The sequence below is a fragment of the Hermetia illucens genome, chromosome 4 (assembly GCF_905115235.1).
Source record: "Hermetia illucens chromosome 4, iHerIll2.2.curated.20191125, whole genome shotgun sequence".
NCBI classification, from domain to species: Eukaryota; Metazoa; Arthropoda; class Insecta; order Diptera; family Stratiomyidae; genus Hermetia; species Hermetia illucens.
The window spans coordinates 26,880,025-27,122,802 of NC_051852.1; the positions used below are offsets into that span (position 1 = coordinate 26,880,025).

Below are 242,778 nucleotides of genomic sequence, written 5' to 3' on the forward strand. Positions count from 1 at the left end.
AACCAGCTGGTGTGATGTGAAGGTAGTATTTATTCCCACCGATCAGTCTAACTTCCTTTCTGCTAAAATGACCGAAAAGACTAGTAGCTCGGTTCATAAGAGATACATACATCCCTAAATAGTCACTTCACTGTAAGCAACATGCCTACGAGAAAGGTAAATCCACGGAAACAGCACTCAATGGGCTAGCGACAAATATTGAGAACGTAATGCCCGATAAAGAATATATCATAGGTGCATTCGTGGGTATCGAAAGCGCCTTCAATTATGCCTCACCCGCGGCGATTTCTAACGCGGCAGGAAAGCATGGAGTCGAACCGTTGCTAATCAGTTGGATCCTTCACACTCTAGAGTGGAGAAAGGTCCACATATTGATTGGACAGAAGTCTATTGAGGCAGGGTGTCTTAGGGGTTCCCCATAGAGAGGGGTTTTCTCTCCTCTGTTATGGCTCCTGATAATGGACACCTTGCTATGACTCCTGGAGGACACAAAAGTCTTTGCACAAGCATTTGCGAGCGATCTAGCGCGATCATCTCCGTAATAATTATTGGTAAGTTTACGGGCACATCCACAGTTGGTGCCTCTATAATAGACTCATGGTGAACGCTAGGAAAACTGAACTAGTTATGTTCACCAGGAACGTCAACAAGGGCGGAAATCCACAAACAGTAAAATATTTAGGAGTACATCTCGACTCCAAATTAACGTCAAAACACCATATCCAGCAACAATAACAGAAATCCTGTAGGACTGCGATCGGTAACCTGAGGTGACCTGAGGACATTGGATGTATACATCAATAATAAAACCAACCAACCATAGCACTCGAAACTATGCTAAATCTACCCCCAATCCATTTGGAGGTGGAACAGAAAACACCTAACAACACATATAAACTTGATACTATCGGCGCTTGGAATGGCGCCCAATCATACGGTCATGTGCCCACCGATCATATGGTTTCAAACGGCGCAGCAACCGATATCCGGTCTAGGCCTGTCTTAATAAGGAACTCCGGACATCCCGGTTTTGCGCCGAGGTCCACCAATTCGATATCCCTAAAAGCTGTCTGGCGTCCTAACCTACGCCATCGCTCCACCTCAGGCAAGGTCTGCCTCGTCTTCTTTTTCTGCCATAGATATTGCCCTTATAGACTTTCCGGGTTGGATCATCCTCATCCATACGGATTAAGTGATCCACCCACCGCAACCTGTTGAGCCGGATTTTACCTCATAAATTTCTACTCTCGAACGTGACCAAGAGTTCGCAGTTTTTTTTTCCGAATAACCCAAGTCTCCGAGGAATACATAAGGACTGGCAAGATCATTGTCTTGTACAGTAAGAGCTTTGACCCTATGGTCGGACGTTTCCAGTGAAACAGTTTCTGTATGCTAAAATAGGTGCTGACGTTGCCACCATTTACTTCGTCTTGCCTTCATTGATGTACAGGCCGAGATCTCGCGCCGCCTGCTCGGTCTAGATGAAAGTAGACTGTACATCTCGGGTTGTTCTTCCCACGATGTCGATATCGTCAGCATAGGCCAGTAGTTGGCTGAACTTGAAGAGGATGGTGCCTCTTGCATTTACATCAGCATCGCAAATTACTTTCTCCAGGGCCAGGTTGAAGAGGACGCATGATAGGGCACCCCCTTATCGTAGATCGTTGTTGATGTTGAATGGTCTTGAGAGTGATCCTACTGCTTTTATCTGGCCTCGCACATTGGTCAGGGTCAGCCTAGTCAGTCTTATTAATTTCGTCGGAATACCGAATTCTCTCATGGCCCTGTACTGTTTTACCCTGGCTATGCTTTCATAGGCGGCTTTAAAGTCGATGAATAGATGGTGCAACTGTTGTCCATATTCCAACCGTTTTTCCATCGCTTGCCGCAGAGAGAAAATCTGCTCTGTTGCTGATTTGTCTGGAGCGAAGCCTCTTTGGTATGGGCCAATGATGTTCTGGGCGTATGGGGCTATCCGGCCCAGCAAGATAGCGGAGAATATCTTATAGATGGTACTCAGCAACGTGATACCTCTATAATTGCTGCACTGTGTGATATCTCCTTTTTTATGTATGAGACAGATAATGCCTCCTTGCCAATCATGAGGCATTGATTCGCTGTCCCATACCTTGAGCACAAGTTGATGAACCACTTGGTCTGACTGGTCGCCTCCATATTTAACCAATTCAGCTGTAATTCCACCGGCTCCTGGCGACTTATGATTTTTAAGCCAATGAATTGCACGGACTGTTTCTCCTAAACTTGGTGGTGGCAGTATTTGTCCGTCGTCTTCAGTTGGCGCGACCTCCAACTCGCCGATGTTCTGGTTGTTCAGTAGTTCATCAAAGTACTCAACCCATCGTTCCAATATGCCCATTCTGTCGGAAATCAGATTTCCCTCTTTGTCTCGGCAGGATGAGCATCGTTGTGTATAAGGATTCATCCCGCTGACTTGTTGTTAATACTTGCGCGGCTGGTGCGGTTGCTCCCTGTACTTTTCTAGTTCCAGACTTGTTGGTTCTCCCAGGCTTCCTTTTTCTGTCTGTGAAGTCGCTTCTCCGCTCGACGGAGTTCGTGATAAGTCTCTGCGCGTGCCCGCGTTCTTTGAGAATGCAACATTACTCGGTATGCGGCATTCTTCCATTCCGTTGCTAGCTTACATTCGTCAAACCAGCCGACTCCTTTTCCGGCTGGGGCCAAGTATCTTTGTGGCGGTATCAATGGTGGAAGATCATTTGCGGTTGCTTCATATCGAGGACATCTGTTAGCTGCGGTTATTGCGGCATTCATTTCTCTCTTATAGTTGTTACGGAGGGCTGTGTTGTGAATGGCTTCAGTATTCACTCTCACCTGACTGTCAGAGGGGATTGCAAGTCGTGTCGTAATTCGAGCCCGGAACACTATGCCAACCCTATATATTCTGACATTCATCGAGGCTGAGAGGTGGCGGCGTTCGATCAACACGTGGTCCGTTTGGTTGAAAGTGGTCCCGTCTGGAGAGGCCCACGTATGTTCTTGGACCGCTTTCTGCGCAAATCAGGTACTTTCAACAACTGTTTCATGCGATACTGCTAACTGAATAATCCGCAGTCCGTTATTATCGGTATCACTATGTAAGCTATGGGAGCCAACGTATCGCCTGAATACAGGCTCCGTCCCTACTTAACTGTTGAAATCTCCAAGTATTATTTTGATTTCATACTTGGGACAGGCTTCGAGGGTCCGTTCAACTGCCTCGTAGAAGGTATCCTTCTCCGACTCTGCAGTCTCCTCTGCAAGGGCGTGAACGTTTATGAGGCTTATATTTCTAAACTTGCCTCTCAAACGCAGAATGCATAGCCTTTCATTTGTATTTGCAAAGCCGATAACAACGGGTTTGATTTTTCGGCTAACTACGAAACCTACTTCGGGCACATGGTTTACTGGATGGCCGCTATAATATATGGTATAGTGGCTCTTCTTCAGGAAACCGGCTCCTTTTCATCGCATCTCTTGCAACGCTGTTACATCAGCCTTATATTGTGACAGGGTATCGACTAGCTGCTCAGCACCATTCAGTCTGTACAGGGAGCGCACGTTCCATGAACAAATGCGCAAATCGTTTATCCGTTGTCGTTGCTGGGTTCGTCGGTATAAAACCCATCCTGTCCGAGGCTCCTTCCATCGGTTTTCCGTGTAGGGTTGTCAGCCCTACCCAACCTCCAACGTGGAGGACCAGTTGGCGCAGTTTGCCCCGTTTTTAGGCGCGGGAGACTCACCTTCATCCTTCTCCGTCTGCAGTTTTTCATGAAGAAAGAACTCCCAGTGATCACCACATGGAGGTGGAGATAGGGTTTGGTAGTAGAGTTGTTGGTGTTGGTTCAGCAGGCATTTCCCAGGTTTTATGCTCCATCGTGTGTACCAATCCACGTTTCGCCCTAGGGCCTATACTACCCTTTGAACGCCAGATAAACGCTTGCAAATATTGGCGGCCCAAAGCACAGTCGACAATTACCTACGCCGCGCGTCGTCAGGTCTTGTCTCTTATACGTGGTGTCAGCACTAAACATTCTAGAAAATCAGAGGTAGCTTCTATCAAGCTGGACATCGGCTAAGTGCAGATAGATACTTTAGTCGATGAAATGAGCCACATGTATGAGAAGGAAGCAAATGACCGAATAAGGTGGCAAATGGCATGGGACGAAGAATAGTCGGTGGACAAACCTGTGTGTGACTATTCCTCCAAAATATAAGTTCTTGGATTATGGCTTGGCGAGTTATGATTTGACTCAGTCCTTGAGTGGACCTGTTGGATGCAGGAAAGGAAGAGGGCTCGGTTCGGATGAATCAGTTTGTTGTCCTACCTACGAAGGTGCAACCGAATATGAAGAACACGTTTTCTTCACCTCCCCAAGATTTGACAGCTCAAGAAGAAACCTCGAAACTGAGTTAAAATCCCGTTTAACGGTGGAAAACCTGGTAAACTACATGATGGAATTAGATACAGCATAGAACGCGATAGTTGCAAGATGAAACGGATGCACCAGCGATTGTAAGAAACAAAAGCTAAATCGGGTCATAAAAAGGAACCTACCGCAATTAATACCTCGAAAAGCAATAGGAGCAAACTCGGTAGTCCCACAAGGAGAGTGTTTAGAAAATATGGGAGATTGTAGTCGTCAAGAGCCCGGCATGCTCGTCCTCGTTTATAGAGGTATATCCATGATGGATTTTTCCCACCCCAAAAAAGAGAGACGGATAAATAGACAGACAATGAATCGATTTTAATAGACCTCAAGAAGCTATATTTCCAGGAGTTTTAAAAGGGTGATGCTGTACAAAAATGGGCGAAGAACCTATGGTGTCAAAATAATCGGTGGCCAACCCTGCATGGTAGGTTGATTGCAAACATCGGAAACTGTAAATTGAATGCTTGCGAGTTTTCTTTAACACTATCACAAGGAGGCAACACATAATTTCTGCTAACAACTTATAAGCTTTTCTTGCTTCAACATATAGATAGCAGATATAGAATATATTTTCATCTTAGACAGCATAATATTTCTCCACGCACGAGCCCCATACTATAAAATATTCAGAGACATGCATAAGATAAAATTATTCATAATAAGATACATATGTATGTATAAATAATCAAGATGCGCCCATAAAACGAACAACGAACGAGACGAGGTAAATTTATTACAACTTAAAATCGGAATAAGTTACGTCAAATATTGTCATCTACTTCTCCGCCACTTAATCGTTTTCTAAATGATAATCAACCGGAATCCATCCTATGCGTGAGCCTCAATTCAGATTCAATATTATGCATGGAATGAAGGTGCAGACACTATTTCTTTTCTTCAGTAAATCCATTTATATTCATCTAATCTACCTTTCTAATTTTTCAGATACAATTTGTATGCTCACAAGGTGCTATGCGTAGTATACTCACCTTTTCCTTTTCAGATTATTTTCTTTTCTCTGAACCGCTCGTACTATTGTGCGCAGTTTCTTGAACGCCCAAAAATGCTTTTTAATTAAAAATATCAATTTTTTTCCAATTGTCATCATTGATAAACTGTAATTGAATTAGAGGAGCGCCGGAATATCTTTCTTACATTGCTCAACGCGAATAGCAACTGCAATTGTGCTTTTTTACATTCCAACTTTAAAAAAATGCAATTAAAACTGCTTTTGCGTTAGTTCACTTGGATTTCAGGGAAAAGATTGAATGAGAATTTGGTAAGTACAAAGTTTGCGTAAAATTCCGTTGCTCATCTTCTTTCAAGCAGATCTAATCTAAGCAAAGTGTGGAATTTCTGGGCTGAAATGTTCACGTTATACAAACACACGCTTTGTGCCGTTCGTATCTACAGTAAGATAGTTACTCGATCTAATGAGATAAAAATATAAAATTAATGAAATGAAGTTCGTTAAAGGAAAACTGTAAAATATATCCTTTCGTCTGGTTGCAGTTTGCAGAGTATCTGAGGAATACAAGCAATTCATGTTATATCGTTGCAGTACGTAATGAACATCTTTTCTAAGGCATAAAAACAACAGGTCGGTGAATGAAAAGGAAACCTGTAAAGAACTGTTTGTTAGATACAATCTTCACCTCACGGTACCAAGCATGGTGCTGTGAGTACGCTGTAGACGGAACAACTGCAGATGGATGTCGGCCTTTTAGATAGAAGGGAAATAATATAGAGGAATCGAATGAAAGGAAGGAAGGATTCTTTTTCGATTAGGTTGTATTTTTTAACATTGAATAGGCAAATCACTCTTTCTCTTCGACTATACATCTCTAATACTATCTTTATATATAACCGAATCTGGTGGTAGGCTAGGACTGAAAAAGGTGTTAAAGATCGTAAAATTAAACGGAAATAGGTGCAATTGAAACTCTCCATTCGGAGACGGTTAATTAGACGAAAATGTTTATATGTAAGGCGTGTCCTCCAGGATATGTTTGCTGAAATAATCTTGGATAATTTCCCGAAATCAATAAATCGCGGGCGAAACAGCCTTCCCATTGTTCATCAAATTTTCGGAATGTTCCTTCAAGTGTTCATTAATATTTTTACGACAGCGTGTGCACGTCGTTATTTTTCAATTATTCTATTTAAGAATTATACCTTCCTTTGGAGGTCTAATGGTTTTTTCGCTTCAAATCTTCAAATCGTGACTTCTTCAGATTTTATTTCAGCACTATCGTTTAATTCTTTTATCAGCCTTGCGTCCAATGATATTTGAATTCCCTTGAAGAGCAACTAATAAAATTTATGAAAGCCAAAGGAGTTCTTCAATTTTATGGACGGTTTCTTCTACTCCTCTGCAAGCTCCTGGACTATTTTCTACTTCTGCTAATACAACTACTGCTACTAGTCTCATAATTTATCAGATTGTTTTCTTTCCTCTTCTAGTTAGTATAATTAGTAGAATAAGCACCTTAAACACATTAAAGAGTACGTGATCAGGAAACAATAAAAAGAATACTGGAAAACGCGCGAATATCACGCTAAAATGATACTCTAGGAAGCTTAATCCATTTATCTATCCACGGAGATAATGTTCTTTCCGTTGACCAAGCTAATTAGCTTGGTGAGCAGATACTGTAAGAGCCTCCTTTTTCTTGTTCAGCCTTTGTCTCGTTCAGCAGCGGGATCGGCTTGTCTTGATCGGTTGCACCATTTTGTTCTGTCAAAGGCCTGGTCTGGATACAGCCATGAGGGTTGCAAATCACTGTTCAGCACGTCAAGTCATCGTTGCTTCGGTTGACCTTTTGGTTGTTTTCAATCGACTTCGATGTTCAGACCAATTTTGGCAAATGAATTCTCATAACCAACGAAGACTTCTCTCCCGCAATTTATACAATACAAAACTATATCGATCATGACATGTTACGCCACGAGTCCAAACCAGCATCTTTGTTTCCATTACCGCGAGGCAGCGTTCATTATCTTTTATAGGTGACCAACACTCAGAACGATAAAAGGCAACAAGGCGTATGACACTTCCGTAAATTTTGGATTTGAGATGTTGGTGCCACTTCATCCAAGTTGCACTGATCCGTGAATCATCAATTTCATAACGCAGTTCACCATTGGTTGATAGCATTGACTCGAGATATTTAAACCGCTCAGCTCTGGACAGGTTGCTCCCACAGACAATTACAGTGCCCGTTTCATTAGGGTTGGTCGTCAAAAATTCAATTTTATCCAGATTTAATCTGAGACCGTGTTGCATCTTATTCTTTTTGTTTTTCTTTAGCCTTTGCTCCGTCCACAAGCCAGATCGTTTGCGTCATTTTGTTCTATCGAAAGTCTGATTTGGTTTTTGGTTTCTTACCCGATGTTCAGACCATTCTTGACGAGCAAGTTCTCGTTAGCACGTGGTCATACCATCTAAGACGCCTCTCGCAATTTTTTCAGGATCGGTGCAACTCTATATCGCTTGTGAATATCTGCAGTTCTGATGTGATCAGAATGTGTCACGCCACTAGTCCAACGCAGCATCTCCGCTTCCACTACCACAAGACACCGGTCATTATCTTTTATAGTCGGCCAACACTTAGAACCATAGAAGACAACAGGGTGGATGACATTGCGATAAATTCTCGATTTACGTTGGTACCTCAATCACACAGAATACCAGTTGTGGGACAAGATTTCATCCAGGTTGCGTTAATGCGTGAAGCAATTTCATAACGCAGTTCTCCATTAGCTAATAGCATTGACCCGATATATTTAAATTGGTCAGTTCTTGGCAGATCACTGCCACTGTGTTGAATGAGACGATCATTCCATTTCTGAACTAGTTGCTCGAAATTAGCTCTGCTATGGGATGCAAGGAAAACACCATCTGCATAGACCAGTGAATAGGGCGCTGGATGTTGGATGCCCCGTTTGAAAATGCCTATACTAAGAACAAAGAGGAGTGATGGGAGGCCGCTTGCTTGATGAACACGAAGAGAAACGGTTTTGATACACGCGCCAGACTTCGAACTTTACTTTTCGGATCGTGGCAGAGCAATTGAACTCAGCGCATGAGTTCTTCTGGCGTTAGGTGTTGTCGTAGAGTATACCAGATGAGTTCGTGTGGCACAAGGTCAAACGCTTTCTGCAGATCCAAAAATGCAATGTAAAGAGGGCGATGCTTCGCACGGTTTTGCGTGTATTGCGTCAGTAATTCTACAGTTCTTGACAAGCCCAACTTGATTCTCGATTGCCTGGCTGATGTCACGAATACGGTTGTCAAGAATGCGGTCAAAAATCTTCATGGTATGGGACAGTGGCTAAATCGAATGGCAATTTGAACATTCTGCTGGATTGCCCTTCCTTTTTCATATTGGAACTGTGATAATTTCTTAACAGTCAGATGGTGCTCTACATTCTTGAATAATCCAATTCAAAAATTCACTGAGCCACAGTGTTGGGTCCCAGCTCTTGGCTTTCTAGAGCTCAGATGCGATGTCGTCAAGTCTTGTTGCTTTCTCCGATTTTATTCCTTTTATTGCTTCGTCGATTTCCATGCCGTTGACAGATGGAATTGCTCCATATGTCACCAGTGTTTGTAGATGCGTAAGATGAACAACTTCAACAACAGCTTTGAAATCTATCGGAATATTCTCGCTATCTATCCGTCGGGGCTCGTCGGGTGCTAAGCAAAGTACCATTCTTGTCATTAACTCAACAGAAATGTTCGATATCCCGTGTGGGTTCATGTCGGCTCTTAACTAATCGATACAAAGCCAAGTATCCCGGTTCATGAACCGCTTACCTGGCTTGCTCACCACGAGGGTTGCGTAGGCCACTGTGTAGATCATGTCTTTAACTTGGTTCCACGTTCGCAGTGGTTTGAAATCGCGTGAGATAATTTTTAAGGTTTTCTATAAACCATAACCTTATTAAAATCGGTTTACTATCTGCCTGTCTGTCTACCTGTCTATCGTTTTTTTTTTGTCAGGAGGTGGAAATCTTCAAAAGACACTGGTCTCGACACACTAGTATTTGGTATGTTTTCCCACGAAAACCACCCCCGAATTCCCCCCTGTCCCGCGGAACCACAATAAGGTATTGCATCGCGGGGCGGAGTTAGCTCACTCTAGTTTGGTCACATTTTTTCTATGCGCGGCGTACATAACCGCGCTTTTCTCTCCCCCCCTGACTTTCGTAGTTTGATCTGGATAGATACAATCATGTAGTTGACCGCATCCTAATCCTCTTGACGTGCTACCATTCTCGGCACCAGATTTTCTGGTATCAGCACCTCTCCTAGAGCCCCCTCTAGATTCCTCCTTTCTTCCACTAATCTTGGACAGTGGAAGAATATATACTCTGGGTCCTCTCGGAATCCATTACAGTTTGTACAATCGGTTGAGGTGCCCAGTTTAAACCTGTGCAAGCACTGGCGATATTCTCCGTGTCCCGTGAAAAACTGGGTGAGATTATAATAAATCTCGGCTTAGAAGTGCCTTCTGCCGCTTCCATGCCCCTGGAAATATCCCCTCGGACATGCACGCTTCAAACAACTCAACGAATGTGTTCGTTCTGGATTTCATAGCAAGCTTAAGGACCTTATTCAGTACTTCGTCCAGGCTGGGACAGTATTGTCTCCTATCCCGCGGGTCATCTCTGGGGACTAGCGGCATTGCCGTCACATTCAGAGGGCGCTGGAATGTGCTGTTACCCTCCTCTTGCTGGAGGAATAACCCCTGGATGATTTTTAGTAAGAGGATAGGACACATGGCCGCGAACGGCGTCTGAATCGTCCCATCACGATTCTATAAGCACTCCTCCATGTGTTTACGTCCGCTCGTGAGCAGAGCTCCTTAAAACATTTCCTCTTACTTCGCTGGATGGCGAGCTTGCGAGTTTTGCGAGTTACCTTATAGGTGCACCCTTTTGGCCGTGATCGACTTTACCTATCGCCCTCTGAGCCGCTCTTCTGGCTCGGTGAAGGGTGATCGAAGCCTGGTCAGTTCACCATTCCACCAATAGTTTAGTCTTCAATTTAGGAATGGACGCATTGCATGCTTTGGCGATGCATTGGGGCACGTGGATACCTCCTTCCCTAGAGGCGCCTATTTTATCAGGTTGATCTAACCACACCTCTGAGGAGGTCTACTCATCCAAAGCTTTTGCAGACCAGCCTGGAATCTTTCTCGGTTTCGGGCATGATGGTTCTTTGCCCTGTGGTTGCACACATATTTCATACCAGAGTGCATGGTGATCGCTATGAGTGTAGCGTGTCTGCGGGATCCTGCACCGTGTCGTTTTTAGGGAATCCCCGCCGTGAGGAAGGGTGGAAATTCCTCCCACCGATTCATGATCTGATTTATGCTGTGTCCCAACCGACTGGGTACGCTGGTAAATTTCGTATACTAGAAATTTTGCACCCGATCCAGACCTGCGCTTCAACAGTTCTTCGAGCTGTTTATGGCTCGTCGAACTTCCTCTTCAGTATTATCCGCAAAATTCATGCCAGGCTTATTGGCATGGCGGATGCCTTCGACGGTGATCCACTCAGCATGCTCAGCATGCTGGCCGGGTAACCCCCCAAAAACCACCCCAATACTCTTTCGCTTCTGTTACCGAAAACTGTACTGTCTGGACGCTCTGTTGGGATTCGTTGAGAAATCTGAAAAAGCTCCGCTGGTTCTTCGCGTATGTCGCATTCTGAACACGTCTGGAACGATTTTCGCCATACCGTCGTAACCGACTGGATATGACTAAAATTGTCTGCTTTAGTGTGTCCAGAATTTAAACTACGGGTGGGGATAGCATAGTTTCTGTAAACCCTCTGCACTTTATTTCTCACCTATCTGCTGGCTTTGCCAGTGCTGATCTGGTCAGTTTAGCAATGTCCTGCCTAAGTGAGTCCCACCGACGTTCCAGATGAATTTTCCATGGTGGATCTCTTTGGTCACTCAGACCAATAACACGAAAGCTGACCGTGCAATCTGACAGCCGTAACTGCACCACAATACACAAGTGATTGTAGTTGCTGCAGCGACATATTAGCACACAGTCGAGATGCAACCTCATCATTAATTTGAAATAGAATTCCCGGAGTTGCTGGAGATGCATAGAGCCTGGGAATACCTGATCTAGGCAAAGGATCAATTTCCGAGAATTCTATGCACCCTCTTGGGAATTCGCCCCGGACCTCAGCAACGGACGGTAGCGAAGAGTGCTTCGGCTAGTAATGAAACTGTTGCCTGCGGTGCGGCGTGGTGTTGTTGATGCCGCCGCCTCTGCCCCCATTGAATCTCGATTACCGCGGTGACCTCAAGTCGAACACGCTCCCTGATAACGGTAGGGATTTCGTCGCTGCGAGTAATAAAGCAGTATTGGTCTACAACTCGCTGTACAGCCCACTTTTGCGGAACCCGCTCGACGAATCTCTGATGCAACAAGGTGCAGTAAGATGTTGTACCTACCCCCAAATGGATGAAAAAGAGGTTCATTTCCTAGGTCCATTTCATCTGCTGCCTACGCGAACCTGCTGAAGTGGTCGCCACAATCTTCAGAAACAGCAACAGCAGGCGGAGCCATATTCTTGGTCATCTAGGCGCTTAAACATGGAACCGCCCCATGATTTGCGGTTTCTACGCCGTGCTGCCCTTAACGACCAAGTCACCAAGTCAGACGACTCCCGTACCGGACCTTAAGTTCTTCCTTCTTCTCATTCTTGGAGTTGCATTTGATACCTAACTGCCAAATGTGGCGATAGCTGCTTCAGTGAGTAATCCGCAAGACTGCAAAGTTCCTACACTTTCTGCATCTATCCCCTGAGACGCTGTGGTGGCATACAGAAATTCACACTGAAGCTATCTATTCCTCCTCAATTCACAACCCGGTTTGGGACCGGCGACGACGGAGTTAATATTATATTATTATTAAGAGTGTATGCTTTCATATTTGTAGGAAAAATGTATATCATCGAATCATATGCTCGGTATTCGTCACATAATTTTGTCTGTTGGAAATTGTCATCACTCAAGGGTATACAGAAGAACTCAAAGGTATGTAGTCTGCGCTATCAGAAAGGTAGGATATTCTAGTTGCAAAGCTATAATCAGCTTACTAGTAAATCCTGAAACGCCACCAAAACTTCTCTATTCTCCAGCATAAGGATAATAATTCCAGCAGACCATAGATCCGTAGATTCATTACCATTTTTTGAAAGAAGAGAAGCTATCATATAACTATTCAGCTATCAGTACAATTACCCTGTAAGAATCCGCTCGCGTCCGAAAACCGATCCTAGACTTCCTTATGAAGAGGACGTACAAAATTCCTCCAATCTTACTGTCAAAGTTTACTTTACTTTTCGCTTTATAATTTAATTGCTCATGGGCAAATCGTTCAGCCTAGAATACGAGGTCTTTGGAAGCCATAGCACGTCTGACAAAAAGTTAGACTATTTCGTTAAATCTGCAAGCCCGCATCCAAATTTACTTAGTACACTTTCAATAACCATAAAAGTAACACTTGCGTGTTAAACTCCAAGCCATGCGTTTGAAACTAACGTTATTCGCGAAGTCTTCAATGACACTTGGCAAATTAATGGTTATTTGGACCTCGCAATGATCGCTGCAAGAGTTACGACTATTACCATCCACTTACATGCGTTGCATTTAAAATTGCTGGAAAAGACAAATATGAATTGTGAAACTAGGAAAAATGGTCATACAAAAACCGCCAGAGAAAGTAACAACACCTTGTAAGGATAACACTTGCGTGGAGTTGGAATAACAAGAAATGCCGGAGATCAATGCACTGGACGCACTACGGATGCACCTAGCCAACACCTGAGACACATGCTCATGTGCATATCATCAGCGATGGGCAATAATCATCGCCAATTTGTCATTAAATCTTCCGAAACACAAGAGCGGTCATTGCGAAAACTATTAATGTCCACTATATCATTAGTGGCGGTTCTACGGTTGTATCGATAATACCAATTAGCCGGAAGTTTTCTTACGCTTCTTGCGAAACCTTTTTCAGATGTATTGTATCCATGTTGAAAACATCTTTCCGTTCACCGTGGATGCGATGTCGGGTACGTTACAGGTCTGATGGGAATCGCTGAACCATTGCGAAACATCGACCAGGGAATATTTTACATCTGGGAGTGTTGTTGGCGTTAGGATTGGATGAAGATAGTTAGTGTGGGGTTATCTTGGTTACTTCGCAAAAAGTACCTAGGAATTAACTAGATAAATGGCAACGAATAACTACAATAGATTTATATTAACTTCGGGTAACATTTCTAGGTTGTTAAAAAATTAAAAGTAGTTATCGTTTTCCTAGAGACACCCAAAGTGGGGTTGAAAATATCCAAAAGAAAACAAAAAAACTGTTAATTTCCTCTCTTTAATCCTGTATCTGTCTGTCAATTGTAACCTATGCAATTGCTAACTATCTATCAAGTGGATAACCAAAAAGCTGACCGGGTGAAAAGATAATAGATGAAGCTAAAAGATTGGGCAGCTAACGTCATAGCGACAAATACTATTTAACGTGGACATTATTTTTCATTTTTCGCCGATAATAAGTGCTTGCTTCCTAGAAGTGTGGTGTGTTACGACCCCTTCGTCTTCACTATTGGCCTATGAAGATTTTAGAAAAACGCCAAGTCTGTGATTGTCCCCATCATACTAGAGAACCTATTTAAACCCTATTTAAACCTCTGCGCGTAGTAACAATCGACAGCCCTGCTGATACAGGGAATATACTATGTTATAGATACCTTGGATACTTGACCCGCATATCAGTGAAATAACTGTGCCCAAGTAACATATTTCAGGTGCTACTTCGATACAGATATAGGAAGCAGAATGAAATCATGGTGCCCGGGACACTTGGCCCCCTTTCGCTGACGCAACGGCGATAACGTTCCTTCCTTCTGCACATGAAAAAAGATTTCGTCAGGCATCTTCCACCACATCCTTCCAATAAATGTAATCGGGCTATTGTTGATTCCCGATTGTGTGCAGGTAAGAATGGAAAAATTTATAAGATGCATGCGCCATCTATCCCTACGATAGTAACAGCCTTCACTCAGTCCTTTCCTCCTCCTTCCCGGCGACATTCCAACGATGATAATAGCGAAAGTCAAACCAACTCCAATAGCAATAGCGCCATAAAAAAAGAATGGAAGACGCAAATCACGACTTGAGGGATTTCCCATCAAGCAAAACCATAGCTGATTTTTTGGGAAAGTCCGTCGGAATTCGCTGGGGTAGATATTACTAAGCAGTGGTATATTTTTCAAACTCAGGTTGAGGACTTCCTGCGAAGCATTCCGGAGTATCCTGCGGACGAAGGCAGTAGTTTCCTGCTTTGAAACCTACTTTTGAAATGAGAGATATGGAATGTCTTGTGCAGAAGGAAGAGGTATGGGACACCATTAGACAGAGGTGCCCAGATGTGACTAACTGCACAGAAGGAGTGATATCTACTAATTTTAAAAGGCAAAAACAGGCTATAATCACCATACCCGAAGAAGCAACTAATCAACTTCTTAATGGTTGGAAAGTAAAGATTAGGAGGACCATCAGCAGAATATAGAGTAGAGGGGTGCTGACCTGTTGTTTTTCCATTGCTTGCCGCAGAGAGAAAATCTGATGTTCTGGACGTGTGAGGCTTAGGAAGAAAGCGGATAATATCTTATGGATGGTACTCAACAACGTGATTCCTCTATAATTACTGCATCGCGCAACATCTCCATGTTTATTAAGGTTTTGTTTGGGGTCCCCATACATGTAAAAGGGAGGTGTAAAATGGTTTTTCACCAAATGTAGTCATGTGGGGTATCAAATGAAAGGTCTCGATTAGTACTTTTCGAAGCCGGTCTTAGTTTTGAGATTTGTTAAAAAGTCGGGGAGTGGGAGAGGTGGAAAGTGATGATTTCTTTAAGGGACCCATTCTCGGAAACTACCCAACCGAAAAATCTGAAAAAAAAATCATAAAGCTGCCTCTATAAGGTGCCCAAGCCGCAAAATACTCTCCATATCGATATCCATTCGCATTAAATTAATAATAGTATGTTACCATATTTTTAGGAAATTGAGTAAAACGCCCCTTAAGTTTATCCCAGAGTTATAAGTAGTTGGTAGTAGTATAAAATATAATATGAAGCAGATTATCCCCCATCGAATTGGTGGACCTCGGCGCAAAACCGGCATGTCTGGAGTTCCTTATTAAGGCAGGCCTAGACCGGATACCGGTTGTTGCGCCGTTGATCATGATGATATTATCCCCAAATTTGATCAAAATCATACTATTACTAACAAAGTTACAGTAGCTCGAAGTTGACTCTCCCCTGTAAATTTACTGCAACTAAATATCAGTATCACATTGAAGTGGGTAGTCAGACATGCTAAATGCAAATACATAACGGGCTACGTACAAGTGGAATAGTTCTACACTTAAATATACTCACAGAAGAAGCAAACAAAACCTTTCATACCTAAAGCGCCCAGCTTCCAGTTTCCTGACTTGTTATATATAAACCACTTGCGCGCCTGGTATGCTTGCACCTTGTACTTTTCGATTTCACAAACCTGTTGGTGCTCCTCGACTTCTATCTCGACGTCTGTGAAGTTGTTCCTCTGCTCGACGGAGGTCGTGATAAGTCTCCACGCGTGCCAGCGTTCTTTGAAAATGCAATATTGGTCCATAAGCAGCATTCTTCCGTCTCGTTGCTAACTTACATTCATCGTCGAACCAGCCGTTCCGACTTTTTTGCGACAGGGTCCAATTATTTTTGTGGCCATATCAATCATAATGATTCTTCAGCTGGTTGTGAAAATCATTTGTCGATGCTTCATCTTCCGGACCTTTGTTAACTGCAGTTATTGCATCATCCCCCCTCCCTCCTTCGGATATTGTCGATGGTTTTTCAGTGTTAACTATCACCTGATTGCCAGCAGGGTTTCTAGGCATTGTTATTATTCCATGCCCAGAGCACTATGCCAATGAGATAGTGATCCATGTATGTATTGCCCCCCCCCCCCCCTTATATGTTCTCACATTCATCAAGACTGAAACTTCCATCAACCATTCGGCGATATTGCTAATGGAATAGTCTGCAGTCCATTATCATTGGTATTCTTATGTAAATTATAGGAGCCAATGTATCACGTGAATACGGACTTCGTTCCTACATGGCTGTTAAAACCTCCAAGTAAGTAAGTAGGATGGTCACCGTGTCGAATGCATATCTCGTAACGCTGTTACATTACCCTTATATTGGGACAGGGTATTGGCTAGCTGCTGGACAACATTCGATCTATACAGGGAGCGCACTTTCCATGAGAAAATTCGCAACTCATTGTTCCGTTTTCGATGCCAGGTTCGTCGCAGTCAAATCCAACCAGTTCAAGGCTGTTTTTGTGGCGTGGTAACAAGTTGTTTGCCATGTAAGGTCGTCTCAGCCCTCCCCAACCACCAACCTGGAGGACCGGTTGGGGGGGGGAGATTCGCCTTCATCTTTCTCCGTTTGCAGCTTTTCGTGAAATTTGTATAGACACCAGTACATCGATGGAAGATACTGGAGAATTACACAGCCAGCCACCACTATACATTTCTTGTCCTCTCGTCAAGCGAATACCTATTAGTTGAGAAAATTGTTGTAGGTAAATTTTCCGCGGCTGCCTCGAACTGAGTAAAGTGTCAAAAATCGGACGCAAATAAAAGAGCAGGCACTAATTTACTAGTGGACGTAACAATGAGCTTTATCACAGGAGCTTATGTTGTCATAGTGCATGAAGAAGATTCCACCTCGAAAAGTCCGTCGTGTATTAGGCCACGGAGCTCACCTCTTTTCATGGGGGCAGCCAAGACAAAGGACATCATGCAAGTAGTTTTTTTCATTTCTGCTCCCTTTCAGACGACACTATCGACGAGTAGGGGCGTACTGCAGGCTGCCCATTTTTCATTGCAGAAAAGCTGAATAAGCGGTCTTGTTCGTGGAGGAAAAAAAGCACCGGCTATCCCCCCTCCCCCAATCCTGAAGCTTATATTCACGTATAACCCCTTGATACGCAAAGACAAAACATACCTTAACTTGCCAGCAGAGTACCGCCACCATTGAGCATAGCGAGGAAGCTGCTCAAGAAACTCATTAAAGCAAAACTGGCTGACACGATTCATGCTGCGTGGAACATGCGCCATAACTGTATAATTTTAATTAATAGATAAAGGAGTAACTACCCAAACTTGTTCTGCGTATATATATATCGTGATCGCTCTCAAGGAGTGGTGACCCTCGTAACACTAGTCATAAAGAAGAATAATCTTTGCGGAATATACCAATATGCTTTAAGCATTGCAAGCTGAACTTCGACTCCAGGCTCGCTTTTGCGGGTATTGAAAGACTACCTCAGGGCCATACCCTTCTCTAGGACACGTGAAAACAAGAAATCAGAATAAAGATGACATCGGGGGATACATCTTTTGCCTTTCCGGTTGGCCTTATATGATATTGTGACGAAACGACGTCGGATACAAAGATGATGTTGCACTGTTAGTTGCTGAAAGGTCGAACCACCAAGCCCAGAGTACACTGCCAGTGATCAGCAGGTGACTGATTGACCACGCATTCTCCTAGTTTTGGAGAAGAACGAATCAGTGGTCCTGACCAAAGGGAAGATTCCCAGTTCTTCTTCCTCGAGTTAACTTACAAATCTTGTGAGGAATAGATTTTCTCCTGGCAAGACCATCTCAAAGTCCATTGATGTCAAAGGGTCGCAGCTCCATGAAAACAAGGTTTTCTTGTTTCGATCATCTGAGCTGATCATCATCGAGTTGAAGAGACACAAAGTTGAATGTAGCGACATTTAGCTCCTTAAATTTATGATGAGCTTAATGAGATCAAATCGTCGCTCTTCATTGTTCGGGCTGAGGTAAGGGCTGCTACCAAACTGCGGACGGTGCGGGGAGTACTAATTGGTTAGGTTTCGATTTTAAGCGATGAACACCCTATTGGGCGAAGAAGTGTCACATCTGTGTTACTATTTCCTCATGACATGTGTAGTTTGACCAACCTTCCTTTTAAAGAGCTTTCCTTTGTATGCTGAGCATGCAAGAATAGTTAAGTGTCCAGCTTGATTACGTCTTCGGCAAGTCTTGGTTTTTATCGTAGCTCTTGGGCACTTCACATATGGACTACTTTTGGGATGGACTATATGCCCAAGCTTCTTAATTTATAACACTACACTTGTTCCATGCCCCTCACTTGGAGAAAGGGAAACTTGTTCTCTATGGATTGCTGAGAAGTTGATCACCTTTATTCTCGTTAAAAGTAGATGGTTTGACACGATAAGCTTAAGCGTGTTTTGTTCTCCTTCCTGAGTTCAACGACCCCCTGGATAACACCAGAAGAGACGAGCTTATTATTAAGTTATGTTTCGATGTCATATTCCACTCCGCTACCATGCCATCTTCTTGGACATCATCGAAGAATAGGATGTCACCATCGCTCAAGTCGTTACTTGTTTTGTTGGACTTAAGACCACAAACCGAAATGCTTTTTTTGAGGTAGGAAAAGCCAGATAAAAAATGTTAATATATATAAAAAACGCGGGGTGAGCACATGCGTCAGACGACAGATTGACGTGGCAGATTTCTGAACAGTTAAACCGTTAAAATTTTAAAATTTGTTTCTAGAAAAAACAACGTCATTGCAGATGCTGAAGCGTAGAAAGACGACGCAGAGCTTCAGACCCTGAAAGGAAACTCCAAATACAAGTTCAAGGAGTTTCCTATCTTCAGCTCAAACTCCTGCTTACTCTGCGTGACCTCAGACCTAAGGGACTTAAACCATTCATTCCGGTCCATTTTCGCAAAGTAGTAATTTACGCAGCACTCGATCTTACGCACCCAGACATTAGGACGGCGAACCGGTTAGTCACTACTTCTGGGCGTCCTTGAACAAGGACGTAAACGTTTGGGCTAGACAGTGCATCGCGTGCCTCAAGTACAAAATCAACAAGCACATATGAAAAGAAGTCGACCAAGCGCTTCCACCCCATCCATCTCGACATCATTGCAATGCAGTTTGAGTGTACTCTTTTCTCGGAGTTAAGCAAGCTTCTTGCTTTCATACATCACAGGACTACTGCATGCTATCCGCAGTCCAATGGGGTGCGGGAACGTTGGCACCGGACACTAAAGGCCACCTTGATGGCACGCGACGCTCCGTCATGGTCACAGTCCTTGTCTTTCGTCCTCCTCGGCCTTCGCACAGCTCATTGAGAGATATTCACGGCCAGCCCCGCGGAGATGTTGTACGAGGAGAGTATGCGACTCCTCGCAGACCCTGTGCTGGATATCAGAGCAAGGTTAAATAACTCCAGCATGCTGCCTGCTCAAGGACGCAGTTTTGAAACTGCGGCCTACTCTGCCTTAAAGACGCCGGAGGTCGACACCCTCAGGGACCTCGAAACATGCTCACGGGTACTCATTACGGTGGACGCTTCTCGGAGGCCGCTGCATTCACTATAGGAGGACCCCTTTAAAGTCCTAAAGCCAAGACAAATCCATCTTTTTCCAGGATCTATTTCTTACATTAGAGTCTATTTTTTTATCAGCTAAAAAATTTTCGACATCAGCAAAGTTTATCCTAACAACATTTTATTAAAAAAATCCCTTCATCTGGATTTTCAAATACAGGTCATCAGTATAGAACGCTCAGATGTTTACTCCAAGGGAAACCCTATTTAATTATAGGCTTTAATCCTTTTCACCTAGGAAGTGGAATTCACTGCCATTTTACAAGTTAAAGGCTTAAATAATAAGCTAGAACTAAGCATCTACTCCATCGATAAAATGAGTTTCCCCTCTTTACTGTACCATATTACGCGACGCATCTTCGATACTATACTATATTAGACAATCTCTGCAACATTGCCTCTTGGTCGATCTAGCCAAGCTTGCATACACCATTAAACGCTCAACGCAGACCCTGCGCAATCTTACAACACTTGCACCTTTCCTTAAGATTTTCTTTCGGAGTCTTAGGTTCGTATGTACCATTCCAGCCACCGCTACATGGAGCGGTATCGCGCTTGCTTCAGCTCAACTTGGTTCAGTTACCATCGACTTCTTCGTCGTCGACTGAATGGCGAAAACCGTCTCCAAGACTCCAAATCTCCCACAGTAAAAGCGCGAGAAATCAGTCTGTTGGAAACCTCGTTCAGGTGAGCAACGGCGGACGGAATTGGCGTTGAAAAGGTGCACCCGGGACCTCGTATTCGTGTCACAGTTCGATAGCCCGTGACATTGTTTCTGCAGCCCACGAAAGCCGTGTCGAATGTTTAGTAAATGGACGTCGTCTGTTTTTCAGCATTTATAATTTGTGGAGAACAATAACTAATTGGAAATTAGAAAACAGGTGTTGTTTGTGCGTAAATATTCGCCACAGGTGACGGTAGTTTGTGTAAAGTTCTACTTCCACTAGTCTGGATTGAGAATTGAAGGCTCCCTAGTGCGCGGACAAGGTACTCTTTCAGCAAGCCCCCGAAGGGAGAGAGAGCCTTACCCTTGAAGGATACTTCTCTAGATTCTGCAAGGATTTAACTTACATTCTAAACCGAAGTGCATATATCCCACTAGCATATTTCATTGCGGATTACACTACTTTCTGCCCTCCATATACACCTACCTTGGAAGTGTCTGAATCGAAGATTGTGCTTAAGTGCTTCGTGTCGTGATATCTTGTACAGGTATCTTCTTCGCAGTTGATTTTCGCGCGCATGTGTTTGTGCTGATGCCATTATATTTCCATTGGATTTTACGTACCCACAACTACTGTTTCTGCTGCTACGGTCACTACACTACGACCATTTATCTTGCGGACATCGAACGAAAGCTGAGTTTTTAGCATTTCACGTATACACACAGGACAGGTAGGTTTTAATAGTAGATACAAGATTATCTGATCAGGGTCGGATTTTCTAAGTTTGCAGAGGGTAATGTTTTGAAACAGGATGTTCTTACTGCTGGCGTTATGGTAGACTGAGTCGCCCACGAAGGATATCAAGTACTGATATGCACTCAAGGGATAAGAACATGCAATATGTATAGGTGAAGCCCTTTCGTAATATGTACAAGTGCATCAGCGCTAAATCCTTTAAGCCTTTGAGTAATGGTTTCACTTTTAGTATCAAATTTCTTCTTCACTGCATTCTTTTGCGAAAAGATTTAGTTCTATCTCGAAAAAATCTCAAGCTCACATGTAGTTGCACCTCTGGGAAGTCCTTCTTCTGAAGTTAGAGAAACCACGGACCGGATGTGTTGAACTTGATACTTGTCCTTCGATGAGCAGTTACAACTCCAACTAAATGGAGTTTCACATGTTTTAATTCTGCAGCCAAGTAGCTACAGAATTGACCTTTCCATCTGTATAAATGATGGTAACACATTTACATATGTCCCGGCTAATATCATTAGTGATTTTGTCGGTTTTTTTCTTAATGAGAGTGGGCTCGTAACTTGCACAATAACTGGAGGATTATCTCATTTATTCAGGCCTAGAAATGAAGGATTAGGCCTGGCTCACGAAATTTCGGGTCCTTGTTAAAAAACATTTCTAAAAATAAAACTTCAAATCCCCGCCCGGTAATCGTTGCAAGCAGGCAAATGTTCTTGACCCTATCCTTGCATTAATAGCAGAATAGTCAATGGCCATCAATGCACTACTTTTGGAAGCAACCAAAAACTATTCTTAGCCTACTGACGTATGCATCTGAAACATTGAAAAGATCAACATAGGCAGATTTATCGAAACCTTTCCATGCAAAAAGACTGTCGCATACGCCAAAGGGTTTCTAATACTTTTGTCCAAAGTTGCGGCTATTAAAGGAGTAACTCTCCTAAACCATTAGTTTTCTCAGAGTAGCTGGGAATAGTGTTTTTCGCTGAAGTGGATTGAGTTTGAAAATGAAGTTTTCCCTTACGACCCTTCGTAAGAATTGCCACATATTTCGGCAAATCTCATTAGACATAAAATGTCAAAGTGAAATGAAACTGTTGAGTCAGTGGAACATGAAGGAACCAAAAAAAAAACTAACTTGTAATCAATCAAGAAACGCTGTTAGCCCCCTAAAAACTCAAAGATTACCTGCTTATCCAGACGCTTCATCTTCTCCGATCTTCCAGTTCACTTACCTGAGAATACCATTGGAGATAGCTCAAACATTTCTACTGAGAGCCTTCGATTTCATCGATAAATAGGAACAAACAAATGGCCCTCTCTTTGTCTTAATTGGACGGAGAGCATAGGGTCAGAATTTTATCTTCTGGATCTGCTGAATCCTCAGTATACGCGTGGCAATGTATATCCTCGCCTCTGACTGTAAAATCGCACACCTTGGGCCAACTAGCTCCTGACAACTGCAACTTAAAGTCTAGTGTTTCGTTATAATATTGGATCGATTCCCAGGTAGAAGAACAAACAAATTATTGATCGAAACATTTCTAAAAGAGATCGTTTAGTTATATCCATTATAAATATGGCACCCTGACGAACCTTAATGAAGTTATTCTGGAAAGCTTTGTACCCTTTGTACCCTCAGATGCGAAATGAAATTCTTGGAGGTTTTACAAAGGTTGGATTATATTTGATTGACCACATCCTTACTGTACAGAATAAAAAAATGAACCTTAATAGTTTGGAATGTTAAGTGATCGTAAAGGGAAAATATTCTACTCCAAGAACCGAAAGAAGTCATGCCTAATTGCATAACAGACATAGAAACATGTGGCAATCAAGAAATTAGATCGGGAGTCTGAAGCTCAAGCAAATCGGCCATCGCACTATCCAATTGCTTGAAGTAGGGCAACTTTATCACCAACCAGAATAATTTTCATAATTAGCGGCGGATTGACCAATTCTCTTGTACCCAAAGATAATTTTAAATTTGTCTGGCGGCTTGACAGCATGGATTTAGGAAATTTCCGAGTGGAGTAAGTATTTACATATATGACATATACAGGATGGTACAAAAGTCTTTTCAAATGGTTCAAAAGTCCCTTCACATCAAAATAAAACGCTGAAGATGACTGAAAGATCGATATATTAAGGAAAAGCGAGAACAAAACGTTTCTTAGGGTCTATCATAAGTGTTCGAATTCTTGTCCCTCACAACACCCCAAAAATATAAATACATGGGGGTCAGGTTAGGGGAACGAGCAGGCTGTTCGATGGCCCCACGCCGACCGATAACACGTCCCTGGAATACGTCATCTAGGTAGCAACGGAGCATGACTGCGGTGGCGTACCATCTTGCTGGCACTACAGGTCATCAAAATTGAGAAGTTGCTTTATTCCTGGGAGGAAGTAAACTTGCAGCATCTCCCGAATGCTATGACCATTGACATTGCCGTCAAAAAGTAAGGGGCGTAAACACCCCAAGCAATCAATCCTGGCTGGTTTAGCTACTATTCCAACGTGAGATGCGGATTTGTGAAGTCTCAATGCAGGGAGTTATGACGATTCACGTATCCCGATAACATAAACTAAGCCTCGTTGGGCCAGAGGATACTCGAGAGTGTCTCGTCGAAAGCCTTAGTAGTAATCCTTCTAGAGGCACGAATGTTGCCTGAGATTTCTTTGCAAAAGGTTTTTGTTAGCCAACACCTAATCAAATTACCCCACTATGCTGGGTCAATCTTTGCAGCCTAACCCTTAACAAGCCTTAACAATATGTGGTAAGATATCGCTGGTCTGATGGAATTGGATGCTGCTTAGGAAGTAAAAAATTCATTTGCAGAAAACGGTCTGTACTCCGTTTTTCCAACAACCTGTTGGCTAGAATGGTAGGCTTTTCTCCACTGGAGTTTTTGTCAATGGTATCAACACCTTTTTTGACCACATAGTGTACAATCATTCATGCTAAAAGATTATTTCTTTTCTGTAGAATTCTTAATCAAGGCTTTTAACGTACTTCATTTGTCCCTTTTTTAAGGTTTTATGCAAAATTGGTTTACTGTCTGTCTGCCTTTTTTTTATGGATGGAAGTAGAAATCTTAGAAAGACACTGCCGCGTCAGGTTGTAGCAGTGTGTGATTCTCACCCACTAAAACCAAGCCCGCTTTCTCCTTTTTCCTTTCCCGCGGAGGCGTGCAAAGCATCACTTCACGAGCAGGACTATGCTATAAGTGACGAAACCTTCCGTTTCTCGCGTCCTCCTTACGCCCTCCGTTTTTCCAAGTTCCTTCTTTCCCTCCGATGTCCTCCCTCCTGAGTAAAATCGCGGGCAGTGGAATATAATATGCCCAGAGTCCTTAGGCGTGCAACCACATCCGGGACAAAAGGGAGAATCATCCTAAAAATGATGCAGATACTTTCTGTAATCACTCTGCCCTGACAAGAATTGCGTTAGATGGTAGTTAATCTCGCCGTGTCACCGTTGCATCCTCCTCCTCAATGCAGGAAATCAAAGTGTGGGGCCAGCGATCCCTCTGCGAGTCATTCCACTATTGCTGCCACTTTTCCAGCGATTCTCGTCTTGTCGCTTTTCGGTATTCTGTAACCTTTTTAGGTGGATTCAATCTCCTTTGCTCGCACAAGCAGCGTGCCTCACTTGCCAGAATCTCCATTACGCCGCCTAGCTAGCAGACGCTGCACACCCTTAGCGCCACTAAGCGATAAGTTTACCCTCCTTCGATTACTCTCATATGTTAGTGCTTTCTCCCAAACTTCTGCACGTGTAACACTATGGAGCAAACCACTTCGGTCACAAATAATCTGCGACTGTATCTTGGACCTCCATTGTTAGGCATCATCCGCGCTAATAATAGCTAGTATTTGCGGCTTTCTCACAGACATAGTGCAGGTGTCCCTTAAAATTGATTTTAGCGTCAACCACGACCCCTAAGTATTTGATAATACGGTTATTTTTCTTCCTACTGTTGGTAATCAAGACCGCCCCCATCTTTTGTTCCGCAACGTCAAGTTGAACCACCTCCAGCCACGCTTTTATTGGATTAATGGTTTCGTTAGCAAACACTTCAACGTCTTTAGGTTATTTCGCGAGTACAATCTCAGCTAGATCATCTGGGAAACCGATTATCTTGGCCTCCTTTGGCACGGGAGGGACAAGAACTCCATTGTATATCATTGTTCCACAGGAGAGGACCCAGCACTGAACCCTGTGGTACTTGCGGTGACATTGTACTGTTTGGATCCCTCATCCGTATTGTACCAAAGTGTCCTTTCCGAGAGCAGCTTTGTCAAATAACTAGGGACACCCGTTTTAGCCAGTGAGTTTTTACCCACTCCCAACTGAATGAATGATGAATGAATGAATGAATGAAACTCTGAGGATGAAAAATCCAAAATGTAAATTGAAGTATAAACTAGTCGCTATAGCTGGTACCGGACTCAAGAATTATGGGTGAAAAAATACCTAATTGTGGCATTTAATACGGCGAAAAAATTGCACGTTTTAAAAAAAAACTTTCCAGATGCAGATAGTGCCAATCGAATAATATTTCCCGAAATTTCTGTTGCAAACAATTTAAAATTGAACGAGTGACAGTGCTTTTACTCGTAATGGTTACTGGAAAATTGAAATATGTAATCGAATAACTATATATAATATCTATAACAAATATCAGCATTCATAGTAGTGGATTTGCCTTCGTCAACCTTGATTTGCTTCTTGTCATCGGAGTACTCGAGTAACATCGATACAAGACTTGTGGACTTGTTGGTTAAATGGCAGAAGTGGCAGTAGGTAGGTCGCTTAATAATGAAGATTAACACCTTCACTGCATTGGAATCAACTGTCCAAAAATTGTCGACGAAAAGCATGGAAAAGAAACACATTTCAGCAAACTGTGAATGACCAAAAGGTCGGCCGAAACATCGGTGGCTTGATATGCTGGATGGTGATCTGAAAGCCTCGCAATTGTATCTGCAGGCTTTTGATAGAACCAAATGGCGAAACCGATCACGACGAGCCGACTCCGCTTGTGAACGGGACAAAGGCTGAAGGAAAAGAAGAAGATAGGCTTGAAGCGAAATTATCTTGAAACCTCAGCAAGGGAACAAACTGCAGAAAAAAGAATTAAATGTAAATATTCGGCATGGTCAAAAGCCGGTCAAGACCTTCACCAACAGACGTGATAAAGGTACATAATACATATAAATAATTTGCGATGAACCTTTGTGGCAAAGATAATGCTCAGGAGTGACAATCCCCCTCAACCCAGCCAAAGGCCACCTTTCCTCATAAGATTCATTGAAAATAAACTGGAGCGAATCCAGCCTATTTTGCCGGTTATCCTGCATATAGGAATCCTAAGCTGGACTTTTAAATTGGGCTTTTCCCGTGTAAAAAACCTTTAATAATGTTAGCTCAACTCTGTACTATTTTTCAAGCCTCTTTCAACACAGCATATATATCTTTAGTATGTCTTATGTTTGTGTAACACTCCTTCTTTAAAAAGTATATTACAATATGGCGGCCAAATTGTCCAAATAGAGGTCACGAGAACCAAATCAAGACCATGTGATCACGATTAAATTCTCATTCTTAAAAAAACACTCCCAAATGTCATTGAGCGCCTTTTAAGGTTTTGTGTGTCCGTCGCACGCATTTTTCTCAGAGACGGTTTTAGCGATTGTGTGAACGCTCAGGCATACAATAAGTTACATAATTCAAATTTATAATTTAAGGGGGGCCCCCATACATACAAAAGGGGGGAGTACATCTTTTTTTATCAAATATAGCCATGTGGGGTAACAAATTAAAGGTCTCGGTTAGTACTTTCCGAAGCTGGTCTTGGTTTTGACATTTGTTGGAAAGGTGGGGAGTTTGGGGGTCGAAAGTGATAATTTATTTAACGGGGTAATTCTCAAAAACTCCCAAACTGAAAAATCTGAAAAAAAAAAGATGCTGCCAATGTATAGTGGCTAGGCTCCGAAATACCTTCCATGCCAATATCCCTTCAAATAAAGTTAATAATAGTATATTACTATAATTTTCAGTAATTGGCTGCATTACCCCTCTTAAATTCACCCTAGCAACACGAAATGTAGCAATGCAGGCTATAATATAGAGTTTACTCCTACCAAATTTGATGGAAATCGCACTATTACTAACAAAGTTATAAAAGTCAAAGTTGCCACTTCAATATCACCCGAAAGTGGATATTCTCACATAATATATGCGTATATTACGTATTACGTACTAATGGGAGAAAATCATACTTAAATGTCTTTATAAAAGAAATACACAAAACCTTTCATACCTGAAGCGTCCAGCTTCCGGTTTCCCGACTTGTTTTTCTTCATAAAACTTCACCATCATGATCTTGTTCAAGAATGGCTCAGAGGTAAAATTTTGGCAGGCTTAATTCAATTTAAAAATAGTAGGGCATACCCTTCCTCCTAGAAGCTGTTGATGAAAGAGGTAGAATCAGGAGCTAATATATTCTAAGTGAACGAAACGAATTCAGATCTTAGTCCTCTGGCTTTGTAGTGTCACCGTTCTTAGTTACTTAGACTGCCGTTATTCCTTGTCCCTCGAGTTCATGTTCCTTTGTCATCCGACATTGACTGCTTGTTTATTATAGGTGAATATTTACTTTGATAAGCGTTTACATCAAGGGAAATAAAGGTTCCCATTCAACAGCTATAAGCCCTACCACAACCAGCTTTTTCTTGAAGAAAGAATATTTCTCCACTCCTTTTACACCAGCCTTGATGCCTTTGTTGAAAATAAGGCAGCGAAACCCAAAATGGTCCTAAGTTTCATAACAAGCAACAAACAATTTGTCGGTTTTGGTACATTTCAGTCAATATTCAGGAAAATTAAGATATAATGAAGTCTCATTGTCCTAATCATCCTGACTTACTCAATGTCGAATTGGTTACTCACGACCTCATATTGTCGGTTCATTTCCTCTTGAGTTCTTACATGTATATTTATCCTTATTAGCCTCCTTATATATTCTATATCACTTATATCTTAACAAATCAGTATGGAATTCAGATACACAGATATCGTAAAAGACATCCTAAATCCATCCCTGAAACATAAATACCATACTTCAACCTACTAGACCCAACATGGTGCTACTGCTAAACCTCAAAGTTAGCCCATGCTTCTTGAAGAAAACCAAACTAGAGGAACTATTGGACCTACTCAATATCTGCCGCATTGGAAGCACATTCATATGCATATGTATATACATACCTACGTGTTTATATTTATAACGTGTGATGAATAGTAGAGATAGATTCGCGCTAGATGTTTGCCAGACAAGTTCTCGACAGGTTTTTCGTTTAGAAATGTTAAAATGAAAAAAGCATAAGTCATGGCAAACAAGTTCCGACTTCTTCGCCTATATCAATTTCAGATACGCACATACTCATATAACAATTCCTCCTCTGGTTATATACACACATGGAGGTATGACAGTAGGCTGCAGAGGGAACCAAAGTTAAACCAACCGAAGCGTAAGCAGCCTCTGGCCACATTATCCGTAAATGGCCGGAGCAGCAGCTAATTTCTTTTTCATTTATATATTCATTCAGTTTCCTATACTGAATGCATGCTTTTCCGCGATATATGTTACATGTTTTGTGATGGTTTCGGTTATATTTCAACTTCCCTCTGTGTGGCTTGCATGGAGTAAACGATGAAATAGTGCACAGAAAGATACTTTAAAAACAGCGCATTCAGCAGAGAAGAAAAGCTGATTGTACGGTTCAGAATGTTCGCTCTTTGACCAAAATATTAGCACTCTACTATCGTAGTACAATGGTGTATATGTCACAGATCGATGAACCCTTATCTCAAGCCGTGGTGCTTGCGAAAATTTACACTATCTCTTTGGAAACAAACAATTCCCCATTAGCCGCCAAACCAGAGGCCATACAGCCGGCAACCATGAATAGATACACTCGCAGTTGGACGTGGTTCTTTATTTTGGTGAAAGACTTTCTACTAGCGTCTACTACGAACTTTCAAAAGATACTCACGACACGAGCAAATTAGCTGCATTATGTATGTGTAGCTGTGCCGTCAACACAGACCAAGCACTCAACAACCTGACTAGAAATAGAAGTATGGTCGCAACCAAAGTATCAAGTATCTTATCATCTAGTAAACCAAGACAGGAAACACTAGTTGACCAGATATGGAAGCGAACATTATGCCCGCAAACTGGAGTATTTAACTATTTACCTCAAAACCTCAATAATATTTATATAGTGTGCCATCTAAGCATGTACCTGTTCGGGAAGAAATAGACAACTTTTAATGAATTCCTTTTCATGTAATTTGAAGAGAGTTAATTTACATAATTTCAGTGGAAATGTTTATACAATTTCATTGGAAGAAAGCTCTCTATTTATAGTTGATGATATTTCTGAGTAAAAAGATGTTGTCTAGATTCTCATCAAAGACCAGAATATTGCTCAATAGTAGAACAAGTTTTTGCATTCTGGGCCAAGACAGATTTACAAGTTTGTTTTGGTGGTTAAGATACATATGTATCTTATGCAAATATCTAAATAATCATACATATAAGCAGTTGATAGGATAGATTTGTTCTAACTTTCCCTGGATGTTTTTATAAACTGGCTGGCATTTTTCAGATAGCAACCACTGAAATCTACATATTCCGCAACTTATTTGCTAAATTTCTATATTTTTGGCGAAAGAAGAATGTCGCTTGTTTGTGACTTTTGAGAATTCATAATTTCCAGTATCTAATACTAAAGGGATACCTTTTTATGTTTTTGTAACCAGGTTGAACTCACAGTGGAAGATTACCTCTGTAATTTAGAAGGTTCAAATCCGTTAATCGATCTGGTTAGTCTAAGTATATTTACCATTGTTTTAAAGGTTTTTAACCATGATAGAAACGCTTAAGGAAGAAAATTCGCCCCAGACAGTGAAAGCAAAGGTGCAAGGTTTCCTAATTTCCTCTGCAATCTCGGCGGCGTGCATTATATAAAGATACTCAGCTTTAATAAGTTGTCTATGCAAGGTTCGTTCTATAAGGTTCAGCTTTCTAATTCTCCCTTAGAAATCACACACTCCCATACACAAAAGCGAAGAGCGTAGGGTTCGTCCTGCTCGATTGATGTCAGAATTTTTAGAGGCAATCATGCTAAGACAATTCTGTTCCTAGAACCTCGTTGCGGTTAACTTAAAATATCAGATTACGTTCTGATGCGAACATTCAGCACGTTTGTTGGGGCAGCAGCGAATGCATATCTAGAGGAGTGAAGCTGTTTGATCTTGTCACTTCAACTGGTCTGATGCCCGCGAACGGAGGGTAGGCCCCTACTTTTCCTAAAACCTTTTCAACACGAAGCTGTTGTAAGAGGAACTGGGACACTGCGAAAGCAGTCGTTGCCAATGAAAAGGCGAGAGCTACTATACTATCCTTTGAACACTTCGATGCTCCTGGTATGGATGATATCTACCCAGCGTTGCTAAAGGAGGGTATAGAACTTCTGAGAAATATTTTTCGAGGATATCTCGCCTTGGGCTACCTACATATCTCTTGACAGAAGTTTTAGGTAGTCTTCATACCTAAGCCCAACTTTACTTAATTGGATTTTTACTATGGTAACGCTGAGAATGTTATATGCTGATGTAGGTGTTGATCGCTACCTAATAACGGAACTTCTATGGAGTATGTTGATCTACTCGCTACTATGGGAGCTGCAAAATTTGTCAATACCGCTCAAGCTTATGCAGATGACGTGGCTGTGCTAATCGTTCACCGAGATGCTGGAATGGTGATTTGATTGATAGTTGGTACCTCAGGCGTGGACTTTCAATAAATCCAAATAAAACCACAGAGATGAGGGTTACAACCCTCCAACTCTCCGATTGAGTGAAACATCTGGGAGTTATTCTAGACAAGAAGCTTCTTTGGAACAAGCATGTTGGGGTAAAGACAAAGCGCGCTGTTACAGCTGATGGGCTATGTAGGCGGACCTCTGCTTAGAGACGGGGATTTAGGCGGATATATGTTGCTATCATTAGGCCGGTGCTCACCAATGCATCCGTAGTGTGGTGGATTAAGGTGAAACAAGAGAGGTTCCCCTGCAAAGAACTGTGTGTCTGGGTATTATCGGTGCCATGAGCACGACATCTGGCGCAGCTCTAAATGCATTATTCAATTTGTAGCCTTTGGATTTGTCTATTCAGAGTACTGCAATGATAGCAGCTTATAGAATAATTCGATTAGATCTGTGGGGAAACAATGAACATAAGGGTCACAACGCATTGGGAAAATTGAATCCAGTTTTCGTAATGCCTTCTGATTCTCGGATCGCCCTACGTCTGTTTGGTAGAAGATATTTTCAAATGAAAAGAAAACTGGGACAAACGAGAAAAATGAATGTATTCTGATGTCCTCTTCACCAATGGCTCAAAACAAAACAGGATTCTAAAACAGGAATCTACCTCTCAAATAAGAACGAGAAGTGGGCAGTCCCCTTGGAACAATATGCACCGTTCTTTCAGGTTAAAATATATGCGATCCTAAGGGCGGCATCATGGATGATTGGCGAGCGTTTGAAGGGCAGGCGCATAATAATCTGTAGTGATAGTCAAGCTGAGTAGCCTGGGCTAATGCTGCTATCAAAAACTGGGTACAAGCTTCCTATAATGGCAGGTGGCAGAGCCTTAGTCCTGTTAAATACACTAAACTTTTCCTAGTTGTTGAGTTTGTATGCAGAATCTTTTGTTGTATCATTACTTTTAGCGACACATGATTAAAAGATATACACCGATAAGTCATCCTTGGAATACGTGGTCTATTGTTCCATGCTTTTAACGATATTGCTAGCTCAATATTCTAAGACGAAATTTAACTCCGCAATCTCTACATTATTTGCAATCAGCACCACTTGCGAATATCTTTTGCCCACCACTCTGACGTGCTCCGGAGAATAAGGATTCCAAAATATTTTTTCCTGTTTAAGATTTTTGTTTGATTTTTAGATCATCACAATCCTGTCAATGTTTTAAATTTTGCCCATACTACAACTATAACGTCATTGAGTATCAGATATTTTTATCACTTCATAGTCCTTGGGAACATCTTTAGCGTTTCCTTCTTGTCACCATCAGAGTCTTATTAGTTCGTTTGCTTATTGACATTATATTTAAGGATAAGGGAGTATAGTGTTTCTGATACAGGACTTCTAGCGGATCTACCTTTCTTTACTCCACTCTGTTGAAGTCTGTTAACCTTCTTGTTATGAATTTTGGATCAGACTCATTTGAAAGGAAGCGATTATCTCATTAAATTTCTTCTAACTTGAAAGCTTTATCCCGAATATACTCATCTGGAATTCCCTATTATTTCTTAAAAAAGTCACCATTTTCGGAAAGAATAATGTTTTCAAAATAGCCATGAAAGGCATCCCAGATGAGCTGTCATATGGACCTATTTTGTCAGGACAGCTTAATCAATTTGGTTTTTAATTTTATCATTCAAAATTCAACGATTACAACGGTCATGGTACGATTTGTCTTTAGCTTCAAAATTGGCATCAGTTTCGGTGGTTACCTCTTTATAGGCGCTAAATTTCTTTCCAACGAGCATTCTCTTGACGTGTGAGAACAGGAAAAAGTCGCTGGAAGCCAGATCTGGAGAATACGGTGGATGCACTTTGGTTCACCACGTGCAGTCTACTCAAATGACCATCGTTTTGATTTTGTTGTGAAATAATGGAACCATGTTTCGTCCATTTTCACATATCAACGCATAAATTCGAGTTTTTTATGGAGGAAGAGCCTCAAACACTGCTCAGAATCGTCAATTCGTTAATGTTTTTGGTCGATTGTGAGCTCGCGCGGCAACCACTTTGAACAGAGCTTTCGCAGACCCAAACATTCCTGCACGATATGTCGAACACAGTCCAAATAATTTTTATCAAGCCAAGCCTTGGCTTCAACAGTATTTTCTTTTTTCCTTTTTATATATTTTCTTCAAACTAACAAAAGTTACTTCACTCAAAATGCTCTACCCCACAAAGTAATAGTTTGACAGCTGTCAAATTTATACACGCGTCTTTTGGAGGTGGTGATATGGATTTAATACTAGTAGCGCCATCTGTGTATTAGCCTCCGAACTTTTCAGCCCAACTGTTGTACTCCACAGTGATAAGAGCCAATTCCTATGCTTGTTGATGGGATGACAGCAGTTTTAGACAGACCGTTTCTGAGTAAATTGGATTACTTACAACCGTTTTCTCAATACCCTAACACCAATCCAAAACCATTGATACCTAGTCTACTCTAAACTCAGTAGACCTTTGAAATTTTAACATAATCCCGTAAATAATGAGAAGACTGCAGACGTCGTCAAGGGCTTAAAAAATAGTAAAAATAGATCGGTAAAATAAATGCCAAAACAGACATACTCGTAGAACTAGAAACAACTTCCATTTTTTAAAAAACTACCATTATCTTCTTATAAACTTACCGTTACGGCACTCTTCGTAATTCTAGCCAAATCCAAAATAAACTTTATCTTTGATCAGTACCATTCAAGAAAAACTACACATCTTGCAAAAGATACATTCTCGTTCTGCTCTGAATTCAAGCATGTACTATTTGTCAAACACGTTAACATGTGAAATAGATTGTAAGTCATATCACGAACTTGAACCGTTCACTCAAGAATTATTCAGTGATTTCTATTATTCTACCGTTTCAAATATAATGCCTTTTATCTGAATTCGGTTAGCTACCGGTAAGCACAGTCTAGCGGACAAGGAACTAATTTACTCAATACCAGGGAGACCAAATAAAAAAGATTTCAATTCTTATATGACAAGTTCTCCAAAATAACATTTAAATATCAATTGAAATTCTACGATGAATCTTTTTATTGAGTGGCACCGAAATCAATAGTATCTAAACAACTGTTTTTCCCACCTGAAAAAAAGATTTTTTGGACATGCACTATGGCGAATTGCTCACTGCAGGAAATTATTATAAAACCATTATTAATGCTAATCTGGGCATGGAAACCGCTCCAACAATATGACTCAAAACTCACCGGGCCACCTCAGAGCGCAACCTTGGCAAATAAAGTTCACCTGGTGAAGTGTCTTTGGCATTTTTCCCTCAAAAGCGTTCACTCCACCGAATGAAATGCCAACTCTATTATAAAAGTTGCAGCTGGATGTGCGGTTGGTACTAATTAAGCGGATTTATTTTTGGTAGGTGCCTAATAGGTGCACGGTGTTCGATAGATCTTACCTGGGCGCATTCGTATCTTTTTGGAATGAGACAAAGTTTGTCTGCTAATTTGGAGGCTTGCATTGTCTGGTGTGTGCTTTAATAGCCAGGAACACATTCAAACCGACGCAACCAGTTTGAGTAGTTCATTCTTCGGCTGGAGCTAAAACCAAAAGTAGAATGTTCGGTATTTGGCCGCTACACAACAACATTCAAATTACCTTGAGTGTGCACGGTAAGAATTCCAATTCCCAACCGGGTGATCGTGAGAGCATAAAAAAGCGTGAACTTACTTACATTTTGATATGTTTAATATGTTCCACTATGGTTTAAGAGCCGCAGCTATCATAGTTAACCCTTCATGGGCTTAACGAGCCAGAAGTTGGTAACTTGTGTTGTTGGTATGTGAAATATTTTAAGCTTCCATATTTTATATGATGTACCCTTTCTCATAGTTGGAATTTGAAGGATATTTATTAGGCACACTGATGAAGGGGATAGTTGGTTCCCGAAATTTTGTGTTTATGTTTACTTCCATAAAAAGTATTTAACCAAATTCAGAATTTCCATTCAGTATTTTTTTTTTCAATATGTTTTCAATTTTACCTTCCTTCAAATATTTCTGTAGATCATGACATGTTCAACGCGTATAAAATCTGCCTTCACTCTCGTATTTGGACCAGTTGTACAATACTTATCTATCATGTAAGATAAAATTTTAGCTCCACTCCAGGAAGAATCTAATTTGACACCTAGCACTGAAGATATACAATTCTATATATTTTGCATACCTCAGATATGACAGTTAAATCCTGGTGATTTCACGTGCATACCTGTCTTGTCAACTATACCCAATCAAAACCCCGCTGGAACAAAGACAACGCATGGTTGCATGGCTCAATATTCATACTGGCGGATGCAAGACCTGCCTAAAACTCTACCGGAGTACGGTACGGGAACCCCCATGAAACTCTCACTATGGGGCCAATCTCTACAATTAGGCTGAAAGTACATGAACCTGGTATTCTACTGGAACATGTAAATTCAAAGTGCTATCCCGGTTCCCATGGCGAAGTGTCGTGGCCGAAGCCACTTCAGATGAGTTGCAGTGCAATTAAACCCGTCGTCCCACCGCCTACTATAACAAAAGTCTAGAAGCATGCTACTTTCCCTTTCTCGGGAAAGGAGTCTTTATCACCCCTATCTTCAAGAGCGGAGACCTTTCTCTTGCTGTGACCTGCTTCTCCACCTCTCTTTCTCCTATTGCTCCAAAATCCTCGACTGTCTCATTGTCAAAGGGCAGCATAGTTTCGTGAAACGTTGATCTATGACTTCAAACCTTCTGGTCTTTACCAACTTCGTTGCTAAATGCGACAGGAGGTGCATGCTGTTTATACTGATTTCCCCAAAGCCTTTGATACCGTTGATCATAATATTCTCCTCTTCAACCTCTGTCTACTCAGCTTCCCTCCGTCAATCAGCTCCTGGCTTTCTTCCTATCCCTCACATCGTTCCTGGAAAGTTTGTTTTCATGATTGCTCACCTCGTTCCTCCTCCCCTTCCTCTTGGTGTCCCCCAAGGCTCTATACTTGGTTTTCCTTTTCCTGTTTTTTATGATACAAATTACCTCTCTTCCACCATCACCTGCCTGTGTTCGCTTTATGCAGATGACCTTAAATTATTTGCCTCTGTTTCGTCTTCGCTTTTTCTTTACCAAGTGCCGATACGTAATGAAGGACATGATACCAGATAGGCCTGAAAACCATTGGTATAAAGAAAAGGCCAGTTTACGAGCCGTTGCCGGTGTAACATCTTAGAGACATGTTTGAAGTTCGAGTGTTCAAACTGAGAGGTCCTTTCTAAGGATTAGGGGCTCTAGGATTTTTCACGATGCAAGAAACTTGTCGGGAGAACGGGCAATATCATAGAAAGAGTAAACTAGAATTATTGGACCCATATTTCGACAATGAAGGAGCGGTGAGGTGTAATGAGAATGGAAGACCGTTTAAAATATAGTAAGTCGTTAAACGACAAAACATCCAGTTATTCTGTAGATGATTACCGTCGTATCAAGTTTCTCATTTCATAAGCAGTCCGCATGCATGGAAGTCCTCAAATAAAGTTAGACTACCCTTTCATATATCCCCCTTTGCACCATCTCATGTTCAGTGTTTATTTAGTCTACAAAAGCGCTAAACTTTCCCAGCATTCTAGAATACTGGCAGATTTGTTGTATTCCTGAAGCCACCAGAGAAGGATAGGAGTAATCATCAGTCATTCATGGCTATCTTTCTATTCTCGGCCTTAACAAGAGAGAGAATTATAATTCAGGGAATGGAGATGAAAACATCCCATTTGATGTCGGACATACAATACAGCTTCCGATTAGGCAAATCTACCAACGACACCTTCTTTATTCTTCAGCCTTTGTCCCGTTCACAAGCGGGGTCGGCTCGTCGTGATCGGTTTTGCCATTTGGCTCTATCGAATGCCTGATCTGGGTGCAATCTCGAGGCTTTCAAATCCCCCTGCCAAGCAAATACATCCTTGAAATCTTTATAGATTTCGAAAGTACATTTTGTCGGTCTAATTTGATTGTTTGTGTTATTGAAACTTTATAACTGTTGCTAGCAGGAGTTAGCTGTTTGACCAAAGTGTCAACGAGCATATGTGAGTGAACGTTGAATGCAGCTGCCTCCAGAGATCCATTACAGGTCCATTTAAATGAATTCTAATGATAGATAAACTATTGGGCTAGGTTAACTCGATGCTTGACTGCGTTCCATCCTTGGATGACCTCCTTATCCTTGCTGAGCGAACATAGAACTTGAGCTTGACCAAAGAGAGGTCCCCCAAAGCAGTAGTCCTGAAACCCGTCAGTGACTTCAAAACTAAAGAGTCTCTTACTATTACAGGAAAATGAGTTTAAACAAGTTAAAGTCCCAACCTCGGCACTATTTCATCATACGATTGCATCGACTGGAACTTTGTATGTCCTATTTCTCCACATTTTGGGAAATGTTTGAAAGCCGAAGTATAGTTAGAAATAGGAACTCTACAATGGCGGACTAGGAAGTAGCAACAGCATCTCACCCAATCTAAGCCTTATTGAACACTGTACCACTTTATACGTTGACAAGTGACTCAACAAATTTGAGCCCTCTAACGCCAATATATTTCACAATAACTACAGCTTTTTGATGACGACTGAACCTTTGATATTGCAATCCAAACAACATTCTTAGGTTCGAGATCATGCTGATCCAAAACACTTCAATGATTTGTCACAAACGTCTGCAAGCACTCTCGAATGACAGTGGTGGTCACTTTCCATGGATTGCTCCCATATAGCAACATCATCCAATAGCACTGGCATCTAGGATCACAAATCGCAGCTGAAAACACAACAAAATTTGCACACGATTATTGGCAGACTACAGAGCCTACTTCAGTTTAGAAAACTCTGTCATTCGAAATGTCTCCTCATAATGAGCATACTGCAGAAATAGCCAGTCCTTATATTGTATATACCTTGACTTTTAGTAAGTAAAATTGGAAGCTCTAAGCCGTGCCGAAGAAAAGAATGGTAGGTAGGAAGGTACCAGTGGTCGCTCCGGGGAGCTCAATTAGCGCTGTGGTGCGCCGTTTTGATACCACAAACTGGTAAGACCGTGACTGCTGTTATGGGAGCAGGGAGGCAGAGTCTAGCCGGCTCGGAGAAAAGAATACTCCGTCAAATTTTTGGTCCTCTACAGGAGGAAGTCTATCCTGTAGCCTACAGGGCGATATCTCCGTACGATATCGCATCCATTTGGTTATAAATAAAATCCGGCTCAATGGACTGCGTTGAGTCATCAAATCTGTATGGGCAAAGATGATCTACCCCGAAAGTCTATAAGAGAATATCTATGGTAGGAAAACAAGACATGACGCTAGCTTAGATGGAATGATGGAGTAGGCCAACCTCGGCGTAAAGCTGAGATGTTTGGAATTTCTTACCAATGCAACATGAGACACCGTTTTACTTTGTTTGGTCTCCAAACTTTTCTTTTTGATCGAAGCACCCACTTTTTTAAGGTAGTGTTCGAAGTAAAACCTTATTAAAATTGGTTAACTGGCTGCCTTTCTGTCTGTCTGTCACATGCGCTTTTCTCAGAAACGGTTACACCTATTGACTCGAAATTCGATGAACAGTAAAAGAGGGAGAACTCCCTCTCAAGTTGGAAAAAGCAAGTATTCTGACGACCGTCGTTACCATTGTCGAGAAGCGTGCGCATATCGCAGAAACCAATCACAGGCCGTTTTGATAGCCACAGGTCGTAGCCGTGAAGTTGTGTTGTTGACATTTCGGTAGCAATAAAGTTGCTGCTTAGCTTAAAAATATCTACACCTTTTAGTCGCCTTTTATGATAGGCAGGGACGGCTTTGAGTGTATTTTTGAACCCAACTCACAGGACAACGACCACGCTGATGACAACTGTTTGCCTTCTCACTGGGTCATTCACATTAGCCAGTTGGTTTTGGATTTGGAAAAGGAGGCAAGAAGTGCTGGACTGAAGATAAACGTCAACAAAACCAAGGTTCTTAGTCTAATGGGTCATTGCACTCTCCCTATCTGCACCAATGGGTAGAGCATCGAATGCGTCGATCAAGCGTGGTTTCTGCCGAGGGGGGCGCCGAACTCAATGTCGCCCAACGCAGTAACAATACAAAATCCGCTTTCGCTGCCCTGTCTAAAATTTGGAAATGCAGTTATCTCAACACGAAGATCAAGTTGACATTGTTCTGTGTTAATGTTCCTTCTGTGCTGCTATATGCGATTAGCACACTCCACACAAACTCCACTGTTTGCCGAAAGCTACAAGCTTTCGGTGTCATTCATTAGAGTATGTTGGCCTGGTACTATCTCAAACGAAGATATATACTGAATATAATCTGGCAAATTTACCGACATTGACGGGTGATGATTCGTGCGGAAGTCCCTTTCAAGCCCTGGGGTGTGGGGGGATAGCGTGGTAGCGACTTATACGACATAGCATAGTCTTTAGGCAGCTATACAAGTATCTTAGCTGCATTCTCTTTAACTGACTGCTGCCATTGGAGGACTAAACATTTTTATGAACTCGAGAGCTTGGAGGTGATGTGGAGATTAACCTGAGTTGAGTTTTTCTACCAAGTTGGCAAATATGCACGTAGTTCAAGCGAAAAACGCCTATCCATATGAAAAATGTACTGGTAAAGATTTGGAGGTGAAATTTAGAGAATGTGCTCGATGGCTTAGTGGAGAACAGCCGTAATAGTCCTGTTGCCTGTTCATCATGGATGTTGGTATTCGTTTTCGTCCTCCCCCGTCATTGTTGGTTTACCACTTGTACAACATTAAGATTAATGATACTGAAACTCCTGTCGGGGAAACAGCAGAGGGCAACCAGAGCTACGGGGATAAAAACTTCGATACACGTAATGAGAATGGTAAGCATATTGTCGACTTGCTCGGCACTCATGGTCTTTTTCTTCTTCTTTAGGTTTTTGTCCATTTGATGCGGGATGATGAGTTACCTCTGCCGTGGTGCGAAACCGTAGCCGTCTTCGTTCCTCTTTTAATTTTTGAACCTTGGGTGTGAAACTGAAAAAAAGAGTCCGTGGACCATAAAGGGTGGGAGCAAGTTGCTCTCCATTTGGTCCGGTCCGGCATCAAGTTAATGTGGACTTAGGATTCCCCAATCCCTAAAAAAAGTTCTGTGAAAAGTTTGCAGCTATGAACCCCCATGCATACGGGGAATTACATTGTTCCACGTTGAACTCGAGGGAGAGTCCCTACCCTACCTAAAAAAGGGATGCAATTTTTTTTCACAAAATATAGCCATGTGGGGTATCAAATGAAAGGTCCCGGTGAATACTCTCCGAAGCAAGTATTACTTTTAATATTTGTTCCAAAAGGGAGGATTGTGTGGTTCTGAAGATAGACCAGATTTTCCCCACAATGACACGACGCAGACTAATATGAGTCTTTTATTCAGTGTCAACTTACACAAAATGAAATTAGAGGAAGCTGCTTGGAAACGAGGAGGTAGTATTTCTACCTACTCTCTACCATCATTTCCTGCTATTTGGTACCGATCTTAGGAGTAGTTATATGATTCCATTCTTTACTATGTTTACTGATTTGTTCACAACTCTTTATAATATGGACAATATTGCTCCTTACATCCTGGATTTTTCCCCAGGCATCCTACAGTCCGTTGTAGCTTTTTCTTAGTTTGCCCTACCTATCTCCTCCCGGCATGGAAACCATTCCAATTAAAAAGGGATGCAAACTAAATATTTCAGATACAGAAGTGGCGTTCCACAACTGGTGTTCTTTGTGATCGACGTATCAACGAACGTTTCAAATCTAAAATTTACCGCAATGTCGTCCGTACAGTCGCTCTCTATGGTTCTGAGTGTTGGCCGACTATAAAAGACAATGAACGGCGTCTTGCGGTAATGCAGACGAAGATGCTACGTTGGACTAGTGGCGTTACACGTTTAGATCACATCCAAAATGAGGATATCCGCGATCGTTATGGGGTTGCACCGATCGTGGAAAAGTTGCGCGAGAGGCGTCTTCGATGGTATGGTCACGCAATTCGTGCAAACGAGAATTCACTTGCCAAGATTTGTCTGAACATCGAAGTTGATGGTAAACGACCAAAAGGCAGACCTAAACAACGGTGGCTTGATACGCTGGATGGGGATTTGAAAGCCTCGAGATTGCACCCAGATCAGGCATTCGATAGAGCCAAATGGCGAAACCGATCACGACGAGCCGACCCCGCTTGTGAACGACACAAAGGCTGGAGAAAAAGAAGAAGAAGATAAGTTGCTACTGATTTAGTCGTCCTTTACGGAGAAGCAACGAGCAAGGCAAGAGTAATCTTGGCTTCCAAATTACTTCGAAACTACTATTCTTGCAGCTTATCTGTTTGTTTTCTATCACATATAGTATTATTACATAAATACGACACTTTTTGGACTTGCTACTCTCAAACTTAACGCAAACCGATGTCAAGTTGTCGTTACAGCACAACAAACCTCCACTTAAGGGCTAAAGTAAACTAGCGAAAAAATCAAATTGCGGTATGCACTGCAAGAAATACCATCTGTGAATACCTAGCCTACATAAGAAGACAGCAACACCACTAACCGCCATAGCACTGTTGTAATTGCAATTCGAACGTAAAGAAAGAACAAAGAAAAAAAACCGTGCACTGAGCTCTTCAGTTTGGCCCTGTTAATTTTTTTCTTTTTCTTCTTCGCGAAGAAATTTGAAAAAAAAAATGATCTTGAAATAATAATGGAAGATAACGAAGCATAAAATGCATTTATATTGTACGAGGCGCCATTTTAGTCTAGGCCTAGAGTGCACAGTGGAGCTGCACAAAGTTTATAACTTATGCATTTTCCGACCCGGAGGCTATTGAGCTTATGCTAATGTATCTAGATATCAACATTTATATCCATAAATGCTCATATGGTATGCTGAGTGCAACGTATCTATCCATCTATATCTATAGCTACTTTTTCAGGTGACTACAAGATTGTGTACCTGATGCAATTATAACTTTCGCGCTCATATCGAAAACCAGGAAACTATCTTACTTGATTTACCATTTTTCCTTCCCCCAATCTTTTATATTTTTAACGTTTTTCCGCGTACAAATATCGCATATAATTAATTTTATATACATTGAGATTGAATTGAAGCTGAAAAGTGTTAATAAACTGGATTGTTGCATGGTTTAATATATGCATAGTTTAATGTATGCACATATGGTTAGGTGAATGTAGGTAAGAAAGCGCAGATTGAGAGCTCCGCAGTGCACCAGTAGATATTTGAGCGTAATTTATGGATCGTGAAGTATAAAGAAAGGAAATCTGACTATCTTTTGACGGGGATGTATGCTACTAGCCAAGTGTAGAATGGAAGATAATAGAAGAAATATTATTAGACAGCCGCATAATGGTTTTGTATTAGTTCGAAGCAATTATCTTTGATTAGAAGGAGATTTATCTGACAGTGGTTTACAGGAATGTGAGGGTCACTCAAGCATTCAAATTGTTGTTCAATCATAATAAAGAGATAATTGCAGTGAATGTAGCAAACCCTTCAAATGGAATTTTGTCAGATATTACAAGCTTACAGCCAATTATGAAGCAATTAACATATTTGAAACAATACAGGAATTTACCGACATCCCCTAAAAGCCTGAACATTTTCCCAAACTAATCGCAATTGTTCTTCAATTTGAAATGCACCTACAAAAAGCCATAAAAGTGAAACTTCTGTTTCCAGGAAAGATGCAATAATCTGAAAGTCAAGTCGCCAATCCGTCTCACAACATTAAGGATGACAAAAAACCCAAATGTTCAGATGTTTGTAGCGGTGAAAAACAGGCAGCTAATACGTAAAATGTTCACCAGAGACCCTACTGGAGGCTAAAATTACTCCCAATAAAAAGCTTACATTTGATACTGAATTATAAATTAGATACAGTCCTACAATAAGTGGAAACCTTGTGACCAAACCTAAAGATGGCATTGAGATGGAACTAACTAATTCAGGCAATTAAGATATTAAAAGCGAACTAAGATTGGGAAATCACTGCTTACTTAATGAATATTTAGTTCAAAGTTTGTTTAGCGGTTGTGATCTGTTGAATGAATAAAAGTTAAATTTTAATTTTTTATTGATGGGTTTCCAATGAATTTCTGACCTAGGTGGTATTTGATGTCTTGATTGTCTTTTTTTTCTCTTAATTTATGTGTAAACCTCAGCAGTTATAAGCAAATCATGCAAAAAAGTGAACTTATGGAAGTTAACCGAATGAAGAGACAGAAAATCTACTCGCTCAGTTGGATTCTGGAGCCCAATATTTGGAGCTTTTAAGACGATTTTATCTGCCTGCAGCATGGACTCGACTCGTCGTGCTTAGAAGCTTGTCCTCCTCCTTAACTGCTCTGCACTATACACTTCTAGGACATACTCAATAATGAAATTGTCGCCTTTCCTTAAAATGTGGCATATCCACCATCACCTTTGTAATCTGATCCACACATATTCCAGCACCTGCCCCTTACTCTGATGTAGTTCTTTGTTACAAATTGTGAAGGGTTAGAGTACACCAACTGCGCGGCAAGTGCTGGCGAAAGTTTGGAGTATTCAAATAGCAGTGGAGATCACCTTCTATCTGCTGTTCTCATTTAGCACACAGACGTGTCTATATTTCCAGATTTTACATGAAACAATGAAGGCATATCTAGCGCTGGTAATGCATCGGGTACAAACCTGACGAGAGGGGGTGGAAAAGGGGAGGTTCCGCCCGATTCTGGAGTATTCTGGGAGTTTCGAACTATAGATTTCAATGAAAAAAAGAATAATAGACGAATTTCCCCCTGAGAACCGTGTAATTCTCCCCCGGACCACATTTTCCGCATAATTTTCACCCCGGACCTGGATATGCTCTATACGGCCCTGGACCAGTAACATCGAGTTCGTTATCACGATCATCAGAAACAAGGCTACCGAGGTAGACAAATTGATCCTCGCCGTCAATACTCTGCCCATTAATAGAAATGGGAAGAAATCGATGACCTGTCCGACTGAGAACCTTGGGGTGTTGGTGTTTATCTTTATTCCATTGACTTATTTAGACAGCCAACCAATGCCATCACCATAATAGGGGTGTTTAGGGAAAGATCTCCGCTGACCAGTTGTTTCCGGACACTCGGGGGAATTGGAAACCAATTCCAAGGAACTTTTCCCCCCAAAGACATCATCTCTACACAGAAACCCCTAAATTATTGCCAGCCATGCGGGCATAGCTTACAAAGTGGCGGACCTATCAATTCCGCATCCACCGAAGCGACAACCGAACCACGCTCTTATACCATTATACTAGCAAGTTTGTGAAAGCCTTAGAGTTCTTTCTCATACACCATTTAACACAACATCACCAGTCTTATACTCGGTACGTCGAAATTCATATCAATTTGTCGCAAATATAAAACGGGTTGACCGAAAAGGAAGGCGAAAAGGAAAAAATTAAGTAGCTCGACCTTTCCTTACCTGAATAGCATAATCAATACGAGGGCAAACTCAATGGATGGCTTCTCTAGATCGACATTATAATAGAGATGTTACTTAGATATCGAAAAGGGGGTTAAGTAGAGGTGCAGTATGTCCCTCAAATTCTCTTTTATTACGAATGGCGCCCAACGTGGGATCGAAAACAATAAATTTCACGAATGAGAAACTTTTTGAAAAAATTCTACTCTGGCTCCAAACTGCACTTTGTCGGATAGAGATGACATTAATCTCTCGAACTTGGGTCCAGGTTAAGCTCTGCAGAAACTTGCTCTGACCTTTTTAGAGTAATAGCCGTAAACAGTACTAACTTCTCGGCCTGCTTTTTGGCTGGAGTTTATGTATCTTCAAGGTTCGTCACGTTTGGGCGATATTGGTGTACTATGGACTTGTAGGGCATAACTTCTCGATCTGCGTTTTACTGTCATCATTCTAGTAAGATTAGAAAAGGCATTGACGAACCATATATTGACAAGTACAAGACGAAGATGTTCCATTCGGCCAGAATCATAACTCCCAAAACTGGGACATTCGTGATCGATATGGCATTACACCAACCATGGAGAAGTTACAGGAGACCCGTCTTCGATTATATGATCAGGTCATCCTTACTAAAAATGGGAAACGACACAAAGCACACTGAAAAAGCGTTTGGCTTGTACCCTTGATAATAATTTGAGACCCTCTCGACTCTACCACCAGAAATTGTGAACACAATCCAATCCAGCTCCCCCATCAAACTGACAAAAAGCTAAAGAAGAAAAAGACCATGAGTGTCGACCAAATCGACAATATGCTTACCATTCTCATTACGTGTACCGAAGTGTTTATCCCCGTAGCTCTGGTGGCCCTCTGCTGTTTCACCGATAGGAGTTTCAATATCATCAATCTTAATGTTGTGCAAATGATAAACCAACAGTGGCGGGGGAGCACGAAAACGAATACCAACATCCATGATGAACAGGCAACAGGAATATTATGGCGGTCCTCCACTAAGCCACCAAGCACATTCTCTAAATTTCACCTTCGAATCTTTACTAGTACGTTTTTCATATGGATGGGCTATCCACCTCAGAATTCTTTTAAGTAGCAGTTTCTCGTTTGGGCTACGTGCCTATTTGCCTGCATGGTAGCAAAACTCAACTCAGGTTAATCTCCGTGTCACCTCCAAGAACTCGAGTTCATAAAAATTTCTGGTATTCCAATGGCATTACGCAGTCTAACGTATTAGCAGTCAGTTAAAGAGAATCAGCTGAGAGGCTGATATAACTGTCCAAAAACTATGCTATGTCATATTAGTCGCCACCACGCTGTCCATCCACACTAAAGGCTTGAAAGGGACTTCCTCACGTCAATGTTGATCAATTCGCCAGATTACTAGCTTCAGTATATATCCGCCTACACCCTAAATATATATGATTGCCATTCAGCCCTTGGTGGGGTATAGCCCGTGTACCACACATACGTGGCATCGTTCGTGGCTACCTGCAATGCCCTTCAGCACCTCCCAGGACTTGCCGATAGGCTCGCACTAGTCCTAAACTGCTTTGCGCCAAATACCCTTGGAAGAGTTGATTTCATTCCACGACGTAACCAGCAATGTAATTGTCCTTAGTATGCGACCTAACCACTGCCACTTCCGTCATATCACTGTGCGTACGAGTGCCAGTCTTCTGCGCAGACCAAAGCTTTCGGGTAACAATGGAGTTTGTGTGGAGTGTGCTAATCCCAACACAGAAGGGACAGTAACACAGAACAATCTCAACTTGATCTTGGTGTTGAGATGACTGTATTTCCCAATTTTAGACAAGGCAGCGAAAACGGATTTTGTACTGCGTTGTAATGCGTTGGGCGATATCGATTTCGATGCCCCCATCTATAGAATCCATACTTCCTACATATACAAATTGATCGACGCATTCGATGCTCTGTTCATTGATGCAGATAGGAAGAGAGCAATGACTCATCAGACTAAAAACCTTGCTTTTGTTTGTGTTTATCTTCAGTTCAACTCTCCTTGCCTATCTTTGGAAATCCAGAGCCATTTGACTAAGGTAGATGACCCAGTGAGATAGCAAAAAGATAGCATCAGCGTGGTCGTTGTCCTTTGAGAACTTCAGTATACCCTCAAAAAGCCTTCTCTGCTTGTCGTGAGAGGCGACTAACAGGAATACAAAATTTGTGGTCTAGCAATCTGCATTTGAAACTTTATTGCTACCGAAATGTCAAAAACGCCTCAGATAGGGACTGAATTCATGGCAACGACCTTTGGCTTTCGAAAAGGACTATGATTGGTATCTGGAATGTGGGCACACTCCTCGACAACAGTAGCGAGGGTCCTGAGAATGCTCGCTTTCCCCAACTTGAGCAGGAATTCCAGCGATATAAGCTAGACATTCTGGGCCTAAGCAAAGTAAGATGATGGGGCTCTAGAGAGTACCCCTCCCCCTCTTCTCAGACAATGTGTGCTTTTGTATTCTGGAAAACCAGGTGGTAGCAGACGTGAATCAGGTGTCGAGTTGCTTATGACTTCTTGACCTGGGAGCCAGTTACTGACAAACTTCTATATCTTCTTTTTGCATATCATTTATGCCGTCACATCACACCATTTTGGCATAAACAGCAATGTCCGATATGCATCGACATAACTTCCTGGACTCAAACAAGATTTACATTAAAACTTCTATGCAATCTATTTCGTTATTCTGCCTTAAACTTTATTTCCACCTGCTCCTCGGAAGGGACGTATTTTCCTGGAATCATTGCTTCAGCTCTTATAAACTTGCGACTATAGTCTTCAATCAATAGAAGTAACGGCTCAATATGATTCTAGAAGCAATATGATTCTAAGGACACTGTTTCCTCTCTCCCTCTCATATTCTCTCTCTCTATTTCTCTCTGAAGAACTAAAAAATTAATTGCCATTAAGTGCGAAAAATTAAAAAAAAAAGCTTATGCAAAAGTGCGGATGTTGGGCAATGAAGCCCTACACAGTAACATCCTAGACGAAGGACCTCAGGGTCTCTGGGTATTCCCCAGGGACTGCGTGACACGCAAGCTAAACTTCAGGAGAAACTTTGCTGTGGGCACCGTGGCGTGCTACAAGGCTATGACTCAGTATTCTTTACCGACGGATCAAAGATGGAGTAATCGTGGATGTTTTCGAGGATACACATAGCGTAGCCGAGTCGCGCAACTCTAAGGATTTACCAGTGTATTTCAAGCGGAATACTGGCGATACTGGCTGGGGCATGTTCTGAGCCCCAAGCACAACATAGCTATTCTGATAGACCGCCAAGCGGCCACATCCTGCATGCTAGTGGGGCAGGACAGAAAAGTGACGAACTGTCTGGACGGCACCCTTAAAGTCACTCTCTGGTTCCCGGTGATAGGAAGGGAGCGGACTGAGCAGACTGGCCAGGCGAGGGGAAGGTAGTGACTGGGCTGGCGGCCGCAAGCTCATTCTGTGCCAGATGCATGCAAATGTATACAAGTTTGTAGCGGTCTGCACAAGGCATTGGCCTATAGGGGACCATGCTGCGAGACTCGGCATTACCTACAATTCGCGTTGGCGAAGCTACTCAGAAGGGAAAGAAACCCTCAGGCACTTCCTTTGCTATGACCCTGTTCTAACTAGTACCCGGATGCTAAGTAAACCAGTCTTTGAGGACGTCAGAGAGATCTCTAGCTGCAGGATGGGGAAGCTGTTTTCCCTCGTGTATGCTTCAGGCTGGTTCTGAAAATCTGAGCCGACTGGCCTTACTCCACTCGACGACTGCTACTCCTGAAACTATTCTACAACGTAAAGCACAAAGATCTAAGATAAGATCAGGTTTCGATTTCAGGGTCATTACCTCTCACCATCTAGAGTCCACTTGAAGAAGTTACTCTTAATTGGGCGTTTATATCAGTATCACTTGGGCGAAACCGTACTCATGGGATCTTCGGGTCTCCCATAATCGTTACGCAGGCAAACTTCCTTCTCTTCCAGCTAACTGGATATTTCTGTCGAAGATATAAGAATTGATGATTCATCTGTCAATTCATATGTATTTGAGCAGATTGATTTGCTCAACATAAACCTGCAATTAATCTTAATCAATAGAATTTGTAGGCCCCTGCAATGACCATCTTACCACGAAATCTTCTCTAGGCAATATAGCGATAGTGACCATTTCTTGGAGAATGAAGAGCTGAAGTGACCCCATTATATCTAATTTCTGAAACTGCTAGAAAGATTTATTCAAAAGTCTTTATCTATTAGCAAATGAATTCATAATTATCTAATCAAATTTTCATCCGTATAGGATTTACGTATGCATAAGCAGCGTCGGATTTTTCAGATTTTATAATCCAATTTCTAAGAAAACCATCTTCATCTAAACATACCAAAGCTCCAAGCCACTTGAATCAACTATACATATTTAATTATCAAAACTTCAATTTTTCCATTTGCCCACTTTAAAGAGGATATGCATAAATCTCTCAACGACCAAACATAAAATGTCAACGCCCATTAAACGCAACACTTTCTTTATATTATCTAATCACATTCATCTGAAGCATCTTCTTCTCAAAATTTCTGCACCATGTCGTGTTTAATTATTTGAAAATTATCAGTGATGAATTGTCGTTGAAAATTTTAATTCAAAATTATCTCAACGCATTAACTCAATATTGAAGCTAATATAAAAGTTAAGTGAAAGTTGACGAAATAACGCCGTCGATTTAGACCTGCCGCAGTATTAGATAAAACTAAATGTGGGTTTACGAGAGTTTTGTCTCACGTTTAGATTCATTTCATTACTTAGAGCAGGAAATGCGTCCAGGCAAATTTTTGCGTTTGGAATCTTGTTTTACTAATATCTACATGCAATCTTTCCGCTGCCGAATTAAATCTTTTTTTATGTTAAACAAATGGCTTGAGCTCAGGTATCTGATCTTGATATGTTGGTGACATAATTTGGTGGACAATTCAAATCATTGAATACGATATGTATATGAGAAAATCTGAAATTTGAATCTCAAATATGCGTTCAGTTACGAGATGCATTTCTTCTTATAAAATTATCGATTAGTGAAAGTGGTGACAGTAATTCAGTGGCTTTCGGTATTCAGTACTAGCTCTATTAATCAAGTAATGGAACTACTTTAAAACCTACGTATTGCGTCTAGTTTTTTCTTAAATATATAAAGTATGAGAAAAAAATAGGCCTAATTGTTTGAACTAGGCTTTGAGAGTGCGACAACGAAATTTTCGATTGTCTTCTGAAAATAACAAAACCGACTCACACACATATCAATTTTCTTTTAATTTCATGAATGCAGATTAATATGGGCGTTCAGTTTTCGTGAAGAAAATGAAGATAAGAGCAGTTTCTCGTCTAGTCTGAGTTGCATCCCACATGAATTGGGAACAAGTGCGTTGTTGATTTCAATTTTTACAATTTTCGCAAATGTACTGCTACCCACGTACTCATACTTTGTCGAGACATTGTAACAAGAAATACTTCATTTTTCTGTGTGGAAATTTTGATTAGATAAAACATCCTTCGCATGAGTAACGAAATGGAACACCCCAGAATATACATAATATATATTGCAAGAAATCTGGAAAAGACTTGTTTCCTGGACAAGGGAAAATCATTCGGGGGAATCGAAAGAGTTAAGCGAGCAACCTGCGCTTTGCATAAACTTACATATTGCTACATTCTTCTGCATGACGCAGCATGATTACGGTGAATTTGAAATTACGTGCTTATACAGTTATTAGCAATAGTTTTACGAAATTTTAAGACTGTTAATGCATTCAACTAAGTTCAAGCCATTTAGTTCATCCTTTGAAAAATCGAAAGACTTAAGCCAGAAACCTGATTTTTATTTTTGTCTGATCTACCAAGAAAGTCGTAACATTTTCGATACAAAAGTAATAACGCGGTATCCAAGGGATCACTGCCGTTATATAATATTTGCAAATTTGTATTTTTTACAATCTTTGTATGATTTTATTTCCTGCTTAGTTTCATTATCGCTAGATTCAGGATTCTATAGAAAACCACATTCAAAATATTATATTTATATAAACGAACGAAATGAATGAAATTTCAAAGGATATGGTCATCACCTCCAATGAGCAAATGGAGTAACATCTCTACCATAAACAGACAGATAAATGACTGCCATTGCAATTTCCAATGATTGCACTGAAACCTTCCTCACCTACAGACGTTTCAAAAATCAGTACCATTTGCAAAAATGTCACCAATTTCTAAGTTGAGTAAGAAACATGTTGTATGTGCAGTACTCCCTGCCGTTCCCTTACTAACCATAATGATTATCTGAACCCAGTGGCTTTCTTGACATCAGTGATGCCGTTGAGTGTTTTTCATATGATAACCGCCTTCAGCGGACGATAACACTTGTTAACCATACTTTCGGTGAGGCGAGGCATTTGAATCATTATCACCATCAACGGCGCAACAACCGGTATCCGGTCCAGGCCTGTCTTAATAAGAAACTCCAGGTATCCCAGTTTTACGCCGAGGTCCACCAATTCGATATCCCTAAAAACTGTCTGGCGTCCTGACCTACGCCATCACTCCATCTCAGGCAAGGTCTGCCTCGTTTTCTTTTTCTACCATAGATATTGCCCTTATAGACTTTTCGGGTGGGATCATCCTCATCCATACGGATTAAATGACCCGCCCATCGTAACCTATTGAGCCGGATTTTATCCACACCCTGACGGTTATGATATCGCTCATAGATTTCGTCGTTATGTAGGCTACCGAATCGTTCATCCTCATGTAAAGGGCCCAAAATTCTTCGGAGAATTCTTCTCTCGAACGTGGCCAAGAGCTCACAATTTTTCTTGCTGAGAACCAAAGTCTTCGAGGAATACATGAGGACTGGCAGTAAGAGCTTTGAGCTACGGGCGAAATAGTTTTGGTAAGCTCAAATAGACGCTGTTGGTTGCGCGGATTTCGTCATCGTAGCTGTTATCGGTTGTGACTTCTGACCCTACATAGGAGAAATTATCAACGGTCTCAAAGTTGTAGTCTTCCCGTTTGACCAGTGCGGTTTGATGTTGTTGGTTGGTTGGTTTTTGGTGCTGACGTTGGCACCATATACTCTGTCTTCCCTTTATTAATGTGATCTTTTACCCTGGCTATGCTATCAAAGGCGGCTTTAAAGTCGATGAATAGATGGTGCCACTGATGTTCATATTCCAACAGTTTTTCCATCGCTTGCCGCAGAGAGAAAATCAGATCTGTTGCTGATTTGCCTGGAGTGAAGCCTTTTTGGTATGGACCAATGATGTTCTGGGCGTATGGAGCTATCCGGCCTAGTAAGATAGCGGAGAATAACTTCTAGATGGTACTCAGCAACGTGATACCTCTATAATTGCTACACTGTGTGATATCTCCCTTTTTATGTATGAGACAGATAATGCCTCTTTACCAGTCGTCAGGTATTGATTCGCTATCCCATACGTTGAGCACAAGTTGATGAACCACTTGGTGTAATTGGTCGCCTCCATATTTAACCAATTCGGCTGTAGTTGCATTGGCTCCTAGCGACTTATGATTTTTGAGCCAATTCTCCTATATTTGGTGGTGGCAGTATTTGTCCGTCGTCTTCAGTTGGCGGGACCTCCAACTCGCCGATGTTCTGGTTGTTCAGTAGTTCATCAAAGTACTCAACCCATTGCTCCAATATGCCCATTCTGTCGGAAATTAAATTATGGGTGTGTGTGTGTATGGCTTCATCCCGCTGATTTATTGGTAAAACTTCCGCGCCTGGTGCGGTTGCTCCCTGCGCTTTTCGAATTCACAGACCTGTTGGTTCTCCCAGGCTTCCTTTTTCCGTCTGTGAAGTCCGCGCGTGCCCGCGTCCTTTGAGAATGCAACTTTACTCGGTATGCAGCATTCTTCCGTTCCGTTGATAGCTCACATTCATCGTCAAACCAGCCGTTCCGACTCCTTTTTGCGACTGGGGCCAAGTATGTTTGTGACCGTATTTATGATAACGTTCTTCAGGTGATTGTGAAGATCATTTGTTGATGCTTCGTCTACAGTACGTGGTCAATTTAGTTGAAAGTAGACCCATTTAGAGAGGCCCACCTATGTTTATGGACCGCTTTCCGCGCAAACCAGGTACTTCCAACAACCATTTGGTGTGACACTGCTAATTGTATAACCCGCAGACCGTTATCATTTGTATTTTGGTGTAAGCTATGGGAGCCAACGTATCGCCTGAATACGGGCTCCGTCCCTACTTGGCTGTTAAAAACCCCAAGTATGATTTTGATATCATATCTGGGACAGGCTTCGAGGGTTGAAGGTATCAATTTGTCGGAATCTTATAGCCTCTTGTAGGACAGAGCTTGGAAGTCAGAACCTTCGGCTGTGAATCTTTTATTACAATTTGGCATATCCAAAAACCGGGGACTGCCGTTACCTTCACGGGTAGACCCTTAGTGCTAATGTCGCTAATCAGATATCCTAAAAGCTTTGCCCGCTTCATTGTTTGCACAGAGATGTTATTTAAGTGATCGAGTGTTGACGGCATAAAGATAACATTGAAATAGATTTTTTTTGCTAACGAGATTTGACATTCATTCATGGATATTTAATACATAGCTCTTCTCGCGCAGTAATGCCGACAAAACTTTCAATATTCGCATTATGAAGTGATCATTTGGAAGAATTATATGAATTTAGTTAGAGGTGTTAGGGTTTACCGTCTGGCCCAGTGATATCTAAATTGCGACCCACAGAATGTACCACCTTCAATTACTTTGATGGTGAATATCTCCTGTCGCCAACCAAGTTATTGAATTGATGAGTCGTTGATTCCTCACCGCCAGAAGTAAAAGTGCAAGTGTGACAAAATGTAAGCCAAAAATAACCTTTGATACATCCGAGATGTCAGATTACGACGTTCGATTTTGGCGTTGCTCAAAATTTGGCTTGAACGAAGGCGCATTGGTCATATCTGTATCTTGCAATGATGCCAGTAAACTCTACTGACTTGATATTGATTTCTTGATGTGGTTCTTCACAAGATTAATTATGAATATTACCTCGGCGGTTATTTAGTAGAACTACCTTCTATCGGCATAATATTTCAATCATTGAAATTGAGATGCGGGGGCATACATCAACTATCTTGCAAATGAACCCGGCAATTCCTGATATAAACTCCTAATCCTTGTGCCATTTCAGAGTTTCCTATGTAAAAAATGAAAGGAAGGGACTCCGAGACAGTTGTGCCAATCAGCTCTTTCAGAACCGTGGATTGATATGCATAGAAATTATACTAAAGCAGGGGCCCCGGCAATAAGAAGTTTAGTGGACATTTTGATTAGCACATTATTTACAGTGGAAACATACATTAAGATTGGTTCCATTTTCGGGGGTCTTTGATAGTATCCCCAACTGGTTCGCACAAATCCCAAACTCAAAGCTACAATCGGGAACCTACGATCCAAAATTTTTTTAAAGAATCGAGGGATTCCTAAGTCTACCATTCACCCAATGACGGACCGGACCAGTTGGAAAGCAACAGGCCTTCACAGTTGTGGTCCACGAAACCCTCATCCTTGGGCAAGCACCCAATTTGCAAAATTTATGACTTGCGGTTTCGTCCAGGGCAGAGGCAACTCATCTGACGCTGCCTCACCTCTGCTGTGGGGGATGGCGGACTTAGGAATCCCTCGATTCTTAAACAAAATTTTAGTTTAGCCTCATACACATGACGTGTTTTTAAATTGATATAAGGGAGTAGATGCCACCTTGTAGCCAAACCGGTCACGTTGCTTCCAGGGAAGAGGGTGAGGCAGCGTCTGATGAGTTGCCTTCATTTGGATTTGCACGGCGATGGATCTCAAAAACTTCGAGATGAGGAGCCTTCTCCTACTCTTAAGTTAAAAAACCCCTTTTTCGGCCACAAAGGGCAGTAAGATTCTGAAGGCGAGAGGATAATAACCGAAGGTATATTTGCGTGCTTCCTGCTTTCGCGAAAATACTAACTAAAATCATCTTTGAATGCATCAAGCAACATTTCGTAAACTCGATCGACAAAGAGCAGATCGGTTTCCGTTACGGATCGTCCTGTAACGACCACATTAGCACTCCTCGGATCATTATGGGACAGTGTGCCGAGTTTGGATGATCGCTCCTTCTACTCTTTATCAGTTTCGAGGAAGCTTTCAACGGCGAGAACAAGGACTGCATTTAGAATGCCCTACGCAGAAGAGTCGACGCTACAACATTTAACAGCGACACATGACGACGATAGTGCAAATTGTCACGTACTGCGTCGAGGTAAAATCTCAGCGGAATTTAAAGTTCAAAGCGGAGTCTGGTAGGGTTGCATCAATGGATCCAACATCAGCGACATCAAGTTGGTGTAAATAACGCAAACTAATCGAAATTGTTCGCCTATCAGTAAAAAAAAGGTACCCGACTTATTGACGAATATGTCACTGAACTACCGAATCTAGGACAAAGTTCTCTTGATAGGTCAGATTGAACCACCAATTGATCACTTCCTTTAGTAAAAAACTCCAAACATCTCATTGTTGATCCCTTTCTTTTTAATTTCTCTTGTCTCCGAGGGCCAGCGAGTATGGTGGTGTCAATTTCTCAAGAAGGCAGAAACATAACAAAGCTCAGTGCTCTCATTATCTTATTTTATCCAAAACGGGATCCTCAGATCCTGCATAGAACTGTAGAGATTGCACTGTGTTCGGAGGAACTCCTGGGCCCATCTTCCTTCTTAGGACAGACTAAGAAAATTGCTCTGTCTCTAGGATACTCCTTGCATAGACGAGATGCTTCTGTGGTTTGTTCGACGCCATACAGAATTTCCCCATTACAATTGGTGTGTTTTTGTATATTAGCTAATCGCCGATTTTTTATTCCCTATTAAAGAGTTTTCGAGCTTCGCTTTCACTCTGGGAACGTCCTTTGACAAGGTGACTGACTTAATCGCAGAGCTAACCTCGTTGGTTGTGACTCTGGTTTATGTGTGTATTACATTTTAATTATCAAAGCCAACGGTGGTAGACCTTTGCCAACCACTTACACAGGCTTTTTTATGGGTGGAGGTGGAAATCTTAGAAAGAAGCTGCTTTGGCTTGACCCACTAAAACCGCCCCCACTTCTCCGCTCATATCTCCGCGGGACCACCTTGAAGTATTATACCGCGAGGAGGGCTCTGGTTTACACCAACACAACTAAGTCATGCGTCCGTCGCGCTTTCCGAGTTCATTCCAGTGCCTGCAGCTTTTCCTGTATCGCAGTTACTGTTGCATTTATCGTACTCCAATTTGCTGCGAACCTCAGCATCTCATCCACGAAATTATTTGGTTCGATAACTGCGTTGAGGACGTCCTTTAACTTCCGTCTTTCATTCGCGAATTTTGGACACTGGAAAATAACATGCTCCGGGTCTTCGGGTGTAGCGACGCATTCGGGACAGGCTGGGGACTCATCCAATCCAAAGCGATGCAAATACTTTCTATATCCACCGTGTCTCGTAAGGTACTGCATTGGGTGGTAATTTAATTATCCATATTTGCACTCGACCCATCTCTCAAAACGCGGGATCGGTGTATGGGTCCAGCGGCCTTTTTCGGAATTATCCCACAGTTCCTTCCTAGTGGCCTTTCGGAAACCCGGATTCGCCCTCCCTCTCCGATGGAGACAGTGAGCCTCATTCATTAAAAGATCTATGAGAATTATCCCCGCGATGACACACAGTGCCTCATCATATACCGTCCTATATGCACTGCACATCCTCAGAACGATTGGCCGGTATGCCGAATTTACCCTTCCCTGGTTCACTGTGTTAAGCAGGAGCCGCGTATAGCAAGGTGTACTTCACCACCCCGGCGATTTGCGGCCGGCGACTAGATTTTGGTCCTCCAATATTAGGCATCATCCTTCCTAGAGATAAGTTAGCCGGTGCTGCCTTTCCGCGGGCATAGTCCAGGCGCCCCTCGTAGCTCAACTTGGCATGGATCATTACCCCCAGGTATCTAATGATCGATTTTGAAACGACCTCGTGATTACCAACCCGGATCTTGACAGTGGTGTTTTTCCTGCGATTGGTAATAAGTTGCGTCTCCGTCTTATCTTCCCCCAGGTCCAATTTCACCATTTGGAGCCATTCTTTGATAGCATGATTGGTTTCGCTTGCATAAAGTTCTACGTCCTGGTGATGTTCCGCATCTACTACCACTGCCAGGTCCCCTGCAAAACCAATCAATGTTGCCCCCTTTGGCACGCGAAGGCCGAGCACTCCGTCATACATTATGTTCCACAGTAGGGGTCCCAGTACAGAGCCTTGGGGAACACTTGCTTTGGCCCATCGTCCGTCTCGTACCAAAGAAGACTCTCCGGAAGGTAACTCTTGATTATCAGAGCTAAGTAAAAAGGGACAGCTAGTGTAGCCAGAGTGCCCTTAATCCAACCCCAGTTAGCTGAGTTTAAGGCATTCCTGACATCCAGTGTCACCACCGCGCAGTACTTACCAGCGGCCGATGACCCAGGTCTACCAACGTTGCAATGGCATCGACTGTGAACCCGTACTGCCGCTCCGGTAGACCACCCGCTAGCTTGACGAACGGAAGCAACCTATTGTTTATGACCCTCTTCAACGGTGCCTAAAAGACAGATAAGGCGATATGAAGAGGGTGCGTCAGGTGGCTTTTAGGACTTCGGTAGCAGAACCAACTTCTGCCTTTTCTACTGCGTGGAAACACTCCTTATACCTTCAAATGCATTCATGAACCATGTAGGCCTAATTTTAGCAGTCAACTTCAGGGCTTTGTTCGGAATGCCATTATTATCCCCAATTCGTCCACAGATCTCCCGTAGTTTCTCCTCGACAACCCCTGGGATTGTGAGGTTGTCGTTGTGTGGTTGAGGTCCTTCCTGCTGTGGAAAAGGATAACAACTATAAAAAATAAATAAATATTTTCGTTTAGAGTGGTAGTAAACAGGAAAAATTTTTAATATAATTTAATCCTTTCTAGTGGTGTAGGGAAAACGGGGGAAAATATGGTAAACTGGAAATTGAAATTTAAACTGGAAATTGTATAAGAATAAAGAGAAAATGCGATGGTGTATGGAAAGAGAAACGGATCCACTAGGTAAACGGATTTGTCACCCACAACCGGAGCACTCCGAGAAAATGATCCAAGCAATGAATGCAGCTTTGTTTCAACTGACCTCCACCAAAAGCTCCACTGCACCATGAAATCAATTTGTTTGCTATACTCCTATTTTTCCAGCTTCAAATCTAGTTACCATGGGCAACCTACTTCGCAAAATGACTAATAAAGTTGTTGGTATTTCTTCAAGTTTTGTCCTTTCCAGTCAAAATTTTTGAGGTCCAACCCTTGAATCTCGAAGCGCTTCATATGCCGCTAAGTCGCTAGTCTTACACAGCAGGTCCCTGAATGGTATTTTTTGTTTTCGATTATAATATTATTAAAGCGTGGTCATGTCAATTTCATTATCTTCACAACCGATGCTATGTAAGTAATGAGGTTATTGCAGTCGATCCAAATCAAAACCAAGTCAAAACTATTATAATTTCAACTATCCCATGGTAACCAATTGCAAATTATAATCATTTCCTCAAACAACAATCAAACAGCGAAAGAGTTGTTTTTTTCCGGGGTTAAGTGGAGCAACCAATAGTTCTTGCAGAACTCGCCAAAGTATAATTTTCAATGTTGAACTAGAAAAAAAAATCAACAAATTGTTCGAATGTTGCTATAAATGTTGTTTGCTTATTTTATGGCACTATTGAAACTATTTGTGCAGACACAAGTGAAACCAAACGATTGGCAAAGGAACTCACAAGGGAAGGTCAAGCCTCCGGTCCGGTTCAAGTTAATGCCAAAAAGAGGTTTTTTCACTTCTCGATCAAATGATAGGAGCCAATTAAATAATTTAACTTTTTCCATCGAGGGCTGTAAAACTGCTGAGATGGTAGAAGCGTTCGCAAAAGTGTTACCAAGTTGTTATCTGGTACACCTGTTGGGGTCTTCGGGGTCTTACTCGTTGTAAGGGTGGTAGAAAGAGAGACATCACTGTCTGGATTAATCCGACAGAAGCGATTTGGGACAACTATCTTATAAGACGTAGAGGAGAGACGAAATTCAGAAGAAATCTTAGAATGTATCTGCATAATCATAAGACAATTTTTTGCGATCTTTTAACCGTTTAAAGTGAATAGAACTGGAACTCAAACAAATTGGTAACTCGCCGCACCGGACTCCCATTGACGGGCAGACATCATAATTAGAAAGTCAGTAGTATATTTGATAGCGCAAGTATCGACGAAATCTTTTGGGAAATCACCTCAAGACCTGAACGTACTACGCATAAAGACATTCCACTAGATAAATATGGTCGTCACGATCAGTGTTGGTTGCTCAAAAACCTTTTTGCAAAGAAGGCGAAATTGCTGGTTATAAGTATGCCGATACAAGGTCAACGATCACCATACAATTTTCGCTGACTTGGTCTTTGGTCGAACAATTAAACTTCCGACGATGATAATCTTGATGTGATGAACAAGTGAAACCTGAAAAGGTAGTTTAGATAGTTGACCAAAAGCAAAAAAGAGCGAAAAACGAAATGGATTTAAGCTTAAAAACGACGCAGACATTATCTTGGCAGCACATCATTAAAGCTCCATGGCGACCTGACTATGATGGACACATCAGCAGAAAAGCAACATTTCCAACAGTGAAAAGACATAACTTGTTGTACGTTATTTGCTCGAATGTTGAATGGAATGCTGCCACGGATTTCTATAGAATGTCGGGATGAGGTGGACGCACATTAAGGAAAAGTTCATAATAAACCATGATTTTGAAGAATCGAAGGAAAACGTTGTTGGCAAAATGATGAAAAGTGCAGCGGTGTCAGCATTATTGACTGCGGACATGAAATCGGGGGCCCAGTCACTTTGGAAAAGTCTTTACTTTTCCCGAAAACTTTCTTTTCATTGTGCCCAAATGTTGCTCATGGGCTGCAATCAACAAATATCTGGTTTGATTACATTCACTTGTGTTTAATTGCTTTTTTCGATAATGGCAATAATTTGTTGCAATCAATCGTAGGCATTGCAAAAGTTATCCCCGGGGTAGGAATTTCTTTCATCTGGAGTTTTCACGATGCTTGATTTAATGTACCACACATTTTTTGTTACATATGCCTCCCAAACGTAGTCAGATTAATACAACGCTGTAGGTGTAGCTCCATTGTGGTGGCTGCGTAAATTAAAAAGGGATTTAGTTACCTAAAAGGGCCCCGGGGGTTTATTTTATATTGCATGACTCGGTCTGAAGAAATAATCCATATTTGTGGGTAATCAAAATCGTATTTCACCGTTGAGGTTGAGGTTGTAATTTGGGTGAGGTTTACCAAATTGAATACTTACTCATTACAGGACTGAAATACAGACTAACGCACTAGACTCGACTTATTTGGCGCCGCAGTCTCAATAAAAAGTTTCTAATACAAATTGCACATTTTATTTTTATATTAAACATTTTTTTATTGCGAGACCACACATTCATACATCAACTCAACCAACATGTTTTGGGCGTAGGCTAGATAATAGTCGATTGCCCCTATTTGAAACCATAAACTGAATTTAGCCAAGCAGTTAAGAGAGGTTTGCTAAACAACATCTAATCCAACCTTTCAAATTTAAGACAGTGCGATGGTCAAGCCGGTCAAATGTTAACCTCCAGACCTCGTTATCCCCGATTAAAAGCACAGTTCTCTTTTGGATGGGACATGGATATTTATGTTTAGCATTGGCAATCACCCAATGAAGAACAAGCCCTTGAAAATTAAGTGTTAATTCAGGAACCTGACCAGAATGAGAACAGACGCACGAAAACTCTTCAACCGGGCAAAACAAACCGGGGGCTGGCAGAGGTACAAAAATGCACTGACTGCGTATATCAACGTAATGAGGGAATCAAAACGGAACAGCTTTAGGGAATTTTGTGAAGGGATCGAAAAGATCACAGAAGCAACCAGGCTGTACAAGGATGTAGAAAAACCCGGGGGAATATCCTCCGTCTGTTTGAAGAAGCAAAATCGGACATTTACCGAGAATGAGAAGTGCAGGGTACACCTGCCTCTCAGAACTCATTTCCCGGGGTCCTACCCCACGACAACAGGCGACAACATTTTGCCTGACACCCCAACAACGAATAAAAGGGGAAGAAAGGAGAACTGGAAACTAGCAAAACTGGTCAGAAGCTAGGCTAAGGTGGGCAGTGGGAACTTTTAAACCAATAAAATCTCCCGGAGTAGATGGACTTTTCCCAGCACTAATCCAGAGAGGCCTAGGAATTACCTTAGAGTCTCTTCTGCGGGTGGTAAGGATAGCATAGCACTGGGATACATACCAAGGGCATGGAGACGGGCAAAAGTGGTCTTTATTCCGAAAGCGGGTAAAAAGGATCCTTTTCAACCTAAATCTTTCAGACCAATTTGCCTAACATCGTTCGTACTCAAAACGGTGGAGATGGTCATAGACAACTATATTGGAACTAACGTTCTAAAGCGTAATCCCCTACATCACTGTCAACACGCTTACCGGGCAGGACGGTCAACTGAAACTGCTCTGTATTAGCTGACAGAGGTACTACGGGATGCCATAGAAACAAAAGAAATTGCACTGTGCGCGTTTTTGGTTATCGAAGGAGCATTCGACAACACATCACCCAAGATGCCCTGAGCCGCGAGGAAGTGGGAAACACTCTGGCATTTTGGATGGGAAAAATGCTAGAAAGCAGGCAAATAGAAGTACCGACAGGTACAAATTCTATTGTCGTGAACACCACTCAAGGCTGTCCACAGGGTGGGGTACTATCGCCGCGAATGTGGAGTATGGTAGTGGATGAACTCCTAGACGTGTTAACAAATACTGGAATACAAGTCTAGGGTTACGCGGACGATATTGTTTTAATCTGTAGAGGCAAGTATGAAGATACCCTATGTGATAGAATTCAAACTGGACTAAGGGATACTAGTGCCTGGTGCAGAAATGTGGAACTGCGGATCAACCCAGCCAAAACACCATAGTACCATTCACTAGGAGGCGTAAGCTTGATCACCTGAGAGCCATGACATTACATGATATGGAGGTGAAACGAGAAACAGAGGTCAAATATTTGCGAATTACGCTAGACCTCAAATTACTCTGGAAGACACATCTCGGAATCACTTGCCGAGTATCAGTGGGGCAAAGAGGACATACCCAACGGCATCCCTAGATGTACTTCTGGGATTAACCCCTCTCTAGCTGCACTTTCAGGATGGCCGGTAGTATGAGTGAGGCGGGGATCTGCTTAAATCGAAAGAAGATTGATATTCTTGATGTTCTTCTGATACCAAAGGATAACATGACAACGAGTTTTCCCTTCGATAAGAACGAGGCAAACTGGGAGAGCGTGGCTGCGACATACGGCTTAAACAAGCAACTGATTACTTGGTACACTGACGGGTCCCTCACAGCAGAGGGAGCAGGTGTCGGTGTCATTGGTCAAAGGAAAATAGGTAGGTACGCTAGCATATTCCAGGTGGAAATATACGCCATACGCCTCCTTTAATCTGCAAAGGAACTGCAGGGGGCAGAACATAGCTCACCGATAGCCAAGCAGCGATCAAGGCACTTAGGTCCAACCAGGTGAACTCTAAACTGATGTGGAAATGCCTTGAGAGACTGAATACACTCGGCTCGTCCAACAAGGTCTGGATACTTTGGGTTGCAGGCCATGCTGGGTTGGAAGGCAACGAGGCAGCGGACGAACTAGCCAAGAAGGGAGCAGGAACGCCTTTACACGGGCCAGAACCCTTCTGTGGAATAGGAAACAGTTTGACAGCTATGACTCTAAGAAATGAAGAAGAACGGTTCAGGGAACTATACTGGGCCTACCAGGGATGGAGCAGTCCAGGGCGTTTATTGGGGGATACAAACCCATACGCACAAAGGATTGCTTAAACCTCATCAAAAAGAACCTGCGAACCATAGTGGGAATTCTCACTTTTCATTGTCGACGGCAATATTATCTAGAGAAACTAGGGATACCTACGGACACTGCCTGCAGGTTTTATGAGGAGTATGACGAAACCTCTTCACTCATCCAGGGTCAGTGTCCGGCACTTGTGTAGAATAGGTCGAGGCATCTGGGAGAACACTTGATACCAGATCCAAAGCTGAAAGATCTGGAAGTAGGGAACATACTAAAGTTCCTGACGGTTATAGGCCTGCTTGAAATACTATGATCAATAGGTACACTATAACCAGTAAAAGAGGCACACTAGTTCTTTAAGGAGACGGTGCCCGATGTGCCCTTAACAATATAATAAAAGGTGTTAACTCACAAAATATAAAAGATATTTGGATCTTATCAAAATCACTCGTTCTGGCGATTTCCCTTTTATTCATCTCTTTATAACTCCGGCTGAGATTTTCAGCGCATCATACTTTTTTGCAAATAATCTTCAAACTATTGCATCTTTTTGGGCAAATTCGTTTGGATCTGAATTTCTACTATGATTTCATCCCATTTCGCCAAATGAAAAATCCATCTCATGATTACTTTCTTCTAACGACAAACCGGTTATTAAAACTGGCAGAAGTGTTAGATAAAATATGCCTTGCATCTACCTATATGAAGGTCTTTCATTCACATAGAATTCACCCTCAAGTGAAAGATAATTGATGGACACCTCGGTTTCCCTATTTTATGTATTTTAAGTAATGAAAGAGCCCCCAATCAAATCCGTCTCTCTCTATAGCTTACTACGCACGACGAGAAATATCCCTTTTCTATAATTTCAAAATTTCTGGTACTCTTGTCTTCAAATAAAAGAGTGGTGACCAATACCTTCTTTTCCTATTTTTCATCCGCCTATAACCTGTTGAATCTATTGCTTATAGAGAAAAAAATGAAGAGAAGCTGGAGCAGAGTGTGGCAGTAACCTAAAGCTTAAATTAGCAACTGATTGCCTGTAACACTAGCCAGTCCTTCATAACCGAGAGAGTATGCGCAACGGCATAAGTCCAAGGAAACCCTCCTTTGAACAAATGGGGGGGGGGGGGATATACGCTACAGATAGGTATGTCTCCTTCAACTTTCAAAGGAACTGTAGGAGGCAGAAAACTGTGATGCCAAGCATTAACCAAGTCACTTAGATCCAACCAGGTGAACTCTAAACTGACATGGAAACGCACTGATAAATTGACATTATTTTTTCGAGAAATGTAAATCGACAAATCACTTCCGGAGACAATTCACGTTCGACTTCATTCGTCAAGACGCTCTTGGTTTGACTTCACCCCACTGGAAGGAGGCTGAGTCAGCCTACAAACTGCCGTTCAAACAGCCGTTTGCAATAAGTCGAATTGGCGGTGATGTGCCGTAACACTAACCACGCTGCTGCCTCCGATATCACGAGGTAGATTCATCGGCTCCACGACAGTGTTTAGATACATTCGGACTTGGACGGATTTGGACATAGCAGTCCGTATCCTCCGCTCGACGTTTTCCAAATTTGGAAGTCACCGATTCGCTTGGATTCAGCACTTGTTTGAATCCGAATACCACGGCTAAACATGTCGCAACAGACTTCAGTACCAACATACACCTTGATTTCATCTAAGCCACATATGATTTCAAAACCATGTCCTCTACTATCATTCAGTGGCCATGAAAGAGGGTTCACTATCACGCGAAGCCAAACAGGGCTCAATAAATGGAAGATGCCCCTCTGTAGGGCTCTGATGGGCTCTGAAATGTTAGTACTCTGTGACAAGGTACGTCACCCTTTCATGATTGTTGTCAAAAAATTTATTAATTTGGGATCAATTGATACAGATGTAGGACATCGATTCGGTGTACAGGACTCTGTCAAAAACTCTTCCGACATATTCAGTTCGCTCTTGCAGCTTCCTTAGATTCATCGGTGACAATGTCTACTTAGTCTTTGAGTACTGTTTTAATGCTTCGGTTATTCTTTATTCCAGCGAAATCCCTCAGTACTTGTTGCGAAAGACTTTATCTTTCTTGTATACAATTTAAATTGTTGAGCTATTCCGCCGGTATCAGTTCACCTGTTCAAGATTTTTTTACAGCAGACAGGGTCGGTATACCACCGGTTCGAGGTACCTTATTTACTTGCAAAGCACATCACAGGTAACACAATCAAAAAGTGATTTCCTGAGACACATCTCGCACTTCTGAAAATTGTAAACACCGTAGGAATGTGGAGATGAAAAAGAACCTGTTCCCTAATCCGACCGAAAACTACAATAAATCAGCGTTTAGTTCTGGATTTTTTCATATTTATTGAACGCTTCTGCGTTTTCTAGGTCACATTCTTTCTGATATAAACTTCCAAGTGGAAAATCTACAATCAACGCCCTACGTTGACTTCAACAGACCTGAATTCCTGTCAAAACGATCTGGGGAGATTCAGATGTAAATAGATGGATTGTTTCTCCTGTATAGTACAATATATAGTCGATTTCTATTTGGCTTGCTTGTAAAAACCATTCACCATTCTTCATTGATTCAACTTCAAAACAAAAACAAAACTTTTAGGAAATCCATTAAAAGAAGAACAGATTTGAAGACAAAAAAATCTAACAGAACTTTTGCGAACAATAAACACGTGCCTTTCAATTCTCACTGTTCATCATCAAACCAAGTTCATGCTCAAGTTTTTTTTTAAAATCTTGTATCTTTTATATATCCATCACATTTCACTGGTAACAACACTTCAATTAATAGTCGACTAGCGTTCTTTTTAGAACACGATAAAAATAATTACATCCATTGTTTGCTGGTCATGGGCCTTAAAACACTACATCAACAATGAAGCCAGCATTCCAGCATACTTCGTTCTTCGAATCATTAATTTATTCAACGTAGTCTTTGGAACATCCAAACTCGTATCTGCATCGCTATCGTCTTCATCACTTTTGTTGGATTTATCTCTGACATAATTACATGCACGCTTCAATTGATTGAACCTGATAAATGGCAGTGGGTACAGCGAACGCGTTCTTTAATGCGGCGCTACTTTAGCCCAGAACGAAAGTACTCGCATAATACCTGTACTTACCGAAACGCTTCTTCTGGGGGATTAGCTGATGGATAAAATGAGATTAATGGCTTATGATGGATGTACAATTGGAAACTTATTGTGTTCAAAATCAGTGACTTACATTCTGATTTAGTTGTTGTAAGATACTCGTACGCATCCTTAATTTATTGCTGTACCACCCACAGCAAGCAGGTTTAAATTGGATGAAGATATTTCAACCATTCATTTCACTTCAAAAGGTACAAAGAAAAGTTTATCTAAATATCTATGTCAGAAGATTGAACTACAAAACCAAATTTTTAATGTCATTTTATTAACAAAATATTTTTCTTTCATTGCAGGTAAACCTTCCAAATCTTTCAAATTAGATACCGTAAGTAAATTTAATTATAAGATTCACAACTGGAGCAAATAAATGAATAATAAGGGTTAAATGTTACATTCGATTAGCAACTTGGAAAAAGCCTTAAATTACATGTATAATATAGTGTTGTTGAAAATCATCTATAAACGATTGTAGAGGACTATGACCTGAGGGACTTTCCTTTTGTCCTTCTTTAAAAACGAGCCCTTAGATATGGATGGCGCTTTCGACAAAGTTTTAAAGTTGGCAGTAAACGCTAAGCTCTATTTATTTCCACATATACCAAGTTCAATTTTCGTAAGGCGAACTTCGAAGCTCTGAACTCAGCCCTGGCGTCAATCAACTGGGTCCCCCTCCTCTCTCCACTTACGTGTGACCAAGCACTCAACACTTTTTCTACCATTTTATCTGATCTTCTTCCTTGTTACGTTCCCTCCTCTCCTATGTGCTTACGCTCTACGTCAAAAAGAGACTGCGAGGAAGAAGTTCCTTCTAGTGCTGACTTAGTTTATTTCAAATCTCTACGTTCCTCGGTAAAATCCTCAATAAGTAACTCCAGAAATGAATATTTGACTAGTGTGGAAGACTCACTCAAGCGCGGAAACCTGAAACCTTTCTGGTCCCACATTTGCAACTCCCGCTGCCCTGCCCAGTTATCCGCTCCGTCCATTAAATTCTCTGGCTCCTCAGCTAACTCCCCCCTGCTATCTTCTGATTTACTCTGCCGGTACTTTACGTCAGTCCCCCTCCTTCCTCCGAATCCCTCCCGATAGTGAATGTAGCCTGCCCCGCATCGCCTACCATTATCCTTCTTACCCCTATCCTTGTCGAGTACCTCATTGGCAAACTTGATGGCAATGTCGGACCTGGCTACGGTGGTCTTGCAAACCTCTTTTTGCTCAAAACGGGTAAATCCATCTCCCTTCCCCTATCTCTTATTTTCAACAAAAGCCTCGAAGAGATTCATTTTCCCGGCTTGTGGAAAGAGGCTCTCATCATCCCCATACACTAAAGTGGCGATCGTACGCTTGCTGAAAATTACCGTCCCATTTCCCGCCTCTCCTCCTGTTCCAAAATCCTGGAAAGATATGTCAGCGATTGGTTGTCCGCCCACTTTGACCAACGCATAGTGAAAGAGCAACACGGCTTTGTTAAACGTAGGTCCACTGCCTCCAACCTGCTTGACTTTACCAACTTTGTCGCTAAATGTCTAAATTCACGGCAAGAAATGCATACCATTTACATTGACTTCGCTAAAGCCTTCGACACTGTAAATCACAAGATACTCCTATCCAAACTCTAAACGTTCCCATACCACTTGTTTTATGACTTGCCTCTTGCCTTTCCAACCGATCCTGCCGCGTCTCTTTGTTACTACTTTGTTATTTTTATTTTTTAATAACGACCTTCCTCTCCTCCTTGCTTGTCCCTGTTTGCTCTATGCAGACGACCTTAGGCTGCGTTTCCCTACAATCTAACCTAGACACTCTACTTCGTTGGTGATCGACTAATGGTTTAGCGCTATACGTCAGAAAGTGTTACTCTATTTGCTACTCCCTAAAATCCTCACCCACTTCTTTCTCCTACTCTCTTAACGGGCATTCCTTATCCTGCTTAAATTCCACACAAGACCTCAGAGCCACTTTGGACAATAAGCTCCGCTTTGACACCCATTGCCTTGATGTCATCAATCGAGCAGCAAAATTGTCAGGCTTTATACTTCGTGCCTCCTCTGATTTTGACTCCATCCAACCCTCCTTAGCTCACTGACGACATCACCTGCCGTCCTGCGTCTTATAACACACGTAGCGCAGACAACGTACTCTTCGCAGAGCTCGAAGTCTACTTTCATTCCCCGATTCCTAGGCTTTGCCGAAATTACAACGCAGAACAGCTTGGTCCTTTTAACTTCTCTACTATAAAGAGTTTTAAACGTAGGATAAGATTTTTGTTTTCTCCTCCTCCTGAGGACAATAATTATTTGGAGTTTACTGTTTATTGTCCGTTAAATTAAATAAATAAATAAATATCTTTCAGGCATATCTGGAAAAACAAACATTCCCCGAAAAGTAGAAAAATAGAAATGGATACGGCTCTGTAGAAACCTAACTCGGAGCGACAGAATGGGTCTCGGTGCAGTTGTTTTTGAATTAGTACGATTAGAAAGTGCTGTTTTATGTGGCGAACAATGGGGCCAGAAAGTACATCAAGGCGTATGGGATGTATGCAAAGGGTAAAAACCATCGGTTGGCCATAATGACTATCCAGTCAGAATAAGTCAACCACGAGTCCTAAAACCTAAAAACGAGTGATGAAGTTGACCATGTAGGTCCACCAGGTCCTAAGCGCAGGTCCATTCAAGTCCCCTTCTGGGCTAGTCATGCTAAGAAAAGTGGTGCAGGGGTTCTTTTTGACACTTGAATTCCCGTCTCATAGTTGGTCAAAATTTCAAAAGTCTTTAATCCGATGCGTGAAACTACACCAGAGCCTGAAATACCACAAACTGTAAAATTTACCGGGAAGGTACACGGAGCTAAAATTGGAAACAAAAAAAGATGCCGGAAGCAGGAAAATGCATAAACCGTGTACCACAATCGACGAGAGAAGAGCCACCACGTATCCTCCTATAATATTTATCCTGCCTCAGTTGTTATTAAGGTCCTTTAGGAGCCCCTTCTTACCTAGCTTTCCAGCCTGAAGCGGAAGACAGCAATGTTTGTGGTTACAAACTGGTCTGCCTCGTGTTCTTTTTCTACCATAGATTTGCCCTTATAGAATTTCCGGGCGGGATCATCCTCATCCATGCGGATTAAGTGACCCACCCACCGTAACCTATTGAGCCGAATTTTATTCACAACTTGACGGTCATGGTATCGCTCATAGATTTCGTCGTTATGTAGGCTACGGAATGTGGTATGTCCTGATCATATTTTGGACCTATGAAACTATCGGGCCTAGCAGGCTAGCGGAGAATATGTCTTAAATGATACCTCTTGAGGATACCATATCTATTATGCTAGTTGACGATAGCATCTGTTATCATCATTCGGTGAAATCTCCAACTCACCGGTTTTCTGATTGCTCGGCAATTCATTGAAATACTCAGCCCATCGCCCCAATAGACCCACACGGTTGGAAATTAGATTTCCGTCAATATCTCTTTTCCATAGAAACAGCATCTTCATTCTCCTGACGTGCTGGTGAAACTCGAGCGCCTAGTGCGATTACTTCGTGCACTTCTTGAATTTCCAGACCTGTCGGTTTTCCTGGGCTCCTTTTTTTGTATGTCGCTTCTCTGCTCGATGGAACTCTCCTTCCTTGAAGTTGCGGAATGGTCCAGTATAATTAGGGCCAAATATACTTTAGCCGCACCAATGATAATATTCTTCCGGTGATTGTGAAGGATAACTATCGAGGGTCCATCTTCAGACTAATGCGTTATTAATTGCCCCCTTGTAGTTGTAACGGTGCGTTTTGTTATGTTATTTATGTTTACTCTCATCTGATTTTGAGACAGACATTGATGTAGTGTTATTGTTCAAACACGGAAGACTATGCCATCGAGATAGTGTTCCGAGTATCTAATGGGCCCCCCTTAGGTTCTGATATTTATCAAAGCTGGGAGCTAACGAAGTTAGATTAATACTTGGCCAATTTGGTTGGAGGTAATCCCGTTTGGAGCGATCGAGTCGGTCGAGTCAGTCAACAGTGAGAAAGCGTGAGCACTGGGCTGCAATCAAAAGCGTGCTTTTCTCTAACGATGTCAAGTTGTGACCACACCCCGAAAAAGCGCCTTAACATCCGTCTGGCAACCGAAACTTGGAAACAGATTGACGCTGCGTGTGGGTCGAACGTATTGCGCTTGACTCCGGTACCACCGTTAATCTTGGGAAATACCGCGTAGTGTATACCGAGACAAAAGAGTATCATTCCGCTTACCAGGAAACGAGAAGCATTTACAATCAATAAAGTTTTCACTATCGTATGCAAAAGACCTAACAACCAGTTGCATGTCTTTTGGGGGTCCAGCGATGAACGTTAGTGGCCTGTTGTCCATCCACGATGATAAGCAGCTTAAAAGAAGGAGCACTTCCTCACAATTCTGAATCGAATAACATCCGGTGAAGTTCCACTTCTTGCTTGTGATATGGCAGGACACCACACTATGTGGATACGGAGTGCTCTTCCAAATAGAAATAAAGCAATTTTAGTCATCAATGCACTAAAGCAAGGAAACCGCCATTTTGACGGTCAAATCGCATCGCTGCTCGTTGGAGCCTCTACTATTTCCATTCATTCAAAAATCATGAGAATCTGAATCTTCCCCAAGGAATGAAAAAAGGGCGGTGGGTGGTCGTCAGGATTCCGAAAAGAATACCCGTCTGGAGGGCAACAATTGGAAAACTTCGAAAGCTTAAGAGCAGACTGATTTCTGCTCTGAATCCTCCCGCACTGATCATATCAACACATTGTTGATCATTGTTTGGCAGTGTGGCGCGTTTAGGTCTTCGCTTCACCTGTTCTTGTTCGATTTAGATAAAAGTGTCAATAGCGTGAACTAGGAGTTTACATAGAATAACCTGCGCAGAAGAGTACTCTGGAGAAACTAAATAACCATGTAACACGACAACGACGTAATGTAAGGTAAAATTTCGGAGAGAAGTCTAAAATGGAGTCCGAGAGGACTGCATTCTATTGCTGGTACTATTCCTTTTCGCCATCAGTGGAGTGCCTCCATCTTTGCGTGCTTATTCTCATACCCAACCCTGGACTGAGGTCGATTTAGAGAAACAGGGGAGACTGAAGATAAACACCACCAAAATCAGGGTTCTTTCTCTGACTTGTCAACGCAGTCTTCCTATTAGCATTAACGGGTAGACTATTCAAGGTGTCAGTCGATTTGTCTATTTTGGTAGTGTTGTTTCTGCTGACAGTAGCACAGAACTCAATGTTACTTCTCCATTGCTGGCTATGTCATGCACTGAAATCCAAATTGACCAACGACGATGCCCTACAAACACACGCCGCAAAACAGTTGAGATGAAGTGCAAGCTCTTCGGGAAGACCTAGAGGAACCTGCCTTGTCTCATGGATAACGAATGGATGCCGACGTATCGCCTGAATGCAGCCCCCCCCCCCCCCCATACTTCACGAGCTTGGTGGGTTCATTATACTGAGGGTGATATTTTGATATCTGGCTATCAAGACACATTGTCAAGGTTTTGGTTTCTTCTTCTCCCTTGTGACGTTACAGTCCGATATCGGTTCTTGCCTTCGCCAAGTTCCCGTCTCCATTTTTCTCGATGGAGCATGTAACTTGTATTCTCCGCTGAGTCCCCCCATATGTTACGCGGTTATCTAGGGCGTCGTCTACCTTCAACCTTACCTTTAAGTGAAGTTCGGTCACGTTGCTCCGAAGGCAGAGGTGAGGCAGCATCTGACGATTTGCCTCTGCCCTGGTAAGAAACCGTAAAGCCATCATCGCCTGCCATTTTTTTTGTTCCAGAACATTGCAATATCGAACCTGATAGTTAAAAACAGGTGACGGGCTGCGGAGCTTCCATGCCTAGTTGGGCGTCGAAACGTGCCAAGCCTTCTATCTATGTATCTATGTATTGGTGGACGGCGGAAATTGCAGACCTTCGGAAGGAGTTTCAAAAACTCCGCCACTTGATATAACGTTTAAACGACCGGGAGAAGATATGTACCACAATGACAGCGCGCAGATCAGCCAAAAGGGGACTCCGCAGCGCAATAAACAGGAACAAAGTTCTCCGCTGACAGGACCTTGACAAGATAATCCCCTTGGTATCCCGAAAAATCGGAGTAATGCGGAAACCCTGTTCACTTAGGGCCGAGCAGATGGACTTCATTGTACGGAAACTATTCGCGAGGGATGCAGGGAGGGACGTATGGGATGATGACAGTAGCGTGGACGGCACCAAGACTGCCCATTTTTCTCTATAAAGGAGTTGGAAGAAGCAATCTCCTCTATGAGAAACAAGAAAGCATCAGGAACCGATGGTATCCCGGCAGAGGTGTACAAACTGGTGCTTCAGTATCGGCCAGACCTATTGCTCGGCGCATTCAACACTTGCCTATCGGAAGGCATTTTCTCTTCTGGTTGGCGGCGGCTAGCACTGATTAGCAAAAGGAAAGGCGACACAGAGCTGGCGTCTTCATACCGACCACTTTGTATGCTTGACATTATCGGGAAAGTGATAGAAAACTCATCAGAAGTAGACTCGCTGAAGCGATACATGGTGCCGGAGACTTTCGAGCACTGAGATCCACAGTTGATGCTGTCATGCAAGTTGTGGATGCCATTCATCGGACGGAAGCACAAAGCCGCTGTGCTCGACGGTTGGTGCTCCTCGTAACGCTGGAAAGACACTCTAGGCATACTAGACAATGCTTTCCACATGCCGAACTGTCTCTTACGGATATTGAGGAATTATTTGAGGAGCGGTGATGGAGGACTTGTAGTCACGTTGGGGGTAGCGCAGGAATCCACCCTAGGGCTAGCCCTCTGGAACGCTTCATATGATAGTCTACTTAAATTGGACATGGCAGACGAGTCGCGCCTGGGCTGTTATGCAGGTGATGTTGTTGAATGCACTGTCGATCAGGCGCAAAGCTGAGTTTGCATATTGATGCGACGTGTAAGCGGATCGATCAGTGTTCATGGTTTCAACCTTGCGCTGCAAAACACTGAAGTAGTGATCCTCACTGAAAAGCGAATTTCGGCCTTGCCTCCATATCGATCGATAATTTAGTCAAAACCAAGGGTTAAGTACTTTAGACGCTTGATTCAAAGATGAGCTTTTTCGAGTAAATCAATGCAGCAGCGGACAAGGCTACAGTTGGAGTTTCGACCCTAAGTTGGCTACGTCTAGCAGGTGGCGTCTCCGGATGAATTGAACGCAGCCAGTTCTGCTCTATGGCGCAGAGGTATAACCTAGTAGGCTGATGCTTTTGGCAAAGAAGTATATCATGAACACATTTCGCAAGTACAGAGATAGGGAGCTTTGCAGCTGCCGTCTACATATCCCACTGTCTCTGATGGTAATCGTGGGAGTGTGGGAGCTCTTTCCGCTAAGCAGCATAAAGCCAAAAGAAGTGATTGCTCGTGAAAAACGGCAACGTACACTAAATGAGTGGCAACTCGCTTGGCAAAATGAAGCAAAAGACAGATGGACTGCGCGGCTCATTGGCAACTTAGTTGTGTGGCTTAATTGGAAGCATAGTAGCATAGATTGTGGAAAGTGGGATTGGATACGCTACCAATTTTATTTAAATACATGGGTTCTCCCTTCAAACATCATTGTCGAGGAGATGCCGAAGAGCCATATTTCGCATTACGGGATATTCTCGTTGCAGAGAAGATAAAGAAAGGGTGGAGAGATGAGAGAGATGGAGGCAGGGGTTCCTTGAACCAGCAATTTCCTTCCTCCTTCCCCCTCCCGTTGGTGAAAGAAATTCCGTGATTTGAAGGTTCCCCAAGCCCTAAAGTAATGTGGCATTTACAATAAATCTTTAAAGTTGACCGTAAAACTAGGCTTGATTTATTTGGCTATATCTTTTAGGCATATCTGAAAAAAAGGAATATTCCATAAAAGTGGAAGATAAGAAATTGATTTTGGGGTGACAGAATGGATCTCCCTGCAACTGTTTCAGGTAGATGGTATTAGTGCTATTATAGATCAGTCATTAAAGCTTTCAACCTCCGAATTCTTTCAATCAAGACCGACTGACATGGAATTTGGGGTGGGAATAGAGGGTAACATAAGAAAGAAAAATTATATAGTGCCGATGTGGGAATAACCCCTGAAAAACACGATTAAACTCATTACAGTTTGCTTCTCAATGGCGAGTATTGAGCACCCGATTGCATGCTAGCATGCGAGAAAGCATAGCATTGCTATCCTAAACATATAAAGAAAAACGGAAAAATTTGGAAAATTAAAAATGGGAGAATGGAAAATGGAAAAGGAGAACATACTGCGTAGCTACAAGCGCGTTTCCCCAGCGTCTTGGCGCTAGGAAATAAACAAATAAAAAAATTGGCATTTCCTGAAATCGCGGATGTTACTCCCATGTTTTCATGGAGAGGCTATGGTTATTTCCGCAAAAAAACGGGAAGTTGGTGGGGGAAAGAGGGCAACGGAGTGAAGCAGCAAGTGTTCATGGTTACAGACTGCGAAAGAATTTTCACTACCAAAACGTGGATCGGTAGGCGTATAATTATCAGGAACCAATTGGATACTTGCGGATAATTTTTGACTTTAATTTATGTTTCAGAAAACACCTATGATATTCTTATGAAAAGATCTCTAGTATTTAACTACTTTAGGGCCAGGTTTTAAAAAGGATGCAGTGTACTCTATAGTGTTCGTTGTTGGCGGAAGACCATCCATAGTCCAACAGTTTTCCGGTAAATAAAAGAGATAAACGGATAAAATCTGATCTGTTGCAGCTGGTACGTACTGATGCTATTTTGGGCGTATGGATCTATCGGGCCTAGTAGGTTAGTGGAGAACACCTCATAAATGATACCTCTTGATGACACTACTATATATCTGTCATGCTTGGTAGCGATAGCATTTATCCATTGTCATAAGTGAGGAAAACCTTAAACCCACGGATGTTCTGATTGCTCAACAATCATCGCCCGATCCGATTGCTCCCAATAGACCTGCTGATTTCTTCAGGTTTACTTTTCCTGCTTGTAAGATAATTTCTTTGCTTGCCGGAATTTGTGCTAAGTCTCTGTGCACGGCGCCTTCTTTGAGCTTACTGCAATGCGCAACATGAACCTTTCTTTCATTTCCAAACAGTTTTTTCAACTTTTTTGCGGCTGAGTCGAATTATATTTAAAAACGTACTAATATAATTTTCTACAGGTTGTTATGAAGGGTCCACCTTCAGTACAGCCAAAGTTGCGGTGAGAAATTGAAGGTTCCTATTGCGGCTGCAGATGGGTGGATGGGTATCTGCCATGAGAAAAGAATTCTATTATTGCGCTTGTCAGGGAGGCATAAATTCTTGCAAATAATAACGATTTTTGCTGTCATATTGCATTAGGGCAAAACTTGTAGGTCATCGTAAGTCTTTCGAAGGTCCGATCAGGGATGTTAACCGTACTTTGCTTAATCTAGGCGGAGAGGTGATACGTTTCTACACGGTCTTTAATCGTATATAGTCGCAGGTATTGACTGCTCCTTCAAACAAAAGCGATACCATTTCGGCTATCAACTCTTTTAAACGGGCCAAAATCGTTGGTCTTCATGGCATTGTTCATTGCAGCTCCTACAGTCTTTGCAGAGCTGCGACACTATTCACTTCCTAGGAATCCTTCTGGTCACCAGAAGTTCTAAAAAGAGGACCCATGCTCAATAATTGGTGTGATTTTTGCGTGCTCCCTAATTTCGCAAGGACAACAACCAAAATTATCCTAGAACATATAAAAAAAATATCACGAAGTCTTGATCGACAAACGGATTTCTGATTTGGATCGGGGCGTATCGAGCTTTTAAGACTTTAAGTCCAAAGCCGTGCCCAACATTCTGTCGCCGATACTATTCCTACTAAAAATCAGTGACGACCCTCATATTGCCTTATTTTGAGAATGTGGGAGGGTTCAATAGACCATGATAACTTCTTTCAATCATCTCTACTACTCTGGTGACATATGCTTAACTAAATAGCTCTGTATTTGGAGGAGAAAGTAATTCCAGTCGAACTGATGAAACCAAGGTTCGCATTGTGACATTTCGGTGAAGCGACAGCGATGCAGCGTAGGTGTAATTGTCCCGTTACATAGATGGCACAATCATATGTGGGGCGACATATCTCTTGCACAAGAGTTCACGCAGTACTTTGCTATTGATATCCCCAAGTATGATTTTTACATCATACCTCAGAGCAGGATTCACGAAGCCCACCCCATAGATATGATTCTCCGACCCTGAAGTCTCCTCTACAGAGGAGACATGTGTGAACTTTTATAAGGCCGATCTTGTGTTGTGCTGTGAATTGGATACCGATTAGCTTATATTTTTAAAGTCGGTATCAACAGAATTCTTAATTTTTTTCGACGGTTTCACATAAACTCATCGGATGCTGCCGCACCCCTACCCCGAAGCAACATAATTAACAGCAGTTGTAGGCGTTGTTAGCTCCGAATATATTAATTCAAAAACCCGACATGAAATTATAACGACCGAAAACCGTTGGTTCCAAACCTTAGCACAAGCAAAGGTGGTCCGTGCCCTGTAATTCATTTGTTGGCCTAACCATATATTCACTAGATGGCTTCATCAGAACTGGTTTTTCCTGGTAAGCCCGGCTCTACACAAACCCCAAACCGAAGGACCAAGTGCACAGTTTTTCACGTTTTTAAACCCAATAGACTACCCCTCACCGCTCTCCGTCTACAATTTTTCGTCAAGAAACTGCTTTTAGAAAGTACTGCTGTAGATAGAGTTTGTTGGAGGTGATGATAGGCTAAGTGATCCGCCCACCGTAACTTATTAAGCCGGATTTTATCCACAACTTGACGGTCATGGTGTTGCTCTTAGATTTCGTCGTTATGTGGGCTACGAAATCGTCCATCCTCATGTAGAGGGCCAAAAATTCTTCGGTGGATTCATCTCTCGAACGCGGCCAAGAGTTCCCAATTTTTCTTCCTAAGAACCCAAGTCTCCGAGGAATACATGAGGACTGGCAAGATCATTGTCTTGTACAGGAAGAGCTTTGACCCTATGGTGAGACGTTTCAAGCGGAACAGTTTTTGTAAGCTGAAATAGGCTCTGTTGGCTGCCAACAACCGTTCGCGGATTTCACCGTCGTAGCTGTTATCGGTTGTGATTTCCGACCCTAGTTAGGAGAAATTGTCAACGATCTCAAAATTGTAGTCTCCTATCTTCACTATTTTCGTTTGGCCAGTGCGATTCGATGTTGTTCTTTCTTTTAGTTTTGGTTTTTGCGCTGACGTTGCTACCATGTACTTCGTCTTGCCTTCATTAATGTGCTGCTCGATGTGGATAAAGGTAGACTGTACATCTCGGGTTGTTCTTCCAATAATGTCGACATCGTCAGCGTAGGCCAGTAGTTGGGTGGACTTGAAGAGGATCAACCTTGCACTGCAAAAAAAAACAGAATTAGTCATCCTGACTGAAAAGCGAATTTCGACCTTGCGTCCCAGTTCGATCGGCGAATCCATAATTGAGTCAAAACCAAGGGTTAAGTACATTGGACACTTGATTCGAAAATGAGCTTTTTCGAGCAAATCAATGCAACAACGGACAAGACTACAGCCGGAGTTTCGACCCTAAGTTGGCTAGTGGCGAACATTGGGCGTTGTAAGTCTAGCAGGTGGAGTCTCCGGATAAGTTCAACGCAGTCAGTTCTGCTCCATGGCGCAGAGGTATAGCCTCACAGGCTGATGCTCTTGGCAAAGAAGTATATCATAAACGCATTTCGCAAGTACAGAGATGGGGAGATTTTCGGCTACCGTCTACATATCCCATGTCTCTTATGGTGATCGTGGAATTGTGGGAGCTCTTTCCGCTAAGCAGCATAAAGCCAAAAGAAGTAGTTGCTCGTGAAGAACGGCAACGTACACTAAATGAGTGGCAACTCTCTTAGCAATATGAAGCAAAAGACAGATGGACTGTGCGGCTCATTGGCAACTAAGGTGTGTGGCTTAATTGGAAACAGGTAAGACTGACTACTTCCATGGCCAGTTCCTAAGTGACGTGAAGGTTTTCAGTCTTTGCGCAAGATTGTGGAAGGTGGGATGGGATACGCCACCAATTTTATTTAAACACATGGGATCTCTCTTCAGACATCATTGTCGAAGAGATGCTGAAGAGCGCTGAAAAGTGGAGCCATATTTTGCATTACGCTCGGGTTCTTCTCGTTGCAGAGAAAATAAAGAAAGTGTGGAGGGATGGGATGGCAGGGGTTCCTTGAACCAGCATTTTCCTTCCTCCTTTCCCCTCCCGTTGGTGAAAGAAATTCCTTGATTTCAAGGCTCCCCAAGGCCCAAAGTAATGTGACAAATGGTTCCAGGCTAGCTCTCTGACGATGTGGAGGTGTTGAGCTGATAGTCCGAGGGCGTACCGATACGGGAGTCCAACACTCTGTGCGTAAACATATCTACGTACCCTATCCAAAAAACACGTTGCAGTGAGGGAAAGAAGTCAATGTAATTTCCATGTTTCTACTCCAGGGGAACACTATGAGCCTGCTTTCGTTCTAGTTATTTGTATCGTGGGCTAGCTCTTTTGCGATCTTTATATTGAAGTCGCTGGTGTCACGTATCGCCACGTCGTTTGAGGGCACTGAATAAAATACTAACTTTGGGCGACTACAGAATTAGCCATCCTTGTCTTCTATTAGCATAGGTTGATTAGCCAAACGTTAAAGAATTCTATTTTTCACACGAAATGGATCAATTCATTCATTTATTAATCTGAAGCCTGTGATGTTGTGAGCGAAATTCCTGTAGGCGACAAATACCATGCCGCATTCTCACGTTTCTGACTCCACTGCCTGATAATTTCGTTTCCTAAACTTACAAGACATCTATCTTGTACTTTTCGACCTGTTCCATAAGTGGTCTAAGAGTGTTACTTCTGAACAGGATGGCACATTCTCCAGGTTCCAAACTCGTAATCCTTTGTTTATTGCCGCAGTTCGCTTCGATTCCCAGTTTCAGGTTCAAAGACAACATTGTACTGTAAACAGGTTGGCAGCTTGTAGCACAGTCCCGACCTAGAAGACCTGTTGGCTCTCTCATCTCTGTTTTACGTCGAAAAGAACTAGCCGCTCACTCTCCCTCCTCGGCTGCTTTACATTGTACAAAGATTGCCAGCTTGGAGGTAAGTGGGGAATTTCCTAGTAAGGCTGTAGCTTTTAAATCTGTGTGCATTATCCAGGTATTTCTTGAGGATTGCATTGTAACTTGAGAACTCCCTTCAGACACATACTTCACCTTCAACCCCTAAATGGTACTTATGTCAAATATTCGGCTGCACTTATGTACATCCGCATCTTTATCCTTGACTACTTTGACTTTTTAGTATCTTTTGTTATCTTACATTTTCCATCAAACTTTTTTTGGGCCACCGTTATTGAAATTTTGCTATAACAAGCCTTATAGAATGGAATCTCAATGTTTTTTCTTAACTATTATAGATGTTTCATTGAACTTCAGGTAGAGCTACGAGAAAAAGCTAACACCAAAACATTACACCGTACTAAATTCATACTCGCATCTTTAGATGTTCCCATTTGATCGAATGCCGGATTATAGTGTCGAACTTCCCTCTTGCCTTAACCTTGACTACTATCGGATTATATCATTGTTACTTGGATTCCATGAACATTTTTACCATTTTTAGGTAATTCGGATTTAATTTTCACTAATCCTACTTAAAGATCTTCAAAGCGAGCAAACAATATAAAGCGTTGTAGCAGCATAATACCATGCTCTCCTTAAACTGATGTAATAAAGGCGTAATCACCTTTGTATCGTAATTACCTAATTTCAGATTTTCGTCTACCATAAACAACAACAATTACTGGGTCCATGGGGAGTTATTAAAGTTCATTGCCGCTTACTCCGTCTTGGCATTTTTCTCCTTGGCTGAACGTTATTCCGAAGAAATTTCCGCGGTTTTCTAGCATTCCAGCATGTTCCCCTTTGTAAACTTACAACCAAAAGTGTTCTGTCTGAAGTTTTACATTCCGAGGTTCTGATGATTGTGGTAAACTCTCTACTCTTGATAGATTGGTAATGATCGCAATGATGGCCTCAAAAAAGATCTTAGAACCACCCAAGATGAACGCTCGAAACCTCATGAGTTTTCTAATGTCTGGTAACTTTCCAAATCCGTCCACATACTGAACGCTGCAGGGTAGAACTCGGAACCGATTTTCGAATGCTTGTGTATCTATTATCTTGCTACCTTAGGCTAACGCCTACACCGCCTGGAATGAAGATGATTTTTGAAAACCTACTTTATTGGTCAGCTATGATTTTTCAAGGACTGTAATGATTTAGGTGGTTCAGTTAACTGGCTTACTAACTTCTTTCTGAAGTGGTTATTAGAAAGTCCAAATTGGTTGTGATCGTTTCAAGAAATGCACCGCGGCAAATATAATAGAATTCATTACGTTGCAAAATAGATGCTGATGTTCTTGCAGCATTCTTTGGGTTCCTCTTAGATTTCGATCACAGTATTGAGGTTCCGGTAACGTGGATGCGCCTTACAAACATAGAGACCCCAGCAATCCGCTAGTCTTCAATACACACTGCCTTTTGTATATGAAAATGCTATTGGTGCTGTACCTATTTCCTTTCTTTTTCAAATTCTCTTCAATGAATTGGGAATTCTACTTCGAAGCTGTGACTTTTTTTTTGTGAAAAATAAAACTAATTTTGAGCCCATTCTCAAATCATATTCATGCTATCTAAGCGGTAACGTTTCATTTAGTCTCACACTATGCACTGTTCACTAGGCAAATTGATGTCCGTATTAATATAAAGGTTCTCTACAAAGTATCTCTAACTCTGCGCTGGGTGAAGATATTTCACTATAAGATCCCCGAGAACTATGTTACATCAATCATCATTAAGGTCACAATGAATAATTTGTACTGAGGATTAGCAAGCCTCATAGTAATTTGAATTTGGGTCGGCAAGTAGCTCATTAGCTAAGTAACGTCGGACGCATAGCATTTAAATGGTTATTAAGAATGAGCTCTTTCAAATATAGTGGGCTTGTGGGCATATAGTGGATTTCAGTTGCTAATTACAAAATTGGTTCCACTTGACATTTCTTATGATCAGAGGAAAGCCTTCAACAATTTTCTTTTGAAGTGGAGATTGAAAGGAAGAGAAAACTCTTGAAGAACATCAAAACAAGTCGGAGAACCAGAAGCATAACGCAGTTCTCCAGGTTACTGCCTTTGCCAGAACTAAGCGATTTAAATATCTCGAGTCAATGCTATCAGCCAATGGAGAACTGCGTAATGACCAGATACAACCGGTATCCGGTCTAGGCCTGCCTTAAAAGGGAACTCCAGACATCCCAGTTTTGCGCCAAGGTCCACCAATTCGATGTCCCTAAAAGCTGTCTGGCATCCTGACCTATACCATCACTCCATCTTAGGCAGGGTCTGCCCCGTCTTCCTTTTCTACCATAGATGCCCTTATAGACTTTCCGGGTGGGATCATGCTCATCCATACAGATTAAGTGACCCGCCCACCGTAACCTATTGAGCCGGATTTTATGCACAACCTGACGGTCATGATATCGCTCATAGATTTCGTCGTTATGTAGACTACGGAATCATTCATCCTCATATAGGGGGCCAAAAATTCTTCAGAGGATGCATGAAGCAATTTCATTACTCCGTCGAGTGAAGAATGGACTTCCCAGACGGAAAAAGGAAGCCTGGGAGAACCAACAAATCTGTGAACTCGAAAAGTACAGGGAGCAACCGCACCAGGCGCGCAAGTTTTACCAACAAGTCAGCAGGATGAAGCCTTATGCACCTCGATGCTCATCTTGCCGACACAAAGAGAGAAATCTGATTTGCGACAGAATGGGCATATTGGAGCGATGGGTTGAGTACTTTGATGGGCTCCCGCCAAATGAAGACGACGGACAAATACTGCCACCACCAAGTTTAGGAGAAACAGCCCGTGCAATTCATCGGCTAAAAAATCATAAGTCGCCAGGAGCCGATGGAATTACAGCCGAATTGGTTAAGTATGGAGGCGACCATTTACACCAAGTGGTCCATCAACTTGTGCTCAAGATATGGGACAGCGAATCAATCCCTGACGATTGGTAACGAGGCATTATCTGCCTCATACATAAAAAGGGAGATATCACACAGTGCAACAATTATAGAGGTATCAGGTATCATACATATTCTCCGCTATCTTGCTAGGCCGGATAGCCCCATACTCTCAGAACATCATTGGCCCATACCAAAGAGACTTCACTCCACGCAAATCAGCAACAGATCAGATTTTTTCTCTGCGGCAAACAATGGAAAAACTGTTGGAATATGGACAACAGTTGCACCATCTATTCATCGACTTTAAAGCCGCCTATGATAGCATAGCCAGGGTAAAACTGTACACGGCCGTGAGAGAATTCGGTATCCCGACGAAACTAATAAGACTGACTAGGCTGACCCTGACCAATGTGCGAGGCCAGATAAAAGCAGCAGAATCACTCTCAAGACCATTCGCCGTCAACAACGGTCTACGACAAGGGGATGCCCTGTCATGCGTGCTCTTTAACCTGGCCCTCGAGAAGGTGGTCCGTGATGCTGAGGTAAATGCAAGAGGTACGATCCTCTTTAAGCCGACTGGCCTATGCTGACGATATCAATATCATGAGAAGAACCACCCGAGACGTACAAACTGCCTTCATCCAGATCGAGCAGGCAGCGCGCGATCTTGAGCTGCACAATAATGAAGGCAAAACAAAATATATGGTGGCAACGTCAGCACCGAAGACGAATCAACCAACAACATCAAACCGCACTGGCCAAACACGAAGAAGAATAAGGATAGGAGAATACAACTTTGAGACCATTGACAATTTCTCCTATCTAGGGTCGAAAATCACAACCGATAACAGCTACGATGATGAAATCCGCGCACGGTTGTTGTCAGCCAACAGAGCCTATTTCAGCTTACAAAAACTGTTCCGCTCGAAACGTCTCACCATAGGGTCAAAGCTCTTACTGTACCAGAAAATGATCTTGCCAGTCCTCATGTATTCCTCGGAGATTTGGGTTCTTAGCAAGAAGAATTGCGCATTAACGCAACCAATGAAGTGGCATTCCACAAATGGTATCAGCGCACATCTCAAATCTAAAATTTACTGCAATTTCGTCGGTCTGCCGCTTTCTATAGTTCTGAGGGTTGGCCAACTATAAAAGATAATGAACGGCGTCTTGCGGTAATGGAGACGAAGATGTTGCATTGCACTGGTGGCGTGACACGTTTTGATCACGTCTGAAATGAGTATATCCGCGATCCATATGGGTTTGAACCGATCGTAGAAAAACTGCGAGTGAGGCGTTCTCTATGGTGTGGTCACGTAATTCACGCTAACGAGAATTCACATACCAATATTGGTCTGAACATCGAAGTCAATCGCAAGCAACCCAAACGCCGTCTGAAGCAACGGTAGCTTGATACGCTGGATGGGGATTTAAAGATCTCCTAATCACATCACATACATCCTAATCAAGCATTTGATAAAATAAAATGACAACCGATCACGACGAGCCGACCCCGGTTGTGAACGGGGCAAAGGCTGAAGAAAAAGAAAACGATGGGAGGAGCGACGAGTGCACGGCAGCACCGTGTCACATAGCTACAAATTCCATTTCCCTCTATTTTTTAGAAAGCGATTTAAATAAATCATTTGATGGAATGGTAGGATGAACTTAAGGGGAATTTTGCAGCGAAATACTAGCAATTATAGTAATATACTATTATTAACTTTATTTGAACAGATATCGATTAGGAAGGTATTTCGGAGCCCAGGCACCATATAGTGGCAACCTCCTGATTTTTTTCTGATTTTTCGGTTCGGCAGTATCTGAGAATGACCCCCTTAAAGATATGATCACTTTAAACCCCCCGCACTCCCCACCTTTCCAACAAATGTCAAAACGGCTTCGAAAAGTACTAATTGAGGCCTTTAATTTGATACCCCACATGACTATATTTGATGAAAAAAATTCTACACCCCACTTTTGCATGTATTGGAACCCCCCTTAAATTCAATGTAGAAGGATGTAACTCACTGTATGTATGAGCGTTCACAGTTCCTACCTTTCTACCAAATTTGGTGTCAATCGCTATAACCGTCTCCGAGAAAAATGCGTGTGACGGACAGACAGACAGACAAACAGACAGACTGACAGCTCATCAATTTTAAGATGGCCTCCAATACCAAAGCCGGCAAAAAAGAAAATATAAGGGAGCTCAGCAATTAAAAAAGGCGAAGGAGTCAGTAAAAGGAGTAAGCTGGCCAAGACCCACCGAAAACAGAGCCGTGACCCAGACGAACTACCTTTTATGCAGCTTGGGTCTAAGATAGTTGAGCTGTCCGAATTCATCAAGGACAAGCACAACGTGCACCAAGCCATTAAGAACATGGTGAGAGCCATCAGAGTGCTTTACAATAGGTCCCAGGAAGAAGTAAGAAAGCCTAAGGAAAAGCCGGACATCCCAGCCCCAACAGTGTCACGGACGACCCAAGTGACACGAAAGCACAAGGTTATCGAACTTTTTTCAAGTAAGCGAGTGTGAGACAAAGAGGATGAAACTTTGGGGAATCAACGGGCAACAAAAAGGAAACAAGTCGGGAAACCGGAAGCTGGACGCTTCAGGTACGAAAGGTTTTGTGCATTTCTTAGTACATAGCACGTAATATATGCATATACAATATTATGTGAGAATATCCACTTTCGGATGATATTGACATTTATAGCCTTGAATTTGCAAAGAAGCGACAACTTTGACGTATTATAACTTTGTTAGCAATAGTGCGATTTCCACCAAACTTGGTAACGTCATGCTATATGTTACACCCTATATTGTTGCGAAATTTCGTCGTCCTAGCATGAACTTAAGGGGGGTTTTGCAGCGAATTACTAAAAATTATAGTAATATACTATTTTTAACTTTATTTGTGCAGATATCAGTGTGGAAGGTATTTCGGAGCCTAGGCACCATATAGTGGCAGCATCCTGATTTTTTTCAGATTTTTCGGTTGGGTAGTTTCTGAGAATGGCCCCCGTAAAGGAATGGTCACTTTCAACCCCCCACACTCCCCACCTTTCCAACAAATGTCAAAACTAAGACCGTTTTCGAAAAGTACTAACTGAGACCTTTAATTTGATACCCCACATGACTATATTTGATGAAAAAAAAAATTACACCCCCCTTTTGCATGTATGGGGACCCCCCCTTAAATTCGACGTAAGAGGATGTAACTCACTGTATGCGTGGGCGTTCACAGTTCCCACCTTTTTACCAAATTTGGTGTCAATCGCTGTAACCGTTTCCGAGAAAAATGCGTGTGACGGACAGACAGACAGACAGACAGACGGACAGACAGACAGACAGACAGACGGTAAACCGATTTTAATAAGGTTTTGTGTTTACACAAAACCTTAAAAAGGAGTCTCGACCAGTCCAACAAACCGAACTAAAAGTTCAGAAGCGCCCGAAATGCCCAAAGTAGGAATTTCGGCTAGCGAAGCGAACTCGAAAGAAAATAAGAGCGGTGGTTGGACTAAGGTCGTGAACAAGAAAAGAGACAAGAAGCCAAAGATGCAAATTCGTCCGGAGGCAATTGTAATCTCCGGCAGAGGACATCTAACGTATGCGGAGATACTGAAGAAGGTGAAATCTGACCCTGACCTAAAAGACCTAGGCGGAAATGTCAGCAAAATCCGGAGGACCCAGAAAGGGGATCTCATGTTGGAGCTGAAAAAATCCAGCTTAGGGAAAACTGACGGCTTTCGTAATCAAGTTTTAAACTCACTTGGGGGAGAATGTCGCGGTTCGTTCCCAAAAACATGAGATCTATATCCAGTGCAAGGATCTCGATGAGGTAACATCCAGAGAAGAGCGAAGGATCTATCGTGAGCCTAAGAAAAGCTTATGGTGGTACTCAAACGGCCACAATGCGACTGCCAGTGGAGTCAGCGCAGAAGTTGTTGGCCGTGAGGAAGGTTCGAATTGGATGGGTTGTCTCCCGGCTAAGGGAACAGATCTCTTTAAAGAGGTGTTTCAAATGCCTAATGTTTGGACACTTCGCGAAGGCATGTACAAGCGGGATCGATCAGTCCGATCGATGTCGGAGGTGTGGGGAAAAAGGAGTGCAACAGAGAACCCAAATGCATTTTATGCGAAGGAAAGGAAGGACGGGATATTGCCGGAAGTGGTGAATGCCCGGAATTTACGAAGGCGTTGACTGCAGTGAAAAATGAAAAAAATCATTGCAGGTTCACACAAGATTTGCTTGCGCAGACCACTTACGAATCCGCGATGGAGGTTGCTATCATTAGTGAACCATACAGAAATCTCTACGGAGGTTCACAGATTCGACTGGTCGAGCGGCGATATGGACGTGCGGTCGTCAAGCCATACAAAATAGCATGCGTCAGGCGGCTAGTGGCTTTGTGTGGGTAAAAATAAAAGATATATTCGTATACAGCTTCTACGCTCCACCGAGCCTCAAACTTCCTGAGTTTGAAGAACTGTTAGACGATCTTGTTCACGACGCAAGGGGACGAGGTCCAAAGGTGATAGCCGGTGACTTTAATGCATGGGCTATCAAGTGGGGCAGCAAAGAGACTAACGCAAGGGGCGGTGCTTATTAGAAGCATTTGCCCAGTCAGATGTAGTTCTGGCCAACGAAGGCGATGTAAACACTTATCGGAAAAGTGGAACTGGTTCAATTGTAGATTGACGCAAGTTAGCGAGGACTTCACGTACAGCGACCACCAAGCTATCACCTTTGAACTAAGGACGGAGCCATAAGGCAGGATACCCGCACCCAGGAAGCCGAAATGCAAAAGAACACCAGGATGGTCTGCAAAAGCGATCGATGAGCAAACATTCATGGAAGTGTGGCTAAACCTGCCTAGCAAAGCAGGCACCTCCATGGATAGAACTCTCCATGTTACACAAAGTATCTCTAAGGCATGTGAGGCGTCGATGCCTAGGAGATGCTCATTCACCACTAGAAGACCCAATTATTGGTGGAACAGTGAACTTGCCAGCCTTCGGTCGATTTGCCACAGCGCCAGACGAACGGCTCAGGGGGCAATAGGTAGGATCGATCAAGGGCAAAAGGAGCATGCCTATAGGGAAGCTCGCAAGAACCTCAAGCTCGCCATCCAGCGGAGTAAGAGGGAACGTTTAAGGAGCTCTATTTGGAAGCGGACAGGACGATTCAGAGGCCGATCATCTCCGCAGATCACGTGCCCTACACTCTTGTTGAAAATAACCCAGGGGTTATTTTCCCAATAAGAGGGGGGTACTGACACTTTCCAGCGTGCCCTGAATGTGACGCCGATTCCACCAGTCACGAGCTGCTGGAGATCTGCAGTCCAATAGGCGACAGCAAAGCCCCGGGTCTTGACGGCATACTGAACAAGGTCCTCAAACTTGCCGTAGGCCGGATATGTTCGCGGAGTTGTTCGAAACGTGCATGTCCGAGGGTATCTTCAAGTCATAACTGCAATGTTCTTCTCTCCTACTGCATGCATTCTCATCTTTACTGGATTTTTCTAAAAATAATTTTCCACATAAACGGCGCATTATCACGCTCTGATTTTTCAATTCGTCACACTTAAATCATAAATAATTTTAATTGTACATTTTCAACCAATAGACCGTTCGATATAAACTTTTCCATCTACAATTTTCCTGCCACAAATCCAAGGGAATATCTGTAGATACATGCACGTGATACTGCTCACCATATAGTAACTGTAATATGATTATAGATTGATTCACCCATAATAACTTCCCACTGTTCAGCACCAGTAAATGAAGGTAGGTTACTCGCCTGTGGATAAATAGGTGTACGACTCATAAAGCAGGCGGTTTACAATCGAATAACGAAAGGTCCAAATAGTGAATCGTGATAAGTTAAGCAATTCCCGCTTTGTAGTATGATTGCGTAAAAATTAAAGTTTAGGTAATGATTTCGTAGAGGTAACAGTAAGTAATTGATCTCTAAGAAGCAACGGCAGTAACTGAAGAAGATGAAACAGATTTAGATGAAGATAAAACAATCGTAGAATAAATGAGATCGGCAGACAACGCAGGGGGATATTGCGGGAACTTGTAGATACTGAACGTTTCTTTGGTGTTACGTGGCTTGACAATGATATTCGTTTCTAAGTTTTACTAATAAATTTGAAAGGAATATACGATTCAAATGGCGGTCGTCAGTTCATGGGAAGATATTATCAGCGCCGTTCAGACAATTTATTTAGGCGCCAACATTGACCAACGTAAACAGTGAGAACTTTTCTGCTTTTAGTTGTTCGCTATTATAATGCTCATTAATGCGTACCCCTACAATTGGATGTGCGTTTAAAAATTCAAAGTAAAAGACTAACATCAACGGCATCAGTCTTTGTTGAGAAAAGTGCTTCGATGCTTGGTAAAGATTGAATTTTGAAACCCCTTGCCAGAAGAGATGAAAAGGGAGGTCCCCACTCTTCAAACCCGATTAAAACTCGTGGCGGTCACCTCCCCTTAAGGAGTTATGGACCCGCGTTTTTTTATATCATCTTGGAAAATTTTGAATTTTCAGCTCTACTTGGTTAAGGGCAGAGGATAGATAGGGTATGCAAGAGAGGGTAGATAGGGTAGAAGGTCCTTTCTTTCTAACCCCATTAAAAAAGTACTGCATCGATTCCACCATAAAAAGTAACGACGCCGCAAAGTAAAGAAAGGAGAAGCGGGAAGCCATCTCTCTCAAACCCCGTAGAGAAATCAGGGCAGCGAACCTCCTTCAAAAGTTATGGCGCCGCAAAACGGAAGTATTTTGATATCATCATGGCAAAGTTTGATTTGTCAACTCAGCCCCCGGAAGGGGAGAGACTAAAGAGAGCATGTAAGAGAAAGACGAGGATTGCCCTACCAATAAGTTTTCTAATGATACGGGAGTAATCTCTTTTCTGGATGCCATAACCTTTCAACCGGGTACGATCACACTCTCCTTATCCCGTCCCTCTCTAAGGGCGGGGCTGACAAATCAAACTTTACCATATAATATCAAAATGCTCCCATTTGAAGCGCCATAACTTTTAAGGGGGGCCGACGCCATTATCTCTCAACGGACTTTGAAAGAGAGGGCCTCCTGCTTTTCCCTTTATACCCTTCTTAACCACTGTGCGTATGGATTTCGAAGTTCAACCCTATCATTCGACATGGGGTGCCATTACCTTTTATAAAAACATAGCCGCCCCCAATTTTTAACGGTTAGCGATTTAAATATTTACAATTAATTATTTTAAAGCGACATAAATATCAATGTCATACCGTTGGTAAGCTTTCCGTGTCTTCGCTTGACCCATTGCCTAAGATGACCTAAAGACAGGTTTGTGTGCCCATCAACATTCATCGGCTCATCCTGACTGACTGGCAGCGCAGGACGATTTCACCACTGCCTCTTACTTTCTACATTTGGAACAAAATCAAAGCAAAAGCAGAAGGGATGTTTATCAATTGTTATCATGCTTTCTATAGCTAACGCTGGTAGTTTGATATTGCCATCGTTCGGTTCTGTGATTTTGCCACCATCTCGGCCGACGCAATATCCCAGTTACAAGTGACCGCCTGCTATGGTCTGGGCTAGGCTGCCGCAGGAGACTCATCAAATTGAAAGCCATACAGATATTTCCTATAACCATCAGGTTTTATGAAAACTATATCCGGCGGTAATTCAATTAACCATGTTTTGGCCTAGCCCAATTTTCAATGCACGGGATCAGTGCATAAGTCCAGAGACTCTTTTCCGGATTATCGCACCATTGCTACCACCTCCTGTACAGCTTTTTCTTTATGGTTTTTCGAAAGTCCGAAGTTACTTTGTAGAGATTCACCCTCCTTCTCTAGTAGCAATAGTACACCTCATCTACTAGGAGATCTGAAAAAATCATTGCCATAATGAGACACAATGCCCCACCCAACATTATGTGTTTGAGGTGGGGAGAGGCAAAGCGTCTGAGCACTCAGACTCTAATAGTCCACTGTGCCCTATGTTATGTTAAATGCGCTATGCACTCGCAGCGCAATTTTACCACCCATATGATAAGCAGCTTGCGACTATATTTCTCCTCCATTCCCCATTGATATTAGGCATCATTAGAGGTGAAGAAACCTTCTAACCTTTGCTGCTTTCTGTCGCGCATAGTAGATGCGTCCCTTCGCACTCACCTTGGCATTGATCATCAACCCTATCTAATTTAAGACGACCTCGTGATCAAGAAAATGGAGACTAACAGTATTATATTCTGGCGATTGTCCGTTAATTTGAATATTAATATCCATAATTTTGTGGAACGAATGATTTCACTTTCATATTGTCCCACTTCGCAATACCAACCATCTGAAAAACCAGTCAACCATCGAACATAATGTTTCATAATAGAGGTCCCAATACAAAACTTTGTGAAACACTTTTGTTGCAATATATCATTTCATCATCCATCTCGAACTAGAAAAGTCTCTCCGCGAGGTAGCCCTCGATGAATCGCACTAAGTAGCCAGGAACATCCCATTCAACCAAATGCTCTTAAACCAACTGCAACTGGTATTCCTAACATCTAACGTCACAACTCGGCAGCATTGTTATCATTTCAACCGTAGAATGAGCTAGCACCCATACTATCGATCAACAAGAGCAACCTATTGTTTAGTACTCTCTCTAACATCTTCTTCTCTTCTCTCTAAAAGACAGAAAGGCGATATAAGGAACGTTAGAGCTTAAGTCAAAGTCACCTTCAATCGCAGAGCCATTTTTTCCCAATACGTCCGCAGATCTGTAATAGTTTCTCCATGCTAATCTCAGCGATCCTCCCCAACATCGTTTTCCTACTCTCTTGGTCGACAACCCGTATTATTCTGAGTTCCTTTCAAGAACTTCCACAATTGTGACTGCCGCGCTCTTGAATCTCTATAGGGCATATTTGCCCGTTCCCTCCTTTCTAAAAAGAACTTTCTCCATGTAAAGTAACCTTTCCGGGTGTGCACTCCTCGCAGGAACTTGACAGTGGATGGCTGGATGCAAAAAACTAGTTCTGGCCCCAACATCATGGATCCAGACTCTTGGCGAGTCAGTCTATCATGCACCGCATTACCAGCGATGTTTGAGTACCCTGACACCGACATCAGGAATGTTTCGTTCAGTCGGCCAAGTTTCATCAGCACCTGATGATAACTCCACATCAACTGGTTTCAAATGTGGGTGCGACCCCTCCATTTTTATCGCAGACATTCTTTTCCTGCCAATGAAATGGCGTATATTTCCGCCTGTTCATCATTTTTCCATGGAGTCAGGCCAGTTCCATAATTACCCGAGAACATCCCTGCGCCCGATCCATCTTTCAAAACGGGTAGCATATAGCTGCCCCACCTCACGTTCCTAGTGAACATAACTGATCCAGTCTTCCTAGCGTTGACCGTGAGTCCATTGCGAAGGCATCAACTGTAGATTTCTTCACATACATTGTCCACAAACCAGCCGGTAGTTATTACGGCTAGATCGTCCGCAAATACCTGCGCCAAGACTTTTTTGCCTTCCAGGAGTCATAGCAAGGTATCCACTACCTGGGAAATGCCCTTCAAGCAAATGTTTTGCTGTTTCTTCATTGTTTTCTGTGTTCCTTCTGCTCTGTAAATACCCCAACCTCTTGCTATGTTCTTTAACAAGGATCCGCTTCCGCTTTGAGGTTGCCTCAACAGAAATAGTCTCTTCGCAAAATCGTCTCTATGATGATCGTTTAGTCGATCTTATGCTTTTCTTTAGAGGCTTCGGTTAGTCGATGCTATGCTCTTCTTTCGAGCTTTATGCATTTCTTTATACCTATTTCAGGTAGCGACTGAATTAGCTTTCACAGCACAGTTGAGGAAGACCCTAGTCGTTCTCTTCTGTTTTACCAAATCCGAGTTCCACCATGGTGTTTTACCCTTCTTTGGCGTCTTAAGTGGAACTTCGAGAGTTGCTTTCTCAATTCCAGCAATGGATTTGATTCAGTTCCCAGGGATCACGATTCGGACGCTCAATTTTATTTTACACGTCGCCAATCTGTCTTCCGCGGATTCTGAAATGGAGTGGCCGGAGATGAGAGCGGGGTCGATCACTTCAATTGGCATACAACAGGTCAGCATGTTGAAAGTTTAGGCCCCTGACTACCCCTCCCCCTTTCTCCTCAACAACCCATGGTTCTTGAATGAGGTATATAAATGTCTTGCAGTTATTGATCCAATGATATAAGTACAGCCGCCGCTCACAATGTTGAAAATTTATTTGGGAAATATGGCACCTTTTCTATGCTTCAGATGCCGACACTTGTAACGCCACGGTCGCTAACCCCTAGTAGAGCTGGCAACCCGTTTGTTTCCGAACCCTTTTACTGTCTTGTTCGGGAACGCCGATAGTAAGGATACTTCCCGGGCTATCGACTCTCTCTCTCCTGTTTTGCTACCTAACAGCACCGAGGTGGAGGTTTTGAGGTTTTTCTGGACTTCAAGTTCCAAAACACTCAACACCATTACGTTCTTCTTTTGGAAGCCAGTTGGAGCACTTTTTGAACGATACCATATAAGAGGCCCTTTTCAGGGTCAGGTGCATACCCTCCCACACATCGTTGACGGAATACTGCCTGAACTATTCGTTCGTGTTTTCGTCGGCAAAGTTTAATCGTAACATTATACGGTATACACCTACCAACTCAAAGCGAAGCTTAATGCCTTGCAGGGATGCAATCCTTACAGCTAGGAGAAATTTCCTACTAAGCTGTTCGCACAGTTCAGGAGGGGTTGGTGTCGCCATACGAAACCCATCCATCGACTTAAATAGCCTTGGCGGCTAATAAGGGCTTAGCCGTTGCCTCTTTGCTGTCTTTGCTGCCTTTTGTGTCGAAGAGTTGTTATCATCCGTCGACCGCTGCCGCTTCGGCTTTACCTTAACTGCAGGTGCCCCGAACGCTTCTTTCTCCTCAACCTTACCACAGCCCATGAGTTATGATTTCCCCGGAGGTGATTTACCCGAAGGCGGTTTGCTGGCCGACGACAGATGTGTGTGTGTGTGTGGTGGGGAGGAGCTATAGCTTCTGAGTAGTCAGGCCGTATTGGCCCATTGTACTCGCCACCCCCATCTAACGAAATATTCCGGATTCGTTTACGTATCGCAGGATTTCCGTTGGTGAATGAGATGCTACCCGTCGCATCTGGAGAACATCGGCTGCAAACATCTGATGCCTGATGCGTCCATAGCCGGGGCATTCACGTGGATTCCACTTTCTCATTGCAGGAGGGACACATATCATCTTGAATAATTCCTATTCAGAACATATGCCCAGCTAGTAAATTATGGTCTGTCAGAATACTCCCAATACTCCTGCAAACCCTCCTGCTTTTCTACGCTTTAAGCTAACTTCATATCTTCTACCAAACAGATGTATGGGGGCACGAAAACCGGAAGGCATTTCAAGAATTGGATTCAGTACTCCCAGTAACTCCCGAGGACAGATGCTAACTCATGGGCAGGACTAGCGCCTCAGCAAGTGGTGCCGATTGAAGCCCGGGATCTGGAGTCTAGCAGAAGAGGCTTGCTTCAGCTCGTCCGTTAAGGACTGGGTCTAGCATCAGGTTCTCCATCGATGAGCTTCACGCGGGGTTGGATCGTCACGATCAAGATTTAAGTTTTGTTTTTTAAAAGGTTTTTAAGGTTTCATGTAAAACAAAACCTTACTAAAATCGATTCTCTATCTGTCGGTCGGCTAAACCGATCCGAACGAAATTTGGTGGATAGATGGGAACAATAAAATCCCACGCATACAGCGAGTGACATAAATTTAGGTGGAGTTTAAAGAGGGGCCCCCCATATATGGAAAGGGGGGATTTAAAAAAAATTTCACCGGATATAGTCGTGCAGGGTATCAAATGAAAGGTCTCGCTTAGCACTTTCCGACATTAGTTTTGGCGTGAATTGCAAAGTGCTCGAGTAAGGAGCAAAATGAACGCACTTAAAGTGGAACAGGACTCATTTTGAAAAACTACCCAACCCAAAAATCCGAAAAAACCTCGGGATGGTGCAATTAGATGAAATCTAGGCCTCAAAATATGTCCCATTCCGATATCTGCTCAAATAAACTTACTTACAGTATATTACCAACTTTTGGAAATTGACTGAAAAACCCCCCTTAAGTTCATCCTAGGAGTACTAGATTTTGCACCGACATAGAGGACTGCCTCGTGCATACACATGCCACATTTTATGGAAATCCGACCATTAGTGTTAAAGTTCTAGCAGTTCAAACTTATCAATTTCCTACGAATTTTCTGCATTCTAGGCCATACAAATAAGATGCTGACGTCATAATTAACGAGAATAATTGATATTCGAATGAAATATTAACATGTCATTCATGAAGAATCTACTCCTCTCTAGCCATTTTTTATATCTGTTATGGATTAAAAATCCGAAAAAATCGCTTTCTAAAAATTGGAGGGCAATGGAATTTTTAACTATGCGATACAGACCTGTCATGCACTCGTCGCTCCTCACATCATTTTTTTTCTTCAGCCTTTGTCCCGTTCACAAGCAGGGTCGGTTTTGGATGCAATTTCCAGGCTTTTAAATGCCCATCGTTCTCGTTGCCGTTAACGCGAATTACGTGGCCATACTATCGAAGACGCCTTCTTCGGAGTTTCTCCATGATCGATGCAACCCCATATCGATGTAATCAAAACGTGTCACGCCACCAGTCCAATGCAACATCTCCATTACCGCAAGACGCCGTTCATTGTCTCTTATGGTCGGCCAACACTCAAAACTATAGAGAGCGGCAGACGCGTGAAACAATTTTATTACGCAATTCTCCATTGGCAGATAGCATTGACCCGAGATATTTAATTCGCTCAGTTCTGGGCAGGTTACTGCAGCTGACACCACTGAGCAATTTAAATATCTCGAGTAAATGCTATCAGCCAATGAAGAACTGCGGTATGCTTCTCACAAAGGGGAACACAAAACCTTTTATACCTGAAGAGTCAAGCTTTCGGTTTCCCGACTTGTTTGGTTTTTAGTTTTTTAAAATTGGCTGCCATAATTCGGTTTTAAGTGAGTAAGTCGATATCGGAAGAGCCCGTTTTCCCCGAGACAAGGCCAGTTGAAACTGCGGATCGCCTGGTACCCAAAGTTCACCGCTCACGGTCACATCTTCACCCGTGTGACCATTTAGCCCTCGGCACGGTACCCACACCTTGGCTTGTAGTTTTGACTACCGCTTGGCTTCAGGTGTCATCTCTTGTTTCCTAGAGAATCTTCCTTACTGAGCTCCCCCAGAACGACAGGGTAGGTAACCGTCGAGAGAGCATTTAACAAGTAATTAGCACATAAACAATTAGTCTCACAACCTCTATACAAAGAAGAATGGAGGAGAATTATCGTGGTTCAAGAAATAAAGACCATGACATAGGAAAACAGCGACAAGTCGCACCAATGGTTGCATATGTGCTACCATGAGACGGTACCTGAAAATATTGTAACTCATCAGAAATTAAAAAAAATTAAGGAAATGCCTTTATGCACTTCGTCATTAACGTTAAAAGAAAATATGTTGTGACTTATATCTGATATTTAAACGAATCTACCGAAAGCCACTTCTGTAACCAAAAGATTATATAACAATCTTCACATTTATGACACATCAACTACTGGTCCATAAAGTTCAAAACCAACCAGCTCACTCCATGCTTCACGAACTCCCCTAATTGCATGTAGCAATTGCGATAGTATCTGCACCTAGACAGCACCTGGTCTACCTACATCTATTTCATAATAATTACTCGGTGATTATAAATTAAGTGAATGTCGCAAAGTAAACAGACGAGCGTAAGCGTACGCAATAGAGCTTCGCAAATGTAATTATGCGAATCGCATCAGCTGAAAGTGTAGTTCGAATAAAACCACTCAAAACAATGTATCTTTTTCAAAGGCCATTGTTGTTACTGCAATAAATCCACAAGTGCCACCGCGGTGTTGAAAACGCAAGAGTAACTATAATACCTCAATTTATTGATGTGTGTACGTACGAGTACGCTAGAAAGATTGTCAAAAATTAGTATCAGGAACCGGCGGCCAAGTCATAACATTCTATTATACAATGACTCGCATGATTATCGTTATTAATAGTGCGGTTGGAGTATTTTGGCACGCACAAGGTTAATTCTTTTATAATGCGCTGCATGAACCAGAGTGGTTTCCATGGGGGCGAGAGGAGTTACAAATCACAGAAAATACAATGGAAATCAAATAATTACTGCCTTTCTTGACCGCCGGTAAGATAATTTCCAATCATAATTGTGTCACTATTGTTTGTAATTTGTATGGAAGGTAACGCCTGCCTTTAGGCCGGCAGCACTTTTTCGGCATTGTAATTGCTTTAGTTTGATGGATCTTGAGATTGCGGGATCCTGCTCGAGAGATGCATTAAGTCCACTCTTAGTCTTGAACAATAGATGGATAAAGTACATACACAAAGCTGAATAGAATAAGCAGTTAAATTCCATTTTCGCTTTCATTTTCAAGTATTTTGCAATCCTGACTTTATATCGACAATTAGTATCTTACGAGTATGAAAAGTAATTTCTCTTGATGTACTTTTTTTAGTTACTTCATCTCTCCAGCGTCCATTATACTCGCAATTCATCCTTAAATATCTAAAAACCTACCTAAAAACGTATTACATATTTTTTTATGTAACATGCTTTTAGCGCCTTTAGGCCGTCAAATTATCTTTTCGATACGAAAAACTCCTCCGAAACCTCTAAGAGAAATACAATTATATTGTGTTAATATTATTTTTGGCACAACGCTTTCAGCACTGTCCATTTTTTCATAGCCAAACTCATTATAAGATATATATAAAATAGCCTCGGAGACTTTGCACATTGAAACTTTGCACGCACCATTTTAGATACAAAAAATATTAGATCATAATAATATCTTTTTTTGCATTAAAACCAATTGTTGGTGAATTCATTTGGTATTTACTATTCTCCCTGGACAAGATTGCTTTTTTGGTGGTTCCTGGTAAATTTTTATGTTTGAAATAGAAATTACCTCCCATTCAAAGACTTTAATGCCCAGTTAACCTTAGGTAAGATAGTAAGGGGCCATTCTGAATTGTTGTTGTTTGAATGGTTTTGGATTTGTATGCCCTTGATTTTTTGCACTGTGAGTATAATGCCGGAATCAATTGACATTGTGTTGATCAGACTATTCACAGAAATTAGATTTAGAATGGGAAATTCATTGAATTTTATTTTGCGTGAGGACGCGTTATGTTAAACATGAAGTTAATATCTAGATTACTAATACGTTGTATTTACGAATTGGTAAGAATTTCGATTAGATAACGCTGAAAGGCTTGAATAAGTTTTTTAATAAGCTTAAGGGAATAGGAGGATCAGACGATCATCGATATTCAGATATCCGGACTTCACTCTCCGGTCGCTCGCAAGCCTACCAAGTTCAACTTTCGTAAGGCTAAATTCGAAGGTCAGAACTTAGCCCTGGTGTTCCCCCTCCTCTCTCCACTTACGTGTGACCAAGCACTCAACACTTTCTATACCTTTTTATCTGATCTTCTTCCTTATTACATTCCCTCCTCTCCTAAGTGCTTACGCTCTTACCCCGTCTGGTTCACCACTGAAGTTCACAAAAAACTACGTCAAAAAGAGACTGCGAGGAAGAAGTTCCTGCCTTCTAGAAACGATGCTGACTTAGTTTTTTTCAAATCTCTACGTTTCTCGGTCAAATCCTCAATACGTAAGTCCAGAAACGAATATTTCACCAGTGTGGAAGACTCACTCAAGCGCGGAAACCTGAGACTTTTCTGGTCCCACATTCGCAACCCCCGCTGCCCTGCCAAGTTATCCCCTCCGTCCATTAAATTTTCTGGCTTCTCAGCAAACTCCCTCCAACTATCTTGCCGCTATTTTTCGTCAGTCTATGTTCCCCTCCTTCCTCCGAATCCCTCCCGATAGTAGATGTAGCCTACCCCGGATCGGATACCGTACCCCTTCTTACCCCTATCCTTGTCAAGTACCTCATTGGCAAACTTGATGCCAATGTCAGACCTGGCTACGATAGTCTTCCAAATCTTTTTTTCTCAAAACTGGTAAGTCAATCTCCCTTCCCCTGTCTCTTATTTTCAACAAAAGCCTCGAAGAGAATCATTTTCCCGGCTTGTAGAAAGAGGCTCTCATCATCCCCATACACAAGAGTGGCGTTCGTACGCTTGCCGAGAATTACCGTCCCATTTCCCTCCTCTCCTCCTGTTCCAAAATCCTGGAAAGATATGTCAGCGACTGGTTGTCCGCCCACTTTGGCCAACACATAGTGAAGGAACGTAGGTCCACTTCCTCCAACCTGCTTGACTTTACCAACTTTGTAGCCAAATGTCTAAATTCACGGCAAGAAGTGCATACCATTTACACTGACTTCGCCAAAGTCTTCGACACTGTAAATCACAAGATACTTCCATCCAAACTCTCGTCTCTAAACGTTCCCATACCACCTGTTTTATGGCTTGCGGCTGCACTTCCCGCTCCTTCTCCCCCTCCTCTGGCGTCCCACAGGGTTCTATTCTGGGTCCCTTGTTATTTTTATTTTTTATTAACGACCTTCCTCCCCTGCTTACTTGTCCCTGTTTGTTCTATGCAGACGACCTTAAGCTGTTTTCCGCTATATCGTCGCCGATGGACTGTGTTTCCCTTCAATCTAACCTGGACACTCTGGTTCGTTGGTGCTCGACTAATGGTTTAGCGCTAAACGTCAGAAAGTGTCACTCTATGTGTTTCTCTCTAAAATCCTCAACCACTTCTTTCTCCTACTCTCTTAACGGGCATTCCTTATCCTGCTTAAATTCCACTCAAGACCTCGGAGTCACTTTCGACAATAAGCTCCGCCTTGACACCCACTGCCTCGATGGCATCAATCGCGCAGCAAAATTGTCAGGTTTTATTCTTCGCTCCTCCTCTGATTTTGACTCCATCCAACCCTCCTTAGCTCTCTTTAATTCCCTCGTGAGGAATACCCTCGAGTATTGCTCCGTGATCTGGTCTCCCTCCCGTAACTGTGGTTGCCCTTGAAAATGTCCAACGTAAATTCACCCGTTGCCTCTTCTTTAAGAAAAGCTTCCCCCGTGAGGACTACCCCTCTCGCTTCCGCTTTCTGAATCTTCCCTTCCTACAACAGCGTAGATCCTATCTGGATCTATGCGCATTTTTTAAACTTTCCTCGGGTCTGGTGGACTGCTCCGCCGATGACGACATCATCTCCCCTTTTGTCACCCGCCAGTCCAGCTGTTCTGCTCGAGAACCGCTCCCCATGCCGCTACGTTTGCTTTGAACTCTGTTGAGTTCATGTTGCAACAACATGCGCGTGCGCCTACGGATGCGGCAAATCATTCCCCTCTCTCAAGATTAATTCGCACGAATGCATTCAACAATGTCCAATCTGCGGCGAACATTAGGGTAATTGCACATTATGAAATGCATTATTTGAGCAAATTAATTCAGTAAGAGGCGAATGAGATTCCGCACCCGTCGCGAAGCCGCGGTCTCTACAGTTTGGTTTAATTGATATACTTAGAAATAGCAGACTATATTTATTTTTAATGCATAAAGAAATCAAAAAGGGTCTTCAATAGATACTATTCAAAGATAAAGATCATTATCTTTAAATTTATTAAAGGTAGGTGAAATATCCCAGTAATCTAAGTGATCGAAACCTGTCATTTGAATTTTATGAACTGAAAAAGCCGGAAACAAACACAAGGAATATTGAAAGCCGCAGCATTTCATAAGGCCACCAGTATTCAAGAACCAGCTCAGGCATAACATGTATAGATAGGTTTTTGCACGATCCTACTGCCCAGACTAAAACAACTACGGAAAAGACACCTGGAATGCTTAACCAATGTAGAGAAGAGGAGGAAGCAGCTTACAGTGCAAACATTCTCTAGTACTAATGGCTTTTAAGGATAAGGAAACGGACCTCGATCATCGATATTTTTAATTATAGTACGAGGATGAATAATTTAGACATCATGGCATTTAACGCTAGAGGTGGAACTATTCAAGAAATTAACCTCTTCATGCGGGGACCATGAGATCATCATCACTAGACGCACAAGGAAGAATCTACAGGACCATAGGTTGCCAAAGAAAATGATGTTGAGAACTACTTTTTAAGGACAAGCCTAAAGAAATCTAAAGGAGATTGATGGCATTTTTAAACCTCTCAGCCAATGCTTTGATCCATAATGTACAAATACACATTTACCTTAAAGTAATACTTTGGACTCTGACAGTACCCACATGAAAGGCAATAAAGGAGATTGACCTGTTTACACAGGGCTCCAGCTGTCAAAAGCTAAGTTACTAAAAAGAAACCCAACTCCCAAAAGAATCCAATAATTTTTGGAGTAGGGTAGATGAATGCACTCACGCACAGTGTTGGAGTCTCACAACGGTACGTCGTCAGATTACCAACTAAACACCTAACCATCGTCAGAGAGCTAGAGGAGCCGTTTGTCACATTACTTCAGACTAGGACCCGAACTCTCCCGCCTTGCGGAGGCTTCAAATCACGCAGCATGGCTCTACCTGTTAGCGCTACTCAGCATCTCCTCGACAATGTTGTCTTTAGAGAGATCCCCTGTATTTAAGTAGAGCTGGTAACCAATCCCATTCCACCTTGACAAGAATGAAAGATGTGATAGGCTTAGGTCTACAACTCTATTACAAAACACACAAGACTGAGAACCTCCATGTCCACTAAAGAACTGGGTAAGTTGGTTCAGAGACAGCACAGTACGTAGACGCCACCCGCAAAACGTCCCGCCTCCGTACTTGCGCGAGACGCTTACGATATACCTCCTTGCCAAGAGCGTCAGCCCATACCTCTTCGCCGCAGAACAGGAGAAACTGCGTTAAACTCATCCAGAGACGTGGCCTGCTAGACGTAGAACTACCAATATTTGCAGGCCGAAACTCCAGCTGCAGCGTTGTTCGCTACTGCTTTAATATGCTCAAAAAAAACTCATCTTTAAGTCAAGAGTCAGTCCTAGGAACTTTATCGTTGGTTTTGACTGGATTATCGACTCGCCGATATGGGATGCAGGATCGGAATTCCCTTTTTAGTCAGGATAACTACTTTTTCCAGTGCAAGGTTGAAACCATACCCGTCGCACCAATATGCTAAGTCTGCTTTGTACCTGTTCAACAATGCGTTCAGCAACAAGCGCCACGGCATCATTTGCGTAACCAACCAGGCGCGACTCTTCTGGCATGTCAACTTTGAGTACACTGTCATAAGAAGCGTTCCAGAGCGGTTCCTATGATAGTCCCTCAATATCCGTAAGAGATACTTCGGCACATGGAAAGTATTGAAATGTCTTTCCATCTTACGGATTAAAAAACGTTTTTGACGTCAAGCATTACGAGTAGCACCACCCGTTGAACTCGGCGGCTATGTGCCTTCGCTCGACGACTGGCATCCACGATTTGCATGACAGCATCAACTATGGATCTCCCTGCTCTAAAACTGAACTGCCATGGGGATTAGTCTGCGGCTCGCACCTTCGAACGAGAATGGAAAATATCCTCTTTCAGGCAAACGTTGAATGCGCCGAGCGGTAGATCTAGCCCATCTTGGAACATCAGTTTGTATACCTCTACTGGGATATCATCAGGTCCTGTCGCCTTCTTGTTTTTCATTGAGAGACCTGCCTATTCCAACTCTTTTATAGAGAAAAGTGAGCAGTCCTCCGCGCTCTCCGGCCCGACTTTCTTATTCCGAAGGGGGTTCACAGGGAGCAGTGCCCTACAATGTGTTCCATCTACTCAGTCTTAAGTGAACAGGGTGGCCGCAAAGCCTCGATTTTTCTGGTTACCACTTTGTAACCGAGTTCCCACGGGTCCCCATTCATCTCATCGACCAGACCCTGCCAGCAGCAAGCTTTACTCCTATTTGTTGCGCTGCGGGGTCTCTTTTTAGCTGATCTGTACTCTTTCATTATGGTACATGGCTCCTTCCGGTCGTTTAGACGTTGTATCAAGCAGCATAGTCTGTGACACTCCTTCCGGAGCCCTGAAATTTCCGCTGTCCACCAATACATAGAAGGTTTGCCATGTCTCGATGCCATCCTGGGCATGGAAGCTCCGTAGGCTGTCGTTATCAGATACATTTTACTTACAATTTACGACAGTGTCAGCTGCAGCGTCTCCGCCCCTGGAAAACTCTCCAGCCCGGCCTCACCTGTTCCAAGAGTTTCAACAAACTTCCTGGTGTTCACCTTCCCATCGGAGTGGCACACACCGTGAGTTTCTTTCAACCATTTCGAAGAACTCTTCCAGAACTTGCCATCCGTCCACCAGCGACACCAGTGAATGTGGCGCGGGGGTTACTTCTGGAATGCATCCCTCCCGCCATTTCAAAAATTCGGTTCCCTCTGGAGTCCAGGTTAGGTATGTCCCATTTAAATGCCCTGACATTGAAGTCACCCCCGACCAGGATCCGCCCCTCTGTATCCAGAGCATCAACCCTGCGTCCAAAGTCCGGCATCGTCTCTTTTGGTGTTAAATAGGCACTGAAAAACATTACCCCTAAACATCGACTCCAAACAAAGCTGCCCCATTGGCCTTGAGCAAAAACCATAAGGTAGGGGCCGTCCCGAACCCAGTTGGCAGCGATACCTGATGTGTCTGGATGCCTTGATGATGCTTGGTCCTTGTTTCGGAATTGCCTACTGTTGATCACTAAACCAGCGAACTATGCTAGCAACTCATAGGCGATTGCATTCCGGTGCATATTGATTTGTTGGATGCGAATTATGTTGACCGCGTCGTAGCTCCTTCCGATTCTGCCCGTAGTGTACGTAACGTTCTCATCAGAAGCACCACGGCCCGTACATAGGACGCAACTCTCACCACAGCGAGTTTTTGGCTTCGGGAGTACGCAAAAGTAATACCAATCCGGACATTGGTTACGTCCGCACATTCGCGGAACAATATGAATCGGATGAATATAGAAAATTGTTCCATACCTTAGACATACCGAACGTAACAAGATAGCTGAAGAAACCATAAACAGGACGAAGTATACATAGCCGAGAGAAACTGGCTTTTCTTGTTCGAATACCCTATGTCCTTCCTGTAACTAGAATAAAAGGAATATAGAATACTGACTTATATCTCCAGCTCAAAGAGACTGGAAGGCATTGGACCTACAAATTCAAGTTAAAAGGGTACTGTGCCAAAAGGTAAGGTAAAGGTAAGGGAATGCAGATTTAGGACCACGCAATCCTCAAAAAAAATATGTTTAGCTCTGGCCAAGCTTTGGTCCATAGTACGGGCGGATTTACGCTCAATATAATTCGTAATTTGCGAATTATATAAAGGAGCACTTAACATCTGCGAGCCGCTTCGGTCACGCTGCTCCCAGGGCAGAGGTGAGGCGGCGTCTAAAGATTTGCTTCTGCTCTGGTTAGAAACCGTAAAGTCGTCTTCGTCTTATATTTTGTTACTTATGAATTGTTGTTCTAGATGAGACGAACGACAATTCGGGGGCCTTCGGTACAACTTGCTCATATTCCAGTTCTGGTGCATTTTCATTGTAGTGAGAACATCCGCGTATATCTAAGGCTTTATACTAAATTTTATAGGAATATTAAAATTTGTAAGTTACTTGTTTCTTCCAATCACCGTAAAATTTTAACCCGCAATGGATGTGAAAAACGAAGCTATTGAATGGAATTAGACTCCCAATGTCAGCAGTTACTTACACCAGGTTCCCACTTCTGCAGATACCAAGACCTTTTTCGGTCCTTCAATTTATATCAAATAGTAATTAGAAAATTAACAATTTAACAACAATATCTTTTTTACCAATCGTAACTACGCTCTCCGTTTAGATACCCTTTGGTTCAAGTTTAACCACTTTTCTTCTCATGACCTCTCATATTTAAATGGTATCTACAGCGAGCACCAGCAGACACAAAAGAGAATATAATTCCAGGAAATCGCCGATTAGCAGATTTCGATCAGTTCGAATGATGTGATTGTATTAAACGAAACATTTCGATTTCATAAGGAACCCCATGTCCATGAATATAAAAACAACCATTTAAAGAAAAAACATTTTCAATCTATTGTGATTCAAACCTGAAAGGCAACTGGGCACCTTCTACAAAGTAATTATTTATACTTAAAACCACTTCATTTAGTATTAACACTTCCTGATATCATTTTATAATAGTCTTAGCGGTGGAATGGATACCGAAATCCAAATGATAGCCTACGGGCATCACATGTTTACTTTCACAATGCATATACTCACGACTTTATAAATAGGTCGCGGATTTTCAAGAAAAACTATCTTTATTGTTTTATACGAACTAAATCCACTCCCGAATAGCATTTACATTTACGCTGAATAGGATCATTTCATCAATCATAATTTCAACATCTTTCTTTACTGGAAACTGATAAAAAATATCTGGAACGCTTTCTTTTTCAATATGACCCATGAGATGAATCTTTAAATCGTGGCAAATAACCGACCATAAAAGTTCAGATGGTGGAATATAAAATTTAAAAAAAAAATTACTTTGATATTCACCTAATAAACAATCGAATCTTCAAGTTTTAGATTTTAAAGTTGCATCAAAAATGGTAAAACAGCATGAAAAAAGCTGTTAAATGCATTCATGCATCATTTTGAAAAAAATCTATAATAATAGCAGTTTTGCGAATGACGTTGAATCGAGTAGATATCGGTAAAAGATACATTCATTACTAATTTAAATGCCTGATCGAGGCCGTTCGCACAATATAGTAAATTATCGACTAATCAGGAATAAACTAACCAGCATTAATTACAAATTGCCAAAACTTGAATAAACTTTACGCCAATTGCCAGACACACCATATTTCTGTTGGTACAAAAAAAAGAGCCCGGTCATGGATATCAACATTTTTCCATCTATTCAGCGGCGGCTACTGATTGAATCTCTTTTTCGGTAACATTTTAAATATATTTAAAACATGGGGAGTCAGATTTCTGCCAACTCATAAAGTCTCCAATGGTTTTTGGTCGACACTAAATCCAAGAGAATGGTGTCAGTGAGGTGAAGGCTAAATAAACAGGGCGACAACAATCATATTGGAAATTAATTGAATATGAAAATTGAATTAATCATTGTTTTGTGTCCATATCAATGAAATATTGTTGAAATTGTTTTCAAGTGACATTCACATATTTGTTGTGGCATTGGATGTGTAAGACTGCACTAACGTATTTCTCCCTTCGCCCACTTTCGTTCCAGGTTAACAAGAAAACAACGCCAACAACCTTCAATTGAATTTCACTCAGGTAAGGAGATATCTTAAGAAAATGAACTTGAACTTTTATTCAAAATTTTGTAGGGAATTCGGTTTACCAATGCCCTAAAGATTGCTGTATTCAATGATAAACATGTATAAAACCGTGAAAATTATTACTAAATTATTTATGACTGACTTGCTCGCTTATTTATGTTAACTAGTAAGGACAGATAATGAAATTTCGACTAACAATTCTACGGTCTAGCGTAATGAATGCACGCATAAAACCATGCTGAGCCTAAATATCAATGTTAATCTCTCGCAATTAGTTCCTCATTAATTTTAGCTACTTTCCCTTTTCTGTTATTCATCTTCATCAACGGCCAACAACCGATATCCGGTCTAGACCTGCCTTATTAAGGAACTCCAGACATCCCGGTTTTTCGCTGAGGTCCATCAATCCGATATCCCTAAAAACTGTCTGGCGTCCTGACCTACGCCATCGCTCCATCTGAGGCAGGGTCTACCACGTCTTCTTTTTCTACTATAGATATTGATGGGCTTCTCAAGTAGCTGCCCCGCTGTGTCTAACAAACTAAGCGGACGGAACCAATGGAGAAGCACACTAGCATATTCTAGGCGGAAATATACGCCACACATAAATGCGCCTCCTTCTATTGTTAATTCTAGCTGACTGTCAAATGACTATCAAGGCACTTAGGTCCAACCGGGTGGACCCCAAAACTCTATGAGAATGTCTTAATAAATTGATAATTGAATCAGGCCTGGATTGTCAGGGTTCTAGGCCAGTTAAGTCCTTGATGGTTTTACGTGAGCACCTGTCTGGAAGACTTAATTCTACGCTCTTCTTAGGACACGGATTGATTTTGTGACCACAATCAAAGCCCCGCTGAGACAAGCAACAACGGTACCAGTCTATACCAAGTGCTTGGCTCAGCATTCATACTGGTGGATGCAAGACCTACCTAAATCTCTACCGAACTAAGGAGTACGGCACCCGTGTTTAAACGCAACACCACGCTGCGACCCGGAGGTCCCTGTTCACTTGAACGCAACCACAACCCCCATGAGGCTTCCACTAGGGGGCCAACCGCAAATAACCGAGCTGAACGCACATACAACAGAAATTCTCCTGAAGTATGTGAGTCCAGGGGCTATCCCGGTTCTCATGGTACCAGTATACCTCTGATAACGTTTCGTGACTATTGCCACTTCAAATGAGTCCCCGTGCACACTCGGGTTTAATCGCCCTAATTAGGCCTTTGGAGCATTCGCCTACTGAATCACGGCCGACAAACCAATGCGCTACAACGTCTCCCGGTGCACCACTATGGAGGTTCTCCTCGGCCACTTGGTTTTGATTCAGCCGACAGGGTTACCGCCGCGTCTTCTTCTCCGTCACCTCTGAGCACCTGGGTTCTAGGCCATGAAAGTTCTGGGAGTTTAACATGAGTACCTGCCGTGTAGGCATAGTCCCACGGTCCTCTTCGGACACGGATTGATTTTGGGACCACAATCAGAACCCCGCCATGACTAGCACAGCGGTACTGGTTTATACTGAGCATTCAAACCAGTGGATGCGAGGCCTATCTAACACCTCTGCCGCAACTAAAGGATGCGGCACCCGAGTTGTACAGCGGAACTCCACACTTGAGCTCCGAGAAGCTCTGCCCGCGATGTAGGCATAACCACAACCACCATGAAACTCCCATTAGGGGGCCAACCGCAAATAACCGGGCCGAGAACACATCCTGCAGGAATTCTCCTGCAGCATATGCTCTCAGAGGGCCATCCCGGTTCCAATGGTACCAGATAACTTCCAGTGGGGCTTCGTGGTAAAGACACTTCAAATGAGTCCCTTGCAGACTCGGGTCTGATCGCCGTCCTCGAGTACGTGGGGACGGAACTCCCCAACGGGTTAATTGGAGGGTTCTAGGCCAGGATAGAATCCTTTGGTGGAATCGGAAGAGGTCCATGCCCATGAAACTAAGGAATTAGGACAGATGGTTGAGGGAAATATGCTGGGCCATTTTACCAGAAATAGAATAGTCCGGTCTGCTTATGAGCATAAACCCAAGCACTTGAAGGATCGTTTAAATCTTACAACAAGAGCCTTAAGATGGTAATGCTAATACTCACAAAACACCTGGGCAAGCTAGCCAGTTGAACCTTATAAGAAGAGGCTTAGGACCAAAGTGGTTGCACTCACTGGTCATTCCAGACTAAATAAACACCTGAAGAAGCTAGGGATATCTCCGGATACTGTCTGGAGATTCTGCGGGGAGCGTGATGGAATCTCTATACATATTCTGAGACGATTTCCTGCACTTATGCAAGGTACATTAAGGCACTTAGTAGAATACTTAATGCCTGGTACTAAGCAGGCACATAGAAGTGGGAAGCAACTCGGCTTGATCGGCATACCATAGTTAAAAGGTGCATAGGTACACAATAACCATTAAAGGAGCGCAATAGTTTTTCTTAAGACTTCTTTAGTTCCCTAAATACATACAATCCCCATTATTACTGCTTCTATCAGCACTGAGGACACATGTGATGTCTTTCATTGCACTCTGGGATAGACTTCTAACGTGAAATTGAATATTCTAAACAGACTAAGTTTTATCAAATTCAAAAGCTGGGTTATGATTACATGGTTGTGCCATCTAACATACAAAGCAACCGCACAACAACCGGTATCCGGTCTAGGCCTGCCTCAGTAAGGAACACCAGACATCCCAGTTTTGCGCCGAAGTCCACTAATTCTATATCCCTAAAAACTGTCTGACGTTCTGACATACACCATCGTTCCATCTCAGGCAGGATCTGCCTCGTCTTCTTTTTCCATCATAGATATTGCCCTTATAGACTTTCCGGGCTGAAACATTCTCATCCATGCAGATTAAATGGCCCACCCATTGCAACCTGTGGCCCACCCAGGCAACGAAATCGTCGTCGAAAATTTTTCGGAGAATTCTTCTCTCGAACGCGGCCAAGAGTTCGCAGTTTTTCTTGCTAAGAATTCAGGTCTCCGAGGAATACATAAGAATTGGCAAGATCATTGTCTTGTACAGTAAGAGCTTTGGTCCCGATTTTTCGGGTTACCAGTTTGTAATCGAGTCTCCACGGGTCGCCATTCACCTCGTCGACCAAATTCTGTCAGTAGTTAGCTTTGGTCTTGTTTATTGCGCTGCGGAGTCTCCTTTTGACAGATTTATACTCCGTCACTATGGTACATGCCTCTTCCCGCCACTTCTCGATGCCCTCCTGGGTATGGAGACTCCGCAGGCCGTCGTTATCAGGTTCATAACTGAGTTTATGACAGTGTTGGTTGCAGTGCCACCACCCCCAGAAGTACCCTCCAGCGTGGCCCTACCTGTTCCAAGAGTTTCAACAAACCCCAGGTGTTCGCTTTCGCGACGTTCCATGTACAGAAGGAGCGCCGGGGTGGCGCACACCGAGAGTTTGTATTCACCACTTCGAAGACAATGTATCGATGGTCCCTTGCGGAGAAGTCTTCCAGAACTCGTCACCCGTCCACCAGCGACACCAGTGATTCCGATGCGAATGTTACGTCTGGAATACTTCCTTCCCAGCCCAGGCGTCGGAACGTTGAAGTGGATCCGGTGATTACAACTACCAGTCCTGTTCTCGCCGCCATTTCCAAAATTCGTTTCCCTCTGGAGTCTGTGTGAGGCATGCCCCATTCAAGTGCCCTAACATTGAAGTCACCCTCGACCAGGATCCGCCCATCTATGCCTAAGATAGCGTCCTCAAAAGCATCAGGTCTGCGTCGAGAGTCCGGCATCGTCTCATTCGGCGTAAGGTAGACACTAAATAACGTTATCCCTGAATACCGAATCCAGACAAAGCCGTCCCCTCGACCAGGAATGAGAACCGTAAAGAGGGCGCCATCCCGAACATAGATGGCAGCGGTACTTTATATGTCAGGGTGCCATGAAACTGGGTCTTTGTTTTGGTACTGCTCACTGATGAGTACTAAATCAAGTTTGGTCTACCCAGCGAACTGCGCTAACAACCCGCGAGCGGTTGCACTTCGGTGCATACTAATTTGTAGGATGGGAATCCTGTTGAGCGCGTCCTAGCTCTTTCCAATTCTGCTCTGAAGACTGGACACCACTCCGAGCCCGCAGTGTACGCAACTTTTTCAGCAGTCGCGACACGGTCCCTGCATAGGACGCAGCTTTCCTTTTCATTGCAGGTGTTTCGCTTTATGGCCTGCCTGACCGCATTTACGGCATGTTGCCCTGCTGTCAGGTCCCCAACAGGTTGCAGATATGTGCCCATAATTCAAACATCTCTAACATTTGGTTGGGATGGTCCGAATTCGTATCCTACACCTACCCAACCAATTCTTATTTTCCCACTGTTTAGAAGCTTCCTTGCGAATTGCTCGGCAACTTCCACCATAGAGATTTTTTGGCCCCGGGACATTCGCATTTGATGGCTTCTTCTACCTCGTTCTTTTCTGTGAGGCATTCAAAGTCTCGGATTTTCAGAGAACACGTAGGTTCCAGGCTGAAAACTAAAACTTTTTTCTCTTAAGATGTCGAAGAAAGGCACCCATCTAAAGTGGGATAAACGAATTGGTATTTAAGTACTTTCGCTCTTGATCCTTGGTTTCCGCTCTTGATCCTCCTACGCTGAATAACAATCTTCGTATCATTGTTGAGCAGTGTGCGGAGTTAAGACCATCTGTTCTTTTCGTTTTCAAAAAAGCTTTTGACAGCGTGAAAAGGAATTTTATCTGGAATGCGCTACGCCGGAGAGACAGAGATAGAAAAACTAATAGCTATTACCAAAGCGACATATGATGACGCAAAATGTCACGTGCTTAAGGTAGAATTTCAGAGGAATTTGAAATCCAATACGAAGTTCATCAGGTTTGGATTCTGTTACCGGTACTTCTAGCTTTTGGCTTTTGTCATTGGGATACCTTTCGAAATCGTTTTTATTTAACCCCATTGGACCCTGTTCCGGACCGCAACTGCAAGCGTTACAGGACGCGGAACTAACGTGATTTTCATCCTCTTTTGGCCCTCTAATGTCTCATAGAGCAAAGAGCGGTCTTTCAGATAATCTCTCAATATCCGCAAGAGATAGTTTGGCACGTGAAATGAGTTTTCTAATGTGCCTAGCATATCTGTCCATCTTACAGAATTGAAGGCATTTCTTACATCAAGCGTTATGAGGAGCACTATCATTCGAGATCGGCGGCTGTGTGCCTCGGCTCGATGAACCGCATCTACGACCTCCACAACAGCATCCACTGTAGGTCTCCCTATTCTGAACCCCCGGATAAGTCCACGGCAGGGCCGATCGCTTCACCGAGTCTACTCCTGATGAGCTTCTCGAGCACTTTTCCGGCCGTGTGAAGCATACAAAGCGGTTGGTATGCAGACGGGAGCTCCAGGTCTCCTTTACCCTTACTGATCAACGCGAGTCTGGCCACTTTCCAGCTACAAGGAAAAATGCCCTCCTCCAAGCAAGAGTTGAACACTTCAAGCAGCAATTCTGGCCGTTGGTGGAACACCAGTTTGTAAACTTCCGCCGAGATGCGATCAAAGCCTGGCGCCTTCTTGTTTTTCATAGTGAGAACCGCGTCTTCGAGCTCTCTCATTGTAAAAAGGGGGCAATCCTCGACGCTTTCCGCGCTATTTACATCAGTCTATAGAGGGTGTCTAGGGAACAATGCCCACACAGTGCGATCCGTCTGATCGGTACTTAGTATGCAGGGTCTCCTTATTCACCTCGTTAACAAAGTTGTGCCAGCCGCAAGCTTTGCTTTTATTTGTAGCGCTGCGGAGTCTCCTTTTTGCTGATATATACTGTGCCGTTGGCGTGCAAACGTTGTGCTAAATGGCGGAGCTTATGACACTCGCTCCATAGGTCGACAATTTCCGCCGTCCACCAGTACATAGAAGGCTTGTCTGGGGCCCCTCCGGGGAATGGCAGCCTTACACGCCGTCGTTATCAGGTTCATCACAGAACTTACGACGGTATCAGCTGCGACACTACCACCCCCGGAGCGCCCTCCAGTGCAGCCCTTCCTATTCCAGGAGCTTCGACGAGCTTCCCGATGTTCACCCTCGCGACATTCTCCCGGCAGGGGGAGCGTCACGTTGATGCTCGCCGGCAAGTAGCGAGAATACATGGTCGTTATAATAATCTCAACCGTTTCCGAATAAATCGTGTGTGGCAGACAGACAGACAGACATTGAATCGATTCTAATTAGGTTTTGTTTCACATAAAACTGTCAAAATGGATGAGGTTGGTCAGAAGAACATCCTACACTATCCACTGCTCTTTTTCGCGAGAACATTTCGATGTTGACTCCTCCGTATCTAATTCTGATGTTAATTTAAAACTACATTTAGAATTAAATAATCTTTCCACTCAGAGTGTGATTGTTGCTGATGTGATGACTGAACTGTACCTGGGTGCCAAAAATGCCAAAAATAAGTTTCATATTCCATTCAAGAACCTAAGCTTTTCTTGATAATCACAAGGCTCATGCTTGCTAACAAAGTCACAATCAAAAAACGATCTTGTTTTATTTGATTGAAAATATTATCATCATAAAACGAAAGAAAACTACGCACAAAACAATTCTGGCCACACCTTGAAAAGGTTACAAAACCTAACTTCAAACTGGTAAATGACAGTGACTTGGACCACAATTGAAGTTTGTTTTCAGATATGAGTATAAATCGAGATGATATCTATCTTTGGCTTTTTAAACCTGCTTGCTCTGAGTCAGAGCTATTTTCGCAAAAAAACACATATTGTCTGACGAAATATCATAGCCTTCTAGTCATGAAAAAAAAAAATTAATTTATTTAGCGTGTTCATATCTTGTGCGAGTGAAAATCTTCCACATAATAAACTGAAATATTAACAATAAATTCGTATCTTCTTTTCCATACTTGACGCTCAATCATTCATTCCAACCACATCATCGACCTCATCAACCTTACATCAATATCACCATACGCCACTCGAACCAGGTTGACTGCCTTTGGCCAATACCTACTTAAGATGGCCATCAAGTGGCTTTTGTTAATATTTAATTAAACAAGATACTCGTATCTTCTGAATGAACGCTCCTCGTTACTGCCTACACTTGTTTATAATTGTTAATTTAAGGAGGCTCATTGAAATTCTTCACTTGACTCTTTCCCATCAAATTCATTCCATCCACATAACATACATATGTGATTGCACTTACTGAGATCACTATCGATAATGGTAATTTCGTACTTAATCTTATGCAGTCTATAAAATAACTTTCACTTTTCATGCCTTTTCAAATGTAAAACTAATTTGTGAAAAAGTTTATTTAGTTTTTCTCTATTTCTTCTGTTGCGAGGACATGTGTTGTGCATGCACGACCGTAGAGTCAATAGTATGAGTATGTTGACCTGTTCGTCAATTGATACTTCTTGAATGCAATTACAACTTTTGTTAGGAAGACGTTGTGCGTTGTTTTGATGAGATTGTTGAGCGATGATGCTTATGCGGCGGGCAATGCTTGAATATGACAAATGCCTTCAAACCAGCTTTCACATGAAGAATTTATGAGTGAGGAGCACTGAAATTGTATTGATACAGTAACTTAGAGGATGTAATGTGCTTATATTTTACCGGTTTAATATTTGTCCAAAATTTAAATTTCAGCAAAATAGATTAACCCTAAAAAATGTTTGGTTCAGAATGGATGTTGAAATAATTTAGATTTTGCCGGACTGACGTAGGAAATAGTTTGCACCCGCGCTAGTATATGCTTTCTAGTTAGTTAGAATATGTATCATAATTAGATCAACATTAACTGGATGTTAATTTGCACCAATTTACCGTAAAAATGTCTACACAACCGGAACTATTGAGTACTAGCTAAAACGAAAATGAGGTTACTCGCTCAAGTCTTTCGTTTCTGCTTCCCTGAGACGAAACCAATTCCAAGCGTTTAAAAGCCACAAGTATGTATTTAAATTACCTGTCTCGCTTTTCTCTACCTGCAATTTCATTCAATTGATCATAATTTATTACTCAATCATCTGCATGAATAAACATCAATTGTATCTACCTCAAAATATGCAAGAACCAAGCCCGAAGCATTTTCAGCTCCACCACAATTAGGTGACAATAATGTGTCGGCTGAAAGTGAATGCCACCGCTCTTTCTGTAATTGACTATGAGCTATGTACATTGGAATTTTTTAATGGCAAACAGGTTTACATGATCAAAAGAATTACCCAAGCAGCCAAAGTAAAAGATCATCAACAGCTGATTAAAGAAATTTGCAAAGAAGTATGAATTTTATATCCAGATGTTGACATCACTCCATCTATCCGGTGTTCGGCTGCTTGAGACAACAATTCAGACACGCCAGCTAGAGCAATATGCTAATGAACTACAGTTATACAATTGTTGTAGTCTTCCCACTTTTAATTGTTGGGAATATTTCAAAATATCTCGCTGTAGAGGTTTGCTGGTTCTGTCTTTTTTTGTCATTGGAAACAGGTGCGACTAGGAGCGGTAAGAGAAGAAATAGATTTATAGATGTTGAACTTTTGATATTTGCAAATACTTTTGTGATTGACTAGGCGGAGAATGAGGACAAGCCTTCGTTTGGGAACAAGAAATGGAGGTTGGTTTTTGTGGGATTATGATGTCAGAAACAAACTCTTTACAATGGATGAACTAAGAAGTTTTTTTACTGCAATTATTTTGCTTTTTGTTTAGATTTATTATGATAATCTATTGCTTAGAGCAAAATTTTTAGGAATATTATCCATCTAGTGGTAACCCTGACAAATTCCTTCCTTTCTTTAAGCCTGACATCAACCTAACAAGCGCAAACAGCACTCTAGAAGTGAACTGGCATTATTGAAGCAATCTAACAGGATGGAATTGCCTATACCTTCAAACTGTAAAGTGGAATACAGAAGCTGTGATTGTACCCAGATGACTTGGGACGGGCTTAGTGGCAATCGACCGTTCAGCAGTCTCTTTGGCCCACTGCATTGAGCTAAAGACTACTGGCTAGGCAGTGCTAAAGGGAACACTTCAGCAACAGTCAGTCACTTATACAATCCAAGAGGGCGCCTTAGGAATCAGGCCTTAAATACCTGTAAAAAACGCAAGAATCTTTATCTAATAATCATGAAAGGACCTAAAAGAAGCAATTCGCAGTACAATCAAATATTGAACTTTCCGATTATGAAACCGAACTCGCGATATACTTTTTCGTAATCCCCGTGCCGGCATATACCAATGACTAAAGCCATTCACCCACCCTTCCACAAATGTCATGCTATTCCGCGCACAATCCCTCGTTACTCAGGCTTTTGATGGGAATTGTTACATCCAAGTATCATTGCTCCATCTACCTAACTCATCGGACGCTTTTACGGTTGCTAGAAACAAGAGCGTGATTGTTGTAGGATTAAGTCAGACATGCATTAAAACAATTTTGGGGGATTGTGTTCAAGTGATCTACAAATATACTGAATCCGGAGATCGGAATTAAACCGTTTTTATCATATTTGGGTCCTTCTTATGAACTCCAGCTTAGTAAAATTCAGGATTTCTTCTGATTATTCGGGAAGTGTCCTATTGGTGATCTTTGCACAATGCCTAGTGTTCTTAATTTATATCCTTAAAATTGTTACATCTTCCGAATATGTGAGCTATTTCCTTTCAATGGAGCTGTCACTCGTGAGAGCCCGATGCTTTCAGATTTTAGTCGACTATTTTCCCGCAATAGCCCATGTTTCTTACATTGCACCGTCAAAGTTCTTCTTCAAAGCTCTCCTCTGCACCATTTTTTTAAATCAAGATGCACAGTCACGAAATGCCTCTATATAAATAGCTCATTAACAAAATCACCTATTGCTGCAAAACCGGCCATGTTTCCTTGCTTTCAGATGCGATACAGCTAGTTCATAGACCGCCTCTGACCTTGTACGCTTTTCAGTGCGTCGTTGAGGCTTCTTCCTTGGTATTGCAGCCTCTTGGTGTCCCTCTGTCTGCGGCATCAACTATTTCAATTGCTACTACTACTAGTACTCAAAGGTAACGAGGAGGCAGAGAGGGAAACAACCCGTCTGCTGAGTCAACAACAAAATGACCAAAAGGGAATCTCCATTGGATGGCACCGGAAAGCGCAGTATTGACATAAACTTACTTTTCGAAGATATAGTAGACGGATGCTCTGAGACCTAACACATCGGCTAATATCTGATTGAAATTATGCGGTGTTTCCAATGATTAATTATCTGAAATAATAAAAAACTTGTTGTTTCTTTTTCGTTGGTGTGTATATTTATTCTTGCATATACCGATATTTCGGGAACCACTTGTTCCCTCCATCAGTGCTAACAAGTTTAGCCGATATTTCGGGAACCACTTGTTCCCTTCATCAGTACTTGCAATGGTTCCCGAAATATCGGTAATAAGTTTAGCACTGATGAAGGGATTTTAGGGTTTAGCACTAATGAAGAGAGCAAGTGGTTCCCGAAATATCGGTATTTGCAAGAATAATTATACACACCAACGAAAAAGAAACAACAAGTTTTTTATTATTTCAGATTGACTAATAACAGCCCGCCATAAGACTGTTGAGACTGCCAGCATGTTAGATAATAAGACTATTAAACTATATTGGGTTAGTGTTCTATGAGCACAAATAAAGCCATCGTAAAAACATGCTGTACCATGAACGCTATTTAAATTAAAGGGAGCTCGAAGTGCGATCTGTTCTTGTATACGTAATGCACAAGGTGCACAAATTGTTCCTCGGAGCAATTTTTCTATCTTTTGACGATGGGTTTTGACAAGTCTTGAATATTGCAACTGTGTAACCACCAATCCGCGCGGGGTATGCAAACATGTCATAACCACCTCCGGTCCTTTGATTTGAGGACGGTTCAACGGTTTACCGTTGAACGGCATAAGCGATTGGAGCTTGGAGTGAATCCAACAACATTCTTAAACAAATTTAACGGAGGATTGCACCAGCTCTAAGGCGATGCATACCTCGAACACATACCTCGGGTTTGAGCAAAGGTCCAGACATGCTTCGGTATGTACTCAATAGTGGTGTTGGCTTAGGGGTAGTTATGGTGTTAAATAAGTCAACCTGCTAGAATTGCATCCCCGATAAGTGACTCGTGAGGGCACACTCGTCGAGAAATATTCCACCTGTTTTACCAGAAAAATGACAAAGACACAAAGCATTCTGCTACTACTACTTCAGCTGTTTCATCATTTCCTTCTGATAACGCCGTCTTAACTGATTCCAGCAAGTTAACATACTCATCAAATACCCTGGAGAAAATAAATCATAGAACTGGTGCAGGGCCCCGAATAATCCGTGGTTACCTACGTGTACCCTGTGGCATAGCAATTAATTACATGTTACAGTGGGTATAGAAAATGCGCCTCCTGCTATTCTTAACAGTTTTGCTTTAACTTCTTCTTGGGCGTTAATACAAAGGTCAAAAGATTAGTTGCCTGCGAACAGCTCCAAGTATGTACTCCATTCCGGAGGTATCATCTGCAATGTCTTCCTATATCAGGGTTTTTTTCAATTGGCTCTACAGCACCCTTTCAGCGACCCATATGCGACGACTTACAGATTGCAAGATGAAATCTACAACAACCTAACATACTGGTTACTGGTATCATGTGAAAGTTGAATCTAACATAATTTAGGCCTCTTAGCATCTTCGTCAAGAATTTCAATCTCCCGAGAGCACTGCAAATTTCCAAAGAAATGGCCGCTCTAAGCGACGTACTTATTACATATTATATTATCAGCATGTAAGAAGCTTCAGGACCAAGTGGCTAGATTTTCGTTTATCCGTGGCTTCAGCAATACTCTAATATGCGCAATAGAAAACTACTACTGGTCATACGGTTTTCCGGTACAATCGTGATTTTCAGACATCAATAAACTATCGAGAAGTGGTGTCTTTATTGCCGTTCAACAGAATATTCTTGTTCTGACTGTTAGCTCCTTATGTCCCCGTTCTGATTGTTCATATTGCTCCACCAAATTGCCTCTCTTTCATAGCGGCCTGTGTGTGCTTTTTTCGCTCTTTCATAGAGGCCTCTGTGTACTTTTTTCTGTCTAATACTGAATGAATGGCTTAGTTCTCTGGATCTTCCAATTCACCCTAAATATTTATTCCCTCATACGTAGCTATCTTAGCGTTTATGAACTCCTGCTGCGCATCCCAATACAACATCCATCGCAATCAGAACAACCGCGTTTCCTTGTGGCTCGATTCATGCCCACAATCCGCCTCTTTAATTTGATTTCCAAGTTGAACATTCAGCCTTACAACGGCATAGCAAAGTGCCCAAGTTAAATTTCCATGATAAGGATTTCGTAGCCTTGAATAACTTCTCTTCCAACAACTTACTGGAGGAAAACTTCTTCCTTCATGTGTTCCTCTTCGCGTAAAAATTTCCTGTTTAGTTTACCACTGATATCCATTATCCGCTGCATGCAAAACACCAGTCTCAGTTGCTATTCCGTTGTTTAGGTGGCTCCGAAGATCCAACCAAGTTTCTAGCCTAAAGCCCGTCCAAAAAAATACTTATAAAGAAAACGCACTCGCAGTATTTAGCAAGGATTTAAAGCTCATTTGAGCGTAGGAAATTCAGGCTCTTCTTGTCATATGTCCGCATTTCTTGTTCCTAGCCCTCTCCTCCCGGTGGTCCTACAAAACTTTCCGATTTCACTGCCAATTCTCCCGAATCATATAAGCCGCGAGAGTACATCCCTTCAATTTATACTCCAGCCAATACATCTTCCATTCCTCTACTAAATCTTTCCATTGTCGAATTACTTATCGATAGCTCCGATGTTTACAACGGCTGTGATCCTGAGAGCCTCTAAAATTTTTTCTTAGAAAAATGTAAGCCTCACATCTCCGTTCCTCTTTCTATCATATTTTACAAGAGTAGGAAGCTTTCCAGATAAATGGAAGGAGGTTTGCACTTGCCGAAAACGACCGTCCAATATATATCCTTTTCTTGATCTCCAAGATTCGAGAAAGGTAAATATGCTTGTTGATATCGTGAAGGACCGCCACGGATTTCCATCGAAGCGTTAAGTTGTCATTAATTTGCTAGAGTTTGTCGCAAATTCTCTGAACGGTAAAAAGGAGACCTTTACTGACTTCTTCAAAGCCTTTAATTCCATTGACCATTCTCTACTTCTCAAGAAACTCCGATCGTAAGGCTTTCCATCAACCGCTCACATGTACACATATGTACAGTCTTCTTCAATGGCTCTTTGTAAACTTCTTTCATTCTTCCATACCGGTCCCCCAAGAGCTCCATTGATAACAACCTACATTTTAACCTTCATTATGACGGCATCCTCAGATATCCATTTCCCGGTCATCCTTTTTAATGCTTTGGCCGCAATATTCTCTGATATGGTCCCCCTATCATACTTGTGACTGCCATATAATAGAGTCATTTCAAAGGAAATTTACTCGTTCTCTCTTCTTTAGAAAGAACCTTCTCTACTCATCTTATCTTAATCGCCTAGTATTCCTTAATGTGGCACCTGCGCAATACCCTGACAGACGGTGCTATTCTGTGCAAGCATCCTAATAGCCTGATGGACTGTTCAATAGCCTCCGAAACATGTGGCCGTGAATCAAGTTATTTCGTTCGCACCCTTAGTGTTTTTCGAGGAGCTCTTGTGTTACTTTTATTCCCATGTGCCTAGAAGGCTTTACGATTATAATCGCTTGCAGCTCGGTCTTGTGACTTCATTTTTTGGATTCACTAAGGCCCTTGCCAAGAAAAATCGAGTCCTTAACAGCCTCGCTACTTAACAAAAGTCTTGTACTCACTAAGTCCACACCTCAACATATAATCTTTGCTCTAGCCACGGAGTCGGATCCTCAGTTCAGACAGACGTTTCTACAATCCTGAATGGCGCAAATTCAAAACACAGGGGAGGGGGGACCGGCGAAGAGGCTATGTGAACGAATTAATAGGACAGTGAACTGCCAACACACAAAAAGGCTCCACTTCCGTGAAAATGGAGCAGGTGATGATTCACGTAGTCGCATTTCAGAAGAAAAGGAGCGGAGCTCAGAAAGAGGATGTGGAAACAGAGAGCAGAGGAAAATACGAATGGAGGTTATCATGATCTCCAAAGGAGGGGAAGAGTAATACGCAGACATCCTCAGGAGAATAAAGACAGACCCACAACTCACCAATTTTGGAGATAATGTTAGCTACATTAAATGGTCCCGGAAAGAAGAACTTAGTTTGAAGCTCCAAAATATGAAGATATAACTGGGGACAAATTCTTAAATCAAATTCGAAAATCCTTAGGGAAGGAAACGGATTTAAGAGCTAACAGACCGGAGATCTCTATATTCTTCAAGGATGTAGATCAGGTCAGCACGAAGGAGGAGGTTCACGTGGCCTTGGAAAGGCAGCTAGACCTCATCGGACTGGAAGAGTCGTCAATAAAAATGAAAGGAAAAGTTTAAGCTGACACTGAAACAGTGTTTCAGAGTGCCTAAGCTTCAGTTAGTTCGAGAAGGTATGGATCAGGATAAGTCGAAATAATGCCGGAGATACAAGCAATGAGTGTGAAGCTGACCCAAATCGCACACAACGCAAAGGGAGTGATCATGAAGGAACCATTGGCACGTTGCAGGGAGCAACTACAAATCAACGTTAACCACTGCCTGCGGCGCAGGACTAACTTTCGCAACTCATTAGCGAGAAAGATATGATCGTGGCTATAATTCGTGAGCCTCGTGATCTCTGGACTTCAAGATAACAAACGTTCCAGAAAATAAAGGAGCGCTCGGACCAGGAATTCATCAAACTGAAAGGGAAGTGAATCCACATATTCCGAGGAAGAGCCCTGAGGTCTGTAATGAATGACATACGTTGCTTGGCAAGTTAATGAGGACTGCACTCACGGCGACCACTAGGCAATTTGCGTGGGAATCAAGGGCGAATCGGGCTCAAAAAAAGCTCTTGCACACTAGCGCCTGGGCAGGTTCTTTGCGGTGCTCCAGCCCGATATATCCCTGTATGGTACTGACATAGAAAAAGTGACACCGATCACCCAATGGGTTGCGGAAACATGCAGTACTACTATGCCCAGAAGCCGACTGCTCCACAGTAGGCAGCCCAAACCGCAAGTTTATCAGCGTATGTATGCGGGCAAGGTGGCTTCACCAGATGGTAAAGGTTTCCTCTAAGCGGTAACGATGATCCACAGTTAAGTACTGGTGGTTTAACGGGAGTACTTGTCTTGTGGACTTACTTCCACGGTAATAATAATCGTTGGGACTACAATCCAATTGGATCAGGGCCTTGAAGTGTGTTAGAGTACTCCATTCAAGACCAGCACTGCAGGATTATAGTACCTTATAGAAGGCAATGTGGTCAGGACTCATCTCGGCCGAAAATATTACCCTGATTTGGCTCAGGTACTCATTCACAGCTGAGTCGACTGATATCCGACGTTCCATATGGCAACCTTGCACTTTAACCACTCAACTATTCAGACACGGAGTACGGTATCCAACTTAAAACGCAACTCCACATGTAAGGCCTAAAGGTCTCTTGTCCGCTTGAACGTCAATCACAACCCCCATCAAACTGCCACTAGGATGCCAACCGCTACAACCGAGCTGAAAGTACATGAACCAGAAATACTCATAAGACATGTAAATTCACAGGTTCCCATGATACCCCTGGTAAGGTTTCGTGGCTGATGCTACTTCAAATGAGCCTCCGCGCATGCTCCGTTTTGATCGCCTATATAGGCCTTGGAGTATTCGCCTAGCGCATCACGTCGAACAATTTAAAGTGAGTACATCATTTTTCGGTACCACCTTGTGGAAGTTCTTCGTTTAGCTTTGGTTTGACCTCAGAGCACCAACGACGATCGACAGTTAACGTCCTGGCAGTTTTCTTCTTAAGACACGGATTGATTTTGTGATCAGAAACAAAGCCCCGCTGAAGCAAGCACAGCGATGTTAGTTTATACTGAGGCTCAGTTCATTCATACTGGTGGATGCAGGAACTACCGAATCTCTTCCGAACTAAGGAGTACGGCATCCATGTTGCAACACAACATCACGTTTGAGGCCCAAAGTTCTCTGTCTGTTTGGACGCAATCACAGCCCTCATGAAACTCCTATGCTGAACGCACATGAAGCAAGAATTCTCCCGAAACATGTGAATTCAAGGGCTATTCCGATTCCAATGGTACCAACATACCCCTGGGAAGTTCCCTTGACCTATTCCCACTTCAGATGAGTCCCCATGTAGACTCGTGTCTGATCGCCCTGATTAAGCCTTGGACGAGATTGGGGCCATTATTTTTATATACTCCTTGAAAATGACTCCTTTTCTTGGTGTATCTTTCGTTCTCGGAGTATCTAATGTTGAAAAGTGTTCCATCGAGACTTTTTAATATTCTAATGAACCAAGCATCGTCCTTTAATGAGCGTCGATCCTTGTTCTCATTTTATTGTACCTTACTACAAATCGATGAGATTTTCACGAGATATCAGTTCAGTTTTCAAATTCTTCAATAATCGATCCATCTTACATATTTCTTACCACTTTACTCGGGATATGCAACATATAATCAACCATTCTTCGTTGCACCATGAAATAGGCTAAAATTCCAATTTGACCTCTGTGTGGCATCTAACCTAGAAATTATGGTTGGAACTGATTTACTATCTTTTGGACTTACAAGTCTATGAGCATGTGCACATCAGCGAATCTCATTCATATTCTGCCACAACCCAGAGTCAAGAAAAAGGTTACGCTCGGCCACAGAAGTCTGAATACTTTACAGATTTCAAATTGCACCTGACTAGGCCTGCCTTCAGCAACAGCGAATCTGGTAGAAAGTTTTAATATCTTTTCTGTAGTGAATGCATCTCGAAGTCATCAGTTTATGTGTGTATCTAAAGCTTGAACAACAAACCATCCACCACATAAACATTAGAGGAGAAAGACACACGATACATAGTGTATATCATGAAAATTACCAGTTTCAATGAAAAATTGCTTTACAGGTTTATTATCTTGATCTTCTTGTACTACACACCTGTTGAATACTGAGAAATTGAGAAATTACTACCAGAAACGTGTGACTTCTGTCTATTAAGCTCATGCATATGTTATGGCGGCCTAGCATCTCCGCAGAGCAAGTGCAAGAGAAGATTATGACCGAAGACTTTGTAATTAATGGATTAGAAAATTTAATTCACTTCGACATCTAATGGTGTACCTACAGCAGTCAGATTTGTCATTATTATGAGGATTATGGCTTTGTGCTCGAGGATATGTGAGAGTAGTTCGCTGGTATGTAGGCAGGGTGGTAGCAATTATTTTAATTTTCTTGGATTTGAAAGTTTTAAAGAGGTATCTCCAGACCAGACCAGAAATATCATAGATACTACATATAATGCAGCTCGCAATCAAGTAAATATTAATCTCATCCCAATAAATTTATAAAGATTGAGGCCCAACGAACTAGTTTGCTTAACAGGCTCCGTCCTCAAAACATCTGCTTGCATACTTGCTAACAAAATTTAATTTCTCTTCTATATCAACTAGCACAGCAGCCTCTCATACTTATCAACTTGATATTCATTTAATTTTTGAATTCACCTCATTCGAACTGCAGTGAGACTCAGGTGGAACACTATAATTAACCAGCTAATGATCGGTGTAGGAGATGTTGGCATATAATTTGAATGTCTGCCACTTAAAACTTGAAATTTATTCATTTTGATGAGGAAAGTTCCAGATTTTGATATGATGCAAATTCAGCCGAATAAAATTGAAATTTTATGTAGAGAAAATAAAAATATCTGAAAGTGTTTAGAAAACAAAAGAGTTCAATCAATTTATCAAGCTTAATTCTATAAGGTTTCTCGCTTGAATCTTTCGTGTGTACACTCTTCAAATGGAAGCAATGATAACATAGTCGAAGACGTTCCCATGAAGCAACACTTTCACCACATTCGATTGATGAAAAGAAAAGAAATCGATGTTCTAAATGATAATTAATTTGATTTCTATGCTGATTATCACAATGGACGGAAGCTGACGGATTTAACCACTACCTTCCAATTCAAAGTTGAGAAACAATACAGCTCTCCAATTCACAACACGCTCTCCTACAATGCCGAAAAGAAGGTCAACAGCGGGTCTTACTCATTGTATGGCAAAAAACGTCTCAATGGACTATTTCAAAATACACCACACTTCAAACACAGCCTTTCCTCCTTGAATGAGCTAAAACATTTTTTTTTTTTTTTTTTTTTTTTTTTTTTTTTTGGGTAGGGTAGGTGAATGCATTTACGCACACAGTGTTGGACTCCCGATTCGGTACGTTGTCAGACTACCAACTAAACACCTCCCCATCGTCAGAGAGCTAGCCTGGAACCGTTTGTCACATTACTTCGGGCCAGCCCCCGAACTCTCCCGCCTTGCGGAGCCTTCAAATCAGGGAATTCCTTTCACCAACGGGAGGGGAGAGGAGGAAGGGAACTGTCAGTTCAAGGAACCCCCTGTCATCCGGCTCCTCCACCGGTCGAGTTCTATCTTCTTAGCAACGAGAAGGGCCCGAACGTAATGGGCAACACGGTTCCACCTGTCAGCAGTCCTCAGCATCTCTTCCACAATGTTGTCTGGAGAGAGATCCCCTGTGTTTAAATAGAGCTGCTGACGAACCCCATCCCACCTTCCACAAGAAAAAAAAGTGTGGTGGGCATCGTCTACAACTCCATTGCAAAACACACAATGCGGAGAACGCGCCTTTCCAATCTTGTGCAGGTAAGACTGAAAATTTCCATGCCCACTTAAAAATTGGGTAAGGAAATAGTCAGTCTCACCATGCTTCCGATTCAGCCACGCACCTAAGTTGCCGATGAGCCGCGCAGTCCATCTGCCTCTAGTTTCATTTTGCCAAGAGAGCTGCCACTCGTCTAGAGTGTGTTGCCGTTCTTCGCGAGCAACCACCTCCCTTGGCTCATCTCCCTTGCGCTTGTATATGGCCTGACGCTCCCTAGCAAGAAGGGCAACGGGGATAACTCCCGCGATCACCATCACGGCCGGTTCAGAGACTGTGCGGTACGCAGACGCCACCCGTAAAGCTCCCCGTCTCTGTACTTGCGCGAGGCGTCTACGATATACCTCCTTGTCAAGAGCGCCAGCCCATACCTCTGCGCCGTAGAGCAGGGCAGACTGCGTTGAGCTCATCAGGAGACGTCGCCTACTAGACGTAGGACCCCCAATGTTTGTCATTAGCCTACTTAACGCCGAAACTCCAGCCGCAGCCTTGTTCGCTGCTGCTTGGATTTGCTCAGAAAAGCTCATCTTTGAGTCAAGAGTCAACCCGAGGTACTTTACCGCTGATTTTGACTCGATTATCGACTCGCCGAACGATATGGGACGCAGGGTCGGAATTCTCTTCTTAGTCAGGATGACTACTTCGGTTTTTTCCAGTGCAAGGTTGAAACCATGAGTAGTCATCCATCCGCTTACCCGTCGCATCAATATGCCGAGTCTGCTTTGCGCCTGTTCGACAGTGCGTCCAGCAACAAGCGCCGCGACATCATCTGCGTAGCCGACCAGGCGCGACTCTTCTGGCATGTCGAGTTTAAGCAGACTGTCATAGGTAGCGTTCCAGAGGTCCGGCCCTAGGATGGATCCCTGTGCTACCCCCGACGTGACCTCCATCCACCTTTGACCCTCTAGTGTCTCATAGAGCAGGGAGCGGTTCCTCAGATAGTCCCTCAAAATCCGTAAGAGATAGTTCGGCACGTTGAAGGTATTGTCTAGTGTGCCTAGAATGTCTTTCCATCTTACGGAATTGAAGGCGTTTCTGACGTCAAGCGTTACGAGGAGCACCACCCGTCGAGTTCGGCGGCTATGTGCCTCTGCTCGTCGAACGGCGTCCACGACCTGCATGACAGCATCAATTGTCGATCTCCCTGCTCTAAAACCAAACTGCCGGGGAGATAAATCTCCGGCAGCGCGTATCGCTTCAGCGAGTCTACTTCTGATGAGCTTTTCGAGCACTTTCCCAGCAGTATCAAGTATACAGAGCGGGCGGTATGAAGACGGCAGTTCGGGATCGCCTTTCCCTTTAGGGATCAGCGCAAGCCTCGCAACTTTCCAACGAGCAGGGAAAATGCCCTCTTTCAGGCAAGCGTTGAATGCGCCGAGCAGTAGGTCTGGCTGGTGTTGGAATACCAGTTTGTACACCTCTACTGGAATACCATCGGGTCCTGGCGCCTTCTTGTTTTTCATAGAGAGGACTGCCTGTTCCAACTCTTTTACAGAGAAAAGTGGACAGTCCTCTGCGCTCTCCGCGCCGACGTCACCATCCCATACGGGGTGTGCAGGGAAGAGTGCCCTCACAATGCGGTCCATCTGCTCGGCCTTAAGTGAACAGGGTTTCCGCAGAGCCCCGATTTTTCGGGTTACAAGTTTGTAACCGAGTCCCCACGGGTCCCCATTCACCTCATCGATCAGATCTTGCCAGCAGCGAGCTTTGCTCTTGTTTATTGCGCTGCGGAGTCTCCTTTTGGCTGATTTGTACTCCATCATTATGGTACATGCCTCCTCCCGGTCGCCTAGACGTTGTGTTAAGCGGCGGAGCCTGTGACATTCCTTCCGGAGCTCTGCGATTTCCACTGTCCACCAATACATGGAAGGTTTGCCGCGCCTCGATGTCTTCCTGGGCATGGAGGCTCCGCAGACCGTCGTTATCAGGTTCATAACTGAATTTACGACAGTGTCAGCAGCGGCGCCACCGCCCCCAGGAGTACCCTTCAGCGTGGCCCCACCTCTTCCCAGAGTTTCGACAAACTTCCCGGTGTTCACTTTCGCGACGTTCCATACACAGAAAGATCGCTGGGGTGGCGCACACCGAGAGTTTGTGTCCACCACTTCGAATGCAATGTATTGGTGGTCACTTGCCGAAAAGTCTTCCAGAACTCGCCACCCGTCCACTAGCGACACCAGTGATTCCGATGCGAAGGTTACGTCTGGAATGCTTCCTTCGCAGCCCGGGCGCCGGAACGTTGGGGTGGATCCGGTGTTTAGAACTACCAGTCCTGTTCTCGCCGCCATTTCCAGAATTCGTTTCCCTCTGGAATCTGTGTGAGGCATGCCCCATTCAAGTGCCCTAGCATTGAAGTCACCCCCGACCAGGATCCGCCCATCCGTGCTTAAGATAGCGTCCTCCAAAGCCTCAAGCCTCCGACGAAAGTCCGGCATCATCTCATTCGGCGTAAGATAGACACTAAAAAACGTTATCCCTGAACACTGAATCCAGACAAAGCCGTCCCCTCGGCCTTGGGCAAGAACCCCCAGGAAGGTGCCGTCCCGAACCCAAATGGCAGCGGTACCTGATATGTCTGGGTGCCATGAAACTGGGCCCTTGTTTCGGTACTGCTCACTGATGAGTACTAAATCAGCTTTGGTCTCCGCAGCGAACTGCGCTAGCAACTCGTGGGCGGTTGCACTCCGGTGCATATTGATTTGTAGGATGCGAATCATGTTGACCGTATCCTAGCTCTTTCCAGTTCTGCTCTGAAAACTGGACAACGCCCCGATCCCGCAGTGTGCGCAATGCTCTCATCAGTCGCACCACGGTCCCTGCATAGGACGCAGCTTTCCTTTTCATTGCAGCTGTTCGCTTTATGGCCTGCCTGGCCGCATTTACGGCATGTTGCCCTTCTGTCAGGTCCCCGACAGTTTGCAGATGTGTGCCCATAATCCAAACATCTGTAACATTTAGTTGGGGCGGCCCGAATTCGTATCCTACACACTACCCAACCAATTCTTATTTTCCCGCTGTTTAGAAGCTTCCTCGCGTATTGCTCGGCAACTTCCACCACAGCAAGTTTTTGGCCTCTTGAGTTTGCGGAGGTGATACCAATCCGGACATTGGTTACCTCCGGGCATTCGCGTTTGATGGCCTCTTCTACCTCGTTCTTTTCCGTGAGACAGTCAAGGTCTCGTATTTCTAAAGCACACGTGGGTTCCAGACTAGAAACCAAAGCTTTCTCTCCTAGAAGCCCCTTGACTGCTTCACAGAACGTGACTTTATTTATAGTCTTCGGGCCTAGTTCGACTAAGACTCCACCACCCTTCGTTTTACGTATGGAAGACACCTCCGCTCCGTTGTCTTCGGGTTTGATTTTGTAACGGATTTCGCTGAGGACTTCCGCAAAAGTCTTGCCTCCCGTCGGCTTAATAAGCAAAGCTGGCGGTCTAGTCCTCCTTCGTCTCCCCACCTTTTCTTTTGGCACTCCGTCCTTCGTGTCCGCCTTAGTTTTAGGCAGAGGTTTTTCTGATGGCGCGACGTGTTGTTGTCTTTTGATCCTCTTCGCCTTCTTCTTTTCAGCCCTGGAGAGTACCTGAGTGAAGTCTCCTTCAGATGTCCCTTCCTCCTTTCGTTTTTTACCAAGTTCGCTCTGCAATGGGCTGTCAGCGATCCGTTTGGTACTCGTGGTGTTCCCCTCGGGAAGCGCGGTTGCTTCTGCTTCCTGCGGATTTTGTCTTACTTTCCATGTTCGTCTATAGTATGAAATCCTGTCCAGGAGCTCTTCCAGTTCCATTAGCCCGTTTTTCACCCCTTTACCGACGTTTTTCTGAAGGAACGTCGAAGATCGCATGTGCTTCACAACCGCCGTGCATTTTTTAATAAGCCTTTCCTCTTCCGCTTGCGCCAGAGTAATCGACAGTCCTCCCACTCGGCTTATATTCGAAACCATTTTATTAGCTTCGGCAGTTTCCACTGTGCCTCTTTCCCCAATTACAGCACTGTGCTGTATGATCTGGGTTCCTATCTGTGTTGCAGGTGCCGCATCACTTTCTGAGTCTTTCTCTCCGTCTGCGCGTCCCGATGTCTCGTCGGGTATTTCAGCCCTTGTTGCGTCCTTCGCTGGGCGCTGGGGCGAACGGCGCATTTTCGTGCTGCGAATAAACGCAGCCAGCTCACTCTCCATTTCCACTATCTCCTCGTTTCGTTCGTTTTTATTCTCCATTTGAGTTGTTTACCAGCGCATCGTGTGCAAGGGAGCGGGCCGCAATAGTCAGGGACGGGTATACCCTCGGGGACACAACCCCTACCCCAGTTCCCTGAGGCCTGACCTACGCTTAGCTGATCCCGGAATTCACGGACGGATCAGCGCTCGCTCGGGGCAACGCGGTCTACTAACACCGGTTCAATGCACACTACCCGACCAGGGTCCCGAAGGGGCTGGCTCCTGATACACGCCACAACTACCACCTTGGCAGAGCTAGGCTCACATCACCCCATCGACGTCGACAGGGAGTTGTCGACGGCTCCGGGGACTCCCAGTGTGTCCCGGCGTGTATCGGTCATTAGCAGTTCGCTCTTCACCGAGACACTTTCTCGAGGCTACTACCTAGGACGCAAGTATTATGCCAGCTAGGGGGTCAGAACTACTTGCTCGGGCACCTCGGGGACGCCACTCCCCGTATCGTAAACGACCCATGAAGGATCGTTGACGATCCCTGAGGAAATGAGCTAAAACATGGAACTATATCAAATGAGCATATTTTTTGTAATTTTTTTTGGAGTAGGGTAGGTGGGACTCCCGCAACAGCACGCTGTCGGACTACCAACTAGCCAGGAACCGTTTTTTTTTTTTTTTTTTTTTTAGAGTAGGGTAGGTGAATGCGTTTACGCACAGAGTGTTGGACTCCCGCGCATGTCAGGGAATTCCTTTCACCAACGAAAGGGAGTTGTTGTTAGTTCAGGGAAGCCCTTACCGCCCGATCCCCCCGCCGGTCGAGTTCAATCTTCTTCGCAATAAGAAGAGCCCGAACGTAATGCGCAATACGATTCCAGCTACCAGCGCTCTTCAACATCTCTCTGACAATGTCTGGAGAGAGCTTTCCTGTGTCTGCATAAAGCTGCTGACGAAAGCCGTCCCACCTCTCGCAAAAGAAAAAGGTGTGTTCAACGTCGTCCCCCACTCCATTGCAGAACACACAATCAGGAGATGGCGTCTTCCCAATCCTGTGTAGGTAAGACTGAAAACCTCCATGCCCACTTAGAAGTTGTGTAAGGAAGTAATCAATCTCACCGTGCGTTCTGTTCAACCACGGCTCTAATTTGTCGGTGAGCCGCGCAGTCCATCTGCCCCGTGGCTCATTTTGCCAAGAAAGTTGCCAATCGGTAAGGGTGCGTTGACATTCTTCACGGGCAACCAGCTCTCTTAAGTTTTCGCCCTTACGGCGGTATATAGCTTTGCGCTCCTTAGGAAGGAGGGCAATGGGGATCACTCCGGCGATCACCATCACAGGCGGTTCGGAGACAGTGCGATAAACAGACGCCACTCGCAAAGCTCCTCACCTCTGCACTTGAGCGAGGCGTTTACGATGCACCTCCTTGTCAAGGGCATCAGCCTCCCGACCACAGAGAAGAACCGACTGCGTTGCTCCCATAAGGAAACGTCTCCTAGTTGATATAGGGTCCCCGACATTCGCCATTAGCCGACTCAAGGCCGCGACTCCAGCTGCAGCCCTGTCCACTGCTGCTTTGATTTGCTTGAAGAAGCTCATCTTCGAGTCGAGGATTAACCCAAGGTATTTAACCGCTGGTTTTGACTCTATAGTCAACTCGCTGATCGATATGGGACGCAGCGTCGGGATTCTCCTTCTGGTCATTATAACTATTTTGGTTTTTTCCAGCGCAAGGTTGAAACTGTGAGCAGTCATCCATGCACTTACCCGTCGCATCAATATGCCAAGTCTGCTTTGCGCCTGTTAAACAGTGCGTCCGGAAACAAGTGCCGCAACGTCGTCTGCATAACTGACCAGGTGCGACTCTTCGGGTATATCGAGTTTCAGCAGACTATCGTAAGAAGCTTTCCAGAAGTCCGGCCCTAGGATGGATCCCTGTGCTACCCCCGACGTGATTTCCATCCTCCTCTGGCCCTCTAGCGACTCATAGAACAGGGAGCGGTATTTCACATAATCCCTCAATATTCGCAGGAGATAGCTTGGCACGTGAAAGGAGTTTCCTTTTGTGCCTAGCATATCTGTCCTTCTTACAGAATTGAAGGCATTTCTGACATGAAGCCTTATGAGAAGCACTATCCGTCGAGATCGATAAATCGCATCTACGACCTCCATAACAGCATCCACTGTAGATTTCCCTGTTCTGAACCCGAACTGCCTTGGGGATAAGTCCCCGGCAGCACGGATCGCTTCAGCGAGTCTACCCCTGATGAGCTTCTCAAGCACTTTTCCGGCCGTGTCAAGAATACACAGCGATCGGTATGCAGACGGGAGCTCCAGGTCTCCTTTACCCTTACTGATTAACGTGAGTCTGGCCACTTTCTAGCGACAAGGAAAAATTCCCTCCTTCAAGCAGACTTTGAACACTTCAAGCAACAATTCTGGCCGTTGGCGGAACACCAGTTTGTAAACTTCCGCCTGTTTTTCATAGTGAGAACCGCTTCTTCAAACTCTCTCATTGTGAAATGGGGGCTTCCGCAGAGCCCCCGATTTTCCGGGTGACAAGCTTATAGCCAAGTCCCCACGGGTCCTCATTCACCTCGTTAACAAGGTTCTGCCAACCGCGAGCTTTGATTTTATTTATAGCGCTGCGGAGTACATAGAAGGCTTATCGCGGCTGGGGCCCCTCCGGGGCATGAAAGCCTCACACGCCGTCGTTATCAGGTTCATCACTGAATTTACGACGGTGGCAGCTGTGACACTACCACCCCCCGGAGTGCCCCCCCAGCGCGGCCCTACCTGCTCCAAGAGCTTCGACGAACTTCTCGGTGTTCAGCCTCGCGGCATTCCACACGCAGGGGGAGTGTCGCGTTGGTGCTCGCCGGCAAGTAGCGTCAACCACTTCGAACGCTATGTACTGATGATCACTTGCCGAGAAGTCTTCAAGGACTCGCCACCCGTCCACCGATGATGCCAGAGATTCCGATACGAAAGTGATATCAGGAATGCTTCCTTCACAGCCTGGGCGGCGAAACGTTGGCGTGGATCCGGTGTTTAAAACTACGAGCGCGGTTCTCGCTGCCATTTCCAGAATCTGTTTCTCTCTGGAATCTGACTGAGGCATGCTCCATTCAAGAGCCCTGGCATTAAAATCACCGCCAACCAGGATTCGTCCCTCCGTGCTCGAAACGGCGTCCTCCAGAGCATCAAGCCGGCGCCGAAAGTCTGGCATCGTCTCATTCGGTGTCAGGTAAACGCTAAAAAACGTTATCCGTAAACACCGAATCCAGACAAACCCGTTTCCCCGGCCTTCAGCAAGAACACGAAGTCGAACGTCGTCCCCAACCCAAGTCCTTGTTCCGGTATTGCTCGCTAATCAGCACTATATCAGCATTTACTGCCGCAGCGAACTGAGCTAGCAACTGGTGAGCGATTGCACTCCGATGCATGTTAATTTGCAAAATGCGGATCATGCATTTCGTTCGCACCGTAGCCCTCTCCAATTCCGCCCTGAAGATCGGACAGCGTCCCGAGCCTACAGTATGGCCGACGCTTTCACCAGACGCGCCACGATGCTTGCAGAGAACGCAACTCTCGCTTTCCTTGCGGGTCTCCGCTTGATGATCCACTTGGCCGCATCTCCAGCATGCTATCCTCCTTTCCGGATCCTTGCAAGCTGCTGACATGTGTCCATAGTCGAGACACCTTTAGCACTTGGTGGGAGCTATTCGCATTCGCACCCTACATACTACCCATCCGATTTTGATTCTTCCGCTGCTAAGGAGTTTCCTCACATATTGCTCGGGGACTTCGACCACGGCGAGCTTTTCGCCTCGAGCATTTACAGAGGTGATACCTACCTCTGGACATTCACGCTTTAGCGCCTCCTCTACTTCGACCTTTTCTGTAAGGCAGCCAAGATCCCGGATTGCTAGAGAGCACATGGGCTCTAGGCTGGAAACAAGGGCCTTCTCCTCCAATAGCCCCTTGATCGCTTGACAGAACGTATTCTTGTTGGTCGTCTTTGGGCCCAGCTCGACGAGAACTCTTTGTTTTTTGACAGACGTGTCTCTAGCGGTGGAGTCATTTGTTTCTTTTTTTCCTTTTTCACTTTCTTTTTTTGCGCCCTGGAAACTACTTCGATAAAGTCTCCTTCGGGCACGTCGTCCTCTTTCCGCTTTTTCCCCAGTTCGCTTTGCCGAGGTTATCTGCGGTCCGTTTGACGCAAACAGCATTCTCAGCGGGGGTACGGCTGTTTCTGCTTTTCAATCGTCTTCCGCTGCTCTCCACGTGCGCCTATATTGGGAGATGCGGTCCAGTAGTTCCTCCAGTTCCATCAGCCCGTTTTTGACGCCTTCGCTGACGTTCCTCTGGAGGAACGTTGCCGACCGCATACGCTTCACCACTGCTGCGCACTTCCTGATGAGCCTTTCCTCTTCAGCTCTAACGAGGACGGTCGACTGCCCTTCCACTCGGTTTGTGTCCATATCCATCTGCTTAGCAGTTGCGATTCTGACTGAGCTTACTTCCGGAACAGGGGCACTGCAAGGTATTGAAGTTGCCATCTCCGTACGGTCAGTCGCGCCATTTGATGAGGCTTCCTTTTATTTGGGCGCCCCGGTGTCACATCGGGTATGTCAGTCCTGTTGTTTCGTCGATTTTTTTATAAGTTTATGTATATTCTCCATGAAAAAGTGACCAGTTCCCTGAGGCCTGACCTACGCTTAGCTGATCCCGGAATTCACGGACGGAGCAGCGCTCGCTCGGGGCAATGCGGTCTACTAATACCGGTTTAATGCACAGTCCCGAAGGGGCTGGCTCCTGATACACGTCACAACTACCACCTTGGCAGAGCTACGCTAACATCACCCCGTCGCCACCGACAGAGAGTTGTCGACGACTCCGGAGACTCCCAGTGTGTCCCGACATGTACCGGTCATTCACGGTTCGCTCTTCACCGAGAAGTTTTCTCGAGGCTGCTACCTAGGACGCAGGTATGCTGCCAGCTAGGGGGTCAGAGCTACTAACTCGGGCACCTCGGGGACGTCACACCCCGTATCGTTAGCCACCCATTAAAAGTCACTAACGACCCCTGAAGGAAACGACCCCTGAGGGATTCGATTGATGAAAAGAAAAGAAATCGATGTTCTAAATGATAATTAATTTGATTGCTATGCTGATTATCACAATGGACGCATGCTGACGGATTTAATCACTACCTTCCAATTCAAAGTTGAGAAACAATACAACTCTCCAATTCACAACACGCTCTCCTACAATGACGAAAAGAAGGTCAACAGCGGGTCTTACTCATTGCATGGCAAAGAACATCTCAATGGACTATTTCAAAATACGCCGCACTCCAAACACAGCCTTTCCTCCTTGAATGAGCCAAGACATGGAACTATATCAAATGAGCATATTTTGATTTCCGTGTGATATTCATACAAAGACCATACCCTCGAGGTAATGCTGGGAAAACACTACCATCTCAGATATCTTACTTTTAACAGAACAATAGCGATGCAAAGTAGAGGTTGCTTAGCATGGCCACAAGCTCTAGCCCCGTACAATGCATACTCATTGGGCAAGCATGGAAAAAATCCAGAAAATTTCTCATAGTTGCACCGCTCCGACGCCATTTGTTAAAGAAGTTTTCCTCAAGTTTCTTACACATGTATGCGATAGGTGTACCGAGAGTCGTTAGCAATCAAATTAGAAATTGTTTCTCATGTTTTTTGAATGAAATTATGCACTCAGGGAAAATTGGTACAAATGCGAGACATTGCAATTATGAAAATCGATAGGAAGTTGTGCGACTACGATGTCTTGGAAAAGATCACTCCGATGACCTCATTTTCAATGACCTTCTTAGGAAAATTGTTTTGAAATGATAATAACAGACACCGCGATACTAAGTAGTAATTTTCATGACGAATTCTTTGATTATGCTTGCGATTTTCATATTCAATTTTATCATGGCTTGAAACAGGTGATATTTTGATTTCTTGCAAGTCACAGCCTCCGTTGATGGATAGATGAAAAACGAAAGTGAAATTGCTAATTTATTTCTGAGAAAAAAAAGAAACATTTGCAATTTCTTAGAAAATGTTTCTTAAATTTATCTGAACTTCAGTTTTTCATGAGCTGATTATTGATTATCTACGGTGCATCGCCAACCATGCACTCTACACAGAAAGATAACAAATTGCCATAATTCACTTTTATCTTTAATCTTTAGATTAGACACTTTAAGAAAAATTACAAGCGAAAACCACAATTACAGTCATAATTTAATTATTTAAGAAATCGAAGAAAATTGGGTAGATCAACACCATTAGGGAGTTTTCTCACTTTCAAGGTGAAATTGAACAATATTTTCCAGAGTCATCGGGCACTTGCTTGAATTAGGTTTAGCTGGTTTTGCGTTTTTCATGACAGGGTTCATGTCTTATCGACACGTTAGATACCTGTCGGTTCTGCAGTGTAATTCCGGAAGTATAAATGATGCTTTAGTCTTACAAACCTAGAAGCTGCCCACAAGTCATCTTAGGTCACTCGTACATCACCTTTCCTACCACTGAGCAATCGAGGAAAATTGCACATTTCTGCAAAGTGGAACAGTGGCAAGATATGATACCATGAAATATGATATTAAGTTTCGAATGGACTAATCATCACAAAATGGTGTTAGGTGATGTGCTCAATTGTTATTGTACCTTTTGCTCTTTTTGTGAATGTACGAAAAGCAATTTGGAGCGATTTTGAAAACAAATTTTAACAATACACTGGCTTTGTTTTCAGAAATACCGCATTAAAGATGGACGTTTTTTTCGAAATAAATGGGTGATCGATCAATTAATTGTGGTTACAGTTATTAGTGCCTCACACGGCAGCAACATGTCTAGACTACGAATTTCCAATACATCTTTGATCAGTGTATCGGGAAAAAAACTGCCTGCTCCAATATGAGAAAAACCGCATGCACTTTTCCGGTGACTATTGAAGGTCGGGAGTCCACCGGTGCACAAGTAGACAGTACAGCACAACTAAGTTTTCGGGGACCGTGGGAGCAAAAACGATTGAATACCAAAATGCTGACTTGGCCTCCAAGTTTTTCACGTGTATATCACCCAAATTATGGTCGTCTATATCTTTCCTTGCACATTGAATGACTCCAACTCTTCCCTTAACTATTGCATTTAACAACTTCTATTTTATCTTGACTTTGTGACGCTTTGCTGCTCTGTTTGACATCTTCTTCAACCTTTGTTCCATACAAAAGCGGGTTAGGCTCGTCTTCATCATTTGCGTCATTTTGCTTAATTATAGGCCTGATCTGCATGGAGCCGCGAAGTTCTAAAGTCTCCAAGTGTCGTTTCCCATCGAGCATGTTCAGACGTGTCTTAAAAAGATAGTTCTAGCCTTATAGTCCATATCATCGAGGACCCTTACCTCTCACAATTTTTCTAAGATCAGTGCAACCCTGCAAACTCGCGGCATGTTACCTCACTGGCCAAATACAACATCATCGTCCCCATTACCGCAAGGCGCCGTTCATTGCATTTGGTAGTCGCCGAGCACACAGAAGAGGGCGATAAGCAGACGGCTTTGCAGTACACTCTGAATTTGAGACTTTTGTTGATGAGCATTTGTTGTGGACCACCACTTCATCCAAGTTCACCAGTGTTAGCCCCTGTTTCATTAGAATCGTTCGTCAAAAATTCGCAAAATCGACGATACTCTCGCCATCCTCACCGCATGCTCCAAACCTCTTTCGTTTATGGCACTTTGTTGTCGTCTTGGACTTTTCACCCACATGAAGATTGCAATCATCCGCAATGACAATGTAGCTATTGGCAGCCACGTTACATGCCTCTATGCCAACTAATTCTCGCTTCCGTGCTTGTACTACCACTTTCGCATAATACTATATTTCGCAGCTTTTAGTACCGTACCACTGAGCTTCTTCTAGAGTACGAATTTCAATTTTTATTTATTTGTTTAGCTTCGGCTAATTTACGTCCTGATGCCGTCCATACGACAGGAACCGTTGCTCATTCCTCGAGAGGGCCGAGCGAGTCCTGCCGCAAGGTCTGCGATTAACGACTACCGACTAAAACGCCTCCTTGAGCATTTCTAACCCAAAACCGTTTGGCACATTACGTCAGGCCAAGCCTATTCAGTATAGGGGCAAAAAAACCATCTGCCTCCGCTCAGTAGGAATAACTCCCGCTATCACCATTAGGCGGACGCAACTCCCAGAGCCCCTTGTCTTTGTACTTGCGCTCCGTAAATGCGGACGAACTGAACTGCACTCATCAGCAAGCGACGCCTGCTGGATAATGGACCTTCGACTTTGGACCCCAGCTGAGAAATCGAAAACGTTCTAGCCGCAGCCTTGCCTGCGGTCTGCTCGAAGAAGTTCGTCTTCGTGTCTATCATGATGCCCAGGAATTTCACCACCGGCTTCAACCAAACCATGGTCTTACCAACCTGAATAGGGTGGACCGTGAGAATCCTCTCCTTGGTCAGCAGAGCGATTTCAGTTTTCTCCAGAGCTAGGGAAAATCCATGCACAACCATTATCCATTACTCACCGCATCACCATTCCCAGTGTGCGCTGAGCGTGCTCCACCGTGCGTGTGAAAAACAGTGTGACAACATCGTACGCATATCCGACCAGATGCGATTCATCAGGCATCTCGGGTTGTAGAAGGCTATCGTAATAGACGTTCCAAAGGTGCGGACCAAAGATTGATCCCTGAGCCGCCCTCGATGTTCCCTTCATTCTGCGCTGTCCTTCCCGGGTCTCGTAGAGCGGGGCACGGTCCTTTAAATAATCCCTCAAAATCTGCAGTAGGTAGCCTGGAGTACGCAAACGATGTTCCAGTGGCTCAAGCATGTCACACCACCTCGCAGAATTAAAGACGTTTCCTACGTCGAGGTTCACAAGGAGCACCACTCACCGGCAGTGGCAATTGTGTGCCTCAGCCAGTTTTACCGCTTCGACCACTCGCTCAATGGCATCAACTGGTGATCGCCCCGCTCTAAAACCATATTGTGTTGATGAGTATTCGCCCGCAACAGATATTGCATCAGTCAATCGTGGCTTGACGCGGCTTCCCCGCAGTATCCAATATACTGAGCGAACGATACGCCGACGGCGCCTGTGGGTCGCCTTTGTCCTTGCGTATTAGCACAGATCTCGCAACCTTCGAGCGGGAGGAAAAAATACCTGCTGTCAAACATGCGTTGAATGCGCTGAATAGTATCCAGCCAGTCAGTCTTTCTCGTGAAATTCGGCTTGCGTGTGGTATAATTCGTGGAGAAGAGAGTTCTTGAGGTACTTCGTCTAGGATGTTATTATGGGCCTAGGATTTCACTGATAAACATCCGGACTCACGTAGTCTAACAGCATTGCACGTTGTACTGTTTTCAATGTGGAGGTCTAAAGGGTAGAGATGCAGGAGTACATTGAAGGCATCTGGCGGGCAGGACTGCAGAGCCCCGGTGGCACTTCCGCACGCGGTTCTTTCAATCCTCTTAAGATTCGGTCTATTGTACTAGTGCCTACCAGCACACAATAGAAGCGTACGTTAGGATGGGACGCATAACGGCTGCGTACATACAGAGAATTATCCTCGGCCAGAGACCCCATTTCCTTGCAAAGGTCTTCTTGCAGACGTAGAAGATGGAATTTTGGATTGATTTTGCCGCGGGAGATGGAATGCGGGTACCCTTGTCTTGGTGGTGAAACAGTTCGGTGCTGAGTTCGCATCCTTCATGATATCATTCATATTAGAGGAAAACATCTCTAACACCAATATCACTAAGTCCTCCAGTGCCTTAATGTAAAACAATTTGTCTTCTGGTGACTCAAGAAATTTTCCTCCACAACTTATTGTCCCTTTTTAAAAGGTTCACGTAGATGTATTCTGGCTCCTCCATCCAATTCCCCAAGAAGCTCGCCGGCAATAATCTCCCGATTGAAATACGCCTCTCGGTAACTTGCCTCACATATTCGCAAACTCTGGTATTGACATACTTAATTCAGCATAACAATTGCAGATATATATAATATTAGGTACGAAGCTCGCATTATGACTTTTCCGGTTGTCTCAGTTTCCCAAATGCTGTGATGGAAATTTTTGTATGTTCACAGATGATAGCGTTATCAACTTCCTTTTCGTAAACCATCTTCAATAGCAGGTCCTAAGTTGCATAACCTCATTTGCACTACATACTTAGGACCATCCTTCTACCAGGGATGGAGCAGTCCAGGGTGCTTATTGGGGGATACGAACCCATGCGCACAAAGGATTGCTTAAACCTCACCAAAAAGAACCTCCGAATCATAGTGGGAATTCTCGCTGGTCATTGTCGGCTGAACTACCACCTGGGGAAGCTAGGGATATCTACGGACACTGCCTGCAGGTTCTGTGAGGAGGAGGACGAAACCTCTATGCACGTCCTGGGACAGTGTCCAGCACTTGTGCAAAGTAGGTCGATACATCTGGGAGAACACTTAATACCAGATGCAAAGCTGAAACTTCTGGAATTGGGGAACATACTAAAGTTCCTAACGGTTACTGGCCTGCTTGAGATACTATGATCAACAGGTACACTATAACCAGTAAAAGGGGCACAATAGTTCTTCAAGGACGCGGTGCGACTTTCCCTTAACAGAATAATAATAGGACCATCCTTAGGACTGGACCCCCGGTAATGTCCATTAAATGATTGCAACGGTGAACATTGGCTATTCTGTATGAAAAACAGTGGAATCCTTATTACAGTCGTTAGCTAGATAGATTTTCATTCTGCATTTCAGGGACAGTTTGTGAGAATTAGTGCATTTTGCACGTCATGGCCGAATCCAAAGCATTTAAAACAGAGTTTCATAGATATTTGGTCTCCCAAACTTTACGCGCTTAGAACACTTTGCTTGCTACTGTCATAGAGATTGTAATTATGTTGCGCTTTTTCTAAGCCTCTTACGTCTGACGTTCTCCCTTGCTTGCTCTAGTCTAGATCCTTGCATTCTATTCCCGCTGTTATGTGACATATGCAGCCGGGGGGATTCAATTCTCAATTCAATTTTATACATCACCCAATCTGCCTTCCGCGGATTCCGAAATGGAGTGGGTGGAGGTAGATCCATGGCCATTACGAAATTAATGCGTCTGTGATCCGAGAGTGTGATGTCGTTTGATACTCTCCAGTCTCCGACCAGAGCCGCGATTTCAGGAGATGCCACCGTGATGTCGATGACCTCTCACCTGGCCACGTTGAGTGGGTTTTTGACCCAAATTAAGGATCTGCAAATCGGTTCCTACTGATACTCCAGTAGTCTCGATCCTCTTGCATTGATGTTCGGACATCCCCAGCATATTAGCGTTGACATCATATTCCGCTATTACCCCACTGGGAACGTCTTCTGCGTCATAGGGAAAATATGCAGAGCACCATAGTATCTCTTTATCTCCCTATTGACTTTTTAGGATTAGCTTAGCCGTTGTGGTGTCGCCATCACATAGATCGTTAACCAAATTAGCCTGGAAGTCTTTTGAGACTACCATGCAGGAGCAGGGTCGATCGCTTACATTGGCATACAACAGGCCAGCATGTTGGAAGTTTAGGCCGCGACTACCCCCCCAACAACACACGATTTTTGTATGAAGTATATAAATGTCTTGGAGCTATTGATCCGACGAATGATAAGTGGATTCGCCGCTTTACAATGCTGCAAATTTATTTGGAAAATATGGCACCTCATCTACGTTTCAGGTGAAGATGCCGAGGACTGCACGTCCCCTTCAATGGTTTTAGGAACCGACACTTGTAACGTGATGGTCCCTAGCCCATAGTAAAGCCGGCAGACCGATTTTTCCCGAACCTTCTTAACATCGGATTCGGGAACGCCGACAGTGAGAAAAGTTCCCGGCATAGCAGCTCTCTCTCCTGGTGGAAGTGGAAGTGTTGAGGTTGTTCTGCACACCAAGTTTTTCCAGAACCCCAGCACCAATCCGCTGTTCTTCTAAAAGCTAGAGGAAGCACTTTTGAACGATGGAAGCTCAGAGACCCTTTTCAAGGTTGGTCGCGCACCCTCCCACACATCGTTGAGGGAGGAACAGTACTGCCTGAGCCACTCATTCGTGTCTTCGTCGTGATATCATGTGTTCTTCACCTTTCCTGACTTCCAAAATAGGTTTTGTTCTAAGTTCTTCTAGCGCTCAAGTTAGCCAAATTAACCGGTATCTATTGTAGCTCCTAGACCGGACGAAGTTTCAAGACGATAATACGATAATTTACTCGCCTATTTTCTTCTCTCATGTGTATTCGTAGTAACTACATATTGAAGGTGAAACCCCTTTCACAGCGGGCCATGATCACGACACTGTTTTCAGAAGTACATACATATAAGGGGTTTTCAATGGCCGACTTCATGCTCCGAATCATTGGAAACAGCTTAAGATCAAAGTTTGCCATAAATTCACCTGGGACACTTAATGGAACTTTCCCCTAAGAATACTTGGTAAATCTTAGTGATAATCACAATCCAGACTAGACAAAAGTACTTATGTTTGCAATTGTTATGCCCACCTCCATCTTCAGCGTCTATAAATCATTACTCTCCATGCATAACCTCCCCGTCTGACTTTGGGAAAAACTACAACTTGATCCCCGACAACAGGTCATCCGACAGAAACATTTATGTTAACCACCGTAAAACATTTAATTTCTCTCTTCTGCAGTCAATTTTCATTCAACATTTTCCACCTTTACAAGATGTGATTTGGTGAAATTTTCGAATCGCTGAATTCCAACCGTAAAGTGGACCACAAGCAATCAGGTAAGTTGCCATCATCAGAAGCTAGTCGGGTTGTGGTGCGTAGCCGAAGGTGGTCAACTGAAGAATTTCATTTCGTTTTTCCTTCACCTGGTGCTTTTTTCGCGATTTTCTTGTCTTGCACGGCTACATTGTGATGCTGTGATCGAAAGTAATTTTTTGATGGCGATGCGTACGAAAACGTGCACTAAATTTATGGGCGTAAAATTGTAGAAAATAATTCGTCATGCTGTGGTTCGGTGATAATTCTCATCCACGGGCAGCAAGTGTCTGAGTAGACATGAGAAGAAAATTTTAGGAATGTTTCAGTTTTCGTGGGAATTGGGTTCAACAAGAGTTTCTTCTTGTCTTTGCCCAAGTGTGAATTTTGAAAATTTTGTTGATAATTATGAGAATGTTGCACGCATTTTTGAGTAGCACTTAAGAGTCAAAGACACTTCAACTTTTCTATTTATTTCAAGGTTTCGCATTTTCAAACAATGTAACTTTTAGAGGTAGTTATTCCTAAAGCAAACTTAACTCTCTCATTTCATTTAAAAAGCACCGCTTTACCAGATTGAAGTTCTGGCTTAGCTATCTCAGAAGTAAATTGGATATACATATTCTTGGCGTAATCAATAATAACTTTTATATCATTACCAATCGCACAGTTACCTAAATCAGTAACCCTCACTGATGCGATAAGTCCTGATACATAATTAACTAAAGAGGAAGAATGAAGAATATCCAATGCAATAGAGGTACTGACCCTGAAATTCATCGAGCAACTTCAAAACGCATGGTCTTCACCTGCCACTCCAATGGTGACGTTATTCGCTTACTGAACACCCTAATCTTGAAAGATGGAACCTTTTTCGAAGATTAGGCAGCTAATAATCTAGACCTAACCAATTCGCAATACATATAATTTACACCCCAATTTTTTGTACAACCCCGGCAAGATACAAACAATGTAATAGTTATCTTTTGCTTGTATCTTTTGCGTTTCCCATTTACATCCCAAAGGGAGGATTTTCACCCTGGACTTGACGTTTCATTCCTACAAGAAACGAAACGAAAATAAAAGCATAACAAAGGACTACATGATGCATGATTCCACAACTGACGAAAGGGTTTCGAAGCTTCCTTCAACAGCCGAAAAAGATGGTATTCACTTCAAAGTCACGCAACAAAGCCGGACTTTATGGTGGATGTTCGAAATCCGGACGTTATGTTGAATGTTCTGGGTAATCCAAGTAAATCTTATCCAACTTAATCTAAGTTAAACGCTTCATTTGCGGCCAGATAATATCGTTAAAAAGGATAATATATCTAATTAGAGAACTCTGTCTTTTGTTCCAATATGCAACTTTTGTAACTAACCAGAGTTCATTGGGTTCATTCATCGTCAAAAAAGGAAGACCCAAGAGCTATACCTCCATACAATCATGTTTTGCCCCTTTTCGATATAGTTCGTATGCTCTTGTTTCCTCCTTTTTTTTCAATAATGCGACAGTCCAGCTCAAGCTTTGGTCTCCTGAATACAACTGTCCCAGTCAACTTGATGTTTTAACCACGTCCTCTAGTCGCGAATATTCACCAGATATGGAAGTGTCGTTAAGTCTTCCACATTAGCGGTGTATACGTCAATTGTTTTTGGGAAATTGCGTTCCCCAATCTTTTTGTTTCTGATTTCCCAGAGATATTCAATGGGATTCAAATATGGGGTTTGCACTGGATATTGAAGGACGTTTACATGGTTGTCGGCTAGCCAACCCTTTATCATTTGAGCCAAACGCTTCAGATTGTTGCCGTGTATAAAAATCCAATTATTGCCAAATTTGTCGCGAGAATGAGATAGCATAGATCGATAATAAATTACAGTATTTGGCTACAGTCTTAGACCCACGATCTTAAACATTGGGCTCCATCTCGAGTAAAAATTACACCGTGCCATCCGTCTCCATGTTTGACTGCCGGCGCTTAGTATTTGACGTCCTAACGTTTTCCAAAAAGTAGGTAATCATGACGAATCCCTTCGGCAGCCTCTTGATTGTTTTCATGATCACGTTCGTCCCCCGCACTCCCCACATTTCCAACAAATGTCAAAACTAAGACCGGCTTCGGAAAGTACTAACCGAGACCTTTCATTTGGTACCCCACATGACTATATTTAGTGAAAAAAAATGTACACTCCCCCTTTTGCTTGTATGGGGACCTCGGTTTAAGTTCGAGGTGTATGCGTGAGCGTTCACAGTTCCCACCTTTTCACCAAATTTGATGTCAATCGCTGCAACAGTCTTCGAGAAAAATGCGTGTGAAGGACTGACAGACAGTCTGTCTGTCTGTGTGATAGGCTGACAGACGGCGAAAGATTCTGGCGAAAGAAATACAAAGACTTTACGATCGAACGTACTTCACCGGAGAATCTCCTGCCCGTCGGCGACAGTTCGCACGAGCTGAAACTGTCGCGGAATGGCAAGAGAAGTGGGACGAGTCAGAAAAAGGCCGTTGGACTCACAAAATCATATGGGATATCCGGAAATGGATCGAGCGACCTCACGGCGAAGTAGGTTTCGACCTAATTCAATTCTTTAGCGGATACGGGGGCTATCGAGCATATCTGTATCGATTTCGGCGTGATGATTCGCCATATTGCCCACAGTGTGCAAACATTCCAGAGGACGCAGAACACGTCTTTTTTCACTGCCCCAGATTCGAAACCCAAAGGGCTACATTAGTAGCTACAACAGGGGAGCACTTTACACCCGAAAATATCATGGAGCTTATGGTGAAAGCCAAGAGAATATGGACCGAAGTTGAAAAAGTGATTACAGCCATCGGAAAGAAGCTTAGGCAGGAGGAAGTCATCCGGAAGAATGAACGCGAGAGGAACACGAATGTTGACATGAGTGCAGAATAAATTCTGATCCAGCTCCGCGACGTAATACCAAATGGAAGTCCCGCGGGGAGAGTGGAAGAAGAAGGAGGTGGTTTTAGTGGGTAAGAGTCCCACATAACCGTGTGTCAGGAGGCTGCGGTAGCTTTTGAAGCTTTCCACCTTCCATCGGGGGAAACAAAAAAGACTGACAGACGGCCAGATAGACAGACAGTTAGTTTTGAGTAAACCATTTACGAATATGGATCGTTTATCGAACGCTCAGCACATTAAAATAGTACAGCTGTACTCGAGACATAGCAATTCTATAGTGACTGCATACCGAAATTTAAGGTCAGATTATCGTCATCATCAACGGCACAACAACCGATACCCGGTCTAGGCCTGCCTTAATAAGGAACTCCAGAAACCTCGGTTTTGCGCCGAAGTCCACGAATTCGATATCCCTAAAAGCTGTCTGGCGTCCTGACCTACGCCATAGCTTCACCTTCGGCAGGGTCTGCCCCGTCTTCTTTTTCTACCATAGATATTGCCCTTATAGACTTTCCGAACTGGGTCATCCTCATCCATACGGATTAAGTGACCCACCCACCGCAATCTGTTGAGCCGCATTTCTACGGAGGATTCTTCTCTCGAACACGGCCAAGAGTTCGCAGTTTTTTTTGCTAAGAACCCAAGTCTCCGAGGAATACATAAGGACTGTCAAGATCATAGTCTTGTACAGTAAGTGCTTTGATCCAATGGTGAGACGTTTTGATCGACACAGTTTTTGTAAGCTGAAATAGGCTCTGTTGGCTGCCAACAAGCGTGCGGGAATTTCATCATCATAGCTGCTATCGGTTTTGCTTTTCGACCCTAGATAGGAGAAATTTTCAACGGTCTCAAAGTTCCAATCTCCTATCTTCATTGTTTTCTTTTGACCAGTGCGATTCGATGTTGTTCGTTCTTTTGCTTTTGGTTTTGGTGCTGATGTTGCCACCATGTACTTCGTCTTGCCTTCTTTAATGTGCATACCAAGATCTCGCGCCGCCTACTCAATTTGGGTGAAGGTAGACTATACATCTCGGGTTGTTCTTCCCATGATGCCGATATCATCAGTGTAGGCCAGTAGTTGGGTGGACTTGAAGAGGATGGTGCGTCTTGCATTTCAATCGCAAATCACTTTCTTCAGGGCCAGGTTAAAGAGGACGTATGATAGACGGTTGTTGACGTCGAATGATCTCTAGATTGATCCTGCTGCTTTTATCTGGCCTCGCACATTGGTTTATCCAGCCTAGCAAAATAGAGGAGAATATCTTATAGATTCAGTAACGTGATACCTCTATAATTGCTGCACTCCGTGATATCCCCCTTTTTATGTATGAGACAGATAATGCCTCGTTGCCAGTCGTCAAGCATTGGTTCGCTGTCCCATACTTTGAGCATCAGTTGATGAACCGCTTGGTCTAATTGGTCGCCTCCATATTTAACCAATTCGACTGTAATTCCATCGGCTCCTGGCGACTTATGGTTTTTAAGCTGATGAATTCCACGGACTGTTTCTTCTATGCTTGGTGGTGGCAGCATTTGCCTGTCGTCTCCAGTTGGCAGGACCTCCATATTTTGGATGTTGAGCAGTTCATTAAAATACTCAACCCATCGTTTTCCCTCTTTCTCTCGCCAGGATGTATAAGACTTCATCCTGCTGACTTATTGGTGAAACTTCCGCGACTGGTGCGGTTGCTCCCTGCACTTTTCTAGCTCACAGACTTGTTCATTCTCCGAGGCTTCCTTTTTCCGTCTGTGAAGTTGCTTTTCCGCTCGCCGGAGTTCGTGATGTCTCTGTGCGTGCCCGCGTTCTTTGAGAATGCACCATTACTCGGTATGCAGCATTATTCCGTTACGTAGCTAGCTTACACTCATCGTCAAACCAGCCGTTCCGACTTTTCTTGCTGGGGCCAAGTATCTTTGTGGTCGTATCAATGATAACGTTCTTCAGGTGGTTGTGAAGATATTTGTTTATGCTTCATCTTCAGGATCTCTGTTGACTGCGGTTATTGCGGCATCCCTCTTATAGGTGTCGCGGAAGGCTGTGTTGTGGATGGCTTCAGTGTTCACTCTCACCTGATTGTCAGAGGGGATTCTAGGTGGTATTGTTATTCGAGCTCGGAGCACCATGCCAACGAGATAGTGATCCGAGTCTATATTGGCCCCCTATATGTTCTGACATTCATCAAGGCTGAGAGGTGGCGGCGTTCGATCAACACGTGATCAATTTGGTTGAAAGTGGTCCCGTCTGGAGAGGCCCACGTATGTTTGTGGACCGCTTTCCGCGCAAACCAGGTACTTCCAACAAACATTTCGGACGATACTGCTAACTGAATAATTCGCAGTCCGTTATCATTGGTATCCCTATGTAAGCCATGGGAGCCAACGTATCCCCTGAATATGGGCTCCGTTCTCATTTGACTGTTGAAATCTCCTGGTATGATTTGGACGTCACACTTGGGACAAGCTTCGAGGGTCCGCTCAACTGCCTCGTAGAAGGTATCCTTCTCCGAATCTGCAGTCTCCTCTGTAGGGACGTGAACGTTTATGAGGCTTATATTTCTAAACATGCCTCGCAAACGCAGAGTACATAGGCGCGTGCATTAGGCGCAGGAGACTCATCTTCATCCTTCTCCGTCTGCAATTTTTCGATAAGAAAGAGCTGGCAGCGGTCACGACGTGGAGGTGCAGATAGGGTTTGGTAGTAGAGCTGCTGGTGTTGGTTCAGCAGGAGTTTCCCAGAATTTATGCTCCATCGTGGGTACCCTGGGACCTATACTACCCTTTAAGCACCCATCTCTTTACATTTACTAAAAAATTTCCCTAGACTTCATGTTCGGAGGTGCAACATTTTACGCAAATATAAGTCTAAGTATACGAGGGGAAAATGTTCTTGCTAATGGTATACATTAATCTAAATGAACCGGAATGAACCCCTTTTTCGATCATAAGTGCTTCGATGAGTGACCCCCTGAGTTTAGTTCCGATTTTAGTTTTCATTCTTTAAAAATTAATTTATTAAATAGAATCAAAATTAAAATGCTTTCATGTAATTTTTGTACTAGAAAAGGATCACTTAGGCGTTGTTAGATGCTGCATAAGATTAATATTAGGGGCAAAAATCGTTGCTTATTTAACCACCAAAGATAAGCGTTTGTAGAAATGATTGTCACTTAGATGGGAGACGACTTGAGGACGCCAAATATGGTCAAAGAAAAGAACTGATTCATATTTATTTTAATACTGCCTCTCTGAATGTTTACTAAATAATAATAACTTCCCTAATTTATAGCTTTTTGTTTATTGAAAATGGACTTAGAATTCTGGGTATACAGTGAATTCTTGCTAAGGGCTCATTAAATGCGTTTTAAAGCGAAACGATATCCTATGAGACCGTGGGTAGCACGGCCGCAGTCCGCTGATTGATTGCTCTCAAAATAGGAAAAAACGCTGTGAAGTGAAGGAGGATGGATACTCTAGGATGGTATCCATGATACTGTCTAACAACTCAAAATCTACCTGGAAGCTGGCACTAAAATGCTGCTTTGTCAGACTCCGCTATTAATTCGAAACTTTTCGCAAATTTATTTCAGTACAGTACAGGATATTTCCTACCGATGCATATCTGGAATAACGATCGTGATAATCTTGGAGGGACCTTCCCCGGAATGTACTTGGATAAGCTAACCCACTATTCAAGCTTCCTTGATTGTGAGAAGTGGTCCACTTGTGACAAGCATTTTGACACTAACTAAAATCTAAGAACATTAATCTAAATGATCTATGCTTGATTTCTAGATAAATAAACTGCGACTATGTTTTGTTACAAATACATATCTATACACCTCCATGAAAATTTGCCCAAGACCCGTAGAAATCATCATAAAAGGTGAAAAAGTCGAGACTTGTTTATGGAATTTCGCTTAAAAGTCCACACCTGTATCCAAGATTGTGCTGCGTATGCACATCTCATTCACCTTTACATTACGAGGCGAAACTTCTCAAGAAACTCACCTGAGATCTGTAGACGGTAATGCAACGAGCGACAACGAGGCAATGATGACAGGTACAAGCAAACTGGGCGACCTCGATAAATATTTTGTCGTGGTCGGACCGGTATGCATTTTATGGGTCCCGCCACCGTAGAACATTAATCATATGCGAAGAAGACCTCAGATAAAAGTCTTCTTTTATTCAGGTGAAAATCGGAATTTTAAGATGTATGAGCACTTTATCATTCAGTTGGATGTGAAAAGGTGTCGTAGTAAACATAAAACTGTGTGTGGAATTATTGCAGTTCTGCCGATTAAAAAATGAGGACAGAATGTAGTAAAAGTGGAGATTGGTACTTCCTACTGTCGTAAAAAACCATAAATATTTTATGTAAAATGCTTGATGTGTTATCTATATCTACCTTTATTTTAAATATAAATTTATTCAAGGTTTTAATATTTTTTTATTTTTTTTTTTCATTGCAGGTAGGTCGAATTGAGATTTAATCAAATTGGAGTAAGTACATCTATGGAGTTAGACGGATATAGCCGGCGAATATTACCTAGTTAATTTTAGTTCCATACAACATAAATACAATAAGTTTATACGCTTTCTATTCACACCTTTTGTAGAGGGTGGGGCATCCACATGTATTTTTATCCTACTTGGTTTTCAACCACTTCAGTTTCATTATCATGATATTTAATTCTGTGCCAGTGATAAACCTACAGCAGCGAAATAGCACAAAGACGAACAGAAACATCTATGACCAAGCGGGATTCGCTTCGGGATTCAAGAAAAAAGAAGAATCTAAACATAAAGCTGCCACTAGCTCTAAGAAAGAATTCATTAATTTCATAGTGCCCAAACCAAGTAGTCATACCCAATACGCCATTCGTACCCGGATAGCTCAGTGGTTAAAGCGCAAGGCTACCGTAGGGAAGGTCGCGGTTCAGATCTCACTGAAGCCGGATGCCACTCAACTCAGCTATGCATGAGTGCCTGAGTCAAATCAGGGTAATAATCACTAGGGGCGCGATGCCATGATGCCCTCTTTCTTTCGAGACTCCAGTAACACCTGAAAATAGTACATAGCAACCTCTATGTGGATAGATCATGAAAGTCCCTTAATATACAACCTATGGAAACCATTCGTGGAATCAAATCATAGTAGCGAATGGTAAAACTAGACGTGCTGAATGAAAAGTCGAAGGCGCTCCTCATTACCAAGCGCAAAAAAAATCCTACTGTTAGCATCCGGATTGCTAATCATCCTATCGGAGGGCCAACATATAGTTGCCAGTTCCTTATCGCAGGTGTGTTTAAATCTGTGCTGATTTACGCGACCCCTTTCTGGGCGAGAACATTGGACAATACTGTGAGCCGAGGAAAGGTAAATTGAGCATATCGGTCAATCACGCTGCGGGTATGCAGGGCAGTATCACATGAGGTAGTGGGTCTCATCGCTTTGGATCTTCCAACGAATGAGACGCACTATCTCAAGAAGAGTAAACCCATCCGAGGGGACTGCAGACTCCCAAAGGAACAGGAATTTTATAGCAGATGGTGGCAATAATGGGGTGATTACGAAAAGGGTCACTGATACCAACATTGATACCATGAATGGAGAAACGGGCCGGGTGAAGGCACGGAGTTTTAAATTGCCACCTGACACGATATCTTACGGGCCACGATGGTTATACTAAGTATTTGCATCATTTGGAATTGGACGAATATCTCGATTGTACAAAATGTGCCGCTACAGCCGAGCATATTATGTTTAATTGTGCAGGGTTTATGAAGGATACAAGAAGGCTGAACGACCCTCTCAAAGTAAACACAACCGGAACGCGCAACCTTATAGAGAAGATGTTAAGTTTAGAAGCGAATCGGATCGGGATGGATGCCGTAAGGATTTGATAATATGCTGATGTAGACTTATTGCAAAGTAGTACTACATGGTATTCCTGCGAAAATATGAGTGGAAGAGTGAAGTGATTTTAGTAGTTGGACTGTTGCAACCCCATCCATAGGAAACACTTCTCAATTCGCCAACCAAATAAATGTGTTACCCTCTTGCAATGCAGCGATTTATGTCAAGCAGACTTACTTAAAACATGCTCTCACTTGACTCCTTTTTCTGTTTAAAGATGTGTATGTTCTTTAAATGTTTTACAAGATTACAGCTGATAATGTAGATAATCCACCCTAAGATATTTCCCACAGCCGTAATGTCCGGTCAGCAACTATATCAGGACTCACTCGCTCCGAACTACACTAGACGGTACGTTAAGTTCATCTTACTTCAAGTACCCTCACTCATGAACGCTTCCTTCTACACCATCGTCGCTAGTAAAAGCATAGAGCGAACTGTTCCGACCACGAGCTGTCTATAACAGTACCTTATACTTTCGATATTAGATATTTCCTGGCGATTATCATCCCCTCGTATTTGATAACCAATGTTGAAGTGATGATGTGGCGCTCATTCTGATTACTTCTTCCTCAAGACTCCCTCTGTGTTTTAGTCGGTTAGTCAAGCTCAACTATCGCCAGCCACTTTTCTTTACGTTTTAGGGTAGATGAATACACTAACGCACAGAGTGTTGAACTCCCGCAACTGGACTACACTGGACTTGGACTACACACTAAACACCTCCCTGTCATCAAAAAATTAGCCTGGAACCGTTTGACACATTACTTAGGGCTAGCCCTCCCACTCTCCCGGCTTTGGGAACCTTGAAGTCAGGGAATTTGTTTCACCAACGTGAGAGGACAGGGAGAGGGAGGGAGTTGTTAATTCAAGGAACCTCTTGCCACCCGGTCCCTCCGCCGGTCGAGCTGAATCTTCTTCGCGATAAGAAGAACCCGAACATTATTCGCACCACGACTTCATCTTCCAGTACTCCTCAGCACCTCTGACAAGAGAGAACTCCGCTGTGTCTGCATAACGCTGCTGATCAAAGCCGTGCCACCTTTCACAGGAGAAAAAGGTGTATTCTACATCGTCCGCCACTCCATTGCAGAGCACTCAATCAAAAGATGGCGCCTTCCCAGTCTTATGCAGGTAAGACTGAAAACCTCCCTGCCCACTTAGAAGTTGGGTAGGGAAGTAATCAATCTCACCGTGCGCAGTCCATCGGCCTCTTGGCTCATTATGCCATGAGAGTTCCCACTCGGTTAGGATGCGTTGATGTTCTTCACGGGCAATCACCTCTCTTAAGTTTTTGGCCTTGCGGCTGTAGATAGTTTGACGTTTCTTAGCAAAGAGGGCACGGCCGGTTCTGAGACAGTGCCATAAACAAACGCCACTCGCAAAGTTCCCCTACTCTGTACTTGAGCAAGGTGCTTCCGATGCACCTCTTTGTCAAGAGCATCAACCCATACCTCCGCGCTATTGAGCAGAACGGACTGCGTTACTCCCATAAGAAGACGTATCCTAGTAGGTACAGGGTCCCCAACATTCGCCATTAGCCGACTCAAGGGCGAGACTCCAGCGACAGTCCTGCCCACTGCTGCTTTGATTTGCTCGAGTCAAGCATTAAACAAAGATATTGACCAGCTGTTTTTGATTCTATAGTCAACTCGTCGATCGATATGGGACCCTTGACTACTTCCGTTTTTTCCAGCGCAAGGCTGAAGCCGTGAGCAGTCATCCGTCCGATTACCCGTGGCACATTGACCAACAATGCGCCCGGCAACAAATGCTGCAACGGCGTCTGCATAGCCGACCAGGCGCTATTCTTTTGGCATATCGAGTCTCAGCAGACTATCGTGGGAAGCGATCAAAGGTCCGGCCCTAAGATGAATCCCTATGCTACTCCCGACGTAATCTCCATCTGCTTTTCATAACGTTGGCAATCTCATAAGCGTTCGCTTCAATCACTACCAAGTCATCGGTAAATCACATTTCTCAGAAGAGCGTTGGATCATATAGGACTCCTGCTGTGATGTTATATCCTTTCCTCATTCGCATCTAACTCCTCCGGGAAGGTTACTCTCGATTAGGTGGTCAGTGATCGTATGTTATATACCTAAGTTCCTTAGCGAATTCGGTCATCCCACCGTCAATCTGCTAGGGACACCTGTTTTAACCGCTAAATACTTAAACGTTGAACGCATTTTTGACATCCAGAGTAACCAAAGTGCAACATTTATTGAAGGAGATCCCTTGTCAATAATACTCTTATGGCATCGCCAATAGGACCGTCTTAGCAAAAACCAACTTGTCGCTCTGACAGGCCAACTCTGTATTTTATAAAAGAGGAAAGTCTACCACAAATTGCTACCTTTTCCTTAATGCCTATGAGATAGATCGTGAAGTATGGTAATGAAGCTCTCGCTCGTTGTTGGCCTTGTTAAATCTGCTTTAAAGTTCTTTATGCGCTTCCTGTTTCTCGCAAAAGTCAGCTCTACCTATGGCTCACCCGCAGAGCTCTCTTGCTCGCTTGTATAGTCTTCTGATCTAACAGCATGCAGCCGGTAACTCTACGTTTTCGTCGTTCTACCAATAGATTGGCAACGTATAGAATAGCGTTTTACTATTTGTACTGTGTTTTCTGGAGACATCGTGTCGTGCGAGTACATGCGAAGGCATTCCCTTAAAAATATTGCCCCTGATCAAGCGATCATTCCCTCCGTTGTTTAGGCCACTTTCGATCTGAAGGAAAATTGCCTATTGGTCACTGTGGGTGTAATACATCAGATTATCATCCTCAATGTTGTTATATTTTTAAATGCCAAGTCTTCTATAAAGTCTAAGGTTGTAAGAAAAGAGGATGCGGTTTCAGTGTTTGCAGGTAGCAGATTTAGTTCTAATAAAACTTTGACTTCAGAATTTAATTTCTGGAATTTGTAATTTGACTGCCCCATTCCATGGATCTAGGATAAGAAAGCTAGACCTTTACCATCTCATATAACACCACCGTCGTACAAGGAAAGACATAGTGGCTACGGATGGAGAACAGTTATTTCTACTTTACTCTCTCCTTGATTTTTCGTGTAACTGAGTTTCTACATGCGCCATTAGTAGTTTCGACCTGATTATGGCAACTTCATAGTTACTCTCATAAAAAGTGAATTTATGACGACCGATCCCCATGAAACAGGTACAATCATTGTCAGCGGCAGTGATCTGCCCAGAACTGAGCGATTTAAATACCTCGGGTCAACGCTATCAGCCAATGGGGAACTGCGTTATGAAATTTCCTCACGCATTAACGCAACCTCGATGAAGTGGCGTTCCACAACTGGTGTTCTTTGTGATCGACGTATCAACGAAAGGTCTCAAATCTAAAATTTACCGCAATGTCGTCCGTCCAGTCGCTCTCTATGGTTGTGAGTGTTAGCCGACTATAAAAGACAATGAACGGCATCTTGCGGTTGTTACGTTGGACTAGTGGCATCACTCGTTTAGATCACATCCGAAATGAGGATATCCGCGATCGTTATGGGATTGTACCGATCGTGGAAAAGTTGCGAGAGAGGCGTCTTCGATGGTATGGTCACGTAATTCGTGCCAATGAGAATTCACTTGCCAAGATTGGTCTGTACATCGAAGTCGATGGTAAACGACCAAAAAGCAGACCTAAACACCATGGCTTGATACGCTAGATGGGGATTTGAAAGCCTCGAGATTGCACTTAGATCAGGCATTCGATAGAACCAAATGGCGAAGCCGATCACGATGAGCGGCCCCGCTTGTGAACGGGACAAAGGCTGAAGAAAAAGAAGAAGATAGTTCCTCTCATAGGCTAACTCCCAATGATTTATTCAAGTTAACCATATATCTGTGATAGGATAGAATACGTATTATGCCTATATTAATCTTACGCAAAAGATGCTTCATACTTTTCAGGAACTCCCACAGCAGAACCTCTTTCAAATCACTAATTTAAGCATGAGTTCTTAATAAAATTTCTAGATACCTATCTGAAATCTACCTCGGCCGTAACTTACACATAAAGGCTCCGAGGGCCCTGCTTGTCATGTCGCTCATTATACACTTTACAAATCGCTGGATTTGAAAAATAATACAAAGAAAACAACCCAAAATACGCAACCAACAGAGCCAATCCTTTGGCCTATAAGCAACAGACTTCTAAAGTAATAACTCGTACCAGCATGTCATAAATCTGTTTTATCAGCTCACACTAAAGAGACAGATCCAATATGATTACAAAACCATGCTCTCTGGGTTCATGGAACACCTTACAAAACTAAGAATCTCTGAATCTCTGAATCTTGATTGACTCTATGCATGTAGTTTCCCTAAGGTGAGCGTGGTTGTATTCGACCCTTTCATGACAATTGGCAGAAACTTTATTAGAATTAGGCGTATGGGATACGATAAAATTTCTTTACCTCTGCAGCCTATGCATTCAATATGGTAATGTCGTTGTCATCTCTGAAGAGGTCCTCATCATCTGGATATAACGCCTAATCGGAAAATATATAAATTCGCTTTTTTCTAACCGAGTAGCCCATTACAAAGCTATGTATTTTCGATCAATTTGGTCCTCCTAAAAGAGTTCTGTATCGACTTGTGAAAAGTCGACACCAACACACTTCCGGCACCCTACTTACCACTCTATGCAGATGATGTTTTCTAAGCGTCTTACAACAAAGCTGATCTCATGGAACTTGCTCAAAAGTTGAATTATCACCTCACGCAGCAGATAAAACAGAGTTTTTGCCGAGTGATCCCCATGAAACAAAAACTAATACTGTCGATCACATCAACCTGCCGAAAACTAAATAATTTAAGCGAAGATCAATGCTACCAGCCAACGATAAACTGGGCTCCATGTTACCGCAGCGTAAATGGAGTGGTGTTCTACAACTACCGTTCTTTGTGATCACTGCATCAACGAACATCCCAAATCCCAAATCTACCGTAGAGTCGTCCGGCATGTCGCTTTCTGACCGGCTACAAAAAGCAATGAACGCCACACCGCGTTAATAGAGACGAAGAAGTTAAGTGGGATCAGTGGCGCACAACCCATGATCACATGCTATATGAAGATATCCGCGATCCATATAAGACGAATCGTGAAAAAAATTAGGAAAGAAGCGCCTTCGATGGTAATTTGTGTTGACAAAAACTCACTAGCCTAGATTGGCTTGAACATCGAAGTCGGAGGGAAAGGATCAAGAGGTCGTCTGAAACAATGATAGTTTGATATGCTAGATAGTGGTTTGGGAGCCTCTCTATCCAAAACTCTCGTGAACCAAAGAAGTGTGAGTAAGCTGCTCTCGATTTGGTCCGGTCCGACGTCAAGTAGATGTGGACTTAGGATCCCTCATATCCCAAACAAAAGACCTATGACCGAGAAAAATGGATGGAGTAAGATTTTGAATTTGCATTTTATATCACTTTTTTAGTGGCGTTTCTACATATATTACAACAATTTTGAGCGAGTCACACCTATAATAGGCATTACTAATGCACATTCCTCAAATACGATCAAAGAGGATTTCCTTATAAATTGCGAATTATAAATTCATAAGCGGCCATCCTCAATGTAAGTAAACATCCACACCTGTTCCATTCATTAAACTATGAAAATATTGCCTAAAATTTTTCCCCATGGAAACAAACAAAATGCCGACACATCCAAAAAGGAAAATCAGTTTCAATAACAATCAATATTTACCTGTCCCTATCATCATCGCGATCATACTCACCATCGTCATGATCACGGTGATATTCACTATTAACCCATACTTAAGGTGAAAATCAAGCGTGGAATGGATTGGAATTCGATGGCGATGACCTAGTTACAAGTTAAATATTTATTTTCTTACAAATTAGCGTTAACAGACTGACCCAAGGCAAATGTGTAGAAGACGAGGAAACAATGTCAACTACAAAAATATTATACTCCGACACTGTAGCGTATCTATCACTCTCAGATATTCATTCTACAGGTTGTTAGTTGGGTAACAGTACATTTGTTAACACTCTTAAGATGTCTTCGAGGAAGCCGGAAAGGGGGATACATTCCCTTGGAGAAATTAATATATGCGCGCATGCATGTATCAACGGTTTTCATTCATAAAGGTTCATCAAATCTGGGCATTTTACAGCAACTTTTGGTGTTTGATTTATTTGCTTCAATTACAATTTGATTTCACTTTCACGAAATCAAAATATTATCTGCGCCATAAATCGTGATTTATTAAAAAATGCCAATGAGTTCGTTGACCAAAATGTAAATCATTGAGATTTATGAATGATATTTATCAGTCGAGTCATATGATGAGTTCACACAATAGATAAAATTTCTTTGAAGATCTTTTATTTATTTAAAATCAATCTTTCATTGGTGTGAAATTGAAACTTATCATCCATTTCTAGCTGCCCAGCTGTGAACAACTGTGAATGTTTGTATAATTTTTTGGCTCTTAAATGAATAGTTATCTGTTATTTACGTTTTAGGGCAAAAAAAAGTCATATGAGCAAAAAACAACCCCAAGCTCGGTTAACTCTACTCAGTGAAAAAACTCTCTTTTTTGAATGGCAAAGAAACATTTAAACGTGTCAAGGTGTGAGGCGAATAGAAGTTTAAAGGCACCTATGATAAATAAATAAACTTCACATCATCATCAATTAATGAAACAAAAAAGTCACCAGAATACTCCTCCACATCTGTGGGGTCAGGAATTTGACTAGAACGTTTTGATTCAAGCTGTACTTTTAAGTACATTAATAACTACCTCGCAATGTACAAAACGCGTCTTAATCATATCTCACTCCAGCCCCTCAGATGTCCCTTGTTTAAGGAATGACAGGTGGAGAACCGAATTCTAAAAAGCACCTTCCTCAGATATACATACGTTGCGCTGAAAAGTTCGTACGCCAACACACAGATGACGCTGCTGGTATTAAATCCATATGATTTTGGTCAACCCTTCAAACCCTTCAAAAGACACATTTACAAATTTGACAGCCCTCGGACTATTAGTTTGTGGGATAGAGCGTTTTGAGTGAAGCAACTTTCGTTAGTTTGAAGAAGGAAATTTCGTAAAAGATTGCTGTTGAAGCCAAAACTTGACTTGATAAACATGATTCGGACTTTCCACCAGGAAAATCAACCGTTGAGAACTGATTAGTCGCTTGCTAAGTTATAACGAGGCGAAATGAGCACGCTTTGGGCGCCCCAAATAGGCTGTTAGCGAAGAAAACATAAAAAAATCCACAAAATAGTTTTGGATGACCGCAAAGTGAAAAGAAATGAAATAACTGAGACTCTGAAGGTATCAAAGGAACGTGTGTGACATATCATGCATGGATGTTTGGGTATGCGAAATCTCTGTTCAAAGTGGGTGTCACGCGAGCACACCATCGACCAAAAACAACAACGAGTTGCCCATTCTGAGTAGTGTTTGAAGCTCTTCCTCCATAAAGACTCGAATTTATGCGTCGATATGTAACAACGGCCGACACATAGCTCCATTATTTACACCAGTCACTTGAATGGACTGCACGTGGTTAACTGATTCCAAAGTGTGTAAAAAACGCAACCGTCGGCTGGCAATGCTATGGCATCAATAATTTGGCATGCGTATGGTATAATATTCATCGACTATCTTGAGAAAGGAAAAACCATCAACAGCGACTATTACATAGTGTTACTGGAGCGTTTGAAGGATGAAATCTCGGAAAAACGGCCCCATTTGAAGAAAAAGAAAATGTTGTTTCATCAGAACAATCACCGTGTCACAAATCAATGATAACGACAGCAAATTTGCATGAATTGGGTTCGAATTGCTTCCAAATCCACCCTATTCTCCAGATCTGGCTTCCAACGGGTTTTTCCTCAGAAGAATGCTTCCTGGAAAGAAATGTGGCACCGAAACTGAGGCTAAAGACAAATCGCACTATAAAAATGACATCGAAAAATTGTGTGACCGCTATAATTGCCCTCGAAGGATAATAAAATCAAATTTTATCAAAAAAAATTGTTTTCTATGCTAGCCTACGAACTTTTCACTGTTATAGTCAACATAGAATTATATTATTATTAATGGTATTATTATTATTAATGGCCCTTTGCATGAGCGCAAAGAGATATTTACCAACTTTAGCTATCGAACAGTGTATTTACCCCCACGTCACCTAATGGCAGGTCTTTTTGAAATCGAGCGTCCCCGGCTCAAATCTTTCTGGAGGGTAGTACTTCATGAACAAATTTTATTACAACCCCTATGACGTCGACCGTCGGAAAGATTTACCAAAATCTAAACTTTCACTCCAATAGGACATCCTTGTGATAGAAAAAAGTCCATGGTGTATTACCTCCTCTAATATCTTCCTTATTATGTGTTCTAGGTAAATCCACACTCATGATGAACTCCCCAATTATTGTTGCCCTTCTCCAAATATCTTTCTATGACTCCCCTTTCTTACTAAAGTCCGGTCTCACTGTAACTCGCTTGCCGAATCTTCTTACTCAAAACATGCAACGTATAACTTTGTACTATCGTCATTGCGTCATTAGATTAACCGCCTATAGAAGAATTCTCGCCATCGCAAAGTATAACATTATATACCTCCGCTATGCATCTTATTATTTATAATATCTTTTTCGTTCTCACCACATTGTTATCACAGCCGCCTAATAGGAAATCCGCAAACGCATTTATCCCGTGGAATGGTACACTGTCCACCATCCAACCGTACTCCCTAAATTATTACATTCATCGCATTTAACTTAACACTACGTACATGAATTTTGCTCCATTTACCAAGAACTTCAATTTAGATTCGGATTTTACCAGCATTCCAAATAATCACTTCTTTCTACATCTTGATGACTTATCTTAAAATTGATGGCCACTATCCAGTCGACTCAACATATATACAACCAATGGAAGCGTTTCAACTTCCTTTTGTCCCTTTCCTTGCTTTCATTTTTCATAAATGAACCTTCCTTCTTATTTACTTGTCTATATCTTCTGCATGATTCGCCTACCTACCACCTTGGTTGAAAGTCTTTAAAAGCAATAATACGAGTATCTTATGAGGATCTCGGTGTGATATTTGACACCAACCTTTGATTTGATTATGTCGACGTCTTCATTCCGCGTACTAATTCATGAATATACATTTCTAGGTCATCCTTTATAAGTCACCGCGCTATACCCAATCTCCCAAATCCCTTCATCTCAACCACAATTGCCACCCTACAAAATAGGAGGGCAAGGGGGATCACTCCCGCGATCACCATCACGGCCAGTTCTGAGACAGTACAATAAGCAGACGCCACTCGCAAAGCTCCCCGTCTCTGCAATTGAGCAAGGCGCTTGCAATGCACCTCCTTGTCAAGGGCATCAGTCCATACATCCGCGCCATACAGCAGAACCTCATTATTGGCAGCACCACAAAGGACATAATACGCAGTGAGGCACGCCGAAACAATTATCCTTAATAGAAAAATAAGGATAAATTCGAGTCCTATCTTTAAGAAACCATACTTCTTCCAACTCCACAGTCAATCTGTTAATTTACCTTAATATCACGGTTACCTCGAATCTATCCCCCATATTAACATACCTTCTGATCGCTGTACCCTATTCTTCACCCTAACAACCAGATCGGTCCTCCATGAAACCTCTAAAACCCCACGCATGAGAGCTGTTCTGGCTAGATTTGCGGTGATTTTTTTTAAGCGTCAGTTACACTCTATGTTCCCCTAGTTGCGGAGTGTGGAGGGATTGATATCAACGGGAAAAATTTGTCAAGAAGTACTGACGCAATACCCGCTACACGGTTACTAACGGAGAAACAACTTGAGAGACATCGTCCTCTTTGGATTACATTTCTGGATCTAGAGAAGGCGTTTTGTTTGTTCCTGATAAGGAGAATGTCATTCAGTTCAACAGCTTGCGTTGGGCGGGTCACTTAATCCGTATGGGTGAGGATAATCCAGCGCGGAAAGTCTATAAGGGATAATATCTATGATGGAGCGATCGCAAAACAACTTTTAGGGGTATCGAATTGATGGACCTCGGCGTAAACCCGGAATGTCTGGAGTTCCTTATTAAGGCAGGCCTAGACCGGATATCGGTTGTTGCGCCATTGATGATAATGATAATGGACAATGTCACACGGGATATCCAACGTATAACGCTCTATACATTGCTCTCATGTCAAAACTGATCAAGAACAACTTGTCCAAAAATGGAATGATAACCCCATACAGCACAGAGATCAGGATATCCACGATCACTGGGTTGGATGGGGTTGCACCGATCCAGAGAGGCTTGTGCGTTGGTGTGGTCACGTAATTCGCGCTAGCGAGAATTCACTTGCAAAGATTGCTCTAAATATCAAAGTGGATGGTAACACAAGCGACCAAAAAACCAGCCGAAACAATGGTGACTTGATACTCTGGATGGGAATTTGAAATTTTCGCGACTGCATCCAGATCAGGAAAATGACAAGCAAACAAAATGGCACAACCGATAGCGATACGACCCGCTTGTGAACGGGACAAAGGCTAAAGGAAAAGAAGAAGCTGCCCTCTTAGACATTAGCTGAACTGAACTGAAATTTCTCAAAACTCCGTGGGAAAGTTACCACTTTACTGTATGGATGTCCTATACTCCACTAAAGAGCAAATAGGAAACATTATCTTTTCGGTTTCATCTTCTGAGCTGACACCTCTTCTCTTCAGATGGAAAAGCTGAATTCCAAAGAAAAACACATCCTCTGCCACTCAAAACACACAAAAACGATGATGGTACAAGGTACATATGCAACCAGATCCTCTACGGAACTTCTGAAACATTACGCATTGATGCCGTTCTGGCGGAATACGCTTGAAAACCAACAGTTGCACTCTAAGTTACTTTAATTACCAACTGTATGGGGATTGATATCAGCGAAAAAAATCTGCCTCGCTCGAAGCGGTTCCCGCAAATCCCCATTTCCTTCAGAAATGATAACCGTCTTTTCGACACAGAAGGTACAATGTTCGCTCCTCCCATGCCCAATATGTTGTATACAATCGCTTATTGCCAATGATTTCAATGCATGAATCAAACGATGGCCTAATGCGCTAGATGATGATTGGAGAACCTCCTGTTTCCACTCACAGTCTATGACCGAGAAGAGAGACCGGACGAGCTGACCCCGGTACCGAACCGGGCAAAGATTAAAGAAGGATATGTATCCTGATTTTTTCGCGCGTTACAATGAATTCTCGCCGAAAAGGAGGATTCGATTTCATTCGAGAGCCAACTTTTGGTAGTCCTATGCTAGCTCACAAGGTATCCTAGTACATCAGCAAATATTATATGCACAAAAATTATTAGGCAATCTCCGATTAAAAATACAAGCACCTGCACATAGAAAAATAAGGAATACATCGGAGTGATCTACGAAAACGCTGATGGAAGTTTAGCTGCACCAGAGAAATTGTAGCACCGTACCACACGATTGGCTGGGAAAGTAGTAAATAGGTTCCACTAAGAGGTGAAAGAACTTACTAACTAAGAAACTGAAGAAACTTGCAAAAACATAAAGCTAACAATGCAACGTAGCCAAGACTGAACTTTGCTAAGAGAAGGAAGCTGGTAACGCAGATTCAGAGGCTTGGTTGCCTAAGTATCACTGCAGCAATGAGTACTACGCCGACTGTGGCACTTGAAGCTATCCTAAATTTACCCCCTATTCATTTGGAGGTGAAACCGAAAGCAGCCAATGACGCATATGGACTCGACATCATTGGGGCGTGGAAAGGCGGCCAGTCGCACGGTTATGTGTCCATCTGGAAATTCCTTGGCAAACATCCGGTAGTCCTGATGCCGACCGATCATATGGTTTCCAGACTCGCCTTTGGAAAGACATACACTGTCGTAATCACCGAAAGAGAAGAATGGTTGACAAATGGCCATGAGTCTTTTCTGATTACAGACTTAATAATCTTCAACGACGGGTCAGTCATGGAGGGCGGATCGGAAGCAGGGGTGTTCTCCGGGAATCCGATTATAGAACTGGCCCGACTCCTCGAAAAAATGACGACCATATTCCAGGCGGCGATATATGCCATTTCATTGGCAGCAGAAGAATGTCTGCGATAAAAATGGAGGGGTCGCACCATTCGAATCTGTTCCGACAGTCAGGCGGCGCTATCAGCACTAAATAGCAACGACATATCAAGCCAGTTGGTGTGGAGTTGTCATCGGGTGCTGCTGAAGCTTGATCGAAACTGCCGACTGCCGACTGATCGAAACATTCCTGATGTGGGTACCGGGGCACTCTAATATCGCTGGTAATGAGGAGGGTGATAGACTGGCTCGGTGAGGGTCTGGATCCACAATGGTGGGGCCAGAACCAGCTCTTGGAATCCGACCATCTACCGTCAAGTCTACTCTGGAGGGCGAAATTGCAAGGATTCACGCAGCCGAGTGGAGAAATTTGGACTCTTGCCGGCAGGAGAAAATCCTTGTGAAAGAGCGTAGTGTCACTCGAACGACATTTTTTTTGTCACATTGACATTTTTGTTGTCCCTTAAGAAATGGGACATGAAAACCCTACTAGCCCTGTACTTTTTATGCAGCTGCCCGGCATCCTCAGATCTCAGATGCGGCTCCCCCAGTAAACTAAACTAACTAAGGTCAGAAAACCCCAGCAAAAATCAAAACGGGTAGTAAATCATCGGCGGTAATAATGGATGGCCGTGATTAATATATTATACCCCATCTAAGAATCACAGGAAAAAATAGTGAAAACTATGTATGTATATTAAAAATGATATTTCCACAATTTTGGTTTACAACCCGCAAAAAAACTATTTAGCTGCCCACAAATTAACAATCTTTACTTTCGTTTCAAGTTTCGATTTCTAAATTAAATGTTATTTGTTGAATTTATGTTGACCGTTAATTCTAACATTTTGGAAAGGTGAGAAACGTTATTAATGTTTTGTGTAGGAAAGTAAATTTTGAGAAATTCAACCTCCCGCGCAATTCGCTCCCACGAATATGTATAAATTTGTATATTCGCCACACCCCAGCAACTTCTTGATTCTATCTCGACTGACTTCACACGGGATCCCAATTATTATATCATTCTTCGGATAATCTTTACTAATCCGAAATGCGATAGGCCATGCTTAAAATTCCAGCTCCATGTAGTACCGCTTTTAAGCAAATTTCGTGGGCGGGACCGTAAAAACCATCTCATTACCAACCGATTAAAGTCAATCAATTGGAAGTTGATTGATTCATCGGAACGACCCTGCGAAAATAGCATTGGAAAATGGAACCAACATCATTTCAAGGTTACCATTGGAATGTTAAATTTTCTGACCTTGCAGTGACTCACTGGATTATTCCATCTTAAATTTTTTTACGTCTTCTGTATAATTAGTTTAGAAATTGACTAGCGGAAAATACATATATTTAAGGCTAAATAATTTACAAAGCGAAAGTTTTGCCGGCATTGCGAATTGGTCATTTATCAAAGTGTGGACGTTTACTCGACGCCAGTGTTCCTTCTTCACACCTGTAAAAAACAAATGGCGCTATGAGGCGATTGCTATCTTCTGCTTGCAAAAAGAAAGTGTTTAACCGTCTACTTTTTGTCAAAACACTCAACTATTATGTTATTTCCATAATTTTACAATTTTACAAACAATGAAACCCAAAGCAGTGGGAATGCTCCATTGCCATTTTACGCTGGGTTCAGCCAACACAATAAAAAGATAATAAAACGAAAATAATAAAAAAATGCTTAACAGAAATAAGAACAATGAATGGGCGGATAAGAAAATGAAATTTACGCTACCACAGAGACATTTTTGGTGCGTTTCGATTTCACTTACTCCGCTAAGTAACCATAAAGAATAGTAATTTATGGATAATAGTAAGTATGTACGTTGGAGTGAATGTACACACGTCTGTTGGGCAGAAGGTGTAATATGTGGCTGTCCCCGATGCCAGAATGAAATTAACTTCATAAACAAGTGTAATTGGCCGAGAAGTTGTTTACAATGATCACTTTCGTTATCAGTGCTACGTCTAACTGAAGCTTGAAGCTGCTACTCAGATCAGTCAAGTGTAATTAATTGAGGGAGAAAGGTACAGATCCCTTCGAATAAGTAGCTTCATTTACTTTCAGATACGAATCGTTGATTAACATTTTATCGATGAATGGGACTGGGAGACGGTTGTCAGACTGGAAAAGTTGGCTTAACTTTTCTATTTTTCGTCTTTTATGACTCTTTTGTCTGAGCATACTCAACATTAGTTTATGTGACCTGAACATGACTCAAGAATGGATTGCATCCACCAATTTGAAAATCTAATCGGTATTTAACATCCACTGATAATTAACACCTTCTGCTCATTCTAAATTTTTCCACTGTCTTTTTCTTTAAGTAGAAATTCGTCCCATCCTTTGTACATATGTTTTTCCTAACTTCTGTATCCTTAGGCTATTCTAGAATTTGGAGGTTAAGGGTAAAACGCACTATTTCACAGAGCCCAAGAAATCTAGACTAATAGCCTTACTTTAAACCTCTTGGTACAGTCTCCTAATGTTGGGATTTGGCAGGCTCTCGGTTCTTGTGTGTGGATGTGATGCTACCGCCTGCAGTTGGAGCACATCAATACCAAAAATCTTATGTCTGATGCGTCCATAGGCGGGGCACTCACATAGAAAACACTCCGTGGATTCCGTTTCCACTTCCTCATTACAGGATGGACACGTATCTTAGATAATTCCTATTCTGAATATTGCCCAGGTAGTGACTTATGGACAGTCAGAATGCAAGTCTTTCTGCTTTTCAACAGGATAAATTTTCCAGCATGTTTATTTGGTTCTGACAGGAAAAGTTTGGCCTGTCTAACAGCATTAAGGCTTCGCCACCTGTCATTATGGGAAGCTTGTTTCCAGTTCTTGATTGCAGCATCAGCCAATGCTACCAACACTCCAATTTCTGGTTTCGGTCCGGGCAGGAGGCAAGTTGAAGCGTCTTTTGCTAACGCATTCGAGATTTCATTTCCCTCTACACCACAATGACCAGGTACCCAGAGTAAATCCACCATCTAGAAACAGAGGTCAATCGGTTTCTACATTCCTGAACGATTTTTGAGGTGACCAAAATACTACTCAACGCCCTCAATGCGGTTTGACTATCGCTACTGATTGCGATGCGCAGGTCCTTCAACCGCTCGTCAATCATCCAAGTTGCCGCCCTTAGGATCGCATTCACTTCAGCCTGAAAGACCATTGTGTATTATCCCAAACGAAAGGTCCCCTTCTCGTTTTTATTCGAGAGGAAGACGCCTGCTCCAGAACCATTTTCTATCTTTGAGCCATCGGTGTAAAAGACGTCAGTATATCCTGATACGCATTCTTCTGGTTCATCCCAATTTTATCTCCGTTTCAAGATAACATCATATCTTCTACAAACAGATTTATGGGGATCTGCAAATCGAAAGGAATTGCGAAAACTAGATTCAGTTCTCCCAATGACTCTTCCAATACTCTGTCCCCACCACGTCCATTGTTTTCCCACAGATCTAATCGAATTAGTCTATGAGCTGCTCTCATTACAGTGCTCTCAATAAACAAATCCAAGGGCTGCAAATTGAGTAATGCATTCAGAGCTGCACCGGATGTGGTGCTCATGTCACAGGTGATTCCCAGGCAAACGTTTCTTTGTAGTGTGGCTAGTTTACGGCGAAAACTCTTTTGTTTCACCCTAACCCACCACACTACGGATGCATAAGCGAACCTCTACCTAATGATAGCAACATATATCCACATTACTACCTACGGCCTAAGTCGCCATGTCGAGGCAAAGGTCCGCCTACACAGCCCATAAGCTTTGAGAGCTCGTTTCACCTTTATCTCTACATGTTTGTTCCAAAAAAGCTTCTTGTCTAGAATAACTCCCAGATATTTCACTTCTTCGAAGAGTTGAAGGATTGTACTCCTCATCTCTGGAAGGCAAAGACCATTCAGTGTTCTCCTTTTTGTAAATAATCCCATTGTGGTTTTATTTGGATTTACTGAAAGTCCATGCCTAAAACACCAACTGTCAATCAAATAAACGGCGTGTTGTGTATTTCTATACACCATTCCGAAATCTCGACCAACAGCCAGCACAGCCACGTCATTCGCATAGTACTGAGTTGATCAGCATACTCCACAGAAGTGGCAATAGCACACCTCTTTGAGTACAGCCTTTTGTTACTTCCGTTGTTAGGTAGCGATCAACGCCCACTTCAGCACACAAAAATCTCTGCGCTTTATTAGAGTTTCGTCAACACCATGCTCTCTGGCGGCATCACAGAGCTTTTGGAAGGGCGCGTAGTCAAACGCCCCCTCTACCTCGAACAAAGAATGGGCAGCCTTAGCGCCTTCTCGCCAATGTGACGCTCAACTAGTCTTTCCAGACATTTCAGCGAAAATGATGTTAAGCTGATTTGCCTGAAGTTCTTTGGATTTGAATAGTCATCTTTGCCAAGCTTTGGTATAAAGACTACCTTCACCATCTGCCAAGAGGAAGGCTGGTAGCCGAGAATAAGACATCCTCGAAAAATATTTTTTAGAAGTTGCTCTAAGTACTCTATACCCTCCTTTAGCATCGCATCGGGTAGATGCCATCCATGCCAGCTGCTTTGAAATGTTCAAATGATAGTGGAGTAGCTTTCGCCTTTTTATTGGTAACAACCGCTCTCGCAGTGTCCCAATGGTCGGACATGGATGGACGGTGATGTCCTACTGGATTTCATCTGAAAACTTTGTTGGGTTTCGTCAGACATCAGAAAGTAGTCGAGGATAAACTGCCTATTCCGTCTTGTCGGTGTATCTGACAAAACTATCTCAATATTGATGAACAAAAAAAGGGTCGCGAATCCGTTTTAGCAGGGTTCCCTCATTTATATTGATTTCGAAGGTAATCTTTTGATGAAAGGTATACTTCACCTTGAAAACTTCACTTAGTTCCTGGGAGTGCTCAAAGTTGGCTATAAAAAGACCAGATTGAGATTCGATAGCAAGCAGTTGATTCTCCCTGTGGGGAGCCTTATCTTGTTTGGTCAGAAAAGCGAACTTTCAGATGTGAGTACTTTGAAGTGAGTTCGGCCTTAATTTCTTCAGGGTCAGTTTCCCCGTGGAGACCGCGAATGATTATGGACTGAGCTCTAAGGGATAAAGGGGTTCTTGTAGTTGCTTGTTGCTTTTTGGGTTTTTCCGCCGGCAGACGAAAGTGAAAGGGTCTTCTTGTTGCTCCTCATCGATGAATTCAAGGCACATCTTTTCTTCTTCAGGTCCTTGCTTTAGCTCATTTGCGGGCTCCTTCCGCGTTGGATGAAATGACGAATTCTCTGCTTGACGTGGTTAACGCAGTGGAGGATAGTCAGCTAGTACTTACGTTCATAGCGGGAAAAACTGTCACCAGTATAGATTGCAGGGATTTCATTGTATCTCTAATTTCGCGAATCGTTTTCGTCTCCAGCTCGATTTGAGTACGCTGATTCTCATATTGCCGCAGAACATCATCGTGCTTAGCTCGCATTTCGTCAAGCTCGCTGGCCTCCGTAGGCATTCGTTGCATTTTTTCGAAGTCATTGTCATCAAATGACATGGGTACCTCCAGGCCCACGTCATCCTCGGAAACGTCGTTAATACCCTGAACATCGTTGGTGGTTGTGCGGGACAGAGGGCCGCTTTTCTCCGAACTCATTACCTGAAATTGCTCAAATCTATTTTTAAAAAGCGTTTTCTTAGTTTATGAAAGAAGAGGAAACTTAATTTTGAAAATTGGTCGGCACAGAGTGCTTAAAACTTTGTTGACGAATCGCAACATCGGGCGACAGTCTGGGAGCAATATAAATCTCTGCTTCTAAAAGCTGACAGTTGATAGAGGCGGTGAGAATTTTTTGTGGGTAGGCACAGATGCAGGTTAGTGGCAGTCCATTTTCTTTTAGTCTAAAAAAGGCATCTGCTGTCCATGGCAGTCAGGAACGTTGAGCTGCCACTCAATAAATTTCGCAAGTACTTTCACATTTCAAGCGTCACTGCAGCTGGGCTCTGCATTCTTAATTAAGACGAAATTGCGAGATTTGTGCGTACCGATTAGCGCAGTTATATCCTGAATCATATTTGGCTCAGAATTATTATCTATTAATTTTCCGAGGATCAATCAACACTCATGCAATTGCATGTTAGGCATATGAGATCAGGGACGCTGAGGTAAATGTGATATTTAACTGAAAATTGAAAATTAATTTACATAATTTCCGAAAATTGACGTTGTTTGTTAGGGAGGGCTTCAACCATTTCAAGGAATGCGTTTGATAGGGAACTGAAAGCGGATTAAACCGCTAGTTGCCCTGCCGACTTGAGCGTATAATACGCATGAACTTTTGACAATTGTGCGACTGTACGATTGATCTTATATGATTTGACAGCCTCCTTTTTGGTTATCATATCCTTGTAAGCTGGCCACCTGCATAAACGTCTAGGTGGCCACAGTTTGCAACAGCGCGTCACTTCATTTGCGGGTCAAAGATATTACCTGCATGGCGAGGGACTTTTTATGCACTTCACACGCTTGTACATATTGAAGCACTACACATCTATTTTCAAAGGTCCTTTGGTAAAGCATGTGCTTCACCTAACCTCATTGAGCTCTTGACAAAGCTGCGTTTCTATGATCCTAGGATTTAATCGGTAGCCCAGGACTCTTTTTCTGAAGAGTTTTCTCTTCAAAGTAATTTGAGATGTGGGTACTCCAATTTGGCTATAGATCAACAAAACGATCCTATTAGAACTAAGAGTGATTTAGCTTAACATTATTTTCAAACAATCTCAATCTAAAAGATATTTTTTTTTTCAATTGCAGGTAACACCTCGATTGATTTTTTACAATATTTGGTTTACAAGGTTTACAGGTAAGTACACTGACTATTGACTGTCAACCCACATTTCTATTACAATACGACTGGTGAATTGAAATTGAAGCGGACGATCTTTACAAGGTGTTAATTTTGGTACGGAGGATTGTAGGAATACCCGGAATATTGTAGTAATATCCGGTCGCCTGGGTTGACAATTTAATCGTAATGTAAAAATCTTCATAACTTTGAATAGCGGCCGAATTTTTCTTCATTCCGCATGTCTGCGACTCTTATCCACCAAAGATATATCTTTTTCTTCTCAATTTCGCCACGGACTACCATACGGTACTATGTCGGGGGGCTGAATTAAGATTTATCTGATTATCATGGTCAAATTCGTATTATTCTCTAGTTCCTTCTTCCTGCCCAAACTTCTTATGGATGACTATGATCACCTTTGCGACTTCGTTTTATATACCCTTCGACTTTGACATATTCCCCGTGATGTTTTTCGGATATAAGGCTTTTACATCGAATGATACAAGACAGCCGCTTTCCTCCAGGTTTTTGTGTGTATCAAGTTTGTCTACTAGCTTCATGCTATTTTTTACTGAAGTAGTAAGTACAAACCCTAACAGACAACTGAGGACTAAGCTACCAACCAAAGACAAATTGAAACAAGTCGGGAAACCGGAAGCTGGACGCTTCAGGTACGAAAGGTTTTGTGTATTTCTTAGTACGTAGCACGTAATATATCCATATACTATGTGAGAGTATCCACTTTCGGGTGATATTGACATTCATAGTCTTCAATTTTCAAAGAAGCAACAAATTTGAGGTACTATAACTTTGTTAGTAATAGTGCGATTTCCACCAAACTTGGTAAGATCATGCTCTATATTATAGCCTATATCACTGCAAAATTTCATGGTACTAGGATAAACTTAAGGGGGGTTTCTAACCAATTACAAAAAATTGTAGCAATATACTATTATTAACTTTATTTAAACAGTTATCGGTATGGAAGGTATTTCGGAGCCCAGGCACCATATAGTGGCAGCCTCTTGATTTTTTTCAAATTTTTCGGTTTGGTAGTTTCTGAGAATGGCCCCCTTAAAGAAGTGATCACTTTCAACCCCCCGCGCTCCCCACCCTTCCAACGAATTTCAAAACTAAGATCGGCTTTGAAAAGTACTAATCGAGACCTTTAATTTGATACCCCACATGACTATATTTGATGAAAACAAATTTTACACCCCCCTTTTGCATGTATGGGGACCCCCCCTTAAATTCGATGTAAAAGGATGTAATTCACTGTATGCGTGAGCGTTCACAGTTCCCACCTTTCTACCAAATTTGGTCTCAATCGCTATAACCGTCTCCGAGAAAAATGCGTGTGACGGACAGACAGACAGACAGACAGACAGACAGACAGACAGACAGACAGACGGACAGACAGACAGACAGACAGACAGACAGACAGACAGACAGACAGTAAACCGATTTTAATAAGGTTTTGTGTTTACACAAAACCTTAAAAAGGATAGATGAGTGGAATTTACAAGGTTAGCTACCCAGAATATGAAAAAGTGTATATTGGTCAGACTAAAAAGCTAGTGACCACAAGATTCGAGGAACACATAAGAGAGTACACCAAACGAAAAAGCGACGACCTTCGGAACATCAAGTCAATGGTAGCAAGGCATATGGTGGAAGAGAAGCATACCGTAACAATGGACAATGTGGATGTCATAAAGCGGGTGCGGAAAACCTACCTCTTAGATGCAGCCGAAAGCATATATTAGGTTGGGGAAAAAATAATGTCGTATTTTGTCAATAGATGGCGACACGTAAACATATCTTGTGTTGTACTTATCGCATCGGGTCATACTATACGACAATCTAGGCTACAGGTGTCTCTTTGACAGTTTTATGATCGTACGATTCAGTCTCAAGTTATAGCTCGTCAAAGATGGAGTCCACCAAGGAAGAAATTCGTCATATTTTGTATTTTTACTACCTGAGAGGTAAAAATGCAACGAAGGCGGCCAAACAAATTTGTGAAGTTTATGGGTCCGATACTGTAACGATTCGCACAGCACAGCGTTGGTTCGATTTCGTTCTGGTGTAGTGGATGTCGAAGGTACTCCCCGTACTGGTAGGCCAATCGTCGTAGATTATCGGTTTCGCTGGATATTTGAGTTCCACACGAGTTGACGGAAAAAAATCTCTTGAAACGAATCAACGCCTGCGATGCACTGCTGAAACGGAACGAATTCGACCCATTTTGGAAGCGGATGGTGACTGGTGATGAAAAGTGGATCACGTACGAAAATCTCAAGCGAAAAAGATCGTGGTCGAAGCGCGGCGAGCCGACCCAAACCATCGCCAAGCCCGGATTGGCGGTCAGGAAGGTTTTGCTGTGTGTTTGGTGGGATTAGAAGGGAATCATCCACTATGAGCTACTTAACTACGGCCAGACCCTCAATTCGGTTCTCTACTGTAAACAACTCGACATTTTGAAGCAGGCGATTGACCAGAAGCGGCCAGGATTGGTCAATAGGTATGCTGTTCTGTTCCACCAGGACAACGCTCGGCCTAACACATCTTTGATGACCCGCCAGAAGCCACGGGAGCTCGGATGGGATGTCTTATTGCACCCACCGTATAGTCCGGACCTGGCACCAAGTGATTACCATCTCTTCCGGTCCATGCAAAACTCTCTTGGTGCTACTAAGTTGGCTTACATCTGGGAGAACACTCAATACCAGATGCAAAGCTGAAACTTCTGAAAGTGGGGAACATACTAAAGTTCCTAACGGTTACAGGCCTGCTTAAGATACTATGATCAACAGGTACACTATAACCAGTAAAAGGGGCACAATAGTTCTTCAAGGACGCGGTGCGACTTTCCCTTAACAGAATAAAAGAAGAAGTTGGCTTCAAAAGAGGCTTGCGAAAAGTGGCTGTCTGAGTTTTTTGCAAATAAGGAGGGGGTTTTATAAGGGAGGGATAATGCAGTTGCCTTCTAAATGGCAACAAGTTTGCGTGCAAAACGGGGCATATTTGACTTAAATCGGATAATTCTAAGTATTTTAAATAAAGCGTTATAATTCGATTACAAATACGACATTACTTTTCCCCCAACCCAATATATCATCAAAGAAAAGAGGCAGGTAACCTTAAATCACGATGAAAGAAACTGCCCAACGACTCTAGTAAAAAAATGTATGCAGCAGGTAATGAAAAATAGGGGAAACAATGGGAAGGATAGGAAAAATAAAAAAGTCGAAAAACCGGAAGCTGGGCGCTTCAGGTATGAAAGGTTTTGTTTGTTTCTTCTGTGAGTATATTTAAGTGTAGAACTATCCCATTTGTACGTAGCCCGTTATGTATATGCATTTAGCATGTCTGACTACCCACTTTAGTGTGATATTGATATTCAGTTGCAGTAAATTTACACGGTAAAGTCAACTTTGAGCTACTGTAACTTTGTTACTAATAATGTGATTTTGATCAAACTTGGGGATAATATGCTTCATATTATATTTCATACTACTACCTAGTTTTATAACTCTGGGAAAAATATGGTAATACACTATTATTAACTTAATTTGAATGGATATCGATATGGAGAGCATTATGAGGCCTGGGCATCATATAGAGGCAGCTCCATGAGTGTTTTCAGATTTTTCGGTTGGGTAGTTTCTGAGAATTGGTCCGTTAAAGAAATCATCACTTTCCACTCTTCCCACTCCCCACCTTTCTAATAGATCTTAAAACTAAGACCGGCTTCGAAAAGTACTAATCGAGACCTTTCCCATACCCTTTCCCCCCGTATCCCACATGACTGTATTCGGTGAAAAAAAATGTTACACCCCCCTTTTACATGTATGGCGACCTACCCTAAATCTCAACATAGAAAGATATCACTCACTGCATGTCTGGGCGTCCATAGTTCCCACCTTCTCACCAAATTTCGTGTCGATCGGCATAGCCGTTTCTGAGAAAAGTTCGTGTGATAGACATACAGACAGACACACATTGAACCGATTTTAATAAGGTTTTGTTTTGCAAACAAAACCTTAAAAAAAACTATGTCATCCCGTCGTCTTCTGTTTTTAAATTTAATTTTTGCACTTGTCAGTCACCTATCTTATGGAACTTTCTACAAAATCTTCAGTTTCCGTTTTCCAGGACAATGTTTACTATTATATATAATAATTGTAGACCTTCTCGCCTTTATTATGGCTCTTGAAGATTCAGCCTGCCCTGTGATCAATATTAATGACTCGCTACCTGCTTCAGTAATCCTTTTCCACAGATGTTGCACTAGGCTTAGCCATTTTCTTAGCTTCTTTCAATTACTACATCTGCCCGACCATTTTACCCTAGTTCTCAAGTTCTATCTTGGGAAAAAACAGGCCTGAACTATCGTTTTTTAAAATAAAAATTTCTGTGAAATTTTGTTCTCACTTCATCCTGTCTTGCTAGTATTAATTTAGTTTGGTCGCTTCCTCAACTCATATGAACAATATTTTGAATATGGTGGTCTATCGTCGTCGATCCCGGGCTTTGCATGATTTTCCGAGAAGCTTGCACTCTACTGTTCTGCCCCACGTAGTTCTAGAATGGCCCACCCATCGGCTGGAATAGTGGTTTAAATTGCATGGTATAACCCAGTGAAGTTGATATAAGTTTACAATTAAAGCAAAAGTAGTACTCTACAGTATAAATGAAACATGCTTTTATAAGAATTTTCGTTTGTTGTTCAATACATTGTTTGCTAGTTTAACATTTCTATTTTCAAGTTTCCTCATTAAAGAATCTCATTATTTGTTCAGGTTTTTTTCCTCCCTTTCTATTTTCCTAGTTACTCATTGCAATATTACGATTCTCAGCTTCTTTCTGGAGACGATTTCTATGGTTGCTTGGAACCTTCTCGTTATTGATGTGGAGTTGGTTCCTCTCTCATACTTAAGATGAATATATCTTTCTATTCTGCGCTCCAAATTTCTGGACAAAATTTTGTGATCATCAGTGACGCTTTTTCATAACCTGAGATAGTCGCTGTATTTAGTCATTTTTCTATTCAAATTTGAAAGCCTGCATATTTCGAAATTATGCAATTTCATTATCTTAAGTAATGTCCTAATGGGCTTCATGTTATTCTGTCAACTTTACTAAAAAATTGAGATAAAATTGTATTCAAATTTCATTTTAGAAACCTGAATGGTAAGAGGAGTACCATTATTCTATGGCATTTCTACTATTCTGTTCCGAATGCTGTTTCGCTAATGAGAACTTCGTTTTAACATTTGCATCGAACAACAAGCTCAATTTAAATGAAACCATTCAAACCGTACTTCTAACTTGAGGAAAACTAGAGCACTCATCTTTATAGGTCATTGCAACCCGATTTCCATATAAAGTAATTCTTTGCTCTTTTCTTCATACAATACCACAATGAACCCATTCATTTGAAAATTTTATCACTATTTGTACATCCCAAACCTCTTTTGCATGTGAGTCAATGTACCAAAAACAGTATAATTTAATAATAAAACCCTCAAAAAGTGGAAGATACAATATCTCCTTAAGACGCACTACACACGGCCACACGAAGAATCACTCACCAAAAATAAATTGCAGCGAATAATAGAAAGGAAAACAATGGGAAATTAAAACATGAGTAATGTTGCGAATTTATGCGAATGTGCAAGTCAAGTTGGAATGAAAGTTATACTCGTAATTAAGAAGGCAAAAGGTGTGAAATATGTATATTTGAAATACTCTAGTTAATATAACAACATGTTTTCCTGAGTATGCCAAATTCCTGCCATTTTTTCTTCGCAACATTACACTAAATTGGAGAAAGAGGAAAAACTTTCATTGTTTTCATTTAATTCGGGGAGATATCTTTCTCTGAAATTGATTGTAATCGGAGTGAATTTTAATTGGGCTTGAAAATTGAATGATCATATAATTCTCTCAAGTGTGTCAAATTGGTGTGCCTCGATCAAGCGAATTTCGTTAGACACGAAAATTAAAAGAATGGATATGGGAAAATGCAAGAATTTTGCCAAGTGCGCTCAGCTTAATTGACTCTCGAGTTACGGAGAAGTATTAAGGTTCGCAGGTGCAAATTCATACTTTCATTCTCGTTCGAGTCTATTTAGCCGTTTACTACTTACTTTTTGGATAGTGGTTTCATGACTCAGGAGAATTAATGCATTCACTTTTATAACTAATGTAAGTAAGTGAATTATTTTAGAGTGGCTAACTAAGAATATGTGTGTGTATATGGTGGGAAAGAAATTCAGTCCCTAAATACACGACCACATATCCCAGGTTCATCTATAAAGATTTATTTTGAATATATGTCCAGATGATGGGTTATTCACCGTCATCATCAACGGCGCAACAACCGGTATCCGATCTAGGTCTGCCTAAATAAGGAACTCCAGACACCCCGGATTGCGCCCAGGTCCACCAATTCGATATTCCTAAAAGCTGTCTGGTGTCCTAACCTACGCCATCGCTCCATCTTAAGCAGGGTCTGCCTCGTCTTCTTTTTCTACCATAGATATTGCCCTTATAGACTTTCCCGGCTGGAGCATCCTCATAAATATGGATTATGTGACCCGCCCACCGCAACCCGTTGAGCCGAATTTTATTTACAACAAGACGGTCGTGGTATCGCTCATAGATTTCGTCGTTATGTAGGCTACGGAATCATCCCTCCTCATGTAGGGGACTAAAAATTCTTCGGAGGATTCTTTTATCGAACGCGCCCAAGAGTTCGCAATTCTTCTTGGTTCAGGTTTCCGAGGAATACATAAGGACTGAGATCATAGTCTTATACAGTAAGAGCTGTGACCCTATGGTGAGAAGCTGCGAGCGAAACAGTTTTTATAAGTTGAAATAGGCTACCAACAACCATGCGCGGATTTCATCGTCAGAGCTGTTATCGGTTGTGATTTTCGACTCTAGATAGGAGAAATGTTCACGGTCTCAGAGCCTGTAGCCTTCCATCCTTAGTGTTTTCGTTTAACCAGTGCGATTCGATGTTGTTCATTCTTTGCTTTTTGGCGCTAACTTGCCGCCATGTACGTCATCCTAACTTCATTTATGTGCAGCCCGAGATCTTGTGCCGCCTGCTCGATCTGGATGTAGATAGACTGTACAGCTCGGGTCGTTCTCCCATTATGTCAATATCGTTAGCATAGGCCAGTAGTTGGGTGGACTTAAAGAGGATCGTACCTCTCGCATTTACCTCACGGATCACTTTCTCGAGGGCCAGGTTAAAGAGGACGCATGATAGAGCATCCCCTTGTCGTAGACCGTTGTTAATGTCGAATGGTCTTGAGAGTGATCCTGCTGCTTTTAGCTGGCCTCGCACATTGGTCAGGGTCAGCCTAGTCGTCAGGATACCGAATTCTCTCTTGGCCGTGTACAGTTTTAGCTTGGCTATGCTATTATAGGCGGCTTTAAAGTCGATGAAAAAATGGTGCAACTGATGTCCATATTTCAACAGTTTTTCCATCGCTTGCCTGGAGTGAAGCCTCTTTGGTATAGACGTATAGAGCTATCCGGCCTAGCAAGATAGCGGGAATATCTTATAGATGGTACTCAGCACATGATACCTCTTTAATTGCTACACTGCGTAATATCCCCCCTTTTATGCTTGGGACAGACAGTGCCTCGTCGCCAGTCGTCAGGCATTGATTCGCTGTCCCACACCTTGTGCATCAGTTGATGAACCGCTTGATGTAGTTGATCGCCTCCATATTTAACCAATTCAGCTGTAATTCTATTGGCTCCTGGCGGCTTATGGTTTTTAAGCCAATGCGATTGCTCCCTGTACTTTTCTAATTTACAGACTTCTTGGTTCTCCCACGCTTCCTTTTTCGAGTTCGTGATAAGTCTGCACATGCCCACATTCTTTGAGAATGCAACATTACTCGGTATGCAGTATTCTTCCCGTTCCGTTACTAGCTTACATTCATCGTCAAACCAGCCCACCTTGCGGCTGGGGCCAAGTAGCTTTGTGGCCATGTCAATGATAACGTTCTTCGTGAAGATCATTTGTTGACGATTCATCTCCAGGACATCTATTAGCTGCGATTAGTGCGGCATCCATTTCCCTCTTATAGGTGTTACGGAGGGCTGTGTTGAAAATGGCTTCAGTATTCACTCTCACCTGATTGTCAGAGGGGATCGTAGGTGGTGTCGTAATTCGAGCTCAGAGCACAATCCAAACGAGATAGTGGTCCGAGTCGATATTGGCCCCCTATATGTTCTGATATTCATCAAGGCTGAGAGGTAACGGCATTCGATCAGCATGTGGTCAGTTTGATTGAAAGCTGTCCCGTCTGGAGAGGCCCACGTATGCTTGTGGACCACTGTCCGCGCCAACCAGATACTGCTACCTGAATAATCTGCAATCATTGGTATCCTTATGTAAACTATGGGAGCCGACATATCGCCTGAATACGAGTTCCGTCCCTACTTGACTGTTGAAATCTTCAAGTATGATTTTGATATCATACTTGGGACTGGCTTTGAGGGTCCGCTTAAATGCCTCGTAGAAGGTATCCTTTCCCGACTCTGCAGTGGCCGAGAGTTCCTGTGTCAAACACATGCAAATGCATTCAAGATTTCGGTGGTCGGTACGGGGCACTGGCCTCTAGGGGACCATGCTACCAGACTCAGCATTCTCTACAATTCGCATTGTCGAAGCAACGGAGAGGAGGGAGAGACCCTCAGGCACTTCCTTTGCGACTGCGCAGCTCTAGCTAAAGCTAGAGTATGGACGTCACAGCGCATCACAGTGCTAATTGGGCTCCTCGGAGCGCCCTTTAATATTTACTTACCTACCATCATCAGTCCTACTCTGCTTGCCTCGTTTTCTAGGTCCGGGGTCATTTGGCCAAGATCTATGACTTGGTGAGAGCGCAAGCATCAGCGTAGTCGAGGTGTTTAAGGAAGGATGATATGGTCCACCGAACCCCTCCACGTCCTTTACCCAAAGCAGCATGAAGTACATCACCGATAATGTATCGGTCACAAGATGCAGCTCTGGTGGACTCCACTGTAGACTTCAAATTCCTCTGAGATTTTATCCAGATGCCGCGCTTGACATATTGTGGCATCCTATGTCGTTCTGATAATACCTATTGGTTTCTCCAGAATATTCCTCCTGCGTAGAGCATTCCAGATACACTCCCTGCTCACACTGTCGAAAATTTTCTCCAAATCGATCAAAAGCAGGGCGATGCGTTGATGGAAACTCCAAACCCTGCTTCACAATGATTCCAAGGGTGTTAATTTGATCTGTACAGAAAAATCCAGAGCGAAAACCAGCCTGTCCTTACTTGATCACACTTTCGAGGTGTCTATGATGCGTTCTACCATAATTGTAGATGATATCTTTGCGAAAGTAGGAATACCCAAGTACGCCTCCAGTTGTCGCACTCAAAATTTGTTAAGATTTCCTTTTTCGGAATCTTTGAAAGGAAGGGGTCCATATTCGCATGTTACGTTATGCCATATTATCCATAAGATAACGATTCAGAATCGTCATAAAATGTTCCTTCCTCCTATTCAGCTGCTCATCATCGTAGATGAGAAACCTACTGTTAACGTTCCTCACAGGATCATTGTGAAATCGTTATTATTTGTGGCAGCTTCTACTTCACTCACCTACGCAATGATTTAACCATTGCCTGTCACACACTACGCTGCACTTCTCGTACTTTTTCACAGCAATGGAGCTGGAACTCGTCGCAGTCATTGCCGCTTGAACCCAACAATAAAACTCTTAGCTATTCACGTTTATCGATCCGCCTTTACGTTTGCTCAGTCCGCCAGATTTTGAGGCGTTACCATCACCTCATTCGCATCAGAAGCAAAAACACTTTTGTTGGTGGCCCAGTGCTCTTGGAGGTAAGAAAGTTTTCCAATTGCTTGACGACATTTGAATCACGGAAAAGTTCCATATAGAATTTGGGAGGCCGACCCTATATTTCCCTGTGAGTAGATGCAATAACGACATGCATGTGAAGGTAAGCATCCATCAGATGATGGTGTCTTTACCTAAATCTACTGCTAATCGCAATATGCCGAATTTGATGTTCGTTACCGCTGCTGCCGATAACGAGGCGGTGAAGGTTACAGCACTCAATAAACCATTCACCGTTGTTATTAGAGCTTCTCCTGCACTACGTTTAATTGATCACAGAGAACATCCTTCTCTACTATATCCGAAGTATCCGTTGGTGTGAACCACTGAACACTTATGATGCCCGTTAACTTGAACTGGAATCTTGCAGAAAAAAATCCTGTCAGAAACTGGCTTCCAGATCAACAAAACGCGCCTGCTATCCATAGGTTTTCCAGAGTAAAAGAGCACTAGAAGGAAAGTACTCTTCAGGCTCATCACTGCACTTCACTTGGGACCACAATACCCGGCTTATATCCGACCAATATATCCCACCGATGTTTCGGCTCAAGTTGAAGAAACCTAACATTCTGCGAACCCTCGACACCGTTGTCGAGAAAACCAATTATAAACCGTTTTCATTTGCCAAATGTCGTGCCATGAAGTCAAGCACTATACGAAGCATTATTGACGTTTCGTGAGAAAATGTACCGACCGCCTAATTCGTTGACGCTGTTTCCTAGATCCCTAAGCTCTGGCTCCGACTTAACTTTCTTAAGAATGTCAGCATAAATTGCTTCCCCCTTTTTGAAAATGACAATAACTTCTGGCCGTATCCTCCTCCTCTCCTTCCTCTTTTTGGAGACAACCTTGCTCCATGCCTCCGTTCCTCGCACTTCGTGCTCTGCCACGTTTGCAGGCATCACAGCTACCGCTTTTCCTTTGGCATCTTTGGCTGTTTTCAATGATTTCTTTGGAGAAAGGCGTTTCGTCCTTTTTGGGATCTGTTTGGGTCCAGGTATTTCACCCATCCCCTCGCGACTTCCTTTTCCAGCGTTCTCGCCGAGTAAGCTTTGCAGAGGAGCTGTCACCTGTGTCGCTTGGGTGACTTTCTTGCCTGGTTTACACGCTCCTTCCTCCTCCTGGGCTCTGCCATACGTCATTCTGATGCCTCTGATCATAGCCCTAATATTTTGTTGGATTTTCTTCCTATCCTTTATGAACTCAGAGAACTCCATTATCTTCTCACCCAGTGCGGCAAATGCCGCTCGCGGGTGGTCGTTCGCTCGCTGACATTCGCCAGATCCATCATCTGGTATCCGATTCACATCGCTGGGCTTGGCTTCCTTTAATTTCTCCATTATTGTCTGGCAAACTCCTCGTCCCTCTAGCGATCTCCCTCGACTAGGTAGCGATGTAAGGAGCACTGAACTCCTTCTGAAAGGATCCGGTATAGAGTTAGGTGTACCCTCCTGAACACCTGCAACCGAGGCAGTACGGTTGCCGCTCATCGTGGGTCAGGAGCCGGTTCGTTCGTTTCCAAAAACCGCCGGCATTGGGCTTTTCAAGCCCTTTGTTGTTTGTGCTGATATTTTGTTGTTCGCATCCATTTGCTTGTTTGGGTATTTGCCGCAAATTCAGGCACGGGCTCGCGTTCACGGACCACAGCCGTGGCAATTGCCAGCATTTTACCTCCCGCTACCCCCGTGCTCCATAGAAAGTCGTATACCCCCAGCCGTCCTTTCCCCTCTTTAAAGTGCCTGCCTACCATCAGCAGGCAGCCGCCTTCAGGAGTAGTCCAACCTGTACGTCTTCTGAATCAGCTTAAACTAGTGTCCGCCCGTCTGTTTGTCCGTCCTTTTAGTCGTACTAAGTCAGGTATTTCCCCTAGTTTAAGGTGCGCTACCTCCCTAAACCGCGGTTCACCCGTCTCAGGAATGCAGCAAAGTGGACCAGCTACAACCTTATCAGGGTCGCCGTATCGCCCATGTGGAGAGAAACATGGACGTTCCACTGACACGTACAGCTGGGAAGACCGCTTACAAGATGATACAGCTGGTTGCCCTACCATCTTGCGTCAGTAACGTAAATTGGGAATATGACTATCTAGTAGCTTCTCCACTCCCTATTCTCATACGAATCTCTCTAGGAGTGCATTTGAAGGCCACACATATTTCGTTCTAATTTTCAATCTCACATATGACCCGCCCACGATTGAGTAGAATTAAAATCGCAGCTACTCAAAAAGTTAATCAAAATAGTGCCCTAACATACCTTTAAAAAGAATGCAGATAGATATACAGTTCAGTCAGCGAACTTCCGCCGCGTGACTTTTTGTATTGTGACTTGAATTCTGCAATCGATTGAATATTTTAATGATGAAGGCCTTTCCACATAGTTCATGGAGCCGAATTCACGTAGCGCCGACTTCCTGTGAAAAAGAAAAACCAAATCATCTACCCTTTTATTATTGAATGGATATTACAACAAAATATGAAGTTTGCAAAATACGAAGGTGTCAGTTCATCTAAATACGATCAACCATGAGAGTTAAGATGTACCAATCCGAAGATACTTCAGAAAAATCAGTAAAATATGATATCTTTATTACTCCTCCAATTGAGAGGACCTTTCCAATATTCTTTTAAAACTTTGATCAAATCGCATCAACAGATTGAATCGTATACCTAGCCCCCGTGTACCCACCTTTCTAATTTCATGCATTCAACCGCGAATGCACTGTATCTGTTACTAATGCTTTCAAAACCAACAGTCAATTTATGGAGGATTTATTAAACGGGATAACAAACGACATCTTGACCCATTTCCAAGCAATTTATCCAACCATTCTAATTGAAATTCCGCATGAAGATACATTTCTTTACCTAATCAATGTTGTTGGCCTTCACTTGAATTGTGTGAATTTGCAAATTTTTTTCGCATATCATCCATCTTTCTTACGTAGCAATGAGCACTGTCAGCAACTCCGAGCAGCTAATGTACGGTCACACTTTGGATTCAAATTGGCCATTGCCGCAGGAATTTAGCAAATCTTTGTCAACCGTAAATCTTTTATTCAATAAACGTAATCGAAATCACATAACAATGCAGAAATTGTTAACGTCAACATTACCGAGCGCTGCCATGGCATGTTTTCGGGCTTTTGACATGGCCGCTGCTGTCGATGGTATCATGAAATTACCGAAAAAAGCGTGTATGTATCTTAAAGTTCATTAAGCAAACAAAACCACTTTCCGATTGCAAATGTCGTGACTGCTCCATTGAATAATTGAAGAAGTTAGAGGCGGCCATAACCCCGCGCGGATTTCATGATGCCAATAGTGCTTGTCGTGGCTCTTTTGCTGTGAATCGAAAATTGAAATTTGTTTAAAGTGTTTTCACAGTGTCGAATTTGGACATGGTTAAATGTCCGTTTCACCTCAATTATGACAATAAAAGCTTCCAATGAAATACACTGACATGCACGGATAAAGGCAATGATCTTTTAAATGTCAACAGGAAATAAGCGTTAGTTTTTTAGGTTCAACTCAATTGAATTCGTTCCATATTGTTCACATTGAATATAACTTTCGAAAATAGCTTCACCAATTAAATGTTTAGTCAACGATGCCGCCTTCCATTAATAGAAAGGTCAACCAAAGGTAGCATCCAATGGCCGGTACCAAAGTTGCAATGCGTTTCACAGTCGAAGAGATGTAGATTGGAGAATGAAGGGGAGCCATAGCACCAAACAATGCAAGTTCATCTATTATCCATATTCTACTAATCTCCTGCTCTTCTAAGGCAGAGAGCGAGCAGACTCCTCTTTGAGGAAGACCTTTCTAAGATACTCAACTCCGTTTTAAGTTCAAACAAGTCGGACAGTGCGAAACCGTTTTTCCTCAAATTGGTTGAAAATAGCCGAAGTCACCACCTCTATTTTGCCCTGGTGCAAAAGTATCTCTTTAGAATTTACTATAGTAGGTTGGCTGGGCTTACAAGGATTTCCATATCCCTCTTTTTTATTGACAATAAAAAGGCTGCCTTACAATCTTCTGCGGGAAAGTACCTAAATTCAGGGCTTTCGAGGAAGATCTTGAGCTTTCCGCAAGTCTTTAATGCAACTCGATACGTCAAACCGTTTCCTCAAGAGTACAGTGTGGCGCAGCGGGGTGGCCACCATCAATGTTCTCCATCGCAGATTCGGCGAAAAAGCCACCAAATGTACGATCCCGTTTAAATTCGCGCCTACCTCAAAAACCTAGGTCCGCGGGGGTCCTGGCGACGGCCACTCAGAACGCAACGCCACGTCGCCTAACAATTTATGACCCTCTCAGCAGGCGCAGTTATCTCGTAGATACTGCTGCGGAGGTTTCGGTTTTTCCCGTACCCCGACACCATCGACTATTTCCTCACCCGTTAAAATTGGCGGCAGCAAATTCCTCCCGAATTAACACATACGGGCATAGGCAAGTGGACGTGAGTCTTAGCTTGCGTAGGACGTTTTTGTGGCGATTCATCCTGGAGGATGTCATCTTCCCCATTTTAGGCGCAGATTTCTTGTGTCACTATGGGTTGCTGGTGGACTTGCAGAACAAGTCCCTTATAGACTCCACAACCAACCTTAATTCGTCAGGCCAAATCTCATCTGTTCCTAACAACAATCTTTCCGTACTTTTGGAGTACATTACTGACTCTCGTATTCGGGCACTCCTCCAAAAATTCAGCCAGATTACTACCGAATGTAGTCTCTCTAAACCAGTGAAGCACAATGTGCAGCACCACATTAACACTACTGGTTTCCCTATCTTCTCGAAGGTACGTCCCCTACCTTCCCAGAAGCTGGCTATTACACAGAAAGAATTTGAATAACTTACGCAACAGGGTATCTGCAGACCTTCGGACAACTGTTGGTCTTCCCCACTCCATATGGTCCCTAAGCCAAACGGCGAATGGCGCCCCTGTGGGGATTACAGAAGGCTAAACGCGCAGACTGTTCCAGACCGATATCCTATTCCGCTCATCCACGACTTTACGCATTATCTCGCAAACTGCCGCATCTTTTCGACCTTGGATTTAACCAAACCGTGTCAACAAATCTCTGTAGCTCCAGAAGACATTCCAAAGACGGCAATATGCACACCCTTTGGACTCTTCGAGTTCACACGGATGACTTTCGGGTTGTGCAATGCGGCGCAAATCGTTCAAAGGTTCATCCACTCGATTCTGCAAAACCTCGGCTTCTGTTTCGTATATTTGGATCATGTTTTGATCGCTTCTTCCTCATAGTCTGAGCACTTAGCCCATCTCGAGTGCATTTTTCAACGTCTCCTTGAGGCCAGTTTAGTCCTAAACGTTGAGAAGTTCCTCCAGACACAGGTGAGATTCCTCGGCCACTTCATTTCCCCTGGCGGAATACAGCCCGACCCAGACAAAATGCAAGCGATCTCAAACTTCCCGCGTCCGAAAACCGTGAAGGATTTGCGGAGGTTCTTGGTCATGTGAAACCTCTATCGTCATTTCCTGCTTAAGGCCGCCCAAAACCAGTCCGTTTTGAACGCGTACTTGTTTGGACCCAAAACAAAGGACACACGAGAGATTGTGTGATCTGAACAGTGCGTTTAATAAATCCCGACAACAACTGGCTGATGCTACACCCTTGGTATTTCCTCGACAAGATGCACCCCTAGCCGTTTTTGTTAATGCCTCTGATATCGCTGCTCTTTACCAAAAGGTAAACCAAGTCTGGCAGCCGTTGAGCTTCTTCTCCAGACAGTTAAATTTCGAATGTTGTTAATCCTGCTGCGCCACAAACCTGGATAATCACCCGAGTTTTTAACGACAAGGATGGGGCTATAATAGTTTCCAGAAAAGTGGCAAATTTTGACATTCGAGGTCTGCCCATGCCTATGAACAACTCCACGGATTTACCCGCCGTCAACATTATTTCTATTCTATCTATTTTAAGGGGAAGGTCCTTGAGACTCATTACCCTATGTTCACATGAGTTAAGCCTGGCATATTTTGAACTTGTACTATGATGGGCCCTAAAAACGAATATGCAACTGAACGGATGATTCGATTGACAGAGAGCAAGCCTGGATGAGTTGGATCCTCACTCCACTTTCAAACCTGAGCTGTGAACAACCGTCATTCTATCTTGGTTCTCAATTTATGTAGGCGAAATAACAGCTGGTGGTCAACGTGGGTGCCAAAGCCACGACCCTTAACTTAATAGTCTAATGCCTAAATTATTTACTTACCAATTGAACTAGTCAAGATGGGTTGAAGAAGGATCAAATGATGATTCGAGGTAACTATTGTCTACTATGCGGTGAGAAAATTGCGAAATATAAACCACACGTTTCGACGGATACTTCGGTTGAGCTTTAGCAGGCACGAATCTCTTCTTTCTGTTATACGTATCGCTATCAAACTTGCTTCGCTGATTACCAGCATTTCGTAGCTTCACGATTGCCATTGCTGCCCCTATCAGCCAATATCAATGTCATGGGTTGGGTTGATGATCTATCTGCTTTCTTCCTCATTACTCTGGACTGGCTTAATCCCCTTTGTCAGAGCATTCGGTTCGTTCTAATCTCTGTCCATGTGAAGAAATTCCACGGTCATAGTGTCGAAATCTTCCGCTTCTTAATAACCCAAAAATAAAAATTCCCAGGTCGCTTAGAACCGATGAAAATTTATTTATTTCTTCCATTTGTGTATTTCGGCAACCACTTGCTGTTACTCAAGCGAAACCTTAGCGTCTTATTTTCAGAATTGGCTAGTGTTGTGCCACAAAATTGGATGCTCTGCTTGTTTCCGCCATGTACCATCACAAAAACTTCTCAAAAGATATTTTTTTAGATTGATGGAAACTCTTCTATACGCGAACGCCTCTAGCCTGTTTGAAATCCTTTTATGTCGGTGTAATAGTGCCATCTTCGTTTCATAGTTGACTTTTTAGCGTGCATCAGAAAATATCTCCTACTGAAGATGGGAATAACTGATTCCCGAAATACGGTATATGCGGAAATGAAATAAGACCTGTAATTATAAAGGATGATATCTTCTTAGATTCATATTTAAATTTTGAAAATTGGTTAACAAACTCCATTACATTAACTAAGCTATGGGAACAAGTAGAAATGAATCTTTTGGAGGAATAGCTCCTCCATTGTAAACAATTTCATCGATTTCTGCAGGGCGATTTTTAGTTCCATGAAGTTCAGAATTTGTTAACATTGGCGTATCAGGCTGCGATAACGCTCAATTCAGATAATAAGTATTTATATTTGAAACCCAACAGATACCATCGACCCGGAATCATGCTTTATCCGAGTTGTAATGAATAAGGATGCGGACTTATCATGATCAGGAATGATTAGATAGATTAGATGGACCATTCTGAGTCTTCATTACCAATTCAATTAGCTCAGCCTGTACAGCATGATTTAAGAGTTATCGTGAGTTCAGATTTTATAGTTATGGAGTCTATCGCCTTTGGGTTTCACTTTACCGCCATTTTGTATTGAATAAGGACGCGTATCTGAAATAATCATTAATTGTTGAAAGTGTCCAATTGTTTATCTCAACCCTTTAGTTGGCAGAACATGAGAATCTATCCATCAGAGCCGTGAATTCGTGCCTCGCTTTGGACGACATTTGGAAATATCCTGCGGTCTCAGCTGGATTTTCTGATCATTCCTAACTACCCATTACCATTACTTGTATGAAACTTAATACTGGCAACCTTGTGGATAGGGGTAACTTCTGTATATAATAATAATCGCTGGCGTAACAATCAATATTGGATCAGGACCTTGAAATGTGTTAGAGCACTTCATTCAAGGCCGTAACGGTACACAACAGTATACTGTAGGAGGCAATGTCGTCAGCATTGTGCTCGCCCAAGATTATTACTCTGATTTGATTCTAATCACTTGAGCCATCCGGACAACACTTCTGTATATGCCAAACTCTATAATTACTTAATTCCTAACCATCTTCAGCTCCAGGAGCAATATTTCTCCCTCCACTTGCACTGTAAACCTTACGTTTTGGTTTAGTCCGCGTTAACAAGAAAAACCTCAAGGGCATCGACAGATTTTTCTATCTTCGTAGCGTTGTTTTTGTGGTCTGTGGCGCCGAGTTTGATGTTACCCGACGCATTAATAGCCCTAGATCCACTTTCACCGTTTTATCTAAACTTTGGGAATGCGGATACCCCAACACCAACAATAAATTAAGATTATTTCGCGCTAATGTTAATTAGATAAAATATTATATGGGAGCAACCCATGAAAAATGACTCCCGTTACTCGGGAGCTCCAATTCTTTCTGCAAAGCTGTCTACACCGTGGCATTGTTCAACTCTGGCCTGACAAATTCTCAAACGAAGGGTAGAAAAATAGAAGAGGTAAGCTCCTCGAGAAGACCTGGAGATAGCTGACGCATATTTGGGCCACTCGGTAACGACCGCTCGTAAGAATGATCGACACATTATGCCTCACTTAGGTAACCCGCTCACTAGGGCATCCTCCATAGATATGCTAACAAAAAGGACCTTTGCGTCAAAAGAAACAAGCATTATAGTTTTTACTCGAAATGCTGTTTACATTTTTTCTTTACGATGATCACAGCACCCTTTAGCGTGGCAGCTGAAAAACACCTTTTTTTGATATGGGTGTATAAGTTGCTCTGTATTTCAATAAAGAACTACGCTATGGAGCTAGAAACATTACTACGCATGCTCAAGATATTAGTTAATATATGGAGAAAAATTCGTATTTGTACCTTTATCCAGTTCTTCACAAAAAAATTCAAAAATGCGAAAAAACCGCCTTCACACGGGATGACCCCCTTAAGAAAAATTACCATGAGCTAGAAGAAGAACACTCCATTAAAACCTGGAGCGATGGGCTGAGTATTTTGATTAACTGCTCAACAACCAAAATATCGACGAGTTGGAAATCCCGCTAACTGAAGACGACGGACAAATACTGCCAGCACCGGCTTAAAAATCATAAGTCGTCAGGATCCGATGGAATTACAGCCGAATTGGATAAATATGGAGACGACCAACTACACCAAGTGGATCATCAACTGATGCTCAAGGTGTGGGGCAGCGAATCAATGCCTGACGACTGGCAAGGGGGCATTATCTGTTTCATACATAAAAAGGGGGATATCACACAGTGCAGCAATTATAGAGGTATCGCATTGTTGAGTACCATCTATAAAATATTCTCCGCCATCTTGCTAGGCCGGATAGCCACATACGCCCAGAACATCATTGGCCCATACCAAAGAGGCTTCACTCCAGGCAAATCAGCCACAGATCAAATTTTCTCTCTGCGGCAAGCGATGGAAAAACTGTTGGAATATGGACATCAGTTGTACCATCTCTTCATGGACTTTAAAGCCGCCTATGACAACATAGCCAGCGTAAAACTGTACACAACTACGAGGAAATTCGGTGCCCCGGCGAAATTAATAAGACTGACTAAGCTGACCCTTATCAATGTTCGAGGCAGGATAAAAGCAGCAGGATCACTCTGAAGGCCTTTCAACATCAACAACGATCTAAGGAAAGGGGATGCTCTATCATGCGTCCTCTTCAACGTGGCCCTGGAAAAAGTGATTGGTTTTTCAGACGCAAATGCGAGAGGTACGATTCTCTTTAAGTCCACATTGAAGAAAGAACAACCCGAGATGTACAGTCTACCTTCATCCAGATCGAGCAGGCGACGTGAAACCTCGGACTGTACATAAATGAAGGCAAGACGAAGTATATGGTGGCAACGTCAGCACCAAAAACCAAAAAACGAACAACAAAGCAATGGAGATAGGAGACTACAACTTTGAGATCGTTGAAAATTTCTCCTATCTAAGGTCAAAAATCACAACCGGTAACAGGTATGACGATGAAATCCGTGCACAATAGTTGGCAGCCAACAGAACCTATTTCAGCTTACAAAAACGTCTCACCATAGGGTCAAAGCTCTTACTGTACAAGGCAATGATCTTGCCAGTACTTATGTATTTCTCGGAAACCTGGGTTCTTAGCAAAAAACTTGTAAACTCTTGGCCACGTTCGAGAGAAGAATCCTCCGAACAATTTTTGGCCCCCCACATGAGAATGGACGATTCCGTAGCCTACATAACGACGAAATCTATGAGCGATAACACGACCGTCTGGTTGTAGGGAGCGGGTTACTTAATCTGCATGAATGAGAGTGATCCAGCCTGGAAAATCTATAAGGGCAATATCTATGGTAGAAAAAGAAGACGAGGCAAACCCTGCCTGAGATGGAGCGATGGCGTAGGTGAGGACGCCAGACAACTTTTAGGGATATCGAATTGGTGGACCTCGACACGAAACCGAGGTGTCCGGAGTTCCTGATTAAGGCAGGCCTAGATCGGATACCGGTTATTGCACCGTTGATGATGATGATGAGTTTCACTTTTAATATTGTTAGCGGTGGAGTTAATCTCTTTTAATAATCAACCAAGGCACATTTGGTATACAACTGTGCTTGAGGGATACCGACATCTAACTGTCTATGACTATATTGAACCCATGGATAGATACTGTCGAACATTCAACTCACTAAGTATCTACTTTTTCAGGCCTCTCTAAATTTTCCTTCAATCCCAACTTGACAAGGATCATGTTAGTATCCTAGTCTACCCAAACCAACCCAAGCTAACCCGATTCGCCTCAAATTTACATAATGTATATTTTTATACTACGTAGGAGGCACCGCTTGTAAAGGATATGGTCATAAGGTATCCACCCTCTTTACAGGTCGATATTAAGACTAGTGACCTACAAAGGTCTTCACTATCCGATCCCGCGGCTATGCCGGTCCTATAACGCCCTACAGCTTGGATCCTTTGTGCCTGCCTCCTTCCTTAGCTTTAATAGTCAGTTAAGACGTTTACTTCCTCCTTCCTCTGAGGAAAATATGTAACTGGGAGTTTACTTTTCCGTATATCGTCTTTAATATAATGTAAGTTCCTAAAACAACATAGGTGGAAACTTTTCTGTTCCTAACGGAAGCCATAATAGTCCCTCTCTAACCTATACTCCGAGAAAAGTCTTTTCTTTTCTAACCCAAACAGAAGCATATCATAAAAGCTATATACGCATTACCATAACACGATCTTGAGCTAGAAAATAACAAACTAGATACATTGTCACTTACCAAGCACGAATTAGCACATATTTCTTCACTACATTTGCGTACAAAAACACCATCTAATTAAAAATTCATGCAATGTCTTAAATTCTCTTTCTTTCAATCATAACCCACAATGATCAATTCGAATTGGGTTTCGTGAGCTCAATTTCAGCAATCGGAAAATGATTGTTGTGTACTGGATATGTTCAAAAAAAGCCAGGCCGGAATAATAATTACTTGCGGCTACTCAATGCAATTACACTATTATCGTGTGTATCTAAAGTACACGGAGAAGTTACTTTTGTTGATTTTCGCTATTGAGCTTGCAGTTTCACTATAAGTCGCTTTTTGAATAATTAAATTATTGTGAGCTCAATGTTCAGCTTGAATTTGCATTCCTCAAGTAACAAATTCAAGAAATTAACATCTGTAATTGAATAATTTGAAATTTTAATTTCAATTGTATAGTATTTCATAACACAACGATTTTACAGTAAGTGCCCAGATTAAATAAAACACATCAACAGTTTCGCACATAATATTAATTATGTAATGATTACAGGCCATTCTCCAATAAGAATCCAAAGTAATTAAAATACTTTAAACACTCTACTATCATCCAAAGCAACTGTGACTAATAACTCAATCTGATAGAGTTACAACCGCGATTATCTAGCGTATCTGCGTGTAATGTTTGATTACAGTATTTAAGTTTAAGATTCAAATACCGCCCTGTCTGGCATTTTTTCAGATTTTATTAAATTTGAAGCTTAGATACCGTTTCGAATGTGCATTCATTATTGACTTGCAGAAAAAGTTTGTACTAATTTGTCTAATATAAGAAGGAATGTACGCCGCTACTCAGCAGAAACCAATTAAAGTTGATGATTTGAGAAGTAGAAAAAAAGTAATTCGAGTTGGTATTACATATATAGAAATTGGGTCCAGATGTATCAATACACATAATTGGCATGCGTATCAACAAATTGGATTACAAATTAGTAACTTTTCTGCAAAGGTATGGCAGCTATGCTCATATAATTTAGATACAAAATTCAGATGAAACGAAATTCACATCTCATTCAATTAAAGGATCGAAAATATCAAGGAAAATCGGTCCCGCCGTTCGCAAATGCAGTTCTCAGCAGAGAAAAAGAATTACCACTTCAAAATGAATGCTAGTAGATACTTCCAGGAAGTCTTGCTTTCAAACTTTCTTTTGTCTCAACGAATTCATCACATGGAAAGCATTCTCAAGTTTCATGTTTGCAAGTGAATAGCTGTCACTGATAATTGCGTGGTCTTAAATATAAAATATTGTAAGAATGGCGTGAAAATGTCAGCGAAATAACCATACAATTTCATGCAAAAACGTTCAAGCTTTGCTAACCACAAAAGAAGTAAACTCTGGGAACTGTGAAACGGATAAGTTAAATAGGAAAATGAAGTAATTGATTGGTATTATTTGCTTGACTCAATAACACACAAAAATGGCATGGAAACGCGACGGGAGAAGGCTATCATTATAATAGACCGTGCTAAGATTTTTGGATTCTAATAAAGATACAGCGTTTATATACGGAAAACATCTTTTTACTATATATTGAGTAGTATCTGATTTAGTTTTTGCCTTGTCTCGGCTAAGTAACCCATGTTGAGTAAGCCACTTCTTCTTTTTCTTCAGCCTTTGTTCCGTTCACAAGCGGGGTCGGCTCGTGGTCGGTTTCGCTATTTGGCTCTATCGAATGCCTGATCTGGACGCAATCTCGAGGCTTTTAAATCCCCATCCAGCGTATCAAGCTACCGTTTTTTGGACCTGCCTTTTGGTCGTTCGACTTCGATGTTCAGACCAATCTTGGCAACTTAATTCTCGTTAGCACGAATTGCATGACCATACCATCGAAAACGCCTCTCTCACCATTTTTCCACCATCAGTGCAATCCCATAACGATCGCAAATATCCTCATTTCGGATGTGATCAAAACGTGTCACGCCACTAGTCCATCGCAACATCTTCGTCTTCATTACCACAAGACGCCGTTCATTGTCTTTTATAGCCGGCCAACACTCAAAACTATAGAGGGCGACAGGACGAAATACATTTCGGCAAATTTTAAATTTGAAACGTTCGTTGATATGTCGATCACAAAGAATACCAGTTTTGGAACGCTACTTCATCCAGGTTGCGTTAATGGGTGAAGCAATTTTATAACGCCGTTCTCCCTTGGCTGATAATGTTGACCCGAGGTACTTAAATCGCTCAGTTCTGGGCAGATCACTGCGCGGTTGGGTAAGCCACAAGACTCGATCATGTTTATATGTATGATAGACTGCCCCATTCTGTACGCAACCACCACCAGTGAATACGAAGTAACGTGGCCTATTGGTATCCTCTTTCTATTCTGGATCGGCTACGGATCAAGTTGCGTGCGTGAGACTATAGTTATATTTAAGAAGATACTGAATGCTGTTTCGTTTTACAACACGTTCTTAAATCCCCACCAATCATATCAAGTTTTTGCTGCTTAGCATGATCTGTAGGTCGCTAGCGCAGATAAGATGCTCATACCTCTATGGGTTCATAAATCGATCGCGGATGTGTTCATTTCGTACATGTAACGCTACTGATCCAATGCAGCATTTTTGCTTCCATTATCGCGAGGCGAGGTTTATTGTCTTTGGTAACCAGCTAGCACTCGGAGCTATAGAGGGCGATACAGTAGAGGATTCTGCGGTAGATTTTACATCTATGGAATAGCACTGCATTCTTGTTGCGTTGATGTGTGGAGTAATTCCCTGATCCAACTCACCAACGGCTTGTAGTATAGATTTAGTGTCATTGAGATCGATCGTCAAAAATTCTGTTTTATTAAGATTCAATCGCAAACCATGGTGTATCAGAGGGTCGTTCCGCTTTAGAACAAGTTGCTCGAGGTCAGTTTTGTTGTGAAATATTTGCAAAATATAATCTAATAGAGCAGTATATGGGGCGCTGGACTTTGGATATTCCGATTGATAGTGTTCATGAAAAGAACGAAGAGGAGTAGCGAGAGGGCGCTTTCTTGATGAGCTTCAACAGAAACCGAGAAAGATTTTCGAAATACTAAACTTCGAACTTTATTCTGCCGTTCCCAGTCGGGCGGTTTAATCCAGCGCGAAAGTTCTCCTGGCGCAAAGGGTATTGTATATATCAGACTAGTTTACGTGGTACAAGATCAAATACCTTCCCTAGATACAGGAAAGCAATGGAGAGGGTGCGACGCTTCTCGCTGTATTTCTTTCTAAAAAACAGTTATTCCGCAGTTCTGAATAAACTCGGCTTATTTTAGGGTGATCTTAACAAAAGTAGTTACCAAGAGTGCGCTCAAAAACCTTCTCAGAATCGGACGATAATTTGAACATTCTATTGGGCTACCTTTGTTTCCATATAAGAACGATCGCGATTTCTTACCAGTGGTCAGAAACCACTTGAACTCCATTATTTCTAAAACCCTAAAGGCAAACAGGTTGATTAATTTTTCAACTGGTTTTTCTTGGGGTCCCATACTCCGTAAGGCCATTAATCTCCATAGTTCTGTGGTAAGGCCCACTATAGAGTATGCCGCTACGTTCAGTATGAATCCGACAAAATACTTTGAAAACAATCTTAACTCAATATCTGCTTGTATCCTAAAAAGATACCTGGGGCTGACCAGAACCACCCCATTGAACCAGATTTTTGCTTTGGCCTAGGAGCCGCTTCTCCGTTCCACAAGGTCCATCCTGCCAGCCAAAGAACTTCTTAAATTAAAGAAAGAAATCCCAAAACCTATCAGTTGGTGGCTCAGAACGGGGATGCTGAAAATGGTCTCTCCTCGATCTATAAGTCATTCCGAAGCTTGTTTGACATTGTAATTTCCAATGTTATTCCCGTAACCTCTAATAAGATTCAGGTTATCCTGTCGTATGATTTGGGGGACACCTATGGCAAAGCCCAGGTGACGGCGGCCCCGTGCGGCAAGACGGTGGAGGGCCTCAAATCAAAGGGCTTTCTGATCCTTACGTCTGATGCTACGTTCATGCGTGGTGGGTCTGCCTGTGCGGTGGTTGATCCGGGAGGGACGCAAGTCTCATGTTTTTCCTAGGATGTCAGTTCGGTTTTGGCGGCGGAACTTTTTGCGTTGCTTCAGGCCATAAAGTTGGCCTTCAGGATGGGTGAAGAGAAGGTTGCTATTATTACAGTCTCTCTTCATACTTATAAATTACTCAAAAAACTACCCTTATTAAGTCTTTAGAAATTCTATGGTGCCCGGCATACGTGGAACACCCATTAAATAAACTCGCCCATGTGGAGGCCCGTAAGGCTCTGGGCTCTAGTCCCGCAAATTTGGTCAAACCCTTCCCTGTAGATGTTCTGAAGGCAATTCAGGAACACTCCTATAGAGAGTGGAAAGATGACTTTTTTTTCGATATCACGTTACATAGGACCATTTTTCTCTAACATTCACGCTGCTTTGCCCATAATTCAACTGCAGACTACGCGCACGCTTACAGCTTCCAAAGAGAGATGACTGAATCGGCTTCAGGTCAATCACACATATAAAAACATAGATTCGGACAAGTATAACACTTGCACATAATCTTCGAGTGTAAGAATTATGCCCGATTACGGGTTAAGTGTAGATGGTATAATAAGTTTTTTAATCTTCAACAAATCTTTTTGAGTATAGATCCTTGCATTATTGATGACCTTTTATATTGCTTTAAGGAAGCTAGAGGCAGATAATACATATAGTTTCAGTTTCATCGTGGTATGGAATTTCCGCCCATCCCCTTTTTCTTGCATCGATCGATCTCTCCGCTCCAATGGTTCGCAATTGTTAGTAGAGTCGCGGAGAAGTACCTGATCCACACAGTGTCAGATACCTTTAAACTACTGAGCAGCCTCTATGTGTTCGTGCGTCGTTCGGATGGAGGATGCCGGCAACTTTTTGGTTCATTCGAAGGGATACTGGCGCTTCATCAGATGGTTTATCAATTCAAGGCCAAATTAATGTAGCTGGAGCACTGTAAGTAGTATCAAACATTTCCAACTGACTGTGACAAGGTGACACACTATTGTGTGTGTTCTTTAACCGAGCGTTGAAAAAGTGATCTAAAATCCAGGAGTGTCCACAAAGGATATCACCCTCTCTAAGCCCGTCCAATACTGGCCTATACTGATAATATCACGAGTAGGAGTAAACATGCCTTAAAGAAAGCTTGCCTTTTAATTGAGGAGTCGATATAACATCTCATACTACGGATTTATGAGGGCGGCGAAGTTTACCGCAAAGATTGTCAAGCACGGTGGTCTCAAAATGATGCTAGGGGAAGTATCCCGTTGAATGATGTTGGACCTCTTGTAAGGATAGTCGGCAACATGGAAGCCTTCAATTATGTAAGCCAAATATTAGAGGCCGTTATGTTCTTTTATGCTGAACAGGGAATGCCTTTGCGCTTCCAACGAGATAATGACCCAAACCACACATCCAAAAAAGCAAAAGATTGGTTTCTAGCCCATAACATTAGGGTCATGGAGTGGCCAGCGCAATCACCGGACTTAATCTTTGGATAGGTGTCCAGAAAGGAGTAAGGCACGCAAAACCAAAAAATAGTCAATAGTTACGTCAAACTGCACACACTTTCAGTTGAAAGTAATGGAGGTACATTTCAGCATCACTTTTTGCATTTTTTTACCCTTAATATATGTGTTTCTATCATACTGATTATTCTTATTATTTTGAAAACGACTGTATGTCGCTCATTATACACGTGGGATTTCATAGTTCCCATATGCTCACCAAAGTTCACTTGAATCGGTGTAGCCATTCTGGAGAAAAGTGCGTGTGACAAACAGATAGACAGACAGTCAGACAGTAAACCGATCTTAAAAGAGTTTGTTTACCTTAAAACACTATAAGGACATTGAAAATTCATGCAAATTCAAAGCAAATGTAGTCACAATCCTTTTACCCGGAATCGAAAGCGTACCTACCCATTACGACGAACGAAATATATATAACACGAAGTGATGACGTCAGATACCTGATCCTTGACATTAGATACCTGGTCCTCGACCTCAGTCAACGCCTTACTGGGAAGATACATATCGAAATTCTTCCTTATCCCTAGACGAATACCTTGTACTTTGTAAATGCCGCTAATCAAACCAATATGGACCTATCAAATCCAGTTATGGGGTTGAACGAAAATTTTTAATATCAATCTACCCTAGCTGGCAAAAATTCTTCGTATGTATCGTAGTTCATCAAAGACATCAGCTTACATTTAAATAGCCCTTTCGTAAGTGGCAAAGGATGTAAAGAAATTTAAAAAAAAATATCAATAAAAATTGAAAAATCAAATCAAACTGGAATCTTGGTTCTTCAGGAACAAAATGCTTTGGGATTTTAAGTACAAAAAATTCTATTTTGTTTATTGGATTATGCGAACTTCGAGTAGTTTGCAGCTGGCATGAATCCTCTCGAAATGTATATGGTCTTTTAATATGTAGAATTATTCACTTTAATGCAATGCCGACACCCTACCATGCATGATAAATGCAAAAAATTGACATAAAAATCACAAGCTTTTGCCAAAATAACTTCGTTAAAAGTAAAAGAATTTGCACCAAACTGTTTAGAATCATGCATTATGAATTGCTGTCATACTCCTAGGATCGAATTGGACAGGATTATCTAAAAATATGACAATATATGGTTATTGACTTTATTTGGGAAAATGTCGGATGTAGACCTAGATATCGTATAGAGGTATCAGCATCTTTTTTAATTAAGTTGGATTGGATAGATACGAAGCTTCACTTTAAATTTCTATTTTTTGATTAATTACTCTACATACATATATCAAATGTTCCAAAAAATGCTAATCAATACATTTTAGTTGGTATTCAATGAAAAAATGTGTACACCCTCCCTTTTATGTATAGGGAGTCCCCTTTAAACTCAGCACAAAATCATTTACTACTTGTGTGGGCCTTCATAGTTCCCATATGACCACCAAAGTACCAATGATACTAGCTAATGTAATATGTTATTGTAATATATAATGCCTACAGTGGCAGGACCAACACAAAGATGAACACATCCATAACGCAACCAAAATAAAATGGCATATCCCTCAACCATCACGACCAATAGATGGAAACAATTCTGAATATGCCACACATATGTATATACATACATATAAGTATTTATTCCCTTAATTGCCGAAACAAATAGAGTTGGAAATCCAAGATTTGCCATATGAGGAAATATTCCGAAGTAAAACTGGAAACGATCAATGTCTTATTACCCAATATTTCCATTCGAATTATTCAATGAAGGAATCATATGTACACTTTCGCTTAGATCATGCATGTCTTACAAATCCAATCAAGAAGAGAACTAACTTCCCATAGTATCTTACATTTAACTGTCTTTAATTACTCGGAACGTAATCGCTGGTTATAAATCAAACAATAAAGGAATCGAAGCCAAACACGCTAAAGTGCATATGCATGCACCTCAACGCCGTGCATGAGCACACGGATGCACAAAAGTGGCAGTGGGTAGGTATCATAAGTGCACCTCGATACATATGTGCATATATCTACATTCCGACAATTTTATGCTTTAAGAACATGAAATTTATAAACAGTAAATTTTCACGGAGAACAGGCGACCTTGCGGATATACGATGACTTTAAACTTTGCACATTAAAACAATTTTCGACCTAGAAATAACGCTCTGCGTACAAAATGAATTAACACAGCCAAATGACTGTTTTCATTAGTGTGCTTTGGTGGTTACTGTTTGTTTGCATTTGTTATGCAGTTAGTCATAATATTAGTACTGTTTTTATCACGCTACTTAATTTTACATTAGCAGCAAGAATGAATGCCTATACAGGGTGTCCGGTTCGTGGTATGAAAGAAAAGGTTGGGTGATAATGTACCTTGAAAGAAGTGAAACAATGCCAAAAGCAGTTTTTATTTTTACTTCTTCTAAGATACACTGTAAGTCAATTTTTCACACGAGGAGGGGAACATTTTGCATACTTCCGCTAATTGAAAATAAAAAAAAATATTTCAGTATCTTTACCTAAATCCAGCAATTAGATTTGAATTACACCACAAAAAAGTATTGTCCTTTGAAAACCAGTATTGTCCTTTGAATACCGAAATGGAGACTATCTATCTGGTCACGGTAGTCGCAACAGGGAAATTATAATTTGATTTCATTTATGCGATGTTAGATTCAATTAGAAAAAGAGAAACCGTAGTTCCCCATACTCAGCCCACAATAGGTTCATTGTATTTCTTAGTTCGTCCATCAGATAGTTTTCTATCTAAGCCCGTCACAGGCTCTTTCATTAAAAAGGTCCCTACCAAATTTCCTACATTTCTAGTTCTCAGTCTTCTATTCTCCCTACTCTTCTTTCTCACATTGACGAAGGACAAGATTTTAAGATAGATAAGATTTTCATTTCCCTCTCCCTCGGGAACGGTAAGTAAGCCGCTCTTCCAAATTTGGGTTCCTTGACAAAAATTTTCATTTATCGAATGCAATTCAAATTACTTTATTTATTGCCTGAATCTTTGCGATCCCGCCCTTCAAAACCCGGCTCGAATCCCACCATTGAAAAACCAATCCTTTTACAGTCCAATCTATTATACCAGCCTCTCCATCTAAACCTTAAATTGTACAATGGAAATTTTAAATTTTACTAAAACAAATCATAGGCAAAAGACCAGATAAATATTTTGCCAGTCAGTGAGTCACATTAAACATAAGATTCAAACAAATCGGAATACCAGAAGCTGGGTACTCCAGATATAGAGGTTTTCTGATCATCTTATGTGAGTATATTCAGATATAGGTACATACTGAAGGCGTAAATATTATGCTTTTCCTAAACAAACATTGTCTAGTAACCCATAATCATGTGTAAATATATATAAGTGCACTTCTCCTTTTTCTTCAGCCTTTGTACCGTTCGCAAGCGGGGTCGGCTCATTGTGATCGGTTTCGCCATTTGGCTCCATCAAATGCCTGATGTGGATGCAATCCCGAGCCGTTTAAATCCCCATCCAGCGTATCAAGCCACCATTGTTTCGGCCTGCCTTTTGGTCGTTTACCATCGACTTCGATGTTCAGACCAATCTTGGCAAGTGAATTCTCGTTAGCACGAATTGCGTGACCATTCCATCGAAGACGCCTTTCTCGCAACTTTTCCACGATCAATGCAAGCCTATAACGATCGAGGATATCCTCATTTCCGATGTGATAAAAACGTGCGCCACTAGTCCAACGCGACATCTTCGTCTACATTACCGCAAGACGCCGTTCATTGTCTTTTATAGTCGGCCAACGCTCAGAAACATAGAGACCGACAGGACGACATTGCGGTAAATTTAAAGTAGTTAAAGTTAAACTACTTAAGGCAAAACTCCGTAAATCAGGTGGTAAAAGTAATCTCAGCCAAAACGTCATTTTTAGACGGTAGACACTAAAGGTTTCCTCCTCATGGGAACAGATGTAACAGGTTCTTCTAATAAAATTGGAATAGCAGCAGTACCAGGCAAAAACAAGTTAGGCTTCCAGTCAGTGGGGTGTCTGTTCTAATAGTCGATATGGCTAACAATAACTGAATGCAGTGATCAATATCTTTGAGCCTCTAATGACGTACAGCATTCTAATGTCCACCAGTAGCACAAATTAGATGACGAGCCAAATTTACACTGCCTTCTCCCATTCCAATGTCTCAGACCAGATCTTCAGCTCACTGCAAGAAACCTTTCAATGAACAGAGTCATATGGCAGTGACCAATGCCTTGAACTCAGAAGCCGCGCAGGAAATTTCGCAATCGGCTTCTGATGTGGTGAAATTAGTTGAGGACAACACAAGAAAACAATCGGAAGAAGAGTACAAGTCGCTACGATTGGTCTCACCGTTGCAAGAATCTTTCCAGATTTTCCCGACAACCTTTCGTTAAAAAAAATCAAAACCAAGCCTGAAATGTCTAGGATCGTCAACAGACTCCTTACCCACCTCACACTAAACAAACACTTCCTAGCGAGATTGGTGTCTCACCCCCAGATATCTTGAATTGTTCTAGTCTGGGATCAGTGTCGAGTACGAGAGACAAAGGATTATACAGTATTCCTTTGCCAAAAATACACCAATGTTGGGTCCAACTAGAGTTTTTTTGGGAGGTTTAAATCACTGACTAATCTTTTTAAATATCACTTTAACAACTTTTGCCGGGAATTGGCTAGATTAGTCTAAGAAACTAACTTGTAAAACATCCTCTTCTAGGTATCATATGCATCACCCAGTTTCACCAGGTCACATCAATATAGCACACTAGTTAAAGTCGCATTTCTATAACCGCTGATAGACATGACTTTTCTACTCGGCTCGATCGTTGTCGTTGGTACCATAGGCATGCTACATACAACTCATTTTCTTGGTATAGTCATCGTGAGGTAGAATACTCACCGGGGCGCCCAAGAACCAACGTAAACAAACAAATAAAAAGAATATTTAGTGGGAATCAAAAATAATATTTTTATATTCGAATTTCGGGAACCAGTTACTCCCTTCTTCAGTGATAAATCTCTGGAGTAAATGCCTTAATTCCATCAAATAAAGTGAATTCAAAAAATAGGAGCAAAGCTCGTGATTGGCGTTTTCAAGGCGAGAGAATCATAGAGTGTTAGACAGGCCTTTAATCCACTAATATGTCAAGCTTGTATTATAGTTGGCATAGTTGGTTCTTTCAGGCCTTCTATGAATGATGTAGGTATCCTCCCGGGTAGGTACTGACAGAACTCCGCTCCTCTGCCTTTGATAAAAGATTATACTCGCATGTATAATATGACAAATATCGTAACAAGGTGGGAGAGTGGAATAGGAAGCTAAAATGATGATTTCTAAAAAGTAATTGGAGTCGTCTAAAACTCCATTGAAAACCACACAATCATCACAATCATACCTTCCCAATCTTGTGCAAGTAAGATTGAAAATCTCCATGGTCGCTTAGAAGCGGGGTAACTAAATAATCAATCTCACCATACATTTACCGATAAACCATGCAGTCCATCTGCCTCTAAACTCATTTGCCCAAGAGAGTTACCGCTCATTCTGATTACCAGTCGATTTTAGCCAAGATTACTACTTCGTTTTTTCAGCTTAGCCGTCGCATCGCTATGTGTAGTCTGCTTCGCGTTCAATTTGTCATATCTAGTATTATCAGACAGATCCAGCCCTAAAATGGATTTTTATGCTACACCAAAAATAACTTCCATCCTCCTGTGATTCTCCGGCATCTCATAGAGCAAGGAGTAGCCTCTCAGATAATCCCTCAAGATCCGCAAGAGGTAGCGTAGCCCATTGAATTAACTTTCTATCATGCTTAACTTATCTGCCCATCTCACGGATTTGGAAGCATAGATGACATCAAGCATTATAAAGAGCACTACCCATCGAAATTGGCGGCTGTGTGCCTCAGCTCGATAAACATCCACGGCCTCCATGACAGCGTCCGCTATGGATCTACCTACTCCAAAATCGAACTGCCTTGGAAATAAGTACCTACCAGCACGTATCGATTCGGCGATTCTCTTCTTGATGAGATTTTTAAGCAGTTTCCTGGCTGTGCCAAGCATACGGAGTGGTCGGTATGCAGACGGCAGTTCAGGGTAGCCTTTATTTTTGCTGATGAGCGCGATCTTCGTCACCATGGAAAAATTCCCCCTCAGACAAAGTTTTGATGGACCGATCAATAGGTCAAGCTATTTATATACCTCAGCCAGGATACCATCGTCCTCTGCCACCTTCTTATTTTTCATAAGTTCTTCATTCTAGTTCTTTCATAGTAAAAAGTGGGCATTCTTCGACGCTTGACATGGACGCTCTGCAGGCCGTCATCATCAGATCAATAAATTACTATAATTTTAGTTACATATCCTACACCCCCCCCCCCCACACACCTTCAAACATCCTCTAGCGCAGCACTGCCTGTTCCAAGGGTTTCGACAAATCTTGGAACCCATTTTCCATGACGTGCTTTTTCCCTCTGGAGTCCGCATGAGACATGCCCCATTCAAGCGACAACCCCTGATACCTCCAGCCAGGATCCGGCCATCCGTGTCTAAGAGGGCGTCCCTCAGAGCATCAAATCTGCGGGGAAAATCCGGCTTTGTCTCACTCAGTGTAAGATAGATGCTCAAATATTTTTTTTCCTAAATGAAAATCCATAAGAAACTATATTCACGTCCTTGGGCCCGAACTCGAAGTGAAGTCCTGTACCTAATAAGTCAAGATGCCATGAGGATTGGTCCTTGTTCCTTGTCATTGTTTAGACCGCATACCGTCCCGAGCACGCAGTATGTACCAACCTTTCAGAAGACGGGCCGCGATCGCTGGAGAGAACGGAACTCTCCTTTTCGTTGCAAGTCTTCGTTTTCTAACCTACCTGCCCAGATCTGCGGCATGTGTCTTCCCATCAGATCCCCAGCAAATTGCAAACGTATTTCCATAGTCTAAGCATCTGTTACGCTTGGTGGGGCTACTGGTATTCGTTGCATACTATACAGCCGATTTTGATTTTTCCCGCTGTTAAGAAGTCTCCGGGCTTATTGCTGGGCAACATCCAACGGAGTAAGTTTGTAAAAGCTTACCTTTCATCCTTAATAGCGCCTACTGTTGCGGTCTTTTTTGTAAGGTAGTCAACCCTTGATCGCCTCACAAAACGTACTTTATCGGTTGTTCTCGGAGCTAATTCAATAAGGACTCTCGCCACCTTTCGTTTTCCGTATGTAAGACATTTCTACTCCACACTCCGAGTGCATTGTTTCACCGATTCCTTCGTATATTAGAAACTGACTTAAATAGGGCAAACTCTGACTCTGACACCTTTGCACCCAACGCCACGATCCTGCCGTCCCAGATCGAAATACCAACTACAGAACTATGTTTAACATAACGTGGCATTCCTTAGTGAAGTCGACAGTACCGTGGTGAGTTTTTATCCCGAAATTTTCTCTTACTAACCCTGGTCAACAAGCCTTGTTGAAAAATGTTTCCCGGTGGCACTACAAGGAGGGATTCTTCCAGTACACGGTCTTTGGCGAGCTATCAAGGATTCTGCCTCTAATTTCATCCAGTACTCCTTCAAAATCTACAAGGAGGATATCAAGATTTCTATCCCAAATGGGTCGATGAAATGTATTACCACAAAATACATATATAAAAGAAATATGCTATAGGAAACGTTAGTTCGCCCCCTCCATAATTGGGTCTTTTGTCTGATAAATTTAAATTATCTGCAACGAAATAATCTAACTCTTTATTTTGTTGTACACTCTGCATCAAATCCATTATCTCAAATGGAACAATCAATCTAAATTTAAAAGGTAGCAAGATGACCAGCCCAACACCACCTTGAACTAGTGTTCCAGATAACAATCGAAACTAGAAATAATACAGAATACACACAAGTAAACTTATCTATTTGGACACGCTTTCACACATTTTTATCATTCATCAATCTTACTATGCTGTTGCAATGAAAGTTAACAGAATCGATTATACAACCCCAAAAACCAAGCAGCTTACAAGTGCTAATGCATTGATAACCGAAAAAAAAGTTTCTGGCTTAAGTCTTTCGTTTTCATTTCACATATCAAAAGCATCACTCGAAATTTCTTGTTACTAATATGCTTTCATTTTCACATTTTCAGATGTTACAGATGTAAAACAACAACAGCAGCGATAACTTTTCCAAATGGCATTAAGGCTACGTCGAGATGTACAAAAAGCCTCGTATTACGTATGGTTTCTTGGAGCGGAGGAGGCACGCGGTTTACGAGGGTCGCGTGTTATTAATCCCGTTCTACCATATTTAATCGAACGATCGCGTGAACAGGAACCTCTAAAAGTTACATTACAAGTATCACATAAAGGGATTAAAATTCTACAAGTAATTAATTAGCCATGAAATCTAAAATTTTCATCATGCATTGCACCAGGGATGCATATCGACAGTAAATTCTTTGTGTTTTCATTTTTCAGGGATCATCTAAACATTTTATTCCACATAGTGCCATAACTAGTTCCGTTCAAAAAGATGATATTGTTGCGTGTGTTCTATTATTGTATAATCCAACAACAAAATGTCCATTACATGTTCACGCCTATCGATGCGATTCAGAAACAACGGCCGAGGCCCTACATCAACAGCTTCAAGTGCTTATTAATAGGCCGGAAAATCAGAAACGCTTTGCTGAATTGGAAACAAGGTTAGTTGTATTTTTTCTTTTCTAGTTGTGTTCTTAGTAGCTTCTAGCACGAATAGTATGTAATGCTTATGAAGTTTAGATTTTACTGTTCTTGAAATTGCAAATTGCACAGGTTTTCTAGTACCCTTTTAATTGATCTGTAATCTGTGATTATGGTAGATACTCCTCGCGGCCGTTTAGACGTTGTGTCAAGCGACGGAGTTTGTGACACTCATCCCGGAGCTCTACACTAATACATAAAAGGTTTGCCACGTCTCGATATAACCCCACCACCTCGAAAAATACCTCTCCCCACCTGCTTTAAGAGTTTCGACAAACCTCCAGTCGGGGCGCCATGAAGCCGGGTCCTTCTTTCGGTACTGTTCAACGATGAGCACTAGATCAGCTTTGATCACCGCAGTGAACTGCGCTAACAACTCGTGAGCGATGTATATATATCTGTAAGATACGGATCATGTTGACCGCGTCCAAGTTCTTTCCAGTTCTGCTTTGAAGATTGGACAAAGCAAGCCCGCAGCGTGCGTAATGCTCTACCTGGCTGCATCTGCGGCCAAAAATTCTTCGGAGGATTCTTCTCTCAAACGCGACCAAGAGTTTGCAATTCTTCTTGCTAAGAACCCAAGTTTTCGAGAAAGACATGAGGACTGGTAAGATCATTGTCTTGTACAGTAACAGCTTTGACCCTATGGTGAGACGTTTCGACGTTTCGTTTTTCTAAGCTGAAATAGGCTCTGTTGGCTACCAACAACCGTGCGCGGATTTCATCATCGTAGTTGTTATCGGTTGTGATTTTCGACCCTAGATAGGAGAAATTATCAACGGTCTCAAAGTTGTAGTCTCCTTCGCCTGCTCTATCTAGATGAAGGTAGTTTGTACGTCTCGGGTCGTTCTTCCCATGATATCGATATCGTCAGCATAGGCCAGTAGTTGGGTGGACTTAAAGAGGATCATATCTCTTGCATTTACATCAGCATCACCGACCACTTTCTCGAGGACCAAGTTAAAGAGGACGCATGAAAGGGCATCCCCTTGCCGTAGACCGTTGTTGATGTCGAATGGTCTTGAGAATGATCCTGTTGCTTTTATCTGGCCTCGCACATTGGTCAGGGTCAGCCTAGTCAGTCTTATCAATTTCGTGGGGATACCGAATTCTCTCATGGCCGTGTACTGTTTTACCCTGGTTATGCTATCATAGGCAGAGAGAAAATCTGATCTGTTGCTGATTTGCCTGGATTGAAGCCTCTTTGGTATGGGCCAATGATGTTCTGTGCGTATGAGACCATACTGCCTAGCAAGATGGCAGAGAATATCTTATAGATGGTACTCAGCAATGTGATACCTCTATGATTGCTGCACTGTGTGATATTTCCCTTTTTATGTATGAGACAGATAATGCCTCCTTGCCAATCGTCAGACATTGATTCTCTGTCCCATACCTTGAACACAAGTTGATGAACCACTTGAGGTAACTGGTCCCCTCCATATTAACCTATTCGACTGTAATTCTATCAGCTCCTGGCGACTTATGATTTTTAAGCCGATGAACTGCACGGACTGTTTCTCCTATACTTGGTGGTGGCAGTATTTGTCCGTCGTCTTCAGTTGGCGCGACCTGCAACTCGCCAATGTTCTGGTTGTTCAGTAGCTCTTCAGAATACTCAACCCATCGCTCCAATATGCCCATTCTGCTGGAAAACAGTTTTCCCTGTTTGTCTCGGCAGGATGAGTATCGAGGTGTATAAGGCCTCATCCTGCTGACTTGTTGATAAAACTTGCCCGCCTGGTGCGGTTGCTCCCTGTACTTTTCCAGTTCACAGACTTGTTGGTTCTCCCAGGCTTCTTTTTGCCGTCTGTGAAGTCGCTTCTCCGCTCGACGGAGTTCAGGATAAGTCTCTGCACGTGCCCGCGTTCTTTGAGAATGCAGCATTTTTCAGTATGCAGCATTCTTCCGTTCCGTAGCTAGCTTACATTCATCGTCAAACCAGCCGTGCTGACTCTTTTTGCGGCTGGGACCAAGTATGTTTGTGGCCGTATTTATGATAACGTTCTTCAGGTGGTTGTGAAGATCATTTGTTGATGCTCCATCTCCAGGATCTCTGTTGACTGCGATAATTGCGGCATCCATTTCTCTCTTATAGGTGTCGCGGAGGGCTGTGTTGTGGATGGCTTCAGTATTCACCCTAACCTGATTGTCAGTGGAGATTGTAGGTGGTTGTTGTTATTCGAGCTCGGAGCACCATGCCAACGAGATAGTGATCCGAATCTATATTGGCCTCCTATATGTTCTGACATTTATCAAGGCTGAGAGGTGGCGACGTTCGATCAAACCGTGGTCAATTTGGTTGAAAGTGGTCCCGCCTGGAGAAGCCCAGGTTTGTTTGTGGACCGCTTTCCGCGCAAACCAGGTACTTCTAACAACCATTTCGTGCGATACTGCTAACTGAATAATGCGCAGTCCGTTATCATCGGTATCCCTATGTAAGTTATGGGAGACAACGTATCGCCTGAATATGGGCTCCGTCTCTACTTGACTGTTGAAATCTCCAAGTATGATTTTGGTATCATACTTGGGATAGGCTTCGACTGTCCGGTCAAATGCCTCGTAGAAGGTATCCTTCTTCGACTCTGTAGGGGCGTGAACGGTTATGAGGCTTGCATTTCTAAACTTGCCTCGCACGCAGTTTCATTTTTTATCATCATCATCATCATCATCAACGGCGCAACAACCGGTATCCGGTCTAGGCCTGCCTTAATAAGGAACTCCAGACATCCCGGTTTTGCGCCGAGGTCCACCAATTCGATATCCCTAAAAGCTGTCTGGCGTCCTGGCCCACGCCATCGCTCCATCTTAGGCAGGGTCTGCCTCGTCTTCTTTTCCTACCATAGATATTGCCCTTATAGACTTTCCGGGTGGGATCATCTTCATCCATACGGATTAAGTGACCCGCCCACCGTAACCTATTGAGCCGGATTTTATCCACAACCGGACGGTCATGGTATCGCTCATAGATTTCGTCATTGTGTAGGCTACGGAATCGTCCATCCTCATGTAGGGGGCCAAAAATTCTTCGGAGGATTCTTCTCTCGAACGCGGCCAAGAGTTCGCAATTTTTCTTGCTAAGAACCCAAGTTTCCGAGGAATACATGAGGACTGGCAAGATCATAGTCTTGTACAGTAAGAGCTTTGACCCTATGGTGAGACGTTTCGAGCGGAACAGTCTTTGTAAGCTGAAGTAGGCTCTGTTGGCTGACAGCAACCGTGCGCGGATTTCATCATCGTAGTTGTTATCGGTTGTGATTTTCGACCCTAGATAGGAGAAATTGTCAACGGTCTCAAAGTTGTATTCCCCTATCCTTATTCTTGTTCGTGCTTGTGTTTGACCAGTGCGGTTTGATGTTGTTGGTTGATTCGTCTTCGGTGCTGACGTTGCCACCATGTATTTTGTCTTGCCTTCATTGATGTGCAGCCCAAGATCTCGCGCCGCCCGCTCGATCTGGATGAAGGCAGTTTGAACGTCTCGGGTGGTTCTTCCCATGATGTCGATATCGTCAACATAGGCCAGTAGTTGGGTGGACTTGAAGAGGATCGTACCTCTTGCATTCACCTCAGCATCACGGATCACCTTCTCGAGGGCCAGGTTAAAGAGGACGCATGATAGCGCATCCCCTTGTCGTAGACCGTTGTTGATGTCGAATGGTCTTGAGAGTGATCCTGCTGCTTTTATCTGGCCTCGCACATTGGTCAGGGTCAGCCTAGTCAGTCTTATTAATTTCGTCGGGATACCGAATTCCCTCATGGCCGTGTACAGTTTTACCCTGGCTATGCTATCATAGGCGGCTTTAAAGTCGATGAACAGATGGTGCAACTGTTGTCCATATTCCAACAGTTTTTCCATCGCTTGCCGCAGAGAGAAAATCTGATCTGTTGCTGATTTGCCTGGAGTGAAGCCTCTTTGGTATGGGCCAATGATGTTCTGGGCGTATGGGGCTATCCGGCCTAGCAAGATAGTGGAGAATATCTTATAGATGGTACTCAGCAACGTGATACCTCTATAATTGCTGCACTGTGTGATATCTCCCTTTTTATGTATGAGACAGATTATGCCTCGCTGCCAATCGTCAGGCATTGATTCGCTGTCCCATACCTTGAGCACAAGTTGATGAACCACTTGGTGTAACTGGTCGCCTCCATATTTAACCAATTCGGCTGTAATTCCATCGGCTCCTGGCGACTTATGATTTTTTAGCCGATGAATTGCACGGACTGTTTCTCCTAAACTTGGTGGTGGCAGTATTTGTCCGTCGTCTTCAGTTGGCGGGACCTCCAACTCGCCGATGTTCTGGTTGTTCAGTAGCTCATCAAAGTACTCAACCCATCGCTCTAATATGCCCATTCTGTCGGAAATCAGATTTCCCTCTTTGTCTCGGCAGGATGAGCATCGAGGTGTATAAGGCTTCATCCTGCTGACTTGTTGGTAAAACTTCCGCGCCTGGTGCGGTTGCTCCCTGTACTTTTCTAGTTCACGGACTTGTTGGTTCTCCCAGGCTTCCTTTTTCCGTCTGTGAAGTCGCTTCTCCGCTCGACGGAGTTCGTGATAAGTCTCTGCGCGTGCCCGCGTTCTTTGAGAATGCAACATTGCTCGGTATGCGGCATTCTTACGTTCCGTTGCTAGCTTACATTCATCGTCAAACCAGCCGTTCCGACTCCTTTTGCGGCTGGGGCCAAGTATATTTGTGGCCGTATCCATGATAACGTTCTTCAGGTGGTTGTGAAGATCATTAGTTGATGCTTCATCTCCAGGTCCTCTATTGACTGCGGTTATTGCGGCATCCATTTCCCTCTTATAGGTGTCGCGGAGGGTTGTATTGTGGATGGCTTCAGTGTTCACTCTCACCTGATTGTCAGAGGGGATTCTAGGTGGTATTGTTATTCGAGCTCGGAGCACCATGCCAACGAGATAGTGATCCGAGTCTATATTGGCCCCCCTATATGTTCTGACATTCATCAAGGCTGAGAGGTGGCGGCGTTCGATCAACACGTGGTCAATTTGGTTGAAAGTGGTCCCGTCTGGAGAGGCCCACGTATGTTTGTGGACCGCTTTCCGCGCAAACCAGGTACTTCCAACAACCATTTCGTGTGACCCTGCTAATTGAATAGTCCGCAGTCCGTTATCATTTGTTTTTTCGTGTAAGCTATGGGAGCCAACGTATCGCCTGAATACGGGCTCCTTCCCTACTTGGCTGTTAAAATCCCCAAGTATGATTTTGATATCATATCTGGGACAGGCTTCGAGGGTTCTTTCTACTGCCTCGTAGAAGGTATCCTTCTCCGACTCTGCAGTCTCCTCTGTAGGGGCGTGAACGTTTATGAGGCTTATATTTCTATACTTGCCTCGCAAGCGCAGAGTGCATAGCCGTTCGCTTATACTTTCAAAGCCGATAACAGCAGGTTTCATTTTTTGGCTGACTAAGAAACCTACTCCGAGCACATGGTTTACTGGATGGCCGCTATAATATATGGTGTAGTGGCTCTTCTCCAGGAAACCGGTCCCTGTCCATCGCATCTCTTGCAACGCTGTTACATCAGCCCTATATTGGGACAGGGTATCGGCTAGCTGCTTATCAGCTTCATCTCTGTACAGGGAGCGCACGTTCCATGAGAAAATGCGCAAATCGTTGTTCCTTTGTCGTTGCCGGGTCCGTCGTTTTGATATCATTTTTTAGCTGACTAAAAAACCTACTCCGAGCACATGGTTTACTGGACGGCCGCTATCATATATAGTGTAGTGGCTCTTCTCCAGGAAACCGGTCCCTGTCCAACGCATCTCCTGTAACGCTGTGTTCATCGCATCTCTTGCAACGCTCTTACATCAGCCTTATATTGGGACAGGGTATCGGCTAGCTGCTCGGCAGCATTTAGTCTGTACAGGGAGCACATATTCCATGGGAAAATGCACAAATCGTTAATCCCTTGTCGTTGCCGGGTTCGTCATTGTAAAAGCCATCCTGTCCGAGGCTCCTTTCGTGGCTTCGTAACATCGGTTTTCCGTGTAGGGTTGTCAACCCTACCCAACCTCCAACTTGAAGGACCAGTTGGTACATTTTGTCCCGTTTTTAGGCGCGGGAGACTCGCCTTCATCCTACTCCGTCTGCAGTTTTTCATAAAGAAAGAACTCCCAGCAATCACCACGTGGAGGCGAAGATAGGGTTTAGTAGTAGAACTGTTGATGTTGGTTCAGCAGGCGTTTCCCAGGTTTTATGCTCCATCCTGGGTACCAACCCAAGTTTCGCCCTGGGACCTATACTACCCTTTGACCGCCTTATCTGTTGTCCCTGGGTCTAATTCGGCTAGGACTCCACCACCCTTCGTTTTCCGAATGGAAGACACTTCCGCTCCGCTATCTTACAACTTGATCCTATAACAGATTTCGCTGGTGACTTCCTTAAAGGTCTTGCCTTCCATCGGTTTTATAAGCAGACCTTGCCGTCTGGTCCTCCTTCATCTCTTCGCCTTTTTTTTTTTGGTGCACCACTCTTCATGTCCGTCTTAATCTTAGGGAGCGGTTTTTCTGATGGCACACGCGGCGTTTTGATGCCTATTGCCCCCCTTCGCCTTTTTCTTTCAAATCTTGAAGAGCACCGGAGTGAAGTCTCCTTCGGATGCCCCTTTCTTTGCAAATTTTTTCTTTATTTGTGAATCCTGATGTTTCGTCAAGTATTTCAGCCCTTGCTGCGTCTTTCGCTGGGTACTGCGGCAATCATAGCCAACTCGCTCTCCACTCCCGATGTCTCCTCATTTATGTCGTTTTTATTCTCCATTGAAATTTTTACCAGCGCACCGTGTGCAAGGTAGCCGGCCTCAATAGTCAGTGAAGGATACACCCGCGGTGACAGAGCCACTATCCCAGTTCCCTAAGGCCTGACCCACGTTTAACTGATCCCGAAATTCACGGATGGATCAGCGTCTACTAATACCGGTTTAACACTACTCGACCAGGGTTCCAAAGGGGCTGGCTCCTGATACACGCCGCAACTACCACCCTAGTAGAGAAAATAGAAATAATATCCATGACTTCCTACATGAGTGACGATTGGAAAGAGAAATTCGCAGATAACAATACTTAATAGAATTTCAATTACTATCTCCTGTGAAGCTATATAAAAACTTAGTTCCTTTTTATTGCCTTGTTTTGCAACCATTCGTTTATGTACAAGAAAACAACGCTCTGCCATTAAACAGCCTCACTAAAAGAGTGAAGAATAGCGTTTCAAGAATATCCGGACTTGCATAGTCCCAGTGAGGTATCATTGGGAAAAGCATTAAATTAGTGACATTCTCCATTACCTCGAATAGATACATTTAACAATGCTTACAGTTAATTCATGCTTTATGATCTTCGTTTACCTCTACCTGATCATTTATGCACTTCTCTTTATTTTTATTACAAATTCAATGGAAGATTATTTAAAAAGTGAAAGTGATATTTTCACATAATATCAGCAGGCAGTAACCAAAGCCTCCCCGGAATATAGTATTCATACAGTTTCAGTAATAGCGCAAGACGTGGCTATGATGCATGACGGTTGATAATAAAATTTATAAAATATCCAAACAAGTAGACGGCGGACAGCATTCTTTAATCGTGATGTAATCCGAAATCCCATAAACGTTTTTGTTAAAAAGTCGCCGAGTTAAACTGGAAAGCAGCCATAATCGGTTATTACCTATTATAATAGTTTTTTTTTCTTTTTTTGATGAATCTCATATCGAGTAGTTTGCAAGTGGATTCGGTGATACATAATCATTTTTAGACCTGGCGACTTCATGGAGTTAACACATTTCCTAGTTGATGAGTTCGGAAGATTAACAGCTTAAAAGATATTATGCATCCATTTCAGCATCGCTTAAGGGGACTTAGCCATACATTAATTTCCAACCACACCGATACAAAGGCTATCCACAGAAGAGGTCACAGAAATACAGACGCTCGTTATTTATGCAGCGTTTGCTAATCCTATTACAGCCTCATTAACAACTTTATCCGAACGGTTTTATATTTTGAGCGATCCAGTGGCATTTCATTCACCCACTTTTAAACTATTTACATTTGTATCTAAAGGCCAATCTACTCGTAATCGGTAACTAAATTGCAATACGCCACACTCCTCTTCTAATCTGCTTTCCCAATATAGCCCATAAAACAGTTTGAACAAGCAATTGGCACCAATGGCTCGATTGATGTTGACATTAGTGTTCTTCGTATGTGTACACTTTGGTTAGTTGTTGTAGGACCTATAGTCGCCAATATTGTGCAAATTACAATCGCAGCAAAAACATTTTTGAAGGTCTTAAAGCAGCACTTCAAACCAGACCAAATGGAGATCAGCTTACTATCATATTTTACGGTCCACGGACCCCTCGTTTGGGGCATAAGACCCACGTGTACAAAAGAAAGACGACTAGCGGTTTCATCCAGGACAGTGGCTACTCATAAGACGCTGCCTCACCTGCCCTTGAGAGCACCATAACCGAAAGTGGCAACAGGTGGAAAACGCTCCTTTTTACATAATCGCAAAACACAACAAGGGTGCAAATTATATCTAAGTTTAAACCGCCAATAGGTTGAGCCTAAGCTAGGCCAGAGGCGAGGCAGCGTCTGATGAGTTGCCTCTGCCCTGAAAGAAATCGTTAATCGTCTTTCCATTGAATTTTGATCCTGCTACTCCACCATCTCCTCTTGTTCATTATAAGGATTCCCGAGCAGCTTTGCACTTTTCTCTTGGTCTTCCAAAGCCAAACTAGGCTAATACCCCCAATTTCGTATCTTAGTTTGCCATTTAAGATTTGATTACTAAAATGATTATGGAAAAGCAAAGAACCGAAAAGTAGTCGGTCACGACCATAAATTCATTTCCTAAAGTTTCGCAGACGTTCAATGTAGTTCCTTTCGAACTTCCAGAACCATTTCAACCTAGCGATAAAGAAAAGTATAAGAATACCGAAACTAGTCCTTGCAAAGTGGAGCAAACAATTAAAGGTATTGTTTCTGCTCACTTGATCCATAACACTTGTGTTGATCCTCGGCTTGAGAGGAATACTTGCAGTGCGGCAGGAGGGTTTGCTTGATCAATTTCCTCATATAATTTTATCCTGTCTGTCTGTCAAGTACTTTTTTCCAATCAAATTTTTCCCAGATATTTTCATAAAAAAATAATTTGTCAATATTAGTCATTTTTCAAAATCTGGGGGGGGGGGGAATCTGTTTGAGGATAGATGAGTCTAACGGCTATAATTTTGAGGAGCAACCTACTCCTCCCTTTTAGAGCATGGACCACTTTTTGTGTGAATACACAATTTTTCAAAATATTAACTGCTGATCGCCTCTGCTACAAGTGCTGTCTAGGCTCAGACCAGCCAGTTCTTGGGGCGCAATTGTGAAATGGGAACTTCGGTGTAATTTAAATCTCATCGCCTAACGTCCGCTGAGTCTAAATGGATGCCTTTGGTTAGGATGTGATTCCTCGTGGATTTTTCATCCCTCGTTCGCGGACGTTATTTTTTGGTTGCATTTAAAATTTTAATGTTTCTCAGTTTCCATCGTCAACATTTCACCACCGTCACTGATAGTAGGTTCCTATGAGATCATCCATTCCCATCCTGCGAATTAAACTACCGATAAAACAACGTGAGGAACGGACTGGCCCGCCGCACATTAAATGGTGGCGATTTCGTGAGAAAAAAGAGAAGAAATGATCTCACTTACTCGGTTATCAACCATTACGAATGCAAAAGAATCGTGGAACCAAATGAAAAACATGATCCACAAAGCGGCCGCTGCAACCCTCGGGGTCACCAAGCCGGGTAAGCGGTACAGCGACCAAGATACTTGGCTTTGGAATGACGATGTTGAAATGAAGGTTCGTGAAAAGAAACGCCTCTATCACAAATTTCTTGACGATAAAACACTGGCCAATTGGAAAATTTATAAGAATGCCAACCGAAAAACAAAGACAGCAAACGCTGTCACCCGAGCAGGCCATTAAAAAAATCTTTACGATAAGCTGGACACTCGGGATGGTGAAAGAGATCTGTATCGACTTGCCAAAAGCTGTAACGAACGCACACAGGATATCGAACACTTCTGTTGCGTTGATGACAAGAACGGTCCTTTGATTACTAACCGTCGAGAAGATTTCGAGAATACTTCGAGCAGATTTCAACTGAAGAATTTGCTCACCCTCCACTTCCGCAATCATTGCCTACATTTGGAGCAGTTCCACCTGTCAGCGCAACTAACCGGGGTGCCGTACCCCTTAGTTGCGGCAGAGGTATTAGATAACATAAGCCTTGCATGCACTGGTATGAAAGCTGAGCCTGCACTCAGTATAAACCAGCACCGCTGTACCAGTCATGGCGGGGCTCCCATTGTGGTCTCCAAATCAATCCGCGTCCAAAGAGGACTGTGGGATTATGCCTACACGGCAGGTACTCACGTTAAACCCCCAGGACTTTCATGTCAGCGCAACTGAAGTCGAGGCGGCAATAAAACGAATGAATTTGGGGAAAGCGACAGGACCTGACGACATCGCATCTGAGCTCTGGAAAGCGTCGAGCTGGGACCCAACACTGTAGCTCAGTGAATTCATTAACCGGGTTATTCAGGAACGAAGAACACTATCTAACTGGCAAGAAAGTACCACTGTCCCAATATGGAAAAAGTAAGGTTGTCCAACAGAATGTTCAAATTACCGTCCGATACGGTTACTCTCCCATACCATGAAGATTTTTGAACGCATTCTTGACGACTGTATTCGCAAAATCGTTAAAATAACCAAGCAGAATTTGTCTGCCTTGTTTACATTGCATTTCTGGATCTAGAGAAAGCGTTTGACCGTGTGCCACACGAACTCATCTGGTATGCTCTACGACAACACTTGGCCAGAAGAACTCGTGCGCTGGATTCAATTACTCGACCATGATCCGAAAAGTAAAGTTCGAAGTGTGGCGAGTTTATCAAAACCGCTTCGTGTCTCTGTTAGTGTTCATCAAGGAAGTTCCCTCTCACCACTACTCTTTGTTCTTGTTATGGACACCGTCACACGGGACATCCAACGTCCAGCACCCTACACACTGCTTTATGCAGATGATGTTTCCCTAGTATCTAATAGCAAAATTAATCTCGAGCAACTTGTCCAAAAATGGAATGATGAAACTGAATAAAACTGAATTTTTGACGACCGATCCCCATGAAGCAGGGACAATCACTGTCAGCGGCAGTGACCTGCCCAGAACTAGGCGATTTAAATACCTCGGGTCAACGCTATCAGCCAATGGAGAACTGTGTTAGGAAATTACTCCACGCATTAACGCAACCGGGTGTTCTTTGTGATCAACGTATCAACGAACGTCTTTGATGATATGGTCACATAATTCGCGCTAACGAGAATTCGTTTGCCAAAATTGGTCTGAACATCGAAGCCGATGGTAAAGGACCAAAAGGTCGGTCGGAACAACCGTGACTTGATACGGTGGATGGGGATTTAAAAGCCTTGAGATTGCATCCAGATCAGGCATTTGATAGAGTCAAATGACGCAACCGATCACGACGAGCCGACCCCGCTTGTGAACGGGACAAAGGCTGAAGAAAAAGAGTTTCCATCGTCAATGGGCGAATTTTCCTCATTGGAGCAAATTGCTATTGCCCCTAAGATTTACAAACAGGCCACCCAATGCTTCCCAGCCTGGCATGCAAACGAGTGTCGGTGGCACATTCCAGTTAAGCTGCGTGTAGATACGGGCGGACCTGTACAGTCAATATCTACCAATTTCCGAATATTAGATAGCTCTGCTCTTTTTCCTGTCAGCCCAAATGGTCTTAAATTCAAGTCCCCAAGTGTGCCCTTCGCTACAACAATGGCGCCCAATGATGGTTTGTGGAATATTGCCAATTTCAATACCAAACTTCGCATTAGGTTGTCGAATAAAGAAAACAATAACCTCTTCAAATATTTATTGGTTAAACACGTCCCTGTGATTCTACTTCGAATATTTGCCTGGAGAATTCTTCCCTAGAAACCAGTGTCGCTTTATCTCCTTCTGATACAACCCTGTAAAATAGAATTTTAATTTCCTCTACTTTAATATTAAACCAAAGAAAGTTTCTCATTATAAAATTCGTCACATAGGTCATTGTCTATCTATAAGTTTCTGAAAATACAGGCCTTTGTGACTATAGGCTAAAAGGTATTTCTAACTTCTGATGAGTGTCTTTCCCTGTTCAATAGTAATTTTCCTCATTAAATTGCTTGATTGATCTTACACTCCTTCTTCGTCGCTTAGATGAAATCGATACCGGTGAACTGTCGATGGAATACGAGAACAGTTAACTGCTGTTGTTCTTTTTCTGTCCTGATCCTGGTTTGGTCTGCATCATTCCGTTTTCTGATTTAGGGCGGGGCAGGTGGAATTCTCAACGTTTTTCTCTTATTATTCACGACCAGCAAATCTGGGAATTATCCATCACTACAGATGGAATTGTTGTACTTTGGCACCTAAGCCTTTTTATTTGAATGTTGGTGTTGAAATATCCTTTAGACACTTTGAAAGCGAGTTTCGCATTAGGTACTTGCGCATACGTACTTCATAGTGAAAGTTGTCATGCAAACTTCGTGGGTGAAAAAGAACTTTCAAAACTGGGCTTGAAAGCTGAAGCTACTTCCACCAGCGCAGGAGTTAAAAAGCAGGAGCCAGCGTTTCCATCAAAGCTTAAAGGCATTTACTAACATTTAAACCCTCGGACGGCTTAAGTAAGGTAGACCCTAAGAAGACTTCATGCCTCAATGCCATCTGAGGTTAAATGAATGGTTTCAATGTAAATGTGATCCGTTGTGCATGCTCCATCCCTTATTCGCTGCTAGGACTGAGTCTTACAACTCCGCAAGAGGTTGAGTCGTCATTTTTTCAATTCGCAGTTTAATTCCCGCCATTAATTTAATGTTACGTGGCTCCTCTCAATGGACCGTTTCAACATGAATCATAATAGCTCCAGGGACATAAACAATTGCATACCCGGCATTCCCCAGTCTGGTTTGCATAAAGTCGCGTGTCTACAAAACATTTCAGTCGAACTTCACATAGGATCGGGTGGACTTCCAGTTCCCAGGTGTGGGTGTTTTTCCCACCAATGCTACCGGCTAACGAAAATTATATAAATACATATCAAAAACGAAGCATGGGCTCACTTGCGAGGTTGGCATTCATTAGTGAGGCACTGGTGGATAACATTTCTTAGTACCTTATTTAGGATTACCGCCAGGTAATTTTTATTTGAACTCGAAAGGGAAACTATAGGAGTCGTGCAAGGCCAAAACTTGGGAAGGCTGCTCAATTACAAAATGAATAAAATGATTCAGCAAACCTTTCTAGAGGTGTGGTTAAATCAGGTACCCACACAGCGAGTGTTTTTAACAAAATGTGGCGCAATGTTGAGCTGGTACATATTCCCCAGCAAAAAATCTGACTTCTGACGGAACAGTGAGCTGCCTAGTTTTCACTTGGACCATCATTGACCCGACAAATTGTCCAGAGGACGGAAATAAAGATTATTAAAAAGAAAAGAATAAGCTTTAAAAAGGACCTAAAGAAGCCTCATGTCAGTTATTTCGTGATAAAAAGGAACTCGAGAGACGCATGTAACTTTTTTGTCTCTGGAGTATTGTGATAAGGTCACTCAAAGCCAAACGTTTAATCTTGCCGTAATGAAAAAGCCGATCAAATTTGCCAACTTGTGTGAAGGAAGACTTCGCAACACTAGAAGAAAAGGCAGAAGCTTGTGTTAGTACCTAAGTTGGTAAAACTTCGGCTCGCTTCTCTCTGGTTCCATATATCTATGGGACAATTGACAGTCTGATTTCTATGAAGGGATCTTACTAAAACGTAAAATTGATTTGGCTGAAAATATTAGGTTATTGCAAATGAAACGGCCGTTTCGGTACTAAAATTTGAAACGTAAAGTTTACAAAGATTTATTTAATCAAAATAGATTATTACAGTCGTTTCAAAACACTTCTCCCAGCGAGATTCAATAGCATGTATGCCAGTTTCGTAGAAATCCAACTGTCGGGTGTTGATAAATTCGTCGAAGGCAATTTCGACAGCCTTTTCGTGGTAGTCGGTTGGCGAAAGGTCCGCTGAATATGGTGAATGAGGCCGAGTCTCATACTGCAATTCGTTCAACTTTTGAACCGTTGTTCTGGATACATGAGGTCGTGCATTGTCGTGAAGGAGTATCACAGCATCTCTGTTGACCAATCTCGGCCGTTGAATACTCAATTTTTGGTGCATTTCCTCGAGTTGGGCATAGTATTTCTGTGCATTTATCGTTTCTCCAGGTGCCAAAAAAGAATAGTGGATGACTCCAGCTGTAGACCACCAAACAGTCACCATTACCTTCTTCGGATGCAGACTCTGTTTCGGCATATGCTTCGGTGGCTCATCAGCATCTAGCCATTGTGCTGATCGGCGACGATTGTCGTATAATATCCACTTTCATCCCATGTCACTATTCTGTGCAAAAAGGGACCGCTTCTGTTGCGGTAGAGTAAAGAACTGCAAATTTCCATTCGAACCGCCATGTTTTGTTCCATAAGGGCGTGCGGAACCCATTTGTCGAAGTTTTTCACCTTTCCAAGTTGTTGCAAGTGCCAGGAAACTGTCGAATAGTGTACGGCCTGTTTCTCTGCAATATCCCTCACAGACTGACGTGTGTCGGATTCGACTAGCAAACGCAGCTCGTCGTTGTCAATCGATGGTCCTGGATGTTCACGTGGCTCACTTTGATGGTTTACGTCACCTGACCGGAATTTTTCGAACCACCGCCGTGTGGTATCAGCTCCAAATGCGCTATTAATGTTCCTGGTCGCCTCCGCTGCTTTATGACAGAGTTTGAACTCATACAAAAAAAGTATACGTTCTTGGCTCTTTTCCATCCTTTTTACCTTTCTATTCACTGTTATCACAACGATGGTCAAAACTGAAATGTCTCCTTGATTAAATGTAGGAGTGTTTATATTTTATTATCCGACATCAACAGCGCCAACTGGTAGTGGTTCGATACAGCAAAATCGCAACTAACTTCACTTGATTGCCAAATCGGCCATTTTATGTGCAACAACCTAATATTTGAATGTAAGAATACATCAAATTTGGTCAACTGTAACCAAATTGTGGGTCCTTAGTGGAGACTAATACTCGCACTTATTATTTTGTTGATAGTAGCTACCCAGAGCAATAACAATTATTATAGACTCAAGGAGTATATTGTCTCCGTGGGTATCTCACAGAGTTTTGTACTACGCCCAACCTTAGATAAGGATAACGCCAGAAAACGAAAAAAATACATATCATCACAAAGTACTATAAAAGATGTTGTTTCTTTCATTAACATTGGAAAATATATCGCCCCATTTAAAATTGAGCAATTATAGGGACAATACTCAATTTCAAGCAGCTCCTGCAATATACTCGTTACAAACTATCCAGCAATATGGTTCCGGCGAAGATGACGGCGAACCGAGGAGGTGTATGAAATAGTTTTAGGTTACTAAGGCCTGAGTAAAAGAGGGGCCTCCTTAGGTCCGAAGTTTTCTCGGGAGCTCTATCTTTATTCTGATGAAGACACCCAAAGTAACGACCGAAGCTAAAGGGATAATAAAAGGGTTGCATAACTTTGACCTCGGGCTCGGCTAATCTCTCTACAACCCTAGATATTGCTAGAAATATAAGTCGCTGAAACTGCAGTAACGATGCATCAGTACCTGGAGCCTGCAAATACCAAGACAAAGTTGTAGATTCTTTTTAAGCATTTCACATTCGTTTCTTAGAATTTCACTCTGAATCTAGGGGAAATTATAATTAGAAAGTAAGGGCAAAATTAGTTCTTGAAGAGCGAAGGAGACCACCTAGTGATGATACCACTTATGTTCTTATCAACTTTTCGAAAGTATATCTCGCCATAAATTCAGACCATAAATATTTCCGGTTGGCAGGCTAAATTATATAGTTTACAGTATCTATATATATAGGCATATGGTACTGACTCAAAGCTTGTTCCAGAGGTACTTATGCTCATTGGTGAAACCATTGGTATACTGAAGCTAATTTATAACGTAATATCCCCCGTCCCTAGACGAATTCCTCAACCCCAGTACGCAGAAAATCGCTCACTTTTCGCACTGCCGCCAATCTTTCAGATAAGATCAAATAACAATTTATCCAAAATTATAGTGGCCTTTTCAAAATACCAAGATCAGATACACATGTTGCTATGCATTACGTGATATTCGCACAAATGATACCGGTCCATTGAAATGATCTCATCGCTTCATACTTTTTGCAGTTGAACACCTTTCACAACCATCAACCGAAGACAATGCACGCGACTATCATTTACCTGTGTCTTACTACCGCTTAGCAATATGTAGAAAGATAAATCCACTTTTGAACATATGCTCAGCACGACAAAAAAAGCTTGTCTTGTATGATCAGTTCGAAATTTGTAATTATTTTTAATTTGGTCTATTTGGATAAAGTCAACCTAGAAATACCTGAGTTGAACATGATTACAAATATTTGACCGAATTATATGGTAAATGATTTCAGCCTAAAATAACATGGAAGCCATGGAAAAGTTCCAAATAAAAATAAATAAAATGTACTCATGCATGTTTCCGGATTAAATTATATCATTCAAATTATCGCCTCTTTGTGCCCCAGAAAATACTTTTTTTTCTGGTTGGGGGAGATATTTGACAAAAACTTTCCGCATCTTAATTCGACCGCAACTAGCTCAATAATAATAAGTAATTAAAGATATTAATTAACTAATTAATTAATTTAATAAATGATATCATCTTCATCCTCTTACATTGTGTGATGTTACGGATCAGAGCCTTCTGAATGCACCTTCAAACTCCACTGCTTTAGTTTTCACCCCTAACAATTTTAGATTTTTTTGTTTCCTTAAAAATATTATTGAGGCCAAATGCGACTTTTGCTGTTTTTGAATTGTTTTTAGACTACTTCAAGCCACAATGTCAACTTTAATTTTGCTTTTTCGGCCCATAGTTCACCCAGCACAGCATCGAAATAATTAGGATTAGGCCGACTTTCTAGCTTTTGGGGATTTCTAAGATTTAAAGACCTAAAAACCAATCAAACTACCACCTTAATATGGACGTTCTTTGCTAATTCCGCTTAAATTAAGGACTTCCTAGGGTTTGAGGAAATCTTGATATCACTGGCATGCCCAAATCCTTAAATTTGTTGATCCAACGGTAACCTTAAAAATTCGGGTAGTTTAGCTACTACTAGTTTCCCTATATCCCAGATCTCTAAGCACATTCCTGAGCTGCAAACCACTATACCCTCCCACGAACTCGTGGTGTTTCAGTTACCAGTCTTCCGAAATTTTCTTAAAGAAAAGATGTTTTCAGTGTTTCGATTCTACAAAGTAACCCATCTATTGATAAAGGCAATCAAAATTGCCTTTAGAGTTTCATGCCCGCCAAAATATAGGAAAAAAGTGACGGAACAAAGGCCTGTCCTATCTCAAGAAGCTGGCCGGGAAAGTCTGCAGCATCTATTATAGGCATAAACACTGCCAGTCATACAATGTATTCCTGAAGAAGTATACGTCGGTCATCAGTACTGCCAAGAAGCGATCCTCACTAGATTTCTAGCAGAACATCGAAAGAACCAGCAATTCCGCGAGATTCGGTCAAATTCTGGCCAAGGAAAATAGGAGTCCATCCCTTCTTAAAAAATCGGAAGGTTCTTGCCAGTATCTTCTGATTGGACCCTGGATCTGCAACTCCACGCACCTTTCCTCTAGTCCGAAAGACTATGCGTCAAAGCCACATTTGGAGGTAATAGAACCCCAGTCATTTTTGAATATCGGGGAATAATCCAATCTGATTTGGAAAGTAGCAACTTTACAAGAGCTATGAATAGATCGACGCCCCAGCGTGTTACCATCTCTCCGGTACTCTTGTTGATAGTATAGTGTTCCCTGTTCTCTCCTTAATAGGGCACACCCACCTCAACCATCGCGCCGTCAGTTAACAGTGATGGATAAAATTCTGCATATATTGGAAAGGACCAGAGTGAAGGTGGCGTCTGGTGATATTGATGTCAGGGATATTCCCTCCGTTGTGAATGAGATTTTAGAGGGCGTGTTACCTGTGAGCTATAAGATGCGAACTAGGCATAAATCCTGCTGTTTACCAACAAAACAAAAATATCGGAATTTCTTCCCCCGCAGCTACAAAGATTCGCGTTTTCCCCCAATGTAATGTGTTTGTAGGTGACCCTGGATGCCAAGTTAGATTGGAAATTAAATTTTAAACTGAGCGTTGAGAAGTCCTGCTGAGACTTCTGCAAGACGTGCAAGGCTTTCGTGAGAAAATGGTATCTGCTGTCGAGGATAGTCCTTTGGATGTACGCAGTTGTGATCTGCTCCATCTCAACGTACGGTTCTGGTTTGTGGTGATTGGCAGTAGGGAAGAACCAAGGATCAAGCTTAATCGGATCCAAAGAACCAAGTACTAATGGGACTGTGCAGACTACAACAGAATGTACTCTTACACCTCCTCCCCCTGGACATATTACATATTCAAATTAAAATCATTATATAGTGCAGTGCCGTCAAATCTCGCAACTCTGAATGTTAGGCAACAAAGTTCTAAGACAAAACCACGGCAACTCCAGGCATTCCCAGGTGGAGGTACTGGCAACACTAGGCATGGTCCGAGCGCCAACCGTAACATAGTCATTCTGATTGATAATCAAGTCGCCATCAAACCCTCAAAAAGATTCCTAATTGTAAGATCGAGTAGCTGCTATCATTCGTAAAGCCTACAGACTAGCTATGAAGATCTGAACCGGCTAGATGCTACTACCCTTAGAAGTTAATGCCACACATTAAAACGACGCACCACTGAACTACCTGAGCTTCCAGGAACGACCATTTATACCTACCTTGATTCTTACCCGCTTAGTAAGGACTCATCAGTCAAATGCAAGTTTGGTCGTATGAAAGGGAAACGGGAAACAAATAGTGAGATGTAGTGCTGGGGGTAATCTTTTATTTAGTGCGAGGCTTTGTTCGACTCAAGACTAGCAGCCGGTCTAACGGTTTCTTTAAAGATGGAGGAATGTGACCAACCGCGATATCAAGCGAGCTTCCCGATATGATGATATCCTCAGCAGTGACCAAAGAATATACAACGAATAAATATATAAGCGACATTAGGACCGCCTAGATGTGGATAAAATCCGGTTAAAAAGATTGCGGGAACCTCAAAGGCCGTACCTCATAGCACATTTGAGGCAGGAGAAGCACCGGCACTCGGAGTCTTACGGTTCTACCGCGCGGTCGAACTGTTTTTTTTATTTTTCATTTTTCAGCTTTAGCTCGCATGTTGGTCTTTCGATAGGCTCGCGCAAATCCCCACGTTCGTTGAATTTTCAGGTTCCGTTGCAGACCCGCGCATCGGCAAAGGACACGTAAAGTTTTGCATAATAACACGTGACGGATTGAAGTGTCCAAAGGACAAAGGACCACCCCATCTCAATTGGGCATTACAATTGCCACAAAAAGAAAATTCACAAAATGTTCCTTTTGAACAAGACGCATAGATTTACGATTGAAATTGAAGGCACTGAAGGACTCTATGAAAGTTATTGGGGAAAAAAAGGATTCGTTGCTTTACCATCTATAGGAAACTTACCCACACAGGTGGAACAGAAACGGAAGGGTCAAACCGTTGGTTATTGAGGGCCTCATAAGAAAAAAGCGAAACATCAAGAAGTGCGCGCTCTGACAAGGGTCACGCACTTAGTGGTTTCGTCAAAACTCAACAAAAATATGAAAGGGTCGATAATCGATATGATTGCATCGAGTAGGACCCAAAACAAACTAGGATCCCCAAAAACTAAAAATCCAAACATGAGTCTAGCAACATATTTAAAATAACGTACCCAGATTGCGAAAAAATTTACATAAACCAAACCAGAAGACTAGTTTGGGTACGTTGAGGGTGTAAGTGTAATGAAGAAGGGTGGAACTAGTGTAAGTTCAGTCTCGTCTTACGAAAATTAAAGAAAGTGTTGATAATTTTACTATCATCGTTATGTATCTGGCGCACGTCTCTTGATTCGAGTGCGGGCTCACCAAAGTGGTCTCCAACACAAATAGGAAATTTTGTTATTTAAGTGAGGAGAAGCAGAATTTCTATTGGAAGCAGAGTTTTTATTGGAAGCAGAATTTTGACCTTTATCAGCATCATTATAGTTCAGTCCCTCCACCTGCTACGATAGCTATCAAATATCTTTCCCCAACGGTTCACCTAGTATCCACTGCTCCTCTCTAACTAGATAATTGCAATAGGAGTGCATAAGGGTCTCATCTTCCTCTCCTATTCTAAGGTATGCCAAATCTGGTTACATAACCTCTATTGGCCAGTGTCCTATGCCGATCTCTGAGATATTTTAAGTATTTAAACGCACCTTGCTCATAAGCTCCCGATTCTAAGTTTGGCCGTAGGAGCGCCAAAACTACCTCGATTTAGCAAAAGTAGGAAACATATGTCATCTGGAATCAACCATTGACTAGTAATAGAATTAAATCCCTTTCCATACCGCATCCAATGGGACGAAACGTGCCGGCAGGAAAGAACGAAACCTCCAGGTAGTTCGCCGGCTTCCATATTTCTATGTCCTTACATCAGCTTGAAGGTGGCAAAATTTCTCTTTAAATGCTCCACATTTCAGTTAGCTCTGTTGAATCGTGTTTTTTTTTCTTTGGGCTGTTGGAGCACGAGCCCCGGAGTCGCGGATTAGTCCCTATGAACCCACCTAACAACATGCATTTCCAACTCGCCTGCCTAACTTATGTTAGAGACTGCCAGCTAATAACCTATGGTATAAGATTTCTTTGATGTCTTCATTTTTAAAGGATGTACCTTGTCAGTATAACGCCCACGTGAGGAGAAATTTTTTCGATCCCAGCTTGAAGACTAGCCAAAAAGACGACTGACGGTTTCATCCAGGGCAGAGGGAACTCATTAGGCACTACTCCACCTCTGCCCTGGGAACAACGTCGCGGAAATTAGCTACAGTTGGTGCTCTTTCTCGTATATAAATTCAACAACAAACACGTGGGCGCGAATTATATCCAATGCTGAAACCGCTTTGTTCTGATCTAAACTTGGCGAAACAGCAGTTTAGGGATTGATTGAGCCCTGAATTTTTTTTTTGGGCTGAACATCCGTGCAGGTCAAAATGAGGGGTCTTTGAACCAAAAAAAGGACGAGAAAGTTTAGGGATTGATTGAGCCCTGAGTTCTCTTTTTGGACTGAACATCCGTGCAGGCCAAAAAGCGGTGTATTTGAACCAAAAAAAGGACGAGAAAGTTTCTTCCCAATTGGTACGGTCGGGTTAACAAATGCATGTAGACTCAGGAATCCTTCGATCCCCAAACAAAAATTGTTTTTTTGGTTGATAATTCTAAAAAACTCTGATATATTCTTCGCTCCTAATCCAGGGAACGGGAACTCCAAACAATCCTAACATTGTCAATCCCTTCGGACAATTTTCTACTCCTAACGCTTACAGGCATTGGCAAAGAAAAAAGGCCCATAAATTTCTGGATCCTTCTCAGATATATTCGCCTGAAGTCTGAGAAAGTCAGCTGTATATTTACAATATGAAGTCGCATAGTGAGTAACTTATGAGATATACTTATATTAGGTACACTAGAGAGTAAGCTTTATATGTTGACCTAACATTCCCTTGACAAGAACTACTTTAAACTCATAATGGTTTCTTTATTCAATGATATTCTATTCTAAACCAAAAATATTTTTTTTGTCTTTCACAGACTTGGTATATCACCAGTCACAGGTCTTCAAATCGAGCCCCAAGAAAAGCGTACACCACGTCGTTTTGAGTCATCTCCTAAACGTTTTGAATCTTCCCTAGGAAGCGACACAGGAACAAGCACACGAGAATCAGAATGCAGTGAGGAATCTCCATTGCAATCCCAGATGTCCCCGATTCCCAAACACAAAAAGAACTTATTTGATTCGTTGGCTGCTGAACTACGAGCAAAACTAAATGGAAACGGGCCACCCTTACTTTTACCTCCACGCGATTATGATACTGTACATAGATCAAAAGGGAACCTGGCAGCAATAGAACTACGACGGTGTCAGAACAGCCTAATTGTTGGGGCACCCAAAATACCGACCGGAGTCACTGGTAAGCAACCGCTGGTTTCATCACGGGGCTCGTCCGGTATTGGATCCGATTTGGCACCTAGTCCAGAACGACAAGATGAACGAACATCAAGTGGTAAGTTTCAAGGAAATAAATTTGCCGTTTACGAATTCTAACTTAACGAAATTCATTTTACAGACGATGAAAATTGGTCAAACGAAGCAGACAACGCCATACCACAAATCCAAACGAGCCAAACTCGTATCGACAGCAAGACACGTTTCCGCACAGATCAAGATATTAGACAACGAGAGAAATACATGCAGAAATCTTCACCATCGCAAAAGAGTAAACACCGATCCGCAAGTCGTGACAATGATCCTACCCGAGATTCATGGAAAGAAGATGAAATTCGACCAATAATTATGAGACCATCAGACTTTGATGCTCGCTTCAAGAAAGTCATGCTTGAAAGGAACTTTGCTGGCGAAGAAGAACCTCCAATACGCCACAGACGAAACAAGGAGGAGGCACCCCCAGCTATACAAGAGCGTAAATATCGCAAGCATTCAGATGATAAGCCACCCCCAATAAATCCCAAATACAGTCCAGAACGTGCAAAATACAATAAAATGGAGAAAGGATTCCATAACAAAATGTCTCAAGACAGACAACGATATGATCCTCAATATGATGAGGACTATGATTCCGACCCAGACACATTCAGACGAAGAGAGAATCTTACAGATAAAGAAAAATATCACGAAGCGTTCATAAAACATGAACATCGAGATCATCAACCGTTGAAACGATACTCGAGCAGCCCCAACTATAGGGATGATGACGACAATGAAGAACGCAATATTCCTCCAACACACAAAGGTGTCAACCGTCGATACTTTGATTCACCCAGTCATGAACGAAACCATTCCGCTGATCGAAACCGATACAATGAACAAGAATACTTCCCAAAATATAATAACAATAGTCCACGCAATCCCTACATAGAACCTGAAAGTTTGCCATATCGTGAGAGTGTTGAAAAAATGATCAAGTCACGTGTTATGCGGTACAATTCACTCGACGACGAACCCTATCGAGGTGAATACCCCGAAAAGGAGATTATCCCCAGACCTAGGAAGCAAATAGTTTATCCTAAGGGCGAAAAATACTCAGTTCCTCTAACAGGAGGACCAATAGATCAATACGAAAGCGAGAAACAATTCATCAGCCGACGAAAAGCCAACAGTTCATCCCCTGACTCATCGTTGAAGGTCTCACCAAAAGACCGATTCCACGATGCCAAGGAAAAATTCCGAGCAATGGAAAAACAAAAGATCCCAGTCAAGAAGGACATTTCACCAGACAGCTACCATGACGGACCACCACCAGGTCATGGACGTGGTCACATAGATCCGAGAGACTACGATGGCGATCGCTACGATAATTGGAGCGATGAGGAACAATGCGTGGTGAAGGAGCGACGAAGGCCGCCTCGCGATTATCGCTACAGTGACAAATCATCACGAGGATCAGGCCAAGATGGCTACCATCCGCCACTGACCAAGTCCAATTCAAAAAGTCTATCGAATCTGACAAAAGGATACCGGCACAGCTACGCCGAACCACGTCCCGCTCTTCCGCGAGCTGGTGGACGAGTTGGTTTGGCCGCCGTAAATCCATACTAATTACAAACTTTACAATTTCTTTACAGACAATTATATCTACTTCTAAGCTACTGTAATACTGTTAAATCCTAGGTAAATCCAATTATATCAGCAAAAAGAAATCTTTAAGGATATCGAAAGCGCTTTATTGCAATACTTAAGTGTAGTATTGAAATTCAAAGCGCACCCGAAAGATAGCAATTGGGCAGATACTATGAATAGACAAAAAACGACATTACGTGCCTTCTCGTCTAGATGTGTATAATAGGGGTAGGAGGAGTGTAGGTTCAGTGTTTCACTGGATGGAATTGAATTCACGCAGGATTTAATTTATTGAGAGTGCCTTGCGTTGTAATATTTTCTGTAATCATTTTTTAAATATAATACAAATAAATGTGTTGGTGAAATAAAACAAATTTTGGCTTTTTATTAACATGCGAATAGCGTGTACGAAGGAAACAAAAAGAAAAGTTTAGTTAGAATTCGTAATTTAAACCAATGTAATGTGATGCGCCTCCCTAATACGTACTTCTCCTCCAACCAGTCCCACTGAGAGACGGAAGGAAGGGAACAGATCTCCATGGCCCGGAATTTTCTCGAGACCCAGAATAAAGAGACTTTAACTATAAATTTATTATGCAATTTGAAGGGAGACCCATAATCTTCGAAACCGCGTCCAAGCTACCTCCCTTTGAGCCTGTTTCAGCTACTGTCCAACGTCCTATACGGCAACTTTATGAACGATCGGGTATCTATGCTAATTGAACCGTCTCCCTTTTCCATGGCTTTTCCTGTCGCCTGCGGCTATCTTTCACTCTGCCTTCAAATGGTCAGTTTGGTATTCAGTCCGCTACATGACCATAACCATTGCAGCTTGTAAAATTTGATCCAGATGGAAACTGACAAATCGTCAAATAGTTAATATAACTCATGATTATATCGAGTTCTTGATACTTTCCGTCCTAAATTGTTCCATAGTAAAGTAAAACAATTTTCATCATCATCAACGGCGCAACAACCGGTATCCGGTCTAGGCCTGCCTTAATAAGGAACTCCAGACATCCCGGTTTTGCGCCGAGGTCCACCAATTCGATATCCCTAAAAGCTGTCTGGCGTCCTGGCCCACGCCATCGCTCCATCTTAGGCAGGGTCTGCCTCGTCTTCTTTTCCTACCATAGATATTGCCCTTGTAGACTTTCCGGGTGGGATCATCTTCATCCATACGGATTAAGTGACCCGCCCACCGTAACCTATTGAGCCGGATTTTATCCACAACCGGACGGTCATGGTATCGCTCATAGATTTCGTCATTGTGTAGGCTACGGAATCGTCCATCCTCATGTAGGGGGCCAAAAATTCTTCGGAGGATTCTTCTCTCGAACGCGGCCAAGAGTTCGCAATTTTTCTTGCTGAGAACCCAAGTTTCCGAGGAATACATGAGGACTGGCAAGATCATAGTCTTGTACAGTAAGAGCTTTGACCCTATGGTGAGACGTTTCGAGCGGAACAGTTTTTGTAAGCTGAAGTAGGCTCTGTTGGCTGACAACAACCGTGCGCGGATTTCATCATCGTAGTTGTTATCGGTTGTGATTTTCGACCCTAGATAGGAGAAATTGTCAACGGTCTCAAAGTTGTATTCCCCTATCCTTATTCTTGTTCGTGCTTGTGTTTGACCAGTGCGGTTTGATGTTGTTGGTTGATTCGTCTTCGGTGCTGACGTTGCCACCATGTATTTTGTCTTGCCTTCATTGATGTGCAGCCCAAGATCTCGCGCCGCCTGCTCGATCTGGATGAAGGCAGTTTGAACGTCTCGGGTGGTTCTTCCCATGATGTCGATATCGTCAGCATAGGCCAGTAGTTTTAAGGAGTAGAAATTGAAACTGGCGTTGTTGTGGAAGTTATTGAAATCAACTCAGATATGATGGAGGTTTTCCAGCGAGAGAGTAGGAAATAGATGGCGGGAAATATTTCGGTGAGAAAAACATCGAGTGGTATTTACCAACCTTTAGTGTCAGCTCATTTACAGAGCACTAGTCCACTAAAGTGTCTAAACTGGACTGCAAGAAAGCACAGTGCAACGGAGACAATACAAAGGCAAACAGTTTAAGGTCATCAGCATAGAGAAAGCACGAGCACGTAAGGAAATAGGGGAGTCCATTAATGAAAAATAAAAATAATAGTGGACATAGTACAGAGCCCTGCGGAACTGCAGAGTAAGCAGAGAAGCAATGGTATAACCGGCCATTAGTTACCACGTTGGATCGGCTAGGAAGGTAGGAGGAAATAATATAAGAATTTATGAAGGGAGGTTGAGTGAAGAGAGTTTAGAGAGGAGTACGCTATGGTTGGGAGAATCAGAGATATTAGAGAAGTCGGTGTAAATGTCGTGTATCCCCGACAAACAAAGTTGGTGCAATCCAGTAGGTTGAAGGCAATATTGGTCTATTTCACGCAACCATGTGACTCTATCGTTATAAAATCACTCTTGATAATTTCGAAGAAAGATAGAAGAGTGAAATAGGATAGTAGTTCCTAACTACAGTAGGTTCACTACTTTTGAAAATGGGAATAAAGTTCTCTTTCCAAGGACGCAACAAGAAGCCCTCTTCGAGACTTTTATTGAAATTTATAGAGGAGATGTGATGTTTACTAATTACTGGAAAGAAATTAGGAAGTCCATCGAGATCATGTCCATATATTAGGGCCAAGTTTATCAATAAGAAACACAGCCATGAAAGGAGTAAAGAGAGGGATGATTAGCGACGGACAACAAGGGGCAGTCTACACCTAGAAGCCAGGTCGAAAATGAGGGCGATGAGAAGGTACATACAGAAGAAATATAAGAACAAAGTTAGTCATAAGAAGTTGTGCAGAATCAATAGTGGTAAGGTAAGTATTAAAATTGTAGGACCGGCATGATCCCCTTGATGGGCAAGCTTCTTTCATAGAATACATTCCAGATGAATGTTTTTATGGATCTCTATCGAAGAACCACCCGAGACATACAAACTGCCTTCATCCAGATCGAGCAGGTGACGCAACATGTTGGGCTGTACATCAATGAAGGCAAGAAAAAGTATATGGTGGCAAAGCCAGCACCGAAAACCAATCAACCAACAAAATCAAACCGCACTGGTCAAACGGGAAGAATAAAGATAGGCGAATACAACTTTGAGATCGCTGATAATTTCTCCTATCTAGGATCGAAAATCACAACCGATAACAGCTATGATGATGAAATCCGCGCACGGTTGTTGTCAGAGCCTATTTCAGCTTACAAAAATTGTTCCGCTCGAAGCGTGTCACCTTAGGGTCAAAGCTCTTACTGTACAAGACTATGATCTTGCGGAGACTTGGGTTCTTAGCAAGAAGAATTGCGAACTCTTGGCCACGTTCGAGAGAACAATCCTCCGGAGAATTTTTAGCTCCCGGATACCGGCTGTTGCGCTGTTGATGATAACGTTTTTTTCCATAAATACGTAAATTTAGCTAGCGGAGTACAACAATTAAGATTTTGTTTCGAGGGAAAATAAATTCGCATTTTTCAAGAATGAGGACATATCCATATCCACCGCATAAAGACATATAACGCTGAAAGCATAGGTACTCCCATAGTACTTCCGATGAAATCTCATGGACAAAGCGACTTTAGATAAGAACCCTAAAGATTTCTGGTCTAATCACCCCACTCTAGTTCATTGGGACAATCGTCCAACTGAAATGTAGCTAGTATGGAGTTATATACACCCCCCCCCCCCGTACTACTCCTAGAAAATAAACCAATAAGGGAGGAAAAGGGAGAAGTTTTTTATGGTGTTGTTTTAGAGATCCAGTGTTGACGACCGATATCCAATAACCCTAATGTCTTAGTAGTCATGAAATTGGCTACTACAAAGTCTAATATTAGCAGCGGTCAGGGAAGACTAAAACTGGACTCAGCGACTCAGATTCATTTAGAAAAATCTCACGAGCTCCTTTATACTGATAAAGGGGGTAAGTTGCTCCCAAAATATGTATCTACATTAAAAAATAAAAATTGTAGTTCGGAGGAAGCTACTGGTCTATCAACTTCATGGAATGTAGCCAAATGAATGAATGTATTGAGGATGATTGGGGGTGGCGAATGACTGAGGTGAATTATTTACGATGATTGAGTGTCTATGAAGGTTGCCCAGTCGTCCTTCGAGAAAAATGTCATCAATTAATTTTTTAGCCTACAGCTGCTGGTTTGCACTCATTTTCTCATACTCTTCACCCCATTCTTTTGCTATGATCTGGGCGTCTGAGGAGGGTTGTTCAAGACATTCGCAGGCCATAGACAATAGTTTAGTCCTTTTGTTTCGTCATTGTCGGTGCGGGCTCCTTTTTCCTCGGTCGTTTAGGTGTAGGTGCATGCTGGAGTTGGGATGTTTGAGAACTGTCTTTAACGACCTGAAACAAAATAAATGGGAATATCTATGTAGCCATGAAAGTGCATATCAATTTAAATTATTGAATTTGTTGTAATGAAAGAAAATTCTTAAATTAAAAGTAAAAAATTAAATTGTTGCAGATTCCAGCAAGTAAGAATGAATGGAAAGTTGTTGCCGGACAGTTTGATTCTCTCAAATTTTCCCCACTGCATCGGAGCTATCGCCGGGAAGCATATCACCATTCGCAAACCATCAGGAAGTGGCTCCTACTATTTCAAATACAAGAATTCGTTCAGTGTTGTGTTGATGGCCATGCTAAATACCAATTACGAATTTATAATGGTTAATGTAGGAACCAATGAAAAGAACCTGACCAGTGAACAAGCAATATTGAATTACAGGCTATCTCGTGCTCGCCGCCTTGCGGAAAATGCTTTCGGAATACTAGCATCTCGGCTCAGGATACTTTTGAGAGAAATCAATTTGCATGGAGGGTTTTAGGTCTAAAATTACAGAAATTCGCATCTACAGTTTCTATGATCCTTCTAGCACAACGCTTGCTAAATATGAAGAGGGGCTTAGCAGTCCAGGAATGGATACAAGTGAATACATCCCAAAAGGAAATTAAAACACTCCGATGGCATGCTTTCGTGTAAGCTAATTATATTTAACGAGGTCTCTAGAATGTGCTACCAAAATTTGGCCAATGTTACTTCTACATTTGCACAACTTTTACGCAGCTTCTTCATAGCTAGAGTAATGAGGTCGGTACGGCAGTATCCAACACCTGCGCATAAAGTTGGTAAAACTGAAAAGAAAATAAATTCTGCTCACTCTTTAGCGATTCTAAATCAGAAGAGGCAGTGTTTATTGTAGCAGGAATGATCTCAATCGGCTTGCATCATCATCATCAACGGCGCAACAACCGGTATCCGGTCTATGCCTGCCTTATTAAGGAACTCCAGACATCCCGGTTTTGCGCCGAGGTCCACCAATTCGATATCTCTAAGAGCTGTCTGGCGTCCTGGCCTACGCCATCGCTCCATCTTAGGCAGGGTCTGCCTCGTCTTCTTTTTCTACCATAGATATTGCCCTTATAGACTTTCCGGGCTGCATCATCCTCACCCATACGGATTAAGTGACCCGCCCACCGTAACCTATTGAGCCGGATTTTATCCACAACCGGACGGTCATGGTATCGCTCATAGATTTCGTCATTGTGTAGGCTACGGAATCGTCCATCCTCATGTAGGGGGCCAAAAATTCTTCGGAGGATTCTTCTCTCAAACGCGGCCAAGAGTTCGGAATTTTTCTTGCTAAGAACCCAAGTTTCCGAGGAATACATGAGGACTGTCAAGATCATAGTCTTGTACAGTAAGAGCTTTGTCCCTATGGTGAGACGTTTCGAACCGAACAGTTTTTGTAAGCTGAAATAGGCTTTGTTGGCTGACAACAACCGTGCGCGGATTTCATCATCGTAGCTGTTATCGGTTGTGATTTTCGACCTTAGATAGGAGAAATTATCAACGGTCTCAAAGTTGTATTCTCCTATCCTTATTCTTCCTGTTTGACCAGTGCGGTTTGATGTTGTCGGGTGGTTTGTCTTCGGTGCTAACGTTGCCACCATATATTTTGTCTTGCCTTCATTGATGTGCAGCCCAAGATCTCGCGCCGTCCCATAATGTCGATATCGTCAGCATAGGCCAGTAATTGGGTGGACTTAAAGAGGATCGTACCTATTGCATTTACATTAGCATCGCGGATCACTTTCTCGGGGGCCAGGTTAAAGAGGACGCATGATAGGGCATATCCTCATCGTAGACCGTTGTTAATGTCGAATGGTCTTGAAAGTGATCCTGCTGCTTTTATCTGGCCTCGCACATTGATCAGGGTCAGCCTAGTCAGTCTTTTTAGTTTCGTCGAGATACCGAATTCTCGCATGGCCGTGTACAGTTTTACCCTGGCTATGCTATCATAGGCGGCTTTAAAGTCGATAAATAGATGGTGCAACTGTTGTCAATATTCCAACAGTTTTTCCATCGCTTGCCGCAAAGAGAAAATCTGATCTACTGCTGATTTACCTGGAGGGAAGCCTCTTTGGTATGGGCCAATGATCTTCTGGGAGTATGGGGCTATCCGGCCTAGCCAGATAGCGGAGAATATCTTATAGATGGTACTCAGCAACGTCATACCTCTATAATTCCTGCATACTTGCGTAAAAAATGAGTATGCTGGAATAAAAAAAGCGAATAAACTCATCAGCAATGAGCGCGAAACAAAGTTGCGCTAGGATGGAATCATGAAATCGCTGGCAGCGCAGATGAGACGAGTCCCCAGAGGATCAGTGGACTCACAAGCTTACCCTCAATATTACAAAATGTATTGAAGAGAATCACAAAGACACCACCTACCTCCTTAAATAATTCCTCACAAGACACTGACCTTGTTGTAGGCAGTACCGAAATGTAATAAATGGAGTAGCCCAAGGAACCAGAACAGCTGTTGCCCAGATCCCGGGATGAATAAGAGCGATTAAATCACTGAAGGCGAACATATCTCCTGAGAATATAGTTGGAGAATAGCTCAAGTTAGAGAAAAACTGGCTTGTGGTTATCTGCAAAATCAACACAGAAACAGCTACGAAGGAGGCAACAGGGGAAAAGAGCTCAATCACGAAAACTTGAGAGCAAAATCAATTCGATTATGGTTTGGTGATGAGGAAGTGGAATCTAAGGAACGCTTTCCATGTGAATGCCCCGCCTATGGACGCATCCAGCATCAGATCTTCGCTGCTGATTTGAGTTGCAGCGGATAGCATCATATCCACTGAAGGAAATCCTACGATACATAATCATATTTGGAATACTCCGTTAGACAAGAGAGTTGAGTAGACAGGACTTCTTTCCCGCCTCAAATACTTACATACATGTGTTGGTTGGTATGCCAAGAGCAAGGGACAATAATTAACATTATTGGCATAATAAAATTTACTGGCTTATTCTCAGCGCCATTGAACGAAACAAGTCAAAAGGATGCTAAAAAAATATGCAGTTCTTTTTACCTGTGATGAAGGCACCAGAAAATAATGGCCGAATAAAAAAACTCGTATAATTAGTATGCGACATTTTAATAAAAGGAGGTAAATAAATAGGATTCTAAATATGAAACTTTGAACAATGATTTTTGCAATGCAGTTTTTAGTTCGTCCTGTCGGCATTTGCAAGTAATAAATTTCTATTTTCAAATTCAAAGTCGTGATTCATGAGGGCCATATAAACATATTTGTGATTTCATAAGAAGTTCCATAACAGAGTGAGTATTACAATGCAGCTTCAGAATAACCTGATTTTGTTATTTCCAACGCTGATGGCCCTCAAGCTAATGGTGCGTTTTCCAGTAGCCCTTCAGGACACAATTATATAAATATCCCTGGACCCCAGAAGATATTAAAATTAAAACGTTATTTGCATACATGTCGGTTTCAAGCTCGGTTAAACTAGGAGAATTTGAAGCAATGTAATTAGCATTGTCCTCAGCAACATAAAAGCAAAATGGGAAGCAGATGAATATAGTTGAGGTCGATATGAGGTTGCAAACATCATGGAGAAAAGTGGAAGAGGAGGCATCCATGATGGTAAGGTCATGTAATGCACGCTGACAAGAACTCACTAGCTAAGATCCTAAACATCCCAGCTGATGAAAAATACAGAAAACTATTAACGAGAACAGTCGCGAAATCCATCTAGACAATTCGGTGAATAAACACCCCAAAAGGCAGTACAGGTGAGACCAGTATTTTCTTCCGATTAAAAGTTTAAAAGTCTCGCGAATTTGCCGTAAAACTTCTGATCTCATAACACAATAAAAATTTCACCGAAAGGTCCTGAAGCCAAAGATCAAATCAAACAACGTTCATTCCTAAATACAAGGCAACACTTTATTCACTCCCTGATCAAAACTTCCCTCGACATTCGCCCGTCACAAATCCACATTCCACTTAGACTCTAAACCCTAATCTGTACTCCTCTCGTAAATCTGGATGTAAGCTTCCGTCAAGGTGATCATTTGCGGCAAAATATTCGTCACATGCAAATCTTGCATTTCATACCATTGCCCATTCGACTTATGCAGAATATGAACACGATACGTGCCCTTTTTCGGCTCCCCGTCGTGCACGATATTCGCTACCAAATTATATTTCGTCGACGGATGAAGACGTCTATTTTCGGGTGTGAGGATATCGCCAAAGTCGACATTTCTAAAAACGAAGGAAAATGGAACGTTACGTGAAAAATGGAAATTGAAATGGATTATGCTTGTTGCGACCTACTTGATTGGGAAGTTCACGATCGTTGGATTCTTCTCCAGGAAAAATGTATTCTTCGTGAAGCGTTTTATATACAAAATAATGAAATTTGGCAGTCGATTGATTTCGAAACGTTTCATGTAATTGTCTTTGTAAGTTTTGTACTCTTTCTCGGTTATGCCATTGAATTTCGCAAGCAGTTGATATAAGTTTACTTGCGGAATGATATTCTCGCGGAACTCGTCCGTGAAAAGAGGAGGCGGTGGGAGATCACATGTGAGGTAGAGGAAGCTCGACGACTCAGACTTCTCCTGATACTCCTCAGTAGCAAGAAGCAGAGCCTTCTGAGTGTCATCCAAATCGGTCGAAGGGATCTTTCTCGTGTAAATAGTCATTTCCCCCAGAAATGATTTGTATATAATGGACGAGTCGGGCTTTTTCGTCCCCTTCAAAGCACGATGCAATGTGTGGAGGAACCAGGACAGATAATCGATAGGATCGCCTTGTTCTGTGATTTGGAAACGCTTGTTGCTCCACAGAACAACCGCCTGCAGCATTTCGTGAGGAGAGACGTGCGCTTTGAAGTTTCTAGGGTTCCACATTTTCCGCATAAGTTCACCAAATCTCTGCACGAGCGTGAATATCGAATCTCCCGGCGGTCGACGGATTTTCGCATAATTCTCTTCGCGTAGGAAGTAGTCTCTCAGCGGACCGACGTGTGAAAGGGCGTGGAGTACAACGTTGCAGTAATCGTTCGCCTTGATATTGTTCAATCCAACAACGCCAGGAAGGTACAAGGTGCCATCAACCGTCCGGGAATATTTTACTAGGGGACTGTCTATGTTTTTGATCTCTGACGACGTGAAGGTTGGATTCAAGACGTATTTGATGTCGTCCAGCGATGAGTCGATGATTTCATAGTTGTCCGGGAGGCAGTAGAAGCGGAGAGTTTGTAGGTTCAAGAAGACATGATGTGATTCTGATACAGAATGTGTGTATGCGTGGGTATTTGTTCCTCTTCCTTGAAAGTATTTGCCGCAAACCAAGCAAGCGTATACATTAATCCGCGTCAGCGAAATGGAACAAAGTTTTTCGAAATCAAAATCTAAGATTTGACGGTTTATTGTATCGAGATACGGACATACTCTGTACTTGGGATTGAAGACGGAAGGTGTATATGATTCTGTAATTTAGAAATAAATTATTTCACAACGCTTAGATTGGGAATTTGGTCGCCAATTTATGATTATCCAAATGTGGGTACATACCGTCGCCATCCTCGTCAAATAGTTTTGGCTTTTTTATAGTTGGCTCTGAAATAGGCGATTATTTCTTTATGAGTAAATTGAATTTGAGATGTTATAATTATACCTGTGTCCCCCATTTGTTTATTTATTTTGTGTCTTATTAGAATACGACACTAGACTCCAACGATCTCCCAAATTTCCAAAATGTCACCGGCTCAAATGACAATCAGCAATAATAACAACAGAAGTGACGTTAGCCACAGTTGAAGTTAACACGCTTTTAAACGATTCTGTAATTTTGAAATTTTCCAATTCAACTATCTCAACCAACCGTTTACCTGTTCGTTATTTTTAATGGAATTTAGTTCTGATGTTTGTAAATAAATAGAAATTAGGATTTTCGTTTGATATTGTATATTTGTTAGGAATATATTATATAAGAGTTCCGTGAAAAAGGAGGTTGATGTTAAAAACTGCGGCATAAGTACAGCGAAAGGATTCACTTCTGACTCCTAAAACTGCTACGACGGAAAAGGCCTACAAGCAAAAATCCCGCGCAGGACCAGTGCTTGCTTGCGCCGAGCGCACTGAGTTGGCGGCGGAAGCGTTGGCGGCACCGCACCTCTCCAAAAACCTTCGCATCCAGCGAAGGAGTGAAAATGTGATTCTCATGTGGGGCACTAGGCGAATTGGTTTAAAGAGACTGCGTAGGTTGGTGTCTGGTGTCTGGTTTATCCCGAGGAGCGATGAGAAATCCACTTCAGGTTTGCAGATCCTCTGTGAAAGTGGCGCGTACCCCAAGGACGACTGTTGGAAGCGTGCGGACCCATGGAATCTTCGAGCGCGCAAGTTAAGATCTTGAGGGTGCAATGCATCCGTTGTACCATCCCGTTGGCCTGGGGGTGGTAAAATGTCGTGTGTACATTTTTCGCTCCCTCGAAGCGATTGAGCTGGACAATCAGGTCAGCCTCAAGTTGCCGACATTGATCAATGGTAAGATACAAATACGTATCAAAAATAGAAATCCAATGATTGAATATGGCACGCGTGATTGTGGGAGCCGTCGTATCCAAGATTGGAACTGCTTGGGTCCAACATGTACATCGATCAATAATAGTAAGTCTACTCCTGTAGCTTTCACAAAGAGGAAGTTTCATGAAATTCAATTGAATGTGATCAAAGCGAGCGTCAGGAATTTTGAAATTACTGAACTCTGCTCCGTTCTGACGGTGTACTTTTGCGAGAATGCATGGCACATATTGTTTGACCCAGCGCAAGACGTCCTTGCGGAGACTCGGCCAATAGGACCTATGCGCTACACGCTGGGTTACGGTCCGGCTGCTTGGGTGTACCAGTTGGTGAATGGTATCAAAAGCCTGGTTGCGCTCCGTGTAGTAGGTCGCATGGCCGTCTAACTCGAGTCGGTGAAATTCAAGACAAGGTTTGGTGATAAGGTGCTTCAGCTTTTCATCTTTTGTCTACGCCTCGCTGGTAGCACGAACTGAGTATAGTGCACATAGAGACCACCTCCACACGGGAGCGTCAACCACGTTTTGGTAGCCAGGCGTATTCTCGAAGCGGGTGTGAAATTGGTCGATGAAGTCGAGTTGCTTGACCTCACGTGATGAGGTCTTATCGAAGCGCCGTCCCTTCAAGGTCCGTTGAAAGTAGTTGGCGACATCGAAAACAGCGAGAAGTTCACGGTCATAAAGGGAATATCCCTGCTCGGCCTCCGACAGTTTCCTTGAGAAAAAGCCTTATGGACTCCATATATCGTCTCCTCGCTGTCGTTCCAAAGCCGCACCAATAGCCATATTGAAAGAGTTGATGGGCAAATCTCTAGAAGATAGATTGGTGGTAGATGATAGCAAAACTGGAGTGGCAGCAGAATCGTCGCCCTGCTTGCTACGCTCAAACGCAGAGTTAGCATCGATTGTCCAACTTATTTTGGACTTCTCGCTCGGACAGCCCTTGAGTAGCTCGGTTAGCGAGGCCTGGAGCTCAGCGGCGTGCGGAACGCAGCAGCGATAAGAACTAATGATGTCCAGAAAGCGTGTTAGTTGCGAGGAGCCTGTTGACTTTGGGTTATATCAGTGATGCTTGGATTTCGGGTTCTAAAGGACGGAACCCGTGCTTGCTGATGTAGTAGCCAGCGAATACAACCTTAGCCTGGCCGAATTGACATTTCAGTCCAGGTTGACCTAGAGCCTATAGGAGTGAAAGAAATTCATCGCGGTAAGGTTAATGTTCTTCCCGGTCGTCCGAGAAAACCAGGATGTCGTTTTGATAGCTGCGGACGAAATCCAGCTTCCTGAAGAGGTGGTTCAAAGCCTGCTGCAGTTTTTCAACTGCATTCCTCACCCCCTTTGGTATGCTTACGAAGTCAAACACGCCGAAGGGCGTAGTAACGGCGACCGGAATCTAGTAGAAAGTTCGTTGCAGGTCGATGACCGAGAATACCGAACCAGAAGCAGATCCCCTATTATGAGGAAAGGGAACCGATCCGGGCGGATGATGGAAATTAGTTATCGGCAATCACCCATAATGTGCCACTTGCCGCCAGCTTTGGGCACCATGTCCGAAGGGGTGGCTCACTAACTCGAAAATGGTCGAGGTCGAATCCCTGCTTCGCAGTGATGAAGCGTTCTCCCGCCAGACTTCGAGGCCGATACTCTACGATCTGATGGTGAAGATCTCACAAGGTTGTCATTTCTCCTGGCAAAAAGCCAGTCTTTGAGAACTTGGCGACAACTTGCCTATATTTTCCTCTGAAAGGTCGCGAAGTGGCCATAAAGATGAGATGGGGCTGATAATGTGATTTTATGGAGCCGGGCCGAGTGTGCAGATCGTGGAAAGGCTTTGGTGGAGGCGACGGTGTCGTAAGTATTAATCAGGTCCAAGGTGAGACGCTGAGTGCTGAATGTGGTGATGGGCGTCCCATTCAGCACAAGATGAGGCAATGAGTCGTTTCGGAATAATGGAGAGGACGGAGTCCACTAAGAAACGGGTTGCAGTACTGTGATCCTACTTTATGTTCAGGACATCAACACTGACTCGCGTGCCGGCCAAAGTATGCAAATGATGCAGAAGCTAAGAGGAACGTTTGTCCAGCAGTTCGACCTCCGTAAGCAGCCTATGCAGCTGCGCGTCCGGTGACTCCGTCAGGCGGCTAATGATAGCCGTCTTCAAAGTTACACACTTATGCCTTTCCGCGGGCGAGTGTATAATATCGGACACGTCCGAAATAGTGTCGAAGTCCAAGATAGAAATCACCAGGTGGTAGCATTGTGGCATCGTTGCCTATACGATGCATCTGGAAAGGTGATTCTGTCTGGAAAAACCACGGCTCCGGTGGCAGTTTGCAGGGAATAAAGACCTCGACCTTCATACTTCTACTATTCCAGCAACCCGTTTCACAATTGCCAATAGCTAATAATCTCCTCCTTTTTTACATCTGATTTTGGAGTAGTGCCATCCTGGAATCTGTTGCGCCCTTAACTGTTAGAAACAGTCGAATACCAACTTCATCGTCAACTCGTGCAAAAATAATGGTCAACAAACATCTACCTTATCCAAAGTGGCCAATCCTCTGCTGTCAAATGCCAACAGGCTCGCAATCGTTCCCAATAATTGCGACGCCCGCAGTTTTCTCTGGTGCCCGGAATAGGGACGTTGACAAAATTAAACTTCTTTGATAATATATCATAGAAGGCTTAGTATTCACTCAAGTCTGGATTCTCTTTACAGTCTCATGTACAAAAACCTCGCAAGAGCATTCGAAAGCCTACTGTTTGGTCCGTTTGATGTAAAAAATATGGGGATAAACAGCTCATTGTCGCCTGCACTCCTCTGCAGTTCTACGCCAAGTGCCCTTGGAGCGGCACATCTGTCGGTTTTCAGTAACATTATATAACACTTTCCATGTGCTACTCCCATATAGCAATACTGAAAGGACACTAGCACAGCACAGTCTCAAATTTATCTTGGTGTCAGTCAGACTGAAAACTTTAGTTTTGTTTGTGTTTATCTTCAATCCAACTCTACATTTGATCAAGGTCCATGACCCGGTAAGAGAGCGAGAAGTTGTCATTAACGAAGTCGAAGTGCTTGCGGAAAGACATCATGGTCTATTGACTCCACG

At 42.7% G+C, this 242,778-nt stretch overlaps 2 protein-coding genes across 2 annotated transcripts; one reads left to right on the forward strand and one right to left on the reverse strand.

Annotated features, from left to right (window-relative positions):
* Window positions 1-20,614: 20,614 nt before the first annotated feature.
* On the forward strand, window positions 20,615-229,088 carry LOC119655487. Its single transcript, XM_038061389.1, has 6 exons — window positions 20,615-21,409; window positions 105,585-105,631; window positions 204,172-204,410; window positions 204,503-204,729; window positions 226,668-227,140; window positions 227,204-229,088. The coding sequence occupies exons 3-6, from the start codon at window positions 204,216-204,218 to the stop codon at window positions 228,691-228,693; spliced, it is 2,385 nt and encodes a 794-aa protein (XP_037917317.1). The 5' UTR covers window positions 20,615-21,409; window positions 105,585-105,631; window positions 204,172-204,215; the 3' UTR covers window positions 228,694-229,088.
* Window positions 229,089-237,007: 7,919 nt separating this feature from the next.
* On the reverse strand, window positions 237,008-238,875 carry LOC119655932 (U4/U6.U5 tri-snRNP-associated protein 2). Its single transcript, XM_038062115.1, has 4 exons — window positions 238,762-238,875; window positions 238,659-238,703; window positions 237,415-238,573; window positions 237,008-237,342 (listed from the first exon to the last, which is right to left on the reverse strand). The coding sequence occupies exons 1-4, from the start codon at window positions 238,772-238,774 to the stop codon at window positions 237,096-237,098; spliced, it is 1,464 nt and encodes a 487-aa protein (XP_037918043.1). The 5' UTR covers window positions 238,775-238,875; the 3' UTR covers window positions 237,008-237,095.
* Window positions 238,876-242,778: the final 3,903 nt, after the last annotated feature.

Excerpts from the sequence above, each read along its gene's own strand:
- LOC119655487 (XM_038061389.1), top strand. The coding sequence starts at position 204,216 with ATGGCATTAAGGCTACGTCGAGATGTACAAAAAGCCTCGTATTACGTA. Across the intron at positions 204,411-204,502 it reads AAGGGATTAAAATTCTACAA|GGATCATCTAAACATTTTAT; the intron begins GTAATTAATTAG and ends TTCATTTTTCAG. Across the intron at positions 204,730-226,667 it reads TTTGCTGAATTGGAAACAAG|ACTTGGTATATCACCAGTCA; the intron begins GTTAGTTGTATT and ends TGTCTTTCACAG.
- LOC119655932 (XM_038062115.1), bottom strand. Across the intron at positions 238,574-238,658 it reads ATTTGACGAGGATGGCGACG|AATCATATACACCTTCCGTC; the intron begins GTATGTACCCAC and ends TCTAAATTACAG. Across the intron at positions 237,343-237,414 it reads ATCGTGAACTTCCCAATCAA|AAATGTCGACTTTGGCGATA; the intron begins GTAGGTCGCAAC and ends CTTCGTTTTTAG.